Source organism: Tiliqua scincoides, chromosome 1 (genome assembly GCF_035046505.1).
Source record: "Tiliqua scincoides isolate rTilSci1 chromosome 1, rTilSci1.hap2, whole genome shotgun sequence".
Taxonomy (NCBI): Eukaryota; Metazoa; Chordata; class Lepidosauria; order Squamata; family Scincidae; genus Tiliqua; species Tiliqua scincoides.
In genome coordinates, this window is record NC_089821.1 from 224,416,539 (window position 1) to 224,696,660 (window position 280,122).

General features: G+C 42.4%; 2 protein-coding genes and 1 long non-coding RNA gene across 16 annotated transcripts; 2 read left to right on the plus strand and 1 right to left on the minus strand.

Annotated features, from left to right (window-relative positions):
- Positions 1–40,253: 40,253 nt before the first annotated feature.
- LOC136636354 (uncharacterized) lies at positions 40,254–62,910 on the minus strand. Of its 2 annotated transcripts, none has more exons than XR_010793514.1 (5): positions 62,834–62,910; positions 61,384–61,445; positions 54,187–54,262; positions 53,222–53,380; positions 40,254–41,046 (listed from the first exon to the last, which is right to left on the minus strand). It is a non-coding gene; the product is annotated as an uncharacterized lncRNA (long non-coding RNA). The 2 variants fall into 2 exon arrangements; XR_010793513.1 differs by lacking the exon at positions 40,254–41,046 and adding an exon at positions 52,416–52,467.
- A 146-nt stretch (positions 62,911–63,056) lies between these two features.
- Positions 63,057–204,094, plus strand: AFDN (afadin, adherens junction formation factor). 13 transcript variants are annotated; one of them, XM_066616412.1, is made up of 34 exons: positions 63,057–63,509; positions 91,083–91,278; positions 102,585–102,700; positions 103,973–104,133; positions 106,882–107,042; positions 109,827–109,984; positions 117,007–117,118; positions 118,353–118,520; positions 130,821–130,915; positions 133,194–133,453; positions 134,138–134,207; positions 136,476–136,591; positions 142,362–142,423; positions 143,469–143,674; positions 147,865–147,885; positions 148,612–148,757; positions 150,136–150,230; positions 153,830–154,095; positions 155,764–155,907; positions 156,747–156,945; positions 159,894–159,997; positions 161,180–161,266; positions 175,264–175,329; positions 175,453–175,526; positions 179,949–180,067; positions 183,306–183,500; positions 183,674–183,765; positions 183,876–184,064; positions 186,055–187,080; positions 188,600–188,635; positions 191,686–191,820; positions 195,248–195,767; positions 200,784–200,868; positions 201,484–204,094. In XM_066616412.1, the coding sequence occupies exons 1-34, from the start codon at positions 63,399–63,401 to the stop codon at positions 201,626–201,628; spliced, it is 5,736 nt and encodes a 1,911-aa protein (XP_066472509.1). In that variant the 5' UTR covers positions 63,057–63,398; the 3' UTR covers positions 201,629–204,094. The 13 variants fall into 13 exon arrangements, with proteins under 13 accessions (XP_066472509.1, XP_066472526.1, XP_066472518.1 ...); XM_066616429.1 differs by having other exon boundaries at positions 103,976–104,133; XM_066616421.1 differs by having other exon boundaries at positions 102,588–102,700.
- A 6,017-nt stretch (positions 204,095–210,111) lies between these two features.
- On the plus strand, positions 210,112–257,511 carry KIF25 (kinesin family member 25). Its single transcript, XM_066622928.1, has 15 exons — positions 210,112–210,177; positions 212,116–212,181; positions 217,274–217,396; positions 219,984–220,122; positions 223,110–223,213; positions 225,252–225,340; positions 227,043–227,079; positions 235,283–235,350; positions 241,756–241,830; positions 246,010–246,159; positions 249,167–249,343; positions 252,889–253,043; positions 253,443–253,649; positions 255,652–255,807; positions 257,354–257,511. Exons 1-15 carry the CDS (start codon positions 210,112–210,114, stop codon positions 257,509–257,511), a joined length of 1,770 nt encoding a protein of 589 aa, XP_066479025.1.
- Positions 257,512–280,122: the final 22,611 nt, after the last annotated feature.

Sequence of the window (280,122 nt, forward strand, 5' to 3'; positions counted from 1 at the left end):
TTGCGTCCTGCTTGCAAAATCCCACTTGTCCCTATGGCCAAAACCCCTTTCCCAGTCTGTGAGACTCCTCCACTCCCCCTCCCTCACCCAGAGACACATCCTCCATCCAGAATGAACAAGAAGAAGCACCTCCCTCCCCCGTGTTCTGGACACATGCAGCACCCAGCTAGTTACTTCTGCAACTTGATATGCTTAAACCAAAACCAAAACAAACACAAAACCCATTTCTCTCCATCCCCAGCTCCTGTCTCTGCCTCCTAACTGAACATAATGTACCCTGCTGTTGGTTGCTGCTGCTTGAATGCCCAGCTTCCGCACACGGTCTTTCAGGCGACACGGAAGCTGCACAACATCAGAGTATGCAAGCAGCACCTCCAGCTGTGTCTGGGCAACTAAAGTCATCCAAATCTATTGTGCTTTCAAAGTCAGTAACCTCAGACTTGAGTGTTCGCCCCAAGTCTTTGACACACATGATTTGCGTCCATACAAGTCAGCCAAAAACATGTGTTTTCATGAATCTGACCTGAGTCACTTAACTCAAGTTTCCAACCCTGTTTGCTAGGTCAGGACAAATTTATCCCAAGGCTAGAGGGTCTTAAGCTTCCTTTGTGTATAAAATTTCAATAGTTAAACTAAAATGGGAAGGTAAAATCTAGATGTCTTGAAATGAAATCTGGATTCCTTCTCCAAAAGTATCCACGTGGCCCCAAATATGAACCCAAAAATGCAGTTTTGAACTTTGAGATTTGAGGATTACTTTTTGTTGACTTTCTCAAATTTTATTTTCAGTGTACAAATTTCTTCACTTTAATTTCTGCACTGCCATTCACTTGCCTAAAACAACACAACAATCAACAACAGCATGACATGGCAATCACTATTCCATGCTTGAGGAAGAGCCAAGGTTACTACTGGTTTCATGGTGTAGATCTGGTTTAACAAGAACCACCAGTACAGAAAAGGGGAAAAAAGGAACAGGTATTTGTAGCATGTTGAATAGAATCCAGAGATCAGCCTGGTGTTTACTGATGAGAATGAAAAGACTTGGCTCAAAACAGCAGGAAACTGAGAAGGAAGTCAAAGACCTGCAGATATCAACAGATGGTAATGAGATAATCATTCTTAGGAAGACTGAACTAGACTGAATAAGAACATAAGAACAGCCCCACTGGATCAGGCCATAGGCCCATCTAGTCCAGCTTCCTGTATCTCACAGCGGCCCACCAAATACCCCAGATAGCACACCAGATAACAAGAGACCTGCATGGAATGCCCTCCCTTGCATCTGGCATTCTGACATAGCCCAATTCTAAAACCAGGAGGTTGCACATATGCATCATGGCTTGTAACCCAGAATGGATTTTTCCTCCAGAAACTTGTCCAATCCCCTTTTAAAGGCGTCCAGGCCAGATGCCATCACTACACCCTGTGGCAAGGAGTTCCACAGACCAACCACACGCTGACTAAAGAAATATTTTCTTTTGTCTGTCCGAACTTTCCCAACACTCAATTTGAGTGGATGTCCCCTGGTTCTGGTGCTATGTGAGGGTGTAAAGAGCATCTCTCTATCCACTTTATCCTTCCCATGCATAATTTTGTATGTCTCAATCACGTCCCTCCTCAGGTGCCTCTTTTTTAGGCTGAAGAGGCCCAAACGCCGTAGCCTTTCCGCATAAGGAAGGTGCCCCAACCCAGTAATCATCTTAATCGCTCTTTTTTGCACCTTTTCCATTTCCACTATGTCCTTCTTGAGATGTGACAACCAGAACTGGACACAATACTCCAGGTGTGGCCTTACCATAGATTTGTACAATGGCATTATAATATTAGCCATTTTGTTCTCAATACCTTTTCTAATGATCCCAAGCATATAATTGGCTTTCTTTACTGCTGCCGCACATTGGGTTGACACTTTCATTGACCTGTCCACCACCACCCCAAGATCTCTCTCCTGATCTGTCACAGACAGCTCAGAACCCATCAGCCTATATGTGAAGTTTTGATTTTTTGCCCCAATGTGCATGACTTACTTACATTGAAACGCATCTGCCATTTTGCTGCCCATTCTGCCAGTTTGGAGAGATCCTTCTGGAGCTCCTCACAATCACTTCTGGTCTTCACCACTCGGAAAAGTTTGGTGTTGTCTGCAAACTTAGCCGCCTCACTGCTTACCCCTGTCCTCAGGTCATTTATGATGAGGTTGAAAAGCACCGGTCCCAAGACAGATCCTTGGGACACACCGCTTTTCACCCCTCTCCATTGTGACTGTGAATAGACTTCACAGTAAAATAAATCAGCAATCTGAATAATCTCAGAAATGTCCTATGGGCAAAGGAGTATTAAAACAATGTGTGAACAAAAAACATAACTGAAAATGTTACTCTATCAGTATGAACACCAGGTGCAGGGGAGGTCACCAGGATGCAGGTTGTGTCTTGTCTTGTGTGCTCCCTGGGGCATTTGGTGGGCCACTGTGAGATACAGGAAGCTGGACTAGATGGGCCTTTGGCCTGATCCAGAGGGGCTCTTCTTATGAGAATCCAAACAGAATTCCTTTTGCTGTCAATTTACTTACATGGTTTGAGAATGGATTAGTGGACCTAAACATGTTGCTTCCAAAAGTAATTCTTCAAAGTATTGCTTCTGAAAGTAACAATTCAAAGAATCAGTTTGGGACTCAAATATTTGGGTCTGAAAGTTTGAGTATGCCCCCCAACTACTATATTTCCTACGGATAGAGACTAGTAGTCGGACTTCACCCACTGGTGTCGCTAGGGATGTGTGGGGGGTGCAGGCCGTACCAGGTGACACGCTGGGGGGTGACGAGCCCTGGGGGAGGGTGCGCTAACATCACGGGGTTAGGAGCTACCATGTCATGCCATACATCGTTAGATCCAGAATGTCTGGCAGAGTGCAATGCAAAAAACAGAATTGAAATAGCTCCTTTCCTTCAAACGTTATGGCCAAAAAACCAGAAAGAAAAATGCATGGAGCCCTATGGAAAGTGAAAGTGAGCCATATCGTGCGTTTACTCATGAATAGGCATGCTTGCCATAGTCTGTCGGAAAGGGCAGGTTGAGAGGAATCCAACGACACCTGAATGGTCCCGATACAATGAATACAGTCCCCCCAAAACACCTGAGAAGCTCCACCCTCCCAGCTATGAGCCTGAGCCTGAAACAAAGTCACGTAGCTGTGTTTACTTGTGGGTAGGCGGATTTGCCTTAGTCAAGGCAGGCTGAGAGGCTCCAAGGATGTCAAAATGGTCCTCATCCAATGAGTGCAGCCCAAAAACACACCAGAGAAGGAGGTTCCTCCCTCCCAGTTCGTGGAGCCCTTTGGAAAGCAAAGCAGCCTTACAGTCGCGTTTACTGATGAGTAGGCAGATGTACCTTGGCTGGTGGTCAGGCCAGGCAAAGGGGAATGTGAGGACACCAGAATGGTCCCGATCGGATGGAGCTGCTCCAGAAGACAGCCCCCCCCAAAAAAAAGAACAAAAAAGAGGCTTGAATGGTAAGGGGAAAGTTTTCTATTTCACACTTGTGAAGCCAGGTGGGTCTTTGTATTGATATGCTTGAAATAGAAGAACTTTCAACTGGGCACTGGGAGGGCTGAAGAGCTCACTGATTCTTTTTGGGGGGTTGTTATTGCAGGCAGACTACAGAGTAAGCTCCATTGACCACTATGGGACATTTCTGAGTAGACATGCATAGGATTGGGCACACAGGCTGCAATCCTATCCACACTTTCCTGAGAGTAAGCCCCATTGACTACAATAGGACTTACTTCAGAGTAGATTCACTTGGTGGAACAGGACTCGCTCCCCCTTATTTAATTATTTTATTTTAATTTAATTATTTATAATTATATATTTTAATTTACTTGATGATGTCACTTCTGGCCATGGCATCACTTCCAATGGATCCTGTACAGATTGTCATTCTAAAAAGTGGGTCCCAGTGCTAAAAGTTTGAGAACTGCTGCAATAAGGTGTTAGTAAGTTGACACGGGGGGGTGTGTGTGTGAGACTACAAGTTTTCAAAATCACTAAAATCAGAATTTGGAGGAATAAGACCATCATGTTATATATCAATCAATGCGTAATTTCATGCAGAATGCAATGAAACAAACCACATTGAAATATCTGTGTTCTAACAAAAGGTACAGCCAAAAAACTGGTGGGGGTGGGGCAATGGTACATCACGACGCCCACCTGGGGCATTGCCCCACCCACTACATGGGAGGCATAGGCCTCCCGCACCAGGTGACGCAAATCCTAGTGACGCCACTGACTTCACCCATATACTACTGTGAACAAGGTCATGTGTGTGTATCCCCTGCCTACCTGGTACACCTACACCATTCTACTCTGCCTACTCAGATGGGGGTGGAACCATCTGAATGAGTCCCATAATGACGGATAATTTAAAAGTTCACTTTCCCCACATGAATATTCAGAACTGAATTGCTCATCAGGCTGGGGGTAGAACATGCACACCCTGTTCAGAATTATAAGTGGACTGATCTGGTGGATGCTTCTTTGTAACATTTGAAAATGGAGCTCAAACTTCCTCCGCAGGGGAGATGCATGTGTTCTCAATGTGTGGTTGTTCATGCATTTGTACATTACTGGGGCAGGAAGTCTGAGAATGCTAATGCAGGGATTGAGATCTTTCACATATGCTTTGCTGTGAGAACAAGATCCAAAGTGATATGTAACAGCCCTTCCACCCATTATGCAACACATATTTAACATGAGTGAAGCTTGCAGAGGGACATGCACAGAGGAAGTAAAGACCCACTTCTGGCCTTGCTTACTTGTTTTCACCAGCACAGAAAAAAATGGAGTGGGTTGTACATGCTCTAATCCCATGACACATGTTCAGTGGTTTCTTGTCTTTTCCATATGATTCCAAGTTCCTATACCCTAAAGTGCTACATAGCCATCTAATTAAGCCCTGGTACAATACAAAACAAAACCACAAACAAGTCAATGCATTAATTCCTTGCAGAAGTGGTCCAAAATAGTGTTTGTTGAAATAAGCTGGTTAGAGCTTTGATGGATAACGAATATGCTTCGGTTCATGGAATAGCATAACAAGGAGACTTATGGGGTTCTGGGAATTTCAGTGCAATACTTCAGTGAACAATGACACAAAAGGTCCTTTTATCACACCCAGTTCTCTGACTTCTTTCAGGCACACCCAAAAAGGCAAAGATGAGCCAGTGTTTGGTCAATGGAGGGAACACCCTCCAACACTCCCCACTGTACAAGGATACACACACAACTTTGTCTGAAATCATTCTTAGATTCTTTCTTTCTGCAAAAGCCAGTCATTAGGGAAACAGACGATTGCAGACATTCAATACTTTAATGCTCTTAGTAGAAGTGAATTTATTTATTTATTTATTTATTTATTTATTTATTTATTTATTTTAAAAGGTTTTATATCCCACCCTTCCCAACCCTGAAGCAAATGCTCAAGGCATGTTGGCATATATTCAAAATGGGATGATTTGAGTGAGAAAAAATCAGGAGGAGTTTGATAATTGAAATTCCAAATACCGTTTTTAGTTAACATTTAAACATCATTGCCAAAGTCTGAGTGCACCTGTGTGCATATGAAGACGTAATCTACCCAAACAATACTCAAAATATGAAATTGAAATAAAATGTGTCTGCTCAAAAAGGCATCCTCTGCCATAAAGGATTTGAGGCAGCAGATGACATCCGAGGCACAGCCCAGCTGAGTAGTTTTTAATCAGAACTGACAACAAATCGGTAGGAACAGAGGTGGCTAAACTCCTTCCTGTGAACTGCTCATAACAGTGGCCAAAATGTCTTCTGTGGGTGGTAAGAGACTTTAAAATTAAATCAACTTTTTGTGGCCAGAGTTTAATCAACATTAACTGGGAACCTTATGGTCTATAACCTGATCCCTTGGGATGGGTGAGATATAAATATGCTGAGTTTAGAACAGCATCGCAATGCTTCTAAGGAACAGAATAACAACATCTGTACTGAGTGTGGAGGGACTTCACTTGCTCTTGGCCATTCTGAAAAATAGGGCACAGTCACACTTTAGTTTGAACATGAAATGTAGAATTGTGTCCTGCATGTGTGCACCAGCTTTGATTTTCATAATTCAGGCTGCAATCATATACATGCTTACCTGGGAGTAAGCTTCACAGAATACAGTGGGATTTATTTCCAAAGAAACATGCATAGGCTCATGCTGTCAGTCTAAAAAAAAAAATAGTTCACATATTTTGCATTTCCCCCCCTCTTTTGAAAATATGTCCAGAGTTGAGCAGGTGTTCAAACTACAAACTGCTTGCTACATCTATTTGTGGGTGTATAAATAAGAGTTCATGTTCACAGATGAGCAAGGTTGGTTTGGCACTTATTTCTCTGCATTTTGGAACAATGAATAATAACTCTGCTTCAGTTCATAGTGCATTCACAATGACTATGTTTGTCATGATCAGACTCTGACAGTTCTTCTATTGATGTCAGCGAGACATGTTTCTGTATACTATGTAGATTGAAGCCTACTGCCTTGAGTCATAACCACTGTGTCAGAAAAACATTCTGATTTGGCAAGAAGCTCTTCTCTTCTCTTCTGCCCTTTCATGCATAAGAAATGAGAACAGAGCTGAGAAGACCATGCATAAGAAATGAGAAAGTCAGACCTGACTTTCTGGGACACTCTTATTCCAAAACACATTGCTGATATTTCCCCCCTGGGAGTATACCAGTAGAACATACATTTGAATAAAATTACTGGTTTAGTAATGATTTCCTCCCCTTTTTTTCCTGGCCCTTCAGACAATGGAATTCAGGCAATCTGACATCTTGGAATAGTTTTCATCGAAGAATAAATTACATGCTAGAAAGCATGCTAATACCCAAGTGATTTGCTCTGATTTTTTCCCACTGTTCAGTTCAGGATCAGTTCAGGTAGCTTCTGCTCAAAATGGCAGCAATCCAGGGATGGCCTAAGGATCTGCAGGGGCCAACTGGAAACATTTTTCCAGGGCCCCAGGTCCACAGCCAAGGTCTGCAGAATTTTAGAGATATAAATAAAATTTATCATATACTTTATATATCTATGGTTGAATGGAAAGCAATCAAAATGTACACTTAAAAATGTGTGTGTGTTCATGAACTAATGGATCTAAGCACCTTTCAATATGTGCAGGAGGTCTGGTCTAGAGGGTAGAGCCTCCATTTGCCTGAAGATCACATCCGCAGGTCGCCAGTTCGAGGCTCCGGCACCGTGCGACCTTGAAGCAGCTGACAAGCTGAGCCGAGTTATTCCATCTGCTCTGAGTGTGGGAGGATGGAGGCCAGAATGTGCGACCAGATCAAGAAAGAAACATCTGAATGTTGTGGTTCTTGTAAGATAGAACATTCTTTCAAAATTGTAAAAATCCCTACGGGGATTTAATAAGCCTGCCTATGTAAACTGCCTTGAATAAAGTCTTGAATAAAGACCAAGAAAGGCGGTATATAAATACCTGTATTATTATTTTATACAATTTAATATACAATTGCATACAAGACTAAATTACCCTTTAGGGGGCCTTTAGGTGTGGAGCCCAATTGGGAGTAATTGGTCCAATTGGCTTAAAGCTGGTCCTGCAGCTATCAAAGTAACTTTGGTCTTGAACGCTTTCCGTGTTCCATGGTAACATGGCATAATAGGGAAATAAAAAATTAGATTTCAACTGAGAGTCATCTGACCAATCTCTGAACATTCTCAGAATTCACACTTACATAATAAAAAGTGAATGAACTCATTCATTCAAGGGAAGGATATCGCATCATAGCTACTCGGTTTCTTTTTCATATGGGATAATTCATAAGGGAAATCATAATACACTGTACCTCGTGGTTCCTGAGCAAGGGGCATGACAGTCACATCAACACTAGCTTTGCATCAGAGCATTGGTAGAACCTTTCTTTCAAGTCCCAGTCCATGCCCAAAGCCTTGCACGTCCCAAAAAGTATATTCTCACTGCTGAAGATTAACCTGATGGTCACAGAGAGGTGGGAGCATAATCAACTATTTTTTTTCTAACAGCTTTGCTGTTATCTCCTGGGTTCAATTTAAAATATTGTTTTGGGGTTTGAAGCCCACCATGGTCTAGATCTGACACATTTTTCCCCCAAAAGCATAAACCGTTTTTTAGAACTTCAGAGACATATCCAGATCCCATCAATCACAGTATTTAAATCTCTTCAAAATGTTAGCCTTGAAAATATAACTTACAGCTCAATAGCGCTTGTGCAGTGGGGCCGCACAGAACACACTGTATCCCGTGCTGGGAAAGCGAATGCTGGAGGCCTCCTTGAGTTAAGGGGACATTTGACCCTTGCCACGGGAAAGGTTCCAGCCACTGCTATGGGTCTACTCGGACTCGTGCCAGCTAAATTGCTGGTGCAAATCTGATGGAGCTTTCAAGCCCAAGAAAGAGAATAGGATTTGGTGCACACCAGTGCCACCAATTCCACTCCCCTCCCAGGTATGCTCCACTCCCTCCCCATTACAGATCATTTCAACAGACAGGTACCACCACAGATCAGGTCTTCTCCTTGCATTTTGTAGCTGTGGGGCTGCTTACTCTTTCTCCCTTTCGCAGCAGGGCTGTCAGTGAGAACAACCCTGTTCAGTAAACACTTTATTCAGCAAGAAGATTGTGGTGGAAGATGGGAGTGGGGAAAAAGAAGAAGGGATTGCATATATTTGCAGTGCCACTGGGCTTAGCAGACTGGTCAGAAGGGGTTGGTAAGCTGGATGTTGCCCATGAGCCATAGTTTGGGAGCTCTTGGTCGAAGCCATCATGTGTCTCAAAAGCATGATGAGCTCCAACATTTTAAAATTTACCACTACACCACCGAGAGTGTATTGATGTACATATACCATCACAGGTTCTTTGAATGTTTAATAGAATAATTTCACAATGGATCTGGCTGTACATATTTATTATAGAATAGCTGTAACTCATACACATTCAGCAACATTTACTATCTGGAGAGGCAGCTGTGTGAAGGAGGGAGGGTGGGTGGAAGGGAATCAGTACACTAGCATTATGTGTTCATGCCTATGTATTTACATGCCTATACACTCGACCTAAGATGCAATTACCGTCCATTCAGAGATTTAACTTCAAGACACCCAGGGGAGGGAGCAGAGTATTTCACATCTGTGTGTGTGATGAACCAGGCTTATATAGGCCAGATTAACACAATCAGCTTCCATTTTTAAAAAGCACAGAAATCTATTTTGGAGAGTTAGCAAAACTTGCATACTAGCTCCTCTTAACTGGAATGTTTGATAAAGACTCATACTACAATCTAACATAGGATATGGGTGCATAAGCCCAACTGCTTTTAACAAAGAGTTTTGTAGTACCTTAAAAAAATTGTTGTTTTTTTTAAATAGGATAAAGGCCCAGTCCTAACCAAGGGAAACACTGTCACAAAACATGATCTGCCAGCACAACGAAAGCTGCACTGGCAGTTTCTGGCGATGGACGCAACCTACTGCCGGTGCAATGTGCCTGAAACCCTGTGCCAATGCAGACCAGACTACAGGGTGCCTCATAGGTGTAACTGGATGGTACCGTTCATCTGCCTGCATTGCTGTATCTGCCTGCGCAGCTCTTTGGCACCATGCCTGCAAGCTACATGGATGGTGCCCGATTGCACCACAGTGATTGTGCCTGTGGGTGCAGGCTGGCATGCAGTCCATGGATCTAGTGCAGTGCTATCAGCACACTCCTGTGCATGTCTACTCAGATGTACTGCCAATCACATTCTACAGGGCTGCAATCCTATGCACGCTTTCCTGGAAATAAGCACATGCATGGCTTGGTCAATGTGCCAGTGGTGCATTTTCCCCCAAGCCTTGCTTCTCTTGTTCCTGCTGTTTGCATGCGCAACAAGATCTATGACAAAGCTTTAGGAAGGATTGTCATTCTTATGCTAATCCCCGACAAACAGGCTGGTATCCAGGTACAACACTGTGTAAAAGGAAAAGATCAGCTGAGATGTACACAAATGCATGCCCCAACCTGTCTGTTATATAAGACAGTGGTAAGCAAGCTCTGATAAATATGTTTTTTCATAAGAGCTGCTGCAAAGACTCGCCCTAGAAGATTGGAAATACTAATCTCAAAAATAGATATTCCATTACAATGAAGAAGGCATATTTTAATTTTAAACTCATAAATGTGGAGTACGGACCAAAAAAATGACATGAGTGCTATGTTCTTATTGAGAGGCTGGAGTCAACACTCCACTCGGCCCCAGACTTTGCAAGAATTCCTTTTGAATCACTTTGATTGTGGCAGTATCCCACTATTCATGCTCATCTCTCAGAACTCAGGACATCTGTAGGGTAATTGTATTCAGGACCACAGAAATGTCGCAAGAGGTGTTTGTTCAGGGGGTGTGGAGACCACTAGCTAAATTTCATCCAGGCAGCAGGATGTTTCCCTGTGAGACTACAATGCTTCCAGTCCAATACAATCCCTAATCCTTCGAGCCTGCTGGTTTCCCAGAACTCAGGAGACCAGTGCAAAGGGTGGATTAAGAATACTGGAAGCAAGAGTTGTATTCTCACTGGGGAAAGGGTAGACCTCCTGAGGCGCATCATGGAAGTCTGTTGTCTAGGCACCTACAAAATGTGGAGCAGGCCCTGTGTGCCCCTGAAATATGTAGCCCAAACCTGCTATGCATGTTTATCCAGAAGTAAGTCCCACAGAACTCACTGAAGTTTACTCCTAGTTCAGCGGCATAGGACTGAAGCCTAAAGTTGCAGATGCTCCTATTTGAGTGTGTGCCCCCTTAAATTCAGTGAAACTAACTTCTGAGTAAGTATTCGTAATATTGTGCCGCTCAGCTGATTGTGCTCTAGAAAGAGACTCATATATTACATATATTAAGAATATTTATATACCTCTTTTCAACAGAGTCATTCACAAAGCAGTTTACATAACTCAATAAATGGTTGCCTGTCCCCACACTCTAAAAAAAATACAGAAGAGATGCCAGCAACAGCCACAGGAAAAGATGCCATGCTGGGGTGAAGAAGAGGGACAGTTGCTCTTCCCCTGCTAAATACAGGTGTGCGTCACTTCACGATGTTCCTGCAACCCCGTTATCAAGTAATGCTGATGTTACATGACATCACCTGTTCAAAGCCTCAGGAACTGAGGGAAGCTGTGCTCCACTCACCTCCAGAGGCTTTTCAGGATGTGAGCAGCCTCTGCAAGGCTCAGAGTGGCCAAAAAGGATGAAAAATCGCAACATCCAGTTTCCTCGGTTTCCTCCAGGGGCTTCCTTGGGCCTCAGAATGCCTTATAAGATTAAAAAAAAAAGTCACTTCCGGTTTCCCAAGGAAACCAGAAGTTGCTACTTTTCTCTGTGGGACTCAGAAAAGCACCCGGAGGTGAGGGGAGCACAATTTCCCTCTGCTCCGGAGGCTTGGAGGGGAACAGTGATCAGCAACAAACCATCACATTTGCGACCCGTCGCAGGTCAGAATGTTGTAAAGTGACGTTTACCACTATAAAAAGACACCACTTTGGAAAGTTAATGTGTTTTTTAATATGTTTTTATTTGTGGTTAAATTATGTTTTTAATCTGTTTTTAATATGTTGTGAGCCGCCCTGGGTCCCTTTGGGGAGAAGGGCGGCATATAAATAAAGTTTAATAATAATAATAATAATAATAATAATAATAATAATAATAATAATAATAATAATAATAAGTGCCTCTCTGCCCATGGAAGAAAATCTGCTGAAATGACCTATGACATTCAGTGCATTCAGAATGAGAGAAGGGAATAATGCACCGAGCAAATAAATATAATTGCTAGTTCCAATAAGGTACACAGTTCTTTCTAGCAGCCAGAATAAACAGTGAGAAGACAGGCACCGTGCCTCTTAAATACATATCAAACAAGCAGCATTGGTAGGGTAAGCAGATGAGACATAGTCATTGTAATCAAAACTAGGAAGTGACAGTTGTAATTCACATCAAATATGGAGAGGTTTTCTTGTGCAGGTACAATAGTTTCTTATCTGTTGGAAAGGTATTCCCTAGGGATGAACATGATGAATTTTATCAGCTGATCTATCCTGTCAGCAGCAGATTTGCTTTCTTCCAACTTCTTAGTCCTGTTCAGAATGTTAGATGGCACATGATGCCACGTGAGACATCACGTTGCCAAGCAATAGTCCTTATTAATTGATGCATGTGAATGAGAAAATTAGCCCACAGAACCCTTCAGGCTACTAATGCATTTGCACATTTCAGCAAAATGACTACCTCATGAATAGATGCCCAAACAAAGACAGTTCTTAATTTTCAATCAGATGTAAACTTTCAGGACTTTTATGTGGCCCCTAGGCCAACAGCCGTGGGCTTCCTATTTGGAGCCTACAAATCTCACTGTAGTAAATGATTGTGTATCTGGGGCCTCAGTGGTTTCATAGGAATCCAGGTCTTCTTGCCTAATCCTCAGAGAAATGAAGCTAGAGGTTCTATTTAAGGATTCAAGAACATCCCATATATTTTAATTTCACCCACTTTACCCTCAAAAGGAGACGGGCAGGGTGCAATATAGATTCATCTCTTCACTACAGCCTTACGAGTAGGACTGTAGCTAGGGGTGTATGTATGCGCGATCCTGACCCCACACTGGTGCAGCAGTACCAAAAATGGATGCGATTATCCAGCGGGGGGGGGGGGAGGGAGGGAGAGCAGATCAGAAGGTTTCAGAGTCGAAAGGAAATTTAAATCCCCTTACACCACTGTAAGCCTCCTGCTTTGCAAAGCATCTTCTTGGACCTGTGCTAGCAATTTTGCTAGAGCAAGTCCAAAGAGAGAAAGGGGGCAGGAAGTTTGCAGGAAAGGGGGATAGGATATGACATGCACCACCGCAGCCAGATCCACCCCCTCCCGCAGCCTCCATGCACCCATAACACCCCTCCCTGCTATTGCCCTTCCCCACCCCTGATCTGCCCTCCCGCACCCCTTCTGCCTCACCGGCTGATTTACCTGCTCTAGTTGGCAGGAGAGCTGACCATGTGCCTTCCCATGTCATCCTGGCAGCACACTACTCAGCGTGCTGACAGGAAGTGCTTTACAGCACTTTTTCAGCAATAGCCAGCAGTGGAATACATGTTCTGCAACCGGCCAGCCCTGATAGGATTGGGCTGTTACACTAAGAAATAGTGATGTATCAATGCAACACAACAAACTTTCAATCCAAGTCTCAAATATTCTTAATTTAAAAGCCATGCACAGCACCACATTGTCTGTTATACTTTTAATTCATTCTAGTCACAATGCCACTCCACAGATCTTCATGTGCATCAACTAGCCGTGTGACCCCTTCTGTACACTAGGATCTCCCTACTTTTCACAGCATTGCAAACCAGATAGTCACTGTTGTCAGTTTCAACAGAAGCAATCACCTGTTGATGGGGAAGAGAGTACTTGATTTGGGAATGTGATCACAGTGCAGGAGCATTCTGGGCACAGGGTGCCCCCCCCAAGAACTTCCATTTGTAGGTTTGTTTTTATTATATTGGGACAATGGAGTTCAAAGATTCTTTGGCACTGTGTCATCCTAAAGTAGTTCTTCACTGGTTCAATAAACCATACAATGGGATCATAATTCCATTTAAGAAAGTGAACTAGAATTCACATCTTGCTGAAGTCAACTGCAAACCACCATTGATTTTAATTGATCTGAATTGCTTCTGTGGTTTTCTTGTTCTGTTTTAATGGTGTTACCAACTCAGAGTTGTGCAAAAAATTAGCAGTGCTCCTTAATATTCCACATTCCAAGGCGTGGCCATTGTAGATTTGGTATAAGGATGCAAATACAAAGCAGTTGTTTTAACATGAGAGTGAGTCATGCGGGAACTGAAGTGAATTCCTGAGGTGGAGGGAATATCACATGATAATAGAGCTAAACAAATTCCAATATTATTCGAATTATGTACTCAGCATAAAGTGACTGTATTCTTTAGGATGATTCTCAGTCTGTAATTAGTTTTTAAGGTAACATTTATTATAAGTCCAATGCAAGCTAGGGGGTGGGATGGCAGAAAAATGGAGGATAGAATTCGGCATGCACAACCACCACTGGATCTACCTCATTTGTCCCCTGATGCACCCCCACTTCCTCTCCCAACACGCTCCATTGCTCCCCCTTTCAGCCCAAGGCCTGCCCCGTCACCAACTTCAAGCATCTGCAGAGCCTCCTGGAGCCACTCTCACATGCGCTGTGCCTCTCACCATTTGTGGCAGTTGCCCAGCTTTTGCACTGCCGTAAAGGCTGCCAGAACGCTAGTACCAGCAGTGCAAGGCTGGGGCCTTAACACTCCAATTCTTAGAAATGCTATTTACTAAGAATATCATTTTTGGGGTTTTTCAAAAGAGGAATTCATGCGTTACTGAAAACATGGACATGCTCACCAGAGATAATGAGAAAGAATAAAGCTGTTACTTACCTGATTTGTCTCTCCTGACTTCTGGGACAAGTATGGCAACAATATTCTAGGCCAAATTTTTCTTAACATGCTGACTGTGAATTCTCACACTTGGACCTGGTTCAAAGGAATTGTGTCTTTTTCCCCCCTTTCTTCTCCTTTCGAAATGCATGAGCAAGTGACAACAAATGTTTATGATGCAATGTGCCTTGCATCTTTAAATGTATGTGTTGTTATGCTGACAGCTAGATTGCTGAATGATCTTGTATTCATAATAGAAGCAAAGTATTGCATAAACAGGAGTCATGGAATTCCATCTCAAATCTATGTAAGGTTTATATCACAATCACACAAAGGGGGGGGGAGAGAGAGAGAGAGAGAGAGAGAGAGATCAGTGCTGCAGTTGTCAGATACGTTGATCTGAAAGTTGGCTGGCTCACAGCACCATGGAATGTCCTGGTCAGCAACAAATTGCTCAGTTGGAAGAAGGGTGAGCTGTATTTAGAACACTGAAAATTGCCTCAGGAGGCCACTGGTGTACTCCCCCAATATTGTCGATAATAATTGGTAGCAGCTCTCCAGGATTTCAGGCAGGTCTTTCTCTCCAGGTCTTTCTGTACCCTGTCTGCAAATACCAGCGACCTTCTGCATGCAAAATGTGTGCTCTTCCTCCAGCCCCTTCTAGAGATTTATAGCAAGCAATGGGACAGGATTGGGTCTCTGGGATCACCCCAGGAGGCTTCTGGGCTGTGGTACTAGTGTTCCAACTTGAACTGCCAGTGGTTCCCTCTTCCAGATAGCAGTCCTGGTGACAAAGGGTCAATTCCAGATCCCAAAGGATCCTGGTTTTAGCCCCATGATACCTGACATGAGTCCAAATATCTCTGATGAGACGGATATCCCTCCTTGTATCTAACATGGCATTTTAAGCCTGATTTTGTTTGTGAACCATTATCAGCTTGCTGGCTAAGCAAAGCATGCTTAGGAGGTGGAAGTGTGCCAACAATTCTGACACAGCAGACCATGACACACTCCAGAATCACAGGCAGATTCCAAAGCATATGCTTCGTTCTAGGACAGGCAAACAGACACACAGAAACATGAATTCATTACCAAGCATGTAGAGAACTCCCACACACAAAGTTGTATGCTTGAGAGGACACTCAGCAGGGAGCTATAACCCATCCAAAGCCTAGCCTTGTTCAGGCATTCAGAACTTGAGAGCCTCCATGGTTTCAGAATGCCCCAGAATGTATCACCAAGCCCTGATGCCATCGCTGCACGGCCATAGCTGCACAGTTCTAAGAGAGGTTGGGTTATTCTTCAGGAGAGCATTCACAGTCGTAGGGAGAATTCCCTGTAGCCAGCATTTGCCTATTCAGAATAAACCTATCCATTGGAAAGGGGGTACAGCTATGGGGCATGGTGGCATCAGGACGGGTTACAGGTCATAGTAGTTATATGCAAGCTCTTGGTTTTAGAGACAGGCTGCCTCTGATTGCCAGATGCAGGGGAGAGCACTGGGATGCAGGTTGTGTCTGTTGTCTTGTGTGCTCCCTGAAGCATTTGCTGGGCCACTGTGAGATACAGGAAGCTGGACTAGATGGGCCTTTGGCCTGATCCAGCAGGGCTCTTGTTATGTTCTTACTGTCGTTCCCCCGCCCCCATGTTTCTTCTTCATGGAGAGGGAACATTCTCTGCTGAGTGCTATGTGGCTTCATCAGGAAGGGGCTGAAGAGGCTTTTTATTTCAAAGGGGATGGGCTTGACGAATTGGGGGCCATCCTGGACCAGGAAAACACTTTAAATAAGCAGCAAGTTGCATCTATTGTAATTGTGAGTCATGCATGGTCCAAAAGCCTGTCCTGAGTCAGGTTCCTCCTAGTTCCTGCCTCCTAGTTCCTGCCAATGCGGGCTCTCATTTAGAGGGATCCACTTATCTCCAGAGGTCAGGAATGGCCTGGGAGGCATGGCAGGGTCCAGCGTGATACCCCCAGGCTGGAACAGTTGGGCTGGAGGGATCACTGGAACTAGCTGGTGGCAAGGTCTGGCAGCCCCCTACACATTCCCTCTCACCCATTTCTCTCATATTCATTCTCCCTTTTCTTCCATTCTGGCATGTGCATCACACTTTATCAGTCCTCCACTCTATCCCTGTTCTTTTTTCCTTGTCTTCCCTCTTTCACCTTCAATACCTCCTTCTGGCCTCCGCTTGTCTCCTCCCTCTTCCTCCATCTTGCCTCAGTGGACTCTGCCCATTTTCCCTATCTTCATGGCCTCTGTCTGTCTATCTCCCTTCTCTCCCGTTTGCCTCTATCCCTGCAGCTTTTGTAGTGGGTCACCTTTGCTGGCTCCACCCCCTGTTAATCTCCTGACATGATCTCCTGATGGCTCCATGGCATTTGGCGATGTCATTGTCAGGCATCTTGGATCTGGCTGAGTGACAGGAAGAAAACTCCTGCAAGCCCCATGGCTCTGTTTGGCCTTGAAGAGTTCCACAAACCATAACGTGTCAAGCGGGAACCATTTCTCTCTTGGCCTTAGTTCCCATCTGAAGAACGGGATTATCAGTGAATTCCTTCAAATGACAGTTGAAGTTAACATAATTAAGTCAAGGAAATGTTGGGACCGCACCCTGAATCTTAGGATAGAGCAGGATTTGTTTATATATAGAGCCATTAAAAATTGCTGCTGTTTTCCTCAGCAAGGCTTTAATTGCATGAACTCAGCCTGGAAGGACAATGAAATGATCCTGATTCCATGGAAAGCTGCTTTTCCACTTCAAAAACTTCCTTTGTGTTTTGAACAGGAAATCACAGGAGCTCTTTGTTACCACTGCTACAAGGTCTTTGTAGGTGTGTTCTCTTGTTGCTCTTTAAAGCAGTTTAAAACTTCCACCTCAGTAAGTGCCTGATTTGAGGGAGGATTTTCAACTAAAATCTGTCATCATAGTTGTTATATTGTGGCATTTTTAATGTGGTACTTTGCTGTTAGGAAGCTGCATAACGTTTAATAGAGGGCCTCGCTCTCATAGCATCACTTCAGACACTGCAGTTTTCCTACAGAGAAGCAGGAAAATACTGCTTAAATATACTGGGCATAATCTAACAGAAGTGAAACACTGAAATCTTATTGATTTCAGTGAGGGAGGTCAGCATGTGTTTAACACACACACACTCTCTCTCATGGGAATAAATGAGATGTCAAAGTATTTAACTTTGATTGGCTTGTTCCCATAATATGAAGTGTGATGACGCAAGTGTTTGTTGTGGCACAACTACTCCCTTCTGGGAAGCCAATTCTTTTTATTGTCACTGGCCTGTCCAAGAAAACAGAAGCATGGAGACAGCTTTACTCAGCAAATGGTTTCTATGAGATAGGTTGCCATGTGGACAAGGATGATTTTTCTCACACCATCTAACGCCCTTTTTGACGGAGAATGAAAACTTCATGGTGACCCATTTTACACGTAGAATGCAATGCACAACATCCTCCATATGAGTGTATTTCAAGATGCTGCTGTTGTGTAATATATTTAGACACTGCATGTATAAATCAGGTCTTTGAGATGAATGCCTGTGGGCTAATGCTAGGGAAGCATATTGTTACAAGGGCAGCGTTTCCGTTCCTTTAATAATAGCTCTGAAACAGCACAGACCCAGCTTCTGGCACTAACAACATAGTGAGAATATTTGCACCTGTGGAGAGGCCTGCTGCTTTTGGGCTCTTGAAGGAAAGAAGTTCTGCCTCTTTTAGAATGTACTAATCAACATTACATCAACAAGTGTTTGCTAATAATTGTGTCTATTATAATGTACCCTGTGTCAGCCTAAGAGCTCTGAAAGGGGTAACCATACTGAAATAAACACTCTAGAGAACATTCATACTTTATGTACATGGCTATACTACACCCCGAAACTGGTTCATTTCTTCCACCTCAGAAACCATGGCTCTGCAAGGGGAAACTAGTAGACTACTTTGTGGATTCTTTAAAGGAAATAATGACAGATAAAGTGGTACAAAACCAGTATAGGTTTGCTGTGTGGCTAAGCATAACGTTTTCACGCACATCTGGCTGTATCGTTCTCCATGATGCTATCCCAACATAACTCTGGAATGCATGTGAATAGTCCAGCCACATGGACAGAGCTGAGTGGGTTTTTCCCTACATGCTTGGTTAGCTGGGAACAGAGGGAGCAGCTCCTATACTGTTCATTGAGTGTGGGAAGGGGACCTGAATACCGTGTTGTCATTTGACCATTTGACTGTATATCTTCTGAGGTATTTTTAGTTTAGGTTTTCCCACCTGGCTTTTTTCCCCCCTTAAAGCACACCCTCAAGTTTAAGCAACTGACAATCAACATTCATATAAAGTTACATTTATTTATATATGTAAATTAGAACTATGTGTGTTTACTCAAAAGTTGTCCCATTTTGTTCAATGGGGCTTACTCCCACAACAGTGGGTATAGGATTTCAGCCTTAGGTGAAATCCTATCCACATTTATATGGGAATAAGCCCCAATAACTGTAATAAGACTTCTGAGTAAACACACATAGGATTGGCTTCTCAATCATGGTCTTTCCTGTAATGTAAGTATTACAAGGTTTGCTGCTGTGTATGGCAAATCCAGAGCTGAAACAATGCAATTATTTTAATCATGTTCACACAACATATGGTTGCTGAACAGCAGTCAATCCTTAAAGTCTTAAAAATAAGATCTTTTGCAGACCACCAGAGTTTCTGAGGTAGGGTTTTCAGTAGTCACAACACTAATTTGTAAAATAAGAAAAAAGCATGATATAAATGTTTTAAATAAAAAGGAAAATAAATTTTGTGAAAATTTGTGAAGAATAAATGTGAAGATTCCCAGGTAAAGTTCACACAATTTTATTTTTTTTTTTTTAAAAAGGTGCTCAGTCTGAGGGACAGCTTGTAGTTCTGAATACAGTACAACTCATTCCAAGGGTTGAGAGACGTGCTCAGCCAGCTTCTCAGCTTTTATGGCTTGGTGGGAGATGCTAGTTAATTACTCCTCAATTATTATGTGATGAACAGGTCAGATAAGAGAATAATTAGTACTATTTCCCCACCCAAACCAGTATTCCAGACATTTCTCTTCAAGTTACGGCCAATTACAGAAGAAACTGTACATAGAAATGTTACCATTGCTGACTTCAGTGAGACAGTAAAGGAAAGCTGCTTGCCTGTTACTTTTTAAAAGACATGAGAACATGAAACTATAGTCATGTTAATACAACTATTCTGCGTCACACTAAAATACAAAGCTAAGCCCATATTTCTGAGATATAATGCATCAAGCGTCTGTGTGTGTGTGTGTCCCCTGCATTATATCTAGGACAGGGAGCACATCACAGGGACACATGATATAGCCACCTTGCTGAAGTCAAGCAAGTTGATCTGGTCAGTGCCTGGACTGGTAGAAACCTCTTGTTTGCTGGACTGAGTTCTATGATTGAAAGAAAAGGTGATTTAAGTGTAATAATACGTTTCCCGGACTTTGCTCCATGATATTGAGCTGTCTGAGAAATCATAATGCAGCATTTTTCTAATCCATACAATAAATATTATGGCAAGAATGGAGAGGACATGCCACAAGGTTGTCATTTTTGTAGCATCTGCATGGACAGCATAACATGTATCCCAGCTCTTGAAAGCAGTGGGATGACTTCCTCAAGATCCATTGATATCAGTGGGAATTAGCTGTCATTAACATGTGGTATAAACTAGTTTTGTATCTGTATCACCTTATGGCTTGCAAGATTATTCATGTTTATTTTTTTAAAAGTGAAACAAAATACTGAGTTTGCTATGCATAAACACTATGAATTAATGGTTAGGGATATGCAACCATGAATTGAAGGATTATGCTTTCAATTCATAACTTTTGATCCAGGTCAGCTGTGCCTGTGGGAGGTAAGAGATAATTTATTGGTGTGCTGGGGAAACTGGAGCCCCCCACGCTCACAGTATTGAAGCACAATATGGGGCAGATTTATTCATGTAGTCATAGACTTGGGGAGGAGGATGAATGTGATGTAGCATTAGAAATATCTAGAGCAGCTTCACACTTTTACGTGGCAATCATATTTAGCACAGGTACACGGTTGTTACGAAGATACTTGTTCAGAGTAAAGATAAAAAGTGTGAATGACAGATGTGCACACCCTTCCATCTGAAAAGGTAGAGAACCTTAACGGGGCTGCAGCTCCTCAATATTGGTATGCAGCTGTGACACTAAGCACGCAACCCTAACCCCTCATGTCAGTGCTTTCCAGCACTGGCATAGCAGTGCCAATGGGACGTGTGCTGCATCCTGCAGTTGGGTGTCACTCAAAGTAAGGGAATGTTTGTTTCCTTACCTTAGAGCTGCACTGCCCTTATGTCAGTGCTGGAAAGCACTGACATAAGGGGTTAGGATTGTGCCCAAAGTCATTCACACATTATGTACTTGATGCAGAAGATACTAGTTAATGCTCATATACTTGCAGCCAACTTGATTGCCAGGTGAAAAGTGAAGTTGTTGTTAGACACATGCATAAAAGCAGTGTCTCTGTTTTGCAAAGTTCTGGTTTAATGAAAAAGCAGTCAATCTGATTTTTGTGAGCTCTCATTAAGACTTCCAGCAAGTTCTTGCATTTCTCACCTGCAGCCAAATGATATTCACTTAAGCAGGTGTCAGATCTTTTATTGGACTGTGAAGATCTCAAAGAGTCTCTATTAAATAATTTATCAAATTCTCAAACTCTAAAGGTTTCCACAGAACAGAAACCATGGCTCCAGAATATCCATTTGGATATACTAATCAGAAAATGAGATACTGCTCACGCTGCAGCCCACAAATGATCAATAAAACAAAAACAAAACATAACAAAGCAAGGCCTTAATATGTTGCACTAAATTAAATATTGGAGATTGAAAAGATGAACTTAAAAGCAAGGGCTTTTACTGAGCAGAGAGTATAAAAGCAGTGGAAATTGGCTACAATTCATGAATTGGTAGGAATAACAACCTGTTCTCCCTGTTCTCAGAGTTGGGGTGTGTTTCAAAAATAACTCATCAGATCATTCATCAACATGTTGGTGAAAGGTTTCATACTATTCCTCCCACATTATGTCGATGAAGAAAATGGAGAAAATGAGATGACAAGCTGATTTACAAGTTAAACCCTGAATTGTTCCAATGTGACTATTATGCTCTTGGGTTAATAATAGGAAGCTGATGTCATGGGTCAAGCAAAGAAGATGTCCCAAATACTTTATGAACAGTGCTTACTGGTATATCTCTTTCATTATGTGACTGTATCCCAGGTGAGGGACTTCAGAGATAAAGATGATACCAGTGAAATTTAATGTGCAATACATTCATCCAACCCAACAACAGAAATCAGAATGCATTTTCATATGTTGCAGTTAAAGCACCATTGAGCCTCTTTTGCATGATCTATATGAATATTTATGTGGGTTGGAAAGCAGAACAAAGTCAATTTTACACTGAATGGAGAGGTTTTCCAATCAAGTCACAGAAGCAGAAAATGCAAAAACTGATTTAAGTGCCATTTAATTACCAAAGTTTAGTTTCTATGAAACAGTTTGACATTATCATATCATTAATTCCAAAGAAAAATCAGAAAGGTATTTAAATACCTACTATAATATGAAGCAATGACAAGGAAACAGATCAGCACCAGGAGCACAGCGGAATTATATTGTAACTTCAGTGACTATGGTGATCTAGCATCTTTCAAATTAGTAGAGTGGAAATGATCACAAGCAAGTTAAGATTGTGATCATAAACACACACTGGATAGTGAAGTTCATTAAAATCCATGGAGCTTGTTTCTAAGTAAGATTAAGATGTAAGGTTGGTGGCAGACAATAATTTTTAAGAGAGTAGGATGTGGTTTAAAAGGAGCTTTGCTTCCCATGGTGCATACACATATTATTTTTGTCCCAAGGTAACCTCAGATCACACAGGTTTTGGACCAAAACCAGTTTGAAAAGTGTGGATATTGGAATGAGTGTACACATGACAAGCAAGATTTCATTTGAAACTTGACTCCAGCTTGAGAGCCCAATCCCATCCCCCCCCCCCCAGCACTGAAATGGCGAAAAGGTCTCCTTTTGGGTAAAGGAACAATCATTCCCTTACCAAGAGGGAGACTTTTTAGCCATTTACCCAGGGCTAAGCCTTACCCAGGGCTAAGCCTCCACAGCACCAGTGAGAGGGGGAGGCCTACTCTGACCTATGCCTCGGGATCAGGTCCAGGAAAGGGATTAGGATTTGGTGGCCACTGCTGTTGCCAAACCTGCCCCCTTCCTGAACTCAATCTGCCATTCCTAAACCCCCATCACTACCTCATCCTACCTTCCCCCTGCCCTGATTGCTGCCTCATTTCAACCTCCCTGTCCTGTTCTTCCATCCCCCACCCCAATCCTGTCCCACCAACATACTCAAGCAGGGTTTACTCAGTGTTTCAAGGTCAATATCTTTCTTCCATAGGTTATTTTCTACCCTTGTAATTTCTAAATTTTTCTTTCCTTAAGATTGGGAGCCATAAGAGTGGAAGCAGTGGTGGTGACTAACACAACCAGTTCTAAAAGAACAGTGGTCAGTTCTAAAAGAAAAAGAACAAAAGAGTTGGGTAATTCTGAAACTGAATAAAGTTTACAAGAAAGGCTTTGGGGGGAGGGACAGCAGAACACTCCACTAATTTCTGTGCACCTTATTTCATAAGCATTCAATTTATGAGATTACTAATCAGTGTTGCAACTATGAGAGACAAGGCCATTTGGTCTCATATCTCCACATAAATGTTCTAAACTCATGTTTAGAATTCTCTCCAGTCTCTTAAAGTACTTCTTAAACCAGTGCATATTTTCTGAGGAAAGAACATCCTAGCCATGCTCTTAGAAAAAGGGACACACTGTTCCTTTTTGATCAAAGTATCCCCGACTCCAGTTTCAAGAAAAGTTATTGAGAGTTTGTGTCCATGAGTTATTAGATTTTTTTTAGTAGTCAAGCCAAATTTATTAAACATGGTGTTGAAAGAAAGGTCATTCTTTATGTGTATGCACTGTAAATTTATTGCACATGGAAAAATATAAGCCTGCCCTTTAAAAGGATATTCTGCTAAATTAATCTGTAAAGCTGCAAAATGCAAAAAGTGCAGCCAGACCCTAAAAGGTCCAATTGACATTTCTAATTCAAAAATCAAATAAGCATTGATTCTACTGGCAGCACAAAGGTTCACAATGAAAAGTCATTAGTCCCTTATCCACAACTGCAGCTTTCTGTGTCTACTAGGCCATACTGTGCTAGAGAGGAAATACAGATATGAGCTGCTGAGATAATCCAAGGTAGGGGGATGGGAGGGGAATCCACATAATTCAAAATTGTGTATAAATTGTGAAGGTTTTTCCTACATTTCTCCTACTTAAATGAGGCATCAGTAACATTCTGATTTGCACAAGGTTGTAATAATCTCTATCCGCAAATTACACTACTGTTTTAAGAATGAAAAGTTTAAGCCCTTCTTCTGACTTATGTCTACACTAATAACAGAGTTTTATATCTGGTGCCTTTGAAGAGAGCACAGATAATAACAAGCAATAAGCAGGTTTTCACTAGTTAAATAAACAGCCTTAGAAAACCAAACCTGGGGATTACACAAAGACTGGAGAATAATAACTGGATATCTGATCTCAGCAAGACCATGCAAATCAAGCAATTGGTGACAAGGCAAAGTGCAAAGGGTAACTCTCTTTATCATATTGCACCACAATCTACTGCCCACCCAGAATTTAGCTAGGCACATTTTCTCATCCATAGCACTGAACTCTCAGGTTTTGTTTCATTTATGTATGTGACCTAAATCTCACTGATACCAATTTTATTTAGTAATGAAAATACTTCTATAAGTACCTATGAGAAGGGGGTGACACTAGGGAGAGTAGGAGGGCACTTCACAAGTATATCAAGTCCCCACATTGGTTTCGTTCCAGAAGTTTAACCAGCAATTGGGACATACGGAGGTCAAAACAATGAAGGGCTCAGCATTACTGCACCTATGCAACAGCACCGTCATGGACAGACTGCCCCTGAGCAAAAGCGTATGTAACTTGGGAACTCAGTGTAGCGGATGGGGGGGGGGAACTAGGGGACAGCTTGGTAGAAGAATGGGCAGCCCAATCCTAACCCATGCTGGAACAGGGAGGCTGGCCGGCCTGCCCCATATCCAGAGAGGGGTTGGGGCTGCTTGCAGCTCAGCCCAGGGCAAGAGGAATGAAGTCCCCTTACGCTGGGTAATGTTGCAGCAGCCCCAATGGGGCTACTCAGATCTGCATTACCTATGAGGTAGCGCAGGTCTGAGCAGCCCGGAGCTGCTCTGGGTTGTCTAGGACTGGGGTCTGTCCTCACCCCCCCCCCCCGCTCGGCCACAATCTGCCCACAGGTCCACCCACAGCCCATTTGCCCTCCCCCTGCCCCAGAACACCTCCTTCCTGCCCACCCCCACGCTCCCAAAGCCCCCGCACTGACCTGAATCAGCCAGCGCAGCCTTACTGGTTCACTGGCACTTCAGGCCTCACGCCTGCCTCCCTCCTTGAACTATGGTGCGAAAGCACTTTATGGCAATTTTACGACATCTCTGGGCTGGCACAAGGGACTTGCGCCAGCCCATCTGTGGATTGGGATTGTGCCCAGTCACATACTTTGCATGCAAAAGATCACAGCTTCAGTTAAACTATGCATCTAGTCAAAAACAATCTAATGACAAAAAAGGCCTTTGATGGCTGCAGCCAAACAGAATATAAAGACAATACTAGGCAAGTCAGACTAGTGGTTTGGCTTGGTACATAGCAGCTTCATGTTCACTTATATCCTGCCTTTTTTCCCACCATGGAAATCAAGGTGTTATACAGATGGTCAGCCATCCAGACACTAACCAGTACTTAATGCTCAGCTTTAGCTTGTTGGCCGTATATGTTTTGATCTCAGATCTGGGGTAGATTTATAGAAAGAAACAATTGGGTGGGTGGAGACACATGGATAGAACCTACAAAAGGCAAAAGAAGAGGCAGGGGTAGGAAAAGGGCAAAGAATGATCCAATTTTTTTCTCCATAGTCTCAACTCACTCATGGTGATAGCTGGGAGAAAAGTGGCATTTGATAGGCCTGCATATCTTGTGTCCCAGAAAGCTAAATAGATCCCAGCAGAGGCTCTATAAAGTTGCTGTTTTTACTTGTTGCTTAGGCCTGATAGGGAGGTTGTCAAACAATTAACAGGCCACAATATAGGACTGGATCAACTTGATGAGTCACAAACTGCATAAAACTATCATACATTGTATACAACATATGGAATGAAATTTGGTCAGATACAAAATTATTTTTAATATCAAACATATGCTACTTTCTGACTACCTGATGCAATGTACTATTTATTTATTTCCCACATTTTTATACTGCCCTTCCTCCAAGCTCAGAGTGGTGACCAAAGTTCTTTTCCTCCTTTTACCCTCACAGCAATCCTATGAGGTAGGTGAGGCTGAGGGATAGTGACTGGCTCAAGGTTACCCAGGAAGCTTCATAGCTGATTTGATCCCATGGGGATTTGATCCTGGGTCTTCCAAGTGTAAATCTGACTCCCAAACCACTACATTGCCTATTTTAAGTTATATTCATAGTAATACTCATATTATAAGGCTCATATACATCTAATAATCTCCTCAATGTGATTTCACATTACAACAGTTATTGTACTAATTGTCATGACTGGTAACACTGTGGGTGTTTTCTGGCTGGTATTCATTTCAAAGCCTCTTTTTCTAAACGGTTTCCAGCATTTTCTATGTAATCATCTCAGCCTCAGTATATCTTATTTGCCAAGATTTCTTAACTGAACATATTTTGGAACCATTTATTTGAGCCAAACAGACTCATGATACATGTGTGTTTACAAAATAACTTGGCAGGATGGGATCACACTTACTTCTGCCATTGCTGCCCAAAGCAATGGTATTAGTCACCATGATGCATTAGTGCGGCTAACTAGAAGCTGAGGTGTACAAAACATTAACACTTCACAGCTTGGCCTGCTTATGCGCCACAGATGCAGCCGCATGCACAAAGATAAAAGTGGGTGGAAAAGGAGATGTGGTTTGGGAGCAATGGGGGAATGGTCAGGTTACTCAGCATCATATCCATCGTCAGTATCCACTGAACAACCTCTTGCATTTCACTGAACCTAAAAGGGTTCTTGAACATAACTGGAAGCATCAACCTGGTCTACATCTCAGGATGTGTTGTGTTGTATTGTGTTGAAAGGGAGAAAAAGCATTTGATTATTCAGAGGGATGGCAGTACTTTCTGAACTGACTTTGTCTGTCCTCAACAACTTTAGCACATAACCAAATCTGATGAAACATTATACCATTTATTATGTGATGCAGAATCCTGGCACTGCCTGTGTCACTAAACAAGGATTAAAACAACACAGTAACAAAAAGGGAAAAAAAATGTCATCTAGGTAGCAGCAGAGATGGGAAACAATGGCAGTGAACACGATTGATTAAAAGTTTAATAACGCTTAGTATTAATGCTATGCCAGGAAAAATTTCAGCCCAGGTACTACTTTTGATTCAGAGTAGATTTTGACCCTATGTAATGTCTGGAAAACAAACCTGTGAGTTCAAAAATACAGCACTGTTCTCAGATGCACAGCCCCTAGAATAACCCTGTCCATAACTGGGCTCATTGAAGGATGGTATGTGCAGTTGTCAATCATAACACAGCAGCAACCACAGGGGCAGAGGCACAGAAGACCTACCAGAAAAGTGGTGGCAACCTTAATGCAGCGTAAGACACCAGAGCTCTCAGACCAGGGACTCTGGCAACAGGACCCAAGTGTGTTATTTGCTGCATTACCATGGTAGATTAGAAAGTTGCTGCTGGTCTTCTGCCTGCGGTGCTTGAGCAGTTACAGTGGATGGCTGGAATATGGTAATGCAACAACCAACTCAGCAGCATCAGATGATGCAAGAAACCAAAAGGATGCCACCAGGTGCTAAAATGCAACAGACTCTGGCTTGGCTTCTCAACCTGAGCCGATCTCTGTTTTCCTATCCTTGCTCCTGATCCACCACATTTGCAGTTTCACCAACTGCCTTATCAGTACCCAGCAGTTTTTAGACTGCCAGTTCTGATCCATAAATGTTTCTACAGCCAGGCAATATTCCCCTTCTGAAATAAATTAAGTTGTATGAAAATTGATATCCCAAGTCTTTGCAACAAAATGAAACACTAGTAAAACACCATAGCCCAATCCTTTTGTCAATTTGTAATAGCAGAACTCATGTCCCGTTGTCAGAAATGCAGCAGCTCTGCTATAAATGGCATGCTGCTCCTAGGACTTTCAAAGCCACTGACGCAAATGGTTGGCTGTTCCAAAGACCCAGGCCACCACCCACAGAACCAGACATGCTGAACAAGGTAGGGTGGTGAAAGGGGCAGATCCTGGGTGGGAAGGGGGTGGCCAGTGGTTTGGAGTGAATCTTAGCAGCAAAAGTCCATGTTGGATCCTATCCCCAATTTTCCAACCTACCCTGCCCCCTTCCTCTCTTCAGACTTACACCACTTGCATAGCTTGTGTGGGTTTTTGGAGACATATAAGGGGGCCAGAAGGGCAACCGAGGGGTAAGAAAAAACGTTTCTTTCTTACATCTTATTGCCCTTCTGGTAGGTCCCCCCCCCCCGTCTGCAGTATGTGCTTTATTGGTGGGGTTGCATTGGTAGGGAGTGGTGGGGGCTAGGATTGAGCTGATAATTAAGGGAATATGACCATTTGAGATAGAAAACAGTCTGCTGAATGACTATATACAGTGCTCTCTTTAGGACTTTTTTTTGACCTGAAATGTTAAACTGGAAAGTCAGAGTTAGAGCCAGAAATATAATACAGTGCTTGTTGCAAAATCTGATACACTTAAAATCTAGCTCCTTAAAATGGCATTCATAGAGCCCGCACAAAGAGATTGCATAGGCTGTCAAACATCTTCAAGTAGGTCATCTTTCAGGGATTAGACTAAGTTGCTATCTGTTGACATTTCACATCTGACATCATAAGCTTCTTATAAATTGAATGAATTCTGCTTCTCTTTTCTTGGGGGCTAAAAGCTGAGAATGATAGCTGAAATCTTGCCACATACAAGAACGGTTCCATTTCTTTCACAAACACAACTTCTATAGTCATTTGGGGGACCCTGGGCCCTCATATGTTACTTCAAGTTGCCCCTCCAGCATTGAATGTGAAACTTTAATTTATACTCATGATACTTTGAGGTGCTGATGCTCAAGCCTTCTTTTAGGTCCTCTGACCTGCCAGCTCTGGTTCCTAGTCACAGGCTTGTGTGACATAATCTGGCTATTATTATTATAATGTAGGGAGGGAAAGGCATTCTCTTCATATTACTTCACATTACTGAGACCTGGGATGAAAACAAGATGAAGGTCTGCATCCTGGGAATCCATGGCTGGAAATATGTCTTAGAGTGGTCTTGCAGATGGTCACAAATTCTCTTTCTGATTTCAACAGACCAGTTAAATATTTCAAAAGTGCCTTATGATTGCCTAAAATCCTGGGAAAAATATAGGGGAAAGGAGAAGTATTACCTTATTTTTTTAATGCTTCTTTGTTACATTGCATGTTACAGAGATGTTACATGCATCTCTGGCTCTTACTCAAGTTTCCTATGTGGCCTCACATCCACTGTGAACAAATCCACACTTACTGTGCTTCAGTGATGCTGCAGTCTCAGAAACTGCCAGACCATTCACTGAGCATGGGACACTGTCTTGTTGACTTGGAACAGTTATGGAGATGGAAAACAACTCGCCTATTGCAATGTAGCTTGGCTAACCAAAGACAATTCATTTTAAAGGGCTCTTCTTTGTTGCGGGATATCACAATCCCTTATGACAGTGTTTCTGTGGGTTGGGACCCACTAGGTGGGTCATGAGCCAATTTGAGATGGATCCCCATTCATTTCAATGTGCATTTTATTTTTAAAAGATTAGACTTGATGCTGCCGTGGTATGTGACTGCATCTGCACTTTTAACAACAGATAGATTTGTACTTTTAACAAGCTACTATGCATATGCTTTTAACAAAGGTAGTCAATGGGGCTTACTCCAGGATAGGTGTGGATAGGATGGCAGCCTTTGGAATGTTTGGCAATTTTTTAAAAACAGATCACCAACTGCTTGGGAGGGTTAGGAGGGTTCTTTATTTTAAATAAATTTTTAAACTTGCACTTGATTTGATTTTGTCGTATGGGGGATGTTTAAAGTTTTCCTGCTTGATGATGTCATGTCAAACCATGACATCACTTCCAGGTTAATGACATCACTTCGAAGGGTCCCAACAGACTGTCATTCTAAACAGTGGGTCCTGCTGCTAAAAACTTAGATAACCACTGCCTTATGATGTTTATTTCAGAACACTAAGGGGTCAGTTCACACATGACAGTGGTAAGAATGTCCCAAACCTCCACTCACAGGGACCCCATTTTTGAACAGAATGGTACCCTAGTACACAGTTGCATTATAGCACTGGAACCCACTTTTTAGAATGATAATCTCTCAGGACCCACCAGAAGTGATGTCATGACCAGAAGTGACATCACTAGGAAAATTTTTAACAATCCTAGGCTGCAATCCTACCCATACTTACCCAGGAGTAAGTCCCACTTACTGTCACTGTTAAAAGCATCTTCACAGTAGCCTGTTAAACATACAGATCTGTGACATTTCCCCAAAAGCAGTCACTTACCAGGGTAGCATCAAGTCTAATATTCTGAAAATAAAATATTGAAATGAATGGGGACCCACTTGAAATTGGCTCACCACCCACCTAGTGGGTCCCGACCCACAGTTTGAGAAACACTGCATATTAGGTCTCCTCCTGAAGTCTCTGCACTGCATTGGCTTTCCTAGGCAAGTTGCTGGTGTCAAATTAAAAGGCAAGAATCTGGATGTCATACAGTAACCTGGAAAATCTCCACATAAGGAACATGTTCTTCCAGTATAGAGCAGAGTTCAAAGAAATAATCAAATCTAATCACATATTTGTATGCTGTACATGGGATATCAGCACCAGGAGGGTCAAATACACAATAGGGAGTATTTTTATACATGGGAATAAACTGTGGTAGACACAGAATGCAGAGATGATTTATCTCTTCCCTATGCCACCCTGATTTACAAGATACAAAGGTATGTTTCCTAATGTGATTGTTCTTCACATGCATCTATAAAAATGAAAATTGACACTGGTTCTGTCATTCTCACAATACCTTACAAAGATGCATCCTTTTAGGTCAGTATCGACTGGTGTGCGTTACAAAAATAGAATGGATGGAACAGTTCAATTTTACGCCATATGATTTTGGATGGCTCTCCGTGTCAATGCCGATTTTAAATTTTTTAAATTGTGTGTGTGTGATTTCGTGTGTACGTATGCATGTGTTTTAATCAGGAGAGCAGGACTGTCGTACATTAAAGTAGGATGCCTTTTCCTGGAGAAGCAAATAAAAAGCTGACAAATTGATATGATCAAAGCATTAAAATATCCACAGATTATAATTTACATTCACAAATGAGTTTTAGGGCTTGACCTGAATGTCTAAGTATCTGCATTAATTTGGAAATAACAGCCTACAATTCATAATTCTTATCACACGGAACACTACAAGATTACCCACAAGTCAATGACATGAGAATATATGGTCTCAAAGTCAACAAACTGGCAACCTAAATTTAACATTACTTTTTAGCAGCCTCCGGGTAGGGTGAGGTGGGGTGGGGTGGATGGATGATTGTTAAAACAGCCAGGAAGGCCTTGCACTTCTAACACCTCATGAAGAAGGGAAAACTCAGGGAGCCACCAAAACTGTACTATAAAAAAACTGGAATAGCTAGAGTAAAGCTTTTTTCTGTGTTCCATGGTTGCAGATCAACCCATAGTAATGTGCTGGTATGTCCCTTTGATTTCAGAGAGATTTAGCTATGCACAGTCGTCCCCAACTCTACAGTCTAGAGAAGTGGTTCCCAAACCTTTTAGCACTGGGACCCACTTTTAAAAATGACACTCTTTTGGAACCCACCTAGCTTTTACGAGACTTTTTCTGGAGGTCTTGCAGTCCCCTTTGCCTGGCCTTTGATAAGAGCTCAGACATATTTGCTTCCTCACGAATGAACATGCACGTGCTGTTCCATTTTGGTTTTCAGACGGCTCAGTACATTTTATCAACTTTCAGCTTGTCAGTTTTCACAACCCACCAAAAATCAGGTTGCAACCCAGTTTGTGAAACATTGGTCTAGAGCAGTGGTTCTCACACTTTTAGCACCGGGCTCACTTTTTAGAATGAGAATCTGTCAGGACCCACTGGAAGTGATGTCATGACCAGAAGTAACATCATAAAGCAGGGAAATTTTTAACAATCCTAGGTTGCATCCTACCCACACTTAGGGCCCAATCCTATCCAACTTTCCAGCTCTGGTGTAGCCACAGTGCAGCCCTGTGGTAAGGGAACACATGTTCCCATACTTTGAGGAGGTCTAAGTGACTGCCCCTCCATTGCAGGGTGCAGTGCACACCCCACTGGCACAACTGCACCAGCACTGGAAAATTGGATAGGATTGGGCCCTTACCCAGGAGTAAGTTCCATTTACTATTACTGTTAAAAGAATATACAGAGTAACCTGTTAAAAGCACAGATCTGTATCATTTCCCCAATGCAGTCACATGCCATGGTAGCATCAAATCTAATAAAAATTAAATATTTAAATGAATGGGAACCCACCTGAAATTGGTTCACAACCCACCTACTGGGTCCCAACCCAGTTTGAGAAACACTGGTCTAGAGACTTGTGATCCTGAAAAGGCACGCATATATGCTTTTCTCAAGTCACTGATCATGACAGTGAAGAGGATTATCTTTCTTGCAGTCCCTTTTTTTGTGAGGTTTTTTCCAATGAACAATGATTATCTGTGTTTATGAAATTCTGCTATGGTATACAAATGTACATGTGATCTGAATGATATACTATTCCCAACTGCATTTCAACAGCATGTTTAGATGTCTCCAAATAAAGTGCTAAATGGCTTTTAAATTACCCATTCCTTGATTATAGCACACCTGATAGCACAGGTGTCTATTAAATGTTTTGCATATTAATGCACCTTAAAAAGTATGTTAATAAAAACTGCTTCATTGCTGTTGGAACTTGAAGAAATAAATCACATAGATTGCTTAACTGCAAGAAATGTTAGCTTTATTGCTTAGCTAGCATTTATAACATGATCTTGAGTTCTTTTTTTCTAAGCATACTCACAAACCTAAGTATCAACTTCCCACTTAAAGCACATGCAATTCTTCCAGTCCTTTTCTTCTGATAGAGTACTAAGCTCAGGTGCAGATAACCTGCCCATTATTAATAGTGTTGCTCACTATCTTCTGCTCTTCACTGTTACTGATCAACTGAAGGTTCACTCTCACAGTCTTTAAAAGATGGTCTCCTCTGGCCTTTAATTGATTGCTAATTCATCACCATTTATCTACTGTCTCATACCATTTACTGACTTATTAAATGCTTCTTGCCTTCATTATTAATTGCTTTTTATTTACAGTATAACTTCTTTTTCCTATTCAGTCACAGGAAAAGGAAAGAATCATCTATCTATATAGAATCATGGCTATCCCTTTGATTCATGTTCTTTCTATATTGTCTCTCGCATTTTATTTCTGCAACATGGAAAGGTTTCCACTTTAGCTCTTCTATGTAAAACCTAACTAATGAGTGTAAAATAAGCTAACAGTTCCCATCTCCAGGGATTGCCATCATATGCTGTCCACAAGGAATAATATGTGATTTGCAGGCATCCATCATTTGCAGGCATCTGACGGATCACATGGCTGTTCCACAAAATCCCTTTATTGTTCAACTGAAGTCACAACAAGAAAATGTTCCATGTGAAACAGCCCTTAATAGTGCACTCAAGTAACTCAGAGTAGGGGCTGCAGTTGTTAGGGTTGCCATTTTGTCCCTACTATAGTTTTTGTACCTAAGCAGAAATTCAACAGGTACAACTTTTCTCTAACACTGTAGCTTAACTGTTCAGCTTTGGTCTAAATGCTGCTGTCATAAGGCACAAAAATGTATTTATTTATTAGACTTGTAATCCGCCTTTCTCCCTGAAAGGCACCCAAGGCGGCTAACAACAATCAAATACATTTAAAATGATAAAATACAGATAAAACTATAAAACACAGTAAAAGACAATATAAAGCAGAGCAGCCATCAGTAAAAAGTTATAAGAAAAAGGGCAGCAAATCCATGTACTATACACTTCTCTAGATCCTCGGTGGGAATTTAGACATATTACTAAATTAATAAGGTGTATTTGGATTTCAGAAGCCAACAAGAGTTAAATGGATTGAAAAGAATATAAAAATAAATTAAGTACTGACAGCAAGCAAAGCCGTATTGAAGTTAACAGTTTTATGGTTGTGATTCAGTTGGCATCTTTCAGTCTCGGAAGACTATGGTATCGCACTCTGAATAGTGGTTCCGGAACAGTGTCCTCTCCAGTGCGTGAAGCCTGGGTAAAGTAGATATGGAGGAGAGACTGTTACCCATGCAGCAAATCCCCCCTCTCTACGTCACTGAAATGGTCCAATGGAAAGGCAGAAGCCAGTATGGTTGGTTCCAGGTTGTGATTATTGTAATTATAAAAAGCTAACCATTATCCCACTTTGATAATTAGGGTAGTATCTATGTCAATATCCCACTGAAACATTCTGGAAAATAAATAAATAAAAATATCCCTGAAATCTGAATTTTTCTTAATTAAATTCATAGAAGAATATTAATGATTTGATGCTGATGATATATTAGTAGTTGAATCAGTATGCCCAACTCCTTACAAAATTAAGAGGACTTGTCTTTGTCCTGAAGAGGTTGTAGAGTAAACTTTGATGGAGGGGAGGCATTAGAGAAAGAGGTTGGGATAATCCAACTGACTGGGGTGTGAAAAGTTTCAGGGGAAAAATAGATTTTGAGGAGGGATTTGAAGCAATATACTTCTAGCCATTGTTTGGCTCTGACACTGGAATGTCAAATGCAGGCTCCCAGGCCAGATTGGTCACCTTCCGCTTTGATGGGAATAATCTTTGGGGGAGGCACTAGATCCTGTTCTTGTTGAAAACAGAGATAAGAGAATGGTTTTGCCCACACTTCGAAAGGACAATTTCAGGTGGGAAATATTCAGAAAGAACAATTCCGATTATAAACAACAAACGAGGATCAAACAAGGATCCCACAATTGATCCCAAGGATCAATCCAAGTTTAGATTTCAGTGGTTCAGATTTAAGCCCCATCATCCCTCTGGCAAGTCTCCTACTGCTGCATCCTCCAGTCAATAATTTGTCACTTAATTTGACACCAAGACATAAGGTCACATAATTTTACATGGATAAGATGTATGACTAAAGACTTTTTTTTTTGCAAGAAGTTTCTATTTTGTATATACCAAGGCCATAGGCTGCATGATCATGCAACAGTTGCCTGAAAGCTAAACAGCAACAATGGAGCTAGGAAGAGAAGTTCCTGAGCATCTCCAACATCTGGTACAGATAGCTACAATGGGAAGGAAAAGTACTGAGATTCCATCAGGTGCCAAAATGTGTCCAAAATGAAACTGCATCTGCAGCTATGCTGTGTGAATAGAAACACCTCTCAGATGATGTTGATAACACTGCATATACTAGTTCCAAGAAAAACAAATACATTACTCAACCTAAGTGATAGGAAGAAATTATAGAAAGCAGCAGGATCCTATCAAGAGAGAAGGTAGTCCCAACATGTTCTGCTCCCCTGTATATGCCCCCCACCATTACTTCGGACAATAATTATTATAATCAATGATTATAATCAATCAATATCAAGTATCCTCTATAGAACTGAAATATCAAAGCCCCAACCTCAGAATTCAGATTCAAATTATGACCAAGTACTGTATTCAAATACACATTCTTTGTTTTGGAAATCTCTGTGGTTTCTAAAGTGAATGTGGACTGTTAACATTCTTTCTGTCCCCTAGTGGAGTTTCCAAACTTCTTACTACAAAGCATTCCTTAGATTTTACAGGGATGCAGCCAAAAACAGGGGTTGTAGAAATAGTCTACTTTAGTTTGCCATGCCTCACAAAATTAGTGCAGTAATTGGCCAGAATATCTCCCTTCCCTAAACTGAACCTACTTGTGGGGGGCATCAAACTAGTAGGTTAAAGTAATCCAGCTCCAAGTTTTTAAGAATGAATCAAGAAAGCATATCCACTGAGTGCTCATATGCTGCAGGGATGTTGATTCAGGCTGTAGAATGGATTCATTCTACAAAGTGTAAAAACATATTGCCAATCTGCAATAATTTTCAGTCAGAAATGAAAGACTCATGATCACACAGACAAAAGTAATTGCGGTTCACACACCAGCCTCTAGCTGACTATTGCAGCTAACCAATCAGAGAATTACTGCAGCCAGATGGAGAGCCCCATTACAACACTCCCAACAATGCCGCCATGGTGATCTTTTACCTACACACTCTCTTAGGCAGTGACTTGTTTTATTCTCCTCTCTGCTGCTTAAAGAAGACATGCACTCCTGCATCAGATGAGGAGGGCAAGTACTCAAGCTAGGGCAGAGGAGTGCTGCAGTAGGAGGGTGGAACAGAACATGTCTGTAACAACTTTCAGAGATGATCACTGCCTCAGCTAGCTGGAAGTTTTTGCCCACAGTGCCTAAATAACTTCTGCTTTCCATTCCTGTGACAAAGGCATCTACACTTCACCATTCTGCATGCGTTTTGGCTGCACTAGGCTGTCTTTCTATTGTGTAAAACCATCAAGACAAATGTAAGAAATATTTCACCATATCTGGTTAATCTGGAACACACATTTCTGCTGCATTGCAAAGGATTTTATCAGGCCAACTGTATGGCTGGCATTTGAAGGAAAACTTCTCAAATACTTATGTTTTGTTTCTGAATAGCAATTACCAATCTACTGCTCATGGCTTGTTCTTTTGAGTAATCCTGTTCTGTGTTCATTTAATTAATCAGTTCATTAAAGGCTTATACCCTGCCTTTCTAGTTCAACATTCAAACCACTCAAGGCAACTAACAAAATACTGTACATTTAAAAACAGAATCCTAAAACAAAATTAACACCCATACACGCACATTGGAAGATAAACTACTTTTTAGAAAATACAACATACAGCAAGAACAATCAACAAAATTAAACTATCAGGTAGAAGCATCATAAGGTCTTCAGAAGACAACTGAATGCCAGTAAGGAGGGGAGATGGAGGACAAATGAATTTCCTGGACAGGGAGTCCCAGGAAGGTTTTCTTCCATTCTAACTGACTTTATCAATCATCACTATGTGCCATCTTAAGAGAGAGCGAGAAAAGCTAGTGAGAAAAGTATCTTCTTACTGCAAGATAATTAGACCAACAAAGTGAATGTCGCAAGCTGAATTTTACAAAAGAATTAATTTGCTCAATCGACTCACCCAGTTTGCAGTCTAATATGTCTGGAAGCAACTGATCCAAACTTCTAGAAAGTGTTTTGTATTGAAAATACCTCTAGTAAAATACCTTAAAAAATGAATTGCAGAAAAAAAACTAAATGGGCAAGGAATTACGACAACAAGCCATAGTAATTGTACTTTTGGAGTGTAATGTTTAAAGCTGCAGTAATATAATCTGTGGTTGGAATGTCTTCCTAGATAAAGAGAACCTGGTTTGTGTGATATACTCCCAGATATACTCTGTGATATACTCCCAGATTCATATGAACCATCATTCCTCCATTGTGCTTGGGGTAATTATTCCTTCCCCATCCCACTCCCTGCTATTAGCATGTTGATAGCACTCTTCATCTTTTCTATCACCTGTTATGCAAACATCTTTCAAAAGGTGTGTGTCATCCAGCCTACACCATAGACACCAGAATGTTACAGAAACAGAAGATAGCACAGGTCATTCTTGTGAGTTAACACCAAGCAGATGTGGTATCTGGTAGACTGAAAGAAGACATGATAACTAGGCCTTTTTATGTCTACATTACAATTCAAAATTCCAAAAGCAACTGTTGAAGGATTTAAGCTGCAATCTTATAAGCACATTTACTAGGAAGTAAATCCTATTGAACTCAATGAAATTTACTTCCCAGTAAATATCCTTGGAATTCATCTTAAATCAGAACTGACACTGTGGAAGAGTGCTTGGTGAACAAGGCTAGAAAGTGATCTAAAATTATAACATCTGAGCTATGTGCAGCGCAATATGCATATTTATTCAAAAGTATTACTTCAATAGTGCTTATAAATGGTATAAGCACTATTAGTTCAATAGTGCTTATACCATAATTGCACATAGGATTGACCCCACAAACAAGTAATCCACAGACAGCATCTTACATTAAAACTGGTGTGGTATGGTAGTTAGACTTGGGATGAAGGAAACATGGGTTCAAATCCTTGCTTCACCCTAAACTTACTTGGATGACCCTAAGCCAGTCACTCTACCTTTACCTTAACTACCTCACAGGGTTCTTTTGAGGTTAAAATGTCAGAAGAAACCACGTACATCGCCCTGAGCAAATGTGGGCTATAAATGTGAGAGAAATAAATATATCATATTTTCTAAGCTGAAGCTGCATAGCAAATTGTCTGACACAAAGCTGAGATTTTGTTTCCCAATTGTATAGAAAGTGACATTTATAATATTACACAAGCTATGTTGGTAGCTAGCACTGTTCCCTGTAAGCAGTCACATACCATGGTAGCATCGTCTAATATATTCAAAATAAAATATTAAAATGAATGGGGACCCACCTGAAATTGGCTCGCAACCCACCTAGTGGGTCCTGAGAAACACTGCTCTAGATCATTCTTCGTCACATTCAGCCATTTCTGGCCTCAGGCAGCCCAGCAGGCTTTGTGCCCTGATTTCTGGGCAGAAGCAGCTGGATACAGCAAAGAATGGGGGTGAACTGAGGCATTTTGCAGAGGCTCCCTGGCGGAATGATAAGCACCACTCATGTGGGGGAGGGCTTAGGAAGGCTGCCGGATCTCGCCTGTGGGCTGGAGTCTGGAAAGTCTTGATCTAGAGCAGTGTTTCTCAAACTGTGGGCTGGGACCCACTACGTGGGTCGTGAGCCAATTTCAGGTGGGTCCCCATTGATTTCTATGTTTTATTTTTAATTAATTAGTCTGGATGCTACCATGATATGTGACTGCATTCGGGGGAATGTTACAGATCTGTACTTTTAACAGGCTACTATATGCTTTTAACAATGATAGTAAATGGGACTTACTCCTGGGCAAGTGTGGGCAGGATTGCAGCCTAGGATTGTTAAAAATTTTCCTGTTGGATGATGTCATTTCTGGTCATGAAATCACTTCTGGTGGGTCCTGACAGATTCACATTCTAAAAAGTGGGTTCCAGTGCTAAAAGTTTGAGAACTATTGATCTAGAGAATGGATAGAGGCTATTCATGGAGTTTGGTTAATGTTTCGTTAAGGCAAGCTAACTGCATACTGATTACATAGTTCTTCATGCCTAGTAAACATGCCACCTTAGTTGTGATGCATGGGCCGTACCTCATTTACTGACTATTGGTCAGACTAGTCAGTGCCCATTTTAAGATTTTATGTGGTTATATACTGCTCAGGAAACAAAGCAGAAACATTGGTAGGTAGACAGGCAATTCTGTACTTGGCAAATTGCTTTCTGTGGTGTCTGAAGGCTTTTAGAGCAGTGCATAGGTAAACAGTCACTATGTGGTCCTGCTTGGTCTTCCCATCATTTGTTGTGAGAACCATGTAGTACAAGTATTGGACCTGGACCTTAGAAACTATTATTTCTATGGGTGGTTTGTGGGAAAGAAAAATGGATTAATTATCTGTTTTGCAAGGTTGGCATAAAGATGCAATGTGAAGTGCATGGTGCTCCAAAACATGCCATAGAATGAATATTTGCTACGCATTTTTAAAAATATGATTATTTAGTAAGACAACTGATATATCTATGGGAAGCTTGTATATGAAATTTCCTGGTTTTCCTCAAATGATTAGTCTGGTAAAAAGCTAAGAATTTTAAGATTAACTCATTGAAGTACACAGGAAGACGAAACCAGTTGGTGGTTATGGTTTCCTGTTGCGGTTTTCACTTCTGCACTGATTCTGTCTTCTTTAAAAACAATTTGTAATCTGTAAAGCAATTTGAATTCCTTACTTGACATCACTAGCATGCTTGCACCCTTTTTCAGTTGATTCAGTCTAAATGGATTAAATGGTAAACTAAACAGATAAAGATATGCTATTCCCAATATCAGTTCTTTATAAAGATATGTGGATGAGTATTGTCATTCATAACCTAATGTCAAAAGACATGTAGGGTAGCTGTGCACTTACTTATTTAAAATAGTTTAATAAACCGCTTTTCTAAAGCTCAAAGTGGTGTACAGTTAATATAATAAAACATAAAATAAAACTTATAAAAATTAAAATAAAATAAAAAATGATCATCAGTGATACAAAGATCAGATTTTTAAAAATCTAACACGACAAGAAATCATAGAAGCAGTACAGAGCAACTAAATCTATACACAGTAATTAAGAAAGGGGTCACCAGGGATCTCATCTCTCCTCAAAAGCCAAGCAAAATAAGTGCGCTTTTAAATAAATGTGCTTTATTACTCCCACCACAGACAAAAGCTAAAAGCAAGACTGTGTTACTTGGCACTAAGAAATAACACTTATGAATCAAGGTAACCCACATTCTCACCCTGTATAAATAATGCAAATGTGTCTAGATTTGCTTATTTCGCATGATTTATTCATGTCATACGTAAGGACAAGGAGTTACGTAGGTTAATGAAGTCCCACCTCTAGAATACTGCACAATTTGCTTGGCCTTTCACCCCTACCTGCACTGCCCACATACTTCTAAGCCTCTCTGCAGCTCTATGGACTAGACATTTGTTTTTAAAGAAATGAAAATGGATTTTTTCTTAATGCTGAATCCTGAGTCCAGTACCAAATCCTGCATTTAAGCTCTGCTTACATTGTTATTCATGTAGTTCCAGTGGCAATAACTCAGAGATTTTTCCAGGTCAACTGAATTTTGTTCCACGTATCTAATGGACAGTTTGTTTTGGAGACTCAAGTGCAGTGAAGAAAGGAAAGCTGAAAAGTAGGATAATACAAAGAGATGGACAGTCTTGAAAGATAAGGCTTTTATGCAAAGAGCAAAGATGCTTGCTTTGCTTTTCATGGGCTGATTTGAATGTTCAGAGCATGGTATGAAGATCTGGCTATGTGAGTCCAACTGCTGTGCGATGCTTTGAAAATGTATGATTCATTACTTGATCATGTTCAATTAGAATCTGAAGATTTAAAAAGTTTTACATTAACATTAGGAAGTTGATAAGAACAAGGCTAATTACAGTATATTTCTTAAGATTATTTATACTCTGCGTTATTACCTAAGAAAATGTGCATATATAGAAGCTTTTTCAAACATATTAATAACTTTTAAAATGTATAATATTTGTATCTCATAATAACAGCTCTCTATATGGTCACTTTAATTCAAATGGATTAAATTCTGCTTTCTCAGTTATTCATAGCAAATCTCAAAACTTTATCAACGTTGAAGAGGAAAAATTAGCTTAAGTGGTATAGTCCAAAACTGTGCCAATTCCACCACAACCACCAAGGCTTTTCCTCGAAGTTCCTTTGCCATCTTTCTGTTTAGCCCTACATGTTAAATTAGCTAAGGAAAGTTGCATTTTTAGGGTTATGGAAATATAATGATTTTGTATTAGCAGATGGAAGTAATATCATCATTAAAATACAGTGCTTTGTGCAAAAACAAACAAAAAACACTTAGACTGAACCAAAGTGTGTGATGTTTGGCAGTGCAAGGGCTAAGCACTTCTCCCTCAAAACCCCACTGTTCAAAATGGTCTCTTTCACAGCTGCTTTTCTTTTAAGAAAAATTAGAATTTTGTTACATGTATTTAAGTTTCTTATACAATTTGCCCCTTAACAAAATGTCATTGTTGAACAGGGCAGGATTCTCTGCATTGGCATCATACAGCTTTCCAGGAACTAGTGAAAACTTCTAAAGATATTGAAACTTGAGTAGTATGTCCCTTTCCACTGGCAGTGTTCTTAGAGCAGTGTCTGTCAGTGAGGCTGATGCACTGGATACACTAACTCAACACTTGCTTGAAGAACCAAACACAGTGTTGGACAGTGGGAAGTAGGGGTGGCATCAGAGATGGCCCAGGTTGTGCACTGGCTGATGGCAAATCATGCCTCTGTTGGACATGATCTGATGGCCCATCAGAGGGCCTACATGACCTGGCTGACCACTAAACCCACAATATTGCAGGCAGTGGTTGCACCCTAAGTGCCATCAGGGGGTGGGCAGGGGTGCCAAGAGTGCAGGGCCCTAGTGCAGGGCTTTGTTTCACAGTCCATAGAAACCTGGTGCCAGTACTGGTGGCACTGGTTAACATTGCAAATAAGTACAGTAATTCCAAAATGAAGTCACCACTGAGGCTTGTCAGAATGCTGATGGAAATACAAAGATGGTGTTATTTGGATATTATAGCTTCATTGGTTTACAGCAGGGGTGCTCAAACTTTCAACTTTAGGGATGCTGGACCTTTAACAAGTGTATAGAAGAGAGAATTTCAGCAGGTGCAGCTCGTCATCTGTGGGATGACAAGTTGCATCTGCTGAAATTCTCTCTTCTATACACTTGTTAAAGGTCCAACATCCCTAAAGTTGAAAGTTTGAGCACCCCTGGTTTACAGACATAAGAACAGCCCCACTGGATCAGGCCATAGGCCAGGGCTTTTCAAACTGGGGAGTTGCGACGCCCCAGCCTGTGGGCCCTGGCCTCTGCCCCCTTAAGGGGTAGGGGCAGCCTGGAAGCAGGAAGGAGGCAGCAGCGCGATCCACAGGATCACATCGCTCAGGAGGCTGCAGGGGCTTGGGTGCACTTACCCAAGCCTCCTGCAGCCTCCCCAGGGTGCAGGGAGCCTGGTGTGAACCTTTGGCAGGGCAGTGAAAGTGGAGCGATTGCGCTCCACTTCTGGTTTAGCGGAGGTGGGGCGCGATCACTGCGCTTTTACATTTACTGCTGCGGGGAGCTCTGCCAAAGGTTCACACCAGGCTCCCTGCACCCTGGGGAGGCTGCAGGAGGCTTGGGTAAGTGCATCCAAGCCCCTGTAGCCCCCTGAGTGGCGTGATCCTGGGGATCATGCCGCTGCCTTCCATCCCCCCCTGCTGTCTCCCCCCGCCCCCAAAATTATGCCTCCCCCCCGCCCCCTACAAAATTATGCAGGGGATGGACAGAGTGGATAGGGAGATGCTCTTTACACTCTCACGTAACACCAGAACCAGGGGACATCCACTAAAATTGAGTGTTGGGAGAGTTAGAACAGACAAAAGAAAATATTTCTTTACTCAGCGTGTGGTCGGTCTGTGGAACTCCTTGCCACAGGATGTGGTGATGGCGTCTAGCCTGGACTCCTTTAAAAGGGGATTGGACAAGTTTCTGGAGGAAAAATCCATTATGGGGTACAAGCCATGATGTGTATGTGCAACCTCTTGATTTTAGAAATGGGTTATGTCAGAATGCCAGATGCAAGGGAGGGCACCAGGATGAGGTCTCTTGTTATCTGGTGTGCTCCCTGGGGCATTTGGTGGGCCGCTGTGAGATATAGGAAGCTGGACTTGATCCAGTGGGGCTGTTCTTATGTTCTTAAAAGCAGTTACAGTGGCTCAAACTCTCCATGAGAGTTTGAAAACCACTGCCATAGGCCCATCTCGTCCAGCTTCCTGTATCTCACAGCGGCCCACCAAATGCCCCAGGGAGAACACTATATAACAAGAGACCTGCATCCTGGTGCCCTCCCCCACATCTGGTATTCTGACATAGCCCATTTCTGAAATCAGGAGGTTGCACGTACAAAACATGTCTTGCAACCCGTAATGGATTTTTCCTCCAGAAATTTGTCTAATCCCCTTTTAAAGGCATCTAGGCCAGATGCCATCACCACATGCTGTGGCAAGGAGTTCCACAGATCAACCACACGCTGAGTAAAGAAATATTTTGTTTTGTCTGTCCTAACTCTCCCAACACTCAGTTTTACTGGATGTCCCCTGGTTCTGGTGTTATGTGAGATTGTAAAGAGCATCTCTCTATTCACTTTATCCTTCCCATGCATAATTTTGTATGTCTCTATCATGTCCCCCCTCAGGCGTCTCTTTTCTAGGCTAAAGCGGCCCAAACGCTGCAGACTTTCTTCATAAGGAAGGTGTCCCAGCCCAGTAATCATCTTAGTTGCTCTCTTTTGCACCTTTTCCATTTCCACTATGTCCTTTCTGAGATGTGGTGACCAGAACTGGATGCAATACTCCAGGTGTGGCCTTACCATCGATTTGCACAACGGCATTATATTAGCCATTTTGTTCTCAATACCTTTTCTAATGATCCCAAGCATAGAATTGGCCTTCTTTACTGCTGCCGTACATTGTGTTGACACTTTCATCGACTTGTCCACCACCACAAGATCTCTCTCCTAATCTGTCACAGACTCCACAGAACCCATTAACCTATATGTGAAGTTTTGATTTCTTGCCCCAATGTGCATTACTTTACACTTAATGACATTGAAACACATCTGCCATTTTGCTGCCCATTCTGCCAGTTTGGAGAGATCCTTCTGAAACTCCTCACAATCACTTCTGGTCTTCACCACTCGGAAAAGTTTGGTGTCATCTGCAAACTTAGCCACCTTGCTGCTCAACCCTGTCTCCAGGTCATTTATGAAGAGGTTGAAAAGCAAAGGTCCCAGGACAGATTCTTGGGGCACACCGCTTTTCACCTCTCTCCATTGTGAAAATTGCCCATTGACACCCACTCTCTGTTTCCTGATCTTCAACCAGTTTTCAATCCATGAGGACCTGCCCTCTAACACCCTGACTGGAGTTTTTCAGTAGCCGTTGTTGAGGGACCGTGTTGAACACCTTCTGAAAGTCCAGATATATAATGTCTATGGGTTCTCCGGCATCCACATGCCTGTTGACCTTTTCAAAGAATTCTAAAAGGTTCATGAGGCAAGACTTACCCTTACAGAAGCCATGCTGATTCTCCCTCAGCAAGGCCTGTTTGTCTATGTGTTTTGAGATTCTATCTTTGATGAGGCATTCCACCATCTTACCTGAAACAGATGTTAGACTGACCAGCCCATAGTTTCCTGAGTCCCCTTCCTTTCCTTTTTAAAGACCGGTATGACATTTGCTATCTTCTGGCACCATGGCCATTTGGAGGGACAAGTTGCATATTTTAGTCCTAGCTGAATTATTATAATTAATAATAGTCCTAGCTATATTAGTCCTAGCTAAAGTCTTTCTACCACATCATCAAAGATCTCTACAGCCTATCCTATAGATCAGTGGTTTTCAAACTGGGGCGTTGCAATGCCACGGCCTGAAAACCCTGGGCTCTTTTCCCTTAAGGAGTGGGGATGCCCAGCATCGCGCCTCTGATCGGGGCTTAGGGGCATGCTGCCACTCACCGCCACCTGCAGCAGCCTCCTGGTGGTCTGGGGAGCCCAGTGCCAGCCTCAGTAGGGCTCCCTACGCAGCACAGAGCCCTCCAGAAGGCAATCGCGATCATTACCAGTTTTGCGATTGAGAAACAGGAAGTGGTCACGATCGCCTTCTGGAGGGCTCTGTGCTATGTGGGGACCCATGCTGAGGCTGGCACCAGATTCCCCCGACCCCTGGGAGGCTTCTGCAGGCAGCGGTGAATGGCAGCATGCCCCTGCACCCTGATCAGAGGCACGATGCTTGGAATTGTGTCTCTGCCTTCCCCCCACCCCCGCTGCCTCCAGCAAAGACTTAGTGGCTCTCAAGCTCTCCCAGAGAGTTTGAGAACCACTGCTACAGATGAACCTTGCCTTTCACAGGACTGCCTGAGGTAAAAAGCCTATACTCTTTAGACAGTCCATCAACCTGATACAATAATTTACCAGCAGCAATGTGCCATGCAAAATGGTACAAAGCTAGGAACCAGCCCCTGCAACAAATTCTGAAGTGAAACACATGGGACACAATAACATCCTCCATACCATGCCATGTTCAGCTGCACACTTCTAATGTGAAATACACCAGAATATACAAGCAATGTCCTTCTGCCACTGAGCAGGCAGAATGGACTGTCTCTACACAAATCAGACATGAAAAATTTACACTCAAATCAGTGGGGGACACATTTCAGTTTATCTGTACATTCAGTAACAGCTTTAACTTTGACATACTACAACACAAAAGTTTCAAAGGGAACTCTAGCCTGAAGCTGCTGAGTTGGAATTCATATGCAGATTTGACACTCTGAGCTGAATAGTGTCTTGGAGAAGCTAGCTCACTGCAGAAAGCAACTGTCCCTCTTTAGATATTTAGGTACAGTATTCATCTTGCTTCACTGACTATCAGTTGGGAGTGTGTCACACCCATTCTGGATTGATGTTTTCATGTCTGTTCTACATACTAATACATGTATCTTTTGCATTGCTGGGCCTTCCAACGTATCTAATGTGCAAACTGTGGATAATACTCCATGTAATTTTCACTGGCCCATGAAAAATTTAAGCTGCCACAACCTCTGCTGTACTGTGTTGGTAAATCATTATTTTTACAGAATTGAGGAACCAAATAACAAGAGACTTTTCAATCTAAAAGACAGTTTCATTTCTACTGAATGTATGGTTACATGGAAAAGGCAAGACAGCTTAGTTCTATTGGTCAGCCCTCAAAATATTGTCAACTATGATTTTACAGTGAAAGATCAGGGGCAGTGTAAAAGGATCAGTCATGCTGAACCATAGTGGAGGGTTAGGATGCCATAGATAAATCCTGACATCAGCTTTTTCCAGGTGTTGTGAGCACTATGGTGGAAGACCAATTCTACAGAGAGGCAACCATCAACAGCACATGTGTTTTTATGGAATTCAGGTGGAGGAATGGAATTGATCTCCATTCCAGTATGGACCAACAGGATTTCCATGATGGCCAGAAAATGGGAACTATGACATCTTAACAGCAATGGTATTTTTGGTTTTCAGCATGGTCTTCCCTCCACCTGAAGGGCTGTCATATGGAAGTTGGAACAAATTTGTTCTCAACTGCCTTTGAGAGTAGAGCTAGATCCAATGAGTTCAGACTGCAAGAGAGTTTATTCTAGTTAAATATAAAGAAGAAATTCTTGATGTAAGAGCATCTTGGCAGTGGAAGAAATTGCAAAGGAAGGTAGTAGATTCTGCCTCCCTGGAAATCTTCAAAAAGAGACTCGAAAGGCACCTGCTGGAGATGCTCTTGGAGGAATTCCTGATATAGGCAGGGATTTGGAACAGATGACTTTCTGGGTCCCCTCCAACCCCATGATACCATCACTTCTGCCAACAATACTGGAAAGTCCTAAATTCAATAATTCTGCTTTATATCTTTTTCAGCTGAGAAATGATCTCAGCATGTTTTGAAATGTGACTTGCACTGCAATGCTAGGCACATCTACTCAGAAGTCTCACTGAGTTAATTGGCAAATATGTACAGGACTGCAGACATAATTTGGATATATTCAGGCTATCAGTTAAGCAGTAATTTCAAGAGTCATTGCAGGGGTTGAATTAACTGCACCTTGGGGGAGCTTTCTGAGCAAGTTGGAAATGATATACAGGTCCAGCCTTGTCATACACAGATTTGACTCAACACAAGTGGCCCCTACAAATGAGAAGGAATGGGCTGATCCCTGGAGAAGGGGAAAAATACAGCCCTTTAAAATCACAGCTTAAAAAACTTCTTTTTACTGTTGCAGAGAGACAGTCATACAAGTGATTACAGGTATAACCTAAGTATCCACAGATTTTTCTGTCTCAAAGCTAATGAGAAGGGCCCTTTAAAGGAAAACAGTCCTTTAATAATGCTACAGAGCGCAGCAGACTGACAATCCATCAATCATTCTCTGCAGGCTTCACTTCTCCCTTCCCCCTGAGCAGGTGAAAAAAGGCTAAATGGCAGCGATTATCACTTTCTCTATTCTTTCCCCCTGGTTGGGGCTCCTGGTGAAGGGAAGGATTGCTGCCTTCTAGTGAAGCCTAAGCTCCTGGAGAGAGATCGATTGACTCTGTGTACATTACAAAGGTCAGCAAGGCTGTTTTTAAATCACCAGAGTAAAGAAACTTTGTTTTTTAAATTAATTTGCTATAGTGCGTTTTTTGCCATCCACATGAGTTCTTGGAACGGAACCCTTGAGAATAATGAGACTCAACCTGTACAGTCAACAAAGAATATAACTTTGAGCAGAAGGTGCCAAATAAGTTTCAGATTTCAATGAAAGGTCTGAGCTGGTTTGAATTCTTTCAAAAATTCACAACATACCAAGCTACTGGTGAGGAGCAAACATGAGGCTTTTAATGGGTGTGGAGGGGTAGCATCACAGATGTTTCAGAGATTGGAGAAATCAAGGACAAAAGGAGAAATAGGTAACTCTACAGCAGTGCCAAGTCTTCCTCGGATTACTAATTTATATTTGTTCCTATTTTTCTTCCTTTTAACAGGAATTACTTTTAATTGCACAACACATATTTCATGAACTACACCAAAACTGGTATTTTAAACAGTAAAAAGCAATTGGATTTAGAAGCATACACTAGCAGCAAAATACTTTTTGGCTGTTTGCATTAACTACATAGAAGGCATCCACACCCCTCCCATGGCATTTTACCAGAAATAGACCTCACCCAAGTTATGCCTCAGTTGCTTTTAAAAGCAACATTTACATTTATCTACCTCAAAGGGCTGTTGAGCCTTAATTAGTTCTTGGGGTTTTTACAAAAGCCATTTCAGTTATAGTTACTAGGTGCCTTACATGTGCATGTATATTTAGAGAAAGGCTTTTATGTAAGCTTAATTACAACAGTAGGACACATACTGTGCAGCTATTGCTTCTATGGGCTGGTTTTTGATCACACTTTATTGTAGTTAAGCTAAACCGTTTGACTTGATACAGTTTAAGAGCCATCTTATATTGGTGATAAACAGAAAAAAAATTACTTGAGTTACAATATTTGTTTTCCCAATGGCATCAGCAACAGAACAATCAAAAAGTATATAATTCTTTTTTTTTGCAAAGTTTTTAAATTAGAGAATATACTACTACTGGACTATTTATATGCTTGAAGAAATGAATATACATAGGTATTTTGGTGAACTGAGCCTAAAGGTCTTCAAAAAATATATGGAAGCTATAAAATGGTATATTGAAATGCTTTTCTCTCTCAGATCTGTACCTTTAACTATCGTAGTTTTTTTTGAGGGGGGGGGGTTAAGCCTTTTGTTGTTAGAAAGTTATTTAAATAATTTGGGAATCTCCTGATGTACCATACTATAATTACTTGCCTCTCATAGAAATCAGTGGGAAAAGAGAGATGGATATAAAAAGAGAAATTGGTGAATTAAAAACCCCTTTCTTCTGCCTGCTCTCTCCATTTATGTAACTGGAAGTCAACAATTTTAAATGAGACCATTTAGAGTTGCATTAGAGCCCAATCCTATACAATTTTCCAGTGCTGGTCCAGCTGTTCCAATGGGGTATGCACTGCATCTTATGGTGGGGCAGCAATCACACAGGCCTCCTTAAAGTATGGGAACACTTGTTCCTTTACCTTGGGGCTGCATTGCAGCTGCACCAGTGATGGAAAACTGGATAGGATTGGGCCCTTACTCTATTACTTCACTTTGGGGTAACAAACCCAACACAGATCCAGTTTGGTGCTATAGGCATAACTATGCCTATTAAGTTGAATCCTTTGCATAGGATTGCAGTGCTATATGTGCATATGATGTTTCAATGCATTTTATATGTATGAAATGTGCATAGTTAGGTCAAAGGCTGTTAACTACAGAATTCTCATTGGTATAGCAAATCAGACCACTGTGGACAAAAGCAAGTCAAGACTTTAGGTTTATTTTCATTTAGTGTATGGCAAAATGGCAGATGCGTTTCAATGTCAGTAAGTGTAAAGTCATGCACGTTGGGGCAAAAAAATCAAAACTTCACATATAGGCTGATGGGTTCTGAGCTGTCTGTGACAGATCAGGAGAGAGATCTTGGGGTGGTGGTGGACAGGTCGATGAAAGTGTTGACCCAATGTGCAGCAGCAGTGAAGAAGGCCAATTCTATGCTTGGGATCATTAGAAAAGGTATTGAAAACAAAACGGCTAATAGTATAATGCCATTGTACAAATCGATGGCCCAAATTGTTGACCCAATGTGCAGCGGCAGTGAAGAAGGCCAATTCTATGCTTAGGATCTTTAGAAAAGGTATTAAGAACATAAGAACAGCCCCACTGGATCAGGCCATAGGCCCATCTAGTCCAGCTTCCTGTATCTTACAGCGGCCCACCAAATGCCCCAGGGAACACACCAGATAACAAGAGACCTCATCCTGGTGCCCTCCCCTACATCTGGCATTCTGACTTAACCCATTTCTAAAATCAGGAGGTTGCGCATACACATCATGGCTTGTACCCCATAATGGATTTTTCCTCCAGAAACCCGTCCAATCCCCTTTTAAAGGCGTCTAGGCTAGACGCCAGCACCACATCCTGTGGCAAGGAGTTCCACAGACCAACCACACGCTGAGTAAAGAAATATTTTCTTTTGTCTGTCCTAACCCGCCCAACACTCAATTTTAGTGGATGTCCCCTGGTTCTGGTATTATGTGAGAGTGTAAAGAGCATCTCCCTATCCATTCTGTCCATTCCCTGCATAATTTTGTATGTCTCAATCATGTCCCCCCTCAAGCGTCTCTTTTCTAGGCTGAAGAGGCCCAAACGCTGTAGCCTTTCCTCACAAGGAAGGTGCCCCAGCCCCGTAATCATCTTAGTTGCTCTCTTTTGCACCTTTTCCATTTCCACTATGTCTTTTTTGAGATGCGGCGACCAGAACTGGACACAGTACTCCAGGTGTGGCCTTACCATCGATTTGTACAACGGCATTATAATACTAGCCGTTTTGTTCTCAATACCCTTCCTAATGATCCCAAGCATAGAATTGGCCTTCTTCACTGCCGCCGCACATTGGGTCGACACTTTCATCGACCTGTCCACCACCACCCCAAGATCTCTCTCCTGATCTGTCATAGACAGCTCAGAACCCATCAGCCTATATCTAAAGTTTTGGTTTTTTGCCCCAATGTGCATGACCTTACACTTACTGACATTGAAGGGCATCTGCCATTTTGCTGCCCATTCTGCCAGTCTGGAGAGATCCTTCTGGAGCTCCTCACAATCACTTCTGGTCTTTACCACTCAGAAAAGTTTGGTGTCGTCTGCAAACTTAGCCACTTCACTGTTCAACCCTGTCTCCAGGTCATTTATGAAGAGGTTGAAAAGCACCGGTCCCAGGACAGATCCTTGGGGCACACCGCTTTTCACCTCTCTCCATTGTGAAAATTGCCCATTGACACCCACTCTCTGCTTCCTGGCCTCCAACCAGTTCTCAGTCCACGAGAGGACCTGTCCTCTAATTCCCTGACTGTGGAGTTTTTTCAGTAGCCTTTGGTGAGGGACCGTGTCAAACGCCTTCTGAAAGTCCAGATATATAATGTCCACGGGTTCTCCCGCATCCACATGCCTGTTGACCTTTTCAAAGAATTCCATAAGGTTCGTGAGGCAAGACTTACCCTTACAGAAGCCATGCTGACTCTCCCTCAGCAAGGCCTGTTCATCTTGAGAACAAAACGGCTGATATTATAATGCAGTTGTACTAATCGATGTCCACTGACCAAGATCCAGGTCTACAGAGCTTGCGTCCTGAGTACACTTCTGTACTGCAGCGAGTCATGGACTCTCCGCTCACAACAGGAAACTGAACGCTTTCCACATGCACTGCCTCCGACGCATTCTCGGCATCACCTGGCAGGACAAAGTTCCTAACAACACAGTCCTGGAACGTGCTGGAATCCCTAGCATGTATGCACTGCTGAAACAGAGACGCCTGCGTTGGCTCGGTCATGTCGTGAGAATGGATGATGGCCGGATCCCAAAGGATCTCCTCTATGGAGAACTCGTGCAAGGAAAGCGCCCTACAGGTAGACCACAGCTGCGATACAAGGACATCTGCAAGAGGGATCTGAAGGCCTTAGGAATGGACCTCAACAAGTGGGAAACCCTGGCCTCTGAGCGGCCTGCTTGGAGGCAGGCTGTGCAACATGGCCTTTCCCAGTTTGAAGAGACACTTGGCCAACAGTCTGAGGCTAAGAGGCAAAGAAGGAAGGCCCATAGCCAGGGAGACAGACCAGGGACAGACTGCACTTGCTCCCAGTGTGGAAGGGATTGTCACTCCCGGATTGGCCTTTTCAGCCACACTAGACGCTGTGCCAGAACCACGTTTCAGAGCGCGATACCATAGTCTTTCGAGACTGAAGGTTGCCAATAACCCAACAAATCGATGGCCACACCTGGAGTACTGCGTCCATTTCTGGTCGCCACATCTCAAAAAGGATATAGTGGAAATGGAAAAGGTGCAAAAGAGAGTGACTAAGATGATTACTGGGCTGGGGCACCTTCCCTACAGGAGGCCAGCATTGTCCCCCAGGTATGGAACAAGCCCTTGGGAATGGTGGTGCTGCAATGCCGCCACTGCCCCCTCCTCGTCCACGCAAACACTTACCTGGTGTCCAACTCCCCTGTAGGTGTTTAGGAACCACTGTGTACACCCGAAACTAGAGCAAATTGGGCAAAAATGATGCCATTTTTTGAATCAGCACTCAAAATATATCCAGAAATAGGTCTAACTTAAGACAGCAAAATGTGAATAGACCTGTATTATCATACAATGGAGACTTATGGGTAAAAGGATAAAATATGGGTGGAATACTAGAACAAGAAATTCTTTATGATAAAAAGGACAGAGTAAGATTTGCAGCCCAATCCTATGTATGTCTACTCAGAAGTGCTGTCATAGTCAACTATTATAGTCATTGAGGCTTACACTGTCCTTTTTATCCTAAAGGATTTCTTACTCTAGTCTCTACTCAAAACTGGTACTTTTTAAAATACCTAGTAGTATACAGGAAACATGTTAACTTTCCTGTACAACAGTTTGTGAGAGTAAATGAAACAGATGATACTATAGGGCATGAGCAAATCAGTGTAGATTCTGGATTTAAAACCACGGACAAATGCACGTTCAGCAGTGACTAACAGGCTTATGTGTACTGCATTTATAATGCTACAACCTTTTTCTTTGAGTAAGAAAGAAAGAGTAAGAATGTTCTGTTCCACATTGCAAAGTTTTGATTAAAGTACTCCACATTCCCTTACTTTCAGGAATGTGAAAGAAAATGTAACTGTGAGGAGCTAGGGTAAAGTACAAAGATAAGAGTCACATAGTTATTTGGATGGCAGTCAGCTGGAACAAGTAGTTTTGTGTCAATGATGATATAGGCACATGGCTATTAAATAAATCTGATTTACCTGCATGTGATTTTTGATTGGTTTGCAAATTGTCTTCAAAGTTCTTGTGCAAAATTCTGATGCTAAGGAGTCACCCCTGACTAATTAAGGGCCTTTCTTCACACTAAGTCACTTCCATATATTCAAGTGTTTCTATTCTGGCTCTTCCACTATTTCAGCCTGAGACAAGTTAAAAACACACATTAAAAATAATAAAATCCAGCACATAAATACAATCAAAAATTCAAAACAGCAGCCATCCAGTTAAACTGCATCCCAACAACATTTGTATATCTGCAATATACCCCATAAGAACAACACAGTATTCCAATACAATGGATTGGGATTGAGGGTTTGTGACAGAATAGCCTTGCTGCTTGCCATTTAAAAACAAAATCTGGCTAGATATGCACTCCAGTGTAGCAGAGGGTAATACACAGCTTCAAAATAATACACAGATTAAAACTGAACTAATGGCAAATCATTTCTGGGGGTTGGTAGTCTTGTTCACAGCTTTAAGTGTTTCTGCATTGGGGTTGTATAGTGGGGGCATACAAAGGCAAAGGAAAGTTATAAAAAAACTGGGTGAGAGTTGGGGAGTTGTGTTGATGATTAATTGCATCATAAAAGAAAAAAATCCAGCTGGTGCCTACTGCATAAACAAAGAAGAAACTCTAAAATACACAGGTTATCAACTTCTACCAGAGCCATTCTTTGAGTAGGGCAACTGGGGTGGTTGTCCTGGGCCTCACAGTTCTACGAGACCAATACATGCCTATAATAAGGAGGCCCTGCATTGATTTGAGATGCTCCAGGCTGGCACCCTTCTAGAGACAGCTTTATCTCCTACACAAAGTTTTTATATGGAAATACAACAGTGTGTTCTTCTATTTACAACAGAGTTTATGAAAACCACAGTGTTTACAGTGCCACTGATAAAAATTTTTAATCAAAATGCTTTGGTAAAAGAAACTGATAAACTGCACCTTAGATGTTTCCTCCTTCTCTGTTCCCATGCATCTTCTCCCTTTGGCTCATTGTACTTACACAACCACATTCCATCTGCAATATCAATGAATAGGTTAGTTGGGGAAAGGACTGCACAATATTGATAGTTGTCCAGCTGCACTGTCAGACCATCCTTCCTCACCTATCTGTTCTTGTAAAAAAACAAACAAACCACTTTACTGATTTGACATTGATTTGATAACTAGAAGCAAATGTAATAGTATAAGAAAAAGGAGAGATTTGAGCTTACCTGTGAATTCCCCTTCTCCATGACAGGGTCAGTCCTTGACAACTGGGAAGCTCCACCCTCTCAGGCAGGCAGGTCAGGTTACAAAGTCTTCCTGAGGGGAGGGGCTCCCTTGATTCCCCAGACTACAAAAGCCTCGATGGCCCCTCCCCAGATCAGCTCTGTCTTAGACTTGCTCAGGTAGATGCAAGTCCAATGTGTCCCTGAAGTCAAATGCGATGAACTCCAATGACCTAAATCTCACCATTCTGAACCAAGAAAGGTTAGTACGATACTGTACCCTAATTCAGGAACCTAATGTGAACCTGTCAGGGACATTTTGTCCTTATCTTCTACCACCCCATTGTTTTGGGTTTGCTGTCTTTTTTTTCATATGCTTCAGGCTGTGAGGATGGGCGGACTGACCCTGGAATGGAGACCACAGGTAAGCTCAAATCTCCCCTTTCTCCAGTGGAATCCCCATGGCAGGGTCAGTCCTTGACAACTGGGAAATACCCAAACCATGTCCCCTTAAGGGTGGGAGCTGCCTGAAGCATCTGAAACTATGCTCTACAGCACACGCCTGGCAAAGGCAGAGTCCCTGGAAGCATAGGCGTCTGCCTAGTAGTGCTTTATGAACATATGGGGGGAGCTGCAGGTCGCTGCTCTACAAACCATCTCCAAAGACAAAAACGCCCTGAATGCCAGCGGTAGCAGCATCCCTTAATGAATGAGCAACTATGCCCTTAGGCAGCTCCCTTCCATGAGCCCTGTAGGCCTCAACTATCGCATCCCTTACCCATCTGGAGATGGTGGATGGTGAAACCTTAAATCTCTGTTCATTTGCCTTATGCAGCAAAAACAGTTTTCATATGTCTGAAGGTAGAGTTTCCGGAGATATATTTCCTGTCCAGCACACATCCAAAATGTGCCAATCCCAATCGCTAGGTTGAAAGGTTTAGAAAGAAAGACAGGATCTGGGAAACACAGAATTAACCTTGGATAGGGTTGGTGAGGAGAACCACCCTGTTCTTTTGAAACAGACACAAGTCCTAGCTACAGAAGAATCTGTCAATGCAGACAGCCATCTAGATGATGTTATTCCTACTAAAAAAGGGCAGTTTTCTGGGGAAAAATTATGTAAAGGACAAGTAGCCATGGGCCTGAAAGGAGGCTGTGTTAATGCCTTGAGAACTAGACCTAAGTTCCCCAAAGGGGCCCTGGCCACCAGAGGGGGGTTGATCAATGCCACTCTGCTAGTGCATTTTCTAACATGAGGGTAGGAAGAAAAGAGTCAACCCTCAGAATACCCCAAATACATGAAATTTTGAATACTTATATCACAGTGGCCGTACTCACACCCTTATCCAGACTTGACAAAGGAACTCTAAGAGTTCCCTCACATTAATTTTTCTCTGGATGGTCCTGGTTTTGGAAACGCTAGCCCACCAACCCCCTCTGGGTAGAATATGAACCTTTTAGATGGTCAGCATCTATCAGCAAGTAGGACCTTGAGAACTAGCCCTCAATATCTGAAGTTAGGACAGTGTTTGTTGCTCAAGCTCCATACAGTTAGCTGCAGCATTGCCATCTTAGGATGGATGCTGGGACCCTGAGACAGCAGGTTCAGCCTCAGTGGAAGATGAAAAGGCGGATATACTCAGGGGACTTTGACGTTGGAAACCCCTTCTAGCGTTATCTTTAGTAACGCCTTTGGAAGACCTCTGATAGGAAGGAAAGCATACAGAACACTTCGGGGCCAAGTGAGATGAAGGGTGTTCATCTCTTTGGCATCTCCCTTGGAAAAGAATCTCATCAGCTGGTTGCAGTGCTTGTTTACAAAACAGATCTAGCACCAGTGGCCTGAACCTCCTGTTCAGAAATGAGAACACCTGGCTGTGAATTTACAGTTCTGCCTGGTCTAACTTCTGGAGGCTCAGCCAGTGTGCTTTGCACATATAGGGAGTAACCCATATCAAACTCTGTTCCCCCATCAGTATAAGATGACCTGTGATGGGGTCCTACTCCAGCTGACTCAAAGGCAAACCTGGCATCAGGTGTTGCATTATCTGTTAGACTTGATGCTCTGGCTGGAGGATGCAGATTCTGGAGATCTGCCCAAGGGATGATGGGACTTAAATTTGGACAAAGGATAGCTTGTGACCATGAAAGGACTGATGTTATACTGATGTTGGAAAAGTCCTTTCGAAGAGTGGGCAAAACCTCTCTCTGACCCCTGTTCTCAATAAGAATGATATTGTGCTTCCCAAAGGCTTTATTCCCTTCAAAGGGGAGGACAAGCAATCTGGCCTGGGAACCTGTCAACATCCCAGGGTCAGAGGTGGGCATTTCTTCTAGCCACCAAGGCAGAGGCCATGGATATTGCAGCAAACTAACAAGCATCAAGAGGGGCATCTGTAGAAAAGGCTACTTAAAGAGCTAGTTTCCTCAGTACCTTCTTGCCACTCCTGGATAGGTTGTGATATGAAATGCCAACTCTTCTGCCCCCAAAAAAGGTACGTAGTTTTAGACATTAGGAGGCTAGTGGCAGCTGCCTTGAAAGCATAAGAAGAGGTTTTAAGACCCTTTTGACAGCGACCTCTGTATCACAAGGGTCCCTCGATTCCCCTTCGTCCTCTGACAGAATCACATGTGAAGATAAGGTAGCAATGGGAGCATTGATGGAGTTTGCAGAGTAATCTGAGGCAGAGAATAAAGCTTACCAAGCAATTTGGAAGTACCGTATGTTTCCTCTGAGATGGTGTCATCCACTCTGCTTCTAAGATGGACTTAAATGTCTCTGGAAGGGAACCTCAGGTGACTTGTGGGACTCTGAGGAAAAAACAGATACCTGGCCTCCAGCCTGGTTACACTGGCAGAGGCAGAAGATGACCCAGTCTCTGAGTCAAGATTGAGAGACCTAGCTGCCTTAGGTAACAGTTTAGGAAATAGGACACTGGTAAAAGCCTGTCCAGGGAATTCTGTGTTAGCGGCTTCTTCCCCCAAGGGATATCCTTCCTCCCCAGAGGATATGGAGTCTGTTGTGCCCATTTCAAGAAGCCAGTTACCTTTAGCAGTTGGAGCCCTCTTATGTTGACTGCCCCGTAGGAGCTTTGGGGCGGCATGGAAGATGAAAAGGATGAGAGACTTGCACATCTTAGTGGAGTCCCCTCGGAGTCAGAGAAAATAGAACCCAATGAAAATTGGGAGGGGGGAAAGGTGAACACTGGCGCTTGAAGCTATAGAACTTAAGGTCCTGTCACCCCCTGCTGAGTTCTCATGAGCTGCCCCAATTTGACAGCCACAGTCTGATTTACAAGTCCTAAAACCCAGCTTTGCACTCTATTTTGTGCTTCCTGGGACACTGGCAGGCATCCTATGCCTGGGGAATCCTGTCCTGGGGGAGAAACAGCTGCCCCAGGATGTGCCAAACTCCCTCTCAGGCTGATCTCCAGCACTTTCCCCAATGCTCTAGGGAAAGGGAACTTGACCCTGCATACACCAAAGCAGAGACTCAGGCATGTTGTCGTGTCCCTGGAAGCCATGAGTGAACCATGACTCACAAAATGGAGTCCTTAAGGCACTCCTCAGCAAATGCTGTGGGGAAAAGGCAAAGCTTGGAGCATGGGACAGGCTGGGCACCAGATTTCTTTTAAGTCTGCCTCACCCTCAGCGTGCCAAACCACAGAGCATGGTCAACAGGAGGTCTGCAAGCTCCTGAACCCTCTGCCTCGCTGTTTGAGATGTGAAGGGATAACAAAGCCCCAGCAGGATGTGGTGCCTCATCAGGGACGACTCAGTTGGCAGCCTCATTTCTTAGGAGTGTGGCCTCCACACTTGATGGAACAGGTTGAAATCCCCCTCAGCTGAGATGCTGAGGAGAGAGATGTGCCCAGGCAGGAGCCAAACAATCCTCTAACTGCAGCAGCAGCTACTGAGGGAAAAATTCTGAGGTCAAAATCCCCCCCCCCCGACACTGTGGAACTTAGTACTTGGGGGGGGGGGGGAAGCTCAATGGTCAGCTCAGACTTGGAAGGCATCGAAGCCACATGGGCCAGCTATCTCTGGAGGGTCGCCACAGCTGTGGCCGAGCTGGAGGAAACATTGGCCTGAAGCACGACCGTTAATTCCTCTCTGTTGGCAGAGGCAGAGAGCCTGGACTTGGGGGTCTCAGGTGCCTCTCTAGAGGGGCTTGCCATCTTCCCCAATCACCCCCTTACTGAATCAGAAAACACCTCACCTGGCTTCTGAAGGTCTGTGTCGCCCTCTGCCTGGCCCTCACAGGGTCTCGGCAGCACCTTACCTGCTGTGTGGTGCTTTGGCAGGAAACAGGCTTTTCTTGTCAGCACTGCTGTTTGAGCAGGAATCGGGCGAGTAGATCTGCCTTCTCCACACAGCTTCTGAGCAGCAGCCTACTGCTATAGTGCAGTTTTGGCGGGGAAAATACAGCCCACTGCTGTGGTGCAGTTTTGTCGGGAAAAATACTGCCTACTGCTGTGGTGCAGTTTTGCTGTGGTAGTTTTGGCAGGAAAGGGCTTGCGCTGTCATCCAACGCCAAGAATCGCCCTGCAGTCAAGTTCCTATGCTGTTCCCAAAACCAGAGGGAAGCATGAGCCCTACAGTTGTCCAGCTGCTTTAGGGGCGAGAAGCAACCCCATTTTCTGCCCCAACAAGGACGGCAGTCAGGGGAGCTCAGGCAAGACGGTTGCAGTCCTTTTCCTCACAACTTGTTTAAAAGTAAAAAAGGGGCCAAAGCCCCAGAAAAAAACAGTTTTAAAGGTCAGGTAAGCTGACCAAGAAAAAACCCAACCTACCTTGCCTAGAGGCAAGGTCAGACTGGGGAATGGAGGGAGCCCCTCCCCTCAGGAAGACTTTGTAACCTGACCTGAGAGGGAGGAACTTCCCAGTTGTCAAGGACTGACCCTGCCATGGAGATTCCATGGAGAAATTAAATCTTTTTGAGGCATGTAATTTAACTATTAACTGGAAATGAAATAGACTGAACTTCAGACTTTGTCCAGAAAGTATGTAATATCTATCACTGAGTTTTCCCTAACAGGTATAGATCCTAGAATGGAGGTACAAGGAACTGGAACCAACAGTCCTAGGAGCACATACACCTAGGAGAAGCATCACAACTAGTAAACTAAGCCATACCTCCTCTGTGAGTTGAGAATTTATTGGTTACTTTATTGATTAACTTATCATCAATTTAAATTTTTACTCTTATCACCTAAGGCTCAGGGCAATTAACATTTAAATGCATTATCAAAATACTTAAAATGTATATAAACTAAATGTTACTCACTAAAAACCATTTACTAATTCTGTAGGAACAAAATGCTTGTCTCACACACAGTGAGTGGGTTTATGGTAGCTCCAGGAGATTGGTTTAGGATTTTTCTGATCTCTTCTAAAAGCAAGTTCCAAACCAGGGGAGCTGATTATTATGAAATGAGAACAGAAAAAATGTATATAAAAGCATGGCCTAGGGACAGATGAACCTAATACCAGAAGCAGAGTTTTCCCCACCCCCATTTTTATCTGCTTCCCTTAGACATTGCTCAAAGTGATGACTCATTTTCCACTCCAGACTGGTGGTCATGGCCACCTCCCTTTCCTATATCTATTGCTGTCTTCCTCATGACAGTCACAGTCCTTCAGTTGTGCTCCATAGCCTCTCCTTGTTTATATGCAGGAGCTCACAGACACATTGACTCAGTCCCTTGGTTCATCACACCTGCTGCCTCATCACTCTCTTTGCCTCCCACACTTGGATTGCAGTGCAGTATAGTAAATATAAGTTGTCATAGTCTAAGAATAGTGCATACATTTTAATCAATTGAAGTAAATTTTTGTTTTTGGATTTGTATACCACCCTTCAACATAAATAGTTTGTGTAAAAAATTTATGCCCCACACTTCTGTGCCCCTCAAAGGCCACCGGGGCAGGTTACAACAATGAGGGAACAACAGATCAGATCTGTAACTAGCATTAAATACAGAACAACGGCAAAGAAGATAAAAAAGCCAAACACATGACAGGTCAGCAAAAACATTATGAACTGAAGGCCAGGTGAAATATATGGTTCTTCACATTTAAAAGCATCTAGTGACACAGCCATTTGGGTAGTTAACAGTCCAATAAAACCAAAAAAAAAACATCAAAACAATAAAAGCAACATGGATAGTAAAACAGTAAATGAAAAGCTGCACTAAAACATTAACCTCATATGTTAAAAAGGATAGGAAAACATGTGTTCTAAGAGAAGTAAGAACTGAACCAGGAGTTTCTCACACCAGGCCAAAGTAGGCTATCACTCAGTCACATCTCCCCTCTCCATCTACTTGTGCTGTCATAAGGATTATCAGGACAATGCATATAGCATTTTCCCACTACAACCCTTAGCTATTTCCACAACTTAGACAAAATTCAAAATGCCCCCCATCATGCTAATTTTGTTTCCATAATAATATACAGAACTGCAGAAAAATGGTAGCCACAACAGATTCTGCTGCCAAAAGCAAATAGATTCTCATCACATGCTTAGGGCTGCCCATGCCCTACATTTTAAGAGCCAGGATGGTATAGTGGTTTGGGAGCAGGACTGAGACCCTGGAAGATTCAGGTTCAAATCCCCACTCAGCAACAAAATTTCTTCAGTGACCTTGAGTCAGTCACTATCTCTCAGCCGGGCCCATCCCACAGGGTTGTTGTGAGGACAAAAGGAGGTGAAGAATCAGAGCTCCTCCTCCTTGGAAGAAGGGTGGTATAAAAATGTGAAAAATAAATAATTCTCCAGTAAAAGCCAACTTTGACACAGGGTTTCTTAAAGTGCTACTTTCCAGACCTATTGCTGATAGCACAAATGGACTCATTCAAGCAAAAGCAGTGATGGTAGTACCCCTTTTGCCACCAGCGTGCCAAACCTTTGTGCTAGAAATAGTACCTTTTTCTTCTGTGGCATTTCCTGTGTCGGTGAATCACTTGCAATGTAAGACCTGCAGCAGCCTGAAAGCAAGTTTACTCAGATGTAAAGTCCACTGAGTTCAATGTGACTTAGAGCCCAAGCCTATGCATGTCTACTCAGAAGTAAGTACCATTATAGTCAATGGGGCTTACTCCCAAGAAAGTGTGGATAGGATTGTAGCTACAACTTCTATGAACATTTACTTGGCAGTAACCCTACTGAGCTGAACAAGATTTCCCTGTTGAGTCCACATATTTAGAATCATGCTGCCTGGGGGAGGGGGTTTGAGCCCCCAATCCAATGCATATCTAATAAGAACATAAGAGCCCCGCTGGATCAGGCCAAAGCCCATCTAGTTCAGATTCCTGTATCTCACAGTGGCCCACCAAATGCCGCAGGGAGCACACAAGACAACAGACACAATCTGTGTCCAGGTGCTCTCCCCTGCATCTGGCAATCAGAAGTAGCCTGCCTCTAAAACCAAGAGCCTGCATATACCCACTGACTTGTAACCCGTAATGAACTTTTCCTCCAGAAACTTGTCCAATCCCCTCTTAAAGGCATCCAGGCAAGATGCCATCACTACATCCTGTGGCAAGGAGTTCCACAAACTAATTACATGCTGGGTAAATAAATATTTTCTTTTGTCTGTTCTAACTCTCCCAACACTCAGTTTTAGTGGATGTCCCCTGGTTCTGGTGTTATGTGAGAGGGAAAAGAGAGTTTCTCTATCCACTCTGTCCACCCCCTGCATGAATTTGTATGTCTCAATCATGTCTACCCCCCTCCCTCATTTCTAGACTGAAGAGGCCCAAACACTGTAGCCTTTCCCTATAGGAAAGGCTCTGCTCAGAAGTCCCATTATAGTCAATGGAGCTTACTCCCAGGAAAGTGTGGATAGCAGTAGCTACAGCCTCTATACACATTTACTTGGCAGTAAACCCAACTGAGCTGAACAGATTTTTTTGCGAGTCGACCTTTAGGAGCCCAGTCCTATGCCTGTCTACTCAGAAGTCAGTCCCATTACAGTCAATGGAGCTTACTCCCAGCAAAGTGTGGATAGGACTGCAGCCTGAGAAGCCAATCTACTCAGAAGTAAGTCCTATCCAGTCAATGGAAGAGACTGCAGGTGGGAGACGGGACTCCTTTCATCTCTACGACGAGCCTTCTACTGTGAACGTGTGAACAGGACGCACACGTGAAGGGGCGGCGGGTGCTTCCAGCCCGGCTGCTTGAAAAGGGCCACCTCCATCGCCGCAGTTGCAAGCGCCTCCATCCGCAGCCCCTGACTCTACACCCAAACCCAGCCCCCCTCCGGCCGCCACCCTTCATTGTTCTGGCTGCGTCGGCAGGCGGGCGGAGAGCGCCGCTCCAACCGCCCCCCCCTCCATTCAAACCCAAACACCCTCAACTGCTAATTTCTCCTCACACAGGCTCTGGCTGGCAGGCGCGCGCGGGGGTAGCAGCGCGCGCTCGGCCTTCTTCCGCGGCGGGCGCACACGCGCGCGCGCTCGACGGTTGTTGACCTGCCACACGGGCGCGCGCGCCCTCGCCTCCCTGGTAGCGCGCGCGCGCGCGGAGGGAGGCGGCCCCGGGAGGGGGGAGGGAAGGCGGTGGCGGTGACTGCGTTCGTGCTGCCGAGCGGCCGCGCGCACGGCACGGTGTGTGTGAGTGTGTCGCTTCTCCTGTGTGAGAAAGGCGGGGAGGGGAGGCGGCGGCTGCGCTCCGTGAGGCGAAGGAGACGCCGCCGAGCAGGAAGCGCTGCTCTCGCCGCCAGCACCACATCAAGAGACGCCCGGCGGTGGCGGTGCCTGCACGGGAAGGGCAAAGTCTGGGCTGTGGAGGCTCCGGTCAGCCGGGGCAGCGCACCGCGGAGGGACTGACCCCCCGCCCCCTCCTTCCTTCACGCTCCCTCGGGGGCTCCGCTCGGCGGCCCGGCGCGGCCCTCCCGGCGAGCGGGCGGCTCCGGGAGCCCCGAGGGGCAGCCGAGGAGGATGTCGGGCGGCGGCGGCAGCCGGGAAGAGGAGCGGCGAAAGCTGGCCGACATAATCAACCACTGGAACGCTAACCGGCTGGACCTGTTTGAGATCAGCCCCCCCACCGAGGTGAGTCGAGGAGCGCTCCGCACCCGGGGCTGCGTGGGGGAAGGGAGGACGCGCTGCGGGACAGGTAGCGCCCCCTCCCCCTCCCCCGGAGGGCGAGAGAAAGGAGCACATCCACGGAGCCCCCCATAGGTGAGGCCGCTCCCTCCAAGCTCCCCCCCCAGGGGAGGCTCCGCCCCTTCCCGAGGTGTGTGTGGAGGGAGACCACCAGCCCCCCCCCGCCTTCCCTGCCCGGGGGGACTTCCTTCCTCTCTCCTCGGTGGCCAGCGCGCCGACACCGTCCTGTGCATGGGGATGAGATCTGCCCCCCCCAATCCTCATGCTTTTGGTGAACGGGGAGGCCGCCCTCCACCTGCTCGGCGGAGAAATAGAGCCCAGTCCTGTGCATGTCTACTCCGCAGTAAGTCCCATTGGAGTCAGTGGGGCTTACTCCCAGGAAAGTGTGGCTAGGATTGGGCTGACAATCTCTTATGTACCTGCACCAGCGTTTCCATTCATGAACAGAGAGTGTGTCGCCCCCCCCCCCGCCCTGTGTGAGGAAGAGGCAGCGCTCCCATCCTGTTTCCTTGGGAGCTTCGCCCCTTCCCACCACGAGCAGTTCCCCTTCACTGGGCGCCCCCCCCGTGTAAAAACAGCGCCGTTCCTAGTACAGGCCCCGCCCCCCCCGCGAGCCTGGGGTCAGACTGAATCCCCTCTCCCCCGCATCCTCACTGCCAGCACCACCTGGCTGATCCCCCAGCATCACCCCTTCCCTTTCCAATGCTGTTGAAGCTGGGAGTGCGCAGAAGCCACTCGGGGTTTCTTTCAGAAGGGAAGGCTGTGGGGAGATCGGATAAAGTCGGGGGGGGGGGAAAGCATTTTCCTGTCTCAGCTGAAGATAGTATGTTATGGCAGTGGCGTAGCTGGAGGGGGGCGGAGCACTCAGGCTGGCAGCGAGGCGGGCAAGCGGCCCCTCCCATCGTAGCCATTCCCGTTTTGCCCCCCCCCCGCCGGGAATGGCTCCGAAGGGAGGGGCCGCTTGCCCGCCTCGCTGCCAGCCTGAGTGCTCCGCCCCCCTCCAGCTACGCCACCATGTGTTGGTGATGGGCGTCCTGGGGGATTCCTCTTTGATAATATTGAGAGAGGCTGCTAGTGGCTGCAGTGTGTTCAGCTTCCAGAAGTTCGCAGGGCGTTATTTGGGGATGGGAAAGAGCTGTTGTGGGAAGAGTGTTATATCTGCATCTAAATTTCTTGAAATCAGCCCAGAGGGGGAGGGAAGTTTTATTTTCATAGGGTACAGGAGAATGAATTTGAAATACCTGCTCATGCTAGTGTTCTCATAAGCATTATGAGCAAGTTTCACAGCAAGTACAGTAGTACTGGGGAAAAAACGCAGTGGATAATTTCTTCTTAAAACATGTTTGTTGGAGAGACTTTTTTTAAGAAAGGAAAGCCACACCCACCCTGTCACAATGCTGTCACATTCTTTTTGGTTGGTCAGTGTGTATTCATGAGTCAGGTATGAAAGAAAGGTGGGGGAGAATTTTGGTAGGCAGATTGTTCTGTTGTGGGCAACAGAGGATTGTAATTTCTCTTTATTGGTTGGAAGCTGATCATGTGCCTGTTCAGGAAATTTACACTTGCTCTTGGCTCTAGTTTGTCTTCACTTGTTAACAGAAGCCCAGTGCTGAATAATGTATTTGCTTTCTTTAGTTTTAAATAGCTAATATCTAAGTAGAAAATAAATAATAAAAACACTCTGAGATTCTGAGAAATAAAAACACTCTGAGAAAGGAATTATTAGTATGTTTTTCTCCACATAAATTGTGTGCAATATTTGAAGCTATTTTGTATGTAATGCTTCAAGGGCTTGTGAAATTTATGATTTTTTAAAAAGAAAACAGAGGAGCATTTTTTTTAAGTATTGCCATGAATACAGTTGACCTTGCTTTCTTTTTGAGGGAATTAGTCTGACACTTCAGAATCCTTTTTTACACAGGTTTAGGGGATTTGTAAAAATATGGTGTGCAATTTTTACATTTGTATTTTCTCTATCCCTCCACATTTTAGGACATGTTTAAATTCTGCGGTCTTTTTTTACTATTGCCAACTTAAGTATTGAAAATCTAGTTGTTAGGTCAGCTGTGCAAATCTATTGTGTTACCTGATTCTTCGTGCAGTATTTTCCAAGATACAGAGAACTTGTATTTTGGATTTGGGCCTGGGATCCTCATGTCCCTGGGATAGTCTTTCTGTTTTGCTTACTGCAGTGAAGCATGGTACATTTGATATCTTTAATGCAGAAAAACAATTCAGTAAAACTCTTTTTGGATGTCTTATATCTTGCTGTCAAACATAAGACCCTCAGAAGTGCTTTAACTGGCCCCCATGGTAATTGGGGTCTCCCAGCACTACAATCAGCTGATCTCAGCTGCTGGGAAGTGACATATTGACAGAAACAGCACTGCTGAAAGGGTGGTACTGTGAGAGCCCAATTATCAGTCAGGCTACTCAGCAGTGTCCCTTCTGCTGAGGTGTCACTGCTGTAAGGTCATCCTGCATGATAATTTTGCTCTCCCAATGCTGCCCTTTCAGCAGTACTGCTTCTACTGATGTGCTGGGAAGGAGAGACTGAAGGAGGCTATAGGAGGTGAAGAATGGTATGGCAGAAGAGACAGACCAAGAGTGTTAAGAAAAGAGATAAACTGTTGAGGCACTATGTGAGCCCAGTTATCACATGGGCTGCTTTTCAGCAGCTCTCCTTCTGCTGAGGCTTCATGTTGTAGAGCACCTCTCAGCTGCTGAACTGTGAAGCGACACCTTGGCAGAAGTGGTGCTGCTGAAAGGGCAGCCCAACTGGTAAGTAGGCTCTCCCATATTTTGAAAATATAATCAAGACTTGCATATTTTCTCTTCTGTTGTATGCAGTTAATGAGTTCCTAAGTGAGAAAAAAGTGATTATTTTTTATAATGACCTACTTAATGACATCACTCATGGTCCTCAGCATATGCCATGAATGCTATTCATCCTGCTATACGTGTTTGACACCCCTGGCCTTATATTGTGGTATTGCCATATATTAACACATAATGCTAGGGATGGACAGAACATTGACTGAAGGACAGTTTTTGGTGAACTGGAAGTTGTCACTTTAACTGAGATGTCCTACCTATGTATTTGTATCATTTTAAGTTTTGCCTTGGTTGATGATCTAGAAGTGACTATTTTGCTGGGTGCATACATATTCATTCATCAAGACTTCATCCAAAGTGATTTCCTTCCACCAGAGCTATGTTATGACTGTCCCTTGTTTCCCTTGTCAGCATCCTGGGTCTCTCATACTAGCATGTTGATCATGCCACTTACTAGCCTACTATCTTGCAGTGGCTTCACTATCTTCTCTCTGAGTGTGGCACAAGAGTGTGTCCCCATCATTCTTGTGACCAGGTTGCTCATTATGCTTTTGCTTTTTCCTGCACAGCAGGTCTCATGTGTGTAGGCTCTTGGGGAAGTTGCCTTTTGAATATGGCAAATGTAATGGATCCAGGTAAATGAACCTATACCAAGAAAAACATAGTACTGTATAGGTGAATTGTTCCAGATATGTTCTAAAAGATGTGGATTAAGAAGACTTGAGAACTGCATGAGAACAGAATGATATTGGATTTTTAAAAAAAGGCCGAAGTGTAAGTGAGTAATAATTTGGTAGTCCTTTCAACAGCCTGAAAGACATTATTATCCCCATATTAGAGATGCAAGGCTGAGAGAAAAGTGGCTTGCCTAAGGCCCCTTAGAGTGCAGTCCCGGGTGCTCAATTGACTGACTCGAGTCCCTTGTGTCATCTGAAGAGTGTCACAAACATGCTGTAATGCATGTTTGTGCCTCTTTTTGAGTCAGGGAGGCTGGCGCAAGAAAGCATGCCAGCCCCCCCCCATGCCAGATTAAGACCCAGAGGAGGTAAGTTGGTGCAAAAGCAGGCCACCAGCATGGCGGTTTGGTGAGGATGGAGTGTGTGTGTTTCTTGGGCATTCTAGTGCAGGGAGAAGGAGGGTGGCGGGTGGAAAGGCTGGTGGGTGAACTGAACCTGAGAGGGGAGTTGGTACCAGCCTCCAGCACTTAACCCCCTTCCTGAGCAACCTGTCTTAACTGTGGGCTGCTCAGATCTGTGCCAGTGATTTAGCTGATGCAGATCTGAGTAACCCAATTGTGGTGGCTCGGGCAGAGTAAGAGGAAAAATGTCCCCTTGCCCAGAGTTGCACCATAGTCACCTCCAATCCTGCACTGGAATACAGCGCAGACCAGTCAGCATGTCTGTTCCAGCTCAGGTTACGATTGGACTATTAGACACCAATCCTATGCATTCTTTCTGGGAAATAGGCTATATTGAAAACAGTGGGTCTTAACTGTTAGTAGACCTGCATAGAATTGGACAGTCAGCTCATAGTAGTATATGGTTTGATTCTTCTGAAGGTTGGAAGTACAAGTTCAAAGAACTGGCTGAATCAGAGTTACTGATCTCTTTAAGAGGTCATAACAGGAGAGTATAATTACTGTATGGTATGTTTTCCCATGAATGCAATAATTGAATTGCATGTGAGAATTATTTCTTAACTGGAAAATGCAGTGTTTGGATTTATTCAAGTCTGGAACAAAGTGCAGTTTTCTATTGTTAACTAGAACTGGGCATTCAACTTCTTGAGGTGAAAGTGTGGCCCCCAACTCTTCTCTGACTTGCCCCGTTGTGCTGTAGCACAATGACAATAGTTACTACTACTACTACTACTACTACTACTACTACTACTACTACTACTAGTCCCTGAAGTACAATATGTTGCTTTTCTTTTCTTTTTTTTGCAGCTTTTGTTGTCACTACTACTGCTGCAGCCTACCATTTTTTTTGAACAGATTTTTTTCCTTCCACACCAGCTGAGCGCTCGTGGCAAATGTGATAATGTTAAGGAGCCAGTCAGATGTGACTAAGTGGTGATGTCACTGCACATAAATGAAATTGTGGGACTGGCAGGGAGGGTATGTGCCCTTTTTACAAAGACAACAAGGGATGGAATCTAGCTCAAAGGTAGAGTACATACTCTGCTAAATTTCTGTTCAGTCATGCCATCTCCACATAAGATTAGGAGAACCCAGTTGCCAGTCAGTGCAGACAGAACTGAGCTATACAGACCAGTGGTCTGACTTGGTATAAGGCAGTTTCATACGTTCAGCTAGGCTTCCTCAGAATACCAAATGCAAGGGAATGGCAACAGAATGCAGATATCTTGTTGTCTTGTGTGCTCCCTGAGTCATCTGGTGGGCCACTGTGAGATACAGGAAGCTGGACTAGATGGGCGTTTGGCCTGATCTAGCAGGACTCTTTTTATGTTCTGTTTCTCCTTTTCCTCATAGCAACATAGCAAGTTGCAATGCATCCAGTTGCCTTGAGGATTTTTCCTTATCTTATAAACATTTCTCATGTTGTTTTAGAACTCTTTCTTCAAAGACATAAAGGTGTTCATGAAATTGACAGTTTTGCCATAATTCTAATATTGTATTGTAGGTAGTAGTAACCTCTGTGTAAAACTCTTATTAAGAGTGTAGCACTATACGAGCACTGTACGAGCACTATATACACTTGTACATATGTACAATTGATTAATGTTTTAGATATAGCATTGTTAGATATAATTTTATATATAATTTCTGATTCTAACTTGTACAAGAAAAATGTTCACATTATCTCTTATTCTTGCTGGTGTCAATTTTGCAGCAGCGAAATTGATAGGTCAAGAAAGATTTACTCCTTCCTTGGAAGCATATACAATCCACTGAGGAAAAAAATTCTAACACTGCTGTGTGGTTTCCTGTGTGGGCACATGGGATTCTTCATCTCTGTGTGGGATTACACTTTAATGTGGGGATGCTGAAAGTAATGTGAGGATACTGAAACTTTGTTCATGCTTGATCATAGCAGAAAATAGCTGAATATAAATGTAAAAGTGGGGGGTGACGTTTTTCTAGGCTCCAAAAATTTTGAATCTGTCTTATAAATGGGCACAGGGCTGCACTGACAAACTTAGTAGGCAGTGGTTGCAAAAAGGGCAGATCCCAGTAAGTCTGAACTGCTTCCCAGGCATTGGATTGTTCTTCAGCTGAACAAGTACAAGTTAATACTTGTGTTGCCACAGATTATGTTCCAAGAGACATTTAAATGCAAATAGTAGCAGTACCTAGTTTAAGAGCTGGTTACTACCTTAATCTATATTGCTAATATCACTCGGTAATTGTGATATAGGTAATATTTGAGTGATATCACATATCAATTATATCACTCAAATATCAGGTTATCATTACCTTAGCAGTGATTCTGCATTATAGACATTTAATATTGCTGTCTCTAGTTGATTTATTATTTATTTATTAAGAGTTTACATCTTGCCTTTCCCCTTAAAGTATACTCAAAGTGGCTTAGTTCCATGTGTAAGTGCTTTATTAGTATGGGAAGCAATGTGTGGAATGTCTTAATATTTAGATTCCCTTCCAGAGTAAGCTTTTGTGTTCAAAAAAACACAGTCCCATGAAAGAACAATTCAATGAAATAGTTAGTTTTCTAGTTAATGGAACCATCCTATTAAGAGAGGAGAATTGTGAGTAAAGTAGATCAAGTTTATTCGCATTCCACTCGAAAAGATGGTGTGTATATGTTTTCTAAATTAATGCATTAACTTCTAGTGAACATTTTGATACAATCCCATATTGCTGTACTAGAAATTCTAGTCTGTAATTAGGAGAGAAGGGTATTGTTTTACACAAAAATTGGTGTGGAGCATTATGCTTGGTGGTACAGATGTTGAGGTTTAATGATGTCAAATTGGTGTTGAGTGTTACTGATTTGGTTCACATCTTTAATAAACTACTAGGCTAGCATCATTCTCCTCCCAAGTATGGAAATAAGAATCAGTTTGGATGTTGCATTTCTTTTTGCTGTGAGCTTTATTAACTCTATATGTGCATATAAAGATCCAGCCTGTTTATACATGGATTTTTTATATACTGATTTGACTCAATTAAATGGCCACTGCAAATGAGAAAGAACATGCTGATCCCTGGAGAAGGGGAAAAATGCATCCCTTTAAAATCAGTTTAAAAAACTGAACAGTCCTTTAACAACAGCCTCCTTAATGGGAGGGGGGGGCAACTGACTGGCAATCCATCAATCCTTCTCTCTCCAGTGGACCCCTTCCTTCCTCCTGAGCAGTGAAAGAAAGGTGATTGCTTTGCATTGAAGGGAGAGGCTGAGTGAAGCACTTGGAGGAGGACTGATTGATGGATTGTCTTCCTAATGACTCAACTCTTAAATTGTGAGCCCTTTTGGGACAGGGAGCCATTAGTTGTTTGTTTGATTTTCTCTGTAAACCGCTTTGTGAACTTTTTGTTGAAAAGTGGTATATAAATACTGTTAATAATATAATAATAATAATAACCTTACACCAGAAAGGTCAGCAAGGCTGTTCTTAAATCACTGGAGCAAAGAAACTTTGTTTTTTAAATTGATTTGCTATAGTTTGTTTTTTGCCATCCACCTGAGTGCTTGGAATGGAACCCACACAAATAATGAGGCTCATCCTATAGACATAATGTGTGAATCAGTGCTTGTAACTGACTAGGAACAACTTCTGTGATTTCAGGGGCACTATTTCTGAAATTACTCCAGGTTTTATTTTAGTGATAATTCATTTAAAGGGTCACAATTTGAAAGTCATAATGAATTAATGAGTGATATGTTCATGTGGAGGATGAATAAGTTCTCATGGAGTGAATTGTTGATTTATGAAATCTGTGTATGATTTTTTGAATCTGCAACATAGAACTGATCAGTGGTGATGAAAGAATAGGCTAGTAATTTTACAGGTTAGCAGTAAACAAACTGTGGCATTATCTGCTCTGTGTATAGTCCAGTAGTGAGATTTTTGGAACTTTATCTGAATCATTGATCTAGTAGTATGCGAAATATTCAAAATATTCGGTAATTTTATAAGGAGAATGAAACAAGAGAATTCCTAGAGGTTGTAAATATATTGTCGGTATATTTGGAATGTGGCTGTACTTATTATTCAGATAATGATGATCTGTTATTCAGGTAGATCATCATAACAAACTACTGCGATCTTCCTTGCCATGATTTCTTCAAAAGTTTGGTTTAGATCAGTGGTCCCCAGTCTGTGAGGTGTTGCTGCTTGGGTCATTTGGTGGGCTGCTGTGAGATACAGGAAGCTGGACTAGATGGGCCTATGGCCTGATCCAGTGGGGCTGTTCTTATGTTCTTATGCTAGAGTTGGAGCAGTGAACATGCAGGGGCGGCATGGAACACTGGCAGCAAACACCCAATGAGGCACTGAAAATGCTGGTAAAAGGCTTACAGCTCAATCCATGTCTCCTCAGAAGTGTCTCATTAGAATCAATGAGGCTTACTCCCAGGAAAGTGTGGATAGGATTGGGCTGTTAGTGGGCAGAGCCCTGTGCGTAAGGTTTTTGCCACTTGTAGGGCCCACCTGCCCAGCCTGAATTTCTTGCCACCATTTTCAGCAGTGCCGCTCTGTGGTCTCCAACCTGGAAATAACTGATGATGATGTCATAGTGTCATGCGTTATGACTGGCATCACTGCCACTTCCAGGTTTTGAGTGCTGCATGTGCAGCACGGAGACGATCGTGAGAAAGTTAAGTCTGGGCACTTCTGGTTTAGATTAAAAAATTTTAAAAGACTAATGCTGCTTGACTATGTAAAGGAACTCTTTTCTTAACGTTACTCCTTTTGCTCAGTGTGGTAATCAGTAAACATTTGAATCCTGACCAGTATTTCTTGATTTGTAGAACATGGTATCAATATTTTCAAACAGTGGTTGAAACTTTCACTAGTCTAAGATGTCTAGTCTAAGAACTAGCCTTTGTACCCCGATCTCAAACTGTAGTATTGTGAACACAAAATAGTTTGGTTCAGACATTCATCTTCTAAGCTGTGACTTTGAATGATCATGTGTGAGCCTTATATGAGTGGTGAGGTTGTGTGCTTGTCTCACCACTCTCTTTCATTTGCCAGAGAAGAAGATCCAAAGCTTCCACTTTTGCTCTTGAATGAAATATAATTCCCCGTTGCATTAAGGTGTGTTGAACTGTGGTTTAACAAACCAGGATATCAAACTTAACTTTGTTTTAACAAACCACAGTTCTCTGAGTTTGGATGTAGCAGGGAACTGTGGTTGGTTCAAAAGCCAAAGCTTTCTCCTTTTCATCTTAACATTTGGTTTAGATGACATTTGAACTGGACCGCTATCTCCCCCTCCCTTGGTATTGCAAATGATACTTCCACACTTGTACCACATTCCCTGAATTCACCCCCTTCCTGCTGTCAGGTTGCATTAAAAAAATCAACTTTTTAATTTAAAATGAAATTTTATTTCTTATGCTACAACTATATTAAAAGAGAATGGACAATTTAAAATGAAATTTAATATAGTACTAATACATGTTAAATTTTATACAATGTATCTCTTAAACTTAATCAGTGATCCTTCATCAAAAACAGTGAAACATTTTTTTATATAAAAGAATGAGCAGTTACTGAAAAAATCTGATTTTTAGGACAAGCATTACAAATATGGGATGGTAGCATGAAATACCTGATCTGTAAGCTTCCTGCTGGACCCAGAGTCTGACACACCATGACAAGCACTTGTATTCTGGAAATGTTAAACTTACCATCTTCAGAATCATCTGCTCAAACAGCTGGATGATTTCTATTGTAAATCTATATTTTTTTTCCTAATACTTTTTTTCTGTTCTATATTATCTGGTATTGCTATATCGATGATTTTCACTAGTTTTCCTTTCTTCTCAACAACTTATTCAATAGATGTTTATTTGTAGTTGGAAATTCCATAATATTTGGCATCTTTTTTTTCAACAACTTTTTTCAATTTTGTGGTCCCACCAGTTTTTGGCTGGATAAAACTTAATATTTTTGTTCATCTTTTATGACGGAGTACATTTCTTAGAGAACAGGTTTGTTTAGAAAAATCAAATAATGTAATAGGTAGCTTCCTGCCCATTTGTCTTGATTATTTGAGAGTTTTCACTCTTTTTTTGCCAGGATAATTTAACCTGACAAATTGTTGTCAGTGGGGAAGCTGCCAAAGACACTGATCTGTAGGAAAATATCATTACATTTGTTATGTCTTGTTGCCTGAGCAGCTGCTTTGATTGTATTAACCAAGTAAAATAATGACTCATGTGAACCAAAAAGGTGTTGAGAAAAATAATTTATTTTTGTCCAACATAATGGACAAAATTGTTGGAGTAGGAAAGGAAGCCGTCTGATGAAGTAATGGTGTGCTGAGATATTGTAGACTGAGGGCCCAATCCTGTTGTTTCGGAGACTTCGCATAAAGTCTGCATCCCTGTTATTAAATGACTCATGACTGTATTAGTTATTGTTCTTAAATTTGTACCTCCTTCAGTATAAATACAAATGCGAATGGATATGATTTTGAATCAAGTTATGAATCTTTTAATTGACAAAATAGACAATTTTTTAAATTCTATTTACTGCTGGAATGAAAAGGCAGCCTTCAAAAATAATGTTGAGGGATGTAATGAATTATTGTGGATCTTTTTTAAAACTTTTGTGAGAAATGAAAAAGGGGGGTTTGGTTGCTGATTTATTGGCTGGTCCAAATATTGTTAGCTGTCCACCTGTTACCTGGCAGTAATCAGTTATTCCTTGTAGTCAAAATTGCCCTTGTAGTGGTTATGGCATACCTTCTTATTGCATTCTCTGGTTGACATTAGTAGTAGGAATGCAGGTCCCCTTGATCTTCAGGCCTTGAGGATTCAGAGTCGTGTACTACTCAGTTTTGCAACTGGCATTGCAGTTCTCTCTAGAGCAGGTTTTCTTAAACTGTGGGTCGCAACCCACTTGGTGGGTCTCTATCTGCTTGCTGGTGGGTTGTGAAGCTTTAGCTGATACCTGAGGAGGCAAATGCATAGAGCCCTATGGAATGTGAAACGGAGCTATATCATGCGTTTACTCGCAAGTAGGTAAACTTACCTTAGTCCATCAGAATGGGCAGACAGAGAGGAATCTGACACCAGAGTGGTCCCGATCCGATGAACACAGCCCCCCAAAATCTCCCGAGAAGGAAGTCCCTCCTCCAAGCTGACGAATGTATTGAGCCCCATGGAATGCAAAACTAATCCACACATTCATGTTTACTTGTGAGTAAGCAAATGTGCCTTGGCTCATGATCAGGTCAGGCAAAGAGGCATGCAAGGCCACCAGAATGATGAAAGTGGAGCTCAACAAATGCTCCAGAAGGCCGTTCCCCCACTTAAAAGGATAAAAACAGAGGCTTCAGCTGGTAAGATGAATTCTTTTTTCTTTTTTAGACTTGTAAAGCTAGGTGGGTCCTGATAGTGATGTGGTTTAAATATAAGAACTTAAATTGAATTGGGCACTGGATAGGGCTGGAAATCTTACTGATTTTTTTAGAGTGTAAGTGGGGTGAGATGTTATTGCAGGCAGGCTACAGAGAAAATTCTCTTGGTGGAACAGGGCTGGCTTCCCCTTATTTAATTGTTTAATTTATTTATAATTATTTCTTTTAATTTGCTTGATGATGTCACTTCCGGCCATGATATCACTTCTGGTGGGGTCTCTTTCTCATAGCAAGCTGGGGAAGGATATACAACTCCAACCTTGTTATACATTGATTTTTTATACACAGATTTAACTCAACATAAATGGTCACTGCAAATAAGAAGGCATGTGCTGATCCCTGGAAAATCCTGATCCCTGGAAAAGGGGAAAAATGCATCCCTTTAAAATCAGTTTATAAAACTGTTTTTTACTGTTGTAGAGAGACAGTCATGCAAGTGATTACAGGTATAACCTAAGTATCCACAGATTTTTCTATCTCAAATGAGATAGATGAGAAGTACCCTTTAAATTAAAGGAAAACAGTCCTTTAACAATAGCCTCATTAATTAGAGAGAGGGCAGCAGACTGACAATCCATCAATCATTCTCTCTCCAGGCACAAGGCAAACCCCTCCCTTCCCCCTCAGCATGTGAATGAAGGCTAAATGGCAGTGATTATCATCTCCATTCTTTCCCCCTGGCTGGGGCTCCTGGTGAAGGGAAGGATTGATGAATGAAGCCTAAGCACCTGGAGAGAGACTGATTGCCTCTGTGTTTATTTCAAAAGGTCAGCAAGGCTGTTTTTCAATCACCTGCAAAGGGACTTTTTAAAAAAAATGGTTTTGCTTTAGTGTGTTATTTGCCATCCATGTGAGTTCTGGGAAGGGAACCCTCACGAATAATGAGACAACCTGTACACATATTAGCCTATGTAAAAAACATAGGGGAAACAGCTAGGCACTCTAAAGTGGGAAAAATGCATAGGTCTCTGTGTCTTTCAGTTGGAAACCAGGTGTGATAATTCTACAGTCTGAATGAATGTCTGAAATAATAATTTAGAAAGTCCTATGCTTGTGAAAATAGTGTTTTCAATTTAAGATTTTCTGAATGTTCCGGAAATAAATGAATTTGCACTTGGCTAAATGGGAGTACCCGTGAAAATATTGTAAAAGGTTTTGCAAATCCTTAGTAATTTTAATCCATGGTAGTAATAGTGGTGATGGAATTGGTGAGGATAAATGCATTCTGGTTTAATTGACAGAGTAAGGACATAATTGTAAAAACTGCTGTCTTTACATCATCTTTTAATTAGAGTGCAATACTATTGAAGTGCCTGTGAGTGTTGCAAATGTGCTGTAAAGCATGTTTACAACTTCTCTGGAGTTGGGGAGGGGTAAGTTCACGCTGGCCTGAGGAGACTAGTTGGGGAGGGCAGGGGAGGTTGGGGAGGGCAGGGGAAGGAGGACATTTTGGGACAAGGGAGGGTGTTTTGGAGGAGAGTGGGTGGTGGGCGGACTGGATGTGGGAGGAGGGTAGCACCGCCTCTGGCACTTAGGCCAGATCCTAACCCCCTTCCCTAGCAACCTGACATTACACTGGTCTGCTTGGATCTGCAGCAGTGATTTCGCTGGTGCAGATCCAAGTAGCCCCATTGCGGTTACTGGGGCATTACTCAGGATAAGGGGACATGTTACCCTTACTCAGTTATGATCCCTCCACCTTCAAACCTGTACTGGATACTGCTTGGGCCAGTGGGCCTGCCTATTCCAGGTCAGGATAGGGTTGGGCTATTAACCCCTTAAGTGTGCAAAGAAAACTATGTTTTTCTATTTTTGTTGCATTTGTATCTTTTCCGTTGTGGAATTCAGAACGATTTGCAAGGCTAGGCCTAGGCTTCTTCTGAAACATGAAATCAAGTCTTTGATTCACGCTACTGCTATAAAACATATTCCAAATAGGGCAGGCCTAAACGAGCAGTTGTTCATGTTTCCAAGATACTCTCATTGTTAGAACACTTTCAGTTGATATGTGCCATGATGAGTGAGTGGGCCTTCTCACTGGCAGCCCCCCAAATGTGGTATTTCCCTACCTTGTACTATGCAGCTGCTAGTATTTTGCCAGAGGTTGAAGACCTGACCAGTTACATGAGCTTTCTTTGTGTCTGTGTGTTTTGTTTTTCCTTATGACTTGTTTTAATTGCTGTTGTAATCTGAACGAATGTCTTTTAATTTATATTGTAAGTTATGTTGAATCCCCCAAACAAGGCAGAAATTTTTAACAGTAATTTATACAGCAGTCAGTTGCTTTTCATGATACTTTTGAGCACCCTGTAATGATTATGCCAGCCATTTTCAACCACTGTGCCATGGCATATGGGTATGCCATGAATGGTCTGCAGGTGTGCTGTGGGAGTTTGGGGGAGGATCATTTATTAGTAGGGCCATTGGGGGATGTTAGCCCCCTGCTGGCAGTACAGTGTGCCCTGTCAATAGTCAAAAGACTGATGGTGTGCCTTGACAATTTTAGTACCTTGTCAGTGTGCCACGAGACCAAAAAGGTTGAAAATCACTGGGTTATGCAGTCTCCTTTTGCTTGTATGCTATCCTGCTTGAATAATGGCTAAAAATCTGTATTACGCCAGTGCTTCACTGGAATGGAAATTGTTCTTGAATCACAGGGTTTTGTGCAAGCCAGGGGGAAAATCCTTTGGGAAACGTCAGAAAACTTCTGTTGCCTTCTTCTCTGTACTGGAAACATGTAGGGAAGACTTTGTGCTTGTTTTTCAAGAAGCAGTTGTAGGAGCCACTAAACAGAAATGAACAGAGATTTTTCCTTTTCATTTCAGCATGCAGGTCAGATCTGACCATTAGCTTTTAGTCCCATTACTGACCTAGTAACCTGAAAATGAGGTTCAAATTCTTGTATTGCATGATATTAGAATAGATGAAACATATTTAAAATTACCTGGGTAATCACTATTGTATCACTCTCATGGTAAATAGTACAATATAGAATGTTGTTCATAGGGTTTTTTAAAAGGTAGCCTTACAACTTGCCACTGACTCACCTGAGTTTAGTAACTATTCTGGGTATGTAGCTGATCAGGTCCCACACTGTGATGTACAAAGCATGCAAAATGAAGTAAATATTTTTTATGAGTTGTAGATTTATTTTGTCCTTACCAGCAAAACTGCATAATATAAATATATACAGGATTCCTTAAGATAATGTACACACACTTTATTGTTTCAGATTTATTATGCTATACTTCACACATATTATAATTGCACATGCACATGCATATGGTGTACGCAAAAGCAGTAGTTTGACCCAGTTAGCTAATTAGACTGAGTACTCATAATGTTCCTCCTTGGTGTCTATATAATGCTGACATTGTTGGTGAATATCTGCAGATTCCTTAATCAATGTGTGTGCTGGGATTGTCCTACACTTTTCTACAGTTGCTTCCCTTAAGATGTTCAAATGTTGCAAGTTTTCAACCATGAAGTATGCATGAATTGGAGCTAATTAAAATGCGTGAACATTTCTGAGTCACCTGTATTTTCTTAAAAACACTGTTTTTTTTGTTTAAGATACAGTGAAAGATAGTGTTTTCTTTTTTGGTATTCTTTTCTGATTTTTTTTTAATGTTGCCTTGTCTTTACAGGCATGCCACTGTATTCGTGGGGGTTCTGTTTGGGAACCCCCCATGGTTAAGTGAAACCACGAATATGGGTGACTACCCCCCTGCAACCCCTCCCCTCCCCTCTGGAGGGTCTTCTGAGCCCAGCAGAACCCATGGATGTCTGTCTGAGGTCACTGCCAAACTCAGACTGAACGTGACAACAAAGAAAGCTGCTTCCTGTTTCTCTGAGACCAGAAGTGAAGTTTTTAATGTCTTATAACGCGTTAGGAAAGCAGGGGAAGCCTTGGAAGTAGTTTTTTTTTGTTTTTTTTTTACTGTTGGGCTCAATCTGATTGTCCAGGAATTATGTGCCATTTCACAGATTACACAGAACAAATTTGAGTTTGTCATCAATAATTCTGTACATTGCAGCCAATTCCAACTCATTACTAAGTATACTTTTCTGTAGCCCATGTTTGCTAACGTGTATTATGTATTTACATTTGGCCCTTATCCCATGTAAAGTCCCAGCTTGCTCAAAATGGCTGGTGCCAGTCTGAGAAGTTCTGTGGCAGGCTTTTAGGCCTGGTAAGGTGGATAGGATTTGAAATGCGCAAGCGTTGCCGATGCCGCCCCCTTCATTGTCCCTCTCTGCCCTTCCCCTAGGTCGATGCAGCAGTTGCTGTGCTGGCATTCCTCAGTGATAGAATTGTGCTATTATTTTCTCTACTGGAATTTGAGGTGCTTCTTGGGGAAAATACTTTTTAAAATTCCTTCATCCTTGCTCCATGTGTGCATCCCCGACTAATTTGCTTTGTCTTGGCTCCAAACTTTGTGCCACTTGACTTCTCTCGTGTCATATTTTAAGGAATTTGACTCAAGCACTGTACAAGCCCCTCCTAGCTTCAGTCCACATCTTCATCCCAACACTTCTCTTGGTATCACCCTCCCTTTCAGACTTAACATCTGTTCCAATACCTATACTTTCTTCCACCCTGAATCTTGGAAGTTCTCAGAATCAATACCTAAGAAAGCAGCTGAAAATTACAAGAGCGAGAATGCTAATAAGGCTGGGTAACCAATAATAAAATCTGGTTTTATTAATTAATAAAATTAATTAATTAATATTTAATAAATTAATTAACATTAATAATCATAAAACAATCATAAAAAGACATTACCTATACTTGCATCTCATGTTGGTCTGCAACAGTCTTTTGTACCTTTACCATTGATCCCCCTCTGTGTTTCAGCTGTTCTTCCTTGTGACCAGCCTCCTGCCAGTGATCTCTCTGTAACCAACATTTTTCAAAATTGTAACAGATCATTTTACTGTTTCCTCTACCAGCCCTACCAGGCTACTTGTAACACTCTCTGGAGGTTCTGTATATCCTCTGGTTTCAAGGATGACCAGTACAAGCAATTTTCTTTGCTTCCCAATCTTTGTTTTAACCATGGTACACTTGGGGTCCCTTGAGGGGTGTTTCTGGGCCCTTCCCCAGAGAGAAGTAGTCATTCCTTTCCTGGTTAGGTTGATTTTTTTTTTTAAAGTTTAGTGGATAATGTGTGGTGTGTATATCATCAACTTCTTTGTATGGTCTATCGACTGAAAAACAGTTGCATTTTTCCCCTTTACTGTTTTGAAATGAATGAAATATGATTATGTAAACCAGTGGTCTCCAAACACAGACCAATGTGTTCAGAAAAAAGTTGTCCCAGTGTGCCTTCTGTTCCACACCGCAACCTCTTTTGAGCCGATCTGCTTAGAAATTTGTGCCAGGCAGCTGCTTCTCCTGCCTGTCGCCCCAGCAGGCTCTCCGCCCTGATTTCTGGGTCGAAGTGGCTGCCCAGTGTGAGTTTCTGAGCAGATTGGCTCAAAAGATAAGAAACTGCGGCACAGAATGGAAAGTGCCAGGCTGCTCTGGGATGGCTTTCACCTGATGCTGAATCCAGGCCGTGGTTTGGAGCCTGCTGATTTAAACTAACTGAAAAAATCCCAGTAATTCAGGAATTTCTGTGAAGATAGTAGGATCTTGGAACTTACTGCAAAGTGGACTTTTCAGTCCGCACCATTTATTTTGGATTTGCTACTTCCATATGTTTCATGTGGCATAGGCATTCTTTTCACATTTTGAACCAGCATTTGATGTTTATAATCAATAGGCATGTTGGCATTTGTCTCGGAGATTAGTCCTGTTTTACTATGCAAAATCTCCTAGTCCTGTATGATTCTGACCAGCCATTGATGCCTTTGGGGAAGACTCTACTGTGTGTGCTGATGCTGCTTTTGGCACGCAGGTGAGCCAGGGCTTGCTTTCTGGCAGTGTCCAGACCTTGGAACCTTACCTCAGGAAGTTTGTATTGCCTTATCTTGACCTTTAGTTGGTTGCTCAAGACATGGTTTTTCTGTTGTGCTTATGAACTGGGAATAAGAATATGCTAGGTGATTCTCTTGAACTGTGGCTTAGTGCTGCTTTTGTTTACTGTGCTTATATTGTTCCAGTTGCATTAACTTGTGGTGTTGTATGTTGCATTTGTTTTAAACTAAGTTGCTTTTGGGCATTTTGCAAAGAGCAGTGTGGAAACCAATAAAAAAATTCATGGTTAACTTTCACTTTTTTTCTAGAGGTCATTTTCTATTCTAGGAACACTTTTGTTTTTCTCAGACTCAAAAAAAATTAGTCTAGCATCTTTGTCTTTCAGTGAGATTGTCACTGGCCACCTTGTGCTTGATTTCACCAAAGAAAAATGAATTTCTTTCTTTCTTTCTTTCTTTCTTTCTTTCTTTCTTTCTTTCTTTCTTTCTTTCTTTCTTTCTTTCTTTCGAGCAAACATGTGACTGGAGTACATTATCCCAGTGGGAAATCAGATTCATTTCTTTGGTAATTTTGTTCCTTTTTATGTCTCATTAGTTACTTCTGCTAACTTTCATTTATCCACCCCAGCTGAATTACAGGTTCGGCCTGTTTATCCACGGATTTTTTATCTGCGGATTTGTCTCAACGAGAATGGGGTGGGGTACTGAATGTCACACACACCTTTGCCTCCTTTGCCCTGCACTGGTGTCTCGATCCTTTTCCAGGCAGCCCAAAACACTGGAAAAAGGCTCCGCCTCAACCAGGCAGGGAATAGCCCTGGAGCCCTGGAAGAGGTTCCCCTTGCAAAGAAACAGTAACACTCCTGGAGCCCCTGAGCCAGCCAAGGCTGAAGAGGGGAAGGGAGGGCAAGAACCTCTGTAGCCAGAACATGTGCAGCGAGGTGGAGGTGGAGTGCTCTCACACTCACACACACGGGCAGGTGCCATAGCAACAGAGGGGATTGCTTTAAAACAGGGGTGCCCAAACCCTGGCCCGGGGGCCACTTGCAGCCCTCTGGGACTCCCAATGTGGCCCGCGGGGAGCCTCCAGTCTCCAATGAGACTCTGGCCCTCCAGAGACTTGCTGGAGCCCATGCTTGCCCAATGCAAGTGCTTACAGCATGAGGGTGTCTGTTCAACCTCACACATGAGCTGTGGGATGAGGGCTCCCTCCACTGCTTGCTGTTTCACGTCTGTGATGCAGCAGAGGCAGCAAAGGAAAGACCAGCCTTGCTTTGTGCAAGGCCTTTTATAGGCCTTGAGCTATTGCAAGGCCTTCATCCATTCATAGAAGTTCCATCTCTAATATATTAATTTATGTAAATTTATTCAAATTTAAAATGTAAATTCTTTTTTCCCCGGCCCCCAACACAGTGTCAGAGACATGATGTGGCCCTCCTGCCAAAAAGTTTGGACACCCCTGCTTTAAAAGAGAAGAGGGGATTGCTTTAAAGAACCCAGGGAGTGTTTGCCGAATTCCCCCCTCCCCCCCAGATGGTGCAGGCTATCACAAAGCCTTCCCACCAAGCAAAGCATTCGAATTACAACCCAATTCTCTCCGCACTTTCCTGGGAGTAAGCCCCATTGGCTGGAATGGGGCTTACTTCTGAGTAGAAATGCATAGGGCTGGACTCTTAAAAGATCAGCATCCCACCTGTGAAAGAAGCCAGGCAGCTGGCAATGGGGAGGGCTCAGGAGGGGGAGGAGAGGGGATTGCTTTAAAAAACCCAGGGAGTGTTTGCCGAATTCCCGCCCCCCCAGATGTTGCAGGCTCTTGGAAAGCCTTGGAGAGACAGGTGACAGTGAGCAGAGAGCTGGACTACAAGTCCCAGAATGCTCTGGGTGAAAGGAGTTTCCATTATGGTGATTGGGAGGGTTGCAGGAGTGGCAGCAGTGGAGGAGGAGAAGAACCTGCAGCGCTGTTGGGAGGCTGCCTGGGACACAGAGGCTTCCCAAGCAAGCTCACCATTCCAACTGTGAAAGAAGCAGGATAGCTGGCAACAGGAGGGCTGAGTGGGGAGGGGAGGGGAGGGAATTGAGAACAGCTGGCTTAGTTTCCGTCCAACCAGAAGTGTCAGGCTGCAGCCTATTCGCTCTATGGACTCTAACTCTATGGACTCAGCACAACGCGTTTTTTGTTAATTGCGCCGAGTCACGGAACAGAACTAACGCGGATAAATAGGTTCTACCTGTATTTCTTTATGCTTGAGAAATATTTGAAAGAACTCCTAGCCATCTTTTCAAATATAGGCAGTATGAATGGTTAGCATGAAAGCATGATCTGTGCAAAGAGGGAATGGTTCTGATTTTTTAGACTTTATTGAATTCTATATATTTTTATCTGAAAGCAAATCTTACTGAAATCACTAGGACTTGTTTCTGGTTAGACATGCATAAGACTGCACTGTGAAAATACATATGGAATAAACCGTTGCCACAAGACATAATTGTGCACATGTGTTTGTGTGTGTGTTTAAAAGACATGTGGTAGTGCACAGTGTGCATTGTAACACATACTTCTGTGGTCAAAAATAAATTTTATAGTAATGTGTTTGTAAATCAGATTATTTTTTTTCTCTTGTTTCTGAATGAGGTTAATAATTCAAAAATTGCTAATTCCTGGAACTAAAATGAGAACCTATTTTGGATAGCTTGTGTTTATATTAAAAATGTGTCCGTTCTTTTTGAATATTTGAGAGATATTATTAAGCTTTTTTGTTATAACCAGAAGCAGTTGGGGTAGCTGCGTGTGTGTGTGAAACACGTGCATGAACTTAGATTCTCATAGTTCTTAACAAATGACTGAGGTTTGCATAGTAAGCAGATCCCTGAATATATTTTTGGTTTACAGGGTGCTTTTTTGTCAAAGTGTTATCAACCATACTACAGTTTTTTTCCTTAGATTTATTGTTCTTACTAAAATTTGTTTGGAAAACATTTGATTATTTTTCTTGCTGTTGACTTAGTTGCCTAACTAAACTTTGATTTGAACCCTTTAAACTTTTTGCCTTTGAGACTGTATGTTCCCCCAGTTTTAAAAGTCTTAAAGTTAACAACACAAATGTATACAAGGTATCATATTGGTAACTTTTACAGTATAAGTACCTTTTTGGTTATTTTTATGCATTTCCCTTTCTTGGTGGCAATTTACCAAAACTCCACTTGAATGAAGGTGGTAGTGATCAAAGAAGTTTTTATACAGTATGTATTCTGACCATTGTATATTGACTCGCAGAACTAGTTTTCTGTGTGTTGAATCATTTTTCAAGTTGTCAGGTTCCTGCTGTCTTGCTTATCTGTAGAACTTCTGTATTTGCTGTTGCACTTCACAAACTTCCCTGTACATTTGTTCACTCAGTTGCCATTGCATGTACGAATGATAAATATGTTTTGCTTTAAACTTGCTGGGAGTTGCTTTTCTGCTCTTTTTGCATCTTTTCCAAGTCAAGTCAGATTGGATAAAAATGAAATGGTGTGTGTAAAATGAATTTATTCTTAATTTCTACTTGGTTGATGGGAAGGGATGTGAATCTTCACATATGACATCTTTATGGCGTTTTCTGTATTCTCTTTTGTAGTTTTCTGTATGAGCGATCTCTGTGATTCCTTGCTGCTTTTGTCTGTTGTCACATTTAGTATAAAATATTTTGTAATTATTGCTCCTTTCTGTTTGGATTCAGAACAGATATGACATGTTATTTTCTGTTCTGCGCTGTAGAAGCTAGCATTCACATTGGTCAAGGATAAAATGGGATTTGGCTTATCTTTTTCTAAAGACAACTTAGAAAGTGGAAGACCACTGATCTCTAATGATTTTAAAGATAACTTCTTTGTGGAGCAGGATATGAGATCTATTAAATCCTGCAATGAAGATATGGGCATAGTGATCCTTACAATATATTTGTAAGAATAGAAGGTATTGTTGGATTGCTTTTACTGTGTAATACTGTACAGTGCTTCCCAAATTCCTACAAGGGAGTTGGAGCACTGTAAGTGTGTGTGAGAGAGAGGGGCTATGGTAGCAATGTGATCCCCAGGATTGTGCTGCTGAAGGGGCAGCAGGGGTTTTAAAATTACCTAAGGGACTGCCAGCCCTCTGGGGGTGTGAGGCTCCCCTAGCCTCCAAAACAGAAAAAAAGATTGAAAACCATTTCTGGTTTTCAACTGAAAACCGGAAGTGGTTTTCAATTCTTTTTCTTTCCTATTTTGGAAACTTGGGGAACTCTGCAGAGGGATCTGCAGGGTTCCCCACACACACCCCTGGAGGCCAGCAATCCCTTAGGTAAATTTAAAACCCCCTCCCCCCTGCAGCAGCGTAGTCCTGGGGATTGCGTTGCTGCCTTTCTCCCCTCCTTGTTGCTTAAAGGGGTAGGAACAAGTGCTTCCCTGGCTGGGAGCCACTGATCTAATACATTTGGTAATAGCTTTACAGCATCATTGTATTGTTTGAAATCATGCCAACATGATTGGTTTGTAAAATGTGTTTTGTCAATGTATACTAAACCTCAGTTTAATAGTAGCTACATCTTTATAAAGATGGGGATGGGCTATAGAAAGCATCAGGTCAGCCAAGTTGAGCACTGGCCAGAGGGTGATGCCCTTCAGAAGGCCTATCCTCCTGCACTGACCCCTGAATCTTGCTAATACAGGGGGGTCCTGTATCCGCAGATCCAGTATCTGTGGAGTCACTTATCCGTGTATCAGTTCCGAACCCCCCTCCAGAGAACACCCCCTCCAGAGGTTCTTCTGAACCCAGCAAATGCTGTGGACGTTCCTCTGGGGCTTCCCCAGGCCTCTAAATGCTTTATAAGGCATGAAAAATGTCACTTCTGGTTTCAAGGAGAAACCGGAAGTGACTTTTTTTACTGTTAGGCTCAATCTGAGCCTGGCAAAGGCTGCGGACAGACATCCGCGGCCTCTGCTGGACTCAGAGGACCCTCCAGAGGTGAAGGAAGCTCTGCTCCAGAGCTCGGCTCTGGAGGGTGAAGAGAGGCATTCACCTATATCTGTGGTTTCACTTAACTTTCACTTAACTGTGGGGTCTTCTGGAACAGTACTGTACTGATAGCTGTTGTAGCAGTCTTGTGCTACTGCTATGCCCAGAACCCTCATCTACAAACGGAGGTGACCCCATGGGACTCCAGCATCGCTCTGGGATCTTTAGAATGCTTTCATTGATTGGTATGAAGGGAGGTATTGCCCCCCCCCACTATCTCCTAAACTGATGGGAGGAGAAAAGTTGTTTCCTAATGCTGTCATCTGCTGGTACCAGTGAGCTTTGGGGTACAGCTTTGGGATACCTGTTGCTGCCAGTGAGCTTGGGGCTACAGAGTCTTACTGTAGCCTGGGAAGACCCAGTGTAGGGTTCCTCCCCAGGGCCCCAGTAACCTGGCATGAGCGCTGTGTTGTCATGATATAGTTTGGCATCATCAGTAATTTTGTTTTGGTGTTGGGCGAAGACCTTTTTTTTGGGGGGGGGGGCTGCAATTAGCCTTTCTTAATTTTTTGGTGTTCGTTATTATTGGTGTATCTGTTGCTGCTCCTCATTATTCTTGTCTCGGCCTGCTAATTGTTTTAGCTTTTGAATTGTTAGCTGTCTTAAGTGGTCTCCTGATTGGGAATGGAAATTATGGAATATCAATTTTTACAATAAATGAACTACATCTCAAGCAGAGATCGTCTGGGTGGCTAGCATGATTAAATCAAATTTAGTTGGTAACAAACAGGATGTATTAATAATATGAATTCCTTTTAAAGTCATATCTGCTTTCTGTCCCTTGCATGCTATACTGTCTCCCCCCCACACACATTCTCACCAGCTTACAGTTCAATTTTTCTATGACTTCCTGTTTTCTCTTTGTTCTCTTAGATCAGGGGTGTCCAAACATTTTGGCAGGAAGGACATATCATCTCTCTGACACTGTGTCTAGGGGAAAAAATAATTAATTTACATTTAAAATTTGAATAAATTTACATAAATGAATTTATTAGAGATGGAACTTATATGAATGAATGAAGGTCTTGCAATAGTTCATGGACTATAAAAGGCCTTGAACAAAGCAAGGCTAGTCTTTCCTTTGCTGCCACTGCTGCATCACACATGAAACAGCAAGTAGTGGAGGGAGCCCTCGTCCCACAGCTCAGGTGAGAGGTCGAACAGTTGTCCTCATGCTGAGAGCAGTTGCATTGGGCCAGCATGGGCTCCAGCAAGTCTCTGGAGCGCCAGAGGCTCATTGGAGACTGGGAGTTGCAGCCTCCACAGGCCTCAAAATGTCCTTTAGAAGTCCTAGAAGGGCACTTCCAGTTATCGGGCAAAACCCAGAAGTGCCTCTCTAGGACCTCCAGAGGCCATATTGAGTCCCATGGAGGTTGTGCACAGCCTCCATGGGGCTCATAAAAATCTCTGGAGGTGACTGGAACACAGCTCCAGTTGCCTCCAGAGAAGTGGCCTTCCACTTCCAGCCGCCCCAAACCATTCCAATGGAGATCTCTGCACCGCTTAGAAGCAGCGCAGAAGGCACAGTCGGGGCCTTGGCTGCCTCCTCCGTTCCCCCTTGTTTACAATGGGGGAACAGAGGAGGTAGCTGCGCGGAAGTAATTGCGGTGACGATGATGTCACTACATTACTTCCGAGTCAGGTGCAGGGGGCAGAGAAGAGGGTGGGGGTGAAAACGGGGTGTGGAAAATGGGGGGGTTTCCCCGGGCGCGGGGACCCCCAGGAACACCACTGCCCCTCACCCATTTCTATCGAGTGGTGGTGATGGCAGCGGAGAAGGCTGGTGCAAAGGACTTCAGCTGTGAGGCCTCATCTTTAAAGACTGGATACTCCTATGGGAACTGTTCATAGCAGCTTCTGATTCTTGAAAATGCTTCCCAATGTCTTGTGAAAATGCTCCCCAAATGTCTTCCATTTGACAGGAAACCTTGGGAGCAACTTTTTCCAAAGCTCCCTGGAAGCATTAGATTCTTTTGACGTTGCCAGTATGTGCTAGGGAGGGAATGCAAATTGGTGTTGGGATTTAATTTTTTAGGTGATTTTGGATCTAGTGCACCACCAGTGGGCCATGACTGAAATGTTGGTGGGTTACAGACTGGCACTGCAAGGCATTCTGGACTGTTACCCAGAAGCTGCAAGTCACTCTGAGTTTCTACCCAGTGGACAAAGTGGGTTATGGGCCTGGTCTGGTACCAACTGTGGCAGCACAAGGCATTCTGGGGCGCTATCTGGAAGCCACAAGGCATCCTGGGATACTACTTGGCTGCCATAGCTGGCGAGTTGGGTTGTGACTTTAAAGAGATTGGGAAGCGCTGATCTAGTTTTATTTATTTAGTGTATGGCATATAATACATGGACTTAGACTAGATCAAATGTCAATGTCCAGTTCATCTAGCCATTCAAGGACAGAGTTACCTTCATAGATAAAGTCAGACCATGGGCCAGTATATGCCCTCAGTTTGCACCCAGATACAATGTGGTATATGGTTTGGTGGGAGAACTCGCAATCACACTGTGGGGTAGATATTAGCCCCCATTTAAACATTGAGTCCTGACTAACACCATGTAGGGTATGGATCCTGTTCAAAGTTTTCCAGTGCTGGTGAGGTAAGTTGAAACCTAGCACCTTAGGTCTATATAACTGCCCTTTTCTGGGCGTTTGACAGCCCATTTAGCTTTCCATTGGGCATTGATGTTAAAATTGTTGTGCAGAAGTTGTGCGAGTGCCAGAGAAGGCTTCCTGGATTTAAGCCTACTGATTGATAGATGAGGAAGATCGGCATGTACTGGGAAAAATGAGTTGTTGGCGATTTTTCTATGTTCTTTCACTAAAGCCTCTTGTCTCTGTAGGGCTGGTGGTACTATGTGGCTCAAAACGGGGAGCCAACAGACAGGAGTGGGTCTTATACAGCCGCTTATGATCCTCATGGTTTAATTTAATCTGACATCAATCTTGCTAGTATGACAGCTGTTAAACCATACTGGAGGACAGTATTCTGCTGCAGAGTAGATCAGTCCTAATGCTGATGTTCTGGGAGTAGTGGCTGAAGCTCCCCATCTTGTTCCTATTAATTTCTGAAGTATGTTGTTCCTGGTATTGATTTTTGTGGATGTGTTCTCGAGGTGTGACTTATAAGAGAGAGTTCGGTCCAAAGTTACTCCAAAATATTTTGGATAAGGATTGTTAGGGAGCTAATTAAGGTGGAAGTATCAGTTTAAAGCTGGAAGCATCAGTGATCTAGTGACTGATCTAGTGTAATGTAGGATTAAGGAACATATTAAAGATTATTTTTCCTTCCAACAGAAGTTGTTCCATTTTTTGTAACGTACTTGTAATATTCTTTAACATCTCCAAAATACATTTTTATTTTGATATGCTGATACAGCTATATCAACCAATCAGACAAGATAGACAGAAGATTAACTGATTCATGATCTTAGTTATAATACATAATAATAAATCCCTCAAGGTAGAAAATGACACACTGAAAAGATTTTGACTAAATTACGTAATATTAGTTAAAGGAAATAAAATACCAGTTCAACAAGTACAGTGGTACCTCGCATAACGAATGCCCCGCGCAGCGAAAAATCCGCAGAACGAAAGCGGTATGTGAAGTTTGGTAACTCGCATAACGAATTTTTATGACTTATGCTTCGCATAACGAATTTTTTTTTATTGTCCTGGTTTGTCTTAAGGGGGGGATCTTCATGTCCCTTTATGATCCGGTTCACCCTAGTAAGGGGCGGATCTTCATGTCCCTTTATGACCCCGTCCACCCTAGTAAGGGGCGGATCTTCATGTCCCTTTATGACCCCGTCCACCCCTAAGGGGCGGATCTTCATGTCCCTTTATGATCCCGTCCACCCTAGTAAGGGGCGGATCTTCATGTCACTTTATGGTCCCGTTCACCCTAGTAAGGGGCGGATCTTCATGTCCCTTTATGGTCCTGTTCACCCTAGTAAGGGGCGGATCTTCATGTCCCTTTATGATCCCGTCCACCCTAGTAAGGGGCGGATCTTCATGTCCCTTTATGATCCCGTTCACCCTAGTAAGGGGCGGATCTTCATGTCCCTTTATGATCCCGTCCACCCTAGTAAGGGGCGGATCTTCATGTCACTTTATGATCCCGTTCACCCTAGTAAGGGGAGGATCTTCATGTCAGCTTGCTCCCAGGAAAGTGTGCACAGGATTACAGCCTTCAAACTCCCCACTCAGCATCCCCCCATTGCTCATTCACCCTCTCACTGCCCCATTTCCTTCACATTTCCCCCCATGATCATGGCAAAAGCAAGCAATTGAGTGCAGCTGCTGTGTCCTCCCCAGCTTAGAGCACAATCCTGTGCGTGTCTCCTCAGAAGTAAGTCCCATTGTGCTTACTCCCAGGAAAGTGTGCACAGGACTACAGCCTTCAAGCTCCCCACTCAGCATCCCCCCCATTTTTGAAATCCTCTGTACAGTATGTATGCCTTTAAAGAGCACTTAATAAACACTTTGTAAACCAAATTTGACTTTGTTCTGACTTTTCTTGCCCATAGGAACGCATTAATTAAATTTCAATGCATTCCTATGGGAAAACGCACTTCGCAAAACGAAAAACTCGCATAACGAAAGGACTCGCGGAACGGATTAATTTCGTTATGCGAGGCACCACTGTATCTGGACGATGTCCTTAGTCAGGCATTGAAGAGAAGTAGCATTTAACATGGTTAGTGACTGTTTCAAGATAATGCAATCCTGTGAGTACTGAAATTCCAAAAGCAGTTCAGACCAGCTTAATTGGAGTTCTTGGTTTTGACATCTTAATAGACTAATGAACTGGAGACTACCTACTATTTCTGAATAGTAAATTTGGGGGAGAGAAGGGAATTCTATTTGTAGAACACTACTTGGGCTCATACTTTTTCAGTGCAATCCTGTGCATATCTATTCACTGAATTCACTGAGACTTAAATCAATGTAATGTAAATATTTATAGAATTGTGCTTAGTTGGTCTGTTTTCTCTGCTTAGTTAATGCAGTATGTCTGAGGAGAACCTAGTGTATTAAACATGCAAATTATTAATAAGTTGCTGGAAATAAATGCCTTTATGAAAATAAGAAACGTGTTACTGGGCAAAATTTTATTCACTCTATTTTATTTCATTACAGGATCTTGAGTTCCATGGAGTTATGAGATTTTATTTTCAAGACAAAGCAGCTGGAAATTTTGCCACAAAGTGTATCCGTGTGTCTAGTACTGCCACAACACAAGATGTGATAGAAACACTTGCAGAGAAATTTCGACCAGATATGCGAATGTTGTCATCCCCTAAATACTCACTTTATGAAGTGCACGTCAGTGGAGGTTAGTGTATTATGTTTGAGACTTATTTTTTTAAACATGGAAACATCTTGAATTTTTAAGATTTTCTCAGAGTTCCAGCATATATTTCTTAAATGTAACTACTTGTCAGTTGATTGTGACACAGAAACTGACAGAGCTTAAGATTTTACATCATAAAAAATAGCACTCCATTTTTATTTTTTACAAAATAAGAGCATTCATACTCAAGATATTAAAATTATCGGCTTATAAAAATTCTCCAGTTGCATTGATAGACAACATTTTGCATTTCACTTTTTTAACGTAGGAGGTTTAGGCTGTGGTGAGTCTCTTTAAGAAGCATAATTGAAATATTGGTTTTCAGCTGTAAAGCAGGGGCCATTCATTATGGTCTATTTTCTTATATCCTGAAAGACTGATTACTGGACCTGCTTTTGAAAGTGGATTGGTAGTTTCAGCTGGCACACAATGTGCCAGCCTATCTCCTAATGGGAGTAGAGAAGAAAAAACAGTCAAAGCTTTCTTGTGGTCTTTGTGCAGTTACAAGTGTGGCGGTTCTGATGATCAGAACATTATTCAGAAGTGTTTAAAATAGTGTTTTTCAAAATGTGGGTTGGGACCCACTAGGTGAGTCGCAGTTAAATTTCAGGTGGTTCCCCATTCATTTCAATATTTTATTTTTAATATATAATATTTTTAATATACAGGTGCAACCTATTTATCCACAGATTATTTATCTGCGGATTTATCTCAAAGTGAATCAGGTGGGGGGAATTCAAAGTCGCACACACCTTTGCCTCCTTTGCCTTGCGCTGGTGTTTTGTTCCATTTCAAGACAGCCCAAAACACTGCAAAAGACTCTGCCTTGAACAGGCAAGGAAATAGCCCTGGAATCATGGAAGAGGTTCCCCTTTCGAAGGAACAGTAAGACTCCTGGAGCCCCTGAGCCAGCAAAGAGGCTGAAGAGGGGAAGGAGGGGGACCTCTGTAGCCAGAACATGTGCAGCAAGGTGGAGCGCTCGCTCTCTCACTCACATGTGCACATGCACTCGTGCACACACACACATACACACACAACAGCGGGGAAGGTGCGGTAGTAACAGGGGGGATTGCTTTAAAAAACCCAGGGAATGTTTGCCGAATTCCCCCCCCCTCCCAAGATGGTGCAGGCTCTACGTGCTCCAGTCTACAGGAACAAAACAGCCCCGCAAGCAAGTCTTCCCAGCAAGCAAAGCATGAGATTTAGGCTACAATCCAATCCACACTTTCCTGGAAGTAAGCCCCATTGACTAGAATGGGACTTACTTCTGAGTAGGCAGGCATAGAACTGGGCTCTCAGGCTACAATCTGATCCACACTTTCCTGGAAGTAAGCCCCGTTGACTACAATGGGACTTACTTCTGAGTAGAAATGCATAGGACTGGACTCTTAAAAGCCCAGCATCCCACCTGTGAAAAAAAGCAGGGACAGCTGGCAACAGCTGGAGTGGCGGAGGGGGAGGTGATTGAGAACCGCTGCCTTTGTTTCCTTCTATCCCCAAGTGTCAGGCTGTAATGTATTTGCTTAACTCTATGCAATTGTGTAAAACATCATTTTTGGATCTGATTTAGCACAAAGTGTTTTTTCCTAATCGCAGCGGATCAGGGAACGAAACTCATGTGCATAAAAAGGCTCCACCTGTATTATTATTAATATATTGATGCTACCATGGTATGTGCTTGCCTTGGGAAATGTTACAGCTCTGTACTTTGAACAGGCTACTCTGTATATGCTTTTAACAATGATAGTCAATGGGACTTACTCTTGGGTAAGTGTGGGTAGGATTGCAGCCTTGGATTGTTAAAAAATTTTCTGCTTGCTGAGGTCACTTCCGATCATGACATCATTTCCCGTGGGTTCTGACAGATTCTCATTCTTAAAAGTGGGTCCCAGTGCTAAAAGTTTGAGAACCACTAATCTAAAACTTTGTGAAGCAGTGGTTCTCACACATTTTATTTTCATTCTAGCCTAGTAACTTTACCTAAGTCTAAGATTTCTTCTTCTGAAGGGGAACATTGCTTTAAATAAACATTTCATATGCTGTATAATTGTGTATTAGAAGGTGGAATAAAACTCACAGAAAATTAGTTAAAACTGGGTGGGGTCTGAATTTCATAACTCTTTGCTTTTTTAAAGGGAGAATTTGGAAGAGGGTGAGGTGATTATAATATATAGCACATTTGTGTTTGAAACTGTTGATGAAAATTGGATATCTGAAGGCTTGGTGAAAAAACTTTTTAAGAAAAATTGAAATAGCCAATTTGAGACTAAGGGCCCAACCCTATCCAACTGTCTAGTACTTATGCAGCTGTGCCAACAGGGCATGCACTGCATTTTGCAATGGAGGGGTAGTTGTGGAGGCCTCTTCGAGATGAGGGAATATTTGTTCCCTTACCACAGGGCTGCATCATGGCTGCATCAACGCTTTGGGAAATTGGATAGGATTGGGCCCCAAGAGCACAATCCTAAAGGTAACATCAGCCAGTGTAATTCCCTTACACCAGCCCAGGAGTATTGCAAACATGCTGTAAGGAGGTATGTGTTTGATGACTCGTGAGCTGGAGAGGCAAGCCTGAGATCCCTCAGCTGGATCCTGGCCTGTCAGGGGTAAGTTTGTGCTGGCCTAGAGAGGCTTGTGTGGGGGGATTGGGACGGGTGGCAGGAGGCATTTTTGGGGCGAGGGCAGACTGATAGCCGGACCAGGCCTGGGTGGGAGGGGGGTGGAACGGGCCTGGGTGACCTAGGCTGTATCCTAACTCACCCTCCTGAGCAGCCCAGCATTGCTGGCACAGATCTGAGTAGCCCCATTGAAGTGGCTGCTGCGCTACATGGCGTAAGGGGAAATAAATCCAAGTTGCGTGGCAGCCACCTCCTATCCTGCACTGGATGCAGTGCAGGTCAGTTGGCCTACCTGATTAGCATAGGTTAAGATTGGGATGTCAATTATTCAGTGTTTCTAACACCATTAAATATATTATATTGTTTGTTATAAGATTTGTTCCACTAATGTACTGAACAGTATTATTTTATTCTGACAATAAATATATCCAGTCTTGTAGCAGTTGCAAGCTGCTGCACTCTTATATAAGGATCCCTTTTGCCAGTTGGCAACAGAAAAAAAGTTGAAAATAGAAACATCAACTTTGTGATAAACACAAGCAAGATTATGTTTGAAATTAAAAATAGTATGTAAACCTCAATATTATCATACAATAACAGAAGGTATGGGTCTACTCAACCCTCAGAACTGCACATCCTGAACCATTATGCACGTCCTAATGAACTATTCATGGAAATAAGAACCAACAGTAACTTAGATATTAAACTAATCCTTAGAATATCAGACAGTTTAACATCTTTCTCAGGCCACCCTTTTTTCTGGGCTGTTGCTCAGCATGGATTTATACATACCTGTGTTACACAGGCATTGTAATTAAAATGTGTTTCCTTCCAGAACATTTATGTCATTTTTCTCACATTAGCCATATTTTCCTTATTGGGTGTAGGCAGGAGAATGGGAATTTGTATTTTTGTTTTTTGGGTTGTTGCATTTCTTCTAGACTGGTTCTGATGACATGTCTAGAGTAGTAGAATTAAGCCTTTAAAGGTGACTTTATTGCTTCTCATGATTTGAGGCAACATTTGTTTGTTTTTTGCACCTCATGATTTGAGGCAACATTTGTTTGTTTGACCCATTTTAGTAAATCTTCATGATCTTTGTTTTATTGGTTCTGATAAGCAGTCTGTGTCCATGAGGAAGACAGTGTGTCAACATATGAACTTGGACCTCTTGTTCACATTTGATACAACTGGATTTTTCTGAATTGTTGGAAGAGTTGAGAATTTTGTGGTTTATAGTGATTCGGTTTATGATTGATTAATAGGATTCTTTCCTTGGAAGGTTGGACAGTAACTTTGAGGTGACATGGTGTGAATGGACTTCAGGCTCTGTTCTGTTACCAATAGTATTTGACTATTACAGAAAAGCATGAAATTACTGAAAAAGCATGAAGCATTTCATGCTGCATGAAATTACTCAGAAATTTGAAGTGTACTGCTATTACTGGTCATGTAGTAAGAGATATAGACAACTCTCAATTTACATGGAAGTTATTTTAAAATGGAAAATGGTGTGTATGTTGAAAATGCATAAATTAAAATGGCTTTGGCATGGGTTAGGCCAGCAAACACTCGTGTTAATGACTGGCAATTATAGAGGGAGTCTCAATGGAGTAGGGCAGCAAGGCTGCTGATATCCATGGCTGAATGCAGGTTGTGCCTCGTTGTCCACTGGAGTTCTATTCTGGAACCCCCAGTGGATTAAAAAAAAAAATCAGTAGAGACCAAATCAGTAGAAAAATAGCTTTAAAGACCCATTTCCAGGTTTCTTGCTCTTCTATTGTCGCTCCAGAATGCATTGATATAGCCACTGTACCACATTCAGCCACTAGATAAAGAGCCACCTCTTCATAAATGACCTGGAGACAGGGTTGAGCAGTGAAGTGGCTAAGTTTGCAGACGACACCAAACTTTTCCGAGTGGTAAAGACCAGAAGTGATTGTGAGGAGCTCCAGAAGGATCTCTCCAGACTGGCAGAATGGGCAGCAAAATGGCAGATGCGCTTCAATGTCAGTAAGTGTAAAGTCATGCACATTGGGGCAAAAAATCAAAACTTTAGATATAGGCTGATGGGTTCTGAGCTGTCTGTGACAGATCAGGAGAGAGATCTTGGGGTGGTGGTGGACAGGTCGCTGAAAGTGTCGACCCAATGTGCGGTGGCAGTGAAGAAGGCCAATTCTATGCTTGGGATCATTAGGAAGGGTATTGAGAACAAAACGGTTAGTATTATAATGCCGTTGTACAAATCGATGGTAAGGCCACACCTGGAGTATTGTGTCCAGTTCTGGTCGCCGCATCTCAAAAAAGACATAGTGGAAATGGAAAAGGTGCAAAAGAGAGCGACTAAGATGATTACGGGGCTGGGGCACCTTCCTTATGAGGAAAGGCTACGGCGTTTGGGCCTCTTCAGCCTAGAAAAGAGACGCTTGAGGGGGGACATGATTGAGACATACAAAATTATGCAGGGGATGGACAGAGTGGATAGGGAGATGCTCTTTACACTCTCACATAATACCAGAACCAGGGGACATCCACTAAAATTGAGTGTTGGGCGGGTTAGGACAGACAAAAGAAAATATTTCTTTACTCAGCGCGTGGTGGGTCTGTGGAACTCCTTGCCACAGGATGTGGTGCTGGCGTCTAGCCTAGACGCCTTTAAAAGGGGATTGGACGAGTTTCTGGAGGAAAAATCCATTATGGGGTACAAGCCATGATGTGTATGCGCAACCTCCTGATTATAGGAATGGGTTAAGTCAGAATGCCAGATGTAGGGGAGGGCACCAGGATGAGGTGTCTTGTTATCTGGTGTGCTCCCTGGGGCATTTGGTGGGCCGCTGTGAGATACAGGAGGCTGGACTAGATGGGCCTATGGCCTGATCCAGTGGGGCTGTTCTTATGTTCTTATGTTCTTATGTTAGATGTGATGAATAATAGAATCTAATTGAATTAAATTATAATTATTTAACAGCACAAAGGTAGGAAATTGGATTTTGGTGCTTTTTTTTCTTTGTTACAAGGCATTTAAAGGTGGACCTTGGTATCAGTGCTGAGTCCAATCAGTGGGTACCAAATCAGTGGATACCGAGGTCCTGCCTGTACTTTGTTACCAGGGAAAAAGCCATTTAACACTCATACTGATAAATGGTGACTTCTGCTTGCTCAAGATGGTGTAGGGGGAGGGTTGAGAAGTAGGCTGTTAACCCAAGTTGGCTACTGGGAGTGGCTCAGGTGTTGATGGCTGAGAAAACAATGAGGAAGACAAAAATGCTGGTAAGGTAACTCAGAGTTCAATCTTAAAAAGGCAATCAGCTGGCGCAAGTCCCTTGCACCAGGCCACTGGTGTTGCAAAAGTGCCATAAAGCACTTTCACGCCACCAGGAGAGAAGGGAGGTCAGCGCAAGCCCTGCTTGGTTGGCCTAAAAGATAAGCCCGCGCTGACTGAGCTAGGCTGGTGCAGGGGGTCTGCGGGGCATGGGGAGGGTGGGAGGGAGGTGTTTTGGGGTGGGGGAGGGTGTGGGCAGGGGGCGGGGCCAGGATCCAGCACTTATGACTATCTCCATTCCCAAGTAACCTGGGGCAGCTCCAGGCCTCTGCGCAGATACAGTAGCCCCATTGGGGCTACTGCCACTTTACGCAGGGTAAGAGAAAGCAATTTCCCTTGCCCTGGGCTGAGCTGCTTTCAGCCTCAACCCTGCCTTTGATGTGGCGGAGGCCTGCTGACTTGCCTGCTCCAGGGCAGATTAGGATTGGGCTGTTTGACAGCTAAGTGGCAGCCCTGAGGATGCATTTTTCTTTCTTTCTTTTTTTTTAAATAATAAATAAATAATAAAACTTTATTTTTATCCCGCCCTTCTCCCTAACGGGACCCAGGGCGGCTAACAACATATTAAAAAACAATAGAATTTAAAAAACATTAATACAAACAGATAAAACATTTAAAAACACACTACAGGGCCATAAAAACAGTAGTCAGATTAAAAGAGTAAAAGAGCAGATCACCGAGGAATCAAGCCTGTAAAACTAAAAGATGTATAAAAAGTTAAGAAGGCCAGAAATCAGAAGGCTTGTTTAAACAACAGTGTTTTCAGGCCTCGCCGAAAGCTCTCAAGAGAGGGAGCCATTCTCAAGTCAAGGGGAAGGGAGTTCCATAATGTTGGTGCCACTACCGAGAAGGCCCTATTTCTTGCAGCCACCCCCCGGACCTCCTTGGGTGGCGGCACTTGCAAAAAGGCCTTCTCTGATGACCTGAGATGGCGAGCCGGATTGTACGGGAGTAGGTGGTCTCTAAGATATCCTGGCCCAGAGCAGTATAGGGCTTTAAAGGTCAAAACCAGCACCTTGAATTGGGCCCGGAAACGAATGGGCAGCCAATGCAGCCCCCGGAGAAGCGGGCTGACAGAGTCAAACCGCCTGGCTCCGGTGACCACACGGGCCGCCGCATTCTGTACTAATTGTAGTTTCCGAACCGTCTTCAGGGGCAGCCCCACATAGAGCGCGTTACAGTAATCTAACCTCGATGTCACCGTGGCATGGATCACCGTGGCCAGGTCTGCACGATCCAAGTACGGTCGCAGCTGGCGCACCAGCCGAAGCTGAGCAAAGGCCCCCCTAGCCACAGCCGCCACCTGGGAATCCAGGAGCAGCTGCGAATCCAGGAGGACCCCCAAGCTGCGAACCTGCTCCTTCAGAGGGAGTGCAACCCCATTCAGAGCAAGTCGATAATCCAGCACCTGCATCGAGGATTTCCGAACCAGGAGAGCCTCTGTCTTATCCGGATTTAATTTCAGCTTGTTAGCCCCCATCCAGATCCTCACTGCTTCCAGACAGCGCTCCAGGCCCTCAACCGCCACCTTGGAGTCTGGAGGAAAGGAGAGATAGAGCTGGGTGTCATCAGCATATTGATGACACCTCACTCCAAACCCCCGGATGACCTCTCCCAGCGGTTTCATGTAGATATTTAAATAGCATGGGGGACAGAATTGAACCCTGCGGCACCCCGCACCTCAAGGGCCAGGGTGTCGAACAGGCATCCCCCAGCACCACCATCTGGGACCGACCCTCCAAGTAGGAGCGGAACCACCGCAAAACAGTGCCTCCAACTCCCAACTCGGCCAATCGGCCCAGAAGGATACCATGGTCGATGGTATCGAAAGCCGCCGAGAGGTCCAGCAGGACCAACAGGGACGCACTCCCCCTGTCCAGTCCCCGGCGTAGGTCATCCACCAAGGCGACCAAGGCAGTTTCCGTCCCAAAGCCCGGTCTGAAACCAGATTGAAAAGGATCCAGATAATCCGCTTCATCCAAGACCCTCTGGAGTTGGGACGCCACTACCCGCTCAATTACCTTGCCCAGAAACGGGATGTTGGAGACTGGCCGATAGTTATTCAACACAGTGGAATCCAGGGAGGGCTTCTTCAGGAGGGGGCGAACCACTGCCTGCTTCAAGGCGAGCGGCAATGTCCCCTCCATCAAAGAAGAGTTGACCACCCTCCCTATCCACTCAGCCAGTCCCCCCCGGGCCGCTCTAATCAGCCAAGCTGGGCAAGGGTCAAGCAGGCAGGCAGACGGCCTCACACTCCAAAGGAGTCTGTCCACATCCTCAGGCTGCACAAGCTGAAAAGAATCCCACAATACTGGACAAGCAGTTGCCAAGGGGACATCAACAGACATTGTCAATGTGGCATCCAAGTCGCGACGAATACGATCAATTTTATCTGCAAAGTGTTGGGCAAGCACGTCACAGCGGCTGACCGTGTATTCCTCCTGGTCCACTGGCGGGGCCTGATGGAGGAGGCCCCGCACCACACGGAACAGCTCTGCCGGACGGCTATCAGCAGACGCAATGGTAGCAGAGAAGAACGATCTCTTCGCTGCTACCACCGCCACGGAGTAGGCTCTATAATGAGCTCTACTCCGTGTCCGATCGGATTCATCATGAGTTTTCTGCCACCGTCGCTCTAGACGCCTGCCCTGCCGCTTCATCGTTCGCAGCTCCTCAGTGAACCAAGGAGCCGCTCCGAGTCTGCGGCGTGGCAGAGGTCGCTCCGGAGCAATCTCATCCACAGCCCTGGACATTTCCCCATTCCAGAGGTCGACCAGGGACACAGATGAGGCACCAGTCTTGGCAGTGGGAAAATCCCCCGGGGCCCTCAGGAAGCCTTCAGGATCCATTAGCCTCCGGGGGCGGACCATAGAAAACGGTCCCCCGCCTCTGCGGAGGTAGGAAGTCGCAACAAGCCTAAACCCTACCAGGAAATGATCTGTCCATGACAACGGAGTGATGTTGATCTCCTCTACCTCCAGATCATTGCCCCCATGCCCAGCTGTAAACACCAGGTCCAACACGTGTCCTGCTGTATGTGTCGGGGCCCAGATCTTCTGGGACAGGCCCATGGTTGTCATGGCAGCCATGAAATCCTGAGCTGCACCTGCCACAGGGGCCTCGGCATGAACATTGAAGTCCCCCAGCACTTTAAATCTTTTGGCTTTAACATACCCTCCCCCAATGCTGCCAGTTTCTAATGGGTTGCTTACTATCAACTTATTAGCAGTTAATTGACAACATTATTTTGAAAATTTCTGGCATTAGACTTCCAGTATAATATGCAAATTGTGCTATTGTGAAAACGTGCAGATTAAGACCATCTTAATAAAGAGCTGCCTATATCTTGATCCTTTTCCTTCTGGTTTTCAAACTGACTGTTATGAAAATGGTTTTGATCACCTTTATGAATGATCTACTGAAGAGATTGGAAAGGTGGAGCATGTCACTGTTGGTTCTGCTGGACCTCTTGGCAATATTCTGTACAGTCAACCAAGGTATCTTTCTGGACTGCCTTGTGGGGTTGGGGTGACAGGCACTACTTCTGGGCTAAGTTCCAGAATGTAGTGCTGGGCTACCCCTGTTCGGTGCTGTCGCCATTGGCCTCTGATGTCTTACAGGATTCTGTCTCATCCCCCCCCCCCAAATGCTCTTTAGCATAAATGTGAAACTGTTGCAAGAGATCATCTGGGAATTTGGGGTTGGATGCCCTCAATATGGTAATGATATCCAGCTTCATATATCTGTGCTGTATCCCAGCTGAAGACATTTTGGCAGTTCTGATCAGATGACAGAAGTCAATGAAGGACTGGATGGAGACAAGCAAACTGAAATTAAATCTGAGTAAGAGAGCTCCTGTTCAGAAGACTCCCCTTGAAATAGCAGATTTGCACTTTGGGGGCACTTCTGGATCCAAGCTTGCTCCTGGATATCTAGGTGACAACTATGGCCCAGAATGTCTTTCTCTAACTTTGATTGGTTTGCCAGCTATGCCCATTTCTGACTCAGACAGACCTGGTCATGGTGATCCATGTCAAGCTGCCCAGTTCTGTCCCCCACATTGGCACCGATGCAGCCATGCTGGCAGAGTCTGTGCAGTTTGCAGTGGTGGTGGTGCGTGATCAGATAGGCAGCAGGTAGTAAGTAAAAATACTCCTTGGTAGGCTGCCCAATTGCTTGTGGGTGTCCTTGGCTTTTGTTGGTGTATGTCTGAAGACGAAAAGGGGACATTGTGGCCTAGGGATTTGGCATACTCCAGTGCCATGGAATACACTCCTTCTCTGCCCGCAACTTAAGAACATAAGAGCAGCCCCACTGGATCAGGCCATGGGCCCATCTAGTCCAGCTTCCCGTATCTCACAGCGGTGCACCAAATGCCCCAGGGAGCACACCAGACAACAAGAGACCTGCATCTTGGTGCCCTCCCTTGCATATGGCATCCTGACATAGCCCATTTCTAAAATCAGGAGGTTGCACATACACATCATGGCTTGTAACCCATAATGAATTTTTCCTCCAGAAACATGTCCAATCCCCTTTTAAAGGCATCCAGGCCAGATGCCGTCACCACATCCTGCAGCTATGAGTTCCACAGACCAACCACACGCTGAGTAAAGAAATATTTTCTTTTGTCTGTCCTAACTCCCCAACACTCAATTTTAGTGGATGTCCCCTGGTGCTGGTCCCCAACTTACTGATGCGGATGGAGGCCTTTGGAAACGCCATGCAGTTGCCCGTTGTGGCACTGGCTTGGAAGTGCACAAAAGTCGCCTAGCTTTCTTGCAACCATAAAGGATCTTGTGCTGCCAGAACTCAAGATTGGGAGCTCAAGATCTCAATAGGGTTAGGGCCTTAGTCAACTTATGATTGGATTATTGAAACATAAAGTGTTTTACATCTTAGAACTAGAAAGCATAAAGGAGTGTTTCTCCATATGAATGTACCCATTTGCTAAGATCTGTGAGTGGGGTTTTCTTGTGTGTTCTGGGACCTCAGAAGGCTAGTCTTGGTTAGTGTCCCCTGCCTTCTAGAACCTCCTACTATACCTGATTTCTTCTATGGCAGCTTTTCATCAGAGACAAGCAACATAACTCTTTCAGGAGACTTTTCTTGGACTTCCTTGAATTAATTCATGCCTCCTGTGGCTTGATTCTGTTAGCCTTGGTTAAAGTATTTTGCTGCTGATGGTTTCTTTCTTTTTTTTGTATTGTATTCGTACTGATGGATTTCAAATTTTTGTTGTAAGCCATTTTGAGTTCCCTAGTGGGAGAAAACATGGGGTATACAATTTTTTAAATGAATTAATAAGGGCCTATTTGTTATGCCTTTTTTCTTTTCTTGTTTTGAAGAAGAAAGAAGATTGGATATAGATGAGAAGCCTCTCGTCGTGCAATTAAATTGGAACAAAGATGATCGAGAGGGAAGGTTTGTTCTCAAGAATGAAAATGATGCACTTCCTCCAAAGGTAACAAGAAGCAGCATAAATATATTTTATAGATATTTTTATAAGTGTTTGAGTTTTTGTAATTTGCCCTTTAAAAAATAAATAAAAATGTCCAACTAGGCTGACAGTGTATCCTGGGTGAGTGTGACAGAATTTTACATAAACATTCTCTATTATAGTGATTGGGTAGCATCCTGACCAGCGTTTCTGCTCTTGGAAGCTTCCTTCCTGAATGGAAGGAGCCTATTACTGGTTCATGAATGTCTTCCTCTTAGATCCCTTCTTCTAGTGGAATACTCCTTCTGTTCATGGATGGGGCTCACAACAACAGAAGTGCTAATTGGGATGCCACTCATAATATATAGCATGTGCTATATATTGCGCTTGAGTTAGGCAGACTAATCTACTCTAATATCATGGTATGACTGGCAGGCAGTGGGATCACACTCTTTCTGGCTTTACCACTGACACCAAGCAGTTGATTGCTAAGGGTTTGTGAGGAAATCTTTCTGAAATCCATTATGAACCTCTTAAATTAAACCACATAAGTACTGTCTGCTGCTGTTGAGCTTTTAACTAGCACCTTACATTTGTTGAATTGAATTACTCAAAGACATATACAGAGTAGTCATTGGCCATACAGAGATTTAACATGCTGCCTATGTGTGTGATAAAAACAATATGAGAATTCACAGGTATGTACTTTTTTTTGTTCATTTGAACTTGCTAGTAAACATACTTAGGAAATCTCTTTTTCAGTTGACTGTCTTAATTTTGGTAATTGACAGAGATGACGAAGCAGCTTAGGAGTTCTTATAGGAAATTAGATAGTTTGGTAGAAATAGGGGAACATTTAATTTGCTTTTATTTGAAAAGCTTAGCAGCCATTAAGAAATGCTATAACTAGAGGTTGGTGAAAATGATTTTATTTTTTCATGGATTTCAGTGTTCTTTTCATACTTCCTGAAACTGAGACTCATAGTGTGCAAATATTTTCTGAAACTTAAAAAGCCACTTTTCATGAGTTGGGCTGTGTATGCATAGCATTAGTCAGATTGTGCTGTTTTTGTCCTCCCTGAGGAGACTGAACCTGCTCCTGCCTTAGCAAGTTTGATTGATGTTAATAAGTTCAGTCACAGTTTCTTCAATTTTGTGATTTGAATGAGCGAGTGCTCTCACTCAGGAACAGAAATTGTAATTGCCTTTGGTTTTATATTCAGTTTTTAAAATAAGATGTGTTTGACTTGAAGTGGTTACAATTGCAGCAGATCATAGAATTAAACTTTGTTTCAGAAGGCTCAAAGCAATGGCCCTGAGAAACAAGAGAAGGAAGGAGTGATCCAAAACTTCAAGCGGACGCTATCAAAGAAAGAAAAGAAGGAAAAAAAGAGGCGAGAGAAAGAAGCATTGCGTCAAGCATTGGACAATGATGGGCCATTTCATGGGGATGATATGTGAGTATCAGTTCATCAAATAAGACTTCAAATTAGTATTTTCCTACACATTGATGAATAGCACTAGTATGGTGCTACTGAACTCTCAATATGTCAAATACATAATTTTTGCAGTTGCTTTATTCAGAGTTGAAGTACGCAAGTCCTCACCAGTGCCATCTCTTAATTATTGGTTATTACTTTAGTATATAGCAGTGGTTCTCACACATTTAGCACTGGGACCCACTTTTTAGAATGAGAATTTTTCAGGACCCACTGGATGTGATGCCATTACTGGAAGTGACATCATCAAGCAGGAAAATTTTAACAATCCTAGACTGCAGTCCTACCTACACTTACCCAGGAGTACTATCATTGTTAAAAAAAATATACATAGTAAGTTGTTAAAAATACAGATCTGTAACATTTCCCCAAATGCAATCACATACCATGGGAGCATCAAGTCTAATATATTAAAAATGTTGAAATGAATGGGGACCCACCTGAAATTGGTTCGTGACCCACAGTTTGAGAAACACTGCTATATAGGACCTGTTAATATGACGAGAGAGGCAGCAGTATAATTGAAGTATAAAATATGTGACAGCTCCATCTTGGTGACAGCATATTTCAACCTACCATGTTTCGTTTGTTGTCCCTTGAGGACCATTCACACATCCAGTAGTCATTAGATCATTTTTGTGTGGGATTTTATTCCTTTAAATTTATAAACTTATTTACTTCTTTGTACCTAGGAGTTTCCAGAGTACATAGAGACTACTGTCTTGTTTTGAGACAGTTCTGTTTTGCTTCCAGTCTGATAGGCACTTAACAATCTGCATTTTCTATTAGTATTTATGACAATAGATTCTATCAACTTGCCTTTCATGTACACCTTACTATTAATTATTCATTCTGGATTTTGCATGTAATTTTGAGAGAGAAGCTGTAGCAGGTTAGAGGGCCTAGCAATTCCTATACATTGGGTTCTGTTTATCTGTAAATTTGGGACCCTTGGATTTGACCCACCGCAGGTTCCAGACCTGCAAGTGAGAACCTGCAGAGAACCTCCTGGACACAATTGAAGGTTTCTTCTGGGAGGTCTTTTGAGTCTGATTCCTGCTGGAATCTTTTAACCTTTTAGCAGGCATTTCCAGTTCTTATGAAAATCAGAAGTGCCTACCAGAAGGCTCTGGCAGGCATTCTAAGATGCAGAGAATCTGCAAGCAACCTTCCTATGCCTCAGAAAACTGTCAGACTGCAGATTTGATTATTTGCAGTTTTCGGCATCTGCAAGGGTTCTGGAAACAGAATAGAAATATAGAAACCTTTTTTCTTTACTACAACCCATGACTTCTCTAAGTTGCTTGGTAGAAAACAGCTGCTCTTCACACCCAGACATGCTTTTCATGTCTTCTGGGCTGGCCTGCTAGGCAGCTGAGTCAATCTGTAATACTTAGCATTGACTTAGTTGGGACTGCTGCATTAAGAATGTTGTATATGTCAGTACAGGTTGAGCCTCATTATTCTCATGGGTTCCAAGCACTCAGTAGTTGGCAAAAAAAAAAACACCTCACTATAGCATATCCATTTAAAAAACAAAGTTGCTTTGCTACAGTGATTTAAAAATAGCCTAGCTGACCTTTGTGATGTAAGATAAGAGTCATTAAGAAGACAATCTATCAATCAGTCCTCCTCCAAGCCTTAGAAAGGTGCTTCACTCAGCCCCTCCCTTTACCAATGCAAAGTTGATCCCCTTTCTTTCATGTGCTCAGGGGGGAGGGAGGGGTCGCCTGGAGAGAGAGGGTTGTCAGCCAGCTGCCCCCCCTCTCATTAAGGAGGCTATTGTTAAAGGACTGTTCAGTTTTTTAAACTGATTTTAAAGGGATGCATTTTTCCCCTTCTCCAGGGATCAGCACATTCCTTCTCATTTGCAGTGACCATTTGTGTTGAATCAAATCCGTGTATTAAAAAATCCGTGTATAAATAGGCTGGACATGTACTTCCTTCCTAATTGAAAGGCCCATTGTCAATGGTGCTTTTGCCATCTTGATTTTTTTTGTTGTATTTTGAGCACTTTCCATATACTTCATTCCTTGACTTGCTGTTCATCTTTGCTTTTTTCCGTGAAGGCTTCTGTTATCTCTATCATCACCATCATCTCCTCTCTGGAAGCCAGGGAAAGTAGTAGCATTTTCCTTCTTCATGCTTTCTTACTAAAATAGTCACCATCAGAGACACTTTCTATGTACTTGTTACTGTTCGATAGCTCTGTCTTAAAATCTTTTAGGTGATTTGTTAAATGAAGCTTAAATTTCTCTGTTAGACTTCTCTGTTCAGAAAGTGGAGATTTTTTTGGGTGGTCTTCTCACAGAAATTTCAAAAGATTTGGATCTTTATATTTAAATATAATATTATAATATATATTTATATAATATTATATATAATATATATCTATATTCTTTATATTTTGGATCTGTATATTTAAACATCAAAGTACGCCTTGGTAGAACATTAATTCAATTTACTTTAATAGTATGTAGTTGTTTTACCTCAGGACATATCCTTATTGGAACTGATTTTGTAAGAAAGTGCACATCTCATTCCAAATCTAGGACATTAAATGACATTTCTGACAATTAAATGAAGCATCATTCTTTACTGATGTAGCAATTTTATGTACCTTGCTGTGGATTATATTTTTGGGTGATCAAGAATGAGTAATGTGTACTTGATATTTGAGTGATAATTTAAATTTGCTTTTGGCAGTGAGAATTCTCGCCTTGCAGCAGAAGTCTACAAAGATATGCCAGAGACCAGTTTCACTCGCACAATATCCAATCCAGAAGTGGTAATGAAGCGGCGTAGACAACAAAAACTAGAGAAGAGGATGCAAGAATTTCGGAGCTCTGATGGCAGGCCAGATTCAGGTAGTACTTGAGGCTAAAATTAAGAATAGTTGTCTGATGGTGGTTATACAGATGTTTCAGAATCTAAACTAGCTTCCAGTAACTGCCTTGAATAATTCAAAATGCTTCTTTTCAAACATAAATCTCAACATATCGTTGAGCTACCTGCTTATTTTAGTATAGCCATTAAAGGAATTGGCTTGACCCCTCAACATGAATAACTGCACACTATTTTAATAACAGAGTCATGGATGGTAGTTTTTGGGGAAAGTTAGGCAAGAGCCCTGTCACCTGAACACTTGGTTTATTGCTAAGTGTTTTGTCCAAAATTAATAATTCAAGTAGGTTCTCAAAAGGACTTGCAATATATTTTTTAAAAATTGTTTACAATTTTACTACAATAAAATTGCAATTAAAAGTGTAACTATCCAATTAAGTACAATACTACAACCAGTACAGATAGATCAAATGATTAAAAACACAGCAGAACCATCCTCAGTCTTTGCAAATTTTCTGAAGGAGGGAATTCCAAAGATAAGGTGTCACTATTAAGGCTGTAGATTAGGAGATTGCAACTTATGATCCATGGGCTGGATCTGGCCCACCAGCCGAAGACATCTTGCCCATCTGGAGCTTGACTGGGAGGCAAATCCTCCTACCCAATTTGCCGTGTGCTGGACGGGAAATGGCAGAGCCACCTGCTGAGGCTTGTGGAATCTGTCTGCTGTTTTGCCTCTGAAGTTGAGCTCCATGCAGGCTGCTTTCTGGGTGGTTGGCAACTCAGAAGTTTGGCAGTTATGTGATGACGGTGCAGCTGAATGTCCAGCCCCTTAAAACATAAAGGTTGGTGATACCTGCTATAAATATAGGAATCGTTGTCTAAATTTCTAATAATGAGGACATTTAAAGCTGAGTTTCATCTATAGGTCTCACAACACAGGATGAGTATAACATATGAGAGAAGTGATTCCCCCCCCCCCAGAAATCCTGTACCTGTGCTGTTTTGAACTTGACCATCCTATATTTTAGGGGGAAAGGCAATTATAGATAAAGTTGGCACTTGCACTTTTGTGGATTGGATCTGGAACAAACTGATAATTAGTACATATTCTTAAATATAGCTGCTATTTGATAACTCAAACTAAATCCATCAAGAGTCTATTTGCTGCATTCTGGACTTGTTGCAGTATTCAAAAGCAGCCATACTAGAGCATACTGCAATAATTCAGCTGAGGAAATAGTCTGAGATTCATCATTTTGGCCAAGCGTTTATTTTCCATGTAGGGGCACAGCTAACTCACCAAGTGAAACTGAAGAAAAGGAGCTTCTGACTATAGGTGCCACCTTAGTATCACTTAGTGAAGCTGAGCCCAAGAGCACCGGAAGGGCCTGCTCTGCTCATTCCTCATACCGGAAGGAATGTAACCCTGTCTAGAATAGACTTAACAGGTTCAAGCACAAATCTCGATTTTTCCCCCCCCCTCAAAACTCTGTAACACATGTTTCAGCTGGTATTTGGTGGCTTGAAGTTAAATCAGCAGGCAGCTGCTTTAATTGTTGTACTTAATCTACTTTGTCATCTTTCTGTTTTCTAAATGTATTACTTGCCATAAGGCAACAATACAATATTAATGTATTCTGTTTTTCTGCTTGCAAGCAAAACTCCCTACCTGTACTATGCTTAAGGGTGCAATCCTGTCCTGCGCTGGATTCAGCGCAAGCCTCCTGAGCCCAAGGTGGCTCAGCCAGAGGCAAGGGGAAACTTTTCCCCTTACGTCTGGGTAAGGCACCTTTGTCCCAATGGTTCTCCTTGGACTAGTGGCACAAGTCCGATGAGAAGAGAGCGGCTTCATGCCGCTCCAGACTCCCCAGGAATGAGGGTTGGGATCCAGCATAAGTGCTGGATCCCAGCCCCGCTTCACACTCCCCCACCTGCCCCTGGGCCCACCCAGCTGGCCCAAGCTGGGCCGATGCAAGCCAAGGAAGCCGGCCCAGTGTCAGTCTTCGCAGGCCAGCGCACCTCTGGTTTCCTCCTGAGGAGGCGCAAGGGACTTGTGCTGGCCCATGGGCACCTTAGGTTTGCACCCTAAATTACATATGATGCCTAGTTTAGCAGTGATAAAATAAACTATCCTTATATTAAGGATTGAGTTCTGCAATGCCTCAGTGAAGCAAAAATGGTTAGTTAGAAATCCATGCATTTTACTTTGATTTAATGGCCTGTGTTGTCGTCATTTGCTTCTAATCATGTAAAAGTTACAAAAGCCAAGTTTGGACTCCTCCACCTCTGCTTTTGAAAGGCCACCTTGAAGGACGGTGCACCATTTATGGACTTATGTCTATGTTAACCATATGGCTTACTAATAATATGTAATATTATCACATGAATCATGTAATGCTCAGGTCTTTTTTTTTTTTTTTGAATAGTCCAGATGAGATTTATGGGGGGGAAATAATTTTTCTGCATATGTTATATAATTTGTAAGTGGCCTCCATGAGAAGAAGCCCTATGCTGAGTGACATTTACATCTGATGACTAGAGGGGCTGTTTCTCCTGGTATTATCATGAGCCTTAAAAGGTAGCAGCAGGGAGGACCACAAGAGAGCTGAGAAGAATGTGAAGTAGCTTCACATTTCCTGTGTCGCTCTCTTACCTTTGCTATTACTGTAGTTTTGAACTGAATTGTTGTACCGGTAATCATCTCTGGGGGTTACTTTAGATCAAAATGTGGAGTATAAATTCAAAATGTGGAGTATAAATTTAGAAAATAACAGATAAAAAAATACATTTCATTATATTTTTAGGTGGGACACTGAGAATTTATGCAGATAGTTTAAAACCAAATATACCATACAAGACAATCCTGCTGTCCACTTCTGATACTGCTGATTTTGCAGTCATTGAAGCACTAGAGAAGTATGGTCTGGAAAAGGAAAATCCCAAGGATTACTGTATTGCTCGGGTGAGTACATTGATTTTAAAAAGAAAAGAAAAAATCTGTTAGCTTTCAGGAGTCTCCATCATTAGAGCATATTTTCTTGTTAAGAGTAAATCGTGTTGCTTGGATCTTGTTCAGTATATCTTTTTCTGAGCTTTAAAAGTCATAAAAACTACTTCATGCACTTTTACAGCTGCTGTAAAATAAGTAAGAAGTGTAAGTATTATTGAAGAGAGAATGGTATTTCTTTTTTGCAGGCCACTGCTGTGTACAGCAGTTTTATCATACTTGGCACACTTGAATTGTCTCCATTGAACTGGATGAGCATATATGATAGGCAGATAAATATTCTAACTACTAATTCTATGAAATTGTAGCAAGTTATGCTTTAGTGTTGACTTTTGTTTTCCTTGATATCACAGTTAATAAAAGTTGTCTTGGGGAGTATGATTGTTCGCCAAGGCCACCTGCTGTGCTTTGTTTCTTTGCCCAAGGGGCCTATGCAAGAAGTTGTTGTCCTCATGGCTATTTTGAGATAACTGCCAAAGAGTGCCTTGTGCCTTTCAGGTAGACCCAAAGCCAAGTCTTACAAACTGCTCATCTATTTAAGGGAGCCAACTTACCTGCTTGGTTATGGTTGGGGAACTGCTGCTCAGGTCACATACAGTTGCATTTTATGGTCTTGTCTAAAATGATAGGATGATCTGTTTGATCCTTAAGACTCCTTATAGCTAAGAGTTGGTAAGGCTGCTTCTTATTTATTTGTGTTGTATCCAGATATGACACTGTACATTCCAACATATTTAGTCACCCACATTTTGTGTGTGACTGCCCTGCATAAATTCAAGTATATGCGCTTAGCTCTCCCCCTCCAAAAAAAGATAAACAGTAGTTTTAATAGTGCAGGAGACTCCCACTGCAATTCTGCTTACACTGTTTATGCCTTAGAGCAGGGGTTTCCAAACTTTTTGACACATCATCTCTCCACACTGGCACTCGTCTCTCTGGCACTGTTGGGGGCCAGGAAAAAAAGAATTAATTTACATTTGCAAATTTGAATAAATTTGCATAAATGAATATATTATAGATGAAACTTACATGAATGAATGTAGGTCTTGCAATAGTTCAAGGCCTTTAAAAGGCCTTGCACAAAGCAAGGCTGACTTTTCCTTCACTGCCACTGCTGCTTCATAGACATGAAACAGTAAGCAATGGAGGGAGCCCTTGGCCTGCAGCTCATGCAAGATGTAGAACAGTCACCCTCACACTGAGTGCAGTCGTGTCAGGCCAACAGGGGCACTGGCAAGTCTCCGGAGGGCCAGAAGCTCATTGGAGACTGGGGGCTGTCCATGGGCCAGATTCCAAATGGCCCCCGGGCTGGAGTTTGGGTGCACCTGCCTTAGAGTGAGCCAGAAATGGGAGAATGAAGCTGCTGTCCTCTCAGTTCCCATGTGTCTCATATACTGTGCTTCTAGTTCTTAGAGAGACACTATGTAGTTGTTGACTTTAAGGGAGTTTGAACTATATGCAATTTTAGTTTTATGCTCAAACCTTGGAATGTAACCCTTGTATAAGTTGTGGGCTGACTAATCTTAGGCTTATATTTACTCTTGTCTAGCAGCTGCTTGGGACCATGATTTGAAGGGAGTGGGTATTGAACTTTTTATCTCTGTTGTCCTGTTTTCACTAAAAATTGCCTCTACAAAGTGTCTGTTTAGTCCTTAAAGTGCCACTGTAGCGTTTTAGGGTTAAACAGCTGTCTTTATACTGGGGATTTGTCATTGGGAAAACAATGCAGACTAAAATACTCTCTACCTTCATTCTATGGTTGCAGTCCAAATTGTGACCCCATCCAGCTGCTAAACGGAAGTAACTATACATTATCACATTTAGCATCATGTGTTTTGCAGTTAAGCTAAATGTAGTTATGTCGTTTGATAAAATAATAAAACAGTTTTATCCATTGAATTTATGGTAATCTTGATTTGGCACCTTGTCCTAAAGGGGCAGTGGCTTTTACTAAGAAGTCACTTTTACTAGTGCTTGCTAACAATGCTGAGTTTGGAGTGTCCATTTGTTTTTAAAACAAACTGAGAGTTTGGGATAAAAGATTTCTAAAGGTTCAGTTGGATGACCGCTACAGCCTATGACAGCTGCTATTGTTAGCCCATGCTGACATTTAGTTATGCTGCCACGAGCAAATGTGGTGTGTGACTGCTGACCGACATGGACAGAATGCTGTGCCGAATGAGTTTTGGCACATGATTAAAGCTGTGGTTGTGATCCACTGCCAAAAGTTGAGCCATTCAGTTTTCTGTGCAGGCTAGTCAGCAGTTGCATGAACATTCTAGGTTGTGGTAATATGGCTAAAAGCTATGATGGGCTGATTGAAGAGTAGCTGCTATAGGCTGATGCAGTTGCATGATTGAGCCTTAAGAATGTCTTGCGTTCTATGAACATAATAGGTCGGATTTTTAAAAAACATTGTAAGTCCTTTAGAATTGTCAACAGATTTTTTTAGAGATTCATTAATTTATCATTCTTGGTGACATTTTTTCAGAGTTGTCTGTGAATTTCCTATCTGCTAGATATTCTAGCTTGGGGGGGGGTCAGCATTCTTTTTGGGAAAAGGGGCTGTACATATGGCAATGACATCACATCATTGCCAAACTTCTGATTTGCTGAGCTCCCAGAAGAGATTGCATGGATCTTTAGCTTTGGAAACAATGTATCCTGCCCAGTTGGCCACACACAGGGATTCTGTGAGCCTGGGCAGGTGCCTCTGCCATTCTCTGTCTGGTGTGTGGCAAATTGGATGGGAGACTTTGCCTCTGAAGCCAGGCTCCACATGGGCTGGATCGGGCCTGTGCTGACCTCTGGTCTTGATGGTGGTAGTAGTATAACTTTTCTTGTTGCCAGTTGTGAGGGTTGTTTCTTTCCTACAGGAAGCAAGGTTTTAGGTTTGCAGGCAGAGCCATGATTTTTCCTGCAGTTTGTTTTCCTTGTTAGTGATCTTTCAGAGTACTTCTGTCTGAACTAAGGCAGAGTGATATATTTTTAATATCCAGACAATTGGGTTTGGTTGTCCAAAATTTAATAAACTGTTAGACTTCTCAAATGGCTTAGACAAAATGTTCATATTTCATCTAGCAAACAGTGAAAGCGCTCTAATGAAAGCTTCTCAAGCTTAACATTGCTGGCAGTTTTGATACACGTAGACATTTCCTTATCCCAGTCCTTTTAATCATGACAGTTCTGAATATTTTCTATAGAGCAACTTTGCTCAAACTGCCAAGCGTAGCATGCCCGGAATGCAGTCCCCATTCAGACCACATTCAAGCATTTCACTAGAGTGCAGCACAATGTCCTTCCCATTGGGAGGACAGTGATGTTCTGGGTAGTTGCGTCATCTGCCTGGCATCCCAGAATGCTGCACAACAGGATGTCCAGGCAGACATTACTGCCCAGTGCGTCCCTGTCCTCCTAACGGGGTGGACATTGCACGGTGCCTAAGAGGAACGAAAAGGTCCGCTCACCGGGCAGACGGATCCATTCCGATGCTGGATCCGGCAGCCCCAGGTTACGGTTTATCCTCTCCTGCTATAGAGGGCTGTGACCATACACACCTCAGCTAACAAGTTACTGATTAGTCTTATTTTCTTTCATTATGAGCGGTCCAAAGTATTCAATAAGAATGCATGTGGCTCTATGCCTATAAGGTCTCCAGGAATTGCATGTATAGTCCTTTGCAATTTTACTCCAGAATGTTTGAATGAGTTTGTAACTGTATCAGACATGGAAAAATGCTGCATAAGATGCCTAGCAGCTGCAGCATTAGTTAATGTAGAAGGGAACATTTTCTGGATTCAAAATGGTGTGTTGTGCCATTTATAAAGGACCATGTAACAGTTTTGGCCAAGACCATAATGCCATCAGTGCGAAACTTCCTCCATTTCAATCTTAAGATCTCTCCCCTGCTATATTAATCCCCTTTTCATTACCTGAGTATCCATCAGTAATTCAGAGTTTTGCCAATAAACCTATAAGATGTCTTAGAAGTCAGTATTTTCCAAACACAGTCAAAGGGATGAGTTGATGATATAAGTTGATGTCTCTGAATCCTTTAAACTCTGGAGCAGGGGTGTCAAACTCATTTCATACAGCAGGCCAAATAGCATTCATGTTGCCTGGTGAGGGTCGGAGATGATTTCATTAGGCAGGAAGTGATGTCATTAAGCAGGTCATGACCAGAAATAAGCACTTTTTCGCACTTTGGAACTCAATAGCTGCAAATGACAGAAGGGAAAATATGCAAATCTTGATCATATTTCAAGATATGGGAGAGCCCAATTATCATGCTGGCAGCCCTTTCAGCAGTGCCACCTCAGCACTGCTCAGCAGCTAAGAGCTCGAGGGCCAGACAGAAAGCTTCAGTGGGCTGCATCTGGCCCCTGGGCTTTATGTTTGACACCCCTGCTCTGGAGCTATTGTATGTTTCTGACTTGTTGTTTCTGTTTTCCATAAAGATGTAAATTAAGCATTTGGAAGCAAATAACAAATTCTTATCCATTTTACCTTGGCCCAATTAGAAAAAAATGTTGGCATTCTTGCTACTTGAACATGTTCTTGCAGTAAATGGTGAGAAAACTAGGCATGTCACTGGTGCCAGAAAATAACATCATTTATCTCACACCTTTATAGTAGCCTCTGTGACCAGGTCATATTGAGACTGGCCCCTTTCTGAAAATATTTCCACCCAGCATCTTGTCCCTTGAGTGACTAACAAGACTGTATCTACCTGGCTCTTTTCTGCCTAAATGTTGACCATCAGCTTTTTTGAAGGGGCATTCCAGCAGAGCCGTGTTATCTTCTGCTATGAGATTGAAAGGTGTTCTATTCTTGTAGTTCTGCAAAGCAACAGTATGGTCAATGCCATTGACCTTTATGAAGCTCTGTACTGTGGGCACAAGATGGAGAACAGTTGCCTTGTTTGGGCAGGCTGTTCTGTAGAATATTTTCTGATGATCAACCTGTGCCCACCTCCAGATATGAGGGAAACTAACTTGTTTCCTTATTTGTAACTGCTAAGGTCACAAAGGAGGACAGGTTGCTTGCCTGTAACTAGTTTTTTGTGCAGCAATCTTTTTAGACACAACTTACAGTTTTTATACAGTTTTTTGTGTCCTTTACAAGTCTGGGTTCAAGTCCTAGGACTATTTTTTGAAAGCTACACTTGGGGTATATCATCAGATGAGGAATTTGGGTTGTGTTCTTGAATTTCAGGCACAGGGTGTGCACAGGGTTTTCCCTCTCAAGGGCAGAGGCAGACTGTTCAGGGAAGTTCTAGAAACTTTGGAGGTTGGCTTTGCGCATGTGTGGAACTCCAGTACATTTTTCTACCCAGGAGGCTGATAGTACCTTATCTACCCAAGGAACTATAGTTATGGGTAAGCAGCCTCTACTTATAACAGTTGGCTACTGCTTGTTGAGCTGAAGAACAATAAATGTTAAATTTCAATAAATATATTCATGTCTGGATGAGTTACATAAGAACAGCCCCACTGGATCAGACCATAGGCCCATCCACTCCAGCTTCCTGTATCTCACAGCGGCCCACCAAATGCCCCAGGCTGCACACCAGATAACAAGAGACCTGCATCCTGGTGCCCTCCCTTGCATCTGGCATTCTGACATAGCCCTTTTCTAAAATCAGGAGGTTGCACATACACATCATGGCTTGTAACCCATAATGGATATTTTCTCCAGAAACTTGTCCAATCCCCTTTTAAAGGCATCCAGGCCAGATGCCGTCACCACATCCTGCGGCAAGGAGTTCCACAGACTGACCACATGCTGAGTAAAGAAATATTTTCTGCCTTTTTGCTGCCCATTCTGCCAGTTTGGAGAGATCCTTCTGAAGCTCCTCACAATCACTTCTGGTCTTCACCACTTGGAAAAGTTTGGTGTTGTCTGCAAACTTTGCCACCTCACTGCTCACTCCTGTCTCCAGGTCATTTATCAAGAGGTTGAAAAGCACCAGTCCCAGGACAGATCATTGGGGCACACTGCTTTTCACCTCTCTTGTTAAGTAAGGTTGCATATTGTAGATACTTTAACTTTGGATGCACAGATCTGTGGTTTTCGAGGTTTTAAAATTGGGCTATATTTTGTGGTTTTTCCTTAAATGATTTGGGGTACTTACTACTTGTATGTATAAGTGTTTTTAGATTGTGACCTATGTGCTTATATTCATGGAAGATGCTCTGTTTGTGCAAAGGGGGGTGTGTGGTTTTTACCAATCTCCTTCCCATTGCAACCTCTGAAAATCTGTTTGAGCGTTGAAGGGGTTCTCTCAGGAGCAGATTATCTTTTGGGGGGAGCTTATATTGTGAGCCGAGGAAGCACTTAGAGTACAATATGTCAGGGTGTCCAAAGTTTTTGGCAGGAGGGCCACAACTTCTCTCTGACACTGTGTTGGGGGCCAGGTTAAAAAATAATTAATTTATATTTAAAATTTGAATAAATTTACATAAGTTTACATAAATGAATATATTAAAGATGATCTTATATGAATTAATAAAGGTCTTTCAATAGTCAAGGCCTATAAAAGGCCTTGCACAAAGCAAGGCTGCCCTTTCCTTTGCTGCTGCTACTGCATCACGGACGTGAAACAGCAAGCAGAGAAGGGAGCCCTCATCCCACAGCTCACGGGAGAACTGTGAGAAGTCAAACAGTTGCCCTCACGCTGAGAGCAGTTACGTCAGGCCAGTGCAGGCTCCAACAAATCTCCGGAGGGCCAGAGGCTCATTGGAGACTGGGGGCTCCCTGAGGGCCGCATTGAGAGACCTCAAGGGCCGCAAGTGGCCCCAGGGCCGGGGTTTGGGCACCCCTGCTCTATGTACATGTGTTAGAAGAGGAAAATATATGTAATTGATGTACAGTATTTGTACTAGAATCAATTAAAGAAGAGGTGGTGTGACGTTTGCATGCTTTTTCTCTGGTAACTGTTCTGTTCTGTGTAGACTCATGCTTTATCTTTTCTGTAGGTTATACTTCCCCCGGGCTCTCAGCATTCTGATGATAAAGGTGCTAAAGAATCTATTCTTGATGATGATGAGTGCCCACTTCAGATATTCAGGGAATGGCCGAGTGACAAAGGTAATGTTACCTTTTCAGAATGTTTAATGCAGCACAGTGCAACAAGCCTTTAAAGCAAATCTGCATAAAATAGGAACTACATTTAATTTTACTAATTACTCCTCTTTCATTGAACTCTTCAGTCATTTTCAATCAACAACCTTTAATGGCATCACAACTTCAGTCATTCTAAGCTAACAAGGTTAAAATGTCCCAGTCTGTATTTGGAAAGCTGTGCTGTTTCCCTTCAGTCTTCATTCAAGTGGCTTTGGACAAGTCATGATCTAACTGTACCGGGGTCATATGAGGATAAACTGAGATAAGGATTGTAGCTGTAGTACTGAAAATTGGTCAAAAAGTAACATTTAAAGAAATTATGCTCAAGTAAATTGCTCCAGTGTTTGCATAGCATAATTAAAACAGGCTCCAATTGTGCAATTTTAATGATAATTGTTTACTGCCCCAAGAGACTTTGCAGAACTAGCGAGATGTATATTTTAAAGTATTACAATACCTACTTGTATTTAGTTTACTATGATATTACTGAATTTTAGAGAAGAATCATGAAATTCTATCCAATTGGAATTTTTAGTTCTCAAAAAGCCATTTCTGCCACTTATACGCATCAGGGATCAAATGTGTAAACCTGTGAGCTGGGCAAAAATGGGTTAATCCTAATCTAAATTTAATTGGCTAATGAAATTTACAGTCCAATTCTATCAAAGGCCTACTTCAGTGAATCTTGCAGTCTACTACTGGAGGCCCTGTTGCAGCAGCATGAAAGCTGTGTTGCAGTCATGCACAGAAATGGCCAGCGGCTCAGCATGCCCAGACACTGTTGGTGCAGGCCAGGTGGCAGAGGGAAAGGTTTGGGGCAGAGAGCAGTTTGGAAGGGTTAGATCTCAGTGACAGAGACTAACCCTATCCTGGGACTTACCCCTGTTGTATGTCCCAGGAAACACATAGGTGATGAGGCAGCCTACTGAGGTAAGTAAAAGATTTGTATTTACCTCTTGCTGGTTGTCTCTCCCCCCTCCCCCCCGCACCATAGCTTGCAGTGCATGTCATGTCAGCACAGCTACATGGTGGAAGATGTTGGGGGATAGGATTGGTCTGTAAGTATATTATAGTCTTTTCAGTATATATACTGTCTCTTTAGTATATGTAATGTTATAGCATCTTATAGGTATGTAATTCTGCTTAAACTGAGTTGAGGACCAAACTCATATAATCTGCTTGTGTGTTCTGTACTTAGGAATACTGGTCTTTCAGTTGAAAAGGCGGCCACCTGATTATATTCCAAAGAGGTTGAAAAAACAAGTTGACGGAAAGCCATTAAAAGGGAAGGAAAGAGTTGACGGGTCTGGTTATGGCTCTTCCCTTCCTCCAGAGAAACTACCTTATCTAGTTGAACTAAGTCCAGGTAAGAATTACTTCTAAAACATTTGTTCATTTTGAGCATGGTGTGCTTTGAGTTTGTCTGAATGATTTCTCCTTTTTAGGGTTTTCTGCCCCTCTTCCTTTTGCTTGTGGTGCTTTGTAGAAAGGAGGTTGTAAATGGTTGCAGTCTGCAAAATGTCACTTTAACTAGGAAACTGTTTAGTTTATATTTAATATATCCAAGGTGATGCTAATGTTGGGATCATGAGTATCTTACTAAAAATGTATCAGGATAAACTATACATTTATCTTTAAAGAACTTTGAAGCCGGAAAGAATTTTGCTTGTTGTAATCATACATGCAATCATTAAGGTTCCAGAAATAAAGTAGTAGTATTAAAAAAATAAATCAGAGGGTTCTTTACGTATTTATACTGACAATGCGTTGTGTATTGGTTTGGATTGTTGTATACTAACTTAAGCATGGATTAGTTTTTGTGTAAGTATTTTTAAACCATCTTAATAGAATAATTTAAAATATAAATGAAACTGTATTGTGATTATATATACTGTATAGAATTTAAAATCTCAGCAGTTTGGTTGAAACAACTTTGTGTGTCTGCTGTAAACATTGAGTTGGATCCAAAGAACTGTGACCAGAGTTCAAAGAGCCTCATGCTGTTCTGCAAACCCTTGTACAAGAATGTATGGAGTGTTATAATACATTTTATAGTAATTCTCATGCTGTTGCTTGCTCAAGAGATTGTGTAAGTGGAAGAACATCTTTTGGGTTTATTCAGCAATTACTTTGTCTTTTCCTAAGTGACTCTCCTTTCCTGTCCTCCCTGTTATGTCATATATTCACCTTTTCTATTTGAATCTTGACGATTGAACCTGTATTTCTAATTTTTGTACTGTACATCGCAATGTTGAATGACTTATGAATAATAGTTTAGCTTCACATTTCTTGTGTTCTCTGTTGCATGGTAAAACAGTCTTCCTTGGGTGGAACGCATCTTCTTTGGGCAGTTGGACACCTTTGGATCTAAAATATAGTGTTTCCAGTAATAGTTGAAGTTGATACTTGAACTATATAATTTGGAGTGTTCCAAACTTCTAATTGAATGTGCACTTAAAAAAATTAAATTGGGGACACACTTCGTTCTTATGTTCCTAAAGGTTTCCCTTCAGAGTTCATAAGACTAAGAATTTATTGCTTTCAGAGAAGCGCGCCAGAACGAAGTATGCTTTGTGATTCGGATTACTGCCAAATGCATGGGTTGCTGCCCCCCCAACCAAGGAAAATAGAAAATGTCCCCCACCAGTAGCGTCTGGAGGCTTTCTGAGGCATCCAGAAGGCCTTAAAAGTCACTTCCTGTTCCTTGGGGGAACCAGAAGTGATGTTTATCAGGCCCTCTGAGGGTTGGGGATGCTGTGCTCAGAACGTTTCTGGATGGGGAGACAGCGGGCGTGGGTGGCCCTCGGGGAAGCACACCTTGTGGCACTCCCCAGACGGGCCACCCATGAGTACTTGCACCCATGGACCCCCCTAAGTACACCACTGCTGACAAATATGTTGAATTGTATTTATGTGATGCATCTTCATTTTTTGCCATTGTTGTTTGTTCCCCTATTGAAGTTCTGAAGGAGACCTGGTTTCGAAGGGCAAGAAGAAAACTAATTTTTTTTAAGAAATACCAGTTTCCTGGTGGAGACAGGGGCATTCCTGACAGGTGGGAATGTCCCTTGTCGCATCATGTAGGCAGGTCATACCCCAAAGGGTGGAGCTCCCTGTGTGTGGGGACCAGAACCCAGATCATTCCTACCTCGCACACAGGCTGGTCACCCTCCTGGAGCTCTCTTACATAGTGCTTTTTTCCTCCTTCCTCGTGCACCTCTTGTACCAGAACTCACTCTTAAAACTTACAAGTACCATTTTGTTAGTAAAGAAAGTCAGGGTCTACAGGTATCAGTAACAAATTTTCCAAAGATGTGTGGTTTTCCACCATAATACGAGACAGACTGTTGGAAACTGGCTAAGAATTATGTTTGAGACTCTGTAGAGTTTGTATTGCCTGTATACTTTTGTAGTTGGATCCCTTGACTTGGCTAATCTATTGTGCGAATGTTTGATATTTTCATCAAATCAGAATGGACATTTTTTTCTCTTAAAATTACATGTATGTGGGAATGTTCTAAAATTGGAACATGCCGTATTTTTCGCTCCATAAGACGCACTTTTCCCCCCCAAAAAAGTGGGGGGGGGGAAGTGGGTGCGTCTTATGGAGCGAATACTGCAAAGCTGCAGGCGTTCTCAGGGCAGCAGAGCCTCCTTGGCAGGTGCTTCTGCCCCTGACCAGGGTCCTGCCTGCCTGCTCAATGGTAATGCAAATGCAAATGCAATGGTAATGCAAATGCAAATTGAAATGCAAATGCAGGCGCTCAGCGGTAATGCAAATGTTCATCGCTTAGTGACAATGCACTTGCAGAAAAATACTACAGTACCTCATTCTACCAGTGCAAGGATGATAAAGCAGAAAAGGCTAGCATATAAAATTCCTTTTAAACTAGAGGTAGTAAAATATGCTAAGGAGCATGGAAACAGAGCAGCAGAGAGACATATTTTATTACACTATTTGGTTCAGAATATTTTTTCCCTGTTTTCCTCCTCTAAAAACTAGGTGCGTCTTATGGTCAGGTGCGTCTTATAGAGCAAAAAATACGGTATATCAAGATTTCCCAATTACCTCATATGGCATAATCTGAATAAGTGTCTTTCATTGATAGCAGCTATGAGTATAATTTGGGTACTATGTTTTGATGGTAGCTCACAGTTTGAATTGTGTGTTAGATTTCAGATGTGACACTTTTTTGATAGTTACTCATTATGTGGGTTGTGTTTGATAAGCAAAACACTGTACAACTGGTGAAGACAACAGGAACAACAGTGTTTGATAGCATTTGAGGCAAGGTGGTACTATAGTCCTATCTATCTAGGGTAAAAAGAAAACTACATAGGAGAGACATCTTCTGACTAAGAAGTGTGGGTTTCCTTGTCCTTTGGAAAGTAACTTTGGTCCTGCCTCCACTGAGTAGACCTTTCCCATGCAACTGATAGGCTTCTAACAGAAAAATTCAGAGACTGTTCTCTGCCTTCCACTTCCAATGACTTTGTATGGCCGGAAGGGGGTGGGATAAGGTGATTGTAATGGTCCAGCAGGATTTATTCTAACCAGAAAGGATTTGCAACTCTGGCCAAGATATTGAGAACTGCTTCGTAGGTGATATTTTTCATATATAGAGATAATCTGTATGTAGGGAAATTTGTACACCATGTGACATGAAGACATACGTCAGAGCTTGTTTTGCAATCAGTATACAAACTGGATTGCCAACAGTTATTGTGTCTGCCTAGTTTGCATACTTGCAGCAAAATAAACTTACCTCTCTTCATGTTTGTCATTGGAAATGCTCTTTTTAATGTGCAAATTCAATCACATAGAAAAAGTATCAAACATGACATCATCATGAGATGATACTTCTCTGCCCTCTAGTTCAGTACTATCTTATATGGGAAAGAAGGTTGTATGATACCATTGCATTATACTCTGCATGTATGAAATATGTTGGGTGATGTGCCAGTGCACCCATAAACTATAAATGAAAGAAAAAGCAACCATTTATAGAATAAAATAAAAGCCTAATGTGATGCAAGTTTCTAACCTGCTTACAGTTAATTGTGGCCTTTCCACTTTGCTTGGTGATTTTTCTGTGCTTTCTTCTAGCAGCTTGCTGCCAACTACTTAACAATCGTATTAATCCATCCACAACACCAATGTCTATATATTCTGTGCAGTTCTTAAAGTTGAAAGCGTTAAAAGCACTGCATCCTTTTAAATTGAGTAAGTGTTGTTGGCTTACAGTTTCACTCTTTCCTATCTTTTCTTTTCTCTGCCCTCTTCCGCATGTTCTGCATGGTATCTGTTCTGCTGATGCTGCCTTCACCTGGGTCCTGTGCATGTGTTTTCTAACCCCAGGGAGAAGGAATCACTTTGCCTACTTCAACTATCACACTTACGAAGGTAATACTGTTATTTAATACTGTTCTTTCTCGGTAGTCACTAAAATCTTTGTTAGCAGAGAGGGCTTTTGTCTGTTTTGAAAACAGATCTTGCATTTCATGAAGCAATTACTTTTATTGGCACAAAGAAAATTAAAACAGGTAATATGACTGTGGGAAGAGGTTGAATTTTTTTCTCTTCAGATATGTAGAAGGAGTTTTTGAATTGCACTTAAAAATTATACAGATGAATGGTGTTCTCTAAACAGTTTCACAGTGTTTGACATATTGGTTTTTTTTAGAACCTTTATATGGTTTGGATGCTCTGATTTTGGATACTCTGATTGGCAGGAGATTTAGGACGTAAAAGGAAGCAGTTCCTCATATAGTTCATAAGTAGCCTGTGAAACTCATTGCCTCGAGATGTGATGGCCATTAGTTTGGATGTCTTTAAAAGGGGATTACAAAATTCATGAAAAGCATGTCTGTTGTGGCAGCTAGTTCTGATGGCTGTGTTTTACTTTTGAGTTCAGCGGCAGTATACTTCTGAATACCTGTTGCAGGGTGGTGGGCATGCTATTGGGCCACTGTAGGAAACAGAATGCTGGAGTAGATCGGAGTTTGGCCTGATCAAGCAAGGATTATCTTTTTTCCTTTAAAAAAAACAAAAAAAACAACTAGTACAGTATTGTTGAAAGGATTAGGCATCATAATACTAAATTCAGGTACTCACTACCTTCAGCAGGCCCTTGAGAAAGTGATCATCATGTTTATAATTTTGGAAGAGGACAGCAGGGGGACTGGATTCAGCTTCTGTCGCACTTATGTCCCACCTCCCCTTGCTGCATGTACAAGTGCCTTTGGTGTTGTTCCTCCAAGCTTTGCTGCTGTGCAACTCTAACAAGAGCCCCACGTATCTTCCCTTTCATACTCCAGAGCAGGGGTGCCCAAACCCTGGCCCTGGGGCCACATGTGGCCCTCGAGGTCTCTCAATGCAGCCCTCAGGGAGCCCCCAGTTTCCAATGAACCTCTGGCCTTCCAGAGATTTGTTGGAGCCCGCACTGGCCTGACACAACTGCTGTCAGTGTGAGGGCGACTGTTTGACTTCTCACGTGAGCTGTGGGATGAGGGCTTCCTCCACAGCTTGCTGTTTCACATCTGTGATACAGTAGCAGCAGCAAAGGAAAGGCCAGCCTTGCTTTGTGCAAGGCCTTTTATAGGCCTTGAGTGATTGCAAGACCTTCATTCATTCATATAAGTTCATCTTTAATATTTTCATTTATGTAAACTTATGTAAATGTATTCAAATTTTAAATGTAAATTAATTCTTTTTTTCCCTGGCCCCCGACACAGTGTCAGAGAGATGAAGTGGCCTTCCTGCCAAAAAGCTTTGGACACCCCTGCTCCAGAGCATAATGATGACTCTACATTGCCAAGTGCTCCAGAGCTACCCCCACATAGCTACAGTAAATCTCTGTGCACTCTGGGATGAAGATTAAAAGGAATACTGGTCTTTGAGTCAATTGCCTAAAACACATATTTAATTTTGACTCGCAGTGTAACCTCAAAAATAGTAGCATTGTATTCCCCCCTCAGAGTGTTTATGGTTGCAGTAGTACCAAAACCAAGAGTTAATAGCTGTGTAGTAGAATTTGGTCTTATTGAATGAGTATTAAAAGAAATAAGTTAAAGAATTCTACTTTTCCTAGTTGATGTTAGAAGTCGGTTTCTTCATTTTGAAAAGAAAAGAAAATGAATGTAGTGGTAATGTGCAGTGTTAAATGTGGCAGTGGATATTTAATAGTATGCTGCCGCTTGTGAAATAACTTCTGCTTCTGTAACTTTATTGCCTATTGCAATATTTTCATCAACTTTCTCTCATTTTGTGGGGAAAAATAAGATACTTGAATACCAGTAAGAAAATTTTTAAAATGTAGCCTTGGATCCCTTTTGTTAAAGTAGCTTACTGTATTTCTTGCTGCTGAAATCTTTGATTTGTTATGGTTTTTGAAGAATATTTAATTCCTATTCTTTTCAACCCCTTTCTTAAATCCATTTTTAAGTAGCATACAAAACTTTTTTGGTAGTGCATGGAAAGGCCTAAATATTTATTTTCGGAGTTGCCTATGCTTGCCGAGATTGTGGGGGTCGTGATGATTATTATGATTTACGTAACACTTCTAGCAAAAAGGTTCACAAATACCTTACAAAACAGAATAAATGGTTTCCTGTTCCAAAAGACCTTGTAGTCTAAAGAAGTAAGGACATTAGTCAATAGCTGGTAGAAAAAATGCTGTGTTGGGGTGAAGAGGGAAAGTTATTGTCCCCCTTGCTAAATGTAAGAGGTGCACCACCTGCTAGTAAGTGGGCTTTACAATGACAATTATAACACATTTGAAACTGATCCAACTGATTCCAGCACCAGTGCAGCTGCAGTGCAGCAGTACGGTATGGGAACAAACATTCCCTTATCTTGAGATGGCCTTTATGACTTCCCCCCACCTCAGGATGCAGTACTCAATCTGTTGGCATGATGCTGGAAAGTTTGATAGGATTGGGCCCTTAATGTCCCTACTGGGACAAGACTTCTTTCAGATGCTAGTTCTACTTTTGATCAAAGATAGGCAAGATTTTCCCATCCCTCTCCCTTTGCAGAGGAAAAAGCACAGGTTGCATTGTTTCTTTGGAGTCAGTGTCAACCAAGGCACCTTTCCCTACCATGTGTTCCTTTCTCAGCCCTCCATGTTGTCCCATTCCCAGTCCTTAGTCTGGGAATGGGATAGCTTGGAAACACCATAGGGTGAGCAACAGTGGAGCACTTCCCAAAGGAAATCAGCTTGTGCTAGGACAAGACTTTAATGCAGTGGTTTTCAAACTGGAGTGTTGCGACGCCCCAGCCTGCAGGCACTGACCTCTGCCCCCTTAAGGGGCAGGAGCAGGGCGGAGGCAGCAACTCGATCCCCAGAGCAATCCCTGACTGGGATGCACTTACCAGTCCCTGCAGCAGTGTCCTGGGGGTGCAGAGAGCCCTGTGCAAGCATCTGCAAGGTTCCCCAGCCAAGTGAAAGTGGAGCAATCGTGCTCCATCTCTGCAAAACGAAGTGGAGCGCGATTGCTCCATTTTCACTTTTAGAAGGCTGGGGAGCCCTGCAGATGCTCGCGCAGGTGAGTGCATCCCAGTCCCTGCAGCCCCCCTAAGCAACATGATCCTGGGGATCGCGTCACTGCCTTCCCCCCCACCTCTGCTGCCTTCCTCCCCTCCTCTGCAAGGGCTTACTGCAGTTTTCAAACTCCATGAAAACGCAGCTTTAATGGTAACCCTGGAAGCAGTGGCAGCAGTCCTTGTTAACTATAGGGATTGACCCACAACTGTTAAATCTTTTAGACTATTGTTTCCCAAACTGTGGGGCAGGACCCACCAATAGGTTGTGAGCAAAGTTTTGGTGGGCTGCAAACAATTTTTGAAACTTTAAAAATAAGACTTTGCAAGCACTCTTGCTTGGTTTGCAGAAGAAAATGGTTAGCTTGAATGTTAACCTGTGGTATGAGGCAATCTTCATACGCCCAAATTTAAATGTGACGTTCTCTGATTTTTTCTAGTACTTGGCTGTAGATCACATGTGAACCGGTTTTAGCATTTTGTTTGGCCTGGAAATCCCTAATTGCACATCTTACCGTCCATTTCCGCCTTTTGGGTACTCTGGAATAACTGTAAAGGTTTGGGGGAGCAGTTCATGAACTCCATTTCTAGGGAGAATCTAGCAAATGTTTACCCACATTCTAGCAGTATTGGGATCACAGGACCCTTGATTAATACATACCTTAAAAAAATATTAATATGTGAATTATAGTTTCCCATACAAATTTAATATGCTTTGGACTTCCTTAGTTCTTCTCATTCATCCTATTTGTTTATATATATATGCAGCCTGTTTTTTTTCCTTCTTCTAGACTTACACAGGGGTAAGGAAATTGTGTTTTCCCATAAGTAGATCATTTTTCTCTGTACTAAGAGTCAACTTTACACTATTAAAAAAACTGTTCTTTGTGGCATATAGTAAATATCAGAAAGCCTGTACTGTATGTTTTTCCCCCCTTACAGTGTTAATACGCATTTTTATTTGAAGCACACACAAAAATCACAAAAATATTGGGTTGGATTCAGATCTGTGTGAGTGGATCCTGACTTTTGCAAGGAATTTTCAAGCCCCATTTGCCTTGAAAAGTTGATCCTACAGGTTGGGAGACACAATGTGAACACAATGGAAGGCTTGCGGGATGCTATGGGGGGGAGAAGGAAATTGAATGGAGGCATCTTGTGTGAGTGGAAGCTAATATTGTACAGTGCAAATAAGCAGCCTGTTTAAAAGCCTTCCTTCCAAATTCTCAACAGAATTAAAACCTTTTTTTTCATCTTTGTCAGGGTTGGGCACTTGACTTATGTCATACTAAGCAGCTGTTTTTGATTACTCGAGTTTGACTTGAGTTGTGGACGTCACTGAGCTCAACTCGACTTGGAGCCAGTGACTCGAAAAAAGAATCTGGACTCAAAATGTCTCAAGTTCTTATCTAGTATAATGTTTCTCAAACTATGAATTGGTTCCCACTAGGTGAGTCACAAGCCAATTTCAGATGGGTTCCCATTCATTTCAATATTTTATTTTTAATAATTAGACTTGATGCTACCATGACATGTGACTGCATTTGGGGATATGTGACAGATCTGTACTTTGAACAGGCTAGTATGACTATGCTTTTAACAATGATAGTCAATGGGGCTTACTCCTGAGTAGGTTTAGATAGGATTGAAGCCTCGAATTGTTAAAAATTTTCATGCTTGATGGTGTCACTTTCGGCCATGACATCACTTCCAGATTAATGACATCACTTCCAGTGGGTCTTGACAGATTGTTATTCTAAAAAGTGGGTCCTGGTGCTCTAAAGTTTGAGAACTACTGCTTGTGTGTGTGTGTGTGTGTTCTTGCTTGCTTACTTACACACCCCACCTTTCTTTTTAATGTACTTTTTTGCTCAAGGACTCGTGACTTGGAATGACTGACAGTCCAGTCCTATCCACACTTTCCTGGGAGTAAGCCCTTTCTCTAATGGGACTTCTGAGTAGACATGCATAGGATTGGACTGTGAGACTCGTGACTCAGACTTAAATTTTTTCAAGTAAAGTTGCAAAGGTTGCATACTATTATTTGGAAGTTGTATCATGGGTTTGATGACTCGCGACTCAAGCTTAGTGACTTGGGCACATCCCTGGTCTTTGATGTCAGCAAAGGTATACCTGGAGGTATCCCTCCCTTCAGAGCTGCATTTCTCTATAAGTAAAATGTAATGGTTGTCATGAACCTGTCATGAAGCCTGGCAGCCAACACTGAACGAATAATGCGTATCCTTTCTCTAGTTTAGTTTCCTCATCTGCATGTGTTGGAGAGAATTTTGTTCACGGTTTGTAATGCAAAAGAAGAGAGGCTTTATTTTGATCTTGCTATTAAAGCAGAAATTCTGTTCATTATTAATTTCTTATATTTTTGTGTCTTTTTTCCAAGAAGCTCAGATTGGTGTGCATAGGGTTATCCCCACTCTATCACAGCAGGACCTACTTCCAAAGAAAAATTTATAGTATAAGTTAATGTATAAAAAAGTAAAAATATATTTTTGATTCAACTTCTTCTGTCTTAAGAGAAATTGAGCCTGTAAAACCTGTATTACATTTTCTTGTTCTGTGAAGGGTCCTCAACACATGACATAAAGTGGTGGTGTCTTATGATACTTTTTAATTGGTCGAAGTTGTTCTGTGTAAATACTGTAATCCTTTGACTCTATATGGAGTGAATCTTCAAAAAACATACGTGTGGGATCCAGTGAATATGCTGTGGTTTCAGATAGCTCAATAATGCACAAGAAGTTTAGTGTATATGTATATGTATATGTATATGTATATATATGTATATATGTATATATATATATATATATATATATATATATATATATATATATATATATATATATATATATATATATATATATATATATATATATATATATATGAGAGACATGCTAATACCTTTTCATTGTACATTGAGAGCAAAAGATACTTCTCATAATCTTACAATAATTGATAATCTGTCTTCTTACTGGCTTGCACTCAGCCCTATACGGACAGAGATAAAGGGTATTAGTATTCAGCAGCATTCATATGCCTTTAGGTCAGTAGTGACATAATCTGCATGGTAATGTGAACAACTTAGGGAAAAATTATGTTTTACTTTCTCAGAAATCTGTATATCAGCAGTTACTAAAAGGGTAAAGTGACTTATCTTTTTGGTACATGAGCCCAAGTTAGCTAAGGGGGCTTAATCTAAAACCATTTTAGATAAAGTCATTTTCTGTGCAGCCTTTTAACAGTTACATAGGTTGGCAGATCTTGTAAACAAAATAAAGAAGATGAAAAAGTTCTGTTTTTTGTATGTTCTCCTATTATTCAAATTTTACAGTTCTTGTCTGTTCTGTCTGTTGTCTTAATTACTGGAAGCACTCCTAGATTTATGCAGAAGAGTATAAGTAATATAAATAGATAACACAGGAGGTGCCTGATCACCCATGGATTTTTCATCTGTGGAGCTGACTCAACATTGATCCACTGACCTGCATGAAGCCCCAATCAGGCCCAACCTGAACCCTCCAATGCTCCAGTCACTTTTGGAAACCTCCCAGGCCCTCAGAAGGCCTTGTAGAGCCTCTGGAAGGCCAAAAATTGCAACTCCTGTTTTCCATCTGAAAGGCCTTCTGAGGGCCAGGGAGGCTACCCCTGCTCTCAGAAGGCCCTCCAGTCACAACCGGAACATAACTCTGGTCCCATTTGGAGGGTTTAGCATGTCCTGACTGGCAGATATGATTATCCATGGGGGTTCTGAAAATGGAACCCCCACGGATGCAGAGGCACTTCTGTAGTTTTCAAGTTGTTTCATTCGAGGTTCCTTTTGGAAGTAATGTTTTCAGCCCAGAGGTAGTATTTTACATAGTGATGAGCAATCCTTGTCCACATAAGTTCTAAAATGAAGTAGAAAAAAGTATGCCTCCTGCCGAAACTCAGAAAATGGTTTATTATTTTCACCTCCATTGCCTTGTGTTTTTTGAATACTGTTCATATCAAGTTATGTCCCTGGGAGTGCACCTGGGTCCAATCTGATCCATCCCACCTACTTGGAAATTGTGTCTCCTTCTCAATCCCTTTGGCCCTATCACTTTGCGTGACTATAGTGATGACAGAAGGAGAATGGATATTTTTCTTCCCTAATACTAGCATGGAGTCATTGCAGTGTGCCAGTCAAATGCAGGGCTGCAGACAGTAGTCTTGGTATACATAAGCAATGGAAATGTATAAATGTATGTACGTATATTGAACATTTATTGGCATAAAACAACACCAGCAAACCCTAACCAAGGAAACCCATAGAAACAAAAACATGCTAGCATATCTAGCAATTGTACAATAACAGTTAGTACAGACATAATGAACATTCCCAGACTACTCATCTGCAGCACACTCAGCATAATTAAATTTTTAATCCACATCTCTAGAGTTTAGTACTGTAAGAATAAACAAGGCTACATTTTCAAGTTTCTTACCCTTCCTTACCGCTAGCAGGGCACAGAGAGTGGCTGTCTAGGAAATACTACAATTCCCAGCCCTTCTTGTGTCTGGCACATTGTGTACTGAGAATAGAGATGTTCTTCCCTCCATCCCACCTCATTCCTTATACTTAATATACAATCATCACAGTGTGCCACATGTGTGAAAGACTGGGAATTGTACTCCTTCCAGTGCCCAGAATGAATATTGAAGAATTGAGAATTACGGATTTGAGAATTTCCAGCATGTGACTGGAATGTGCTGGAATGCTGTAATCAATCCACTTGGCTACCAAGGAAGGGTAAGAAAAACTTGTTTCTTTGTTCGACTGTCTCTGGAGCCACAGGAAAGATAAGTGGGGAAGAGGGACCTTGGCAGTAATAAGCAAAAGGGCTTTTATTCCTCTCTAGATTGGATTAAAATGTGAATTGGGAAAGAATTCATACTTTTTTTTGCTTTGGCAATATGGAACTTTGGTAATATGAAACACGATGAAACTTCCAAATTCAACTTTAAAACTATGCACAGTAAAACTAAGCAGCATTTCTAATTTTGTCATCACATTACGCAATTGTATTCATTTCTTAAATATCAACACTCTTTATATTTGCAAATAAAATGGGCTGTTCTTACTTGCAGATGGCTCCGACTCAAGAGATAAACCAAAGCTCTATCGTTTGCAGTTAAGTGTGACAGAAGTTGGAACAGAAAAATTTGATGATAACTCCATTCAGGTGAGGGACTGTTTAGAGTTGAGCACAAGAATATTGAGTAATCATCTGTGTGATTGGGTAAAGCAGAGTGAAATAGTGTGCTGTAATTCCCATATTTATATAATTGACAGCCCAATTCTAAGCAGGTCTACTCAAAAGTAAGTCCCATCTTGTCCATTGGGGCTTGCTTCCAGGAAAGTGTGTATAGGATCGTAGCCTGAGACATATGAAGCAGAATTTTTAAATATTACTGTAAAGTCTATTTTGTCTTTCCACTTTGCTTCATACTGATTTGAATATTTTAAAACAAACAGCAAGGAAATCTGGGCTTCAGTTTGAAAAGTTGTACACTTTTGTAGAAGACATAAAAGAATGATTTGTGTAATTTTAATTGGAATGTATACCAGGTATATCCAGATTGTTTTCTTGAGCCTTTTCACATCCATGTCACAACATTCTTTTGGTTGTTCAAAATGTTCCTAATAGTTCCATCCTTGCTGTCCTTTACTATAAGCAGCTTACAGCAGTCAAATTGTATAATCAGTTTTGAACAGGGATCTCCAAACTTTTTGGCCAGAGGGCTGCATGAAATATCTGGCACAGTGCTGAGGGCTGGAAAAAATTTTAAATATAAAATTTAAATAAATAAATTAGAGATGGAACTTAGATGAATGAATAAATGAATGAGTGGGCTCATTCACTCAGCCTCTCCAGCCCTCAGAACACCCTCCAGATGCAATCAGAACATAGCTCTGGTCATGTTCAGTAAAGTGGGCCAGAGGCTTTCAGGGGCAAGAGGCTGGCCGTGGGCCAGATAGAGGCTCGCTGCGGGCCAGATCTAGCCCCAGGCCAGGGTTTGGAGACCCCTGGTTTTGAATAATAGGTTGCATTCTAAGATGCTTCTTCCATTTGTGGAAGAAGCTGTATTTGCTGGAAGGGGGGATGGGCTATTTTCACCAATCTTCCCTTCCCTCTTCAGCCCCCTGTGCTCACGCACATCTGATCCTGAGGATCAAGGGGCCTCAGTGGAACAGAAACAGTATGTGAGCAGTAATCATTGTATATGAACATTATTTCTTTTCAGCCCTTTGTCTGGGCATGACTAGACTGCAGTCCTAAACACTCTTTATAGGGAATGTCTTGTAACTTCTATCATGATGCTTCTCAGTAAACATTATTTAGAGTTGCACTGCAGATTTTACTTTATTTTCTGCTCACCAAAGCAACTGTCAAACTTATTTAAAAGAAATCTTTTAAGCTTGTCTTTTTTGTTAACAATTTTTCTTTACTATGCCTCAAGGGTTGGATACAAAGCTTCTCTTCCACATGTAGAAAGTTTTTTCCGGGGTGGTGTAGTGGTTTGGGAGGTGAACCACAGGTTCGAATCCCCCCTCAGCCATGAAGCTTCCTGGGTGACCTTGGGCCAGTCACTTTCTCTCAACCTCACCTACCTCACAGGGTTGTTGTAAGGACAAAAGGAGGGGAGCAGCTGTGTAGACTTCCCTGAGCTCTTTGGAGGAAGGGCAGTATAAAAATGTGAAAATAAATAAATAAAATAAGGGCTGCTTTCTTCTTGGCACTAGAATGTTGTGTGAGAAAAGCGAAATGACACCAAAGATGCTCCTTGGCTTGCACAATTGCACAAACAAAATAATGAAAACTTTCATAGAGCTTACCTGTAATACTGCTGTATGAACTCCTGTGCATTTGCAGTTTTTTTCCTTACATTCTTGGTTCTTTGGATTCAACCCCAAATCTGAACAGCCCGTGGGAGTTAAAATTTGATGCATTCTGCCATTCCCACCCCCTTCCTGGGCTTGATCCTCCTCCCGTTCCACCATCCCTCACCCCAAAACACCCCCTTCCTACCTCTGTTCTGCCCTCCCCCTACACTCTCCTACCCCCTGCGCTGGCCAGCTCCAGCTGGTGCAAACCCCATCTGGGGTAGCATGGAAGCGGAATCTGGCCTTTGCGAACCAGCTGGGGCCTCTGTGCTGGCCCAGCCGACTCCTGAGTCAGAGCAAATGTGCCTTACAGCATACTTGCAACACTTAGGAACTGGTGCAGGGGTCAACGCTGGCTCAGAGCACCCTCTCTATTGTGCTCTAAGTTAGTTATGGGCTGGGACACATTTATTTTAATGAAGTTGTTGTGTCCAGAAACAATTAATGTCTTGGAATTCAATTCTCTTTTCGGCTAATTTGAACCAAGGTATATCAGTAAATATAAATAAATATAGGCTTTTCAAAATACTAGTTTCAAATTGGCCCTCTTGAATTTTGATTATTTATATTTCCAGTTATTTGGTCCAGGAATCCAACCTCATCATTGTGACCTGACTAACATGGATGGAGTTGTTACAGTGACACCACGGAACATTGATGCTGAGACATATGTGGAAGGTCAACGAATTTCAGAGACTACTATGCTGCAAAGTGGAATGAAGGTTCAGTTTGGAACCTCTCATGTATTTAAATTTGTGGATCCCATTCAAGATCACATTCCTAAAGGACGTCTAGATGCAGGACACATGATCAAAGGTTCACGACACAAAGCTGGGTAAGTTGCCATTTCCTAGGAATAATCCAAATTTCAAGAAATCATTTTTTTGTAGATTAAAATGACAGAGTTGCTGTTTCTCATTGTATGTGATGCTGACTACATTAATGTGATTGTTTTAACATTTAATACTTTTGTTCCGCCTTGTGGAATTTTCTGGAAGTAGCATTTGTTTTAATTAATAATTAAAACAAATTTCCTGTTGCATGCCTAAATAGCCAAATCACCTGATAAAAGAACACTTTAGAAAAACATAAACAAGACTTAGATGTGCATCTCATGATAAAAGTCACGACAAAGATCTGAGGTTCCTGAGCTTCATTCATCTGAAAAGGGAAGTGTTAGGCAGATGGTTGTTGTTGTTTGTCTTTGAAAGTAACTTCTATTTCACAGAGATATTTTTTTTATAGGGTCACTCTTAGAAACATGAGAGAAGAGTGAAGAAATTAGTGTGATAGTTCAGATGTATAATAGCTCAATACATGTCTTCTCGGAAATAAGTTCCACTGAGTTTAATAGAACTTACTCTCAGGCAGGTGATTCTGCGATAGCAGGCTAAATGTATTATAGATTTATGGCAATTTTAAAATGCTAAAAAAATACTTCAGACTAATTCATTGCTACATTATGGGTCTATTGCTGGTTGCTAAACCTCTAGTTCTTGAATATATGTTGTTTTTGCAGAACTGTACAAGAAACTACATTTGATTTGGAGGGAGACATCCATAGTGGAACAGGATTACCTGCAAGCAAGGTATTACATTGTTGTTAGACCTAAACATTCGGGATTAGATTCTGTCTTGTATGGGTGGAATGAAGCTTGCGCAAGAGAACTTTCCCTACCCTTTAGTGCCATAGCAGCATTCAGTGACCTCAAAAAGCCTTTCCTGAGTGTCAGGTGGGGGGGGGGCACACCCAGAAGTAATTTCTGGAGTTTCATTTGCAGAAAATACCTGCATCTTGTTGGAGAGATACTTTACTGCACTCCCTTGACCCTCAGAGGAGGCTTGTTGGGTGCACAAGGGACTGCTTTGGAGACAAAGGGGTAGGGAAGATTGCTTTGTTCTGTTTATGTAAGGCAGCATCCAGCGCTGTAGTTGAGTCTAACAAATTGTGAGAGCAATTCTACTTGTAGAATGGGCTTTCCTGTACCCCTTTTCTGTTTTGCAGTTCCCTGCTGTCAGCCAAAAACTGATCCTGGGGGTCTGAAAACCGCCAGGAGCAGTTTGGAATATTTATTTATTTAAAACAGCGGTTCCCAAACTGTGGGTCCAGGACCTGCCAGTGGAACATGGCCCAATTTTTGGTGGTTCACAAAACTGACAGGGTAGATTAGGCTCTGTGCATCAAGGGTTAAACAAGCTGCTATTTGGAAGGGGGGAGGGAAGTATTGCTGCCCAATCATCATTATAGCTACACCCCTTGGCATTTATAAATCAGGCTGCAGCTTCTAGGGCCTCTAAAAAGTTTGATTTAAAAGATTTGTATCCTGCCTTTCCTTTGGTGGAGCAAATGCTCAAGGTGACTCACAATTCAAGAATGTACAGTATATAAAACAATTTTTTTTTAATCAAAAGGGGAAGACAACTAGGAGGAGGGCAACTATTTTAACCAAATCACTGCTATAGAGACATAGGGGACACACATCACACAAACACAACTTGGAACAAAAATGTTTTGAGCCTTTTCCGAAAGACCATGAGGGAGGGGGAATTTCTTAATTACCCAAGAAGGGAATTCCATAGTTGTGGTGCCACTACAGAGAAAGATTGCCCCATGCCACCTTCCCTCTAACTTGGGATAAAGGCAGCACTTTAAGGAGAGCCCCCTCAGATGACCCAAGAGCATGTGAAAGGCAGAGGCATTGCGAGACCAGTGTGGGGAGTGTGGTCTGCCTCGGGTGTGGCATTTCGGGTGGGGGGAAGGCACCATTGCCACTCTAGTCTTCAGTCCTTGCCATGTTGATGGCGACGAGGCCTGAAATGACGAGCAGAGTTCATGCTTGGATGTTTCTTCATATACTAGAAGGGTCCTCCCGCCTCCCCTTGCCTCAGATTAACTCCAAAGTGGGGCACTCCAGAAGCATTTGACAGTGACATGATGACATGACGATGTCATTACGTCACCTCCAAACTTCCTAAATGCTGAACCTCTGTGAGGTAAGCTCTGCACTGGATGCAAGCAAGCCCAGCAATGCCATTGAGCGAGGGGGGGGGGGTGTCTGCAAATTTAGGAGTGAGTCTAAACTCTTTCTGTTTAATTCTGTTTTATGCATTTTCAGCTAAAATCTTGCACTTGGTATATGTTGTTCAAGTATCCTATCAATCATTTATTGAACACGGGGAGAGCAGGAAATGTTAATCTTTGGTGATGGAGGGCAGAAGTAAGGGATCCCCGTGCAAAAGTAGTGCAAAGGGGGTGGGGAAGAGTTCACTTGAAATTTCAATCAACAATCAACAGAAATTTGGTGGTTTGTGTTTTCACCTAGTTAATTTCTGGCATATAATCATTAAAAGTGTGTGTGTCAAGTTCTGTGACTATGAAGCTCTAGGATGAACCATTTTCAAACCTCAGGTTGCCCTTTACTCACTGTCAAAATTACCTCAATGGAGGTCAAAATTACCTCCATTGCCTTCCATGGAATATCTTCTTTAACTACAACTGTAATAGAAGCACTTTTGCCCCATGTTAATTGAGAGTACAAATTAGAATGCATTCAGGGTTACCATGCAGTTGTACAGGATGATCACTAGTGGCATGCAAGATGTCGTTTGGGGAGGCATGTTCACCACCTTGTCATTGAGGGGATCAATAAGATTTCAGGGAAATCTGTTCCTTGGAACTCTTGAAAAACAGTGCTTGAGAGATACTATGGAAGTGAAAACAATTGCTCTGTATCTGTATACTGCTACATCTCTCTTTTTCTTCTGTTTTCTGTCACTTTGAGTTAATAAGATATTTATTGTTGTGATTCAAGTGTGATATAATTTGTGCTAAATGCTTCTTGTCCTTTTTGGAGCAGAGCATCAGCAGATTGGACAGCGACAGAATATCAACATCCAGCACAGCTGAACGAAGCATGGTGAAACCAATGATTAGAATAGAACAGCAGCAGGATTACCGCAGGCAGGATGGCAGGTACTAGAGGTCATTTGGTTTGAAGCAACAAGCAAGACTGAATATAATAAGCACATGTGCACTTACCTGTAGTTTTTCATGGAGAATACTTAATACAGGGCTCCATTACCTGTGGAGGTTCTGTTCCAGGACCCCCGACAGATAATTCTCTTTCATATTATTCAGAAGTTCTTTTCAGAGCAATAGATTTCCTTTAGATCAGAGGTGGCCAACTCATGCTTAGTGGCACGCTGAGGTGTGTGGAGTGGCATGCAAGATACCCGTGAACTTTTAAAAGCCCTGTAAAAGGTTTTGCCCCCAGACTTATGAAAGAGAATGGAAATTATGTCCAATTCAGATGAATGAGTGTTCCAGAGAGAAGTCAGTACTAAGGGGTGCAGGCATGAATAAAAGCGACTGTGTTCCCTATAACTTGTGGGAAAAGCTGCCGGAAATTTTTAAAGTCCTGTAAAAGGTTTTGCCCCCAAACCGCATGGTTGCATAGGGCCAGGGAGGCTGCGTGCTTCCAGAGGGTCCATGTCAGTCCAACCCATGTATACTGAAATCTGTGAGTCCCAAATCCACAGATACAGTGGGTACACCTGTATGTATTTTTGAAAGACCTTTCAGAACACACCTGTCAGCTGTATTGTGGCTCCATTTCAGGCCACCAATCAGCTGTTGAGGCAGGGCATTTTGACAGTGCTGTTAGTGCTATCAGTTGATTCCAGTGCATTACTTCTCCAGGGACAGCCTCACCTGATTCTGCTGACGGAAAAAAGAAAAAGAAACTAGCAATTAAAAGGCAGAGTCTTCTGGTGTGGGTAATTAGTTGAATTTGTGTGAAATAACTCCAAAAGTTATTTTGGAGTGCAAATAACCCAGCATGCCTGTCCTGCAGCCTCTGTACCTTCGCGCCCAATTCTGTGCACTGACTGAGTTGTGCTGGGCATGTAGCAGTTTTCACATTGCCTACCCCAGAAGGCTCTGCACCTGCACTCCCTGGATTTCAGGGAAATGGCTGCCTAGTGCTACTCAGCATTACAGTTTGGGTGCAAAGCACAACAAAGCAGAGCCTGCTGCACTGCGGGCATTATTTGCATTTTTGCAAGTCTACCAACCCCTTCGAATAAGTTTGGTGGCCCCTGCTTTGCTCAGCTGAGCCTTTCTTCTACATTACAAGGCAAGCACAACTTCATTGAGTGAGAGGGAGGTGCCTAGTGGTGCCTGCCTGCCTGCTTTGAGTAGTTTGGGAGCAGAAAAACAGAGGCTGCATAACAGGCGTGCTGGATTGGACCTGTCCTGAAAGGATATGGTTCTTTTGTTTTTCTTTTAAAAATATCAATCATAGTTCAGAGCTCCAGTTTATAATCCAGGAATACTTGCTAGGAAAATTAAAATCTCATGTTATTTCATCTTGATGACCTTAATTCTCAGCCATCAAGAAATACCAGTATGAGTTGATTGAACAGTGAGTTTGTAGAATCTGGTTTATTGATAAGTTAGAAGTGCTGTACAGCTTTAAATAGCAGTTCAGAGGATTCCCTTCACCTCTTAGTGTTGTGTTTGTGCAGTTGGAGAGGGGGAGAGAGTGTAGCTCCCATTCGCCTTGCTGTTTGGGGAGGGGGAAGAGAATGTGTATGTGACCCCAAATTAAACTGAAATCAAATCAAACCCCAAACTGCAGTTTGGGGGAAGGGCATAGCGAGAGAGTCATTCCCCATTCATTCAAAGATTATGGCCCGATATAGGCCAATTAATGTTAGAAGAAAGGATGGCTTGAGTGGCATGCCCAAGATACAAAAGCCTAAAGTGGCACATGCCATAAAACTGTTGGCTACCACTGCTTTAGACGTTGAGAAACCATCTTTGGAGCAAGGTAGGTTTACCAGATCTCCTTTCAGTTGCAGTACTGTTTGCTGTTGGATTGACATATTTGGGTTATGCTTCTGCCCCAACTGGCAGGTCTTACTGCCCTTCTGTGATGGGGTGAGGTCCTATGTGAGAATCTGTAGGGGGAAAATTGTGATTGTTTAAGAAATGTCATCAATGCCTTCTATGATAGCAGAATTAAGAAATTGCCCAAGCAGTCAGGTATAGGAAGAAACAAATTTTTTCTATTTTGTGTTCCGTCCAGAAATACATTTTAGTATGTAAATATGTAGTATTAACTCGCTTTGAGATTCTAAATTCACTGTATGTAGTGAACAAAATTAAAAATTAATGTCTGAAAATATTAGTGGTGGTGTTCCATATGACTTTTTAGAAAAAGTTGTCTGGCTTAAACCTTTAGACATGTGCACAGATGGGCTTTCATGTTAAGAGAAATGCCTGTGTACTTGGAGCACTCCATTCATCATAGCCAGCGATACAAACCCTTCTATGTGGATAGGTTTTAGCATCTCAGTCATGAATAATATGCTTTGGCTTAACCCATTTCAAGTCTATTATTACATGAGAAATTTATTGGGTAGCAAAACATCTAATCAATATTTCATAGTCCTAGTCCTGCTCATCATCTTTCAGGCTATGTTCAGGTTTATTGTGAAATCTGTCTATGCAATAACAGGTATTATTTAAATAGGGGGGAGTGGAAGCAGATGAATATTTCAGTGTCACTGACAGCAGGACGGGGGGAGCTATTGTCACATTATGTTATAGCTGTATGCAAGAAATGAATGCAGATCTAATTAAATGTTTCCAAGTACAAATTTAACTGAACCAAAGCATGGTAGCACAGACCATGGTAGTAAATAATTTGCTGCATTTGTTTTCAGATAAGTATTTTAAGTGGGTTTTTTATTTTGATTTTTTTGCAACATCAAAAGAAATGTATGTGCACTTCCCATGTATAAGCTCTACAAGCATTTAAAAACCACTGGGAATGCCCAGGTATTAACTGAAAACATGGGTAAACCTTTAGAGGTAATGAAAAAGTGAAATTTCAGTGTGGTATTATATTGAGTGGGGGGAAAAACTGTCTCACAAATCTTTGGTGCTTTCAGAATTGAACTCTGTAGCTTCATTGTTAGATGTTTCTTTAGAATAGTACTTTGCACTGCGTGGCAATAACTTACCTGGGGGCTGTGCCTGGCCCTCTAAAGGTTGTGTTCAGCCTTCTGGCCTCCTTAGAAGTCTCCAGGGCACAACCAGAAGAACAGAACAACAACATGACCAGAAGTTGCTGGTGCGAACCAGAAGTAACTTCTGGTCATGTTCAAGAGGCTTTCTGAGGCACAGTGAGGCTGCGTATAACTTCCCCACACCTTAGAACATTTCCCTGGACATATCTGGAAGTCACTTTCTCTTCTGAGCCCCTCAAGCCTGCGGGCTTAGCATCTACAGATACTGAAATCTCCAGATGCCGAGCTTGTAGATAAGAACAGCCCACTGTACACTGTAATTCCTTATAGCAGTGTTATTCAAACTGAGGCACAGCTCTTTAGGGAGGCACCAGGAACTCAAAGGGGAGGTGCAGGATGTCCTCTCGCAGTGATACAGTCAAACTCCTGGGCAGAATACAAGCCCGTCGTCTGCGCTTTTTTTAAAGCAGAAGAAATGGGAGTTGAAAGCAGAATGGGAGTTGAAAGCAGAAGAAACACCCCACCCTCTTCTCTCTCCACTTTGAGGCTGCAGCCTTCTGTGTTTGCTGCATGTTGTTTCCAACGCTCTTCGACTCCAACCCCCATCTGGCAAGTACCAAGCATGCTCAGCTTGCAGTCCTTAACCCTCAATGATCCTTGTCTGGTTGGTTCCTAGTTCCCAGCCTGGGATCGCTTCTCATCAAAGTGAAATCTCTTTTCAACCCCCTCCCTCTTCCACTCCCCCCTTTCGATCTCCAAACCTTCCCGCTTTCCTCCCCCTCCCCAAATAAAATGCTTCCTATTTTACCAGTCATCAGGACTAGTATTAAAGTTGCTTCCATGCAGTTGGCAAAGGGGGAGGGGAGAGACAAGCACACACTTTACTTGGCCAGGAGCAGAAAAAGGGTACTGTTTTTAAAGTGATTTATTAATCCTGTTGTTTGACTGAAGAGGAAAGGCTGTGTTTTTAAAGTGATGAATCTTGCTATTTGTTATTGGCAACCTTCAGTCTCGAAAGACTATGGTATTGCGCTCTGAAAGGTGGTTCTGGAACAGCATCTAGTGTGGCTGAAAAGGCCAATTCGGGAGTGATAATCCCTTCCACACTGGGAGCAAGTGCAGTCTGTCCCTCGTCTGTCTCCCTGGGTATGGGCCTTCCTTCTTTGCCTCTTTGCCTCAGACTGTTGGCCAAGTGTCTCTTCAAACTGGGAAAGGCCATGCTGCACAGCCTGCCTCCAAGCGGGCCGCTCAGAGGCCAGGGTTTCCCACTTGTTGAGGTCCACTCCTAAGGCCTTCAGATCCCTCTTGCAGATGTCCTTGTATCGCAGCTGTGGTCTACCTGCAGGGCGCTTTCCTTGCACGAGTTCTCCATAGAGGAGATCCTTTAAGATCCGGCCATCATCCATTCTCACGACATGACCGAGCCAACGCAGGCGTCTCTGTTTCAGCAGTGCATACATGCTAGGGATTCCAGCACGTTCCAGGACTGTGTTGTTTGGAACTTTGTCCTGCCAGGTGATGCCGAGAATGTGTCGGAGGCAACGCATGTGGAAAGCGTTCAGTTTCCTCTCCTGTTGAGTGCAAAGAATAAGGGAATACTTATCAACCATTGATGAAGTAATTGCCAGCCCAATCCTATCCACACTTTCCTGGGAGTAAGCCCCATTGACTCTAATGGGACTTCTGAGTAGACATGCATAGGCTTGAGCTGTGCATCTCCTAGTATAGGAGACAAATCAACTTCCTAACCAATCCCTTATCAGCTCTGATATATTTTTATGGTCTATTTTGTTTTCCCCACCAGCTGCTGGAAAAATTTAATTTCATTAAATTAATAAAGGGTTCAATCCTATCCAAGGAGAATGGGAGAAATGTCTAGTTGGATTGGGGTCCACAGGGGTGTGTGTGTGTAATGTTGGTCAGTCTGGTTGTTCACAAAGTTCATTTGATAAAACAATTCTATTGGTATGCTTACAAAGTTAAAAAAATGAGTCCTGGACCAGACAAAATCTGCCTACTCCAGCATCCTGTCACCAATAGTGATCACCAGCTGATCATTTATAAAGCATGTATATTGCTGTGTATTAATATATTTTTAAGATCTGCATTTAATTAATGATATGATTAATATAGTTAATATATATTTAATATTTAATATTATATTATAATAAATGTAATATTATAATATATTTAATATAGTTAATATTTTTGGCCACTTCCTGTTTAATGATGTTGCTTCCAGCCCTCAGAAACATGATGGGGAGTCATGGGCAACAGCCATGGGCTTCAAGGAAGCCACTGGCCGGAAAAGTTTGAGTACCACTGCCTTACAGATTTAAGGGCGAGGCTGGTACACTAATGATTTTGTGATGTAACTGTGTGTGTATTTGTGTAACATGACCAATTTACAGCAGGTGTTAGACTGCCTTGATCAGTACACTGTGCCCTGCAAATTCATTAATCAGATTCTCAGTTCAAGTCTGTACTCTGATCTCTTCTGTTAATGCTGAAATAAAACTTGAAAGTGAATTTAACAAGAATAAAAGCAATATATTTTGTGTGTGTGTGACTGTTTTATTTTTAGTTCATTTGTGAACTAAAACAATGTACATGGTTTCAGAAGTAAAGCCTTTGGAGAAGTCCATAGCATTTGATAATGGAATTCAGTCATTGAACTGGACTATTGAATATCTGTTTTCTGCCTGTAGACCTCAGGATGCACATGGGCCTGAATTGATATTACCTGCAATCATTGAATTCAGGGAAAGCTGTAAGTATATTTTCAAACAAACTATGACCAGGTATAACAAGGACTTTTTGGTATCTGTTTTTCCAGGGGAATCTAACAGTCAAATTTATAGATTTTTTTTTTTTAAAAAGGCTTGTGTTTAAGGGAAATTTTTTCCCCAATAAGTAAATTATATACTTAGCAACAGAAATCTTTCTACTATGGAATGGGAGTGGTGAAGGCAGGGTATGAAGGGAATTCATTGGCCATTTAAATTAGTGATACAAGGGTGATAGTCTTCTTAAAACTGTTATACAATTCATATGAATACTCTTAGGTGATTTCCATATTTGGCTTATTAAATTCATTTTGTGGAATTCTCATGCCTGCTTATGACTGAAGTCTGATGTGAGACTGATAATGAATTGCTTAGTATTTTACAAAATGTAAAATATGAATAATCAAGTTAAAATTAAATACAGTAATATTGACAATACCATCAAAACTAAAATTTAGTATTATTATTAACAGTATTTATATACCACTTTTCAATGGAAAAGCTCACAAAGCGGTTTACAATATATTTCCACAGTTAATATTTTATAAAATTATTCAAGATAGACTGAAGGTAAATATAAATATATATAAAGTATACAATCGTTTATTGTTTCCTCTTTAATTCACTACAGAAAGACCAAGCACAATATCAAAATTTTCATTTTTCCCCCTGCTCTGTTTAAATTTATTTATTTATTTATTGGACTTGTAATTCGCTTTTCTTCCCGAAGGGCATTCAAGGCAGCTGATGTATAGATTTCAATATTTTAATCATTTCCACAACTTTCCAGGTCTCAGCCAAGCAGAGTCTTATTCCAGGAAACATTGCTATTCCAGTTACCAGTGATAAACAGCTTGGCATTAATCACTTAAATTGAATTTATGTTAATGTCCTAATTGCATTTGTCAGAATAGGATTATCTTTTGCTTGAAATGGTGTCATACAGTTGTTTGATAAAGAGGAAAACATAGTCTGCCTGAGTTATAATTTCATTTTCTTCATTTGTGCCTACTTTTTCTGTTTCTGCAGCTGAAGATGCCTTTTTGTCTGCCATTATAAATTATACCAATAGCTCAACAGTTCATTTTAAGCTATCTCCTACTTATGTCTTGTATATGGCATGCCGGTATGTATTGTCGAGCCAGTATAGACCTGACATCAGTCCTGCTGAACGTACTCACAAAGTAATTGCAATAGTCAACAAGATGGTGAGCATGATGGAAGGGGTTATACAGGTAAGTTTCAGTCTAAAAGCCATACCCAAGTAATACATTTGAATACCTGACTTTTTACAAAAGACTTCCCTTTATAGGATGACTTTTGCTGACAACCTTGGATACATTAATATAACCATCGTGGCATTGCACAACATAGTGCATGAAGTAATTCTTCCAGTTGGTATAAAAAATATTCAAAGTGCTTTTGATAAGCAAACTTAGGAACTGTATTCAGATTTGTGTTTGAATAGAGATCCCAGATGTGTTTTGTTTGAATTTACATTAATATGTAGTGTTGAACAGAAGATGCAGATAATGAGATAATGGAAGCACACTAATATATATTTTTTTCTTGTTTGGGTACCAGTTCAAAAATCTTCTTTCACACTATTTTCTACAATATATGTAGAAAAGAAACTAGTAGAGTAGAAAATTCATACCTAGTGGTATGAATTAATATGGTGACCTGACTATATTTTATATTTTTACCTTTTTGGAATATCCTCTTTATGTACCCAAGTATGCCTTGAAGTGTGCAACAGGTTTTGTGAGGAATGATTTGCCATAAGAGTAGTTAAACAAATTCAGGTATTTAACTGTAAATGCTTAGTACCAGTACTTGCACAACATGAAGATATTTTTTTTAAATTTTGTGTTCCAGATTTTATTTTTTAGTGATCAGAAACATATTTATCTGTTAGGGCAATCCACACAGTTATGTTCCTCTTGTATTTTCTTTTAAAATTGTCCTGTTTCTGTTTTCATATCTTACTTTAGTAGTTCAATCCTACATGGCCCTCATTGCTTGAGCAGTGTGTGGAGCTGCCCCATCGAAGCCAATATAGCCCTCCCTGCACATAGGCAGCTATCCTACTGCCAAACAAAATACAGGGTGGCCCTCAGCATAGTTCTTTTCTCAGAACTCCTGCAGATACCAAAATCCATGGATGATTGAATCCATGGATTTCGGCCCCCAGACCCTCTGAACCTGACCAGAGCTATGCTCTAGTTGTGTCTGGAAGACCTTCTGAGCCCTCATTCGTGGGTAATACAGGCCACGTGTATACAGGCTTCCCCCATATCTGTAGAAGAGCTATGTTCAAGCAGCTACCATGGATACTTAAAACTGTGAATAGTCACAAACCCAAATCATATTCCCCCCATTGTACTCATAACTCATCCCACTTTATTAGAAAATAGCAAAAGTCAGCTTTTTCTAACTTCAGCAGTGAGAACAGGAAGTGGACTTGAGAGGAGGTGGTCAGCAACAATGCTAGACTCCACTTCCTGTTTGTGCTCTGTTGCCTCTGTTAATGTTCCTCTAGTGTTGTCATTCAGTATGAAGGTTCTGCCTAAAATCTGCCCTTTGTTTTTAAAATTATCCCCTTCTGTTCCCCTAAGCATATATAAAGTTTTGTATTATTAAAATGTATCTGACATTGTAAGACACACACTGTTCCCTTGGGTAAATAAAACATGATGCAATGCAACAGGATATGTTGTTGAGGAGGATCGACAATACCTAATTTTATCATGTAACATCATAGTGTTATCAATTGCTGAAAATATTTGTAAATATCCCACAATGACTGGTGGAACAAAATGCTTACATTATTATCAGTTTTTCTTTTGGTTGCAGAAATGTAATCAATAAGTGAAATTCCCACTGTAGTTATTTAAAGCATGAGAAGAATACAGAGAACAATGGGTGTGTAGTAACAACCCAGTCCTAAGCTGCCCAGAGGGGCAGCGGTGCCTAAACAGTTACCACTGCATCCTATAGGCACTCTGGCAGCTACCAAATTCTCCTGGGGAAGGGGATATCTGTCCCCTTCCCCTGAGTAAAGGTGCAGGCCCTGCACTGGGCTGTTTTGTCAGTGCAGACTGGAGGAGCACTGTGTTGGGCTTTTCAGCCTGACGTAGAGCATTGGAGCAGGGCTTTGCTGGTCCCACCCCCTCCCGCCCTCCCCTGCTCATCCCCCACTTCAGAATGTCTGTCTGGTGCTGAACTGAGTGCCAACTGGCCCTGGGCCAGCGCTGGCATTCCCTACACGGACGGTGCCATAAACATGCTTTACAGAATGTTTACAACATCCAGTGCTGGCGGTACACTCATACCACCAGTGCTGAAGAGCTGAGGATTGGGCGCTAAGAGCCCAATCCTACCCAGTTTTCCAGTGCCTGTGTAGCCATGCCAGTGGGATGTGCACTGCATCCTGTGGAGGGGAGGTAGTCACAGAGGCCTCCTCAAGGTATGGGAACATTCACTCACTTCCCTTGGGGCTGCATTATGGTTGCACCAGTGCTGGAAAATCGGATAGGATTGGGCCCTAAATCTCATTTGGCCTTTATTCTATTTAGTATCAGAAAATTAGAAATTAGGAGTTTATACAAACGTTGACTTATTGAAAACACTAACCAAATTTGAAAGTTTATTGTTTGTTAATTCAAAGGATGATCTCTGTAGAATGTGTAGGATTAATATGAAGATCGGTTGAACCAAATGGTTGAATCTAGATTGAACAAAAAATTTTAAAAAATAAAATGAAGACCGGGAACTTAGAATTTCAGACTGTGGGGTTATATTTGCTAGTGATTTCTCTTCTCACCTTATTTACTTAAAAGATACCTTTCTATCTTTCAAACTATAGATTTCACAAGACAGCCAATTTTTTTAAAGCCTCATACACAAATAAAATGGAACAAGTATAGTCCAAAGAAAATTTAGTTGCAATTTTCCAGTGAATACCTTGATTCATTGAGAACATGATCAGGCAGGTGGCATCTCCTTGTATATGTGTTAGGATTATACAGAACTATTAGAAAATATAATAAAGGGGTTCTCAGTATTACTGGGTAGGTATGAGATTTTGTTAATTTGGTAGAATTAAGGACATAGATCTGTCCTTAATTCTACCAAATTAAGTATAGTATTCTTGATTATTATTGATTATTATTCATAGTATTCTTGATTATTGCACAAATAATAAGTATTTGTTGGTTATTGCACAAATTCTATTTACCAAATATTGGAGACAAAAACAGCAATCAACAATATAAGAATAAAAACATAAACTGTGCTTATAAACAAAGTTATCCTCTTCAGATACCATGAGACGGGAACGTAATTGAAATGACAAATTTTTGGAACAGAAGTGGCCCTTCCTTCTGTTTTGGAATACCTAATCATGTGATCATGATATTGAGTATGGATTACTTATCTCTTTTAAAAACAACATATTAATTAAGGCTATAGGATCTGTAAAAATGTTCAATAAAATTATTAAAACATTAAAAATAGCCTGACTACACTGCTGTGTGCCTCTTAATGCCCAAGTCTGAGCTGGGTCAGTACCGGCACTGACATCCAGTGCCGGCGCTTGGAGTTGCAAATATGCTATAAGGCACGCCTGTGATAACCTGTGCTGAGTCAGCACGAGCACCACGGCTGGATGCTGCCTGGAGCTATGTAAGAATTCTGGGTGGCGGTGAGGGCTTTGGGGGCGGGGTGGAGGAAACAGGTGGGAGGGGGTGAAACCAGCAGAGCTCTGCACCGCCAGATCCTGAACTCCGTTTTGGGCCAGAAGGCCCGACATGGAGTCTGTAAAGTCTGCATCAGCAAAATAGCCAGTGCAGACTTAAGAAGCCCCATTGTGCGACTTGGGGCTTTCCCCAGGGGAATTGGACAAAAGTCACCTTCCCCCAAGGAGACTTCCAGTAGCTGCCACAGTGCTGTAGGATGCAGCAGTCACTGGTTTGGCGCCGCTGCCCTCGGTGGTGGCGCTGTCTTTAGGATTGGGCTGTTAGTCAGGTGCAAATGTGACTTACTGGGAAAGGGAAAGACTGCTAGGCTCCATGGAGCAGTTCCGATGTTATTCTGTGTGTGCAATCTACAAGATTGCACTGTTGGTGTTAACTCTATTACATAGATGGACTGTAAAAGGACAGTCTTAATTTCAGTAATGCACTTGAGCTGGAAAAGCTTGGGTTTCCTCTAGAGTAATGCTTTTGTACCATTCCACTTTCTCTGCTCTCCCCCTCCCCGCCACTTTTTTAAGTTCTCAGTTGTATTGCACCTCTGGTGCATTGTTGTTTTGATGTGACTGAGCATAAGTCTTGTGCCTTCATATTTAGTGTTTGATTTCTAAGACTACTATGATTGTTCACAAGTTTCTTTCTTCTGTTTGATTTCCTTCGTTTTTCTCCAGGAGGTAGACCAGGTTGATCAGGTAGGACATGTTGCTGGGAACTGATCCTAGCTGTGTTGGCTTAGCTCAGTTTCTCATGCTGCTTCCATGTAAAAATACAATTTTTCTACGGCTGGATTGAACAATTCATAACACTCATTCAGCAGCTGGAACATGCAGTACTAAAATCCTTTTTTGACTGCGCAACTTATCAGCATTCCATAATTTCTGCTTAATGCACTTCAGTATGGAGACATAATGACAAAAATTCTTTCTTCCCTTTTTTTTGTCTATGGTTCTGTTCTTTGGATTTCATCTGAGGTTGCCTGGCCTAGCATTTGTGGTCGGGAAATGGTGAGATAGATCAGTACTTGATACTGAGTTGCTTGGTATCAAAACCAGTGACTAGCAGTATCTGGGTGGTGTTGGGCTTTAGTAAACATGTGCTTGTGCACACAGATTACCAGACAATGCATATGACTGAACTTTCGGCATTCCATGACCATGCTCTTGACCATTTCACTAATAGCATTTGGATTATTTAATAATTGGTAATTAAAATATAATTTGGAGCAGTTCAATATGACCACCAAATTACTTGTGGTTTCATATATATACTTTGCAAATATCTGGTATCTGAGTTATGTTTGGTGACATGGAGAAAGTACTGGTCTATCTAAGCAGAGCCTTTTGACAATGAATGCAAGTCAAATTACCAAGAGGAGTCTTTCTTACATTGTTCATATTTCTTTTCTTTAATATTTACAGAAACAGAAGAATATTGCAGGGGCACTTGCTTTCTGGATGGCAAATGCATCTGAGCTGCTAAACTTTATTAAGCAGGATCGGGACCTTAGCAGAATTACATTAGATGCACAAGATGTTTTGGCGCACTTAGTTCAAATGGCATTCAAGTAGGTGTCAACTTGTTGTATAAATACATATGTTGGTTAAACACTCTGCTGTTGACAGTCAACCCAATCCTATGCTGCTCACCTGCCCTGCAGTACAGTGGCGCCAGAACAGCCACAATTGTATCCCATGGGGCCAAGAAGGCAGTTGAAAGTTTTCTTGGGATAGGTTCCCTTACCCCTAAGGTTCCCTTACCCCTTATCGGGAGCAGGCAGCCCCCTGGGGCTACTCGGATCTGCACCAGCTCCAAAGCTGGTGCAGATTCAGGTAGCCCTTAAAGGTCTTACAGGCATGGTAGGGGAGGATAGAATTCAGCAGCAGCAACTGCAGCCCTTCCCCACTCCCTTCCTGAGCCTGAACCACCTCCTGAGCCACTCTCCCTCACCTAGTTTTGCCCCCCCCTCACCTTTCCCCTGCCCCCTTTCTGCCCAGGAACACCTCCCTACCAGCTTGCAGGGAACTTACCAACCGTGGATCCTGGTGGTTGTTCCACTGGTGCAGAGGTCTCTCCACCAGTGCCTTTTGTCTCCTGATTGCCATGAAGTGCCTTATGGTACTTTCGTGATGGCTGTTGCCTGGGCAGCGCACAAGAGAGCGGCACTGCCCAGGCATAGGATTGGGACCTGAGGCGCTGATGCTTGCAGTTGCTGATTGGCTTATCTATCTCCCACTAGATTCTGTTGAAGGCAATCTTAAGCCCATTATATATGAATAATATATTGTATAGTGAGCCTTGTTTTACCACTGAGTTCATCATAATAAGTGGGAACCTGCTATATTCTGAATAAATGAAGTTAATCTTGGAATATATTAGGATTCTGACTTGCCATGATTTGAAACTTTTATCTCAATTTCAGTGCAAGGGTATTTTTCTGTGCATGTATTTCTTGGAAAGTACAGGTGGGGCCATGGTATCCATGGGAGATCTGTTCCTCCCCCACTGATACTAAAATCCACGGTTTCAGCCTCTTAAAACCTCTGGAGGCGACGAGAACTGTAATGTTGTCTGAAGCCCATGTAAACCGCATGCACCTGCCAATAACTTCTGTGGACTTCAGAATGGCTATTTCGACTCAAAAGACTCAACTTCTGGTTTTCTCAGGAAACCAGATGTTTTTATGCCTTTTAAGGCATTCGGAAACCTGGGGAAACCTGGGGGGACCCAAGCTGAATGAATAATCAACTAATATGGAGGTCCCACCTATATAGGAAGGCTGCCCCACTAATTTGTTGTGAGTGATACTGATAATAGGATTTTTGACACTTCTATGAATCCATATTTTGTAGGGCTTCAAGTTTTAATCTTTAAATGAACTGGTTAGTTAAAAGCAGTTAAAGAATGTTTAGTCAACTAATATTTTTGCAAAACTTATTTTTCAGATATCTAGTTCATTGTCTTCAGTCGGAACTTAATAACTACATGCCTGCATTCCTTGATGACCCAGAAGAAAACAATCCACAAAGGCCAAAAATTGGTTAGAACATTTGATAATTATCGAGTATTGTGTAATGTTTTGCATCTAGAGTCTTCTCTCTAAATAGAAGGGGAGCTTCTGTTTATGAAAAGAGAGGGAAGTATCCTTATATTTGCAAAGTGAAAAATTTGGATACAATCCAGAGTCGGCAGTTACGATGAAACTGTGGTGGAAAAGCTTCACAACCCCAGCTGATGTCCTCACTGTAGAACTGGAGCTAACAGTTAACGCTGATACGAGGAGATTCTGTTTTCCAGCTGACCCTACTCAAGCTGCGTGCGGGGCTTTCTCATTCCATTTGGAATGCCCCTTTTTCTATACCAGGGAAAAGCGTATACATTATAGGAACCTGTAATATGTGTGTGTAGTAATTCATTTGTTACATTGAGACTGGATTACTATAATGCAACATTTCTCAAATTGTGCTCCTAGAACCCCTGGGGCTCCCTGAGGACCCCTTCAGGGGCTCATAAGAACAGCCCCACTGGATCAGGCCATAGGCCCATCTAGTCCAGCTTCCTGTATCTCACAGCGGCCCACCAAATGCCCTAGGGAGCACACCAGACAACAAGAGACCTCATCCTGGTGCCCTCCCTTGCATCTGACATAGCCCATTTCTAAAATCAGGAGGTTGCACATACACATCATGGCTTGTAACCCGTGATGAATTTTTCCTCCAGAAACATGTCCAACCCTCTTTTAAAGGCATCTAGGCCAGATGCTGTCACCACATCCTGCAGCAAGGAGTTCCACAGACCAACCACACGCTGAGTAAAGAAATATTTTCTTTTGTCTGTTCTAACCCTCCCAACACTCAATTTTAGTGGATGTCCCCTGGTTCTGGTGTTATGTGAGAGTGTAAAGAGCATCTCTCTATCCACTTTATCCTTCCCATGCATAATTTTGTATGTCTCAATCATGTCCCAGGCGTCTCTTTTCTAGGCTGAAGAGGTCCAAATGCCATAGCCTTTCCTCATAAGGAAGGTGCCCCAGCCCAGTAATCATCTTAATCGCTCGCTTTTGCACCTTTTCCATTTCCATTATGTCCTTTTTGAGATGTGGTGACCAGAACTGGACACAATACTCCAGGTGTGGCCTTACCATTTGCACAACGGCATTATATTATTAGCTGTTTTGTTCTCAATACCTTTTCTAATGATCCCAAGCATAGAATTGACCTTCTTCACTGCCGCCGCACATTGGGTCGACACTTTCATCGACCTGTCCACCACCACCCCAAGATCTCTCTCCTGATTTGTCACAGACAGCTCAGAACCCATTAGCCTATATGTGAAGTTTTGATTTTTTGCCCCAATGTGCATGACTTACTTACATTGAAACGCATCTGCCATTTTGCTGCCCATTCTGCCAGTTTGGAGAGATCCTTCTGAAGCTTCTCACAATCACTTCTGGTCTTCACCACTTGGAAAAGTTTGATGTCGTCTGCAAACTTTGCCACCTCACTGCTCACCCCTGTCTCCAGGTCGTTTATGAAGAGGTTGAAAAGCACCGGTCCCAGGACAGATCCTTGGGGCACACTGCTTTTCACCTCTCTCCATTGTGAAAATTGCCCATTGACACCCACTCTCTGCTTCCTGGCCTTCAACCAGTTCTCAATCCAGGAGAGGACCTGTCCTCTAATTCCCTGACTGTGGAGTTTTTTTAGTAGCCTTTGGTGAGGGACCGTGTTGAACACCTTCTGAAAGTCCAGATATATAATGTCTACAGGTTCTCCCGCATCCACATGCCTGTTGACCTTTTCAAAGAATTCTAAAAGGTTCGTGAGGCAAGATTTACCCTTACAGAAGCCATGCTGACTCTCCCTCAGCAAGGCCTGTTCGTCTATGTGTTTTGAGATCCTATCTTTGATGAGGCATTCCACCATCATACCCAGTATAGATGTTAGGCGGACCGGCCTATAGTTTCCCGGGTCCCCTCTCTTTCCCTTTTTAAAGATAGGGGTGACATTTGCTATCCTCCAATCTTCTGGCACTGTGGCCGTTTTGAGGGACAAGTTGCATATCTTAGTCGAGATCAGCAACTTCATTCTTCAATTCCTTAATAACTCTTGGATGGATACTGTCAGGGCCTGGTGACTTATTGATCTTTAATTTATCAATGAGGTCTGAAACATCTTCTCTTTTAACCTCTATCTGACTTAATTCCTTGATCAGGAGGGGCCATTCGGGCAGCGGTATCTGCCCGATGTCTTCAGCCGTGAAGACAGATGCAAAGAACTCATTTAATTTCTCTGCAATCTCCAAGTCTCCTTTTATCTCCCCTTTCCCTCCCTTACCATCATGGGGGCTCCACGAGCATACTGTAAGTGGCGACCTTCTATCCCTGCTGAGTTTGCCCCAGTGCTCTGGGTCTCCCTGAGAATTCTGTGCATGTGCTGATGGGGCTTCCTGAGACTCCTTTTAGGAACATAGAGGGACTTCAGAAGCATTTGAGAACCACTGCTATAATACTGTCTACATTGGACTGCCCGTGAGAAGCATCTGTGAACTTCAATTGGTGTAACAAGCAGCTATATGTTTGAGCCAGGTGGTGTGCTTTGATCATACCTCTGCTATTCCAACTGGTTCCTTGTCCAGTTTCAGTGCTGTTTCGGGTGCTAGTGATTACCTTTAAAGTCCCACACAGCTTTGACCAAGAATCTCAGCTTTGGCCCAGCAAGACTCTTATGTTTTTATGAGTCTGGCTGAGTGCATCTTTCTCGGTGAATGGAAGGAGGTTTTGTTCATAGAGTGCAAAGCTATGATGGAACACCATTAATCCACAGGTGTTCCCATGTTTTTGTGGATCCCATACCTGCAGATTCACTTATCCTCAGTTCTCCGCCCCTGCATCCTTCCTTTTCTTTCCTTTACTGTGGCGCTAAGCACTCATGTCTCTTTGCAGCCTGTTGTACAATGCTGGAAGAGGAACACAAGAAGCAGTTAGATGAAACGCTAGAGGAGGGAGACAGCCAGCTTCCTGCATCCTGTTAGCATTCTCTTAGTCTCTCTTCTCTAGTGTTCCAGCTGATTGCTTCTTGCAGTAAATATAGGGTCCCTGGGTGCAATAAACTGCCTTAAAACATGTTTACAGCACCTGGAAAGTTGTGAGCACTGGTGTGGGCCGGCATCAGTACTAGTTAGGCACCAGGCCCACCGCTGGCAGAAGGAGGATACGCTGCCGCCGGGGATAAGTGAAACCACCAGGCGGCTGTGCGGCCTCCAGGGGGGTAAAACGAGGGCAGTATGAGGGCAAGGTGGGAGGGGGTGGAACCAGCGGAGCCCTGTCAGAAGCTCGACATGGAAGCTCTTACATCTGCACTGGCAAAATAGCTGACGCAGATACAAGGAGACCCATTGCTAGGGCTGGGGCTTTCCTTGGTGGAAGGGGGACAAAAATCCCTTTCCCCCCAGAAGACTCCTGGTGGCTTCTCAGTGCCCACTGGATTTAGCAGTAGCTGCTTTGGTGCTGCTGCTCCAGCAGGCACTGGGAAGCATAGCATGAATTTTAAAATTAAGTATTTAAAATTGAGCAATGTAGTCTGATGTCCAATTTAGAATTTGTTACATGTAAAAGTAACATGACTTTTTTCCTTTTAGATGATGTCTTGCATACGCTGACTGGAGCCATGTCCCTTTTGCGACGCTGTAGAGTGAATGCTGCACTGACAATACAGCTTTTTTCCCAGCTGTTTCACTTTATCAACATGTGGCTTTTTAACAGATTAGTTACTGATCCAGATTCAGGACTCTGTTCACATTACTGGGGAGCTATCATCCGGCAGCAGCTAGGACACATTGAAGCCTGGGCAGAAAAACAGGGCTTGGAGCTGGCTGCTGATTGCCACCTTAGCAGGATAGTGCAGGTAGGTATTTGATAGTTAGAGAAAAAATAAATGCTTGCTTTCATGATTCTGGAATGTTTTTCCTCATAATGTAATTGTGGAAATTATGTTTGGCATCCTCAGTCACCTGCATGGAATCCTATAAAAACAGTACCTATAAAGTAGGGGTGGGGTTGCTAAGAAATTGAATAATAAATAGCCTTAAAGCTGTTTTCTTCAGAGACATACAACTTTTATGCCATACAGAGTGTAGCTATTTGTGAAAACCATCTTTTATTTTAATGGTCTGTTCTAGGTTAGTCTGTGACAACAGGTTTAAATACAAAGGCTAGGATCCAGAGGCACCGTTTTGTTCACAAAAAGCCTCTTCTGCATATAAGAGGGATGTTTATGATCTAGGTGAGGGGTGTCAAACCCATTTCATATAGCAAGCCTAATAGCGTTCATGGTATCTGCTGAGGACTGGACAATGTTAAGCAGGTGATGATTAAAAATAAGCAGTTTTTCTCACCTAGAAACTTATTAGCTGTATATGACAGAACAGAAAATAGGCAAATCTGGATTATATTTTCAAGATATGGGAATGCCCAATTACCACTTGGGCCATCCTTCTTCCAAGGTGTCACTTCGCAGCTCAGCAGCTGAGAGGTGATCTACAAAGCAGGGATGGAAAAGTTCAGCATGGCTTGAGTTGAGTCCATGAGTCTCCACTCCCCACGACTTGACTCAAAAACAGGTCATAATGGGGGCACTTGTTGAGTTGCTGAGTCACCCTTTAGTGACTCTAAAGGGCTCAGTTCCCACTCTTTAAAAAACCCGCTGCAGAAAAATGGGGCTGTGTGTGTTTTTGTGTGTGTGTGTGTGTGTGTGTGTGTGTGTGTGAGAGAGAGAGAGAGAGAGATCTCTTTACTAACTTCCCTGATGTCCCTGCCCATATTTAAAAGGGTATGATGAGTGGGAAAGACTGCAAGAGAGTGGGGACTGAAGCAGCAAGAGGGAGGAGGGTCACACGTAGCAGCTGCAAAGCTTACTAGGACAACCCAATCCTTTGCAGCCCTGCTCAGAAGTAGTTCCACTGTAGCCAGTCATTCAGTGAGAATTCATCCTTCCTTTCCATACAGTGCAAAGAGTGATCACTATGAATTTCCTCTCCCCATCCCTGCCTCCTCCCCCTCTTTGAGCATCTCAAGCCAATTGTAAGGCAAGAACCCCCTTGGCTCCTCCTCCTGCTCTCCCTCAGCCAATGAAAATATCAGAATGCCAATTCTTTGTCCAATGATCATCCATTCCTTTCTTCTTATCATAGATGGGAAAAGAGTGTCCAGTCCCGCCTCCCCCCATTCATTGCAAACATTAAGTGTTTCCTGCCTCCTGGCTGGAACTTCCCTGTTGCTTGCCCAGTTGAAATACTGCCCCACGAGGTTTTTCACACTATGAAAACAGTAAACAAGCTTACCCAGACACAGGCAGACTTGAATCAATATGCATGGGGATGAATCCCTAGTCAGAGGGTCCCTGACTTGAGGCTTCTTCAGAGTTCCCCACGCACATGATTCATGACTTGCTGTGTCACCCAAAATCACACATTTTCACAATTCGAGCCCTATTTGATTTATAGTGTCAATTGTCATGGCTGTAAGGTCAAAATAAAAATGTTTTGCTAACAGTTAAATGTACTCTTTTTTTCAGGCAACTACTTTACTCACTATGGATAAGTATTCACCTGAAGACATTCCAAGTATTAACAGTACCTGCTTTAAGCTCAATTCTTTGCAGTTGCATGCATTACTACAGAATTATCACTGTGCTCCTGATGAGCCCTTTATTCCAACAGTAAGTTATCATTTGCTTTTAGTATATTTGAAAGCAAAGTTCTGCCTTGGTGTAGAACTACTGTACCAAAAAAGTCTGTGTGTTAACATTTGAAACATGATTCTCAATAGGTATTATTTTTCATAGTTTGAGTAGCCTCTCTTCCTTGCATAGAAAATGGGCTGGAAGTCTTGATGCCAAATAGTTGAAAAAGAAAAGAAAAACCCTTCTAATAACACTTTCTCCCCTTTTTATACTCTTCACCATAAATAGTACCAAATACAAGTAAATTTCTTCTTTATGGAAGTATGAATATTTTCAGTAGCTGTTTAGGAGTCCAATCCTATGCAGACAAGTGCCAGCACTAGGTATTGCAAATGTGCCATAAGGCATGTCTGCAACACCCAGAGAGCAGGGACCACCAGTACTGGACCCAGCACTGAACAGACGCTGCTTGGAGCAAGGTAAGAGCTCCAGGCAGCAGTAAGGGCCTGGGGTGGGGGGAGGTTCCCTCCCCCTTCTCCCAAGGAGACCTCCGGCAGCCCCTGTGGTGCCGCTGGAAACAGTGGTAGTCATTTTGGTGCCAGTGCACCCAGTGCCACCACCAAATATATAGCATTGGGCTACCCAACCTTCTCTTGTGTATTGCTTGTGTATTATTCATAGACATTTCCAGATAACCTGAGGTACTTGAGTGCTATTAAACCTCAGTTGCTTCTGTTGACCAAACTTAAATGCTTTTGTCAATTTTTATATGCCTAAAAGTATATCTGCCTTAATTAATCTTGTATGTCTTTAGCTTCATCATTTCCTGACTCATCTGGACTCTTATGTGTACCAATATTCTCTTCCCTTTACAGGAGTTAATAGAAAATGTTGTAGCTGTTGCAGAAAATACTGCTGATGAACTGGCTCGTAGTGATGGTAGAGAAGTACAGCTAGAAGAGGATCCTGATCTACAGCTACCTTTTCTTCTGCCAGAAGATGGATATTCATGTGACGTCGTCAGAAACGTTCCAAATGGGTTACAAGAATTTTTAGATCCACTCTGCCAAAGAGGTTAGTCTACTTAGTCTTGCATTGAAGCAGGATTTTCTTTCAGCTCTTTCAGCAAACTAAAAATTAGTCTTATCTACCTTAGGTGTGATTACAAATTCCTTATTACCATTCATTTATAAGTGTGATGTTGTCATTCTTATAAAAACTCTATTTGTAGATCCCAGGTACAGCAATGGCCTTTCCAGTTTTGTTTTCTCATGCTGATAGTCATTCTAGTTGCCTGTTTATTCTTTTCTGTGGATGCAAACAATTGCCTTTTAATAACATCCAGATTATCTTGATTAGCGAGAGAATATGAATGAATATTTTAATAAAATACCATCCAATGACCAAGGATGTGCTTGTTACTAGACCTTGCTGTCTAGGTCCAAGAAGTGTCCTGCCTCTTTAATAAAAAAAGAATTTTTCTTTATAGCATAATAGTACTTTCTTTCCTGGAATTTACAATAAATCTTTTGTTGAAGACAGAAGAAAAAGAGATTTTAAATGTTGGAACTGTAAATGTATTTTAAAACACATTGTCTTTAAGACAATTTTTGTTTGAAAGGTGATATGCAAATGCCTATGCATGTATATTTCTCTTAATTCACACATAAGAGATTATTCTTTCACTCAAGTGTTTGTGCCTTACATGACTATGCTTTGAACCACTTACTTCAGTTATATAATTTGTTGTTGTTTCTAAACAATGTTTCTTGAAACAAAAATTACTGTGAAAATAGTTTTATTGAGTGATTAGTAAATTAAGTGAGCGAAGTATAACTTCACTTGGTTAACTTGTAAACCATGATTGCCATGCTATTAACATGTGATATTGAGCAAAACATTGGGTTTTTACATTCAGTGACATGTCCAACATTATAAATCCATATACAGTGTATCTGTGGCAAGAGCATATGGCAGTGGTTCTCGAACTTTTTTCCAGCTCGTGCCTCCCCTGATCCTTATAGCCATGGCTCCCCATCACAACACCTCACCTCAGTTACCCCCAAAATGGGGATGAAGGTGTTATAATTATAAGGCTGCCAGCACTCTGAGGCTGCAATCCTAACCACACTTACCCAAGTGTAAGCCCCATTGAACAAAATAGGACTTACTTCTGAGTAGACCTGGTTAGGATTGTGCCCCGAGTTTGTTAGCAGCACAGCTGGAGCGTTTTGGAAAGGGAGGGGAGAAGTAATGAATTTGCAGGAGGGGAAGACTTTGTTTTGTGTGTATCTGCTAATTGCAAACTGATGCAAACTGAGACCCAGAGACTGTTTGGCTGGAATCCTAACCCCGCTTTCCTGGGAGTCCCATTGAACACAATAGGACTTACTTCTGAGTAGACCTAGCTAGGATTGTGCCTTTTGTCTTACAATAGCAGCCAACAGAGTACCCCCCCCCCCCCCCCGAAAGGAAGCAGGAGGAAAAAGGGATGACCGAAAAGGAATGGGGATTTTTTATTTTTAACCAATTTTTGGAGACAAAGCCATCAAGAGTGGCTTTTTTTCTTTTTTAAAGGGGGAGGAAAAAGAGAAAGGTGAAGATCCTGGGTTAAGCTGACACAGACCCCACGCCTATGTAGGTCTACTCAGAAGTAAGCCCCATTTGAGTCAATGGGGGCTTACTCACAGGAAAGGGTGGAAAGGATTGCAGCCACACCAAGATTACAACTTACCCCAAAGTAGATGGGGGCTGCTCACACACACACACACACACACACACACACACACACACACACACACACACACACCCCCAACATGCAGATGACACCCCTGTTCCCCCCAGGGAAGACGGAGGGATGCAGGCTGGGGCATTTGGACACTCCCCCACTAGGAGCAGGCTGGTTCCTTCCTTCCCAAGCAGCCTTGACCAATCCCAGGATGCCCAAGGCAAGGGGCACCCTGGGAAATGTAGTCCTTGGGGTGAGGTTGCACATGGAGAGAGCTCCATGATGAGATGCGGCACCTCTGCCTGCCCTCCCAGCCAGCCTTCTCTCCCACCTCCCCCCACCATGTTTCACACTGCCCCACCCACCTCATTATCTGCCTCAGAAAAGCAGCAACTCAGGAGGCAGCATGTGCAGCTGAGCTGAGCAGAGCACCTGCCAGCCACCTCTCTCTGCAGCACCTCTGCACTCTTCTCTCCTCCAGCCTTGACCAATCCCAGGATGCCCAGGGCGAGGGGCACACTGGGAAATGTAGTCCTTGGAGTGAGGTTGCACATGGAGAGAGCTCCATGATGAAATGCGGCACCGCTGCCTGCCCAGCCAGCCTTCTCTCCCCATCCCCCCACCATGTTTGACACGCCCTCCCAGCCTCACGCTTCCCCACCCACCTCTTCACAGCTGCAGAAAAGCAGCAAGTCAGCAGGCAGCACGTGGAGCAGAGCAGCCTTTCTCCCCGAGATGCCTGGCAGCGCCCCTGGAGGCTAACCACGCCTCACTAGGGAGGCGGGACACACAGATTGAATACCTCAGGCATATGGGAATGTACTGGCCAGCCCCACCTTTCCAATGTTGTGCTCTTTAGCCATGCCATCTACTTAGTGTTTGTCTGCAGTGCTGAATACAGGGAATTTATCCCTGTTCCCAAACTCTGTTCCAGAAACTCTCCCTGAATTCAGCATCTGCCTTTGTAGAAATGTGCTTGAAGCAGGGGTAGCAGTGGAATAGCTTGTTTCCATTCCCCCACCACCACCAAAGGATTTATGATGCGTGAATAGAGCTTGTGTGTGGGTAAGAGCTGTATTGACTTACATTGCTTGGTTATGAGAGTGAGTGAGAGTGTAGTGGTGGTGGTGAAGCAAAAGGCAAGAAAATGTGCTGGTTCTAAAAAGTATCTGGAAATCTAATGATAACATTTTTTTTTTAGTATTTTTCTGTAGGTGTTATGTTAGTGTTTTTAAATAAAATTTCTAGTTAACATCTTTGAATATATGCAATATATGTTGTCCTCTCCGTCTAGGTTTTTGCAGGTTAACACCTCATCCACGTTCACCAGGAACCTGGACAATCTATTTTGAAGGTGCAGATTATGAAAGCCATCTATTACAAGATAATGCAGATCTGGCAAGTACTTGATGTTGTGGGAGAGAAGTGGAAATTTAGTGGCATATGGTAACTTTGAACTATTCAGTGAACTGGGATTTTTAGACTAATCTGATGCTTAAACCAGTTGATGAGTAGAGAGCTAAAAATCTAGAAGCATAAAAATCGAGCGTATGCTGGATTTACTCAATGTATTTTGTGGTATACTGCAGCAGAATAAATTAATTTGCTGATTTTCAACAAAAATAGTGGTTTGCATTGAAAAGGAATAAGGCATTGTCTATCCTAAGGGGCTAACAGTTGCTTAAAAAAATAGTCAAGGAGGCACTAGCAAACGGCCACTGGGAGCGATGCTATTTTCAAATGTATGGGAACAGTTGCGCTATGTACAGGAGAAACAGCACTTTTAAAGGTGCCTCTTCTCCCAATTAGCAGAGGTCACCTTAACTCTGCATTGAATTGAATGTTGTTGCTTTTGTACACAAAAATGTCAAAATTACTAAAAGAAAAATGTAAACTCTTGGTGCCTTTCAGCCCAATTCTGAAGCCTGTGGCTCCGCAGGATGCAGCAGTGCCAGAACAACCTCTGCTGTATCCAGCAGCACCGCTGAGGCCGCTGGAGGTCTTCTCAGGAAAAGGGGACTTTCGTCCCCTTCCCCTGGGGAAGGCCCTGCATTGGGGCTTCTTAAGTCTGCACCGGCTATTTTGCTAGGGCACACTTGAGAGACTTGGTGTTGGACTGAAAACACCCAGTGCTGGTGCTGAGGGAGTTCAGAATTGGGTCCTTAGGCTTACCTCCAAGTGCACCTTCTCAGACTTCCGTATTTTTTTACTTTTGTCCTGTTACTTTCCCTTTTCTCCTTTCCTTGGCTAAAATGCTAATCTTCTATTTTCTGTCATGTGATGTTAAACAAAACAGTTAAATAGCTAAGTGAGAAAATTCATTTCCTGTAGTATAGTTTTGTTGTTCCTTTGAGATTATCATTTTTCAGAACTTCAGATTTATCTTTGTAAGCTAAAGTATGCTAGCATTTTTTAAATGGGTTTTGTAACTTTGTATATTTTTGTTACAACAACAGATGAGTGGAATATCTGTAATTTGTATTAAAATATCCAAATTTTTTTTTACTGGGCACCCTACTCTTTACTACAGTATTCACAGTACACTGAAATTTAAAATGTTGTTGTGTTCTTTTTCTCTAGGCTCAGCCCTTGAGGAAGGAGCCAGAGATAATCACTGTGACGCTAAAGAAACAAAACGGAATGGGCCTGAGCATTGTGGCTGCAAAGGTATGCAACCGTCTTAGACAAATAACAGTATACTTGTTTTAGATTTTTCTACTACAGATAAAAGGAGGTAAATGAAACCTGTTTCAATCAGCGAAGTAAATATCCTCCGTGTCCATTTTTTTAAAAACGATAAATTGAACTTATGCCACACCTCCTTTCCACATGAGGATAATGAGTTCTCAAGTTTGACATGCTTGTTGGGACACACCCACATTCTCTACTGGAATTTTTGAGCATGGCATGCATTGTCTTCCTTGGTAACCAGATTACTGAAGGGGCATTCAGAAAATCTCTAATACAATAACATTTTTAGTCAACAATGTTTTGAAGAAAACATGTTTTTTTTTCCAGTCAATAAATCATGAAAAACCATGCAATATGTTAAAACCCTTCTTTTAAAACATGATTTTACAAAATGAAATATTGTCCAAAATAATTAGTGACTAACTTACTATAGCTGATTATTTTGACTTGTTTGAAAATTTTTGTACTGACAGGAGAAAGGCTTGTCTTCTTATGTATATAACAGCTCATATACTGAGCTGTTAACTCATATACTGAGTGTGAAATTCCAATCTCCTGCCACCAGGTGGTGCACTGTACCTGAATTGTAAAGCTCTTAATCTACACTTTTAAAAAAATGTTTAGAGTGTTTGTTTTAGGCCTCTTTTTTTTTTTTTTTTTAGGATTAGGCTATCAACGGTGTTTATTTTGTAGTCATAATCTTAGTTCTAAACTATTTTTCATAGTGGAATCTGTAGTGCCAGTGCTTCTTCCTTTGAGGAAGTGTTTGGGCAGGGGCTGGGATGGTAGTGGTGGTGGTGCATCCAGAAAGATATCAAGCACTCTCTGGGATGGGAGTGTGCAGATTGAGTTCACACAGGACTAAAACTGCAAGATTCATCACCCTCCAGGAAGCTAATTAGAGAAGCCTGTATACTCAAATGAGGACAGCTAGTAGCACAATCGTAGATACTTCAGGAGTGCTGTAGCATTTTATCAGAACAGGCTGAGGGAACCTGAATTCAATATAAAAGAAGCCAAAATGAAGGGTGTCTGTCTTCAGCAAGAGCTGCTCTCTAAACTGGACCATGAAGGTGGCTGATAGTGGTCCTGCTTTTCCTGTAACAGCACAGGTCATGTCTTGTTATCCACTAGGGTTCCATTCCAGAACCCCTAGTGCAACGGTTTGCAAACTCTCAGGGAGTTTGAAACCCGCAGTAAGTTTTTGTGGGGGTGGGGGGAGACAGCAGAGGCAGGGGGAAGGCAATGATGTGATCCCCAGGATTGCGTCACTCTGGGCTGCAGGGACTGGAGTGCACCCTGCAGTCCCTGCAGCAGCCATCCCTGTGTGCGGGGAGCTCTGCGCGAGCTCCTGAAGGGCTCCCCAGGTCAGGGAAAGTGAGAGTGGAGAGATTGCGAAGCGGAGCGCAATCTCTCCACTCTCACTTTCCCTGACCTGGGGAGCCCTGCAGGCACTCGTGCAGGTTTCCCCACACACAGGGATGGCTGCTGCAGGGACTGCAGGTTGCACCCCAGTCCCTGCAGCCCTGTCAGAAGGGAAAGTGTAGCGATCAAGCTCCGCTTCCGGTTTAGCAGAGGTGAGGCACGATTGCCCCACTCTCACTTTCTCTGACCTGGGGAGCCCTGCTGAAGATCGCGGAGGGCTCCCCGCACCCCCGGGAGGCTGCAGGAGGCTTGGGCAAGTGTACCCAAGCCCCTGCAGCCCCCCTAAGCGGTGCAATCCTGGGGATCGCGCCGCTGCCTCCTCCCTGCCCCCTGGCTGCCCCTGTCCCTTAAGGGGAAAGAGACCAGGACCCTCAGGCTAGGGTGTTGCGATGCCCCAGTTTGAATACCACTGCCCTAGTGGATAAAAAAATCAGTGGATAAAAAAAGAGTGGAAACATAGATTTAAAGACCCACTTCCAGGTTTCTTGCCCCTCCATTGCTCCTAATAAGGTTGTGTCTCAACATTCACAGGGGTTTGATTCTGGGACTCCCTGCTATGTTTAGGGACTTCTAAAATGTGTTAAATAAAACCAATTTAAAAAAAAAATTAAAGTGTGTCCCTTTACAATTGTGATTTAAAAAAAGCTTTTCTTACTGTTGTAGAGAGGCAGTCAGTAATTAGAAATGCAAAGGACTCCTTGCCTTTGCCTGACTCAGTTGAAGAAAGGAATGATCGCTTGCATTACTGTCTCTCTACAACAGTAAGAAAAGCTGTTTTTTTAAACTGCGATTTTAAAGGGATGCATTTTTCCCCTTCTCCAGGGATCAGCACATTCCTTCTCATTTTCAGTGGCCATTCATGTTGAGTCAAATCCGTGTATAAAAAATCCGTGTATAACAAGGTTGGACCGTTGTGTAACTATGTGATTATAGCATGGGTGACACAGCATAAATCCCACAACTAAGACCTCAGTTAGCTTCATCTCTGACCTTGGCTAAATGGCCTGTTCTCGATCTCACATGGGTTGGAGTGGGGTGGAGCTCTTGCTCAGAGAATTGTCAAACTGCATATTGTGCAGTTCTGCTGCTGCAGATAAACAGGACTATTTCTATAAATTTTTTGAATGGAAGACTACCTAAGAATTATATGCAAGCGTCTCTGAGATCTTTGAAGTATGTGTTGTTTAAAAAAAATGAGCAGTCAGTTATTGTGGTTGTATAATAGCATGAAACGCATAAAAAGATCAATCCTAAATATATATAAAGTTGCAGACATGGAAGCAATTACTTGTATTGTTTTGCAATGGAACCTGCTTCTATTTCTTCTTAAATGGTGTGTGTTATTGCACTGTGAACAATAAGGATGGTATGGGAAGCTGAATTTGAAGAGTCAGTAGATGGCGCTGTTCTAAAATAGAATCTATATTGTGATGAAGAAACTGCCGTAATAAATTTAGCAATTCTGTCACTGATGTATGTGTCAGAAGCAATTTATTGACTTGAGTGTTCTGCCATCAAGATGCAAGAGAACACCCTATCATATAAGCACTGACATGAGTGACAATGCCTTGTTTTGGAGAAATGCCAGCATAATTTCTTGTTGGCAAGAAAACCACTTTGAAGAACTACCTTGTTCTCTCCACAATTTTCAAAATAAATATTTGTCCTTTTGCATGGTGCCACTCCCATCCTCCTTCAATCTGCACCCCAATTCCTGTACCTGCAAATGATGCATGCCTACTTCCGCATTCAGGTTGTCTCTGGTTCAGGGCAGCTGCACACAGCACTATACATCCAATCTCTAAAGGGATACCATAGAGCTGGAAAAGGAAAATCTACACTACTAGATTACAAGAAAGAAAGGCTAAAGTAATGGAAAGCTGACTTCAGACTTCTAAAATTATGAAGAGAGTGGAGAAGAAATGCTTCCCCTTCTAATGCATGATCTCTTATTTGCTTAATTGAATTGAGTTACCAGTTCAGGAGAGAGAAAATAAAGTACTGCCATAAGTACTCATGTATAAGTCTATCTCATGGATAAGTTGAGGGCAGCTTTTAAGCCAAATAATCATAGATTTTGCTATGATCCATGCATTAAGTGGAGGGTAAAACCTAGGGGTGTATGAAATTGTTTGAAAACAACTTACCAGTAATTGTTGTGAGGCAGCAACAGAAAACCAAAAAGAAGAACAAGGAGCCATTTTAGTTTCTTCTCTCTTTTCTTTAGGAAGAGAGATGAAGATGCTTATGGGGGTTGTAGCCTTTGTGAGGACTACAGTACTGTACTTCCATAGCAGCTGACCTCATAAAGATTTCAAATTCCGTAAGCTCCTTCACCTCTCTTCATGTTTGGAGAAGAAGCTAAAATGGCTATTTTTTATTTGCTTTCTGTTACGCCCTCTGAACAATCTCTGGTAAGTAAAATGGCTTCTTTTTTTTTACACCCCCCCCCCCAGCACTTTGCTTCTCAGCCCAATCCCTCAGCAAGCAGCTTCTTAGAACAGTAATTTTCAACCACTACGCTGTGGCACTTTGGTGTGCCGCGAGTGGTCCACAGGTGTGCTACAGGAATTTGGGGGAAGGTCATTTATTAGTAGGGCCAATGGGGGATGTGAGCCTCCACTGGCAGCATGGTGTGCCTTGTCAATTGTCAAAAGACTGATGGTGTGCCTTGACAATTTTAATGCCTTGTCAGTGTGCCATGAGATGAAAAAGCTTGAAAATCGCTGACTTAGAAGCTTTTTTGACTGTATTGACCTGTGTATAAGTCAGCCCATGTTTTCAGGGTTGGTTTTAAGGCATAATTTGTTTGACTTACAAATGAGTATACAAGTGTGCCCCGATATCCGGGGGCGGGGTTCCATTGTGGAACCCCCTATGTTTACCTGAAACCGCATATATCGGGAACACCCCCACCCTCTGGAAGATCTTCTGAGCCCTGCAGAGACCATGTGCATCCACTTTCAGCCTTTGTGGGGTTCAGAACGGCTGTTTAGGCCGAAAAAATGTGACTTCCAGTTTTACGGAAGAACCAGAAGTGATGTTTTTATGCCTTTTAAAAGGCATTATGAGGGTCAGTTCTTTTTAACAAAAAAAATCAAGTCGCTTTTTTCAGCCTAAAGGACCAATCTGAAACCTGCAGAGGCCATGGACAGACACACGTGGCCTATGCGGGGCTCAGAAGAGCCTCCAGAGGCTGCACAGGGACCCCCACTTTCACAGAACCACGTATAAGCAAAACTGCGGATATGAGATCCGCAGATATAGGGGCCCCCTGTATATACAATATTTCATACAATTAAGGATTATGAAGTTTAGTACCATGTGTACCAGTATGTAGATAGTCACTGGTTTAGATGACTTGCAAAGAGATTTTTTAAAATTGGGTTCTCAGCACCCACCTGCAATTGACCAGTTAACAGTATTTCCTCCATAGTGGTTATAATCATCTGCCTTCTTGCTATTGGGTGAATCTCATAGTCTGTAGAAGTTCCCTCACCCACAGACATTTCCGAACCATCTAATAACATGACTCACAACCACAATGGGTAAACCTTTACCAAATTACACAAAGGCCACCCAGCTTTCACTACCAACTTTCACCACCAACACAGAAACAACCACAGTGGGTGCGCTTTATGAAGCTCTGAAAAGTTCACCTCACTCTCACCAACAGGAGATGTTTCAGCTACATGAACAGCTCCCTCAGGGCTCCAGTGCCAGTAGAATGTTGGTGTTAATTGTCGCTCCTGTTGTGCTATGACTGGTTAGAGTTCATTGAAATCCACTCCACAGTGGTCAGGGAGGCCTGTCAGCTCCCTTCTCTGCTGTGTGAAGGGACACGGGGGAGCTAAAACCCTCCTGGGCATAACTTTAATGTTGATCGGTGCAGCCATAAGCTCTGCACACCTAAAAAGTGATCTGACCTTCCTGCTGCCTGTCAGACAGACTTGGGTGATGCATCAGCATGGCATGGCTCCAGTCACAAGCGATTTGTCCTCGGAGCCTGCGCCAAAGACCTCCTTCCTGCTAAGGGCCCATACCCTAACTAAAGACCACAGGGAAGGAGTCTATGCATGGAGATTCCTGCCATTTGATTAAACTTCCACTCGATCTCAGTAAGGTGGCACAACTCCAGCCAACATCCTCACTGTAGAAAGTTAGGGCCAGAACTACCTCAAGCTGTATGTGGGGCATTCCCATTCTATTTGGAATGCCCCTTTTCCTATACCAGGGAAGCAATTCGATATATACTGTACCAGCTATTGAGGAAGGGCAAACATAAATCAGCAGTCTCACTGTTGGAAAGGCTTAGACTTCTTTTTCCTAACTTGCCTGTCAGTCAATCAAGTTATAACTGGTCTAATGTGCCCTCCCTACCATGGGCATTTAGTTGTAGACCAGAGTCAGCAATGCAGCCATGGGACTTGATCCTGACTTTGGTGTGTTGGATGATTATTTAATTAGCATTAGCAACGTCATCTGCTTGATATGATGGTATCTGAGAAGATAACCATACATAGCTGAGAGGCAATAGCTATTTCAAATAGAAAACTGCCCCCTTGGCTGTAATGATTTCTAGTAGCATCCTGGCTGACACTTCATTCCTGTTGCAGGAATTTTCTACAATGGAGGCATTTACTTTTACCAGTAGTGCTTTTTGCTGGTAGTGGTTAGATAGCCTTAGGGTCAGGGGGCAGTACTACTATGAGATTGAGGGCAGAATGTATAGTGCTCTAAGCCTGAAAGATGTTTTGATGTTAAATGCTCCCTGACTCCCAACCACGCTGTGGTTACATTTTATGAAATCCAGATGATTTGGAAGCAGTGTGTGCCTGCAGTTTACTTTCAAAATATATCACTGGGGGGGCGGGGCAGGGTGAGAGGAGGGGAAGGGAGGGGAGGGGTTAGCATATGACTTATTCTCATCTGTGGGCCAGCACTTTACTTCCTGTTTAATTTGGATTTTCTGTACCTTGTGCAAAAGGCAAAAGGCTGCCTTGATTTTTCTAGGCAGCGTCTACAGTTTAATAAAGCTCTTAAGTTAAATGAAAGCTTGAGTAGCATAACTGACTACGTAAAACTTGGAATATTGTATTTGTTACAGCTAGTGTTGATAAATGCTATGCAGTGTGTGTCTAGTTCAGAATTTGTCTTGCTGAGTGTTTTGGAAAATCTGGCAGACTGACGTGTTGGTTATAGTTGAGGATTGAGAAAGAAGCAGAGTTGTGTTTCTGGAGTTAAAATGTGGTTTTCTGTCGTTGGAAGAACAGAATCCTTGGTAAGTCTGTTCAGGGAATTTTCCTGTATAAAAATTGCTTTATTGCTGTAGCAATTTTTTTTTTGCACTACTTTTTTATTTCTTTTAAATTGTCAGCAATTATTTGTTCATATAACAGCTTACTTAGTTGCATGCTACAATATTCTTAGTGGAATTTGTTTCAAAGGTTAGCATAAGGAAAATGTGCATTTAGTCTATTTCTTTTATGCACTTTAATCAGAGGCACAGTGACTGATTTTGAACTTCTGTATGCAGTAACAGTAGTTACATTTTTATTAAATGATCAGAAATGAGGTATGATATGTACTACTTATGGTTTGTAGCTATAACACTAAAAGCTCGTGTTCTCTAGTTTATAAAGAATTTTAAGGATAATTAAAACTGACATTCTAAATAGTAAATACAAATCAATAGACTTCTGAAAATCTGTTCCTGTGTTCAGGTAGTACTTCCTGTATTTAACTTATTTAAAGAGGTTTAAGTGTCATCTGGATTACTATTGTAAAAAACAAAACTATGACTTTAAAATAGTTTGACAATATCAAACAGATTATTTATAGGCTAGTTGGCCTAGACAAAGTATTTTAATTTGAAACACATTTTTCCATCTTAATGTCTGACGCTGTTCATGACAGAAAGTCCCATTAAGAAGATTGTTGTAATGTAGGTTTTTTATGACTATACTGTACTTGATATTGCAAAGTAAAAGCCAATGACAGTTTCAAATACTATAGTGGTAGAAAGAATATGAACAATTCAAAGCATTCCTGAATGACACAGTGTGAAGAAAATTCTTCCTCTAGAAACTGCAATATTAAAAATAGCTTTTCAACATGGTAAATTTAAACAAGCACCCCCCCCCCAACTTTAGTGCTCAGCTGATGGCCACTATCTAATACACACTTAAGTGCCTAATTCAGTGTCAGATTGTAATCAAAATACACCTTCTAAGAAAACATGAGAGTATGGTAACTCTTGATATCAACACAGGATGAAAGGAAGAATAATGCTTGATTTTTTGCAAAAACTTTTCTAAATCAGTGTTACCTTGCTCTTCCTTAGAGCCTACTTGCTTGAAATTTTCAAACACTGTCTAATATTATCTCTTGAAGAAGAGTGCATAGAAGGCGTTGAAAGTGCTCTTTGCAGTTTTTTTTTTTCTTTTGCTATGTCTCGAAAGATAACCTATCTTTACTATCGTCCAAACATTTAGGAAAAGCAGATAAACCAGTTACATAGAAGCAAGGTTATTTCTTTCTTCAAACCAGTTTTTACAAGCTTTTATTAAGTTTTAGGGTGTCTTTTTTAACAGTTATCTTTGTTTCAGGCTACACCTGACACTTGGGAAGTGCTTGAGAGATTGAGACATACTTGTGTTGGCTATTAAGTACAAAATGTCCATTTGGCAACTAGATATCAAGCAGTTTCAATCTTTTTATATAGACAAAATTTTTAACGTGTATAAAGGTTGGATTGCATCAACAGACTCATGCAATAGTACAAGGAACATTTCCCTGAAAATACTACATTTCTCTGAAAATACTACTTCTGATGATTGGGGAATCCTCAGATTTGTCATGGAATGTGATGCTGGGGCTGCAGAGGGACGGGTGAAATAGTGGTTAAACATAAATTAAGACCTTGTTTCAATTCGATTAAATCTTGGTTCAATTCAGAGCTTTGCAATGAGCTTTTCTTGGTTTGCCTCAGGCCACCCAATCTGTTGGGCTCAGCCCCTACTCATGCATGCCTACAACCCCAAATCTATAATAAAAGATAATGGTACTGGCTGACCTTACACGGTAATTGTACAAGTCAGTGCCCAATCCAATGCATATCTACTCAGAAGTAAGTTCTATTATAGTCAGTGGGGCTCACTCCCTGGTAAGTGTGGATAGGATTAAATCCTCAGTGAGATACTTTGTCAGGTACCTTTGGAATTGCTGGGGAAGGGTTTGAGAACCAGAGAATCTAAAAAACACCTTCATGAAAAATGCATAAGATTACTTCACCTTTCTGTATTGCTTTGTAAAATTCAGTTAATATTCATAACAAATGGAGAAACAGTTCTCAAAGTTTGTCTTCTCAAGCAGATAAATTTTGAAATCAAGCATGATGCACTGTAATCAAGCATGATGCACTGTAATTAAACATGGCAAATTCTTTTTGGTGTTGGCCATTGGTAGAGGCATCTGAAATCTTGAAGGAGTAGTGTAGTAGTCTTTGTTATACACTTTGAGCATCTCTAATCTAAAAATCTGAAATTTCTTGAACACCATTGTCCATATGGGTGGCTGAGATAGTGACGCCTTTCCTTTCTGATGATTCAGTGTGCAGGTGGCACTCCGTATCCACAGGTTTAGTACCCACAGGTTCTGAATCTGTGGGTGGGCTACCTGTAGCCCACCAAACCCAACCGGATCTCTGCTCCTTTCGGGTCCAGAGGCCTTTCTGAGGGCCAGAGAGGCCATTTGTGGCTTCCGTGACCCTCAGAAGCCCTTCTGAGGTCTTCAGAGGACCTGAAACCATGACTTCCAGTTTTCAGCCAAAAACCATAAGTTGTAGTTTTTGGCCCTTAGAATGCTTTGGCCCTTTGATGCTCCAGTCGGGTTTGGAGAGATTGGGCCCCTCAAAATCCATGGATTCCAACATCCACAGATTTCAGTTACCTGTGGGGGTTCTGTTCCTGAAACTCCTGCGAATAATGAGGATTGCCCTGTACACAATAGTTTCATGCACAACATTATTGTATAAAATTAACTTCCAACTATGTGTATAAGGTGTATATGAAACATAAATGAATTTTGTGTTTGGATTTTGGCCCCCTCCCCAAGATATCTCATTATGTGTATGCAAATATAGGTGTATCTCAGTATCCGTGGGGTTTCCATTCCAGAAAACCCCCTCCCCTCGCAGATACTCAAATTTGTGGATATGAGGGAAGGCCCTCTTACCCTCCCAAGGCAACAGGAGCTGGGCTCCCCTTGCCTCCAGAGGGTCTTCTGAGGCTTGTAGAGCTGCCTGTGGCCAATTTATAAGGCATTAAAAACATGACTTCTGGTTTTAAAACCTGGTCACTTTTTTTTGCCTTTTCGGACATTCCGAGGCCTGCATTAGCCGGGTGTGATTACGCACAGCCTCTGCAGTTCTCAGAAGACCCTCTGGAGGCAAGAAGAGCTCAGCTCCCCTCACCTCTGGAGGGGAAGCGTGGGGGAGGAACATGGGGGGCTACAGATCCAATCTATGTTTAGGTTAAACCATGGATATGGGGGCCTCCCTGTATTCCGAAATCTGAAAAAATCCGAAGCACTTCTGGTCTCAGGCATTTTGGATAAGAGATACTCAGCCTGTATTTAGTAGCCATTTTCTTCAGTTTCTGTTGGTTAGCAGTTTATTTTGGTTCAGTTATCTGTGGATTGGGTACATCCACATCCAGTGCATGCCCCCCACTCGTGACCCCTCTGAAGGCAAGGGAAGGCTCCTTCTGAGGGTCTTCTGAGCCCAGCAGAGGCTGCGGACATCCGTCCTTCGCCTCTGCTGGGCTCAGACTGAGCCCTGGAGCTAAAATAGATTCACTTCCAGTTTCTTCATGAAACTAAAAGTGACATTTTTAATACTTTATAAAGCATTGGGTGGCCCAGGGAAGTCTCCAGGATTTCCCCAGATCTCCCAATGCTTTATAAGCATTAAAAATGAAACGTTTGGTTTCACAGAAAAACCAAAAGCAACTTTTTTTTAGCTCTAGGCTCAGTATGAGCCTGGCAGAGGCCACAGATGGATGTCTGCGGCCACTTCCGGGCTCAGAGGACCCTTTGGAGGCAAGGAGAGCAGAGGCGTTTGCCCATATCTGCCATTGCACTTAACTGTAGTGGGTTCTGGAACAGAATCCCTGCAGATATGGGGGCACGCCTGTATAATAAGCAGTATGGAACTTGGATTTTGCTCCATCTCTTTAAGCAGAGCAGGGGTGACCCCAATGAAAAGAAACAGCTTTGTATGTAAGAAATCTGTTCATCTTGATGCAGAGTTTCTCAAACTGTGGGTCGGGACCCACTAGGTGGGTCGCGAGCCAATTTCAGGTGGGTCCCCATTCATTTCAATATTTTATTTTTAATATATTAGACTTGATGCTACCATGACGTGTGACTGCATTTGAGGATATGTGACAGATCTGTACTTTGAACAGGCTAGTATGACCACGCTTTTAACAGTGATATTAAATGGGACTAACTCCTGGGTAAGTGCGAGTAGGATTGCAGCCCAGGATTGCTAAAAATTTTCCTGCTTGATGATGTCACTTCCTTTCATGACATCACTTCTGGTGGGTCCTGACAGATTCTCAATCTAAAAAGTGGGTCCCAGTGCTAAATGTGTGAGAACCACTGTCTTGATGTGTTCTTCAAGATTCCAGGTTCAGAGTACCATCTTATATGATGAATTTGCCCACTCAAAATTATGTTAATGACTGAAACATTACCATTTGTAACAGGTACCCAATCTTTTCTGGCTCCCTGTAAAGCCTGTAAAGCAGTGGTTTTCAAACTCTCAGGGAGAGTTTGAGCCACTCTCCCGATGGTGTGGGGAGCCCTGCGCAACCTTCTGCAGGGCTCCCTGCAGCTTCAGAAGTGGAAGTGGAGCGATCGCGCTCCACTTCTGCTTTAGCAGAGGCGGGGCGTGATTGCTCCACTTTCACTTTCAAAGCTGCGGGGAGCCCTGCAGAAGGTCATATAGGGCTCCCCACACCCCTGGGATGCAGGAGGCTGTGGTAAGTGTACCCAAGCCTCTGCAGCCCCCTGAGCATTGCGATCCTGGGGATTGCCTCCTGGCTGCCCCCACCCCTTAAGGGGGCAGAGGCCAGGGCCCACAGGCTGGGGCATTGTGACGCCCCAGTTTGAAAAACGCTGCTGCAAAGAATACAGAGGTTCTTTCCAAATGTTCTTTGTCTTAAATTTGTAACAACCACAAACTGGTCAGATTTATCATTCTAAACCAGCAATTTTCAACCAGTGTGCAGTGGCACATTGGTATGCCGCAAATGATCTGCCGGTGTGCTTTGGGAAATTGGATGAGGGTCATTTATTATTAAGGCCATTGGGGGATGTTAGCCCCCCAACAGCAGCATAGTGTGCCTTGTCAATTATCAAATAGCTGATGGTGTGCCTTGACAATTTTAGCACCTTGTTAGTGTGCCCTGAGATGAAAAAGGTTGAAAATCGCTATTCTAAACTCTGACAAAGGTACATAAGTGAGGCAATATCAACATTTAATATCAGCAGTTAAGCAGATTTTACTCTTGCACCACAAATAGATGATCATATTTATGAGCAGGTGGAGTATGGGACTGAAAATCAGAAATAACTTTTTTAAAAATAAAATTAGTAATTTAACACAAATCAGCAGAAGTGTTTCATAATTTACTATTCTTTCAAACCATAGGGCTTTTTTGATTTTCATAAGTGCCCCCCAGAGAACCCAAGCTATGGAATTAACCAGTTGGACAAACTGGCCTTCAGAGTTATTGACTGACTTGTTGATTCTGTTGTATTCTCATTCAGCTTCTCTATTTCCGGCTCTGGCCCAGGTTCCTTTTTTTCTGTCTTCTTTCCTCTCTTGCTGATCCAACCAATCCCTCTTCTTCCTTGCCTACCTTCTCTCCTGAATGGTCCCTAGAGCAGCATGTTGATAAAGGGATGTTCTAGGAGTTGCAAGGCATGCACCTGCACCAAAAAAAAGATGCATGCACACAACCAGGCAGGAGAAGCCCAAACATCATGCAAAAGGCATTGTGGGTGGTTTGCAAACACTGAATGCTAGGCACAAAATGTTGAGATGGATTTGATAGAGAATTTTTTTTCCTCTTAGTGTGTGACAAGGCAGTCAGCCAATTGCTCCAGCAAATCCAGATCGTAATTCCTGGCACCATTACAGAGTTTCCAAATGCAGGATGAGCAGTGACACATTCAAATGAGGATCTGCAGTGAAAAATTGAGACCTGGACAATTGCAAAAATCAGATCATTTTTTATTAGTGGTCTAGAAGATTGAAAATCTAAATGCTTCTACTTTACCTGCATCTTAGAATATGCCATGTGAATTGACCCATGGTCTTAATTATGCAGGCTAGGGGTATTCAGTAGATATCTAAGTTCAGTTTTTAGTGATTTCCCATTCCCTCTCCAGTCCTCTGTGTCACATACAGTCTTATGGTGCAGTTCCCCCATCTCCCAGGGGGGAGATGATTGGGAGTGCAGGGGACTAGAGAAGGAAGACAGAAATAAGTGAAAATTGCACCCCTCCTCCTTGTCCTTAGTGGGGAGACACACACACACACACACTTATTTAGTTATAAAAAATATAACTAAATATTTAATTATTTAGTATTTAGTATCTTTAATTATATAGTATATTTAAGTTCATAATTGTTAAGTTTGTACATGTTTTATTGACTGTTATTGACTGTTTTATTAAGTGAATAAGTATTACTTAGACTAATTATATACTGAATTGTCACTAATTTGTTAATCTTCCTAAGTACTCGTGTAACATGGTAGATTAAAGGATTAGAACACATTTTGTCTAGAGAGCACTTTATTAATACTAGTTTTAAAAAATTTTTACTTTCAGTGAAGTAACCTGCTGTAATTGGTCCTTAAAGCATATCTCATCATACTGGAAATTCATTGGAGGAAGATTTAAATATCCTCAAATGTGTAAAGACAATTGAATTTAACCACTTGCTACAAGAGTAGAAATTTTACTTGTACTTTTGATGAAAAGTAAAATAAAAAATGAGCTACTGGTTATGATCTTCATACTTGCATATTTTAAAAGTTCTCTTCTAAGGCTGTTGTACCCACTATAACCAATGAAGGTCTGTTGGGCCATGCTAGAGTAACTCATTTCCCACAGTATTTCCTTTTTAAACAGTTCTTGTTCTACTCCTGCCGTCCTTCACAAGAACAATTCCCTCTGGATTGTTTCCCTTATGTTTATGTAAAACATAATCATGAGGTATCTCTCCTCATAAACATGTGCCTGTTTATAGATCTGAGTGATTTGTACATCAGCTTTTGCTAGTATTGTAATGTCATTTGAGTTGATACTGTTTTCCTTTGTCACTAAAAGGTGAACATCTCATATGTTGTTGAAGTTTGTATATTTGAGAGAGAGAGAGAATTCATTTGTTTGTGTTTCTTCCAAGCTAGTAGGATATTCAAAAGAGATAATTCTGCATCTATAATAACCTAAGTACTGAATTCTTTTTCTAGGGAGCTGGTCAAGATAAACTTGGAATCTATGTCAAATCTGTGGTAAAAGGTGGTGCTGCAGATGTGGTAAGCAGTATTTGTGATGAATAAAATATTTTCAATGATTGATTTTCAGTGTTTCTAAACTGCAACCTCACCATGTTAATCTCATATTGAACCCTATAACTTTCTTATTAAACTTATGACTAGGATGGTCGACTGGCAGCAGGAGATCAGTTGCTTAGTGTGGATGGACGCAGTTTGGTTGGACTATCCCAAGAAAGGTACATCTTGCTTTAATATATTTATAGATGGTTGTGTCTGTGTCCTAGTGCAGAGAAAATATGGGGACCTTGTTGTCACCTTCCCTCAAATTTTTTTCTTTATGGACATACTTAAATCTCCTTTTCCTATCTTCAGGAGGCTGTCTGATTGGCTGCCATTGATGTTGAAACACATTGGCTTACCCAAGTGATAGGATAGTGTTACGGTTTAATGCGGTTGTGGAATTTTGAATTCTAGGAGGCATATACAAGTTCTTCCTTCATGAGTCGCTTTCTTTCTCTGGGCTCTCTGAAAATCAAAAGTCAGTGTATTCCTAACAGACCTTGTCAGTGCCTGTTCATGCCTTAAGGGCTTCTGCACTCTTGTGGGGCAGGCTGCCCACACTCAGCTTCAATAACCCACCACCAGTGCTTGCACTTTAATATACTGAGCAATCTTTTGCCAGAATGAAAATGCACACACACTGATTCAAAGCAGAAAGTTTATTAAAGAAAGTAAAGTTATATCTTACTCAGGTAACCAGTGCTCATCCTATTTAGGGAAGGAGAGAGATGGAAAAGGTACCTGGATTCAGCATACATTCTGCATGGAAAATAATAAAGCTAATTTAGTCTACACTACTTTGGATGCTAAGTCTAACTACCAAACACAGTTTTACCTTGGCAGATGAATACTCATTCTAGCAGCTCTTCATGTGGCAGATGCCAGGCTCAATGGCAAGGAATAGACTTTCACTCTGTTCAGTTATAGGAAATTTCCATGGGACCGTCAAGGGCCAATCACTTAATCAGAAATATGCTGAGTCATGCCACCCCAAGTTGTTATCCAATCACAATTCATGTCATTTCCACCTCATCTCCTCCTCCCCAAGCTGATCTCTCATACTTGTGTTACATTCCTCACTCTGCTTTGTCTGTCTTTCAAGGTCCCTGCTGGGGCCTCTGCTTGCTAGGCCGTTCAGCATTTGAAAGCAAGTTAACTCTTATGTCTATTACTCTGCTTGCTTTGCTATTTGAGTTCTAAAGCTTGTTCTCAGTATTTCTTTGTTCTTAAATTACCCATACTTGAATATTGCTCATTACTGTTTTCTGGATGTCCTTGGTATTTCTCAGATCCAACTCAACCTTTCATTGTTGTTAAGTCAAACCACTGTTGTTACCCATAATTCCTGCTGTAACATGGCACTGTACAATCTTATTGCCAGACCACACATATATTATGAAATATCCCAGAATGTCCCATAAACACCCTGGCAGACCTGTAACACTTTCCTTAGAGTCCTGAGAAGAAACTTGCCTTTTCCCCAGAGTTATAGAATTGCTCATGTCCCTATGGTAGAGGTTCCCAAACTGGGGTGTTACGACCCCCCAGCCAGGGAACTTCTGTCACTGCCCCATTAAGGAGCAGAGCAACAGTGTACCAACACACTGAAGGGCAATCTTGATAAGACTGTGCTGCAACCAGGGACATAAGGGTTTTTTTCCCTTTACCTGAGGGTTGCTATGGCTCTCCAGAGGGTCTGGGAAGCCCCCAACCCCCTTTGCTGTTCTCCCTGAAACTCTAAACTGATGTAAATAGCAAAAAAAAGCGCCACTTTTAATTTTGCAACAAAAAACTGAAGGGGCTTTTTTTAATGCTATTTACAGCAGTTTGAACTGCAGTTTACAGCAGTTTGCTATGGGCAACCCCCAGTTAAGTAGAAAAAAATCCTTCTGTCCCTGGCAGCAGCACGATTGTGGCAATTGCGGCAACTCCCCCTCCCCTCCTGCAAGCACTTCCCAAACTCTCCCTGAGTTTGGGAACCACTGCCCTATGGCATCAGCTTGAGCTGATTATAGGCTATTGCTGTGAATGTAAAGAGGTAGTTGTAGGGCCTTCAGTTGATAAAACCTTTTTAACCAAGTAACCATCTGGCATTTAAGCTGTTAAGAGTAACTGATATTTCTAACCACTTAAATTAAGTGTGGTAATACGCATTTGAATAAGCTAAATGTACCACTCATTGTAAGAATGGATAGCCATCTTGCACATTTACATCAGTGCAGCTGACATGATGAAGTGTTTTGAATTCTGGAGTCTAGTTACAGTTGGTCTTATCAGTGAATTGTGGGTCAGATTTTTTTCTGTAATTAAAACTTTATTTAGTCACCCCAATTGATTAAAAATGCAGCCTTAGTAATTTTAGAAGACAAAATAGAGTCATGTCTGTTTTTGTAAGTTGGAAGTTTCTTTCTTGTTTTTTTTTTTCTAATATAGGTTGTTAATACAACCTGTGGGCCTGTGTTTTGTCTATTTTGTCCCATCTTGGAAAAGCAAGAAGCCACGCGACAATCTTTCCACTATACCTGCTAGCGCGTGTGCGAAAGGGTTTTTATAGGTGGGCACACTGCCCATAGCTGACAGACCTGCGCCGGCTGCCGATTGTACCTGGACATGTACCAAGTTGTGAGGGACGTGAGGTTGCTTGTGCATAGTGAAGCCACTGTCCTTTCACTTTGGTTCCCATCACCAGTGCATTACTTTACGCTTATATTGAAACACAGCTGCTATTTTGCTGGCTATTCTCCCAGTTTGGAGAAATCCTTCTGGAGCACTTCACAATCCCTTCTGGTCTTCGCCACTCAGAAAAGTTTAGTGTCATCCACAAACTTGTCCACCTCCCTGCTTATCCCTGTTTCCAGGTCATTTATGAAGATTTTGAAAAGCACCAGTCCCAGAACAGATCCTTGAGGTCTATTCTATTCTTGACCTCTATTCTAGTCTGAAGGGGGTGGGGAATTTGGCAAACACTCCCTGGTTTTTTTTAAAAGCAATCCCCTCTGTTGCTAGGGCACCTGCCCCTGTGTGTGTGTGTGTGAGTGAGAGAGAGAGAGAGAGAGCGCTCTCCACCTTGTGTTCTGGCTACATAAGTTTTTTGGCCCCCCCCCCTTCCCTTCCTCAGCCTCTTTGCTGGCTTAGGGGCTCCAGGAGTGTTACTGTTCCTTTGCAAGGGGAACCTCTTCCATGGCTCCGGTGCTATTTCCCTGCCTGTGCCAGGTGAAGCCTTTTTGCAGTGTTTTGGGCTGCCTTGAAATGGAACCAGAACAGGGCAAAGGAGGCAAAGGTGTGTGCGACTTTCATTTCCGGCCCCCTCCCCCCAGAGTTGAGACAGATCTGCAGATAAAAAATCCGTGGATAAATAGGTTGCACCTGTAGTATATTTGCAATAAAACTTTTTAAAAATCCAATCTAAATAATAACTTGGCCTTGTATTTGTTGTCCTGGAGCTAAACATGCCACCTCCCTATATTTTCTCCAGTTCCTTGGGTGGTCAATGTAAAGAGGTTCCACTGTACTTGAAATTGATGCATGCTAAAGGAAAAGTTGAGTTGGGCAGTTTGGAGTTTTTAGAGTGTAAGAAATTTGAAAAAAAACTTGTGGTTCTGTTTAGTCATTCAATTTCTATTCCACTTTTCTCCCAGATGGACCCCAAAGTGGCTTACAAAAACCATATAAAATATACATAAAACAGTTCATAACAATAGTAAAAACAATTAAAACAAAACCATTTTATAACATTAAAAACAACTAGAAAAGAACCAACAGGAAAGAGAGTGAAATATACAAAAGCAGTTATAAATGCCAAAGCCATCTAACAACATATAATAACCAAATACAGTAACAAATAAAAATTTTAAAATAAATGAAAAATATATAGCAATAAAACAGCAGATAGCATCAGTAATGAAATCGTTCAAAATAAAAATGAAGAGGGACAGCAATGGAAGGCCATCAGAGACAGAATGAGACTACCCTCCAAAGTTCCACGGTTTGGATGGAAGTCCTAGAGTTTGGTTGTGTCTACAAGGAAGAAAAATCTTATTCCTAAAAAAACTCTTTATTCCAAATACTATTACTTTAAACAAATTACAGCCCAATCCTATGCATGTCTACTCTGAAGTAAGTCCCATTAAGGTCAGTGGGACTTACTTCCAGGTAAGTGTGGTAAGGATTGGGCTGTTAGTTTCTCCCATAAAGTGAGAACTATGGTTATTATCTGCTAAGTTGGTAATAATAATATCCCACTCTGCTGCTGCTGCTTATATATTTTCAAATTTTACAGCAGTTCCGTCTAAAGAGATGCATAGTAAATGGAATGGTTTTCATTTTATTTCATGTTGTTAAACTGTTTAAACCTGTTAATTTTTAATATTTGGATTCCAATTTAAATAGTGTAACAGCATAATGCTATGCATATCTACTCATAAGTAAGCTCTGTTTTGTTCAGTGGGGCTTACTCCCCAGTAAGTGTGTATAGGATTGCATCCTAAGTGTATCTGGATTTTGCTGCACTTGTGTTCGGAATAAAGGACTCTGAATGTGATCTTTGCTGCTGTCAATACAAATTGACTTTTATTAAATTTTCTAAACTCTTACTTCAGGGCAGCAGAGCTGATGACAAGAACAGGATCCGTAGTGACACTAGAAGTGGCAAAACAAGGAGCAATTTATCATGGTCTAGCAACTCTTCTTAACCAGCCATCTCCAATGATGCAAAGAGGTAAACAACTGAAATGTATTTGTCAACATGAATTTTCGGGTGAGGGTTCTTAAATCTCCATTTTTTATAGGAAGATTCTTTTTCAGAATGCGTAGTACAGCCTGGTTCAACCTCATTACTTTCTTTTCTTCCCTGCTGCCCCTGGGAGATTCTTCTTTTAGGATGAGGTTTCTTCCCTCAAAATAACTAGAAAACAGAGTTCTGTGCCTTTGTTTTTCTGTTGGTAAAATTGAGTAATAGTGATTTGCTAAGAGGACAGAAGAGCCTCATGCTTGTAAGACATTTTGCATATTAATGACATTTTGCTTTTTAATAATAGCTATTTTTGCCTATTGATTTTGTATGTGAAATGTTTGAGATAGTTAAAATGTGAATTTATTATTTAGTAGGAGTTGTTGTTGTTGTTATTAACAGTATTTATACTGTTAATAAATTATTATTATTATTAATGAGTCGCATTATCTTTTGGTATTTACTTGTTTCAACAGCACTTCACATATCTAGATTTTCTTTTGGCACGCGCTGAAACTATGTGATGTCACTTAGAGGCACATACCAAAATCTGGTCCACTTTTAGCCTGCGTTTTTTTGTGTTGTTTTTTTTTTTGAATGCTCAGACTTCATAGATTTCAATAAAAATAAGTGAATACTCCTGTATTCAATATTTGCATTCTACCTTTCTTCCATCATGGAACACAGTCAACAGCTTCATCTTTGCAAAGGCACTATTACTGCTATAGCGTATGCTGTAGTTTCAAGAGCAAGTTGCTGTGTCTTCTCCCATTGCAGCTTCATATATGCAAAAATGTGAAGTTACTATATACAGAGTCTGCCTCTGATCCATCTAACATAGTATTGTCCACTGTAATTCTCAGCAGTTCTTCATACCTCAGGAAGAGGTCTTTCCCAGCCTTGCTACATGAAATCTTTTTTAGCTGAAGATTATGATGAATCAGGTGCTACCTGGCTCGCAGGTCCTGGATGATGCTGAACCACTGCAGTCCCCAACAGCTGAGAGCTACAGCCTACTGCTATAACGTACCCCTGGAAGCAGAGGGAAGCCATGAGGCCCACTCCCAAGTTATCTCAAGGGGGAGTGCCATTTATTTAGGAAGCCTGCATAAATAGAAAGGAGCCTGCAAGCCCAAGTTATGGGTCTCCCTAAACAGACTGATTCCAAGCTGGAATATGAATGTGCAGTCTAAATGGGCATGGCAGTGCATAGCCTAGCTACAACCCTAGGCCCTAGCAGCAGAACTTACAGAGTCTGCAACCTGAGATCATAATGGCACATGACCATGCCCCAGAGGATACAAAACAAGGCCCTGGCCTCTGTGGCCAACTCGAATGACATGGAGGAACTCTCTCATATACTTTCCATTAACGTGGATACCTTACCTTTCCTGTTAGCTTGGTAAACTGGAAGTTCAGCTATGTCATCATGTCACCCCTGAACATCCAGCCCCTTTAAACAAAAAAGTTGCTGAACCCTGATTTAAACCAACAACCTTTGCCTCTCCTGTTGGCTAGCACCATTAGAATGATTGTTTCTAGTTGAGAGTGTGCCTACTTGTGGGATTGGGTTGGCATAGATGGAATTCAGGTCTGAAGTGCTTAACCCACCATGCTTCAAAAGCATCCTACAGATGTGTTCCATTCACATGTATGATGGCTATTCATTTTTACCTCATGATATAGAATAAACGTTTATATTCAATTCCTGTCTTTTGTGTGCTAGAACCCAAGGGAGGTGTGATTTTCACTAATTTCCCCCTTCCCTCAACATTCACCTTAAAATCTTTGAAGGACTGAGGAACTTTTAGGAGCAGGATGATATGCATCATGGAGAGAAAAGTAGGTGTAGATGAAAATCACTTGCAGCCCAATCCTATGCATGTCTACTCAGAAGTAAGTCCCATTAGAGTCAATGGGGCTTGCTCCCAGGAAAGTGTGGATAGGATTGGGCTGTCTGGCTGCAATCCTGTGCATACATACCTGGGATTAAGCCTCACTGAAATTGGTTGACTTGCATAGGATTGTGTTGTCTGTCACTCACACAACCTAGAAGCTCTTATTGAACACTTGTATGAAAGAAAATAGTTGAAAAATGACTTTAAAATTTGAAAAATGACTTTAAGATTTTGGAGTGGTTTGTGTATATTATTGAAGGATGCCAAGTAAAAAGAAAAGAGTTATACCGCTATTACATTGCCGTAGACACTATATGCTGTTATATATAAGTCAGTATATGCTTTTCAGTAAAAGTATAATTGATTTTACTATCTATTATAAACTCTGTTTAAAAAGTGTTTTGGGGCAGTGCCACTACCCCAATCAACAAATACAGTTTGAAACTGGGGGCCCGCCATTGACCCAAACCCCTCCCCAGGCCCCTATCCTTCCACCTTTGCTCCCGTTGATGCCCACACCCCACCCTGTAATGCCCTTCCAGTACTGTTCACTTTAACCAAATATTCTTATTAGAGACAGCAGAAAAGTTACCATGAAACCTGGCAATAATCAAAGCATACATTCTCCTGGTACCTGAAGGGGTATGCCAGGTGCTTCCCCCTTACCTGGTGGTGCTCTAGTCCAGTGATCTTCAAACCTTTTCATTCCCGTAAGTTGCCACAACAGTGGGGTACCCTAAAGAATGTTGTGCTTTTCAATACTGTGTTTCTGTGGTCCTGGATATGTTTTGCTTAGAAGTTGTAATACCTACCAGTGAAAATCTTGTTTAAAGAAATTCCATCTTGGAGCATCTCCATATGTTACAGTTGAAAGGAGCACAAGTTTACATATCTTACATATGTACACATGAATCTAGGTAACTGAGGTTCCTAGCTCTAGAAGAGGGGTCTCCAAACTTTTTGGCCAGAGGGCCGCACCAAATATCTGGCGTGGTGTGGAGGGCCGGAAAAAAAATTAAATATAAAATTTAAATAAATAAATTAGAGATGGAACTTAGATGAGTGAATAAATGAATGAATGGGCTCATTCATTCAACCTCTCTGGCCCTCAGAACATCCTCCAGATACAATCAGAGCACAGTTCTGGTCATGTTCAGTTGAGTTGGCCAGAGGCTTTCAGGAGACAAGAGGTTGGCTGTGGGCCCGAAAGAGGCTTGCTGTGGGCCGCATCTGGTCCCCGGGCTGGGGTTTGGAGACCCCTACTCTAGAGCACTGTGTTAACCAGAAAAAATATTTATAATGCTCTAAACTTTTTTTTTTTTTTGCAGTTTCTGATCGCCGTGGTTCAGGTAAACCCCGACCAAAGAGTGAAGGTTTTGAACTGTATAATAATTCTGCTCAGAATGGATCACCTGAGAGCCCTCAGCTGCCTTGGACAGAATATAATGAACCAAAGAAGTTGCCAGGGGATGACAGACTGATGAAGAATCGAGCTGATCACCGATCTAGTCCCAATGTAGCAAGTATGCAGAATGTTGTTACTTAAAACTGTTTGTCTATTGATATAACATTTTTTTTCTGTACTGGTTGAGTTAATCTTTAAGCATTATTAAGAATGTATAGAGGAGAATATGATCCTTTAAAGATTTATTTTGTGTGGGTTAACACAGATCATTAAAAAGATGTTTTTCAACAGATCAGCCTCCAAGTCCTGGGACAAAGAATGCTTATGCGACTGGAACTACTAACAAGATAACATCAGTCTCTACTGGAAACCTTTGTACTGAGGTTAGAAGTGGCAAAAATGTTATCTAGAAATATTTGTTTTAAGAAGTGTGACATTTTAAAAACTACATATGGCTACAAATCTGTATGTTAACTTTCTGCATTTTATACAGGAACAGATACTACCGCCCAGACCGGAAGCATATCCTATCCCAACACAAACCTACACCAGAGAGTATTTCACATTCCCAGCTTCCAAATCCCAAGATCGAATGGGTCCTGCTCAAAATCAGTGGTCAAGTTATGAAGAAAAACCCCCGATTTCAGCAGAAAGTAATCATTACATCAGCACTGCAATGCAGGTTAGGCATAATTTGATATGTTGGCTAAATTGTTTCAGTGATTTCAAACTTGTGTAATGGAATAAGAATCAGGATGACCGAGGGCCCAATCTTATGCAGTGCTCACTGGCTCACTGTCGGCTGACACTGTCACAAACGTGCCTTGCAGTGAAGTGCCAGTGCCAACTCAGCACTGGGCTAGCACCAGTGGAGCATTGGTGCTCCGCTGCTCAGAAGTCACGCAGACTGCCATGCAGCAGGTAGGGGTGTGGGGGGAAATGGGGAGAAGGCGTTCCAGGGCAGGGAGAGGCGGTGGAAGGGCAGGGAGGAGGCATGCCGGAGAAGGGAGCAGAGTGGAAGGAAGGCAGCTACACCGGATCCTGAGCCTCCGTGTCAGGCCACCCACCCGACACGGAGGCTCTTTATTCTACACCTACCCCTGGGTCACTGTAGAATAGAGTAGCCCTATTGCAGGGCTACTCACCTTACCCGGGGGAGGGGATGACCCCTTCTCCCCAGGAGCAGCTGGTGCTGCCTGCTGAGCACGCAAGATGCAGCGGTAACCATTTTAGCGCCGCTGCAGCCCTGCATGCTGGGCAGCTCAGAACTGGGCTGCCCGTCTTTGTGTTTTACTGTCTGTAACAAATATTTCCAGTTTATGCCTCAGCCCTCTAGAAAACAATATTTTTAATTTAATGTTTGGTTAGCTTTTAAACTAGAAATTAAAATGCCATATTATAGCTTAATTGCTGTGAAGAAACATTCACATAATGGCAGCTTATATGAAAAATTTACAATATACTTTTGGAGTTGATGTTTGAAATACAGGAATGTTTAGCAACATCTAGTGTTTAAAGAAAATTACATTGGGGACTTCTGTCTTTTCCAGAAGGGCTGCTTCTTAAGAATGTCTATAAGTGCAGTCTTGTGTTAAAGATTGTCAAGCCATAAAATGCCTGTTTTAGCTGTGTTCACTTTTAAATAGTGAAGTCATTAGCAATCTGCTAGTAGCATTTTTGCAGTTCATCTGACACAAGTTGCTTTGTGTCCAGTGCCTCTGGACTAATAGAGCATAAGAAATGCTTTCATTCCAAACAAGGCATTCTTTGTAGGTCATAGTTAAGGTCATTGATAGAGAAGCACAAAAAACGTTGTCTTTGTTCATAGTTGCCAGCTAGTTTTTTTGCATTGGGTCAGTTTGTGACTAAAACAGATCTTAGAAGTGCACTAAAGGACACTAAGTTAAAATTAAAGTCTGTGGGCAACCATATTGCAATTTTTCAGGTACTCAATGCCTTTCAATCCCGTGGAAATGCCATGTTCATTAGTTATGTTTGCACTTACAGTCCTAAATCTTCTGTGTTTTTTCACAACAAACTAACAAAAGGACAGCATATCTGTAAAGATGATATGTTTCACAAATGGTTTTGGTGATCAGATGTCTTCTCCTATGTAATTCCCATCATTACAGGAGAAAAAAAGCTAATAAGAGTAGGAAGATACAGCAGGGTGAACAGATGGCTCCACTTCCTCTGCTCTTCTTAACCTTTAATTGAGATTATAAAAGAAGCTTGCTTCAGCAGTTGGAGGCTAGACTAGAGAAGTTAGTGCACTTCACTTACTCTCGTAAGCTGCCAGTTCCAAATATTTGTGTGGGAGCAATGTTTGGGAAGGGGTGTCACAGTTTTAGTTTGGCATTCTTCTAAGATTTTGTATGAGAATGGGGGTATGAATTCTGTTTTTGCCAATCCTTTTCCCAACATTTCATAATCCTATCTCAAAGCTTACAGATTTTTAGAGCTTGCATAACTTGTTTGGCATGAAAGACTGTGCAGGACTTTGAATTGTTGTAGCATGCAGCTTTTGAAAAATGCTGATTTTGAGGAAAAGGATTTTAAGGAGAGTAAGTGCTGTATTGTCTTTGTAGAACTTTATAACTTGCCATTCTGTTATTTTTGCTGTGTATTAATACTAAACTGTGAAAACTAACTATACGCTTTATTTTTTCAAGCGAGTAACTCGTTCTCAGGAGGAACTACGAGATGACAGTGTTTATCAGCCGGAAAGGAATCGATTAGAGGTTGCCATGCGGAAGGATGTGGAATATATTGATAGAAAATCAGATAGTGATCCATGGATGAACTCCTCTGTGGATTCTAGCACATCAAGCCAAGAGCATCTAAACCATTCCTCTAAATCTGTCCCCCCTGGTTCATTAACCAGAAGTGGACCTGGCCGTTGGAAAACTCCTATTGGCTCTCAGCCAATATCACTGGTAACTTCCCAGTCCACAAGAACTGACCTTCCTCCCCCTCCACCACCTCCACCAGTGCACTATGCAGCTGACTTTGATGGATTGCAGATGGATTTGCCTCTGCCTCCGCCTCCTCCTCCTCCAAACCAACCAGGGCCACAGTCATCGTCCCAGGTTGCTGCTGCAGAGCGTAAGAAGAGAGAAGAACATCAAAGGTGGTATGAAAAAGAAAAGGCACGTTTAGAAGAAGAACGTGACAGGAAGCGTCGTGAGCAGGAAAGAAAACTGGGACAAATGCGTGCTCAGCCATTAATGCCTGCTCAGCCCCTACTTCTTCCTGTTTCAGTTCAGCAAGCGAAACCAGAAAAGCCTTCAACATTACAGAGGTCCCAAGACACTGTCATTAGAGAACTGCAGCCTCAACAGCAACCTCGGACCATTGAACGAAGGGATCTTCAGTACATCACCATAAGCAAAGAAGAGCTGTCCTCTAGTGATAGCTTGTCTCCTGACCCTTGGAAACGAGATGCCAAGGAAAAGCTAGAGAAACAGCAGCAGATGCACATTGTAGACATGCTAAGCAAAGAGATTCAAGAACTTCAGAACAAGCCAGATCGTACAGCTGAAGAGAACGACCGCCTGCGCAAACTCATGCTTGAGTGGCAGTTCCAGAAACGGCTCCAAGAGTCAAAGCAAAAAGATGAGGACGAGGATGATGAAGAAGACGATGACATTGATACTATGCTCATTATGCAGCGTCTGGAAGCTGAGAGAAGAGCAAGGGTAAAATGAGAGAATCCATTAAAAAAACTTGTGTGTTAAAATTGCATGGTTGCATAAAATTTTGCATGATATAGGAAGTCTTCATGTCATTTAGGTATCGCTACAGGATAAAGGAGGACTGGGCTGTCTTAATGTCCCTGACTTTCATTTTATATATGAAGGATAACCTAATCTATCCTGATTTGTCCAATTAAGTGGTGTCTCAATTTACTAACGGAGCGGGGATATCCCTCTTTCCAGTCCCCTTTTTTCAGGGGGGAAAAATTGTTTGGGAATGGAAGGAAAGATTAGGCATCTGCTGTAGTTTCTTTAAAGTAAACACCAGTTGATGCCTCTCTTGTTTAAATTTGGTGTATGATGCATAGATGTTAGAGCAAAAAGGACAGGCATCCTTAGTAAGTCCTTTTTTTAATTGTTCTTGATTTTTGTATATTTACAAAGCCCACACCATTAAAATCAGATTTTTTTAAATCTTTGTATCTGTCAAAGTATAGGACATGATTGTTTTAAATTCCAGAAATGGTGATATGTTCTATCTTCACCAGAAAACCAATTCTTTAGTAAAGTTAACTTATTCTTTTGAGGAGTACAACCATGGTAACTGATTTAAGTACACTCATCCATTTTTTTATTTGTAGAACCTGAACTAGCCAGTTCAAAGCTGTATATCTGACACTGATGGATGGTCAGGTTTAGATTAGTATTGGATTTCAAGATTTATTTGGCAATTGTTGTTTTATATGGTATGCTTCTGTTGCCACTATGATGTAGTGAGAATATTAGATTTCCATAGCTTCTCTCTTCTGCATCTTCACACAGAATGCATCACTTTATTTTTATTTTATTTTTTTCTGTTGTGGCTAAACATTTCTACACTGCATTTAAGCAGATGAAATTAAGGCTAAATGTGTTCCTGGCATGCAGATTTGCTGTACTGAATCCCATTACCACTAACACTGTTTTTGTCAATTAGTTTTTAAATGAACAATTAAAAGTCTACATTAATTGATCCTTTAGAAACAAGGCTTCATTCTCAAACATTTAACAAATCTTGTTATTGTTAAAGCTGCATCAAATTTTTTGTTAGGTGGCCATCTTGATTACATAACTCATTTGCTACATAATTCTTAGCCAGCAGAGCGGATGCATTTATATTTTGTAGACTTTAAAAACTGTTGTGGTCTCTTTCCTGGTGAGCAAAAAAATTTAAAAAGAAATGGCAACTTTTGGCTGCTTCTTTGCAATGAATCACTGCATTTACATTGCATAGATCTTTAACCTGATATAAGAATACTGTGTAGGCAGTTTAGAGATATAATCTGTTTTTTAAACAACTTTTTTCTTATTTAAGGATGTTCACTAGTTCTAAATTGGAGTATCAAGCACTGCATTTTCTTTTTTCTATTTTATACAGCTGTAGTAACAAATCAAAGAAAAAATGGTTTTGGCATAGTGCAAATCTAAATTTGCCCTTATTTTCACTGTGCATCTTTCTTTTTCCTTCTCTTATTATCTGCAGCAGACTGCTATGCCAGCAATCTCTGTTCTAGATTTGGTATGTTCTTATTTCTTTCTCTTCAATGCCTTTTTCTTATTGCTTTCCCCCTTTTTTCTTTTTCTTTTAATTAATAATGATCCAATATGTGTTGGATATTGTCTTTATCATCTGAGTGCTATAAGGCAGGGTGTAATAGAGTAAATTAGCTGTAAGCATGCACATGTTGCTGGAGGTATGGTCTTAACTTTTTTTTCTCTCCTACCTTTCTCCTTTCAGTGTTGTGTTCTGTTTGCATCTTTGAATTGTTTGCAGCTGTGACCTACCATAATTATATGAACCATACATTTATCATTTTAAAAAGCATTCAGTAGTTGAAAAAATCTAATATGTGGGTGAGGCTTTTTGATTGTTGTTCCTTTTTGGTGCAAATTGCTTATCCCTTTAACCATAGACTATGAAGGTAGTTGTCCTGACCATTTCTGTTACCAGCATTTAATGTGTAAATACTATTATGTTGCAGTGCTGAGCTCCTCACTTCTCTTATTCACATGATGGACTTAGCATAGTTTGGAATTCACATTCACTGTTCTGAAACTATTTATTTTTTACTACTTCAAATGCTACCTCTAGGATACAAACTTTGAACTCATTTTGTAGATAATTTAGAGTACCTGTAGAAAAATAATTCATCCTTACATGGTCAGGTTGCTTCATTTCAGTAATAAACTAGTAGAAAGCTAACTGCATCCAAAAGTCTCATGTCTTGCATGTCAGTAATCTTCCTGTAATGTGTAACTACAGCCAGTTAGATGCTAACTACTTACATATGAAACAAGGTTCATCCTACTCTGATCACCTAATACTTTTTCACTTCCGGTTAACTTTATAAAACATTCTTGGAATGTGTCCTCTGATATAAATCTTTAAGTGACTTTTGATCTGATTAGCACACTGCAGTTTGCTTCTTGTCCCTGCTGATTTATCTACACAAGTAGGGACATTGATCATTAAAGTAGACTCTCATATTGATGTATTTCTGTATCTGTTTCCAGATTTTGGACACACTCCAACCAGTGTTAAATCCCATTGATTTCAAGAAAAGAGATTTAATTTAGCTTAGCTTAATTATCTCATTGTAATCAATGGAATTTAGATAGTTAAAAATGTCATCTGTCTTCCCTTTTTCATTTTTAAGTTGTTTATTTTTGACTATTAGCTTTAGAATAGAATAACACCACTTGTTGCAAAACTTTGGCATTAACAATTTGAGCTGTTTAAGCAGTGTGGGACATAGTCCAGCAGTTCTCCTTTATTCTTTTATGACACTGTTTCTAACAGGTGTAAGTGGATAATACCCATTATGCTTCTCCTTGAGGACACTTTTTGAAATAATTTCATTTCTCCAAGATCTTCTGATAGGTTAAGATGATCTATTGTGTGGGAAAGATCTGCCTTAAAAGTGAAAGAATACATACTTAAATGTGTGGGGTAGATTCACATGATGTTTTCACTGGAAGGTGACCAGAAAATCCCTTCACTGTGATAACCCTTATGCATATTCTTTTGAGAAAAATAATGGGATATAACCTTGTGGCATTAGTGCCCAAGGCAGCCTAAATTGGCACCTCAGGAGAACACTGTTTCTAGGGCCAGTCTGTTTATACAGCAGAGCTGGAAGCAGACCTTTTTAACATGTCAAGAAATGATGTCACTACAAACAGAAGCCATCACTAAAATTTTGGGATTTTTCAGTTAGCCCTTGAAACGGTGGAATTAAAATAGAAGCTGAGAATCTTTTTCTTTTATCTTTCTAACCTTGTTTGGCTTGTAGAAATTGAGTGTGTAAGGCTTAGTGTGTAAGACTTAGTAGGATGAGGAGATAGTTGAGTGGAACTTGCCAATATTTTATTGAATAAAATGCAGGCATCCACCTGTATCTGCAGGGGTTCTGTTCTGTTGTTGTCGTTGTCCCCCAATTCCAAGGATACCAGGGGTCCACTTTAAAATCTGAAGGGGAAAAAAGCCCAAAAAGCTTCTCCTCTTACTGTGCAGCAAAACTGCTATGTTTTGAAAGCCTTAGGCATTCCCCTGAGCTCCCTTATCCTCTTCCGGGTCCTGTGGAGCCCCTTCGACTTCACCGTGGTGCACAATGCATTCTGGAACAAACCTGGACAAAGGGAGATGCTTCCACATGCCCCAAAAGTGGCTGCAAGTAGCTCAGAAGACTGCCTAGAGCCCTCAAAACACAGTGGTGGAAAAAACTTTTTACATGTTTTTAAAGTGGACCCCCAGTATCCATGGGAATTGTGGGTAACTGAAACTGCAAATGATGGATCTGCAGATATCAGGGGACACTTGTATGTCATTACGTGGCTGCTGCAAGTGGTGTATTTTATCATATTTGTAAGCATGCCACATGAGCCTACCTGATCTGCTGCTTGATCAAGAGTCATAATGTTCTAGTCTTTAAATTTTAATTCCAGACACACCTGCAGTTTGAAACAAGAGTCGCTGATTTCAAGTTTTAAATTTCAGTGTAGTGTATGAGACCAGCTTCAGAAGGTTCATCATTCCAAAGGGTGCAGGAATGGCAAGTGCTTGGGCATAATCATTCTTGTGCATCAATGTCATGTCCAAAATAACATGTGTACACCTTGTCCAGTGGAGAGATGAGCCTTTTGTCCTCCCTTTTAAGAATTTGCATCTCACTACTTGGAGAGGCACAGGATCTAATTTGGGCCTGACAACAGTTTGCTAAAACAGAATGCAAATACAAAGTATTTGTGTAATCTTTGTAGGTGTCAGAAGCCAGTCAAAGACTGCACAACTGAAACAAGCATGTTATTTTGAAAGTAAATTTTCTTTGTGTGTGTGTTTTTTTTCTCCATGGGAAAAATTTTTAGTATTGTGTTCCATTTTCAGACATTACTAATGTTGAAGGAGGGGATCTTACATAAGTGTTTCTTTTTAGAGCTGGTAATATAGCATTTGTGTCAAACTAGATGTACATTTTTTTAAAACCCAGAAATGCCGTTGTAGCTTTCTATCCTGGGAAAGACTGTTTTTGTTTTATTTGAGGGGAAAAATTGAAGACAGATTTTTGTTAGTTACAGGATGAAGAACGCAGGCGGCAGCAACAGTTGGAAGAGATGCGTAAACGGGAAGCAGAAGACAGGGCCAGGCAAGAAGAAGAGCGCTGGCGCCAAGAGGAGGAGCGGACAAAGAAAGAAGCTGAACAAAAGGTTGTATGAAGCAAAAAGACTTTGTAGGATTTACCTGGAGATGTAAAATTTCCATAAATTATGAGCTGTTGGGGGAAAAGGTTTTTTTGGGGGGGGAAGGAAAAATGGGAGTCTTGGGGGGAAATTGAAGTATATGTGTGTATTTTTTCACATTGAATCTTGTTTTACTGTTTTAAGAACAAAATGCATTGTGTGTAACAGTGCTGTTGTGCTGTTTGGTATATTGATGAAGTGTTTAAGTATAAATATCTTAGTTTAGTTCAAATAATTACAAATACAATTGTTGCTCATTTAATGACTGAGATATGTTCTCCAATCCCTGTTGTTATGCAGTTAAGGGCACAATCCAAACCCGCGCTGGAGCAGGCAAGCCAGGAGGCTTGCGCTGCATCCAAGGCAGGTTTCTGGCCAGCAGCAGCTCAGCCAGAAGCAAGGGAAAACTCTTCCCCTTACCCCTGGGTAAGGGCTGCAGGCCCCAATGGGTCTCCTCAGACCTGCGCCACCTCTGGAGGTAGCACAAGTCCAAGGAGAGCAGAGCGGCTTGAAGCAGCTCCGTTCTCCACGGGGGCTGAGGTTGGGATCCGGCAAAAGTGGGGCCACTGATCGCCCGCCCTCCCCCCGTCCAGAAACGCCTCCTTCCCTCCTCCGCCCTGCCCCCCATGCCTACCTTTGCTGCTTGGGCCAGCGCAAGCATGCCAACACAAGCGACTGCAGGGGAGTTGCAGCGGAGGCTTATGCCAGCCTCTGCAGGCCGGCGCTTCTCGGAGCGCCGGCCTGGCTTCCCTGAGAGGAGGTACAGATGTGCTTTACTGCCCAAGGGACTTGGGTTGGCGTAAGGCACCCTTTGAATTGCACCCTTAATCGTTAAGCAAACATTCATCCCAATCTAGAGCCTTTGTTGTGTCAAGGGACGCTTCCTGCCAGACACTAGCTGGCTGCATGGGCTACTGCAGATAGATTGCCTCTTCTGCCTCTTTGCATTAGGATCCTCTTTGTTGTGTAAACAGACACTCTGCTGAAGGCTATAGGAGACCTGATTGTCTCATTAAGAGCCTCTTTCTGGTGCTTTGACCGCCATCATATAAGTGATCCATCGCTAAGCTGAAGGTTGTTAAGCGGCACATTCTTGTATAGGCAATAGTAGAGATGAAGTTTTTCCCAGTTGTAAAAAAAGGGGAAAAATTAAAACTGAAAAATAGAAATCATCAACGTTGTAAATAAAAGGATGTTATTATCTAGACTCAAAAAACAGTTTCTCTGGGAAGGAAGTCTGGCATTCCTACTGCTGAGGATGCCCCTCCTGGGAGGCAGGAACGGGACCTTGATAGATGGATACTCCTTCCACGTCGGGGGGGGGGCATCTCTCTGATCCCCAGTTCCAGTCCTGCCTTCCAGGCGCTAGGACGGACCTTAGTTGTGCTCCTGCATGACTTTAACCCTTTTTCCTTGGATCGCTTCTGGGGGGGTAATCTTGCACCCCACTCCCACCCCTTCCACTCTCAGACTCAGGACAGCCAGAGTCCATCTAGCCTGCGACAGTGGGGGAAAGGAGCAGCAGCAGCCAGCTGAGAGTAAGCAAGAGTAGGATGAGTGCAAATATCACAAATAATGATCCTTCTTTCAAATGTTTTCCAACTCTTTGGGAAAAATTTAAATTCTGGCTTCACAGTGTTACAGGCTGCCTGTAAATCTTGATATCAAGGTCCAATATATATAATTCCAAACGTAGATCAGTTTATTTCCCATGCTGCAAAAGATGGAGGAATCTGAAGCAGGTGAGATGAATTGAACCTTGCACTTGCCTGCAGTATATAGGAACAGTTATTAAAATTATTTATAAGGAACTAAGGGCAGGACACAAAAGTATGTCACAGAATCTTACCTTAAAAACATTTCACAAATCTTTCTGAAAATGAAAACATTTTCAGTGTTCTGCCAAATTTTTAGTTTTCCTCCGAGTGTGTGTTTTCTGAGCTTTGACATCTGTCTTCATCTAATTACCGTAACCACTAGCAATTTGATTTTAGGAATGGATGACTGTAGCCACTTTGAAAAGTTGATACAGAGAAAGCTTTGCTTTAGTGCAGCTTTTCTCAAGCTGTGGGTCGGGACCCACTAGGTGGGATGTAAGCCAATTTCAGGTGGGTTTTGTAGCATGTAGCTCAGCCACCACTGAAAATTCAGAGCTGAAAATACAGGGTACAGAGCTGCTGGTTAGGGCAGGCTCCCAGGGGGAGAAAGACATGGTACTTTGCCTTGAATAAGTGGGAAAATGGAATGCTGGAAGGAGGGGGAGGGTTGTGTGGTTGAAGAAGCACCCAAATCTTCATTCTGCTTTGACTTTTAAGCTGGAATGTTTAAATTCTGAGCTATGCAAAATAACAGCACGAGAGAGCTGGGTAATAGGACCTTTGGCTGATCATGACTTAGGTGTGAAGCCTAAATTGATTGTCACTTCCAGGTTAATGACATCACTTCTGGTGGGTCCCAACAGATTGTCATTCTAAAAAGTGGGTCCTAGAACTGAAAAGTTTGAGAACCACTGCTTTAGTGGATACAAACCTTGAGCATTACAATTGTTGCCAGTATTGTAGAACATGTATAGTATTTAACGTATGCTATGTGCTGTACTGTAGATAAAACCAGTATTCAGGCTTACAGCATAATTCAAGACAAAATTGTTGGAAAAGACAAATGGAGAGAATGAGGGGTAACATCAAAGGAGAGCAAACCATAGAAATACAGTGACAAGACCATGAAGAGTTCTGAAATGAGGAAATGTTTAAATGTAATATGAAAGGGTAAAGGAACCCAAATGAAGAAGTAAAAGAGTGGTATTAGTTTGGTCAGAATAGCAAGCAAGATAGAGCAGCAATATCAGTCATTTATCTGTAATGAGTCAAAATAACCTCTTAGGGTCTGTTAGAATACTGACCATAGTTTAGTGAGCAGGTCCCTTGATCATACATGCTCCCCATCCTCATTGGTTCAGCATTCTATGTTGCCTTTTACTGATCATAATTGGGAGTAATCTTAACATTATGGTTCAATTTAGAAAACATTTTTGACCTCCTAGCAAAAATTTTATAAGGAGAAATGCAAGTGTAAAGCTAACCTTGAGGACCTGACTACAGGATTGCTTAATCTTCTGTTTTTGCTTCTCATGCAAGAATTTCTTTTGCTCACCTCTATCGTGGTTCAGTGTTGTATTAGACTATTAATAACTGGGGACATTCCAACCATGGTTGGTAATGGTCATGTGTAACATTGAACTGTTTCTAAACTTGCATGCATGTGAGAAAGGTAAGAGGAAGCATGTGATTCCATGGCTAACATCACATCTGCACTGGTCCAAAAAGATAATTTTATCTCCAAATTGCCTGATACTTGATGTTTGCCATTTACCAATACCCTTTTGTTCCTGCAGAGGCGACAAGAAGAAGAATATTACAATCGCTTGGAGGCTGAAAGGCGGCGGCAGCATGATGAGGCAGATCGGAGATTGCTGGAACCTGATGAGCCTGGTCTGTACAGACCTCCGCTTCCACGGGAATATGAATTCCCACCCCCGCCCCCTTCATCTAATGCTCCTCCTCCCCCACCTCAGCGAAACACCTCTTACCTCAAAACACAGGTCCTCTCCCCTGATACGGTTTATACCGCCAAGTTTGTTGCATACAATGATGATGATGAGGAGGAGGAGGATTCCTGTCTAGCAGCAGGTCAGGATAAGTACTCCAGTACAAGAAAGTCTTATGGTGACCTTCCTCCTGCCACCCTTAAGCCACAACAGCCCTCACGCCAGCCACGCCCAGCCTCAGATGGCATCTTTCTTTCCAACTCATTCCAGCCATCCTCGGTCAATGCCAACAGTACTGCTTCCAAAACAAGCCAACCCCCTCCCCTACCAAACAAACCGAGTTTCATCAATCTCAGCAACTCAAAAGGTAGACTTAAAATTTTTAATTTAAGAATCTTTCTGTGTGAAACTCTCTGCACATTTTCCACTACGGGGTTCTGGACCAAATCATTTCATGATTATTTCTCCCTTGATCACTATCTTCAGCATGGTGATCTAACTTTAAATCTGACGTGCTACTGTAAATCCTTTTTAAAAATGTGTATGTTCTTTCAAATACCTTTATTCCTTATCAAACTCTCTACAATTCCTTTTTTCATACAATGAAAGCACAATGATTTTGAAAATCCTTTTTCAACCATCTATAAAAGTACTGTTGGTTTTGGCTTTTGTCTGTTTCTGGTTTTCATTGGTTCCACTGTGCTTTCATATTTCTAGCCACATGTTTCTCGTGGTAAATAGGACATGTGTGTTTGGCTCATTATTTAATGGGAAGAATCTTACCTTCTGCTTATTTGACGTGTAAATAGTGTGCAAATGGCTTTAAAAGCAGACTGGCGAACAGTTATTGTATTTGAAATGCTCAAATATGTGTGGGAGAAAAAATCAATACAATCTCTTTTTTAATTGTACAGGTTGCCTTCTATTGAATACAAGCCTATGTTCTCATGTTTACAATATCTTTTTCTGCCTCTCTCTCATTGTGTTCCTTTTCCTGACTTTCTTCTTCTTTCCCTGTTATTGCAAAGCAGCGTATTAAATATTTGCATTGTCTGCAGAGCACTAAATATCTGACTTCTGATAGTGTGACAAGTGAAAGAAAATTCCATTCAACATAGTTTCCAGATTCAGTTTTGGTACCAGGACTCTTGGATATTACTTCTCTCCCCACTCCATCTCCAAATTACATTGTAGAATAGCAATAGCCCTCAAGTTTTCTTTCAGCTTCACTATCACACTCTTTTTTCGTGTGTAGAACACAAACTTCAAGGTCTCACAGTCCTTTGAAGGTGAAATCAATCCTGCTTTCTATAGGTTTCAGCATTCAGAGTTAGAGGTGGTTCCACATTCTAGTTTTTCCAGGCAGGGATGACACCAGGTTGTTGGGGTGTCTTAGGGCACAGTCCAGTGCTGGAATATCCCCCATGGTGTGCACCACCCACCTCCCTAGCAGGAGGATGCTACCTCTACCTCCTGTGGATTGGATGCTACCTCTACCACTTATCGAGGGTTCAAGAGTCAATCCAGTCGGGCGAGCTGAGCCCTTGGCCAGTTCCCAGCCTGGCCAAACCCTGATTCCAACTCCACATCTGGTTGTAAGATCTCCCTCTTTGGGCAGTCAACTTCTGTGTACAGTGAAGGGAGCATGAGAAGAAGCTTGTTCTCATTCTTACCATATGTGGTAGGAAGGATGGAAAGGATAAATAGTACACAAAGAGCCCCTTCTCTTAACATTGTAGTCCTGTCAAAAGCAAGTAGAAACAGGCAGTAATAAACATTTAGTCCATCTTGGACCATGTTCACTCTTGGAGATTACTGGTGAGAAGTTCCCTTGAGTTTTTAATTTCTGTACACCTAAATGTATAGGACTGTGTTCCTGCTTACAATGCACATCTGTGCCTGTAAGTATAACCACTAGATGTTTACCTATTATGCACTTAAGATATGGTTAGAAAATGGCCATGTGTTAGATAAATCCTAGTTTTTTTCTATTTCTGATGTCTTCTCATAGAATCCTAGAATGTTAAAGTTGGACATGACCTAAAAGGTCATCTAGTCCAGCAGTCTCTAAACTGTGGTCCATGGTGCACCTGACGATCGTGTCCAGGCATAGCAAAGCCGTGCCAGAGCCTTATCGTTGTGGTGCCAAGTGACCTGTTTTCACACCATGACTTTACAGAGCTTTGCACCAGGCAGCCACGTCCACTGGTGATTGCTCCAGGAAGCTCAGCGCCCCGATTTCCTGGCAGAAGCAGCTGCCCAGTGCAAAGCTCTGCAAAATCATGGCACAAAAACTGATCACACTGAAATGGTAAGGTTCCATCACAGCCACACTACACATGGACACAATCATCAGGTGCACTGGATCCGGCCCATCTGAGTTTGGAGGCCCCTCACTGGAGGCAACTACTACAGCATCCCTGACAGATGGCTATCTGGCTTCTGCTTGAAAGCCTCTAATGAGGTGGATGTTGCATGAGATAGATTATTCCAGTGCTGGACATCTTTCAGTGAGGAAATTTCTTTGTCTTGCCTACATCTACTTCCTGTAATTTTCAACCCATTGGTTTTAGTCTTGCCCTTGGGAGCCAGAGAGAATAAGTTCTTCCCTTTTGTATGGAAGCTGTTTAGATATTTGAATACCACTATCGTATCTTCGCCTAATCTTTTTTCTAGGCTAAGCATACCAAGATCTTTTAATCATACTTTATTGGACTTGGTTTGCAGACCTCTCACCAGCTTTCTTGCCCTCCTCTGAACCCATTCCAGCTTATCAACATCCTCCTTAAAATGTGGTGCCCAGAACTGGATACAGTATTCCAAGTGAGATCTGACCAGTGTGACATAGAGTTGGAACTGTTATTTCTCGTGATCTGGACTCTATTAAAGTCTATATGTTAAAGTCTGCCTAGCATTCCATTAGCTTCTTTTGCAGCTGGATCACACTCCCAGTTCTTTTAATTAACATGAATTTGTTGAAGAAATTTTCTGTACTTCCTTTGCTGCTATTTAACATTCCTTTTGGGATAGCCTCAGTGATTAAAATTCTCAGTGGTTCAAATTTGCATACAAATATTTAGCTGTTACCAGAAACAGTCAGGTGTAGAAGACCTTTCCTATTGCCAGTCATTCCCTATTGCTCTGATGCTGTGCATTGCATAATATATTGAGTAACTTCATAAATAATACTCACTTGTACATCTTAATCCTACTGCAGCCAATTTCAAGTAACTTTGGCAGTTACTTGAGTCATCTCTCTCAACCCTTCTTTCAAATTCTATTTTTTAAGAAAGCTCTGTCTTTCAGTAATTATCGTCTTGTGTCTCATTTTAAGACACAAATAAACATAGGCAAATTTTGATAGTTTCCGAGGCATGTTGTGTAGTATGATGCTTTGCCTTGGCCTCAGTGCTTGAGCCATACAACTAATTTGGGCTATTTTTTAAAAAGGTTGTATATTCCACCTGCATGATCACTCTTCTGTGAAGACTGCCTGCGTACAGTATAAAGCTCTTTGCACAAAATTCAGAATTCCCTATGCAGCTTTTCATGTCTCCATTGCACTAATATGGTCGTGTATCTGTCTTCTGTGGACATTGACACATAGCAAAGTGTGCTTCTGCAAAAATGAATTTTCCCAGCTCCTTCCACTGGATCATTTGGGATCACTTTAAAGTACTGGAATAAACTTGGTCACCTTGGCTAAAAATACCAATGTAGTTGAGCAGTGTCTATTTTCAATTGTGAAAAAATTATGACAGGATTTAAAACTTGGCTGTGGCAAAGTTTTATGTAATACTTACTCAGAAATAAATCTCACTGTTCAATTGGACTTACTCCCAGATATGTGTGCGTAGTCTTGTTAACCACTGGAGAATCAGTAGTGTTAAATATTGCATTGTTTGCACATTTTAGCACTAAAATGTCTTTTTCAGTATTCGGTTTGAACAGATGACTAAAAATATACTAATGGAAGGAGCATACATTTTGCTTTTGTGTACATTAAGGCTCACAAGGCATAACACATGCAGTAAAGAGACTAAAAGCATCAGTTAAAAATAGATGAGGAATTATGGCAACACCTATACAGACAATTTACCCAAACAGTACAAATAGCAATGGAGGAAATATATTTTCATCTAGATATGGCATTGATCTTATAAGTAGAATGAATGTGTTTTGCCTTGTGGCCTTTAGAGAGGATTGATCTTCTGTGTGGGAATTTTACTTGTATAAGATCTAAATATAAAGGTGCAGTGCTATAAAATGTATAAAAAACAGAAACGTACAGGAAAAGGACACACCTAATTCTCCTCTGAGTATATAATGTAAAATGGCCAAGTAGTTTTGCAGACTGTCTGAATAATTTACAAGTTAAATAAGCACGTGAGAAAGTTGTCATAGCAACTCATCTTCATATTTCATATATTTATTATGAAAGTAGATATTTATATTTATACTTTTGAATACTCTTATAAGTATATATTTATACTTTTGAATACTCTTACCTTATCCAACTGATCAGATTATTTGGGATAGAATTTAAAGAAAGCAATACTTCCAGATGCTAGCTGGAAATATATTCATCAGCACTTTCGTGAAACAGGGTAGCTAACACATAGCCTTCACAAGGACTGCTTATATTCCATTAGTTTCAGTGACTTATAGCCTAACTGCAGAATTGCAGCTGTCTAGTTTTCCAAAGATATCACAGAGGCTGCTCTGTTGTTAGAAGCTTCTTCCTCAAGCAAAAAGAGCATTGAATTTATGAATTTATTTTGTCGATTTACACCCTGCCTTCCTGTTAAAAGCAAGGCAGCTTACAATAAAATCAAACTATAATTTTAAAAATAAAAAACAATCAACAGGCAATAACATAAATAAAACATTCCCCTCTAAATTCCCCACTACTGATGGAAGGGTCCTGTGGACAGAAAAGATCCTTGTGAGGGCCTAGTATTTTTTCTGCTTGAGGAAAGAAAGCTTTTGATGACCAAGTTATACTATACAAAACTTAAGTATTCAACTCAGTTTCTCATATGGTTGAGTTTGTATTTGCTTTAATACTGCTTACTGTACCCGCTGCATAAATATTTGATTCACTTTGTCATATACATATTTAAAAGTAAAAGTCACAAGAGGAAAGCAGTTTACGTGATTTAATAATTTAGTTTCAGTAGCATATATATTTTAGTCAGCTTGACAGTCCTTTTAGGTATAGATTACATTTGTTGGTTGGGTATTTGCAATTGCTTTCGAAAATTAGAAAGCATAGGTTCAGAGTTTTTCCTTCACCAAAAGCACTGCACCTTTTAGAAAAATAAAATTGCTTCATACTTCTACTCAAGTATTACAACTATCATTTTACTTTTTCTTCCATAAGGATCAAACTCTTACACTGGATCTCCTGGAGCAATTGCAGGCCCACATGAACCTTATCGGGATCCAAGAGAGAAAAAAGCAAAAAGGTACAAAGAAAAAAACCCACCTTAAATAACACTGTGATATTTATGTATGCTGTTGTATATGCTTTTTTAATTGAAATTGAGATAATATAGTCACTATTTAAGGTCTTGGAAGATTTGACATAAACATAGCAATGCATTATGTAAAAGCACTTACAGGAGATGATGTGTACTTATATTATTAAAGTCAGTGGTGCATTTTAGTGTTGTGAGAGCCCCATATACATCTTTCATTTGAAAACACCTCTTCCTTCAAATTTTGAGCCGCAACCCCACGTCAGTATTGAAAGTAATTATATGGAATTAACTTCAGATGTGAACCAATTCTATGTAAAGCAGAATACAAGTCTAAAGAAAAGCATGAAGAGAACCCAAACAAAATTTTCCATGCTGGGAAAAATTAGCAATGAGCTGTCCAGTTTTAATTATGTTTACTTGGAAATAAGCCCCATTTGTTTCTGTGGGACTTAGAAGGAGGTCAACCTAATGAAGGGTGAATGTGAATCTGCCAAATGAATAAATATGAAGGACTGTAGATCAAACTGAATAAACATGCAAGAGACCTGTACAAGGCAAGGTATTTATAAACATGGAACTATTTTTTTTCTTTCTTTGCAGCCAAGATGCAGATTTACCTGGTGCACCAGAGAACCTGACTTTCCGGGAACGACAGAGACTCTTTTCCCAGGGCCAGGATGTGTCCAACAAAGTGAAGGCATCTAGAAAATTAATGGAACTGGAAAATGAATTAAATACAAAATAGGATAAAAGGCACCTTATAAGAAGTAATCTGAAATATCTCTATGGAACTAATAAAAGGGGCTGCTCAAGAAGTGTCTTCTGACAAATGAGATGGATCCTTCATCTGGACTACTGTTTGAGATGTTGCAATAGCAAGAAAACCAATTCTTTACCAGGAGCTTGTGGTTTATACAATTAAAGCACTGTAAAATATATTTTAATTATATGAAGCAAGTGTCATTTCCTTTCTTCCCACCCTTTCCCTTGTTTGGGTGGGCACGGCAGGGGAACTACTTCTGCAGTAGTCTTGGATCACACTTAATGAAGAATAGTTGTTTCTTGGTCTTTTACAGAAACTGTTAAGCAGAGATTGTGGCTATAGCTTGAACTGCCTAGTCTAACCTGTGCACTGGCTTGTTGATATCTGTAGGTGTTTGATCAAAGATCCAAAGTGATATGCAACCTTAAGGTATATTGAGAGCTAATCATACAGATTACATCCATATCATTAAAAACTAGGATTGATGTCTGAGGGGTCCCTTGGATCAACTCCGTGGTAAAAACATGAACGAATCAAAAAGGGCTGCATAAGGGTGTTAACCAGAGAATAGTATCTATATTCATACAGTCCTCTGGACATGAAATACTTGATCTAATTTGGTGGCAGTCTATGTGATGTGACAAGGCACATACCCTCTTTTTTCCAGCTGTTCCTCCTTCATCACCAAGTTGATCTGCAAACCACTTTTTAAATAGGAGTTTTAAAATCGGATAGTTAGAGTAGAAGAGGAGGCTGCAAAAGCATGGGTGAACACATGAGTATGGAGTGTGTGTGTGTGTGTGTTTTTATTATGGCTACAAAATTTTAATATTATATAGAAATTCCAGAGCTAAGCAATAGGGAGTATGCTCCTTTTGGTAGCCCCACTGTAGCCAAGACTAAACCAAAGTTAAATGTTACAAAAGGATGAAGACTTTCATTACCAGTAGCTGTCATATTAAGCACTACTTGGAGAGGAAAATGGCATAGCCAATACTGTGGCTTGAAATAAAGGCAAGGTATTGCCTGCTAAAAAGAATTTCCCTGAGGTGGCATGACAGTGCCCTCCACATCACTTGTCCTTCCTGTTGACGGAAATGCTAGTCAAGCTGCCTTTCGGGTTTACCAATATCCTCTTCTATATACTGTAGAAAATGTTGGCAGTTCAAGCTATTTTTCACACTATATTGCAGAATTATTTAATTTTAAATGGTGAAAACTTTTCTCCCACTGTTCCTTCAGCTATGCATATATGGCTGATGATGTTGAGAATAAGGACCTCATCAGAATTTGTTTCTCATTGTGTGATGTTTAAAACAATATATAGTGATTCTAAGCAAATTTTCTATTTGATAAAACCCTTAATTGGGTTTTAGATGATTTTTTTTCTGTAAAATATGTTCTCTTATAAATATATTTAGGGAATTATGCACACTTCCAAATGCAGAGGGTAGACTTTCACTGCCTTAGAAATCACTTTTAATAAGGGTTGTATGATAAATAAATGCAAGTTTAATGATATTAAATTGGAGTGTAAATATTTTTTTTACTTATTTCAGGTTTCTTATTTGAAAGTGTGCTTTTACCGTTCACTTGTTTAAATATGAAGTAGGGGACTAGATTGATTGAAAGTGTTAATGAAGGATCTGCATGCTTGCTATGTCTGTTAATCAGGAAAAGCAAGCCTCCCTTGAGTTGTCTTGAGAACACTAGATTTTCTGTGGCTGGAATACTGTTGCTGCTAGAACCTAAGCAAAGAAATATCACCTACCATGGAGTGGATTTGACTGCTATTGGGCATTCAGGTCAAGTGTGAATATGAGTAAAAGTGCTTTTCATAACTGTATGTGCATTATTATGGAAAAAAACATCAAAACTGCTGTAGTTTCCCATTTCTACTGTATTTCACTTGCAACCTATTTTTAATAAACTTTGTATTGTATTTAACTTTGCACTGTATAATGTCTGAATCAAGAGTATTTGTTCAGATGACATATGTTTGCTGTACCAATATGAAATTATTCTTGGTGTAAGTTTGCCTTAAATATAATTGGACAGGACGGAAGCCTTAATGTTGAATTGGATTTAAGTTGTTGTTGATACAATGGATAAATGCCTGTTCCAGTAAACTAGGTTGGAGTTGATAAATTCTTGTCACTAAATTCATAAACAATCTGATTTGTTTGCCTGCTACCTATTTGGGAGCTGCAGGACTTGTTTGTTTGTTATTTTGCGACATCCAGTATTTTATTCCATATTGGCTAAAAACGACCAATTTAGTTTTCATTCTGCATTACACAAATACTGTCTTTCCTGGCTTGACTGCAAAGCAGTTTAACTCTGAAAATCTTGTAATGGTAATCAGATCTTGATTTGAGGATGAATAAGCAGAAAGCCACACAGATTGATAGTCATATCTCAGTTAGAATGTCTTTATTAAGAAGAAATTATGACGAACGCCAAGATATGATAAAATGCAATGAAAATTACTTGAATGTTTATTCCGTTTTTAATTAGTCTTCTCATACTACTTCTTGGTTTAACCTAATGACTTCTGCTTTAAGCTGAGGAAAATTCATCAAACTAAGGGCGCAATCCAAAGGCGCCCATGGACCAACGCAGCTCCCTTGTGCCGGTCCAGGAGGGTTACAAACGTGCCATAAGGCACACTTACGCCTCAAGAGGAAGTCAGGCTGGCGCTCAAAGAAGCGCCAGCCTATGGAGGCCGACACAAGCCTCCAGGCCAGCTTCCTCCTCGCAAGTTGCGTTGCACGGCTGGGCTGACACAAAGAAGAAAGGTAGGCAGGAGGAAGGCATTCCTGGGTGGGGGGAGGGTGGGCAGTGGGTGGCCCCAGGGGCGGGCAGGCGGGGAGTGGGAGGCGGGGCTGGGATCAGGCAGTATGCAATTTATCCCTCAAAATGGCCACAGTGCCAGAGGATTAGAGGATAGCAAATGTCATACCAATCTTTAAAAAGGGAAAGAGGGGGGACCCAGGAAACTATAGGCCGGTCAGCCTAACATCTATACCGGGTAAGATGGTGGAATACCTCATCAAAGATAGAATCTCAAAATACATAGACGGACAGCATTGCTGAGGGAGAATCGGCATGGCTTCTGCAAGGGTAAATCTTGCCTCACCAACCTTTTAGAATTCTTTGAAAAGGTCAACAGGCATGTGGATACGGGAGAACCCGTGGACATAATATATCTGGACTTTCAAAAGGCGTTTGACACGTCCCTCCCCAAAGGCTACTGAAAAAACTCTACAGTCGGAATTAGAGGGCAGGTCCTCTCCTGGACTGAGACCTGGTTGAAGATCAGGAAACAGAGAGTGGGTGTCAATGGGCAATTTTCACAATGGAGAGAGGTGAAAAGCGGTGTACCCCAAGGATCTGTCCTGGGACCAGTGCTTTTCAACCTCTTCATAAATGACCTGGAGACAGGGTTGAGCATTGAGGTGGCAAAGTTTGCGGACAACACCAAACTTTTCTGAGTGGTGAAGACCAGATGTGATTGTGAGGAGCTCCAGAAGGATCTCTCCAAACTTGCAGAATGGGCAGCAAAATGGCAGATGCACTTCAATGTCAGTAAGTGTAAAGTCATGCACATTGGGGCAAAAAATCAAAACTTCACATATAGGCTGATGGGTTCTGAGCTGTCTGTGACAGATCAGGAGAGAGATCTTGGGGTGGTGGTGGACAGGTCGATGAAAGTGTCGACCCAATGTGCGGCGGCAGTGAAGAAGGCCAATTCTATGCTTGGGATCATTAGGAAAGGTATTGAGAACAAAACAGCTAATATTATAATGCTGTTGTACAAATCGATGGTAAGGCCACACCTGGAGTATTGTGTCCAGTTCTGGTCGCCACATCTGAAAAAGGACATAGTGGAAATGGAAAAGGTGCAAAAGAGAGCGACTAAGATGATTACTGGGTTGGGGCACCTTCCATATGAGGAAAGGCTGCGGTGTTTGGGCCTCTTCAGCCAAGAAAAGAGACGCCTGAGGGGGGATATGATTGAGACATACAAAATTATGCATAGGAAGGATAAAGTGGAGAGAGAGATGCTCTTTACGCTCTCACATAACACCAGACCCAGGGGACATCCACTAAAACTGAGTGTTGGGAGGGTTAGGACAGACAAAAGAAAATATTTCTTTACTCAGTGTGTGGTTGGTCTGTGGAACTCCTTGCTGCAGGATGTGGTGACGGCATCTGGCCTGGATGCCTTTAAAAGGGGATTGGACAAGTTTCTGGAGGAAAAATCCATTATGGGTTTGTAACGTCCATGGCAGGAGGAGGAGGCCCCTTCCCTGGGGTCGATACCAAGCGCGAGCGGCTTACCCAGTCGAGGAGCAGTGGCTGGTGGTGAATTAATGGACAGGAAGCAGGTATGGTAGCTTTGCACAGCCGGTTTAATTGAGTCAACCTTTTTACATTCATGTGGCTTGTTACTTCAGGGCCCACCACAGTCTAGGCTGACTTGTGCCATCATTGTCTGAGCAGCTCACGACCCGGCCCTTCCAGCTCCTTGGTGATTGTAGTCCAGGCCTCCCGCCCGAGCCTTTCAGCCCTGTGCCCAGGCTCTGGAGGGTCCTGATCTGGCTGGTCAGGGTCAGGCTGGCTGGCCTTGGGAGGGTCCACGGTACCTCGGTGCTGACCCCTTTGTCAGTTAGCCCCCAGGGGTTGTAGTTGCCGGCCCGCGTCTGTCTCGAGAAACCCATCTCTCCAGGGTACGCCTTCTGGGTCTGGGCAGGCCCCTGCTCAGGGAGGTCCCTGCCCCAGCCTCCTCTCTCTAGAGCAGACCGCAGACCCCTCCCTATGGAGGCGTCTCTCCTTTCCCTTTGGCTGGGGAGACTTTTCCCCTCTGGCCTTCCACCCCTCTGGAGAGGAGTGACCTCCCTCTCCAGCTCCCTTATGAAGCTTACCTCCGGTCAGCCTAGCCCCACCCTTCCTGACTACATGTCTTCCTGCTCCCAGCTGTTCCCAGTCCCTACTCCCAGGTAGGTGTCCTGCACGGCCCCCAGTCCTGCTGACACTTGGGGCTTACTCCTGAGTAGACTTCGCCTCCAGAGGAGACCCCTGTTCCCAATGAACTCCTAGCCACCTGGGCTGGGCCCAGGTGACAGGGTTACAAGCTATGTGCAACCTCCTGATTTTAGAAATGGGCTATGTCAGAATGCCAGATGCAAGTGAGGGCACCAGGATTCAGGTCTCTTGTTATCTGGTGTGCTCCCTGGGGCATTTGGTGGGCTGCTGTGAGATACAGGAAGTTGACTGGATGGGCCTATGGCCTGATCCAGTGGGGCTGTTCTTATGTTCTTACGATAGTGGCCATAAGCATTTCAGCCAGAGGCAAGGGGAAACATTTCCCGGTTTCCCTCTGGTTAAGAGCTGCTGATCCCTATGTGTCTCCTCAGATTTGTGTCACTTCTTGAGCGCTCCGCCTTCAAGCCGCTCCATTCTCCCCAGGAATGGGGGTTGGGATCCTGCATAACTGCTGAATCCCAGCCCCACCTCCCGCTCCCTGCCCAGGAACTCCTACCTCACAGCCTTGTGTCTGCACATCCAAGTGGACACAAGGCACTAGGAGGAAACTGCCACAGAGGCTGGGCTCAGCCTCCATGCGCCGACGTGGCTTCCTCCTGAGGGGGCGCAAACGTGCCTTAGGGGCACGTTGCATTGGCCCATGGGCACCTTTGGATTGTGTGTGTTGCCAGAATTAAGCAACAGTTCTTAATTTTAGCAAATAGTTTTGAGGGCCCCATGTTACATTTAATTTATGAAAGAAATGCTAAAATCTATGGAGTGCCTAATTAGATATTTATTGCAATTTCACAATTGTGGAAAATCTGTTTGAAGGTTGGGGTTATGTAATTTGACCTACGTCTGAAACATGTTGAGTAGGCAGTTGCAACCTTAACCTTTCCCATATATTTGTGTATGCATCATAAAAGTATCAGATTGCTATAAATTATAGACAAAAGAGTCTGACAGTACTTTGAGAGTATACCCATCTCTTTTTGATTTGGCAAGCAAATCAGTTGCCATTTGCACCATGTGTTTCAATCTGTGAAGTGCATGAACTTGTATCTGATACCAGAACCTGCCTACTAGCTTTCTTATTTGGTTCAATAGGGTCTACCTTACTTGAAAATTAGAACTCACAACTCTTCCACTGTGCTCTGAAATTGCTATGCTTCACATTGCAACAGTTAGAAATGTACTGGATTATAGAAACTGAATTATGGGAGGCTTATGTGGTAGCGTTTTTGTTTTTATTTTTTAGTGAAAAATAAATCACACTTGTTTTGTAAGAACAGAAAGCAAACACAAAGATACACAAACACACTGCCTGATTCAGTGTTGTGGTGCAGGTGCTGCAACTGCAGCACTGGAGCTGGGTGTCACAAACAATGCCATAAGGCATGTTTGCACCACCCAGGGAGAAAATGGCGATAACAGGGAGGCCTATGCCACCCTGCTGGCACTGCAGTTTGAGCCCCAGCTACTGGCGGAGAGCAGGTAAGTGCTGAGCAGTGTGGGGAGGGTGCAGGGAGGGCAGGAGGAATTTTCTGGGCAAGGGAAGGGTGGGAGGTGGGACAGGTGGAAGCTTCTGCTGAATTCTATCCCCCATGTCGGGCTTAAAAGCCTGACACGGGGCTTTTTGAGTCTGTGGCAGTGAAATAGCTGGCACAGGCTCAAGTAGTCTCATTGAGCAGGCTGGGGCTTTACTTGGTCTAAGGGGGCAAATGTCCCCTTACTCTGAGGAGACCTCAAGCCTGCTCAATTCCAGCACATGATACAGGGGGAGCCATTTGGTGCTGCTCCTCCTGTGCTGAGTGAGATTGGGCCATGAAGCACTTTAGAAAGGAGACCAAGTTGATACATTGCTGTACCATAATGGGAGAGACTTTGTCAGCTGAAGAGCAAGGTATAAATCCAGCGAGGCTGAAATTTTAGATTTAAACCAAACAGCACTAAATCATGTAGCAGTGACAAGGTGGTTGACTTTTCTGTGACAAAATGGTGGAAATCCAGAATGCAACGTTTTCCAAAGACTGCTTCAGTCAACTACTCTTGGTTTTTGTTTTGTTTATGGTGGGTGAGGTTGCTGCTTTCATTCTCATACTGCAAGCTTCTGTTCCCAACAGCTCATAGAAACCACTTCATTTCATGACAATCATTAGTCACTGCCAGAGGTGCTTGAAAACATCTGTTTTACTCAGAATTAAGCTCATTGTGCTCAGTAAGACTTGGGCTATAATCCTGTTTTTCTGGAAGCAAACACCTCTAGCAGTAGCGATAAGTGAATTACAGCAAGGAATGGGACACCTGGTGTGAAAAGGCAATTTTTGAAGATGTGTGGAGGGTCATGGGGCCAGCTTTAGCAGGTGATGGGGGAACCACACACAACCCAAATCCTAACTAACTTTCCAGTTCTGACACAGCTGTACCAAGGGGCATGTGCTGCAGTTGGGTGGCAGTCACAGAGGCCTCCTCAAGGCAAGGCCATGTTTGTCTTCTTACCTCAGAGCTGTGTTGCCCTTATCTCAGTGCTGAAAAGTGGGTTAGAATTGCGGCCGTACAGTGACAGGTGCTAGGAGGGAGAAGTGCAGCGACCTTCAATTATCACTACCACTTGTTTATCGCTATTGCATATTAATATTTGACTTTTAAAGTCAAATATTCCCGTATTGACTCTCTCCCCTGAAGCTCAGTGGCGAGGAAAGCTTTAGGAAAACTGCCCATGTAAATACTGAACAATATTTCATTCCGAGCTCAGTGGAAGGACACCTGTCTTTGCATGGGAATGGTCCAGGTTCAAACTCTGGCTACTCCAGCAAGGGCTGGATAAGACACCCCTTGTCTGAAACCCTGGAGATCAGTTATCAGTTGTTGTCAGCAATACTCAGAGCCCAAGTCTAGGCACGTCTGCTCAGAAGAAAGTCCTGTTGTGTTTAGTGGGGCTTACTCTCAGGAAAGTGCCTAGGAGTGCAGCCTCGGCGCACAATCCTTTGCTTGTCTACTCAGAAGTAAGCACCATTGTCTTCAGCGGGGCTTACTCTCAGGAAAGTGCCTAGGAGTGCAGCCTCAGGTGGGACAGTGGTGTGACCTCTGAGCATCTTTCTGCCACCAAGGGAGGCGGAGGAACAAAGACCACTGAGCAGAGAGCCCTCCAGAGCATCTGCCTGCTGAGGAAGAGGTTTGCGCGCGCCGAAGGGGGGCCGGCTTTGATCTCCAGGCTCTACATGGGGGGGGGCTGGTCGTGGCTGGGAAGAAGCGACCTTCTATCCTCTCTGCTGCGCCTTAGCCAATCAGAACTCTCCCTGGCTCCCGTGGGGGGCCGTAACCATAGCACCCAAGGAGCAGCTGAGCCCTCGCTTGTGATTGGTTGATTCAAACGGCTTTGCCAGGAAGGGCAAGAGGAGGAAGGACGGGCGAGCTTGCCCAGGACTTGCAGGATGCGGAGCATCAGCTGGAGCTTTGTGTCCGAGCAGCGGATCCGGCAGCTGGAACGCAAGCTGCGCGTGAGTCCCGCCTAGAAGGGGTGTCTGTGAGTGGAGGGCTGAAGGGGAGACCCCCAGCTGTGAGGGGGGCTAGTTCCTCACGTCCCTCCAAGAGCTTCTGCCTGGGAAGGCAGTGTGGTCATGACGTCACCGTGTCTGGTGATGACGTCAGCGCGGTGACATGCAGTCCCTCACCTGTAGCTGGTTCCCTTGGGGTGGCATCTGAAGTACCCAAACCCTGTTGGGGGGGGGGCAACGAGTTGGGTTTGCTTTTTGGCTCTTTCCTGATTTCTGGATGAGGGTGATTCGCCTATATCTTAAGTGGTTCCCACTGTTGGGTCCCATAGCAGGTGATGGAAAGATCATATAACTAATTGCCTCAAGCATTGACGCTGCTCAAAAAACGTATAGCTGCTGATTGCCCTGCAGAGAGCTCAGCTCCTGTTGTTTGCAAGCATGTGTAAATATAGGGAGATAGATGTTTGAGCATCTTTTTTGGGGGGGGGGGGTTATTATTATTTGTAAATAAATAAATAATTTCTTCCTAGACACCTTATTAAAAATCTCATAAAGCTAGGTGGGTCCCGATAGAGCAGTGGTTCCCAATATTTTTTCACTTACATACCCCTTGGCAGCCCATTTCCATAAATTGTACCCCTCATATTCGCAATTAATACAGTTGCGGTTATTTCAAATTTTTATCTTTCAACTACTGATCCGTATCTGATAATACACAAATTGATGAGCAGAAACTAGCAGTTGTTGGGGCTTTCACCCCAGCTAGCCTGCCTGCCTGCCTTGCCAGTCTCACAAGGCATTCTAATACAGACCTGCCTTTTTCTGCCATTATTCAGTTCTTTTTCAAGTACCCCTCAAGGTCCTGGTAAGTGCCCCAAGATCCTGGTAAGAACACCTGGTACACATAACCCAGGTTGGGAACCATTGTCTTAAGGTTGATTAAGACAGCTTGAAAACTGGTTGATTGAAAACTGCTTGATTTGATGCAGTAAATATAATATTACTGTTCATAAACACTGGATTAGGGCCCAATCCTATCCAACTTTCTTGCACCGGTGCAACAACAATGCAGCCCTGAGGTAAGGTAACAAATGTTTCCATACCTTGAGGAGGCCTTTGTGACTGCCTCCCCACCATAGGATGCAGTGCACGCCCCATTGCACCAGCTGCACCAGCACAAGAAAATTGGATAGGATTGGGCCCTTACTGTCCACTCATTTCCTCCTTTCAAAAACAAAAAAAAGCAAATCAAAAACCCACCAATATCATCATCATAACTCAAAAGTGAAAAAGGACTTCCTGAATAACTAGAAGGAGCTCTTGGCTTCCTTCTACTTATTTGGGATGCAGTTAATGTATAGGGAGATTGCTGATTTTGTGCACAGGTCAATAAGTTCTGAATCTTATAGAGGCCATGGCAAACTGAAAGTGTGCATGACTAGTGACTTTTTTGACATATTGAAGAGTTCTGATTGCCTTGGTATACTCTTTTTTCCTCTTGTTTCTTACCATGATCTACAGTCAAGCAGGTTTTTGAATGTTTTCATAATTATTCAAGAGGTAATTGTAATGTTTCACAGAATTGTTTTATGTATGCTCAGAACCTATGTTCTTAGATCTAAGCAACAGAGGAGTGATTAACTCCAAGCAACAGGCTTTTAGACTGAGGGCACAATCCTAACCACGTCTAGTCAGAAGTAAGTCCTATTTTGTTCAATGGGGCTTACTCTCAGGAAAGTGTGGTTAGGATTGCAGCCTGAGGCAATGCAATCCTGTGCACACTTTCCTGGGAGTAAACCCAACTTAACACAATGGGGCTTACTTCTGAGTAGACCTGCATAAGACTGTGCTGTAAGCCTCAGGTGGCTGATTAATGTATTTTGCTTCACGTATAACTTATTTTAATCATTTAATTTCACTTTTACCTGAATGTTTTCCCAGGCTAAAGAAGAAAGAATAATTGTGCTGGAAACAGAAAATGCCCTTCTGCATCTTAAACTTGCAGAGGTATTATCTTGACTCTGTTTTCCATTTCCTAACCCATGAGACTGCGTAAGTAAATATTTTCATGAACTGAACAAGTGCAGTGGAGCACTTCAATTCAGAAAGCTGCAGATTTCCCTTTCTGGATCAGGGAATTTCTCTATAGAAGTTGTGCTTCCCTGAAGAGAGTTTATACCAACAACTTTTAGAAAAATGGGTATACTGAGTGTGTCTCCTAGTGTTAGAACAAGAACTGTGCGTGCGTGCATCAGCAGATGAGAGTTGGGTTTGAATGGTTCTTCAGTATTTTGCTGGTGCAGGTGCAGTCTGGATGGCGATCCACCCTCCCATGCATATTTTCATCTGCTATCTAGTGTTACTATATATGTAGCTTGTATGCTGTGTGCATTAGTTGCGTATATCACTTTTGAGCATACAGTAGTCAGATTTGCAGCCATCTGTCAACCTTCCATGCCTGACTAAAGCATTAATGACTGCAATTAGCGCCTGACCCAGCTCTTTCTAACAGGTTTTTACTAGATAAGAGAACATGGGTCTAACTTCCTGGTGCTCACCATTATATTTCAAAGCACATCGTCCACAGTGGATGAGATCAAACAAAGGCAAATCAGACAAGTGAAGCAAAACACAATCTCCAGTGCCTCAGATTTTCCTCCTCCAATGGGATTCTCTGTGAACAATGCCTTTACCGTGAAATCATGTTGTAGGAAACGGGGACCAGTTGTGGTTCCCTGCAATGATTTTTCTCAGTGTCCATAAAGTGTAAAAAAATGTGTTGTCCTTGTTGCATATTAAGAGGTTCAATGGGTTCCTGTTACAATTGCAATTCATGAAGTGACCCAATGAACTACACTGGCTATTTTGATGATGTGGTTCAGCTTATTTTTTTGTCAGTAATGGCATGTCAAGAGCTCCATAAGGGCTTGGGGAAACCTTGAAAAGCTTGCCGTCTTCTTTATGGTGGCCTTATTTTAAGCAAATAATTTTTTTCCCAAGACATTGTTGAAAATAATAGACAGTTATCTTAGCTGAGCATATTTTGTCTCTTGCATAGCTCCTAAAGGTTTAAAAGAACATGGAGCAGTTGGAGGTTGGACCAGTATTAGGAGAGGCTGATGGGATTAGTAGTAATAGCAACTGTCAGCCAAAGGGTTTTAATCTAGTTTGAGACTTTAAATTACTGGGTGACCTCATAAAAATCACTTGCCCTTATGAAGTTTCGGTTAACGCTAAGGATAAAAATGGGGATCAGCTGAAACAAAATAAAACTTGACTGAAAACCAGATGTTGCATTTTGAGCTCTCCTTCCCTGGGAGCACCTAGAAAAACACAGCAACTGCGTTCAGAGGAATATAACCCCTTGTGTGTTTCAAAGCTTTTAGCATGGATCACTTCAGGAACTTGGATCAGTATTTAATCTCAGCTGTATAGAAGTGAAACTGTTTCTCACTCAGGCTACTAGATGCCCAGAACCTAAGAGTAGGAAATAACTATTGCAGGAGGAATACCTCCTTTTTGGCAAATACCATACCAAAAGGGCAGTGAATGGCCTATTCAGAAAAAGGACCTGGGCACCTCAAGCAGTAAGCTGTGTTTATGTGTGAGTACTGATGCCAAGCATATAAGGATTGTCTGTGCTAACTCAGACCAAAGGTTCATCTAGTCTAGCATGTTTCTCTTGTGGACATCTGGTTGGTTGTTTTTCTAACTCACAAGGAGCTAGCCATCGCTCTCCACCATACAATCTGGTAATTGGATGTATTGCACCCGAGTATGGAGGTTGCATTTAGCTGTCATAGTCAATAGATCTGTCTGTTGATTTTAAAGTCATCTAAGCTAATGTCACCATCTCCTGCTGTGGTAATGAATTTCTTTTATGAGGCGATTGTGCTTCCTTTTGTCAGTCTTGAACCTACTGCCAGTCTATTTCATTGAGCCATCCCAGTATTCACCTTAAAGCAGTGGTTCTCAAACTCTCTGGGAGAGTTTGAGAGCCACTAAGTCTTTGTGGGGGGGGGGGGGAGGCAGTGAGGGGGGAAAGCAGCAATGCAATCCCCAGGATAGTGCCACTCAGGGGGGCTGCAGGGACTAGGATGCGGGGATCCCTGCGCGAGCGTCTGCAGGGCTCCCCACACCCCAGGAAGGCTGCAGCAGGGACTGGTGAGTACATCCCAGTCCCTGAAGCCCCATTAGCAACGTGATCCTGGGGATCGCGTTGCTGCTTTCCCCTCTGCCCCTACCCCTTAAGGGTCCTCAGGCCAGGGTCCTCAGGTGCCCCAGTCTGAATACCACTGCCTTAAAGATATTCTGGAATTTTGGTAGTAGTCAGGGTTCAAGCATTAAAAGAGTCTTAGGCTGCAATCCACAGACCACTTCAGAAGAAGAAGAAAGGTAGTGAATCATTCAGCTTCATTTGTGTTCTAGGTTCAATAGAAGAGGCAGGTACAAGGGAAGGGTGAATATGGCTATGATAAATGTTTGCATTTTCTCAGGTCTGTTGCTTCAAAATGTTAGAAGATCCACATGAAAGTATTTGTATAATAACTCACATAGATCTGAGAGACTGTGTGATGGAGCCAATGTAGTGAAATACTGTAGTTAGAATTTTGGACCACAACCATGGAAACTCTGATTCAGATACTCTCATGGCTGTCACTATCAGGCTAGTTTACCAACCTAGGGCTCAACCCTAACCACTTATGTCAGTGCTCTCTAGCACTGGCATAGGCATAGCACTGGCACTGGCCAATGGGACATGTGCTGCATCCTGCAGTTGGGTGGCACTCGTGGAGGCCTCCTCAAAGTAAGGGAATGTTTGTTCCCTTACCGCAGAGCTGCATTGCCCTTATGTCAACTGTTGGAAAGCACTGACATAAGGGGTTAGGATTGCACCCTTAGTCTACTCTACTTCACAGAGTTGTGGTAAAAATTAATGGGGGGAGGGAACCAACTCCTTGGAGGGAAGATGAGATAGAAATGTAAATAACACAGACAAAGTTGTATACTATTTCTTGAAGAGTGCCAGAAAAACAATGCATGAGTGGACTGTACACCAAAAGGTACAAAAAGGAGTCTTTCTGTACCAAAATCCCCCCCCCGTTCTAATGTGTGTGCGTGAGAGAGAGAGAGAGAGAGAAATCATTTTGCTTATTGTTGTTATATGTTGTACTTTTTATTATGGAGAATTGTAAGCCACCTTGGTCATTTGCTTCAGCATGGGAAAAGGAAGATATAATTTTTTTCAAATAAAATAGAGGCCAAGAGTGCTTTGGCATATTGGAAATTGCATTCACTGTCTAAGATTATAGTTAGCTTCATTTTATACAAAAGCAAGTTTTTCTATGGAAATGCAACTGTATCTAATATACAAATTGTTTCCTGTGATATGCATAAAAAGGTCAATGGCTGTATTTTTCCAGCTGTATCATTAAAATGCAGGAATATAGATTTATTGAAAATACAGTACTTTAAGTGACCAGAGTACAGTGAAACAAACAGGCCAGTGCTTTGGATTATTTCCACTCATTTTTCATAATAATTTGGAGCCAAAGAACTAAATTGCAGCAGGCACGTGGAAGGTGGCAAAAATGCTCATGTTAAATGAAGCACTGCTCTCAAAACTAATTTTCCTGCATAAATAGGAATTGGATTTTGGAACTCTTCCATATAAGAGGCCAAATTTTAATCAATTCATTATGTCTAGAGCTATAATCTTTCTGTTCTGACTGAAGTAGTTCGTTCAGCAAGAAGCTCGTCTGCAAAGTAAAATAGGATTCAAACAGGTTTTTGGAGTGTGTCTGAGGGCTTAGGCTTACCCTGAATAATGTTTGGGTTTTTTCCCCATTTGTTCCTAACAGTTTGGGGGAGGGTGCAATACTTTTTGAAAAGCACAAGGCCAAATAGTGTGCTTGACTTTCTGAATCTTGCCCAGTGTAAATACTTTTTAAGTCTACTAGCAATACAATCAGACATTGAGAATAAGGAATGCAAAAAGCATTCTGTAGTCAATAGAGCAGTATATTTGATGCTGTTTTTTCTAATTTATGAAGCTTGGGAGCTCTGATAGTGGAGAAATCATCCCCACAATCCTTTGATCCTGTTGTTGTTATTAAAAATATTTATATACTGCTTTAATCCCTCTACATTTCAGTGTGATGAGAAGCTCAGAGATCTCTGTTCTTGATTGTTAACTGTTATAAGAGCACAAACAGCAATGCAGCTTTCAATTTTTGAAAAATGCCCTTAAGGACCTGAAGTATCCTCTCCTTAATTAACATGAAAAGTTGTTTTGATAGTCATTGTTTGGGCTTGCTCACACATTCACATCTGGGTGTGTGACCTGGTGCCATGGTAGGGCTACACTTTTGTTATAAATGTGTGAGGAGTGGGAATGGGCTCATGTCCCCTAGCCCTATCCCAAGGTGTATTTCATATAACTTCTGAAAATGTACATGTGTGTGTGTGTGTGTGAGAGAGAGAGAGACAGAAAACTCCTTTCAGCGGCTATGTTCATGCAGTTGGGAAATCTGGAAAGGGAAGGCCAAGTCTTTCCCAGCAGTGAACATGTGACCCTCCTTGCATTTCAAGTACCATTACTTTGGTGGTCATTTCAGCTGTCAATTGCTATGATGAACTTTATTAACTGCCATTTCTCACGTTGACAACACTAATTTGCAAGGTGCTTTACAGTCTTTACAGTATTTTCATTCATAAAAGGCTCTGTAAGGTGTGTCACTGTTTCTGTTTTACAGGGAAAATTATGACCTGCTGACAACTGGGTTATGCTACAGTGATCAGCTTTAGATTGTGCTAGGCCCACGTTTAGTTATTCATTTGTGAAGTAAAATGAATAACCTGGATGAGTTGTATCAATTGGAAAAAAAAGGTTAATAAAAAAAAGAGTATCTGTGGATTCTCATAGGAACAGTTTGATTTCCAATCTAGTATTGGCAAAAATATGCAATATATGTCTACTGTTGAAGTACTGTATAGCATGAATTTTTCTAAATTTACATTTAATATCATTGAATTGATAGAAATCTCTAATTACGGCGCTCAATAAGCATCTTCCTTTGTTTGCTTTTAATTTAAACAGTGTCAAGGAACAATGGGGAAGATCTCCACTGAAGCGTCACAAAATAGAATTGTTTGTTACAAGCAGCAGAACTTGAATGAGAATATCAGATCCATTCTAATCCAGCTGCACGGGGCCATACAGGTAAAAAAAAACTTATCAGAATGTGAAAAAGTCCGTATGTTCAGTGGTGGCTGCGCTGATCCATTAAAAAAGAATCCAAAATCCAGAGTAGGGTAATGCAGAGGAAACTGCCTTTCAGTGCAGTCCTATGCAGCTCTACTCAGAAGGAAAGCTAATTAAATTCAGTGACACTTACTCCTAGGGCAGTGTGTATAGGATTGCAACTTTATAGTGAGTCAGACATTAGTCCATCTAGGTCACCACTGTCTTCCCTGGCTGGCTTTGACTTCCCAGGTTTTTAGGTGGAAATCTTGTTCAGTGCTACTTAGAACTTCTAGAGATTGAACCTGGGACCTTCTGCATGCAGTCTGTGAGCTTCTACCACCAAGCTTTGAACTCCATTCCCTAAAGTTAGACCTTTACATTAGGATCAATTAAATACCATAAAGTAGTCAACAGGCTTTCAAGTTGTCCAGATGTAATACCTAGAAAGTAGACACTTTCCTTCATTCTTCCCTTCCCCCAGTCCCAAGTCTTTATAAGCAATTCCTTTAAGAGGAGAGGAGCTGCACTTCCCATTGACACCATCTGTGTAGCCAGCTCGTCACTATTTTCTCTTGCTATGCTTTGGCCTTTGATAGAAGGATAGATGGAAACTACACTGGTGCCCCCCATCTTTTTACTTCTCTTCCTACTGCCTTGTAATCTCTCCAGATCCCTCCAAAGCTACTTGGGCTATATGTGCTCCAGTATGGAACAGCAAGAAGGGGTAATGGTTACCAGATTTGACCAGAGTCAAATCAGAGTCATCTAGTCTACATACTGCTGCCCAGTCCCTCTCAGTAGGGAATCCCCAAATACCACTATATGTTGTCTCTTCCATGGACTGAAGTAGGATTCCTACCGTTTATGGGTAAGAAGAGTTCTCCTCCCTGGTCTTTTGGGGTTGGAATGGCAATTCTTGTCCCAATGGGCATATCTTATCCTTCACAGTGAGAGTTTGGTAACAGTTGCCCAGCTCCAGTGATACAGAATGCCTCCAGGATCTCTTGTTTCATAGCGTCATATGCTTCCTTATCTGCTTCTATATGTTCACACCGTCTACTGGAATTTCCTTTTCCTCATTACCTCTTCCCCCCTCCACTGAAAATGAGTTTCAGTGTGGAAAGGCATGACTCATGCTTATCACATTCTCTGCCAGTAGGAAGACTAGCTTGCATTTGAAACAGATGTAGTTCATAAAAACAAATACTTCATAAACAGGCAGGAAACAAACATGGCACATACCACAGTTGTGACCCATAAGATTCTCTCCTTTTCCGTGCTGTTTGGAGCTACAGACACACCAGCAGCAATCTCTGGGCTTCCCCCCTAAACTCTCACATCAGACTCCCTTGTTTCCTGTTACCTTACCCTGTGTGAGACCCCATTCAAGAGCTCACAGCTGTGGGTGGGACTCCTAATAATAATAATAATAACAGGTATTTATATACCGCCTTTCTTGGTCTTTATTCAAGACTTTATTCAAGGCGGTTTACATAGGCAGGCTTTATTTAAATCCCTTATTAAATAGGGATTTTTACAATTTGAAAGAAGGTTCTTTCTTTCAAGAACCACTACATTCAGGTGTTTCATTCCGATCTGGCTTCACATTCTGGCCTCCATCCTCCCACGCTCAGAGCAGATGGAATAGCTCAGCTTCAGCTTGTGAGCTGCTTCAAGGTCGCACGGTGCTGGTGGCCTCGAACTGGCAACCTTGTGGATGTTATCTTCAGGCAGACAGAGGCTCTACCCTCTAGACCAGACCTCCTGCCCTCCTAAAAGAGATGCTCCAGAGCATAACTAGAACAAACTCTTCCCGCCTGAGGCATATCACTGTCGTCGCCCCCCCCCCACAAGAAGTGGGGCATCTGGTACTAGTAGCTACATAGAACATTATGGGAAGGGGGACTGTTTTTCTCCTGTGGTCACCATATGAGGTTCTGTAGTGAAGAGTTGTAGATGTTGCACCTGAGGAGTGAGCATTTTCCTGTTATCTCTCGGTGGGTGTGGTTCATGTTGGCAACCTTCAGTCTCGAAAGACTATGGTATCGCACTCTGAAAGGTGGTTCTGGAACAGCGTCTAGTGTGGCTGAAAAGGCCAATTCGGGAGTGACAGTCCCTTCCACACCGGGAGCAAGTGCAGTCTGTCCCTGGTCTGTCTCCCTGGCTATGGGCCTTCCTTCTTTGCCTCTTAGCCTCAGTCTGTTGGCCAAGTGTTTCTTCAAACTGGGAAAGGCCATGCTGCACAGCCTGCCTCCAAGCGGGCCGCTCAGAGGCCAGGGTTTCCCACCTGTTGAGGTCCACTCCTAAGGCCTTCAGATCCCTCTTGCAGATGTCCTTGTATTGCAGCTGTGGTCTACCTGTAGGGCGCTTTCCTTGCACGAGTTCACCATAGAGGAGATCCTTTGGGATCCGGCCATCATCCATTCTCACAACATGACCGAGCCAACGCAGGCAGCCAACGCAGGTGGGTGTGGTATGACTCTATATATGCTCAAGGATAAATAAAATATGAAGTTCTTCCCTTGCTAATATTAAGTCTTTTTTCTTTTCTTTTCTACTACAGAAACTGAAGCAAGAGATGAACAGTCTTCGTTTGTCTGCTCTTGCCTATTCAAGAGATGTCCACCTTCTGGGCGAGAGCTATCTCTATCAGATTTTGGCAGTTGTCCAAAGGCTACAGCTACATAATGAAGTTATGCAGAGTAAGAGATGAGCAACAACTACAGCTTATGAGGCTGGTGTCTGGTGGTTTGAACTCCACGAGTGTCTGTACTGAGGCAGCAAAATAACAATAGAAAACCACTTCCAGTTTTATGATTGTGAAACCAGAAGTGGTTTTCTATCGTTTTTTACTCAGTTGGAGGCTTGGGCAGTTCCTTACACCCCCGCAAAGCATATGAGTAAAACAACCCCCCTTCTGACACTGGCAGAGGCGCAATCTTGAGGATCAGGTCGCTGCCATTACCCCGCCCCTGCAAACACTTAAGTACTTCTCAACTCATCCATATGAGTTTGGGAACCAATGTTCCTTCCAAGTATTTATCAGTGCAATTTGTTATTGTTTTTATTCAATGTAATGTTTACCATGGGCCTTTATGCTACCTCCAGATGACGAAATATATATGCTGAGAGTTCAAGGGAGAAAACTGATATGCTTATCCTTAATTCACACTGGTCCCGATAATTTCAGTAGGGATTCTTGGGTTCAGGATCCATCAACCTTGCATCCATGGACTTGCATCCATACAATACAAATTGCTCAAATTTAATTCTGAAAATCTTCAGATTTGTCTTTAACTTATGTTGCTGTGCTGCAACAAATAATGTCTGGTTTTTCTCTCCTTCCCAATTTATGCTGTAAAGGAAGAGTTGGTCAAGTCTTGAGCTGATGCCAATAGGAATAAATATGAGCTTTTTCTCTAGGCTGGGCATTTACAAGATCATTTTTGCATTTTAAATTCTTACATGTTTATTAACATGGCAGAGATGTAACAGAGGCCTCTTAGTGGAAATAAAGGCCCATACCAAAAGGAAGACTGTCATTGATGTTTACCTCTGCTGTCCTAGTGGAAAAACAAGCTGGCAGAGGATTATAAATGCTCCACAGAAACCCAGCAGTTTGCCTCTATAGAATGTTAAATATTCGCGTGACTCGGAAGAATATAGAAGGCTTAAAGTGTTGTCTGTTCCACCTCAGGCTCTCTTCTGTGGTGACACAGACCATTGGTCCATTGGGATAATATGTCAGGAATGATCTTTTGCAGTTACAGAACGTTCACATCCTCCAGAGGCTTTCAAAGAGGAGGATGAAAGACTCCTCTCTCAACCTTCAAAGAAACACCCCAGTACTCACACATAATGAGGTGAAAACTGAGGCTGCAAGGGAGTGATAGTCTGGAAGGAGGCTAAGGCTCACATTGCGTTGTGGAAGGCTGATGAGATAACCCTACCAACACAATACTACTGTGGTTTTGAAGTGCATAAGTAGGTGGTGGTGGTGTTTGTGTTTAGAGGGGGCAAAACCTGATGCTTCATCACTTCGGAATCCTCATCTTGGAGCAAGGCATTCTAAGACTCAGAATTCTTGAATGGGACTGAGCGACTGAAATGCCAACCTTTGCCTCCTCCTACAGTTCTCCTTTATCTCACAGTAACACTATACAGCTCCAACCTTGTTATACATGGATTTTTTATACATGGATTTGACTCCACACAAATGGCCAATGAGAAGGAATGTGCTGATCCCTGGAGAAGGGGAAAAATGTATCACAGTTTAAAAAATGCTTTTTACTGTTGTCGAGAGACAGCCATGCAAGTGATTACAGGTATAACCTAATTATCCACAGATTTTTCTATCTCAGCATGATAAGAAGCACCCTTTAAATTAAAGGAGAATAGTCTTTTAACAATAGCTTCATTAATGTGAGAGAAGGCAGCAGGCGGACAATCCATCAATCATTCTCTCTCCAGGCACAAGGCAAACCCCTCCCTTTCCCCTGAGCTAAATGGCAGTGATTATCATTTCCATTCTTTCCCCCTGGCTGGGGCTCCTGGTGAAGGGAGGGATTGCTGCCTCCTAGTGAAGTCTAAGTGCCTGGAGAGAGACTGATTGCCTCTGTATGCATTTCAAAAGGTCAGCAAGGCTGTTTTTAAATCACTGGAGCAAAGGGACTTTGTTCTTTAAATTGATTTACGGAACCCTCGTGAATAATGAGACTCAACCTGTATGGTGCACAAAAGTGCCTCAATAAGTTATCCCTGGGAGCAGCATGGCTGCATATTCCTCAATAAGTTATCTTTCTTGTCTCACACAGTAGTGACCTCATGACAAGGAGCATGTCACTTGCTCCTTGCTTGCCTTAGTTTAAAGCAGTTTAGGTTCCCACCACCCGCTGCTCTCTCTTTTTTTTTCTTTCCTCCTCCTCTTTTCTCCTGAAAAAAGAAAACTCAGAGGGCAGAAGCAGCCTGAAGTTCACCTAGAAAACTGAGTAAGAGAGAAGGCAGCCTCTTCTTCTCTCGCACACCCCCATCCCTTCAGCCATTTAGCACTTTCTTCCATACATGTTCTTGCCCCAGGCTTGCTGGCCACACTTGGAACTGCTACCATGCAATCCATGGTAGATCTATGTGGAGATAAATTCTGAATTCTCATATAGTTTATTTATGTAAATGCAAAAGGTTTAATATCTCATACAGAGGCCTATTGTTTTCTTTGCAGACGTGTATTGCAGACATGAGAATTGCAAGTCTAGCAACACTGGTGGGATTGCCCATGAAGGCCCAGCTACTACTAGTTTTGTATCAAGGCAACTTGCGCTTGGTAGGATTGTGCTTGGTAAACTGCATTGCACTGCTGTTTAGTTTAGATGAAACAACTACATCACAGTTGTGGCAATGCTTTTCTGCCTTATACCATCCATTGACACGTAAGTTGGTTAGCAAGAGGAGGTGAATGTGTTGGGGACTATGGGTTTGTCCTTCAGCATCCAGAAGAATGTCACATTACAGAGGGTTTTGATTTCAAGATACTCTCCCAGTGATTATTCCTTCTAGCTGTATAATTTTGTGTCTTCCCTTTCTCTACGGTTGCCAATTCATAAGTATCAGTATTCAAATATTCCAGGCTTTGTGCCTGAGGAAAATATGGAGTCTGGTAGTTCTGTGAACATTTGTGGAACTCTCTTTTTAGCATTTCAGATGAAAGCTCTTGAACTTGAACAGTCCTTGCATGAAGTAAATGAGAAATACCAGCAAGAAAAACTAAAGAGAAAAGTACTTCATAACAGTTTAGTAGTAAGTATTCAACTAATGAAGTCCATAATGTGTAAAAGAAAAGTCCATATATACAAATATGAGAGTTGCCAGGTTGCAACCTCAGACAGCTGTTCGGTTTCTTCTCTCCAGCAGCTCTGCATCTGTAAAGGAGCATGTGATTAGGGCTGCTTCTGCCTGCTCTTTCCTAGTCTGTGCACCCTCCTGCTCCTAGCTGCTGTGGCCAAAATGGAATTTCTGCTTGTTCCAGCAGGCTGGAGAAGAATTTGGGCAATAGAAGGGCAGATGAAGCTGTGGTTGAATCTTTCTTTGCAGCTGTGGGGCAGTTTAAAGAAACTGAGAGTTGTCTGGTCTTGAAAGCTGAACAAATAATGTTTTTATGCTGTTTGCGGTATATAAATATTGTTAATAATTTGATACTCTGATTTTCACAAGCCCATCAGCTTTTTACCAGGCCGTGCCCCTACTCTTTGAACCAGTTCTGTATGATGACACTAAGAAGAAAAGTTATGGTCCTTCAGTATTCCAGATCAGTCCATATGAGGGATCTGGTACCAATCAAGTGAGCAGGAAGATACTGAAGGCTGTTATGGAAACATCTCTATGCTGAACTTAATTGCTCTGTATCTCCCAGTTGCCATCTTATCTCATGCTTCCCAAAGGACCCCTGCTCACCATTCCAAGCTGGTTTTATCTCAGACCAGGATTTTGAAATATGATAATAACTCCTTCTCTCAATTTTCTATATTCATATATAGCCTGACTAGTTGCCAGTCCAGTCTAGGGAATCAACTGGTTATAATTTAAATGCAATAGGAAATACAGTATCTGCAGCATTATTTTAAGTGTCTAAGGGTGCAATCCTAACCCCTTATGTCAGTGCTTTCCAGCACTGGCATAGCGGTGCCAGTGGGACATGTGCTGAATCCTGCAGGTGGGTGTCACTCACAGAGGCCTCCTCAGAGTAAGGGAATGTTTGTTCCTATACCTCAGAGCTGCATTGCCCTTAGTGCTGGAAAGCACTGACATAAGGGGTTAGGATTGCACCCTAACTTTGTTAGCATTGTAAAGATTTTCCCATTTACTTTTCCAAATGAGCCTTGTACAGGGCTGATGTAAAACTTTTTAATATTTTCCATTTTGAATATTGTTATCCCAGTGCTACTCGTTTTACTGTTCTTTCTTTAATAAAGTTATGGTACATATTTGCCTTAAAATCACACTAGGTTTTGTGGTATCCCAATTTAAGGAACTGTTACCATACCTTGCTAAAATTTTTATTTGGTTCTAGGCTGCTTTTTGTTTAATTTATACTTTGTTTGCTTTTATTCTGATTGTTATTAGTATACCGCTTTTCAACAAAAAAATGTTCACAAAGCGGTTTACAGAGAAAAATCAAATAACTAATGGCTCCCTGTCCCTAAAGGGCTTACAATCAAAAAGATGCAAAAGAACATCAGCAGACAGCCACTAGAAAAGATACTGCTGGGGTGCGGTGGGCCAGTTACTCTCCCCTGATAATAAGAGGAGCACCCACTTGAAGAAAGTGCCTCTTATCCAGTTAGCAGGGGTAAATTTTGTGGATGTTGTGTTTTTGTGTTTGAATTTGGAAGTCACTTTGGAAATCATCTTGTAAGATTAAAAGGCAAAGTAGAAATACCTTAAAGAAGAGACTTTAAAGATCTGGCTTTGGTGGAAAAAACAGTCCTTTCACTCATTCATCCAAAAATTCCCACAGCATACCTAGTGTTGGGCTCCCGCTCTGTGCTACATTAATTCTTGTATGAATATATTAGCACTTGGCTGAATATATTATTTCCAGTGTACTGCAGGCTGCAGTATTATCAATATTAAGGATATTTATATTCTGCTTTTCAACAAAAAGGTAGTTCACAAAGTGGTTTACGTAGCAAAATAAATTCCTAGGGTGCCTACTGCGCCCATTCACGACCTGCCTCCCCTTGCTTCATGGCTGGGCTGGCCCTGATTGTAAGATGCCTTTGTATGTTTTGTTGGTTTTCTTTTTTATGCTAACTGTGCGTCAATGTTTTAACCCTAGGAACTCAGGGGCAATATCAGAGTGCACTGCAGGGTCCGTCCCTTGTTATCATTTGATACTGCTTCTGGAGAATCGGGCTCGGAAGAGAGGTAATTTGAGGAATGCAGTTATGTTAACTGCTGTAAACATAGACTTTGAACATACACAAACATCTGTGTTACTATTAATTTAGTATGCTTATGGGTATATCAACTTATGGGCTGCCAACTTCCTATGTGTAGAGGTGTTTGAAAATGGTGTTATTTACCTTACCCAGAATTAAGCCCATTGTGTTCAGTAAGACTTAGGCTGTAAACCTATCTTTCTCACTGTAAACAAACACCTCTACCTATGCTTTATGGACCACACTGTCTCTGACTCTGACATTGTCGCCAGGCTAAGAGTACAGGAGAGGCCAGGCATGATTAAATATGCCTCTTCTGATCAGCTTCAGGGAGGGTAGAAATACTCAACATAATCCTTCCATCTATTCTGAACTTGGCAGATTTTATGGATAAAAAGATAATACTGTATTGCTCAATAAGCTGCACCTAAAACTTGGAGTAGCTTTACAAGCTCCTTCAGTTAGAGCAGGAATCTCCAAACTACAGCCCGGGGGCCGCATCTGGTCCACTGCAAGATTTTATCTGGCATGCAGAAACTTTTTTGTTGTTGTTGGAGCATTTACCAGTATTTGACATTTTTACTCATTACATATCATTTCTCAGTTTAAGCATGGCATTGTCACTTTGTAATTGTTATTTTCTCTTTTGTTCTAAATCATATCATGCCGATTACACAGAATATCCAAGTCAAACTTATTCAATTTTAAATATAAAACTGATTTTTTTTTTTTGGCCTGCAAAAATTTATAAAATATATGATGTGACCCTTGTACTGGAAAGTTTGGAAACCCCCGAGTAGAGCATGAAGATTTGCTGTCAGGGGCTGAAATAACTGAACAGCCCCACTGAGCATTCCCATTCCTTGTATGATTTATTAGGGACTCTCCCCTCTCATATATTTTTTCCTGTGGCAGAGATTATACTTTCCTATCTTGCGATCAGAATAATTATATTCATAAGTGCTGAGAATTAAAAGGAGAGGTATAGGCTCCTTTTTTGAATAGGATTGTAAATGATCTGGCCATTTTCCTATAGGGGACCCTAATCTGCATTGTTGTTTATTAAAAAATTTATTTTGCCCTGCCAACCTATGAAAGGGACCATCAGGGTAGTTTATCCAAACCTGTTACCTCTCTGCTTTTTGTTCCCTCTCTTGATGAGCTGCAATAAATGTAAACCTAGGGCAGGACTCTCTGGCCCCCGGGCCAAATCTGGCACCCTGCCTAACCCCTCCCTGCATGAATGGCACTTACCGTTCTGCGGGGGAGCCTCCCATTCATGCTACAGATTGCTCCCCTGAACTTCATGCTCACCAGCTCTTCTGGGGTGTTTTGCCCCAGTTGACTTTGTGCCTGAATTTCCAGGATGCGCAACTGGCCAGTGCGAATGTCATGGGCAATCTGCAGTGTGAGTCGGAGGCCCCCCCCCCCCGTGGAACGGTAAGCACTATCTGCTCCTGGGGCTGCTTTACTGGGATGGGGATGAAACAGGAAGCAGTAACTCTATCTAGCCAGGGGGTCAGGTATAAGAGACACTCACTTGTCTTGAGCTGTAGAAGTCACAGGTGCATGAAAAATCAGTGAGGTGTAGGCCCCTGAGCTTCCTAGCCACTTGTGTTTCTGACACAGCTTGTGCATTTTCATATTCTTGATGTATGCAATCCTTTTTTTATCTTTACATGGCATAGAAACTCTTCAGAAAAAGTGGTGTGTGCAGTAGATGATGTGAGTATACTAACTTACTTTTGCACTCTGAACTGAGATCAAATTAAATACCATTTCACTGTGAGGTAGTGATCAGATCATGATGTCCTCACTTCTTTAGTGGAAGGCAAATTCACATTCTCACATAACACCTTCCCCTATGCAATTGCTTCCCCTTTCTCCTGCTGATACCCTGGAGGCTGCCCAGCCCTTTCTGGAGTAGTGAGACTTCCCTATCGACTCCTTCCCCACACAATGTGACTTTGATTTATTTTGTATTTCAGGGCTTCCATTCCCTGAAAGTTGTGTTTTGCAATATCTGTAGTCCTTGTATACTGTGCACATTGATACATGTGAGTTGTAACTCTGTGATAGAGTACATTCTTTGCATATAAGAAGATCAGCATGGTAGAATGGCATTCAGATAATAGTTATAGCATTTTTCTAATTCATGAGCCTGTTTCAGTGAACAGTAGCTGTGATTTTTGTCACTGCAACCTGGCTTCTGCCAGGTTGTGTCTTATTTATTTTATTTTTAGCACTGTATTATGCAAAGGGCTTTGTTTGCCCCTGCTATAACTGGGAAGTGGGTCACTTTTATTCCAGTTTTTCACCCAGGCAGTTGAGGCTGGGACAGTGACTCCCCTACAGATTTACAATTATTGCATGATTGAATGGGCTTTTCTAAAGTTCAAATCCAACACTCAGTTCGCTGAACCATATGCCCAAGTTTGATGGATGACAGGTAGACTCTGATAATGGAATTTATTTAACCTTCCTATTGTATAGCTTGTACTTTTTTGATTCTCTGCTATGCAGATCAGGCAAGAAATACGATAGTTAAAGAATTAAACACATCTGCCTACCAAGGCCTGCATTAAAGGAACCTGGTTTGAATCCACCTGGATTGAGTAGGGGAGCTTGAGGGCTGAGCTGTAAATCCCTATGGCATTCCACCATTAATTAAGCCAGTTTTAAAGAATTAAAATTTGAAAGGCATGACCCAGTGAGCCAAAATGGTAGTTTTATTCCAGGTTTTACTATTTAATTTTCTTGGGTGTTTGATTTTTGATCAGTTGCTCTGTTATTTACACTGTGTGTAGTACCAATTTTCTTTTTATGGTAGCGTTAAAAAATATCAGAAAAGTATATTTTATGAGTACCAAATGTACAGTGTTTAATTTCACCTGAGAATCTGCCGAATAATCTATGCAGAGAGCTATCTTGTATATTACAAAAAGCCGAAACAGAGAAGGTTGCTTTCTTCTTTCACACTTCCATATTAATGTGCAAAAGGAGAACTTGCAGTGTATTTTATAGAGAATTTATATAAAATGTTTTATAGATGGTATTCAATTTCAGAGAAAATAGCAGAAATGTACCCTGGTCATCAAATAACTGTTGGATATGTAAACAGATTGAGGGAACTTTATATTATATGTGGTGGACATGTGGAAAAGTAAAGAAATATTGGAAAATGATATATAAATTGTTACAAGAGATATTGAATTGTGTATTATCGTTCAAACTGGAAATATTCCTCCTAAATGTGATATCAGAAATTAAAGACTAATATAAGAAACATTTTATTGTACATATTAGTATAGTGGTAAGAATATTGTATGCCCAAAATCTGAAGCCTTTTTAAGAGTGGATAGATAATTTTAGTTAAACAATATTGACTGTTTATTTAAATCATTAATTAGTATAATGACAAATATACTGATTGTATATTGTTGAGTACAATACTGTTTGTATTGATGAGCATTTTTCTTTTCAGTCGTTGTTGATTTCTTTTTTGAAATAATGCATGTTGTAATCTGTGGCCAATACCCTCATGTGTAACCTGTGTAGTCCCAACCCTAAGTCTAACCCATTTTCCTCACCTGTATCCGTAATAAATAAATAAACTTTGCACACAAAAAACAAAAGGAGAACTTGCACATCTCCTCTAAAGAGATGCAGAAACAGTTTCCACATCTCCCTGTTTGAAGCATGAAAAAGAAAGACACTGTTTGGTTATGCTTCCTTTTGCTTGTGTTGATTAAGAATAATTTGGGAATTATCTGTGCAAACAATTGCATTTTTAAGTGGCTTGAGACTTGTAATTTAGAATAGCTTTGGATGTTGGACACCAGTTTTTGTCTCTGATTAAATGACTATACTTTTACCAATAAGAAAAAGGGCATGGCTCATCTAAACCACCCCCCAAAATAAAACAGTTTCTACCACATCAGTTATATTCCCAACAAATGTGTGTACAGAATTCTAGTGAAAACCTGTAAGGAAAAACATTTTATACTGAGGGTTAAAAACTAGTAACCCTGACCCAGATTTAGCCCTTGGAGGGATAGCATCTTGGCCCCTAACTGTTGATTTCAGAGATAAAGGAAAAGTGTAGAAGAGCAGCAACTATGTCAACACAATTTGGCTGCAGACCCTTTTGCTAGGCGGGATTGGAGCCTTGGTCCATTCCCTCTCCAGTCCTTCAAAGTGACCCTCTAGTAAAGTTTGTTATTTGACCAGAGTACTGTACTGCTATCACCTTAGACAACTTTTTCCATTATAAATATTTATGATAGTGCCTTTCCCCCAAAATGTTCACCCTAAATTTATCCATCTATTATGCAATGCAAACCCATTCAAGTCCTGTCTCCAGAGGAAATTGTGATCAGCCGTTCACCTTCTTTTTCCATGCATTTTGACTGATACAGGCGTCCTCCTATATGTGCAGGGGCTAGGTTCCTGCTGCTTCTGAGGATACCAGAAACTGCGGATAGCAGCAAGCCCTACTCAGATTCCCCCCATCCCACTCATGACTCACTCCTCTTCATTTGCAACCACTTTACAAAGTAACTTTTTTGCTTTGCTCCAGAACCCTGAGGAAGAGTGAGGAGTGAGATCGAGAAACGGGTAGACTAACAGGAAGTGAACAGCAGAGGAAGCAAACCTTTTTCCTTTTTCTCAGCATTCTGTAGCAAAGCAAAAAACCTTACCTTTGCAAAGCGTTTGCAAACTAAGAGAGTCATGAGCACAACAGGGGAATTTGTGAACCGCCAATATGGGTCCCTCATGGACAGAGGGAATGCCTAAATTTCATTTGAAGTGACATGAGATAAAAGGGTTAACAGGATCCATTGCTTTCACCCTAACAAATGAGTGCAGTGGGCCCTCCTTATCTGTGGTTTCAGCACCTGCGGATTTGACTCTGTGCGGGTGCTAACGAGCCTCACTTGATTTCTTGGATATGACTGGAAGTGCCTTTCCAGGAGGTGTTCTGAATCACAGGGAGGCTGCACGACTGCTTCTCGTGCTTCAGAAGGGCTCCCAGAGATTTCAGCAAGGCACTTTTGGCACATCTAGATGTCCCATGATGGCCCCCACCTGTGAATTTAATTATTTGTGGGTTTCATTATCTACAGAATAAATCATCTGCGGATTCTGAGGGCCAACTTACTCCTGAAAAGTGTGGGAAAACTGGTAGAGTGTGCAACTGGAGTGCTTACTCAAAACCATGTAAACCAACCCAGTTGTAGCCCCAACTTTGATATCCTTGAGCTGTTCAACATTAATGGGAAAGCTTGTTGAAAACAGGCAAGTTATATTCCAGTGGTGAATTTTGGCTCACTCCTATCTACTGTCAGAATTTTTTTTTACAACTACAGTTACTGTGGAATTTCAAATGGAATGTGATGTAAAAACATAATTGTTGGATCAACTGTCTTGGATTTTGGAGGCTTGAAAGCTGTTGAAGGATTGTAGTAAATAAAATTAAATGTTATTTCTGTTCTGTTTATCTAGGGATTCTTGTATTTATATCTTCTACAGGAGCAAGTTATCTTATTTTTTTCCCCCTCTAGAGTCTTGTAAATGTTGGCTTAAGATCCATAATTTCATTTAAAAAAAACCAAAAAACCTTTTTGATTGCAAGTAAAGCACAGTATTTCATTTCTATTTTTGAACTTGTCCAACATTGCAAAGCTTTCACATCTTTTTCATATAGATGTTTTTGGCTACTGGCTTTGGAATGATGGAAAGCAATTATGGAAGGCCCTCTCTAAAGCAATGTCTTGCTTTACTAATTGGTTCTAAATAGGAAGTTGGTTTGATCCATTTGAGAAAGCAGGCGGTTGCCTTTCCATTTTTTCCCATCTGGCAACATTTGCTTTGCAGTGCTTCTCCTTGTTTTTGAGTGAAAGGCGAAAAAGACTCAGGGAAGTGGGGAAAAAAAAATTACAGCTACCTGAGTTTTGGAGCATATGGTGCAACAATGATAGTTGCTTGTGATAAGTTCATGCTAACAAATTTAGAAGCCGGTCAAACTTTGGAAAGAGAATGTTTGCAGTTTACCAGGTTGAATCAGCTACAGTGTTTCTCAGACTGTGCGTTGGGACCAACTAGGTGGGTCATGAGCCAATTTCAGGTGGGTCACTTAGCACCTCGCTCAGTTGCCATTGAAATTACAGGGCACAGAGCTACTGGGCAGGACAGGCTCCTGGTGGGAGAGTGGCATGTTACTTTTCTCTGAATAGGTGGGAAGATGGGATGCTGGAAAGGGGGGCGGGCTCTGTGGTTGGAGAAGGAGCGAAGTCTGCGTTCTGCTTTGACTTCTGAGCTGGAATGTTTGAATTCCAGTCTTGGCAAAATAACAGCACAAACTATGTAATGGGACCTTTGGCTGTTCGCGACTTAGGTTTGAAGCCTAAGGGTGAAATCCTAACCCGCACTGGAGCAGGCAAGCCAGGAGGCTTGTGCTGCATCCAACGTGGGATTGCAACAAGCAGCGGCTCAGCCACACCACAGGCAAGGGGAAGCTCTTCCCCTTACCTGTGGGTAAGGGCTGCGCGCCCCTATAGGTCTCTTCGGACCTGTGCCACCTCCAGAGGTGGCACAAGTCCAAGGAGAGCGGAGCAGCCTGAAGCTGCTCCACTCGCCCCGGGGATGGGGGTTGGGATCCGGCATAACAGCTGGGTCCCAGTCCCGTCCCCGGCTCCCCACGTGCCCACCCCCAGGCCCACTCTCCGCCCACCCAGTAACACCCCTTCCCACCCCTTCCCCATGCCCCCCACACCTACCTATGCCACTTATGTTGGTGCGCTTGCACCGACACAAGCGGTGGCGAGGGAGCCGCGGCAGAGGCTTCTGCCTCCGTCTGCGCATCTGAATGCGCCAACGCAGCTCCCACCTAAGGAGGCGCAAACATGCTTTACGGCATGTTTGCGACCCTCCAGGACCACCTATACCAGCATAACTGCCAGTTAGGATTGCACCCACAGATTGATAATGTCACTTTCGATCATCACTTTCAGGTTAATGACATCACTTCCAGTGGGTCCCAACAGATAGTCATTCGCAAAAGTGGATCCGAGTGGTTTGAGAACCACTGAGCTGCTCAATAGCCTGGGAGATGTGGATCAAGGATACCAAGGACCAACTGTACAGAAAGACATTTCTGAATGGCTTAAAGACATTTAACTTACAAACATACATCTGACTTAAAAACAGGCAGCAGGCCCAGCTGTGCAAAACAAATAATGGAAGCTGCTCGAAGACAACCTGAGCGGCTCCATAACTTTGAAAACAGTTATTCTTGCTCTTGCCCTTGCTGTAGCAACAAGAAAAACAGCAATTCAATAGCATTGAAAATCTGAAGATTCCTGAGGACAGAAGGGAAGGAGAGACTGAAGGAAGCAGTCAGCATTGCCAAGGCTGACTTGGGCACGTGGAAAACAGAGATATTGCAAGGTTCAGAGGAGCATTGACACTGTCAGAGAAGAAGTAGGCCCTGAATGGAGGCCACTGCAACAACAGAATAATAAAATACAGCCACTTTTTAGGAAAGGAGTAGGAAAGGAGAGAGAGGATGGTTACAGCTGTGTTTGATCAAGGCTCCCTGCAGCTGCCATTTACTCTTTTTAAAAAGCAAGCACAGAGATAAACTTCAGTCTGAATCTTATAACTTAATTATGATTAATGTAACTAATAATTAAGACCAAAGGATCATTCTTATGAGGGCACCCTTCTTTGTTGTAATTCAGGTTGCCCAGTGGACACCCAATGGTTGTATTTTTGCCCACAGGCAAGTCAATGGAATTACACTGGCTTCCCAGTTTACAGATGTTATGACGGCTGTGTTGTTGGTATGTTTGCATAGGCGCAGTTTGTCATTCAGTGATGCTTTCATGCAGGCAAGATAGCTCTGGGCCAGCAAGAACAGGATATTTCAACTTAAGTACAGACCTCTGGAATATAAGTAGGAGAGTTTGGGCCCAATCCTATCCAATTTTCCAGTGCTGGAGCAGTTGCGCCAGTGAGGTGTGCGCTGCATCCTGTGGTGGAGGGGCAGTCCCTGGGGCCTTCTCAAGGTAGGGGAACATGTGTTCCCTTACCACAGGGCTGCAATATGGCTACACCAGAGCTGGAAAGTTGGATAGGATTGGGCCCTTAGTGTACTGTGACACTTTCAGAAAAGTAGAGTCTGCTAGCTATCTAAATACAGCCCAATGGCAGTTTCCCTGGAATCATATGAATGGGTAAAATGTTCAGTGTGACACCTGTGGTAAATCTTTGCAAATTCTTTCTAGTGTATGAACTTCTATGCACTTCTAGCATAAAAACAAATATATAAGTAAAGCTAATATTCAGGTCCCAAAGTAGATGTGATGGGGGCATCTTGTTTCTTCATATCCCTGCCCTATTCTCATCTCAGGGAACGGAGTCTACTTCTCAGCAAAAAAGAGATCCTTAGATGAGAGGAACTGAATCCCCCCACACACATATCTGATTTTCCTGTGGCTTTGTTGCTGCAGACATCCTCCTTCAAGTCTAGCCACAATACAGGAAGCAAGCCAGCTTGGGGAGCAAAGTGATTGAGGTGACAAAGCGCAGGAAGGGAAACTGGCAGAAGGTTGTGCTCTCCTCACCAGTGTGTTCCAATGACCCTGCTCCTTTTTTAGACATGAAAGGAGCAGACCAGTGAACCTCAGTAATTACACATATACTGGGAACAAAAGTTGAATGTCAGCCCAGCCCACCATAATCCTCTTGCGATGTTGCTGTGCTGCTGGTTTGGGCTCTCCTGAATCCTGCTGGGAGTTTCAACCTTGGGAGGCCTTCTCGGCATAAGGGAACATTTGTTCCCTTGCCCTGGGGTAAGCCCCTCTGGGCTTGGTGGGTCAACTTGAACTGCACTGGCTCTATAGCTGGTGCCTTGTTGACCCAGGAAGGCAGGTCAGGCCCAAGGCCCAAGTGTGTTGCCACTGCCAAACCTGCCCCCTTGCCAGGCCTGGTCCAGCCACCTCTCCAACTCCATCACTGCCCTATTCTGCCTATCCCTTCCTGCATTCCACCATTCTGCTTCCAGCATGGCTTTACCTGCTCTGGCAGGTCTTTGGTTGTCTGCCTATGTGAAGGAGGCTGCTCTGGCCACCCACCAGCAGCCTGGCAGCAGTGGCTGCTTTGCAGCTGCTGTAAAGCAGCCTCCTTTGGCACCCAACTGGCATAGGATTGGGCCATAAATAAAGTGCAATATCCTAGCCATGCTGCACTGGCAAACAATAAAATGGGCTGAAACGGAAAGCTTTGCATTTAAAGCGGTTGTTCCCCTTCAAAGTCCTAAGAGCATGTCGCCTGTCCACACTAGACAGGCTTAGTACTGTGATTGCATTTTATAGCAAAAAATACCCACAGATTAGATCTGAAACAACGCAGAAGTGCGATAACTATATCTATTTGACAATAAAGGCTTATAGCTATTTGACAATGAAGTTGTCAATGCTCTGTCAAATATCAAAGGCCATTTCAGAGAGTAGGCTAGTGTGGAAGCATCAGAAGTCAAGTGCTGAGAGAATATATAGGGCAGGACAGAGTGGGGGGGCGCATTTCTTTCCTCCTTTGTCTGAGGCGAAGCATGATGTGATTTACAACTGCACCATCCCTACTTCTAAGCAATATCCATATTTCTGATAGAGATACCAAAGAGTGTCTGAAACAACCTTGTCTAGCTCTGTGTGTGGCATTCCAGATTCTCAGTTCACTGCACCCCCACCAACACTCCATCCAGACTGTGGCATTGTGGAATGCACCAAAGGCGGGATATGGCTTCTCGAATTTGGAAGTTCTTAATAGTCCTGTTTTGTGGTGAACCTTTAAGCGTATGTTTTTCTTTTCGTTTAGACTTTAAAGATATATGTTTTAATTGTTACCACTCTTGTTTTTCTCTCAGGAGACCATCTTTGTAAAATGCAGCCGTCCTGGTCATGCTTTGATAAACAAGAAATTTCAATATGAAAGGTGGGTGGTCTTGAGAGCCATTATGGCCTGGCCTATTTTTCTTTTAATGTTTCTGAAGGCTGAATTTGTAGTTAGAACTGGTCTCTTACTATTCCAAAGATTCCTGCATTTTCAATTGACTTGTAGATCTTCAAGACATAAAATCATCAAATGAAGTAGAATTCCAAGCTCCATCTGAGGAGAAACTTTGCTGGTTTTTTTTTTGTTTTGCTTTGTTTTTTTGATAAGATATAACTCCTCTCCAGAGTTAGTTCAGTGTTTAGATCAGGGGTGCCCAAACCCTGGCCCGGGGGCCACTTGCGGCCTTCAGGGACTCACAATCTGGCCCGCGGGGAGCCCCCAGTTTTCAATGAGCACACGGCCCTCTGCAGACTTGCTGGAGCCTGCGCTGGAGCGACGCAATTGCTCTCAGTGTAAAGATGGCTGTTTGACCTCTCGCATGAGCTGTGGGACACGGGTTCCTCCACTGCTTGCTGTTTCACATCTGTGATACAGCAGTGGCAGTGAAGGAAAGGCTGGCTTTGCTTTGTGCAAGAACTTTTATAGGCCTTGAGCTATTATTGCAGGACCTTCAATCACTCATACAAGTTCCATTTCTAATATATTCATTTATGTAAATTTGAAATGTAAATTAATTCGGCCCCCAACACAGTTTCAGAGAGATGATGTGGCCCTCCTGCCAAAAAGTTTGGACACCCCTGGTTTAGATAATGCCTTGTAGCTGCCCCATTTTCCAAACACTTTACAGTGTGGGAGCTCTTTTTCCACAGTGTGAGCCCGTATCACTGTTGGGAATTTTGCAACCATGTATGTAGGGTCGATGATGTATTTCCCAGCTGGTAATCTACCAGAAGTGTATATGTGTACCCATGCACACACCCACAGGTATTTGCAAAATGGTGAGTCAAGGATGCTTTCTGAACTAGTCACCAGCTGACTGAAAGTGGATTTTTGGAATATTTTTCCTTCTTTGGAAGACTAAATGATGAACAGGTCAAGGTTTGAGGGTGGCAAACCAAACCAAAGTATTTTGGTATCTCACTGTGCTTGTAAGATTAGAAACAGCTCTCTTTCCTTTCTGCTTATTGAATATTTACAAGCACATAAATAGCTTGACGAGTGTTTCATAACTTTTACTTTCTGTGGCCAACAGCAAAGTTTTCTAAACCTAGAAAATTGCTATCATGCAGTAGCAGAACACAGGATACTTCCATGTGCAGAGTGACTTGTACTCTGTCAGGGATGGAGTCCCTATCCCTAGTTCATGTAAAGAAGTCACAGCCCAAGCCTAAGCATGTCTGCGCAGAAGTAAATCCCACTGAGTTCAATGGGCTTTACTCCCAGGAAAGTGTGCATAGGATTGCAGTCTTACAGCCCAATCCTGAGCTGCGTGGAGTGCCCAGGCTCGGCAGCACCAAAAAAGGCTGCCGCCAAATCCTGCACCTCCCGTGCTACTGCGGGAGGTTCCTTGGGAGAAGGGGACATTTGTCCCCTTTCCCTGAGTAAGGTAAGCAGCCCCGCAACGGGGCTACTCACTTTACCACCAACCAAAAGGTCGGCGGTAGAGTAAATGCACTCGTGTAGGGCGCGCAGCCCAGCATGAGCGCCCTCGATCCTGCGGAGCTCAGCTCCACGGATCCTCCTCCTGCCCGCCACCCAGCATGTCTCCCACCCACCCCTCAGCACGCCTCCTGCCCACCCCCGCCGCCCTCCCTCCTCCCCGGAACGTCTCCCCAACATCCCCATCCATGCCCCCGCCTCCCATTCTGCAGCCCAGTGGTCTAGGAGACTGCTGGGCCGCGGAACTTGGGCCACCACCCGACGCTAGTCCAGCACCAGCCGGCGCTGGGCCAGCACTGGCGGGAGCCCAGCGGTGAGCCCCACAAACTGTGCCACCAACCACAGGATTGGGCTCTTAATCCATTCTCTCATCTGCCTGTGTACTTGGATTATTTTAAGAGACTGTCCTCTTGAGCCCTTTTCAGATGTTAACTCTCCTGTGAATGTATGAGGTCTTCTGTAAAAGCATGCTGGTCTAGTCTCACACGCTGCCAATGACGTGTGCACTTAGTCCTGCTCCCACTCTCCATGTGCTCAATGTTTGTCTGCAGTGACAAATGCTGAATGTGGCAAACATTTCTGCTTATGATTAGAATGTTTAAGGATTGCAATCACAGGGAGGAGCTCTCTTTGCTGTGGACAAACATTCAATATACTACAAGAAGACGTGGGTTAAGTGCTTACAGCATTAGTGCTTATGTCATTAGCAGGGGTTGAGATTAGACTGGCACACTCTAGAGGAGTTCTCGTATATTAGGGTTTGAGTACCCCTACCAGTACTAATTAGGGTTTGAGTACCCCTACCAGTGAGAGGGACTTTCTAATGGTGTTGACCATCTTACGATATTCCTTCTCCAGGGAGCCTTGTGTGGTGCCTATACTGTACTGCTCTCTTTCTGGCTTCTGAAAAACACTTATTTGATTGTTCCAGACTTGTAAAAATTTTATTCATTTCAGCATTTTTAATTTTTGCCTATTTGTGGTTTATTTGTATTTTTATTACGTCTGTGTCTTGAAAACCATACTGGAAACTTAGTTGAAGGGTGGTATAGACATCAAATAAAATAAACTGAAAAATAAAAAATGTATTCAGAAACTATTGCCAGTTTAAAAGATATCATTTTTGCAGAACACTACACACTGCAGTATAGGTTTAGATTTTTTTCTTTCTTTCTAGAAAAAGGTGGAGGAGTTATAATGGTACATTCCCTCAACAAATGTAGCTCTTGGAAGTGGTGGATTTTTTTTTTCCCAGTGTCCTCCACAGCTTATTTTTATAAACAGTGGAGCATATGGTTCTTATGAACTCCAAATGTTTATTTTTTTAGCAGCCTTTTTATGGAACTAATAAATGTCAAGATATTTGATTCCATTTCAGAAAAAAAAACAGCTTTTCAGATTTCTTGTTTTTTTATTAGTGGATTAGTCAACAAAATAGAAGCTGGGCTTTTGATTTTCAACATGAAATCAGCATTAATAAGCATGTGGCTGCAAGGTGGGTGTAGGCAAGGGGACCTGTCATTTTTGCATGAATAAATCTCTTGAGATACTGAATGAAAACAAAACAAAGCAAATCTGATTGTTCACTGGCACAAAAATGAAATCTGTGTGTATATTTACATCCCACCTAAACAAATTTCAAGCCTATTCTCTATGTAGGTGGTTTCATATGACCATATAAAAATCATCCTTTGGAAAAAAAATTTATTTACTAATCTTTTAAAGGAGTGTTTGCACAAAGTGAAAACAACTATGATTTTGCTAAGTAAAACCCACCCCAGTAAATGTAGCGCTAACACTAGTTAATACCTACTACTGCTGTGTCTGCTAAGTTGATGTTTAGGTGATGATTGGGGCCATCACTTGAATATGTGAACCTGTAAAACTAGTGACAGAAGTTGGCATTGCAGACTTTTCTCTCAGCAGTTTACGAAGTGACCTAATAATAGGATGGTGTTAAATTCTTATCCCTTCAAGAGAGTTCTTTCCCTTATGGTGCAATCAAACAAAAGTGGGTTATCAAGCACACTTGGAGATCTTAGGCTAACAGCAAGCCCCTCGGGTTGTGTTGGCCCCATGATCTAAATAAGCCTTAACCTTTGCAGTCTTATTTGGTTCTCATTGTGAGGCAACTGAAAAAGCCAACGTAGGATAGGACCAAAATGTTCTTACCCATGGAAGATAAGCTGGGGAGGGATAAACACATTGCAAAGAAGAATTAGTGGTGGTCTTATTATGCAAAGCTAACTGGAATAGAAGCAAGTATATTCAGTACATCAAGCCAGTGTCACACTGATCCAATCTGGGTCATAGCTATAGCATCTAGCCTCAGGATTCTAAGCAATTTCTTCTTAACCTCAGAACTCCTTCCAAAATCTCTGAAGAGGGCAGACACCAGAGCACAGATGTTAAAGCTAAAGCTAGAGACTGAGTAATGTTCCTGTCTGTGCAGACAGAATAAAAAATGTTCCTGTATGAAAAGTATGTTTTATCATAATTGAGCCACAAAACACTGTAACAAAAAGAGACAGATATGCACGTGTGTACGTCGGTTCCTTTGCTAGTAATACAAAGTATTTATTGGTAAAAATGGGTTACAGGATATTGATAGTACATTATGCAAAAGAGATACATGGAAGTGGGGTTGCTGGAGAGACCTACTGGTAACAGGAAATGTATGTGCACAGATTGCTGTAGTGTGATAGAACAGGTCTTGTGCACTACGGAACCAAAGGGGTGAACCAAGTATTGCCCATAAATGTGTTCCTAGCAGCAGTCCTCTGACATGTCCCATCTGGGATAGGTACTGCGAAAAGGTGTAGACTATTACCTACAGAAGTGATAGTCTAGGTCACATTTTGCCCATCTTATTGTTCAGTTGTGCTGCTCTACCTAATTGCTCCTTAATTACAGTACATTCTCTTCTAACTTCCTTCCTGAAGTAAGAGTAGTGCAGTTGTAACAGTGGCAGTTCCTTAAACATGGTTGTGGAACTGGAAGTGGGCCGTGCAATTATGTATTCTCTACCCCACCTGTTCCCTTCTGGCATTATTCCCAGCAGCCTGAACTGCAGGTAAGTACGAACTACAGTCAGCCCTGATAATCACCACATATACTCGCCTCTAGGTCAAAAAAGTTATGCCTAAAATAGAGCCTGAGATCCTGGGTCGACTTATACTTGGGTCAATGCAGTGAATGGGGCAGGATCCTCTGGGAGCTTCTGGGAAGCTTATGGAAGCTCAGCAGCTGTCTGGTGAAGTGGGGGGGGGGGTGGAAATCGGTTGAGAAGCAGGAAGTAGGTGGAGAAAAAGGAGAATTTTTTACCAGTAATTACGGTATTCAGAGGTAGCCACTTTAGCATCTTCTCTAGACAGGAAGAGAAGTGAAGGTGCTTCTGGGAGTTATAGGGGCTGCTGCTATGGAAGTGCAGCACATACTCCCACAAAGCCCCCCCCCACAATTCCCAGAAGCCCCTTTGTCTCCCTTCCAGTTTGGAGAAGAAGGGAAATGCCTCCTTTTCTTCTTTTGCTGCTGCCTCTGAACATTCCTGGCAAGTCATTTGCAAAGAATTTCACACACACACACACACACACCCAAGTTTAGGGGTCTGGTTTTTAAAACCCCAGGATGTGATCCTCATTTCCATCTGAAACAAGGTCCCAGGCTACAATGCACTGTTACTTAAGAATAACACCCATGGAAAGCAGTGGATCTGCTTCTGAGTAATTAGGGTTGCAGCTGTGTGCAGCTCAGTCCTTGTTGCTTGTCTCCCTGCTGTGAACTGAATTGCACACTCCCAATTGCATGTTTTATGTTGCATGTTATATGTAGAGCCTGTGGCTTAACACACCAGGCACCTTAAAGAAGGATTTGATTAATGGTTCTGCTGGTATGCTGTTTACAGGCACTTACTCTGACAGTATTTACACAAATGTTGTGAAGACCAAAATTTTAAAAGTCAATGTCAAAAATGCATTTTATGATCTTTTATTGGATTTTTAATAAATTAGAAACTGTACAGTTTTTAGGTAACAATTACTGGAAGGTTATTTTTCAAGATCTGGCTTCAGGTAAAATCAAACAAAATTATAGTCAGACCCCCCCCCCCCCGTAGTTTAAAGTTTAACCCCCAACTTATCCGAGGGTCATAGAAAATTCCATGATTTGGGGCTCAAAACCTGCCCTCGACTTATCTGTGAGATCAACTTATAGGCGAGTATCTGCGGTAATCATTGTTGCAGTTTCAAATCTTGGTTAAGAGGCAATTGCCCTAACCCTGAGCAATGTCAGCACCAAATGCTCTACCACAGTTAACTGGGGGGGGGGGGCAATTTGTTCCAGAAGGGGGATAGGCCCAAACTTGATTTTTTAAAACCATGGTTAAGGTTTCTGTTTCATCTGTTCAGATTCACAACAGGCCTTTTGACTGTTTTTGTTGTACTAGCTAATCTATCCAACTTGACATGTGCATTCTTTGTTGGCACTTCTACCAACAAATATGGTCCAGTAAAACATAGCTTAACCTAGCCTGACTCTAGAAATCGCTCCAATTTGACAAGGACCTACAGGCTTGGCAGTGTCCAGAATCCTTAAAATTACTTGCATCTTGCTAATTGAACAGCGCTGTGGCTCAGTTCTTACTCTCTTTAATTTCCTGATGTCTAAAGCCAGATTCAGAGTAGGCATGAGTAATTCCCCTCCTTAGATCTTGGTGCAGCTGAAGAAAATAACTATTGTTAAAATTACAGACTTCTGTGAGTAATTCTACTGGATTTTCTTTGTTCCTTGTGAACTTTTAGAGACCATGTTGCCTCAAAGACTGAATCCCTTTTTTCTCCTCTGCAGAGTTTACAGTGCTGCTGAATCTCAAGAGACAGTGTTTGCAGATGTGTCCCCTTTGCTTACCTCTCTATTAGATGGGTGAGTCAAAAAGTGAGAGTAAATTTTTCTAATGGAATAACAATAGCATCAGAAAGCCTGTTCATTAAAACCTCCCTACCTGCATATACAGTAGAACCTCCAAAGTTGACCACCTTTCTATATTGACCACCTCCTTAAGTTGACCTAATTTTCACAGCATGGACAGACACTATGGGAAACCAACCTCTCTATATTGACCACCTCCGTAAGTTGTATCTTGATCACTTCAACCAATGTACAGAGTATTAATTTACCCTCCGCAAGTTGCCCACTGAACGCAATACTGTGGGCCTGTGTTTTGTCTGGTTTGTTCCATCTTGGAAAAGCAAGAAGCCACGTGACAATCCCTCCCCTATGCCTGCTAGCGCTTGTGTGAAAGTTTTTGCTAGCGCTTGTTTTTATAGTTTGGCACACTGCACATAGCCGACAGACCTGTGCCAGCTGCCGATTGTACCTGTACATGTACCAAGTTGTGAGGGACATGAGGTTGCTTGTGCATAGTGAAGCCACTGTCCTTTCACTTTGGTTCCCATCACCAGTGCATTACTTTACGCTTATATTGAAACACAGCTGCTATTTTGCTGCCTATTCTCCCAGTTTGGAGAAATCCTTCTGGAGCACTTCACAATCCCTTCTGGTCTTCACCACTTAGAAAAGTTTAGTGTCATCCACAAACTTGTCCATCTCCCTGCTTATCCCTGTTTCCAGGTCATTTGTGAAGATGTTGAAAAGCACCAGTCCCAGAACAGATCCTTGAGGTCTATTCTATTCTTGACCTCTATTCCAGTCTGAAGGGGGTGGGGAATTTGGCAAACACTTCCAGTGTTTTTTAAAGCAATCCCCCCTGTTGCTAGGGCACCTGCCCCTGTGTGTGAGTGAGTGTGAGAGAGCGAGCACTCCACCTTGTGTTCTGGCTACAGAAGTTTTTTTTGGCCCCCTCCTTCCCCTCCTCAGCCTCTTTGCTGGCTCAGGGTCTCCAGGAGTGTTGCTGTTCCTTTGCAAGGGGAACCTCTTCCATGGCTCTGGGGCTATTTCCCTGTCTGTGCCAGGTGGAGCCTTTTTGCAGTGTTTTGGGCTGCCTTGAAATGGAGCCAGCACAGGGCAAAGGAAGCAAAGGTGTGTGCAACTTTCAATTCCCCCCCCCCCACAGTTGAGACAAATCTGCAGATAAAAAATCTGTGGATAAATAGGTTGCACCTGTAGTAAGCATCACAAGAGGATCTCATTGATATTTGCAATAAACTTTTTAAAAATCCAATCTAAATAATAACTTGGCCTTGCATTGTTGTCCTGGGAGCTAAACACGATAATATTTAAATGCCTTCCCCCCATATGTTGACCACCTCCCTATGTTGACCAATTTGCTCCAGTCCCTTGGGTGGTCAACTTAAAGAGGTTCTACTGTACATACAACCTACTGTGAAAGTATTATACTTCCAAGATCCAGAGCAACTACCTTTTCTCCTGGACTGTGGGATCATATGTTAAAGGCACAACTTTGCATCTAGCGCAAGTTTGGGGCCCAAAGCTGCACAGCGCAAGGAAAGGGAAGCCTTTCCCTTACCCCGTGTTGTGCTACAGCAGCCCCAATAGGTCTACTCGGATCTGCGCTACCTGACGAGACGCTGCAAATCCAAGCAGCCCATAGCTGCCGGATTCTGGCCCCGCCTCCTGCTCCCCACCCATCTGCCCCGGGAACGCCTGCTGCCCACCCTCCCCCCACCCCAAAACGCCTCCCTCTCACCTCCTCCCCGCCCTCCCCATGCCCCCTCCAGACCCCTGCTTTGGCCTAGCTCGAGCGATGCAACTCAGCCTTCCTCCGGGGCCCACTTTGGCACAGAGAGGCCAGCGCATATTCGTGGAAAGTGGAAAGCAAAAGTGCCTTACCTCCCTGGAAAGTGGCGCAGAAGTGCCTTACCACACTTTTGCGACACTTTTGGGCCAGTGCACAGGACTTGCGTTGGCCCAAGTGAGAGCAGAATTAAGCCCTAAAACTCCTATGTATGAAAGTCCTCACTTTGAGAGTTCTCCTGGATTTAAATGTATTAAATCAAATATTGTACCACCAAGATTCAATATGGCAATACAACCACTTGTCTTAAGTGCTTTTTAAAGCATTGTAGTCTGCAGCAGGGAGAAAAGATGAGATGATTGTTCTTTTTTCAAAGTTATTCGTTCAGATAACCAGGTTTTCTACAATCTCCAATGCAATTTGTATGCATAGATTGAGAAAGCACCCTACCCCTTAAGTTAACTTCTGTTTAAAATATCTGCCCTGGAGCATGGCTTTTTCATAGTCCTTCCGGAAATGTTCTGTTATTGGAAACAAAAGTTCTTTGTTATTTTTCAAGATGCACTATTTAAACAGAAGCAGGTTACAAGTCTGGAAAGGATGAACTCCCTGTAGCATCCATGTTTTTAATAAATTTTCCTTCTGTAAAATGAGGAGCAGATATACTATTTTGATCCTTGAACATGCCTTCTTGGTGTAGCACAAGCTACTAACTGATTTGTAACGTTACCTTACGCTCACCTGTCTTAAGTATGGTTAAATTAGATTGGGGTGTCCAAAGTTTTTGGCAGGAGGGCCACATCATCTCTCTGACACAGTGTCAGGGGCCGGGGGGGGGGAAGAATTAATTTACATTTAAAATTTGAATACATTTACATAAGTGTACAAAAATGAATATAGTATTAAAGATGAACTTATATGAATGAATGAAGGTCTTGCAATAGCTCAAGGCCTTGCACAAAGCAAGGCTGGCCTTTCCTTTGCTGCTGCTACTGCATCACAGACGTGAAACAATAAGCAGTGGAGAGAGCCCTCATCCCACAACGCACCTGTGAGAGGTCAAACAGTCGCCCTCATGCTGAGAGCAGTTGCGTCGGGCCAGTGCAGGCTCCAACAAATCTCCGGAGGGCCCGAAGCTCACTGGAGACTGGGGTATCCCTGAGGGCCACATTGAAAGGCCTTGAGGGCCGCAAGTGGCCCCAGGGCCGGGGTTTGGACACCCCTGAATTAGATATAATAGATTCCTATGCCTGATAGATTTCAATATTGGATTCTTCCTTCATTTACCATATACAAAAACATGGTAACCCACAATTCACAAGCGGATCCAAATAACATAAGAAATGTCCTGCTAGATCATGCAAAATGCCCTTTTAGTCCATTATTATTATTATTATTAACAGTATTTATATACCACTTTTCAACTAAAAGTTCACAAAGCGGTTTACAAAGAAAAATCAAATAACTAAATGGCTCCCTGTCCCAAGGGCTCACAATCTAAAAAAATGCAAATGAATACCAGCAGACAGCCACTAGAACAGACAGTGCTGGGGTGAGGTGGGCCAGTTACTCTCCCCCTGCTAAAAAAAAAATTATCCTTTTCTTAAAGTACCACACCACCTCACTATGGGAAACCCATAAGCAGGACTGAAAGGCATTCTTCTCTCCTGCTATTTGCTCTCCTGCAACTGGTAATTAAGAGGCTTACTGCTGCTGTGAATAGCCAGTGCATTGTCATTATGATTAATGACAATTAATTTTAAAGGCCTAGACGCCTTTAAAAGGGGATTGGACAAGTTTCTGGAGGAAAAATCCATTATGGGGTACAAGCCATGATGTGTATGCGCAACCTCCTGATTTTAGAAATGGGTTATGTCAGAATGCCAGATGCAGGGGAGGGCACCAGGATGAGGTCTCTTGTTATCTGGTGTGCTCCCTGGGGCATTTGGTGGGCCGCTGTGAGATACAGGAAGCTGGACTAGATGGGCCTATGGCCTGATCCAGTGGGGCTGTTCTTATGTTCTTATGTTCTTAATAGCCAGTGATAGACCTGTTCACGATTTTGTCCAATCCTTCATTAAAGCCATCCAAATTAATGATCATCCAAATTAATGATCAAATGATTAATGAGCATCTTGTGGCAATGAATTCCACAGGCTAATTATGCACTATGCGAAGAAGTATCTTCCTTTGTCCATTCTAAATCGTCTACCAGTCAATTTCATTGGAGAAATAAAGGTTATTACAGAGTTGCAGTATTTTACAATAAGTGCCATCCGTTACATTATTTCTATGGAGGAATTACATAATTTGAAGCAGTGCTTCATCCCAAGATTATCTGACTCTGATCAGCAGTAACTATTGGCATTCTTTAATTTTATTTGCAGGTACAATGTGTGTATTATGGCTTATGGCCAGACTGGGAGTGGGAAAACATACACAATGTTGGGACCACAGCCTGAAGAGAATTTTGCTTTCCCCATTGAAGATAAGCCCCAGTTGGGAATTATTCCTAGAGCTGCTGAAGAAGTATTCAGGTATTGATGACTCCATGAATATCAATATTTGTTTAGAAGGTCTATTATTTGTCATTCAGCTGAAAGATTCTCAAGGTGAAGTACAACAACTACAATTGCAACATAAAAAAATCAAAAGGTTAATTTGGTTAACAAAAACCCTCAAACGCAGCACATGCTAACTAAAAAATAATTAAAAGAAAAAAGTCTTCATAACCCATCTAAAAGGGGCTGCACCCTTGTTCTGATAGTTCTCAGCTCTGCTATTTAGGGATCACAATAGGGAATGCCCACTCTGCTAAGGTTCCAGTGTGCTGGCCAATACTGCCATCAACACATTTCCCATGCTGGACCTCTCATAGTCTGATAACTGTTCAGTGAGTTAAGATCCCAGTCCCAGATCTTGAAAGACTTCAAAGGTAAGAATGATCTCCTTGAATATCATCCAAAAGCAAAGAACAAACCAGTGAAACTCATGCAGAACAGGTTTTATAAGTTCTCAGCAGCTCACAGTCTGAAACCACTCTGGCTATGAATATGAATTGTAGATTGCACACAGCCTTTAAGGGGAGTACCTATTAAAACACTTCATGTTACAGCAAAAAAGTGTATACTTGATCACTGATAGCCCAATCCTAAACTCCAGTGTTGGCATGAGATATAGAGGTGCCAAAATGGCTGCCGCTTTGTCCTGAGGGTCCAGAGCAGCAACCGGCGTCTCCTTGGGGTAAAGGAATATTTGTACCCTTAGCCCGGGTAGAGCCCTGCTCGTGCCAATGGGTCTCCTCAGATCTGAACCAAGGAGGCCTTTGTCAGGCAGCTTGAGAGGAGGCATAAGTTTCAGTGGCAGCCTCTGCCACCGTCCCCATCCCCCTCCCAGGTCTGATCTGCCCACCAGCCCACCCTCCCTCTGCCCAGTTCTTCCCTCCCCCACCTTTCCCCCACCCTGAAAAGCCCCAGGGGAGATACTCACCACCCGGCACTCCAGTCCTCCGTCATCTCGGTGCTAGGGCTCAGTGCTGACTGACGCTGACCTCTTCACCAGCGCTGAGTGTCTTCCACTTGCAGAAAAGTGCCTTATGGCACTTTTACAACACCCAGCACCAGTGGTGTGGAGCACACTGCTAGGGCAGGGGGAATAAGATTGGGCTAATATTTTGTTTGGATGACTTTACTAAATTCTGCTAATATTTTGGATGAATGACTTTTTGAGCAAATGGTTGCCTTTGAAATCAAAAGGGAGCAATTTGATTTGTTTGTTTGTTTCTTGGAAATGAGAGAAGGAAACTTGGTAGTCGGTCCAACAGAGTTCCCAGATTATATTTAAAGCATTTCACAGACAACATTTTTACCTTATTTTGGGTTCCTCCTTTCTGTTGCAATCCCTCATTTACAGCGTGGGGTGCGAGATGTCGAATAGGCAAAGGCCTGAATAAAATCATGGAATTGAAGAATCAGCTGATTGGAACTTCTGAACATTTTCTGTACCTTATTATTGTGAATCCCCATTCAGAAAGCAAGCACCAATGTGAACTTTTAATCTGATTTACCTGTATACATAGATAAAATCAGTTGACAGCAAACTTGTTGCTATTTTCTGTGAACAGGATTATTTACCATTCTCATTGCATGGTATTTTTGCACAAGCACATCTCTTTGCAAAGATTGACATTTTTATCCTCCCTCATGGTTCTTTATGGTTCTCAGTCACTGCTTTGTACATTTTCTGTGCTTCCTCCTCTTATAATTATGAGACTGTTCTTTGAATGGGGATAGCCTTTTTAAAAATAGGCTAGATGTGCCCCCAGCATACTACCTCTTCAGATACTGCCTCAGTCACTGGGAATGCAGAAAAGCCAGGATCATGCAATTTGGTGAAAGTAAAAATGGAGATCAGATTTCAAGTCCGCAAAGTGTGCATACATGGGCTGCAACATGCTTTTAAGATGATGTGTTCTGATAAAGGTCCAGGTTATTAGTACTGTATCAGACTAATTAGGGAAAATGCAGTCTTTATATGCAAATGGGATGAACTACCAGCAATATATATTGGTATCTATTGTGCAAAAACTGGAAATATAGATGTAAGAATCCTGCAAGATTGGGAAGGGGGATTGGTGCCACATATTAACTTTCCAGTGCTCTTCTTTGTAAGCTTCATTACTGAGCAGGTTATGAACCCGGGGCCAAACACAGTGTTTTATGCACGGTGACACAAGTTACCCATCTTGCCTATTCCCAAAGGCGAAACCATTAGCAATTCTTGATAAGAAATTGATCATAAGCATTCCATCATGGGGGAGAGAAATTACAAAGCAACTCTTGCGTCACTGTGGGCATTGATCCCCATGTCCCTTGTAGAAATGTAGTAGAAAAATAATCATGGATTGCAATACAGAGTGGTTGCTGTAATACCAGTAAGTCATCCTGACTTTAAATGGTACCTAATAATCAGTTAAAAGCCAAGTGGACCTCTAGCATGGTCTGCTGCATTCTGGGAATGGGGCTGTAGCTCAGGAGCTGTGGCTTTGCATGTGGACGGCTGCAGGTTCAGTCCCAGGAATCTCCACAGTAAACTGGACGAGAACTCTGCTCGAAAAACTGGAGCCACTGCCAGTCAGTCTGAACAATACTGAGATAGAGCAACTAAGAGCCTGACTCTGTATAAGGTAGCTTCTTATGTATTCAATGTGATTCTTAACCATTTACTATTTGGGAATTCCTGTGCTACATTTTCAAATGTTCAGAATCTAAATTCTTTAATATCTTACACCCCCAACATACTGCCTCAACAAGTCTGCTTACTTTTCATGTTTACTTTGTATGTACAACATGGAGAATTTATTCATAGCATTTTCCAGGGCCCTGTGAAACGGAAGTATACAGTAAATGGCACCAGTGTATCAAAGCCACAGCAGTAGGAGCTGGGGCTGACACTTCAATCAAGCTGTAATAGTCTCCTGGATCACCAGTGTAGTTTACTTAGGATTTTGTTTCAACCTCCCAAGTTTTTTTCTCCCTTTTTCAGGCTTATTTCAGAAAAACCACTAGGAAGTCATTGGGTTGAGATTTCTGTGGTAGAAGTATATAATAATGAAGTTTTTGATCTTCTGGCTAAAGACCACAGTGGAAGAACAAGTGGTGTCAAAAGGGACATTGTCACAAATAAGGAAGGAAAGAGTGATGTCCCTCTTCTTACCTACGAGTGAGTACTCTTGTGTATCTATGACCAAGGTTTTGAAATAAATTATGATGGAGCATTCATACAGCATGTGCCAGTGACAAAGAATCTTTAACATCATTTATATCAACTTGCTTTGATGTGCATTCATGATTCTGTTGCATCCCTACAATGCGACTTTACTCATTTTTGCATGTTAAACGTTTTTTATGAATCCCTCCCCCCTCCGGTGGCCTCTTACTAGCTAAAGTTCTTCAGGTTGCGAAAAATTGAAATCTCTCTTTGCCGGGGCAGAAAATGGGACTGTTACAGCCACACTACATGAGCAAACATGCTATAAACTTGAATGCTTCCCCTTCTCCTCTTGTGCACCAGAAAAGGAAAGTGAACAATTTTGCTATTTTAAAAACAAACTGCAAATCCCTGTTATATATCTGGGAAATATACAGTAGTTTATTCTGCCACTATAGTTGGAACAACTGTAGGATATTGAACCCACAGTTCTACGCATTCATACAAAACATTAAGCTATAGTTTGTTCTGAAAGTAACAGAAAAGCCACTTTCGTACTGTGTGAGCATGACTTAGGAAGCCCACAGGTTCCTCCGGCTCATTCATTCAGCACAAAACCATAGTTTATTATTGCATCTGAACTGGACATAGCAGTTGTAGCTACACTTGAGAGATCAGTATAGTAGTGGAAAGGAAAGATATGTGAAGATTTTTTTTTCTTTTTGGTTTGAAAACAATCTTTAATGCTAAAATTCCACAGAAAACTATAGCTCTTTTACTCCTGGTGGAAATGAGGTTCCCCCCCCCTTTATAGTCTTAGAAAGAACATCATAAGTATTGCTTCTGCTGTTTTAGGGGGAACTGGAAGTCAGACACAACAAGCCTTTTATTTCTTTCATAAGCTATAATATACTCTGCCCACAATAACAGAGTATTTTTGTCTGTGGCTTTCACTAACATAAGCAAACTGCTTGTGCTTTGTTTATGTGGTTCCTCATTATTGCCAAAAAAGCCTTGATTAAAAATACACCAAATGCACTGGAGGGTTGAGCAGATTATAATTCTCTCTGTCTGGGTTAATGTTTTTACAGAATGTTATATTTTGTGTGCATTGACCACCTTGTGGAGAAGTGTAGACTAGAGAAATAGTGGTCGCTTTTTCTCTGATCAGGAGTTTGAAAATTTCTTATCACAGTGGTTGAAAATTACTGATCATAAGGTAATCAGCTACCTAGCTGGTTGCTGTCCACTGCCACACCTAATCAGCTTCTGACATATCTGAAATCCCAAAGTCTTACAATATTATTCCTGATTTATCCAAGTTAGTAACTGGGGGGGGGGGTTAGTGGAGGGAGGAAGTGAGCCAGAAGCTGAAGATTGTGTCATGAAAACTGGCAGGAGCAAGATTCACTTTTTTAAACAATTGTTCAAGAGCCTACTTTTATTTCAATTTTTTTTTGTTCAGTCAAAAATCTTAGGGAAGAAAATCATGTTGTTGTTTTTTAATTGCATCTAAAATTATGTATTTATGTCTTGGATTCAATAAATGTAGGGGAAAAATATTCATAAACACAAAGTATTAATAATTATACAGGAAAAATTAACCAATCAAAGTAAGGAAATCATAGCGCAAGCCCACTCTTATTCTCCAGTGTATAATGTAAGCAACTGGGTTTTGCTTTTCATCTATACCAGGGGTGCCCAAACCCCAGTCCAAGGGCCATTTGAGGCCCTCGAGAACACCCAATCTGGCCCGCGGGTAGCCCCTCCATCTCCAATGAGCTTCTGGCCCTCTGGAGACTTACTGGAGCCACCACTGGCCTGATGCAACTGCTGTCAGTGTGAGGATGACTGTTTGACCTCTCACATAGCTGGGGGACACGGGCTCCCTCCACTGCTTGCTGTTCCACAATCTGTGATGCTGCAGCAACAGAGAAGGAAAGGCCAGTCTTGCTTTGAGTAAGGCTTTTTATAGGCCTTGAGCTATTGCAAGACCTTCATTTATTAATACAAGTTCCATCTCTAATATATTTATTTAAATGTATGTAAATGTATTCAAATTTGAAACGTAAATTAACTCTTTTTTATTCCCTGCCCCCGACACAGTGTCAGAGAGATGATGTGGCCCTCCTGCCAAAAAGTTTGGACACCCCTGATCTATACAGGCAGCCCACGTTATTCACAGATTTGGTATCTGCAGATTTCTTCATCCGTGGGTCCCTGACCCCCTGTGTGGGCTGAACTGGAGCTTCCAGAGTCTAGGGGAGCACAGCTCCCCTCATCTCCAGAGGCTTTTCTGAAGCTTGCAGAGGCAGCGCGTGTCTGCCCTTGGCCTCTGCAGGCTTGAGAGTGAAGCCCTGAATTGTTTAAAGGTGAGTTCTGGTTTTTGGCAAAAACCGGTTGCCTTTAAACAACTCTGGGCTTCATTCTGAGACCCGCAGATGTGTGCAACCTCTACAGGCCTCAGAAAAGCCTCTGCACCCATTTAGAACTGAGCTTCAGTCAGGTGGGGGGGGGGCAAAAACCATGGTTTTTCCAATACCAGTGGTTTTAAATAGGGGTTCCAATAATGAGGCCCCACGAATAATGAGGACTGTCTGTAATTTTACTTATACACATGTAAAACAGTATAGCACAATAGTACCCACACTTCTATAGGGAAGTTAGGAACCATGTCAGTTTTTCAGGGGGAGGGGCAAAGGCAGCAATGCGATTCCCAAAATCATACCACTGCACGGGACAAAAGGAAGGGTTAGAATTTACCAGGAGCAGTGCCCGGCCTCCTGGGGCATGCAGGGAGCCCAGAGACCCCTCCACAGGGCTCCCCAAGCCTCTGAATGGCTAAAAAGAGATATTGTGACCCACTTCCGGTTTGCAGTCGAAAAACTGGAAGTGGATTGCAGTATCCATTTTTACCCATTCAGAAGCTTGGAGAGCCCTGCAGACATGTCCTTGGGCTCCCTGCACCCCCTCAGGAGGCCAGTGCTGCCCCCCAGGTAGGTCAGAAGCCCCTTGTTGCAGTGGTGTCTTGATCACTGCAGCACTGTTGCTGCCATCCCTGCAGGGCCACTCCCCTTAAGGGGAGTGCTTTCGGTTCCCCTGGTGGATCACAACCCATCAGATTAGCAGCCACTGGTGTATCATATCATCCGCTTCTTCTCCCTCTTGGTGACCAAGGGAGAACTGATGTTATGTTTCCTTTCCCAGAGCTATGCATGCTAGTTACTTTGTTCTTGAGACCTCCTGGCACAGTAGCTGCCATATTACTGTTTTCACCAAGGGAGAAGAAAATAGAAGTAGAGTCTTGTAGCATCTTAAAAGCAGTTGGATATTCTCCTTAGCAAATAGCCTTGCAGTATGTTCCCACCAGAAAGAACGTTTGTAACTACTAGTAAGAGGATATATGGACTGCATATTTGTATTGCCTTAAATATTCTGTTCTCCATGCACGAGATAAGAAAAAAGTGGAAGCAATGTCAAGACTGGGGTTGGAGGAATGCTGCAGGAAAGATTAGCAGATTTGTTCTCATGCTTAAGTTCCTGTATCTTTCTTTAAGGCCTGTTGAAGATGCAGCAGAGTTTGTGGAACTCGTTAAAAAGGGCCTCAAGTTACGAGTCAAACACCCAACCCTTGTGCATGCTCATTCATCTCGTTCTCATCTTGTGGTATCCTTGACTATAACAACGAAGACATTCTCAGAGGATGATTTTGGTAGGCAGCTTATTTATAACATACCTCAGTGGAGGGTTCCATGAAAGTGAAGTAATTGATTTGCTTCTAATTCAGCACGCATGACCTTTTAAACCAGATCAGAAATGAGAAAAGATCTGCCTGTAGTTGTTGCTTACTGGTTGGTAGTGCGCTATCCGAAGCCCATCTCCCTTCCATCCCTCATCTCCCAGCAGAGGATTCTTGGTACATATGTATGATAGCATATCTATTATCTGCACAAACAGATAACTATATGAAAAAGCTATTGCTGAGTCCTTTGGATCCTTGGTCCAAGCTCCCCAACTGCACTGAACTAACCTATCCTTCTTTTATGTCTTCTTAATACATTTTTTGAGAAGATGAATATAAACTTTCCTCATTTTTTTTCCTATCATCCAGCTTCTCTCTGGGCAGGTGACTCTTCTAGTCAAAGGCTGGATAAAGAATATTTCACTACCTCTCCCCACTCAGTGAAACATGACAAGCCATCCTTTCCTTCTGGAGCATCTTCACCAGCTCAGTTTTTCAGTGAAGCTACTACTGAGAAGTTCAAGCAAATGAGAACAAAACTTCAGCTGGTGGATTTGGCTGGCAGTGAATGTGCTGGTAAGTAAGCCTTTGGAACAAAACAATTTCATGCTTGTGAAGATGGAAATCTACCTTGGGGCCAGTTTGCCTTCGCTTCATTTAATCAAGTGTATACAGAAGGTATACAAAACATGTTCAGCCCCAAGGACCGGATCAGAAATGTATCAGGTTAAAATGTTAATTTAAGGCCTGTATGCCTGTCAAACAAGCTGAATTGGGTTGCTTTAAATGTATGAGCTGCTTATTCTCTAAAGAAACATGTCGGAGCTCCAAATGGTCCTCTAAGCTCCCCTCAAAAAAAAATGTGTGTTTGAGTCAATCTATGGTCTCCTTTTGGCTTTCCTTTGTTAAAATTTGTTTTGAATTTTGCTAGAAACTTTTGTTCAGGATACTACCAGCAGATATCACTTTTATGATACTAGACCACCCAGAAATGCTTGTAACATAATTTGGTTCAAAGTACACAAATTGTTTAAATACATAAAATATTTGTCAAAATTGACATAATTCAGTGTGATTTCTTCAGCCCGCTTGTGAAAAATATTATCAAGAGAGATATTGATGCATCGGGTAAATAGTTTCCTGTTTTCTTTAGCGCCCCACCCCCTGCTTTCTTCCTCTTCAAACATGATCCTTTCAGAAACCTGATTATTTATTTCCTAAAGGACAAGCTTTCTTACCAAGGAAAGCTGCTCAGTCAGAGGTAACATTCCAGGAATAATATTTTGAAACCCAAACCTATGTTATTAAAGCGTCCTTTACGTTGCTGCCAATTCTTTTTCCTAGTCACTGTTTTTTGTTTTTTAAGCCCCTTTAAAAAGCACATATTTTGTTTTGGGTGTTAGACATTTGAATTTCCTTAGCTCATATGCAGTTGAGCAATGTTGTGTGTTTCCGTTGTTGACTGAGGACAACCATGTGCTGGTCTGTTCTTTTGAAAGGCCAGATCTCCAGGTGGTACAACTCAGTGCAGTTAATGAACTCCAGTGATTTGCACCAATTTGGCCGAGCACACATTCACATAATGAATAAGCTACCACCAAGATTCTGAGACGTTTTCTCAGCATTAAATCCCACCATGTTTAGTGGAGCTCAGTCCCTGCTAAGTGGGTTTAGGGTTGCAGCCCGAGTTCTGTAAACTGATTATGGTTCAAGAAATTTCAGAAGAACTTCAGTGAAGACAATGAGATAAAATTAGATTTATTCATTTAATACTGGAAGCAGCCTTTAACTCTTTGCAGTAGAGAGATATGGCAAACATTTCACCTTACTTTTTGATGGGGTAAAATCATTTTTACCACAACATTTTTTTTTCTTGAATTTTTCATTTGAATGTGTTGAGTGATTGGTATTTATGCCACGTCAAGCTAATTGTTAGTTTTCAGTGGGATTCCTTCATGTGGTAATACCACCTCCCACCACATGTGGGTACATTGACGTAAAATAACATAGGAAAAAGCCAACATGATAGAATTGCTTCAAAAAGTAATAAGGCCTTTATATGAGAAGCATTTTAAAGATCTTTAGTCTGTGTTCCCTTTATTCCACTCAGCTTAACAATTTCACAGGTAACAATTTTTAACAGTTCACTCCATAGGCAAAGTGTTCTCCGTTGCTTGTTGTTGATATAACTTATCTTGTGTTTATGAATCATTTCAAATTTTAATTTTAAAATACTTTTGAGGTGTTTGTGAGGGTAAAATATTATTTTGCTAAGCAAACATTATCACTGGTATTTTTTTGTGTGTTAACCCTGAGCCTTGTACTTTGTAACAGTACCTCAAAATGATTCTAAAAATGCTTCTCCATTCAGGTTGTATGGAATCCATATCTGTCTCTTGCATTTTCCTGTAAAGTCTGGAAAAAAAACTCAGTGCTGACTATTTCATGACATAAAGTTCAGTAGACCATATTCAGTTCTTTTTATTAAGCACACAAAAATGTTGTACTTTCCCTAGACAAATGTATATTCAGGTGTCTGGAAGTGGTGTAGAAGCATTGCTTATTCTTGCTAATCTAGGGATGTCTGGTGTGACTGGAACAGTTCTGAGAGAAACCTCGTTCATCAATCGCAGTTTAGCTGCTCTGGCAGATGTCCTTGGAGCTATATCAGAAAAGCGTTCTCATATTCCATATCGAAACAGCAAACTGACACATTTACTTCAGGACTCCATAGGTGACTATAGCTCTTGTTATCTATCACTATGTTAAGTTAAATTTCTACTTCCCACCATTCTTCCATGTTTTTAAAAAATGTCTGTGTCTGTGTGTGGTATTTTTCACATTGCTCTTGAAATGTTCTATTAGTATAAAAGCATTACTTGGAGAAGCATAGGGGATGTCAACAGAACACCAAAGCTGAAATCCACATGCTTCCCAGAAAGAGCCCCACTGAATACAGGAAAAATCACTTCCAAGTAAAAAGGGATTGTGCTGTAAGTCTTCAGGGTCTATGCCAAGGAGTTGCTATGATGATTCCCTGACAGGATTCCTTTGACAAAAAAAAAGATGTGTGACAGACAAGCAATTACTTTTTTTACCACTGTATTTCCACGCCCTGACATGGTGCAACTATTGGAAGTTCTGTCAACCTTGAGGCTGTTAAAGGCTTTGGAGCCCTTCCACAAACAATGTGAGGAGCCTAACTTGCACACTCAAGTCTGTGTGACTGTTTCTCTCAAATGATCAAAAGAACTTGATTTTGTGACCTGATGTTCAGTAATGTTCAACACCTCATGTTAATTGGGAAGAAGGCAGAAACTGGGTTGACATAAGCTCCAAAGATAGCTGTGTGACCTTAACATGTATATATAACCACACACATCTTCCATTAGTAAATTGCTAATGTTTCTGAAGGTGTGTTTCTTTGCTTTAGTGCTGGAAAAAAAGATTCTGTAAGTTAGGCATGAAAAAAGGAGGGCAGTAATCCCCAGAGAAGTTCTCCAGTTCTCCAGCCCTACTGAAATGAAAGGGAGTTATGCAAGACTACAGTTATGGGGTGTGAGGGGGCACTGGATGGATTTATGAAGTAGCCTGCCAAACAGACCAGTGAAAAGCTCCCTCTCTGTTTTACAATATGATTATCAGGAAATCTGAATTCTACTTGTGATTTTAACACGGACTTGTTGCACAGCCTTGGGCATGTTTATTGAATAAAATTATTTCATTACCTTATCTTCAAGCAGAACTGTTTAGTGTTTTGAGAAAATGGCCATATGAACAAACACAAGGCTGCAATTTTCATTTAGTTTCTAGCTTCCGCCGTAAGGAAGGATCCCATTATCTGCAATCCTAAGGCATGCACAAATACTTTTTTCAACTTTTTTTAGGTTCATGGATTTGGACATTTTAATTTCAGTCACTTCACATCTGATTCTGGGGCTGACATCTTTCTCAGACTTTATTCTGCTGCCAAGATACAATGCAGTCCATACAAATATATATAGTCATAGAGATATGTGAAGCCTCCTTTGCTTTCATACAGCCCAGTCTCGTCCTATTCCTCAGATCTTCTGTCTTCAGAAGTTGTCTTCTGTTGATGGTGGCTGAACCACCAGGATAGTTTCTTTAGAGATGAGAACATGGCACTGCTTTCTGTCTTTTAAGGTGGAGGAACACATGCTATATTCTGAGCTGCTGCAAGTTTTATTTTTCATAAAACTTGTTACATGTTTTCACGTTTCATTATACATGTTTTTCATTATACATACATAATGTCTTAGGAGGTGATGCGAAGCTGCTGCTGGTGTTGTGCGTCTCCCCCAGCCAGAAGTACACAACGGAGTCGTTGCAAACCCTGGGATTTGGAACTCGTGCACGGCAAGTTCAGAGAGGGCAAGCCAGGAAAAGTCATCAGCCGGTGCTGAGCAAATCCAGATAAGAGAGAAGACTCCTGTGGATTAAAGCATTATTAATGAGTTCCTCAAAGTGAAATGTATCTTGTTGTCATAAAGATGCAAACTGCCAGTTAAAATAAGCACTCTGCAGTGCACCACTGGCAAGCCATAAATTTGCGAGGAACCTTCTTTGTTCCAAGAATAATAGCAAAAGTCTTAACAAAGAGCTACTTGAGCGAGGAGAGGTGCATGTCTATTATTCCTTTCCAGAAGAGCAAGATGATGACAGTGTTTTACAGGCACATTTTTGAGTAGCAAAATAAGTAAATTCCATGACTGAAAGCCTTCCAGCGGGGCAGTCTGTTTTACATGAGCACATGGCACACCTGCATAAATTGGTTTTGGGTGTAGAATGCAGCATCCTGAATATCTTTGTTTTCATTTAAAAAAAAGAAATGAAAGGATATTTCTAGCCCTTGAAGATACTAATAGAGGCTTGAAATGGCAGCTAGTTCCTGGTAGATGTCAGTACAGATATTTCCATAAATATACATACATACATATGCATGTAAGCAATAAGCCAAAAAAGTAGAAAGCTGTATCAATAAACTTTAATGAACTTTTCCTTCTTTCCAAAGAGAGATGTTCTCTCTCTTTGGACAGGGGAACAGCACTTGTGCCTCCAGTTACTAACAGAACAATATTTTGTTAATAATAATACTTGGCTTTCATGGATTCAAAGCAACTTTGCATGCATTGCTATTTCCTTACAGGGAGGTTTTAAGGCTAAGTCAGAATTCCCATATTTTAGATGGAAGGTGGAGAGGCTTGATGAAGGGCACGTATTACATTCATGGCAGCAGCAAAATTCAAACTGGGAATGTATTATTTGTGGATCAGTCACTGCCCTAGAAGGAGAAAAAATGATGCAAAATAAACCAAATATATGGAACTGTACTGTATTTGCATGATTTTATACACTTTTTCTTGAGGCTCCATTCTGATTTCTCAGAACCAGTTTTCTCTGGGCTTAGGGTATACATAGTCTATACTTACAGTCAGCTTCCCAGAGTTGATGACAACCCTACTTGCAGTACCTGAGGCACTGGGCTGAAGAACACAATCCAGTTTGTTTGTTTTTATTGATAATAGATGCATGAATAATCAAGGCTCAGGTTTTACTAAAGTGTGAGTTGTGATGCTGCTAGAATTTGTCAAAAAGGAAGGACAGGTTTGTGAATTTTCATTTGTTCTGTAGTTGTCTCAGACTAGAGACTATCATTCAAGGAAATGTGTATAGCAGTTGGGGTAAGCAGGGTATAGAAGTGATGTGGGTGAGAACAGGAGCAGGGCAGGGAGTGACATGGCAGGCAGCCCAATTCTGAGCTGCCCGGGGTGCCCAGGCTTGGCAGCACAGAGAACGGCTACTGCCGGATCCTGCACACCCTGGGCTACCATGGGAGGTGCCTCGGGAGAAGGGGACTTTTGTCCCCTTCCCCCGGGTAAGGTAAGCAGCCCTGCAATGGGGCTACTCACTTTAGGTAAAGGTGCTCGTGTAGGGCGCAGAGCCCTCCATGAGCACCTTGGATCCTGTGGAGCAGAGCTCCGCAGACCCGCTTCCCTCCTTCCCCCGGCACGCCTCCAGCCTGCCCCCGTCCCCGCATCATGCCTCCATGTCACACCTCGCCCCTGCTCTCTTTGCCCCCTGCCAGCCTCTCCCCTCCCCGGAATGCCTCCTCCCCGCCCCGCTTACCATGCAGTGGCTCGGCAGTCTGGGAGACCACCAAGCAGCTGAAGCTGGGCGACCGCCCCGCGCTAGCCCAGCACCGGCCGGAGCCCAGCCATCAGGCTAGCAAACGTACCTTACAGAGCTGTGCCGCCAAGCACAGGATTGGGCTCTAGATGAGTATGTTTGTAGGGCTAGGTGGTGGGGAAGTTGCTTTAAGAGTATAGGAGCTGGTTATTCAATTTATAGATCTTAATGGGTTTGTTGCATATCTAATTAGTTTAGAAGAAATAACTGATTTCACTAACTATAGGAGAAAATGGTTATGTCTGCTTCTTTCATTATATTTAATGGAAAAAGCTTTTTAGAAATGGATTAGTGGAGAATTTTAGTTTCTAGCTATCCTAACTCCTTGCTGGCACCCCTACCCCACAGTGTGACACCATATAAATGATGCTCCTATTTATTCCAAACCTAATTCTTCAGATGTTCTGAATGTCTCTGTAGCCCTGTATTTCTAGATACCATAACTAGAAATACATTGCTGATGTACTCAATTCAAGTCTGTTCAGGGAACAGGAGCCTTTATTCTGTTGGCTCTATAGAGGTTAGCTCAGTAACCGTTTACATAATGCCATTTTGACAATACGGAGATGTCAGTCGGCATCCATTTTAAAATTAAAAACCCTGAGTTGTCCCTGAGTGGTAGGCAACAGGGTAGTAAATATTTTACCTAAATTCTTTTTTGGTAAGGAGACACAGTGTAGCTAAGAGAATCTTCCTGCTGAGAGCTTCTAAACAGAGTCTTTAAAATGATTATTCTCTGTAAGAATAAGGGGGGCATAAGAATAAGGAGGGGGGCATTCATCACGAATGGGTAGTCCTTCCCACTGCAAGAGACAGGGCTGAAATGGATTTGGTCTCCTCCCCGGGGGAGGCTTCCCAGTCCCCAGCTTTGCCTCTGCCTTGTACAGAGCAGGTCGTGTGGAAGCTGAGTTCCGTCCAGCTCAGCAGTGTCTTCTGGAATTCTTCAGTATTTTTGCCTTCCCTCTTCCAGCTGTTATTTCCTTATGTCCAATTTTTAAATCTGATTTAAGTATATAATAGCATCCTGCAAATTATATGTAAGATGTTACTCAGGGCTAGTTCATAACATACCATTTTTCTCTACACATGCACCCCTGAACTTCCTCAAGAATGTGATCACTTGGCCAAAATTAATTGTTTTGGAGCACATCTGGGGTCATATGATTCACATGTGGCATTTGTCAATGTGACAGTCAACACTGTTTATATGAAGAACAAAGATTTTTATGAAGGACCCTGAAAGTATGATATCCATGCAAGGATGAAATTCATCCTTCAGTAGTCAGAAGCCCTTATTACACAATGAATTTCCCCCACAACAGGAAAACTTGGTGAGAGAATTACTTATGGGTTGTTCAAACCCCATCTTATTTATAAATAATATTTTGCACTTGTGTATTGTATTGTGAGTTTCAAGTAGATTATGGGGGGGTGTCCCTATTTTAACCTCAGAACAACTCTGAAGTAGGTTAGGCTAAAAACTGGTGATTTTGCTCAAGGTAGTTTCACACCTGCATGTGATTTGATCCTGTGTCAACTATTGCTGAAGGTGGAACATGTGAACCGTGAATCTGGAACATGAACATGAATCACATGGAACATGTGAATCTGCTAAGCAGATTAATTTCTATTTCTGTAGCATCTTCCAAGAAATTAACCATCAAATCCCCCTACAGAGTAGTCCCCTTTTTGCAGAAGGGAAGTGAGAGCAGAGCAGAATTTCCAAAGCAAGTAAAGAGGAGGCAAGAATAGACAATTTTCTCTTAAGATCTTACTGCCATCTTTGCCACACATGGTGAGTTAGGGTAGGTGGACAGCTTGACAGCAGGGAAGGAGTTCTAAGCAACTTTACAGATCAAGAGAGGTTCCGTGCTATGTAGTGAGGCTTTAATAACATCTCATTTGTTTTATGTGCTGTTTTAATACTCTGCAGAGGCCCATGATTCACTTGGATAATTTTTTTTTGTTTGTCTCAAGCAATCACAACTGCCTCCAGACAGAGGATGGGGTCATTTGCGGGTCGCTGTAAGTAGGCTTGAATTGCAGTTTGCCTACCCAGAAGACTGGAGCTTGTAGCACTCCAAGTCTCTTAACCTTCCTGAGCATAAATATTTACCCAGAAATTTTATAGCCTGCTCCAATTGGAATTTCACTCTTCAACAGGGACCAGCTGCTGCATTATGCCAGACCAGTATGTGGTATGGTTTCTGACCTTTTGGAATGTCCAAATTGCAGTGGCATTAACACGTATCCCAGTGTTAGAAATGGCTGCCTACGTTACCTTTTCCCTAAAATGCACATTGGCTCACAGGCATGGGAGTTCATGTGTCTCTATTCCGGGTGCTATGTGAAGATTACCTCATAAGGGTGCATGTATAACCACCCATCTGATTCCGGTACTAGCATGTCACTGGAGGGGTGACAAGCAACACATTTTGGTTGACTCTCTATCTCAGGGGTGTCAAACTCATTTCAAATAGAGGGCCAAATAGCATTCATGATGCCTGCTGAGGGCTGGAAGTTATGTCATTAGGCAGGAAGTGATGTCATTAAATAGGTCATGACCAAAAACAAGCACTTTTTCTCACTTGGGAACTCATTAGCTGCAAATGACAGAAGAGAAAATATACATATCATGGTCATATTCGAGATATGATTCGAGAGCTCAATTTTCAAGTGGGCTGCCCTTTCAGCAGTAAAACCTCAGCATGGCTCAGCAGCTGAGAGCCTGAGGGCCGGATTAAAACCAGGCCTTGTTTGACACGCCTGTCCTAGGTGAATGCATTCTTTATATCCACAGGATTGCTGTGTTAGTATGAATATTTCTTTTTTCAAGACAAGCAGCACATTTCTCTGCCACCTTAGTGGCTAGACAACTTCAAGATTCATGTGTGTTTTGCTGCCTGCTGAAATCCCAGAAGCCTTACAACTGTCTGTCAGTTTTCCAAGTTCACACTCTGGGCAGCTGATATGCTTCTTTGCTTGTGGCTGTTCAGATAGAGGCAGTAATTCTCTACATCACATGACTGTCTTAGTTAGCCTTTGATATCTAGGTGTGGACATCCAACTGGGTGTGAGTCCTTTCTGCCTCTTGCTAGTCCCTTTTGCCACGTCTACAGTATACCTATTTTTGTTCTGGGATGAAAGCTTTAATCTTTCTCCCACTAGATTATCACCTTCAGCATCCATTCCACTTTGCTTACTTCTTCCTATAATGAGAGTAGAATAGCCACCACGTATGCTGGCTTTTACTGCATGATGGAGATGAAATAGATTTCTCTGAAAAGGCATCACAAGCTGGTGTTGTGCTGCCTCCTTCATTATGGCTATAGTGCCTTTGTAGATCTCATTGTCCTACTGCCCAAGTACTACATGAGTGGAGAGGGTCAAAATGCAACAGTCTGGGAAGCAAAAGCAAAGAGAACTTGAAACTGTGCAAGCAATGCTTGGTGAAAGCTCAGAAGTTAACAAGGGCACAACAAGCCTTCAGGGATCAGAAGGTGCTACCGTCAATTTCATGCATGCTTTACACACACATGGGAGTGCACATATCATAACATGAAAATGGGTAGGCTTTCATAATTTATTGAGGTTTATGTTCTCCCTTTCTTACATAAGAACAGCCCCACTGGATCAGGCCATAGGCCCCTCTAGTCCAGCTTCCTGTATCTCACAGCGGCCCACCAAATGCCTCGGAGCACACAAGACAACAAGAGACCTGCATCCTGGTGCCCTCCCTTGCATCTGGCATTCTGACATAGCCCATTTCTAAAACCAGGAGGTTGCACATACACATCATAGCTTGTAATCCATGATGAATTTTTCCTCCAGAAATTTGTCCAATCCCCTTTTAAAGGCATCTAGGCCAGATGCCATCACCACATGCTGTGGCAAGGAGTTCCACAGACCAACTACATGCTGAGTAAAGAAATATTTTCTTTTGTCTATCCTAACTCTCCCAACACTCAATTTTAGTGGATGTCCACTGGTTCTGGTGTTGTGTGAGAGGGTAAAGAGCATCTCTCTATCCACTTTATCCTTCCCATGCATAATTTTGTATGCCTCAATCATGTCCCACCTCAGGTGCCTCTTTTCTAGGCTGAAGAGGCCCAAACGCCATAACCTTTCCTCATAAGGAAGGTGCTCCAGCCCAGTAATCATCTTAGTCGTTCTCTTTTGCACCGTTTTCATTTCCACTATGTCCTTTTTGAGATGTGGTGACCAGAACTGGACACAATACTCCAGGTGTGGCCTTACCATAGATTTGTACAACAGCATTATAATGGCACAAGAAACTTGGGTTATAGTGGTATAAAATCTTATCATGACTCCATGTGCATATACTGACCAGAAGGTAAGACACCAGTGTTAGTTATACCTTATAAAGAGAAAAATCATAGTATTTGAGAAGTTACAACTGCCTTGAAATTTGTTTGGAAGATAACAGGAAGCAGGCTTCCTTGATGGTGATACTATTAAGTATGGACCTTCCATCCCAGCTATGCTTATCAAGTCCCCATCCTTTCTGTTTTTTAAGCAGGCTGTAAAGACCTTCCTTGTCCACAGTGCTTTTAAATGTCTGATATAAATGAGTGTTATGTTTTAAAATTAGTGTGATGTTATGTATTGTTGCTAGCTATTTTGGATGGACTTGATCCAGAATGGTGGTGTATACATATTTTAAATTGATCAATCAGAAAGAACTGTGTTTAGAAAAAGGGCAAGTATGTGGGAGAACATGCAATGGCAGAGCTAAGGGGGTGCATAGAATAACAGTTGCACCGGCAACAAACTTTAGGGGGGCAACAAGCTAAGCTTGACACTAGTGGCCAATATTGTGAAAACCTTGGTATGTATGAATAATACCATCATATCATATATCATTGGAAAGGTAATTGAATGCAGAATGCAGTGAAACAAATGGCATTGGAATAGCTGTTTTCTATCAAAAGTTATGGCAAATTAACCAGAAAATGAAAACACAACTAAATTAAATAAGATTTTTCCATGGGGGAGGGCTACAAAATCTTTGAACTCATGTAGCACATAGATGCCTTAGCTATGCCACATAGCAAGTGGGTGACAAGCTGCTGGGAGGAGGAGATGGGTTTCCCTAGATTTTCACTGTTTTAAAAGACCAGGTGTGACATCATTTCTGGTTGTCACTTCCGGGGCATGATTTTAACACAGCACTGGGCTGCATATTTATTAGCTATGCTACTGAGAACATGATAGAGGTTTTATGATGTGTGGAGAAAACAGAAGGAAATAAACTTTCTCCTGCAATATTAGCACTCGGGGCCCAATCCTATATAGCATTGATGCAGTCATGCCAATTGGATATGTGTTGCCCCCTGCAGTGAGCGGGGACACACAGTCACAGAGGTCTCCTCAAGGTAAGAGAATATTTGTTACCTTACGTTGGTGCTGCATTGTGGCTGCATCAGCACTGGAAAGTTGGATAGGATTGGGCCCTAAGTCACCTAATGATTTGTAGTAGTTTTGGATGGGCAAAATTAGGTAAGTACTTTATTACATATTCAGTAACTTTTGGAATTCACTACTAGAACATATAGGGGTGGCCACTACCGAAGATTATATTTAGAGAGAGATTCTTAAGTGCTTTCTCTAAAAGCTTCTCTGCTTTTAACATCTGTTCAATGTGTACTGAATTTGTAGCTCACTCACAGCATCTGTGAGATGTGTTTTTTTTAGTTACTATCATGGTAAAAACGGTTTAGATGACAGGTTAAGAGTCACCACTGTAATTTGCAGTACAAATGAGATGGGTGCCGATAATACCCAGTGAGAAGTACCGTATATCTTTCCCAGACTCAGTCAGGGGCGGAATTGGTCATGTCCTACTCGTCCCTCGACAAATAAAAGATGGTGTAGGTATTCAAGTAAACCAGTTTTCTGCCTGGTGTGCAGTTTCTGTATGTCTGAACAATCAAATGCTATGGCAAATTCCTGAATATCTGTGGTAGCTGAGGCTCGCAATATGAACATATCTCCTGAATATACAGTTAAGGAACTCCCAGTGCAGGGGGAGGGCTTTTAAAATTTGGATTTGATCCAGGAGAGCTGCATCTGAGCAAATTCTACCCATGTATTTAGACAGCTCAACATCCCAAGACACAGAAAATGTGCTTCAAACACTGGTCAGTGGGGGTTGGGGGGGGAGAACCAGTACAAATGGCAAAAGGAAAATACACTAACATAATGGTGCCAGATGTGACTCAAGATCTGCAGTGCAGATGTACCCATTTCATAGCATTTTAAACTTGCTGAAAATTTGCGTACAGGTGGTATGGAGCACATAGGTAGCTTCTAACCATGTCTAAAACTCCAGCCTGGTTGGACAGCAGTGGGAGCAGGAAGGACCATAGACAACACACCCTCAGCTAGAGGTTGTGGATGGCATAGCCGCCTTGGGTGCCCTTCGGGGAGAAAGGCGGAATATAAATCAAATAAATAAATAAATACCTGAAGGACTCTGATGCCCTTATACAATGCATCCAATTCCACAAAAGGAGTTTGGTAAAAACTGGAAACCTGGCTCCATTTTTTGACTTGTGGAGATGTCACTGGATTTTGGTTGCACACGAAAGCCAAGGGGTTGGATCCAAAACTTTCAGTCCGTTAAGGTAAGGAGATTCCTTTCTGGAAGGATTGTTTCTATAAACAGGCACTCCTTCCAGTTATCAAGCAAAAACTTTGGCTCCAACCCATGGGCTGAAACTTCTCAGCAAAATCTTCTGGCTTGGCTTCAAGCCTAATCAGAATCAACAGGACAGAAAATATTTTTGTTACTACTTTGAGATAATACAAAACACAGCTTTGCTTATTGGAACCCCTGAAGCAGAGGACCTTCTCTAAAGGTATGAGGCCTAACAATAAAAACATCTTCTATTGCTTCCCCATTAATACTCTCCCCCTCTTTCCTCCATCTCAAGAGGTCATTCAGAGCCTGAGTGATACTAGTACTTACCACATGTAGCAAGTGACAGAATTATCATTCTTCCAACATAGGCTCACATGTGTGAAGGACTTCTGGCCACCCCCGTTGACAGGATTCCATCCTTCTAGGAGTTTAGTCAAGAGCGACACCTAGGAAGCAAAGCAACTGGTGCCTAACGAACATAGAGCTCCTCTCTTCATAGGCCAGGAACAATACTTTTATGTTTCAGCACTGATTTAACTTGGGTTGTGGAAGTGGTTTCTTTGAAGTAAATTAGAAAGAGCTGCTTTATGTACTATGGATTATTTGTAGTGCAAATACTGTAAGCAAGATTGGATCCAGCTGGAGCAGCCACATCAAATTCTGCTGTTAATCCGAGTCTGGAGACAGCTACCTCAGCCCAAGTCCACTGCATCAAGCAGCATCAATGTAGCCAGTGCACATTTCCACAAACCTCAGATAATATATTCAGGGCTTGAGCTACCACCCTTCTTAATAACCTTGCTTAAGGCCTCTCAGCAACAGCCTGATGAACACAAATTCAGCAGGTGAAATTCTCCCTCCATCTATATTGGGGTGGGCAAACCCCAGCCCACAGGCCATTTGCAGCCCTCAGGGATGCCCAATCCAACCTGCAGGGACTCTCCCCCCCCCAGTCTCAAATGAGCCTCTGGTCCATTGGAGACTGTTGGAGCCTGCGCTGGCCCTCAACTACACGTCATGACTGCCAGACACAAGCTGCAGGCCAAGTTAGAGCAAGATCTTTTATAGTCCCCATGTGTTTTCTGTTCTTCCCTGGCATTGTTTTAACCACACACCCCCATTGCCTCTGCACAACTTATGTCTCCATGCGTTTCTGGCTTGACTTGTATGTTTTCACTGTGCAAGAGGTGTGTGGCAAACAGTTCATAGTTCTCATGTGATTCTACATGCCTGTATTATCATGCGTATTATAAATAAGCTCAGTAAAATTCATTCATTCATATAATTTCTGTCTCTAATGTATTTGTTTATGTAAATTTATGTAAATTTATTCACATTTGAAATGTAAATTGATTCTTTTTCCTGGCCGTGGTCACAGTGTCAGAGAGATGATGTGGCCCTCTTGCCAAAAATGTTTGCCCATCTCTGATTTATATGCTAGGAAAAGTATCACGGTTACATTTTGCACATCACACAGCTGTTAAAGGCACACAACCAGAAGCAGCAACAAAGCTGCAGTCCAAGAAGGTTCAAGCATTTAATTATTATTCTTCTATGCATTTTTCGGTCTCTTTTTTCTTTCAAAGGAAGGAGGAATGTTCCAGTCCACTGGCTCCCGGGGGAATTCCCACTCTGGTAACAAGCAGCTCATAGCATTTAATTACATTAAGCTTTTCTACTAAACTAACCTGACTTTGAGCTAAAAACAACATCAACAAAGGAAGTATACCTGGTTGTTCATCTCCAACCCAGCCCTGTTGCAATGCTATGCTAACAGGACGCATGCTCTAACAGAGCCGTACGGACAGCATAACAGTTTTGTGCTTTTCCTGCAAGACTGAAGAATTCTATAGTGTTGCTGAGGTGGAAAAGGTTTGTGTGCCAAATTTCCCCATTCCATGCAATTACTCAAAGTCCACCCCCTTGTCCCATATTGAACAGAGTGGTACTGATGACTTCCCCAAGTCTTTCCACATATTGCTGTTTCAGTGAGACTGCAAGAGCCCAGTGCAATTTGAAAGCAAATTTTCCCTCACCCATAGCTTTCTCCTTCTCTGTAGTATCACCTCCATCCCTCCTCTCCCATTTGCAATGACCTCTTGCCACCCAACCATGTGTATTGGGATGACTGGAATTTGGAACTAGCCTTTAGTGGGAGAAGTTCTGTGTAGAGCCAGAGCTTTCAAACACAAGTGGAATTCCTGCATGAGCCATGCTCACAAGATAGCAGGGAGAGGAAGAAAGTTGCATTGCTCACCAAATCCAAAACAGGAGCTAGGGAAACACTGCATTGATTTGGATGAGTGGCTGTTTAAATGTGGTCTGAAAGACAACCAATAGCACCATCTAACGCCATGGAAAATTGCTCAGTTTGAGGTGCCAACTCAACTGTCATCAAACCATCATTTGATGCTACAGCCATCAAGTGATGAACATGCCAGTATGGAATCGGCTGCACCTCTGGGGCAACTTAATCTAATGAAAACAAAGGGTACCTGAAGAGCTTAGTTTTGGAATAAGAACATAAGAAGAGCCCCACTGGATCAGGCCATAGGCCCATCTAGTCCAGCTTCCTGTATCACACAGCGGCCCACCAAATGCCCCAGGGAGCACACCAGATAACAAGAGATCTCATTCTGGCACCCTCCCTTGCATCTGGCATTCTGACATAGCCCATTTCTAAAATCAGGAGGTTTTACATGCATGTCTTGTAACCCATAATGGATTTTTCCTCCAGAAACTTGTCCAATCTCCTTTTAAAGGCATCCAGGCCAGACACCATCACCACATCCTGTGGCAAGGAGTTCCACAGACCAATCACACGCTGAGTAAAGAAATATTTTCTTTTGTCTGTCCTAACTCTCTCAACACTCAATTTTAGTGGATGTCCCCTGGTTCTGGTGTTGTGTGAGAGTGTAAAGAGCATCTCTCTATCCACTCTGTCCATACCAAACCTAAGCACTGGAACTTGTGTGCAGAATTCATTTTCTTCCCAGTCTGACAACTAGAAGTGGAAAGCAGGGCCTTTAGGCCAAGGAGGTTTGTTACCTACATTGATTGTACCCCCCATCTCCAACTGGATGATTTATAGCTGTTATTAGACACATTAAATAGTTCATTATGAAAGATGCAACTCTGTGTAAAGATCTGTCTCTCTGCAAATCTGAAATGTATAAGTGATCCTGCATCTCCTTTTTCAGGCAAAGTGACATGAAGCCAATGTCCTCCACACATAAGGAAACAGCTGGAGAGCAAGAGAGAGAAAATAAAAAAAGTCATTGGGGGGGATGTGACTCATTCTCAAGCTTTTAGTCTGAGTTGCAATTCATTTGGAAAATATGACTCCTCATTCATTGAAAACAAGGAGGCACACAGTTAATTGAGTGCTTGGCTATAGAATGTGATTCTACATATGTGAGCTCAGAACTTTGTCTTGCATGTGAGGAAATGGGGCGATCCATCCTCTCTTCAAACATTCAATCAACGGGTTCATCTTTAGGAAGGAAAAGAACTCACAGGAAACTAGGAGACATATCTCTGTCCTCTCTGGTACAGACACACTAACCTCCTTGCCCAAACACTTCCAAAGAATAGACCACAAAACATCTTTAGGAGGGAGGTCTGGTCTAGAGGGTAGAGCCTCCGTTAGCCTGAAGATAACATCAGAAGGTCACCAGTTTGAGGACACTGGCAGCTCCCTGATCGGCTGAGAATGGCGAGACCCTGAAGCGGCTGACAAGCCAAGCTGAGTGATTCCACCTGCTCTTGCTGTGAGCAAGAAGCATCTTGGCTGCCCTCCATGTGAGAGATGGAGCTGCTTGTCAGACTGCTTGGGAGAACTGGAGGCCAGAAGTGGGACCAAACCAGGAAGATCCATCTGAAATGTTGTTGGTTCTTGAAAGAGAGAACCTTTCTTTATGATTGTAAAAATCCCCTTGAGGGATTTAGAAACGCCTGCCTATGTAAACCGCCTTGAATAAAGTCAGAGGAGTAATCTGATGACCAGAAAGGCAGTATATAAATACATAGTTGTTATTGTTTTTGTTGTTATCTTTAAGGGGGCTATGAAATTAGCATGCTGCCAGGTTGCCTGAAGAATACGGCCTTGTACAAACTGGATTAGCACTGTCTATGTTGGGTATAGTATTAATCAGATTTAAGAATTTTTTTTCCTCTCCCCAAACCAAATTTCTCTCCAGATCAGAGACATGCTTAGACTGTTTACTTTTCAAAGATATTCACCAGGGTTCACATCTTCCTAGAAGTTAGTCCCTCTGATCTGTAAGGCTTCTGTCTAATCCTGGGTATATGGGGATTGGTTCTAGCTCCTCAGTGAGAGGAGTAAAGACACTCTGCATATGTTCAGAAACACTAAATAATAGCAAAGAAATTAGCGCAGCAGTGGCATCACCCAGTGTGGAAGGCCCACGCATCACCCCCATGATGGACCTCTTCCCCTGCAGTGGAAGGGCAACACCCTTGGCGATTGGCGCAGTGATGTACCATTGCCCTGCCCCCCAATGGTTTTTTGGCTATAACTTTTGATAGAGATATTACAATGTGGTTTGTTTCATTGCATTCTGCATGAAATTACACAGCGCTTGATATAGAAAATGACAGTATTATTCAAAAATACCAAGATTTTAAACAATTTGGTCAGCAGTGGTGTCACCCCCCCCCCCGTGTGTGTGTGTTACCCAGTGCAGCCCGCACCCCCCCTAGTGACATCACTGGAACATGTTCCATGGCTGAATTCTGACACTGGCACTGGTAAAATGAATTAAGTCCTGCACACGGGCAAGGCTTTTGCAAACAGCATTTCAGTATACTGGTAATTTTTTTTTCCCCATTTCTAGTGTTTTGCTTTGCTTTCCCTGAGGGGATTTCAGAGAAGTCACTGGCAGAACCAGATTTATTTTTTTTTAAGAAGAGACATGTATTGTGTCTGCAAAAGCATGTTGTCCACTCTATGCCTGCTTTTATACCAGACTGTTGGGGTTCCACTGGTAAGCACAAGTTGCCAGTTTCCAACTGCTATCAGCCCAAGTCTCAGATTAAAAAATAAAAATAAAAACTCCCAGCACAGCAGACAACTTGTCCCACAAATAACTAACCTAGGACCAACCCTCACTGCACTATAATTCCACTTAAATCAGTGAGACTTACTTTAAGTAAACATAGCTAGACTTGAATTGTGCACTTAAACTGCCATTGCTTTCAAAAGGGTCTAGTTGTACTTACTGAAATTGGCCCTTTGTACAGCACACAAAGCATTGCTGTCACATCACATTCCACTCTGAAAATCACTGAAAATACTGAACTGCCTTTTCTGATTTGCTTCCAATGCTTATATGATTATCATGCAAAACAGAGTAGACCAGTGGCATCGCTAGGGGGGTGTGGGGGGTACGGGCCAAACCAGGTGATGCGCCGGGGGTGACATGCCCTGGAAAGGGGTGACGCGCTAACATCATGGCTTTAGGAGCTAGCCCGTCATGCCATACACCGTTGGATGCAGAATGGCCAGTGGAGTGCAGTGCGAAACATAGACTTGAAAGTGCTCCTTTCGTTCAAAAGTTTTGGCCAAAAAACCGGAAGGAAAAAATGCATGGAACTCTATGGAAAGTGAAAGTGAACCGTAGCGTGTGTTTACTCACGAGTAGGCGTACTCGCCATAGTCCGTCAGAAAGGGCAGGCTGAGAGGACTCCTGATCCAATGAGTGCAGCCCCCCCAAAACACCTGAGAAGGAGGTTCCCCCTCCCAGCTGTGAGTGTATTCAGCTCTATGGAAAGGGAAAGGAAGCCATGTGGCCGTGTTTACTTGCGAGTAGGCAACCTTGCCTTGCTCCATCAAAAAGGGCAGGCTGAGAGGACTCCAACTCAGAATGGTCCTGATCCAATGAATGCAGCCCCCAAAAACACCCAGGAGAAGGTTCCTCCCTATGGGAAGCGAAGCAGCCTCACGTAGCATTTACTTGCGAGTAGGCAGACATGCCTTGGCTGGTGGTCAGGCCAGGCAAAAGGGAATGTGAGGACACCAGAATGGTCCCAATCCCATGGGACTGGAGCGCAACAAAAGCCCCAGAAGGCAGCCTCCTCCCCACTAGAAAGGACCAACAAAGAGGCTTGAACTGGTAAGGGGAATGTTTTCTGTTTTGCCCTTGCAAAGTTTCCCTCACAGCCCAATCCTACCCACACGTTCCTGGGAACACGCCCAACTGACTCTAATGGGACTTACTTCTGAGTAGCATAGAATTGGCCTCTGAGGCTGGACTCCTATCCCCACTTTCCTGCGAGTAAGCCCCATTGACTCTAATGGGACTTACTTCTGAGTAGACAGGCATAGGATTGGGCTCTCAGACTTGTAAAGTCAGGTGGATCTTTGTACTAATGTGCTGAAATAGAAGGACTTTAAACTGGGCACTGGGGAGAATCTCACTGATTCTTTTGGGGGAGGTTATTGCAGACAGACTACAGAGAAAACTCCCTTGGTGAAACAGGGCTGGCTCCCCCTTATTTAATTATTTCTTTTATTTTAATTTAACTATTTATAATTATTTTAATTTGCTTGATGATGTCACTTCTGGCCATGACATCACTTCCAATGGGTCCTGGGCAGATTGTCATTCTAAAAAGTGAGTCCCAGTGCTAAAAGTATGAGAACTGCTGCAATAAGGTGTTAGTAAGTTGACGTGTGTGTGTGAGAGAGAGACTCCACAAGTTTTCAAAATCACTAAAATCAGAGTCTGGGGGAATAATACCATCATGTTATATATCAATCAATGTGTAATTTCATGCAGAATGCAATGAAACAAACCACATTGAAATATCTGTGTTCTATCAAAAGGTACTGCCAAAAAAACCAGTGGAAGCGGGGCAATGGTACATCACCACACCCACCACCTGGGGTGTTGCCCCGCTCACTGCCTGGGGTGACGCGCAGGCCTCCTGCACCAGGTGATGCAAATCCTAGTGATGCCACTGGAGGAGACAACATGTAAACAGTCTCTCTTCCCTATTGCAAGGAGGTAGCAGTCAACAACAGGGACAATGTTACACCCGAGTGCCAGCAGTGAAAGGGTTATATTACCACTGCTTCCCATAAAAACACTGTCATTCTGAAGAACTTTCAGAGGTCAACAGTGGGGTGCTAGACTCTTAAGAAGTTACAAGTGAAAGTTATTGGCCCAGGAAGCAGACGGCATTAAACAATTTAAAGGCATTCTTTTCCTTCTGTGTTCTCTAATAAGGATTGATAACTGAGGCCAGAAAGAGAGCCGTCTGTCTGTCTCTAGGGAGGACAAATATTTAAGTCAGCCCAAATCACAACCGGGAAACTATATGGGCCGGAGGAAACCAGCAGAAGACATGGCAGAGAAATAAAGAGAGAGAACAATATTTTAACTCAGATTTATGAACATACTTTCGATGCAGAATTGACATCTTTGCTTAAAGAAAGGAAACTTCTCTTAAATAAAATACTGTGTTAGGTTAGATAAATTTGGAGGAATAAAAGGGATAATTTTCCCAGTGGAGGAAAGTGAGAAGTACAGTAACCAATCTCACAAGGTGTGGAAAGGATAAAAATGAAACATTTTAACAAAACAAAACATTTTTCCCAATAGCAGATAAAATGCTGCATTTAGATATATCCAACAATGGACACATACAAAATAAGTGGTAGACTCTTTTTCCTTCTCTCCTCTCTGAAACAGAATCTTTGTAAGAAAAAAAGGGGAGGAATCGTCTCCTGCCCTTAAGGACAGGGGCATTACTGGAGCAATGAAGAGGCAGGCAGGTACCGCTACAATGTCCGGGCTCATCACCCCCTGTTGTTACTGCTCCCGCCACTGAATGCTCTCCTCCCTGCCTCCTCACAGTCTTGCTTCCCTAGAGCCCTTTTCCGCTTGCTTTTCCACTGGCTTGATTGCTTTTCCAAAGCCAAAGCAGCAGCTACGCACCTTCTTGGCCACCTTCTGCTCCATTTCCAACCGGCCAAAAAGTATTCCCAGCAATAGCACACCTGCCTGTGCGTGCGCACTGTTGCGTTTGTCTCCTCTTTTCCTGGCCAACCCCTAGCAGAGGTGGGTAGAACACTGCCTGCACAATCAGCTTAGCCTCCAAACTTGCTAGAAACTTGCTTTTAAAATAACAATTAAAATGAAAGCTTGCAATCAGAGGCAAAGGACACTGGGGGCAAACTCCGAATCCAGCTGAAACCTGGCCAGCCTAGATCTGGCGTGCCTTCCCAATCTTACATTCAGGAAACTGTACTCTTTTATACACTTCCTCTTGGCAATCTAATGCCTTCTTTTGGCTTGCAAATCATTACTACACAAATATTCTAATAATAGCTGTCCGTTTCCTCCTCTTCCTGGCTCTGTTCTTACTCATATTTTCAATTTACTTGGAGTTACTTCTGCCCAGATGGCAGATCATTATCTGAAATATGTAAAATACAAAATTTATTCTCTTTCCATTTCCCTTAAATCTTCACTCTTACTTCTCTTTCAGTTGACCGTATTAACTGAAAGCTTCCTCAGCAGGTTAAGAACATGGGGACCATCTTTCTTGTTTTGCAGCTCCCATTACCAGCTCATATGGACTAAACCAAATATGATTCAAATATCTAAATATTAATTTACTTTTATTGAAGGAAGGGGGGGTTGAAGCAGCGAGAGAGGAGTCTAACCCTTTCTCTCTATACCATGGCCCTGATCCAAATAGCTTCCTCAGCATTTAGCATTTAAACATGGAGATTAACTTAGAAGAGACTCCACAGCTTGGAGGAGGGAAAATTTAGCTAAAGGAATCTGTGTGGGGGGTGTGCATTCCACCCACAGTGCAGTGGCCGAAATCAGAACCCTTCCTCCCCAACTGTATTTTGAAAAAGAAAAAAGTTGTGGGTATTCTACAACTGAAACTCTCAACATCACATCTATTTTGGCCAGATACAGTTACTATATTTACAGGCTTCCCATTTCTGCACATGGAAAGGAAACAAAGCACGAGCTACTCAGTACACAGAAGTGCATGAATTTGCCTTTATGGGTAAAGAGCTTCCCCTGCATGCATTGGAGCCTCTGTTTCTACAGCAATAACTGGATCAAGGTAATAGCGTTAAAAGACAATTTTGTTCAACATCATTACCCCAATGCAGGCCAGGCCACCAGCCATCCTGCCGTGATCAAAATACACAATTCAGACCAAATGTGCCTCAGACACAGAGCTGGTTAACAGACAGAAATGCTCTCTTATAAATATTCCTGAGAGTCCCTTTCTTTAGAGCACAAACGAGAATGTGGTTTTAAATCACTTGCACATGAAGGAAGACAATTTGGATTTGTCTGATTTAAATAACTGTACCGTTAACGACTGCAGCAAAACTAACAAGACAAAGAGAAATCAGAAAGAAGTTCTAGAGATTCTATAAATAAATGAATGTTGGAAGAGAACAAGGCTGCGGAACCATTAACTGAAGGGTGGTTGGGGAGAACTGTCCAGCCAGCTGTTATATAATTTAAACATTCTGTCATGTGCAAGAATGCACAGCAACGTTTTTCCCTTGTATGGCTGTCTTCAGTTACTTTTCAGATGGCTTAAATGGGTAAAACAAAGCTTTAGACATCATGCAACATGTCTCCACCACAACCTTTAATGCCCCAGGAAGCTTGTGATCTTAGAGAGATTGTAGAGCATAGAAGAAACCATTTGAAAGATAAACAGCTTCTATGGACAGATAATCTTGGGGAGTATTTTGAAGCAAAAAGCAATTGCCCCTTCAAGTAAGAGTGAAGCTGCAGCGTGCTCAAGCAGGTAAGCAGCCAATATCAAAACGCAAGCAATTAATATACAGCAGGCCTGACAAACACACCCACACTTTGGTCTGCTGCACAGGATTTGCAAGCAGGAGGAGTCCTTCACTTGTCACCTCATATTAAGGGCCATAGCTCAGTGACAGAACACATGAGTTCTGCATCTAAGCTCCCTGTCATCCCTGGCTCAAGGCACATAGCCTGAGAATAAGCTCACTCAAAGACTGGTGAGCCAGATTGACTCATTCTATACAGATGCAGCAAATCAAAGAACACTTGAAATTTTTTGGGGGGTGGGTTCCAAGCAAAGGTGATCAACAACAGTCCAGTTGCATCCATAGGTTTAAAAAGTTGCATAGTGTAGAAACTGTGCTTCCATGGTTCAAGCTCTACACTTTGAAAATGAACAACCATCTTTGCTAAAATTTGATCTGCAAAAACATGTGGCTGTCAGGACTGACATCTTGAATTAACCCTAAATTTAACCATGATGGTTAAATGTATCTGCACAGCTGCCCCACTTTTCCCCAATGCAAAAGATAATGACTCTTATTCAGAGAAAGGTAGTTTCAGTGGAAGTTAAACATACTCAAGTTTTTCTAGACAGGAGTTGGGCAGTTCAATCCTGAGCTGCCTGGTGCGCAAGGCTGCAGCGGAGCCAAAAATGGCTGCTACGGCATTCTGAGCACACCAGGCAGCTGCGGGTGGCTCCTTGGGGGAATTTATTGATTGATTAATTGATTGATTGATTGATTGGATTTGTATTCCGCCTTTCTCCCTGAAGGGCACCCAAGGCAGCTAACAATCAAGTTAAAAAATACAAGGCAGATAAGCATTAAAAATACAAAACACTTAAAAACAATTAGAACAAGATAGAATACATAGCAGCAGACTGAAAGCATGCAGTAAAAGACATAAGTTATAAAAACAGCCCTTATAGTGCCTCGAAGGCTCTCCTGAATAAAAAAGTCTTCAGGCCCCGCCGGAACGTTAATAATGAGGAAGCTGCTCTCAATTCAAAGGGGAGGGAATGGGACATTTGTCTTCCTTTCCCTAGGTAAGGAAAGTAGCCCCGCAATGGGACTACTGTACTTGTCTCTGCACCAGCTATTTAGCTATTATCTATTTAGCTGGTGCAGAGTAAAGATGCTTTGTTTTGGGCCGCGAGGAGTAGTGAGAGTAGAGTAGAGTACACTTCTGTGTAATGTGTACTCTACTCCATCAGAGTAGTGAGCCGGTGCGCATTCTACAGGATTGGGCCCTAAGCCATTAATATGTTCACATCTGAGCCTGTTAGCCTGTTGGACATTTCTCAGATGTTTTCTCCATCACCATGGGGTGAAGCAATCTAAAGAGAGGGAGATGGGTGTATATTCAGCCATTGCCTTAATGGTGTGGGACAAGAAAGTGACATGCCCCAAAGCAGAGACAATATTTTTTGGCATGGCTTAAATCAAAGCTGCAAAAGATCAGAGCCTGCTTAGTATTTGGCTGCAGTTAAAAGTGTAGGCAGTTGGAAAGAAAAGCAGCGCAAACTCTGCATTTCAACATTTGTGTGTCTGAGCTTCAACGCAGACAAGTCCAAAGCAAGCTGCCAAACAGCACTCAAGAGTCTGCACTACAGCTCAGAGAATTTAGTGAAGCACTTGGGGCCTGTGGTTTGCTGGATTATGTGCGTCTCTCTGGGCAATTGTCACTAATCCCTCACTGGTCTGCGCAGATGCCGATATCTCAGGAAGCATTGCTCCCTTGGCAAGGCATGCTTTCCTCACACTCACACAGCTAAATGAAGTGGCTAGGAAACAACCGCTCTTATCCTAACCAGTTTCTACAGTGTAATGGCTAACAGACTGAGCTATGAACCAAAAATCTCTAGGTCAAACTTCGTCTCAGTTACTAATTCAGTAGGTGACCTAAGACCATCTGTAATGTCCCATCTGCAACATGGAGATACCGTATTTTTCGCTCCATAAGACACACTTTTCCCCCCCAAAAAAGTGGGGGGAAAAGTGCGTGCGTCTTATGGAGTGAATACTGCAAAAAAAAAAAATCCGCCCCTGGCCCCTCCCCCTGCCCACTCTGCTCGGCTCCGCTTCCCAGGAAAGTGTGGGTGGGGTGGCAGTCTCGCTGCGCAAGCCCACGTGTCTACTCAGAAGTAAGTCTCATTGTCACTGGGGCTCACTCCCAGGAAAGCATGGGTGGGGTGGCAGTCTCGCTGCCCAATCCTGTGCATGCCTACTCTGAAGTAAGTCCCATTAGAGTCAGGGGGGCTTACTCCCAGGAAAGCCTCTCTCCGCCCCCCAAGCCTGGAGCATCACATCCTCTCTCCCCCCAAGCCTGGAGCATCACAGCTTCTCTCTTCCCCCCCCAACCTAGAGCATCACAGACTCTTCCCTCCCCCCAAGCCTAGAGCATCACAACTTCTCTGCAACACAAACACTTTCCCCCTCTCTCACACACACAGGCTGCCCCCTTCACTTACACACACAGATGCTCTGCCCCCCCCTCACACAGCAGGGGAGGGGCACTTTCACTCACCTCATCCAGCATCTGAATGTAAGCCCCTCCCCCCATCACAAAGAAAAAACTGTCTCCTTGGTCAGAATGCCAGTGTTTGCTTATTGCACAAGCCCCAGGTAAGGCTCGGTTCTCACCATAAATCCAGAGGTTTGTTGTGTCTTGAGAATTCAAGTTGTGGTTGGACTTTTCACTTGTTCATTTGTATTGGAATCACGGAAGAACTGGCGAGGAGGTAGATGTGGTGTCAGCAGTGGCCCCTTTAAGGGTAAGGCCTGGGCATCCAGCAGAGTGTGCTGCACAGCTGCAGCCACTGGAAGGCAATAGGGCCCTCAGGGATATAAGGAGTACCAGAGGCAGAAAGGGTTTGTGGGTTTTGAAGGAGTGCAGGTTGGAGAGGAGACTGACTGAGTTTATTGAATTTGGAATCTGACTGTGGATTGTGACTGGACTTGGATACCCTGATGGATTTGACTGACCTACCTGGAACCTGACCTTGGACTGTAATTTGGCTTATTGGCTCTGGACTCTGATTTGGCAACTCTGATTGATGGGACTGATTTACTTGGCATCTGTGGACTGGAACTGGACTCACTTTTGCTTGCTGCACTGGTGAGTTGCACAAGGGGGACTGATCAGCCTTAAGCGGGCATGAGGCCCTGTGGATTGGAATTTGGCAGATCATCATTGTAGCAGAAAGATAATGTGATCCCCTATTTGCGTGCACCTGCTTTTGTGAGCTTCATAAATTCTGACTCTAGTGATGATGAGTTCTTGGGGTTTCCAGAAAACTAGAGTACTCAAACCTTTAAGTCTCTCCATTTGTTAATGACAGCGATAATGGTTCTTAATGCCACTGTTGACTGCTGTTCACTGTTCAGCATAAGGCCAGTTCCTGTGTACACACACCTTCTGGTACATTTGAAATGCAAGCTTTTCTCTCTTTGTTATCAGAAGCCATGTGCTCCTCTTCACCACCACAGCCCTTTCTGGCACTTTGAAAAAAATCATACCTCTGTTATTGCCACTGCAATGCTGCTTCATAGTTCATGGTGTGTTCACGAAGACACTGCTTGCTGCACCCAGAAACGAAAGAAAAACTACTGTTCCTATCTTATCCATGTGGAGAACTTTTCTGTGGTTGTCAAAAAATAGTACAATAGTAATACCACAGAAGAAAAGTGTTAAAATTGCTCCTCACCCTCCTGTGATCCTACATAAACTTCTCCCATCAACTACCACAGCACATCGTTATTCCTGGGGTGGTGTTCTCCTCAAGGGAAAACAATTATTGCTGATTTTCCTCAAGGGAACTGCAAACTCTGAGTGTTCCCCATTTCTAGGAGATCAGTAGTTTTGATAAAAGGTTGGCTAGAGATATGTGACACTGGGTGTGACACTGGGATAGAGAATTAGTGACATTGTGTGTTATGAATAAGATAGAGGAGGGATTAATTCAAGCAGCGCATAATATCACTGTTTACAACGAACTAAATAACTGTGGGCGCAATCCTAACCAACTTTCCAGCACTGACATAGCTGTGCCAATGTGGTGTGCACTGCATCCTGCAGTGGGGAGGCAGTCAAGGGGACCTCCTCAAGGTAAGGGCATGTTTGTTACTTTACCTTGGGGCTGCGCTGAGGCTAGGTCAGGGCTGGACAGTTGGTTAGGATTGCACCCTGTGTTATATTGACTGTGAATTCTCTCTCTCTCTCGTTCTCTGTGTCTGTCTGTCTGTCTTTTCTTTTTTGTCTTTATCTTCAAATAAAGCTAAACTGAGATCTCATTGTAATGGTTATGATAAACCTATGCACCGCATAGGTTTATCGCAACTATAGCCCTGCT

Bases quoted from the DNA above. Each gene is read 5' to 3' on its own strand.
- KIF25 (XM_066622928.1), top strand. From the start codon at position 210,112: ATGCGGAGCATCAGCTGGAGCTTTGTGTCCGAGCAGCGGATCCGGCAG. The intron at 225,341-227,042 runs GTAATTTGAGGA...TACATGGCATAG, and splicing joins GAATCGGGCTCGGAAGAGAG to AAACTCTTCAGAAAAAGTGG. The intron at 253,044-253,442 runs GTAGGCAGCTTA...CCTATCATCCAG, and splicing joins ATTCTCAGAGGATGATTTTG to CTTCTCTCTGGGCAGGTGAC.
- AFDN (XM_066616412.1), top strand. From the start codon at position 63,399: ATGTCGGGCGGCGGCGGCAGCCGGGAAGAGGAGCGGCGAAAGCTGGCC. The intron at 63,510-91,082 runs GTGAGTCGAGGA...ATTTCATTACAG, and splicing joins AGATCAGCCCCCCCACCGAG to GATCTTGAGTTCCATGGAGT. The intron at 118,521-130,820 runs GTAAGAATTACT...TCTTACTTGCAG, and splicing joins TCTAGTTGAACTAAGTCCAG to ATGGCTCCGACTCAAGAGAT.